The following is a 288,358-nucleotide window of genomic DNA, read 5'->3' as shown; positions in this document are numbered from 1 at the left end:
CCATATAGGTGATAATTTAAATTAAATGTCAACATATTGATAATCCCACCCTTATTAAGCCTCAGGATAGAGACTGAAGAAGGGCAGCCGATTATCTCGGAGAAACACAAGGTCACCTGCACCATTGCTCCGGGTAGCACAGGACTCAATACTGTGGAGGGCGCCCTGATACCCCACAGGCTCCGTTAGCGATTAGGTTTTATTCAGACCCCCCTAACCATTCATTCCTAGGCACGGTACGCATCACACCATAAATTAGGGGTCACCTGTGAGGTGGACTTTTACCACCGGAACAGGCAGTCCGTAGTGTTAATTCTTAGCCAGTTGAAACAACCGCTACCTACACTACGCGGCTATCTAGGCTGCTCGGGAAAAGCAGGTTAATATTGATGATTAACTCCTGACGTGCCCAAGCAGCCGCATTTACGGGGGGTCCAAGGGGGCCATGGCCCCCGTGCCCCCATATTTTAGGGGCCCCACAAATATTGACAAACATATTTGTAGTTAAACTTTTACGAATAATTAGAATCAATGCAATACATACTTGTTTGAATCGCATCATATGATTTGAAAGATTTAATTTAATTTTAAGGAATCCAGAGTAATGGGCGAAATTTATGCAAACAAAGTCAACAAGTGAAATTAATAAAACAAAATATTAGAACATTCATAATAGGATTTTGTAGACTTTATGAGAAACAAAAAGATTCAGAAAAGATTTGGATAAACAAGTATAGTGTAGTTTGTTTGAATTCCTTACGATTTTCCAACGTGACTTTTCCAACTGTTACGAAAGCTTTCTCTACGAAGTAGAAGGCTAGGTTTGAATGCAATTTATAGATCTGCATATCAAGTAATAGAACTCAATTATTTAAATATTAATTTAAAAAATGACTATCGATCACATTGCAGGGCTGGTATTGTTGAAGCGCCTTCTCTTCTCTTCATTTTTCTTTTTTGTTTGTAATTGCTCGTGACATTACGATAGTATTACTGCTCGTATTACTGTTTGTATTTTTGCATGATTTTATCTAGAAATTACGTTGGAATTTAGGTATTTTCCCAAAGATTCACAGATTATTCCGAAGCTTTCTCCAGCAGATCATTAAGTGATTATTTCCCGAGGAATTCCTCCAAGAAATTTCCTAAGGGATCCATCCAAGAATTTTGTTTCGGATATCTCAAGAATATAATCTGGGTTTTTCCAACGATAGTCAAAGAAATAACCTTAAAGATTTCATCAGAAATTTCACTAAAGATTCTCCTAGATATTTTTCAAGAAAGTCGTTGAGTAACCAAGAATTTTTCTGTGATTCTTCCATCGATTTTAGTATGTTTTCCGGGATTTACGTTCATAATATCTTTAAAAAAATCTTTTAAAAATTGGGATATCGTTGAGGAGATTACTGGAGGGAATATCGTTAGAGTGCTCAAGGATTTTCTGAAGGAATGCTGGAGAAAATTCTCTAAGTATCCTTTGAAAAAACGATGGAAGAATTTTTGGGAGAATCGGTAAAGGAATCTCTAGAAGAGGATCCTGTATGAGTTTCTCAAAGTATTCCAGATGAAAACTCTAGACAAATCAAGATTTCTTAAAGTTTCTGCTTGAGACTTGTGAGACAACATTTTTGAAGAACCTGCTTAATAGCCGAGTAAAAGTCTTTTAATTTTTCTCTGAAGCCTGTAGAATTTTGCATCAGGATTCACGGTAAACAGAATAGGTAAAAAGAGATTTTAGATATCATTTTGATTAAAGACTTTCCATAAAAAATAGAGACTTGCATTGAAACAGATACACAGTTAAAAATAATGAAGATTACACGTCATGTAAACTTCATTTATGCGATGTAAACATGACGTCATGTAAATTTCAGTATGAAATCGTGTAAAAATGTGTTATATGTCATGTAATCACTCAGGATCCTGCTAGATTACATGACATATAATTGAAGTTAACATGACATATCATGTAAATATCAATGATATTCCACGCTCCAATTATGTGCATTATATGTCTCAGAAATTTACACGTTTTGTTCGAACTGTGTATGTACCAAGTTTCTAGAAAAAGACCTGTTGCCAGCCCTACACAAATATCTTCAATTCAAAACTGTTAAATAAATCTGTATTTTCAACATCTTGAATATTAATACCGGAATAGAATAAGAATAATTTGAACAAAAGTACCAAAAAGGTAGAAATCATCAAATAAATTTTGTTGTTGACGAATAAGCCATAAAAAACATTGAATTTAACCTGTAAACATATAAACATGACTTCTGATAATGAAAACCTTTCAGCAAACATTAGTAAAATCTAATCTATTCTGAAGGAACAACAAGTTTTTCTGAGAAAGGGGCCCCCACATTTGTAAATCCGGCCCTGACCGCATAGTACGATCAAAAGATCAAAAGGCTTTTTCATTTCACTTCGCGAACAACGCGCGCCAAGTTTTATTCTGCTCCCATCGCCTGCCCCCGCAGTAGCAAGCCTCAAGATCGAAGGATCAAACACTACAAATGAAACGCGGCACTTTTTCACCAATGGAATTGATCTTTTTTACTTTAATACATTAACTAGGTTACAGTAATTACAAACAAAATAACGCTTGTGAGTGAGTGAGTTTCTAAATCCACGTTCGTGCAAAACCCACGTCCAAGTTTTCTCATGTTTTATGGGCCAAACTTTAAACGTTTAGCAGCCTTATTCTATAGCCAGCTGTCGCAAGGACGAGGCCACGATAGCTTTAACTTTCATAAAAAAAATTGAACATATACTTTTTCTAGGCCAGTCTCATAAAATGTACTCCTTTCCAAAGTTTACATCTGGTAAGCCTGAAAAGCTCACGCCTCTCACGCCGAGGACCTTGGATCGAATCCCATCCCCGAGATAGTCACTAAAAATTAAAGTGACGACTTCCTTCGGAAGGGAAGTAAAGCCATTGGTCCCGAGATGAACTAGCCCAGGGCTAAAAATCTCGTTAATAAAGATAAAACAAAAGTTTTCCTAAAGCTTGAAGATTTTTTGTAGTCGAAGATATGCACAGCCCACAAATAGGGATCAGTTTAGGTGTAAGCGCAGGATTTCTCGTCAAATAGATTAACAATTGCGTACAAATATTTTACTTACGTGAACCTAATTTATAGAGCTTTGCAATGAATGTTTGCTTTACACATTTTTTTTTCTGTCCCTGAAAAATTAAACGTGAACCATATTTCTAGAAGTGATGATTTATAACTGTGAGTCATTTAAACCCATTCCACAGTTATTCATCAAATATAAGGCAGTTGAAAAACGCAAGAAAGTATGCTCTCACTAATACAACATTCACTTAGGGGCTGTCCATTAATTATGTAAGACAATTTTGGCGGATTTCCAACCCCCCCTCCCCAAATGGTAAGATTTTTTGTATGAAAATCAAAAATAATTTGTGTGGCGCGTAAGAAATCTTGAAATCTCAGATTTTCATGGAACTTTTTCCACAGACAGGGCTCATCAATATATGAATAAAAAAATGAGAAAAATTCAGGGTCGCCTATTTTCCCAGAAAACCCAGTTGGAAATTTTTTGTTTTCCTCTGACACTACTTACTTTGAAAAATCATAACTCAAGAACGAAGCATCGTAGAAACAAAGATTTATTATGAAAATGAAAGCAAATTTTCTCAGGAATAAAAAAAATATTAACTGGAAAAAGTTTTCCACAAAATTTGCCGCCGTTGAGAAAATTCGTAAAGAAAAGCCGGAAAAACTATGCTCCAACTCGTGAAAAATTTTCAAAAAAATATTTTTGAGAAGATTATTTCATAAACTTTAATCGCTAAAATTTTTAAAATCTTTTTTTTTTTCGTTTTTGAGTTATGGCCAATTTTGTACAACATGTGCAAATGTGCCATTTTGAGCCTTTTCTTTGAAAAATCATAACTCAAGAACGAAGCATCGTAGAAACAAAGTTTTTTTTTATGAAAATGGAAGCAAATTTTCTCAGGTATAAACAAAAATGACTGGAAACAGTTTTCCACAAAATTTTCTACTGTTGAGAAAATTCGTAAAGAAAAGCCGGAAAAACTATGTTCCAATTAGTGGAAAACTTTCAAAAATATATTTTTGAGAAGGTAATTTCATAAGCTTTAATCGCTGAAATTTTTGAAATGTACTTTTTTTTCGTTTTTGGGTTATGGCCAATTTTGTGGGAAATGACCATATAAGCCTTTTCTTTGAAAACCCATATTTCAATCAAAGCATCGGAAAAACAAAGATTTTTTATCAAAGCAATTGCAAATTTTCTAAAATATCTGAAAAAAAGATATGGGATTGGTTTTAATTAAGTATAAGTCGGAATGGATGATATTTTTCATGAAAAATTACACCGCTAAGAAAAACTGAAAAAACACTGTTTCTGCCTCAATTTTTCATTACACTGAAAAGGGATTCTTTCTTTTCTATGGAACAAATAAGATTATTTTTATGGCTAGAGATGCTAGTATTAGAAAGTCAGCAGAAATTAATAACGCCAAACAATGTTTCGACTGAAAAATTTCTTCAGGAAAGATTTTCTAACCTTGTTCCAATTCCTGGAACAAAAAAAAATATCATTCATTTATTCCAAAAGACGAATGAAGCATTTTTGCTAGTGAATTCTCAGATGCACATGAAAACCAAGAAAATACAGCATGCTTTGTTCTTAATAATACAAGGAAACGAAAATCTTCTGGTGTTAGCAACCAAAGACAATCTTCCCGGTTAAAAAAATAGATAGTATTAAGATGAAAATGTAAGTTATATACTGAATAATTGAATAAATAAAATAAAAAAAAATAATAATTATATTATTTGTTCAATAGAAAAGAGAGAATCCCTTTTCAGTGTAATGAAAAATTGAGGCAGAAACAGTTTTTTTCAGTTTTTCTTAGCGGTGTTATATTTCATGAAAAATATCATCCATTCCGACTTATACTTCATTAAAACCAATCCCATATCTTTTTTTCAGATGTTTTAGAAAATTTGCAATTGCTTTGATAAAAAATCTTTGTTTTTCCGATGCTTCGATTGAAACATGGGTTTTCAAAGAAAAGGCTTATATGGTAATTTTCCACAAAATTGGCCATAACTCAAAAACGAAAAAAAGTACATCTCAAAAATTTCAGCGATTAAAGCATATGAAATTACCTTCTCAAAAATATATTTTTGAAAGTTTTCCACTAATTGTAACATAGTTTTTCCGGCTTTTCTTTGCGAATTTTCTCAACGGTGGAAAATTTTGTGGAAAACTGTTTCCAGTAATTTTTGTTTATTCCTGAGAAAATTTACCTTAATTTTCATAAAAAAAAAACTTTGTTTCTACGATGCTTCTTTCTTGAGTTATGATTTTTCAAAGAAAAGGCTCAAAATGGCACATTTGCACATTTTGTACAAAATTGGCCATAACTCAAAAACGAAAAAAAAAGTTCATTTCAAAAATTTCAGCAATCAAAGCTTATAAAATTATCTTCTCAAAAATATTTTTTTGAAAATTTTCCACGAGTTGGAGCATAGTTTTTCCGGCTTTTCTTTACGAATTTTCTCAACGGTGAAAAAATTTTGTGGAAAACTGTTTCCAGTTAATATTTTTTTATTCCTGAGAAAATTTGCTTTCATTTTATAAATAAAAACTTTGTTTCTTCGATGCTTCGTTCTTGAGTTATGATTTTTCAAAGTAAGTAGTGTCAGAGGAAAACAAAAAAAATCCACCTGAGACCCTGAAATTTTCTCAATTTTTTTTATTCATATATTGATAAGCTCTGCCTGTGGAAAAAGTTTCATGAAAATCTGAGACCCTTCGGCCCACTTTGTACGGAAATAAAAAAAATCCCCCAATGCTAAATATTTCAATTCCTGAGCAACGAAAATATTAAGGAAGCATTTTTCTACAGAGTGATGATATTTTGAAAGAATAACATTGAACAGATTTCAACGTTGAGCAGTGAACAGAGTACAATTACATATATGATAAAAAACAAAAAAAGAAGAAAAATTATACAGCATTTGACACGATTACTTTTAAAATTCCACAAAATCTGGCAAACCTGAACATCTCGTCTTTCAATCCAAAAACCGCTTAAGATTGAAAAGATTGACAAGAATAGTTCATTATACGTACAAGTGTCTATAAGGTACCGCGGGGCAAGTGGGAACGAAAAAAAACGATAGTTCAAACAAATTGTTTAATAAAATTTTCAAATGTCAATATTTTTCAAATATATATATATATATATATATATATATATATCTGTATTAACGAGATTCTTAACCCTGGGCTAGTTCATCTCGGGACCAACGGCTTTACTTCCCTTCCGAAGGAAGTCGTCACTGAAATTTTTTTAATGACTATCTCGGGGATGGGATTCGATCTCAGGTCCTCGGCGTGAGAGGCGTGTGTTCGAACCACTACACCAGGTCCGTCCCCAATATTTTTCAAATCCAACAACACAATTACATTTTGGCAACATATTTGAGTGTGAAAACCTTGGAAGAAAGTTTTAGAATGAGCCATTAGCCGCAGTTACCACGCTAAACGGGGCAAGTGGGACACATCCACGCATGAATCAATAAACATCAGCAAGTCAACCATTACAATAAAAGGATTGATATATCATAGATTTTTAATTTTAAGTACATATTTGATGTACATAAGGGATCAACCATAAAATACGTAACGCTTTAGGAAGAAAACCTTTATTTAATAGTATGTCACCTCACATTTAATATTAACTGAAAATTCCTCAATAAAAGCGTAAATAGGGATTAAACATGTTCAAAATATACCATTTATAAGTTGTTAATTATAATGTAGCACATAAATAATCAATAATTGACGAAATTATAAATATGTTTTGTTTTTATTTATATGCATGGCAGAAAACCACTTAATTGGGTGGAATTGTTTTCCATCACTACTTAATTTGGTACAAATAACAAATAAAGTTCAAATAAAATAGAAAAGTGAACGTTCTCATGATGCACTTCAAATTTCATCTTTGTGTTTGTTCAACTTTGAAGTCGTGTTTCAAAAAAAAAAAAAAAAAATTATACTTTTCCTCTCCCTCTTATGCAATTACGTAATTTGAGATTGATTTTTTTTTTGATAAAAATCATTCGTTTGAATGTTTTAGTGCTACTCTCTAGGAAAATGTATGAAACGTATACGAAAAGTTTTGATTCTGGTTTTTGTTTTGCTAGGTCCCACTTACCCCGGGTACAAAGATATTTTGGGGTAAGATAGACTATCGAAAATTTCATATGAAATGAAAATAAAATACTGGTTTATCGTTAGCAGCTTGTAATAATACTTAGAATTATAGCTTACTGAAGAAAATTCGCTTTATAATACATTTATTTTTTGAGAGTCAATGTAAGACGTGAAACGTGTCACAATTTATCATGCAAGTTGAAAATGGCGCTAAACCGACAACTGTTACATGAACCACATGGTAATATAAATAACAATATGTTTAGTACTAAATACATTCATTGTCATTGTATCTTCAATTTTCTAGAAGAATACCCTACTTTTCCTACGTGAGCTATGACGAAACGCCCCACTTACCCCGGATTCTCACTTGCCCCGTGTTACCTTATATATATTAATCTCGTTAAAAAATGCATGTAAGATGTATCATTTAGAAAGATTATCGTTATCGAATTCTGATAAAAATTTTGTCGGCCCATAATAAAGTTATGATCAAATTTTCATCCGTTGTGTAAAAACAGAAGCTTGGTTTCATATCTGCTGCATCAAAGCTAAGCTAATCAACCAAATGTCCCTTCGACCAAATATACTTTCGACCAAATGTCATTTTACCAAACGCCATTCGACCAAATGTCGTAAAGCCGGATTAAATCCACATATAATTTCTAATTTTAGACGAATTCCATGTCAAATCGATCAGTCACAGAACTCGACCATCTTCGATTTGGATTAAATTTTGCACATGTTTTTGATATGGTAGAATAAGTGTTTTCCATAAAAAAATTGATAATTTTGACTCAAGTGTAACTTTTGAAAATGGCCTATAAATTTTTGCATGCAACTTATTTGAAAAATTCTAACTCCGAAACTGTTGATTTTAGAGAAAAATGTTCTTTGAAGAAGTTGTAGTGAACCGTTTGGACTATAAGAAAAAAATATACACTGAAAAAATATTTTATTTATTTTCATAAAATAAAACTTGAATTTCAAATTACACAAGAACCTTAATTTTAATATTTCTTAAATTTTCATCGTAGAATCTCCAGATTAGTGCCTTTGAAAACGTGAGTACGGGCATAAGTTGGCCATCTTTGGATTCCGAGATGTTTCACCTGAAATCGGTCGAATCGATTCTCTTCATTCGATTTTTTGTTGAAATCGTTGAATATTTCTTAATGAGTTGGTAGAATAGAAACTAAATTTAGAACTAAACTTGAAGTAGTAAATCTGTTTGATAGATTTTCAAAACTAATTTGATTTAAATATGTTGATATCGAATATAAACGAACTTGATCTCGTTTCAAACAACATAAATTCCAACTTGCATCCGATTCGAATCGATTCGGAAACATCGATGCTAAGCATTCGATTTAATCGGTGAATCGATTCAGTAACATCGATGCTCTGGACAAATTTGCCCAACGCTAGTTATAATACGTTTTAAGAAATAACTAAATGGGTTACGTAGTCATTCATCCAGATCTCGCTGAGGGTGGCAGGTTCAAAATTCGTCCGGTCAAGAAGCCTCTTAGGTTCGAAATTTTCTCTACTCTTCAGAGTATACTGTGCACGCAATATACAGATGCGATGATAAATTAACATAGTTACGTAGTCAATTGACGAACCTCACAGCAGAAGTGCTAGTAGAAAACTGCTGAAAAGCCGTCTCTGTTCCAATTGGGACGTAACACCAGACAGAAAGAATTCCAAAAGGCTTCTGAATACCGAATGACATTCATCGTGTGTCATGCGAATAAAAAAAAACAAAATCCTTCAATGAAGCCACCTTAGGCTACGTTCTGACGCAAACTACGCGCGGAGGCCACGCGGCGGATTCCCATCATAGTACGTACTTACTTACAGAGTGATGTGTACAGTCGCCGCACGGTATCTGCATATCTATGTATTACCTGCCAGCCAAAGCAAAGCCAAGATCGCGGCGCGTTGTTTTAGTAGAGCGCGCGCCTTCGTTTTGTTTGAATTTACTTATATGAATGTTACACAGCAGTCAGTATAGCGTAGTGGTAACAGCAACAGCAACAGAGACCGATTTGAAGGCCAGCCGCATTCCAGAGCGTTGTGATGTTAAAGTTCTCCGGGTTGACTGCTGCTACGCTATTTGGGCTCTCACAGTTTAAGTCGATTCGGTTTGATTCTCTCGCGAGTCATTGGATTCTCTTTGCATTGCATGAGCTAGATCTCGCGCGAGCACTCCACGTCAACGGACTAAGCGCTTCGCTCTCCACGGTTTCGATCGTACACGCAACAGAGGCTGCTCTCACAAAGTGTTTCCACCAGAAGGTGAACGGTACGACGTCGCGCTCGGTCCCGCAAAAGTTCGAGATTTGAATTGTTGGGAACGGTTTTTTTTTCTTCATTGCCGCTGCTGTACACAGCGAGATATGTGAAGTCGTCAAGCGGTTAAGTCGGTCGATATTTGAGCCGCTTCAAGTGCAGTGATAATTTGAATTCCAGTAGAGATTTGAAACTGAAAACTTCCAAAACAGAGAGAATTACTGAAAATTAAATAGTGTGACGATTATAATCAAAGTGATGTAAGTGATATACTAGTGCTAAGTAGTATAATATGAATTGTGATTTCGAGATTGATCTGATTGGAGAAGGTTGACTGGATCTGAGCCAGCCGGTCCAGATGATGCCAACTTATTCCATTTTTGTACCTAGTTTCAACGTCGCTGCATCGCTGGAGGATATGAATTCTCCAGTTTTCTTGTGTGCTTTCGACACACGTTAGTGTGATTCTTCTTCTTCGTATACATATCGCATTTCAATCGTCTTAGAAAAGTTATTAAGCAACAACAACTAGGGGCTAAAGCGTCCAACTATAAGTGTCTCAGCAGAAGTGTGGGTAAAGTGCGCACTAAAGTGCAATGCAATTTGATGGTATCGACATATTACAGTGTAATTTAACGCGAACAATTCCACGTTCAGCACGACCAAACTAGAGGATCAGTTGGTATTTCAGGGCCTCGCTGCTGACATACAAAAGCGGACAACCGTCTGCATTATTACTCGAGGAATATTATGATTAATGAGTGTTTTGGAATGCTGCAATGTGCTTAAATTGTTCTATCAAACTACTGATCGTACGTGTCATAAGTTATAAGCTAATGTGGATGAGAAACATGGAAACTATATTGTAATGACCCAATCAAGATACTTGAAAACGCGTTTTTTTTGCCATAAGTCATTTGTCGTGATTCGATCATTGGGGCTACATTTTGTGTGTTTCAGCGAAGCAAATTTTACGACACCTTGACTTGGTATTTCAGCAGGGAGTGAAGAAACTGATGAAGAAAACGCCAGTTGTAGAGAGAGAGCACGATGATCAAACTCTCGAATAGTTTGCCGCAGAAGGCGAAGAAAATGGATTGAAGAAGAAACCCAAGAGACGCATTCCATTCCCGAACGAGAAGAAACACAGCAGAGGAAAGGTTCGATGGAAAATGTATGCTTGGGTCGGTTTTGTTGAGAAGAAGGCATTTAAACACGCAAGCCGTGCTACGAGTGTATGGATGTATGAGTGCGCACATGCCTGAGTGTGTATTAACTTGTGTCGGGTGAACGAATAGCTTCAAAAAGAAACAACATAAGATTGAACGACTGGGATCGACGACTGTGTTCAGCTTATGGTGGTGATGCTGGAAACTGGAATCTCAGACTCGAGACTTCAATTGTTGAGATTTTTTCTACATTAATGCTGCTCTCGTCAATCGAAAACTCCACTGTGTTAGCTTAAACTAATGTACAGTGAAACGATAATTTTGCGTATGTGTGTGCCCATTCTGTTTAGAACATGTACATGAAAACTCGAAGCGTAAGATGTGAAGAAGAATCCACGTGTAAAACCAGAAGCTACATCGCATGATCATAACCAGCTTTACAGAAAGAAGAAAAAACTGCAACGTTATTGCGACGACACCAAACATAATGAATGCGGCAGAAGAGGTGTCAGCACAAGGAAAGCAATGGATGTACACTTTAAACGAGGATTGAAAAAATGAAGAATAATTGCATTACGGTGGTCTTCTTGGTGCGGTAGTTGTTGTTGTTGTTGTGCTGTTGCTGATGTTGATGTCGGTGGCTAATAACAACCTGTAGCATGCTACTGTGCTACAAAGCCATTAGTTGGCGGTTTTAACATCTAGACAGATTTATGCGCATGTATGTCAGCGAGTCGATGGCTAGCTCAAATGGGATACTAGAAAACATAAACGTGCAGCAAAGCAGGCTAAGTAATATATACATACCGGTTAAATGATTGCGTTGACTCAGGGGTGCTGAGCTTATGATATAGTTCCGATCGTTCTGAAAGCAATATCACCAATGAAAACATGATTTATTTTTTTCTCCATTTAAGATAAGTACTCACATGCTCTTGAGGTTGATTTTAAGTCATTGACATAATAACAAAACTACGCTATGTAGGCTTTGAAAGCTCATGGATTTATCCCGGTTTTGAGAAAGGCCGTTCAGTTTCAATTTTCAAAAAATGACTTCATCTCACGAGCACTGAACTTTGAACAAATAACTTTTTACTTAAGTTATTACAACATGAATTTCTTTATAGGATGGGAATTTCATTTAATCCACATTAAAAAGCCAAAAAATACAGTTCTGAGATATTTTGCTCTTTTAATTTCTTTCATAATTCTTTGATGACAACGTTCTTAGAACATAATTTAAATTGTTTATTCATTAAGCATATCATCCTGATTTCAAGCTCTTGTTCGAGGTGATTGGATGTATTTAAATTCATTTCGGCGATCCTTAGGCAACCAAGTGACTCAAAAAAGTTGCACAAAAAAAGAATTACAAAGTAGTGTAACCACCTTTCTTTGAGAAGCACTGAATAAGATTTACGTACATCTATTCGTATCAATCAAAAGCTTGATATTAAGGCTATCGTATGCATAGTAAGTTACTAAAAATAGAAACTAAAGAGCAAAGCAGCACGGTTGCCCTTTAAAATTGCAAATGTCTGAACTTTAAACCATCTGCGGTATTACAGACAAATCCTAGGACAATTATCAGTTTTGTTAATGTTTCAAGTCAACTAAATCCGTTTTCGCATAATCAGGCTTATGCTGTTAAATGCTAATTAAACTCGTTCAACAATGATGTATTTCAGTATGAATTGCTGCACATTAAACTTTTCATCTTGAATTCAAACGCTTCCATAAATTTATCTCTTTTATTAGTTATTCTGTTTTACAGTTATCTCTTTTACAGGTTATTCTGTTAACAAGAGAACGGCATAATAGCATATAAGTAGAAAACAAATAAAAACTGATATCATGTCGTATTTATACATGTGAAGTTCAAATATCGTGAGATTTTTCTAGCTGAATTTTACATACTGTACTTTATGATATGGACCTTGCCTTTATCCACAATTAGCTTATGAAAGAACTATATGTTTGCCATCGACGAGTGAATGACGTCAAATGTTTGTTGTCATAATTCGATCTTTATAACTAATCAATAACATAATGAGTCATCAATGGGGGAAATTGTGAAACTAAACTTGTTAGCAATTTGTTTTAAATGATAACATAATGCGAAATTGATATGATGTCTGTAGTATACACTTTTTACATCACGTTTTTTTATGTTTCCTGCTAATTCAACCAAAATAAAACCAATCAAGTTATCAAATACTTGTTAACTTGTTATCTTTTTGTTACTCAACTTTGCTCGGGTAAGCCATTATATGGAAAAACCCAAATTTGAATAAATTCAATCAAATCAAGATACATTTGGGATTCCTGGGATTTGGTAGATTGGTAAGAATTAAGGTTAATATGAATCGAAGCCAAACCTCAAATATTCAAGAGCACAACTAAGAACTAAGCTTTAGTTTTGGTTGAAAACTTGATCGATTGGTTACTTACTGGTGGTGTTCAATCGATCAAGTTCTCTAGATTTGTGGTTTTGAAAATTTAAAGTTTGGCTTCTATTCATGCTCACCTTAATACTCAAATGGTTTAGTCTAGAGTGGGCGTCAATATCCTTCAAAGGTTTATAAAGGCGAAAGTCATAACAGTATCATTCTTCTTGATGATCATCTGCGTTAGAAATAATTTACAGTTTATAATATATTTTTTGTTTTTATTTACGAACTTTAAACTTGTAACGAGTTATAACTTTTTTCAGAGTAAATCTAGCACCTTACTTTTTTCGGCAAAGTTGTTTAGCCCATTCTACACAATTTGGTTTAGTAAAATTTGACTCCTGGATAATCAAAATCCAAAAAAGCAGATTATCTCATATAAATTCCCATAGATATTTAAAATACGATGCACACGCCAGAGATGTAAACATTCGTGCCCAAATTTTAACAAGTTATTTGGCGGCATAAATGGTGCAAAAAAACTTGATTTGAAAAAATGATCACGATTACTTACTCTAAATTATATGAACTACAAATATTTTTATGTAATTAACATATATGTATTCTCATTAGAATCGAAATTGCCCGATGTTTAGGAATTCAATATAAACGAAAATAGATACATATCAAGTTCTATAAGTAAACACATATAAGTCATGCAGAATGTCTATTGTACCGCTTAAAAGCAAATGTGTGCATCCGAATCTATGACAAAAGGTCGAAAGACAAATGGTCGAAAGGACATAAGGTCGAAAAAAAATCAAGGAAGGAAAAATTTCCCACCAAGCAAATATTTTTCGACTTTTTGTCCTTTCATTCTTTTGTCTTTCAACCTTTTCTGTTTTAGACGTTTTGTCTTTCAATCTTTTATCCATATTTTTTTTATCGATTTTGAGTTAAGTAAACTAAGAAAAAATCTATATTCATGATTTTGTAATGAGGAATAGGGACTCAAGCAATTCTAGCTTCTAATTACAATCGGACTATTCCACGAGTGCTCATCGTTATTTAATTCTATGTTTATGTGGTAACAGGTATTGAGGAACATATTTGAAATACGTTTGAATATTCGATCAACTCTTTGGATTCAATACATCCTTATAAATGCCTTAAATTGACTTTCGTTAATGTGTTATCAAGAAATTATTCACGATTTATAATATTTTTTTTTTCAAACTGCAATATTTTTACAGCCATCCATTGGTAACCAAGATGAAGAGAAAATGTAAAACAGTTTAGTAAAAAGAAACAAGCTTAGCACTTTTCTTCACACATTTCGAAGATTTTATTAAAATTTTGAGCTGATGGCAAAATCAGTTCTTCACCCATTTTTTTTTCGCTCCCATGCTAAGGTAGATTGCTAACTATTATTTGCCACGTTTTGGCAATTTTCCTTATTTATAGAGTTTCCTGAAGAGCCATTACCTTGAAAGAATGCTTTTGTAAAATAAACAGCTCTGCTCCACATCCTCCCAATTTTAACTAGAAATATAAGGTTTGTTTGGCTATTATGAAGTGTGGTGTCAAGCATTATGAGAAAGTACGTTAGGCCAAATAGGCCGTATAGGTCATTAGAATGAAAATTTCGAAACTTAACAGGAACAAGATGTTTCCTTCTTTAATTAAAAAATATTCTTTCTTTATTTGAACTCATTCGAACTAATGAACTAATGAAACTTTTGACATAATGACTAATTCGGCCTAACGAACTTCGGCCTAATGACCCAGTACCATGAAGTGTGGATAATAAACCCAAAACGGTGGTAGAATTCATAGAACTAAGGCACCGTTTTGAGGCAACCTTGACTACAAACAAAGATGACACATACCAATGACGATAGATCAGGGTTTCCCAACCGGTGAACGGAGAACCCCTCAGGGGGCGTGAAGAGTTCTCAGGCGGTCCGTGAAGCCACTGAGAGCAAGTGTCGTTTCAACTAATTGATGAATAAATGTGAGGAATCTTCAATCCATAAAGGATTGAGGAATCTTGGTTTAAAGAGAACATTATTAACGAGTTGCATAGTTTTGATACAGTTTTATTTCTTCCGACTGTGAAACTACTGGGAGATACCTGCAATTTGATCCTATCAGTTAAGGATTAAAAGTCAGCTATAATTACTCAAAGCACATCCATTCAAATTCTAATCAATGTGATCTTGAAAATTATAAACTATGATAATTTCTGGAGGTATTCATAGGAAATATCTGGAATATATGCGGCTTAATCTTTAGTAGATTTCACCAGCTTACTGACGACATCCAAGGTTCTCGGAGATTTCCTTTCGATTTTTCGATAATTCGGCAGGAACCCATTAAATCTTCAATTGAATCCTAGGAATATTTTCGGCGATTTCTTAGTGGAATTCGTTCTTTACTTTATTCTTTACCGTTTCAGACAATTGAATGGAGAAAACCCCCCTACTACTTGTCCTAGATCCTTTATAGAAGTTCCTTGTGTATTATTGGAAAAATACTAGGTATATTCTTGACTCAGTTCTTAGTGAACTCCTCCAATAGATAACAGCAGGATTCTATCATTGACGGTTTCTCCATTAAGAAGTGCCTGCTCAGTACATCAAATAACACTTCAATAGTCACATTGTGTATTTTGTACAACATAGTTGAGAAAACCTCCCTTTTTGTTCACAGCAACAGTATGGGGCTTCTGGCGATGCTTGACGACCGGAAAGGTAAATCATTTTGAGAGACTCGTTCTTTCCATAAACACTGATTTTGATCTTGCTGTGGTTTTGATCACCGTTCTCTTAATCGTTTATACTTTATTGGTATTTTTCGGTGACGGTTGACCGAAATAAAGTAGGTAGAAACGTAAAATTCCTATATCGGAAATCATTACCCGTCACCGAAAAATACCAATAAAGTGGAAACGAAACACTGATTTTGAGTAATTCCATCTTTAAGGGCCGCAAGACATTTGTAAAGCTTTCAAGCGGGTCGCGGCTTCGAAAAGGTTGAGAACCAGGCTCAAGAATCCATCATTTAAGCAATAATCAAAAATTAAAAACCAGTTTTTTCTTTAAAATTCAAAGGATTCCACATCTATCATCACATTACAGATAGTTACAATGCAATGATAGATTTACTTATACATTGCTTCAATTTTAAGTAAAAATAAAACTAATTTTGGAAACTTGTAGAACAATGATAGTTATTTTCCTCTTAACAGTTTGTCGCAATAGCTTAAATATCCACCAATAAATGCTACTGGAGCTAAATTTGCCAAATCAAATCATACGACACGATGATCAATTTCTTTTAAATTTTTAGATCACAAAGTTGAGTATAATGTCTACGAGCATTCAAGAAAAACTTGTTTTATGGCATTATGAGAACTTTTCAATTTATAGCATACGTTTTAGTGTATGCCATTAAACTTTAGTAAAATAATTCATAACCGAAATAATAAAAAAGTAGTCAGTTTTCTACAACTACAAATTGTGCGTTAGAATTTAAACTTCTTAGTTCTTAAAGAAAAAAGCCACAATCCTCGCCAAAGTCTTGCTTTACTAGCGGTTCCCTCAACAACAATGTCAAGTTTTATTACTAATCTGAATAAAACATACCGTTGTATAAAGTACCAAAACAGGGTGCCGTACCCGTATGTAGAGCAATTACTTAAAAACCCGTGGGAAAAAGAGAATCTCCTTCCAACAGTATGATCTAACAGATTATAATTGGAATTTTTCAGTACTTGTTGAGCTGGAAAGCAGTGATATGGTATCCTGCCCATAACGGCAAAACTAGCATATCGAAAAAGAAGGCAATAATCGTTATATCTCGATTTGCAAGGAAATCTGGAAAATAATTCAAAGTAGATGTTAAAATTTGACTGATTTCGACGTTTTGTCTTTTTTTTTTTTTAAATTCCACGTTTTGTCTTTCGACATATTATATTTAAACCTTCAAATTGGGTGATTGGTTAGATAAGATTTTCAGCCATTAATTTTAATGTCCAAAGCAAATATTTGTATTGTGAAAATCTTATTTATATGATAAAAATAATGGAAAATGGAAAAAATCACCAAAATTAAAAGCATACAAATAAGCCCTTGACGCGCTACTGCGTCCATCTTGATACGTCCCCCATTCTACCTCCAAACATAAAAATCCGTCGCATTCCATCTCCAAATCACCTTTCAAGATCACTAAACGCGGAAACCCGCTCGAATCCATCCTTCACCCCATTCTCGAACGACCAGCACCAGTCAACCAACGGGCTGCTTACGCTACCATAGGCCAGTGCTTTGCGTTTTCGCTCTTGAAAAACCACAACAGCTCACTCGTCAACGTGCTCGATCTTACCCGCGAACTTCAACTCTCGCAAGCCCAAAGCGCGGTTTCAGTTCAGGAATGAAGTAGATAGCTATAAGATGAAAATCAGCCAACAACAACAACAGCAACGCAGCAGCTAAGTCACAACGACCAGAAGGCGAAACGAAGAAGACAAAAAAAAAACGGATCCACATTCCTTTGGTTTATAACCCGAAGGGATGTAAAAACCTCTTTTCACAACTCACCATCTGTTCTCTCTTCTCGAGCTGTGGTTGGGTCTGGCTGTATATATAGCTCGGTTTTTTTATGTGCCTATCCTCTTGCTGGCTCAGCTTCATTGCCCGTCCGAATGCCTTCGTGCTCCTTCTTGACAAAAATGAAGACCAAGAAAACTACAACCAAAGAACTGGCATAGCAGCAGCACCAACAACAACGATCTCTGCAGGCTCCGCGTCAAGTTTGCTCTCGGCGCGGCCATTCCAGAGACCGGTGTTATTGCTGGCTTGACTGGGCTGTTTGTTACCTTCATCTGACCCAAAAGGAGCCAACAAAAAAAAAACAGCGCGCCGAAAAATTGTAATAAATGATCTGAACGTGAGCGTACGATTCCCGAATCTTCGGTGTCTGTAGGTTGGTTCAAGTCCTGAAAATGTACCAGATGAAATGAGACTCCCTGCGCTGCGCTGATATGTGAGCGGAAAACAACCGATGGCTGCCGTGATTCCGAAGTGGAGTTACAGACTTTCCTCGAATTGTGGGGAATTTTCTTTGAATACTAATATACAATTTTGATTCCTTTATTAGTATCATTTCAAATATTACATTCATAAGTAATAAGTATCTAAGTGTTCTGTGTTAGGCAACACTGGCATCGTAATATGGTAAAACTAAAATAAGCAGTTATTAACATTTTGTTAACAACATACTACATTCAATTTGCCGTAACTGATTTTTACAGGTGAGTTGATTTCACCTTTACTTAACTTCATTTGACCAATTTATTGGAACCCTTCTCATCTTTTCTAGAGCTTTTGGTTTATGTGGGAATATTGTAAATTGAGTTTAAAAAGCACTAGGAGAAAATTTAAGATTTAATCTTCCATTTTTGCAAGTATAAACAAAAAAAAAACAAACTATTTTGCAATCTATTACAGAAGACATCCACTAACAAGGATTTTAGACATCCCTGGGGTAACTCAGGTTAGTCAGATATGAAAACATTGTATAATATTGGTACCAAAATGCGGCTTTGAAGAACACCAACCCTTGCTGGAAGTCTTTTAGACTTGGAGTTCTGAAGTTTAGGTTGCGTCTCATTTGAGACAGAGCCTGCTTTTCAGCTTAATGTTCTATGAACACTTCCACAATTATTATTCAGCATTCTTTTTAAATTTTCGTTTTTTAAACAGTGGCTTTAAAATAATTTGAAAACTAATTTAGCGCTGATTTTTAGTTTCAGCCTCAAAAGAAATATATCTTCATCATTCTTAAAATAACCCATTTAATAGACGGTTTGAAAATATCTCATCAATTTATATGACATGCAGTGTAAACAGTTTAGCATTCAAGAATATTTAAAACCATTGATATCATGTAAATTTTTATGACATATTATGTGATTCAGTAGAGTGTTGTTACCAGAACTACATTTGTAGAACTACATTTTACATTAACCAGGTTAATATAGAATAAAGTTCGTATTAAGGGTTTGTACATGGCAGATCATTCATTCATGAAGCGCTTTGGAGTTTATATCTACCACTGAATCTTAATCCATCCAATCCCATTTCTAATCAACATACTTACTAAAGTTAGAAGGCAAGGGCACCTGTTTACCGACCCAATACTAGTTTTCGATCAAATTATAGCTGTTTGGACTTTACATGGAAATCCAAAAATTGACACAGGATTCTTGTAGATCAAAAATTAGCGCTTTCCTCTAATTTGGAAAGATAAGACTATTTCATAATTGCATCAACAGTTTGTTCATTGGAAATGTAATTATTTTTATTGAAATTAATTGATATCAATCTGTTTATCCATGTAAACCTTACAGAATTATACAAACAGAAATCATAAAAAATATTTGTGTCAATACAAAAAAATATTTCCGCCAGAATTTTTTTACAAATGTAAACATAAACTAATTTCTAAATGTTGACGCCAAAACGGTAAATTTAATTTTGTATTGATTTAGCATAATAAACAATCAGAAAATTAGAATTCGCCCAAAAAATTGTATGGCAGGTTTTTGAAACTAGAGATGGGCAAAACGGTTCATTTATGTGAAGGGATCTGATCCGAATCACTCATTTGAGTGAACGAGATCTTTTGAATGGTTCAGTGGTTCGCAAAGGCAGAGCACGACACATGTCGTATTTTTCGCTCTCTCATTAATCCTCAAAAACTCACGATATTTTCTCTCTATTTCTCATCTGACTGTATGCAAGTGGGCGGGTTTGGCTGTGTATGCTGAGAGTGGCCTGCTAAGCATGGCACGTATTAAGCGTTATAACGATCGAAGGATAATACGGGAGAAGAATCGGTTCTTTTTCCTGGTCACTTTTTGTCTGATCCGTGCCGATCAAATGAATCGACTCTCGCCAAAAAAGAGCCACAGATCACTCGTACTTTTGAGTGATCCGGATCTATTGAACGGCTCCGATTCTGTTTGCCCATCTTTATTCAAAACATATACAACTTTGAAGAATCTAAAATAATGAATGATACGGCTTCATGCTTTCCATCGTATTGTGGATCAGAAATGACCCACAGAGAAAGATTTTCTCTACATTTAGGCATTTGGTCATTGAATTTATATCTGCTCAACAAATATTTTTTTGGGAAAATATTCCAAGTCCTAAAAGAGTTAAAAAATATTCAGTTATTTAATGTTTCCATAACACTCCCATGTAAAATGGAAATCATTCTCGTTAAATTTTCTTGATCTTACTAAAAACTTAATGACAGTGAATGTTTACTAAATCTGGATCTGTAAGATTTCGTCAAAATTATTTGAATTTTCAACACTCCCATGAAATTAATATCGAACATCAGTGTGACAAATTACCAAAAACTCAAATGTTGAATTCTATGAGAAGAAAATCGATTGTTCAGTGTTTCTTGGATAAATTAAAGAGTTTCCTGTTGGAATGGTTGTTTTGTAGAGTTTTATGAGGTTTTCCGGGTAAGCATCCCACCATGTTTCGGTAATTGCTCGTAGAAAATTGATCCTTTGTAAGCATTTTTCTGCCAAATATTTAGTATGGAATCGCCAGGTGCATTTTCAATCAAACCAGACCCCAAGATATTTTGAAGTCGAAGACTGGTCGATGTCTGTTCCCAAAAGCTTTCAGCTTTAGTTGGGCTGGATTCCGCTTCCTAGAAAATACGACCCGTCTAGTTTTTTGGCGGTGCAAACTCGATCCCTAAGTTTCAAGTCCAAGTGGATAGATAATCAAGGAGATTTTGCAATGGTCTTTACAAGATGTCGGCTCGTGGGCCCTTAAGAGGAAAATAACCATCATCGTTGTAAAAATATTCAAAACTATATGTTTTGCTCAAAACCGAAGCAGTGTTTATGAAAATTTATCATTGAATTGCACTTGCTATCTGTAATGCAGTGATAGATTTCCATGAGGTCATCTTTAAATTTGAACGAAAAATCTGTTTCATTTTCAGTAATTTTCTAATTTTCAAGTTAGAGTGATTTGAATAAATAAATATTTACATATATTTTGACCATATTTTTCATACAAAGTTCATATAAAATATATTTAACTACTCTACATTTTGATCATACTCGGTCAAATATAAACAAAATTTGTGCTTTATGCCAAGTTTTATAACATTTTAATAATAATAATAATAATGAAAAAGTTACGTAATATGTGAATAACCCCTTCTGAAACAGTGAAAACCCCAAATCACATACAGTGAAACCTCCATGAGTCAATATTAAAGGGACCATCGACTCATGGAAATATCGGGTCATGGAACAGCAATCCTTTGGAAAGCTACTTCTAGAGACCATCATAGTAACCATGAAATTTTGTTTTTGGTATGGTTCCATGAGTCGATATCGAGTCATGGAACATCGAGTCATGGAACATCGACTCATGGAGGTATCACTATATTTAGATTACATATTTCATTGATTAAGTGATAAAACTAGTGTTGGCCAAAATTCAGTTTTTTTTTCGACCATTGTGTCAAGGCTAAAAATCTCGTTAAAAATGCTATCAAATTGGAAAATTTCTAAAATATTACTTCACACCTTCCCAAGGAATTCCGGTTTCTAGCTCTTAATCAATAACAAAATACCTATTTGTTCAAATAAAACGCTAGAGCCCTTAGCAAGGTTAACTAGAAAATTCTGCCAAAAAAATTCTATATTTTACTCAAATCTATAAAAAAAAACCTGAATATGAATATGTTTCTACATTGGAAGCTAGAATTTTGTTGATTTTTTTTCCTATAGATTTCGATTGAGTCAAATTAAGTGGGTGTCACTATGAGTTGCAGTAATTGAGTGATTGATTTACTATTTCTATTTTTTCTTATCCGGATCCTATCAGAAAACCAATATCTTTTTGTTTCAAATACCAAACATGATTCCTATTACGAAAACTTTGCTTTAATCAGTATATTTTTATAGCAAATCACTTATTTCTCTTCACAGAATGGTTATGTTTTGAAAAACAATAATTTAAAGCTTCTAAATCATCACTATTCAGGATTTGAAACTCAATTAGTTCTGGTGCTTTTAATGGAAGTGCCTAATGGCCGGTTGAATCTAAAACATATTCAACCAAAATTAAAGGATTTGAAATTTATTTGTTTGAGCAATGCCGTACTGGATTGTTTTTTGTCCTTTCTTAGATCTAAGCAAACTTCTTTAGAATTTTAGTCGTGCCTTGTTATAATGTTTCAATAAATAATTGGCATTAATACCTCGAGAGGAATTTTTGAAAAGCGTTACATAAACATCCTGCTTCTCATGAACGAATGAATGAACAAAATGAAAATCTTTTATGGGAAACCTATTTTCGTGTCAAGATCACGGGAGCCCTTTTGTTGGGGGATTCTTGTCAATTGACCTTGTTGTTGGGTCGTTTTCTATTGATAACTGTTCTTTAACATTAGCGTAAATGCCACTAGCCTATATGACACAAATGATTTAAGGGATGAACGAATTTCAGCTGATTCTTTAGTTACTCAGTCTTTTTAAGAATAGCCGACAGTAAAGTGTTAAAATTTTTCATGAAATCTAATCTTATTTTGATTTAATAACACAAAAACACCCAAAATTTGAGTAAAAACCAAGAGGTGTGACAAAATCCCAAAAATCGTAAAAAATGATTTAAAACTTGAAAAAGGTTTAAAACTTGAGTAAACATGGTTTTTGGCCTAAACTAAAAAGTTTGGTACTAAAATTGGGACATAACTTAGGACTTTATTAAAAGAAAAGAAAATCACTGATAACATTTTATATCCATTTTCTCGAAAAATAGAATGTTATGAGGAACAGGCTAATGTTACACTGACCGGGCTGCAGGCTAATGTTGTGACCGGGCTGCAGGAAAAAGCAAGTGACTTTCGGGCAGGTGACGTAGAATACTTTTCTATGTTTTGAGTAGTTGCGTTGCGATTTTGATCCCTTCTATCTGCGAGTGTTGAAAATTGTTTGTCCATATCCGAGTCCAAAGGACCGTCTCACTGGAAAAATTGCTGTACCATCAGACGAAAAAGATAAAGAAAATTGTACAAACATCAGCAACTGCAGCAACAACAACCGAGTGAAATGATAATTATACAGTCAGTGGTTTTCCAATTTCGTGCTCTCCTGAATTACGAAGCAAATCATCAGCTCCGAATTACTACCGAATTTATCGTCCTTCTCCGCGTACTTTTCTGGTGCTGGTGCGATGCCACCGCCAAAGGGTTCATAAGCAGTGCACGCCACCGGAAAATCTGCCTGTTGCTGTCCGAACAACAACGGCTCAGCTCAGCAGAATTAACAATGTTATAATTTTCGAAGGGCCAAAAATTGCCCCGAACAGCAACGGCTCCTCCAAACATCGAAACGCATTACAAAATTGATTCCGCAAACCAATTTTCCTGACGGTCTCTCTCTCTCGCTTCCTCTCTAATTGCAGGAAATCTTTCGTAAAAGTTAGTTGCAGCTGGTAACGATGCAGCATGCGAGCTTTGTGCACTGTCAGCGCGCCCCTCGAGGTTTGCGCACCACCGTCCCGCCCTCTGCCTCCGGGTACCAGATTTCTAGCTTTAAAGTAAGTATGATTGTATGTAGTTTTGTTTTCGTGTTTGTCATCACAGAAAGAAAAATCTATGTAAATTTAAGCATGAAATCATGCACATAAAGGGAATGCCAGATTTGTCGCAAATTTACATGACACATCGTGTAAAATTACATCAACATCATGTAAATTTATGCGAATTATCGTGTAAATGGTTAGATCCCATGCTTGATTACACGATGTATAGCGGAAACTTACATGATATTATTGTAATTTTACACGATTTGAGGTGTAAATTTGCGACATTTCTGGCATTCCATTTTATGTGCATGATTTTTCGTTGAAATTTACATGGATTTTTCTTTCTGTGATTACTATAGATGAGTTTGGGTTTGAATAGCTGCTTTCCAGTTAACTATAGCTATGATGAATGCTTTGGATGATTATTTCATACTGTATTAGTCTTATTATTTCCTACTATTCCAACGTTCCTTTTATAATTCTTATTTTTCTTCTTAACATATTATAGTTTAAATTCAAACTGTTATTTGGGTTTCAGCAACACGACCCATCTTTGCTTTTTTTTTAAGATTTTGGAAATTGAATCAAACATAAATTTAAAATATTAAAACCATGTGTTGAAATGTAGACCTGAATTTTTGAAATTCCATGTAGTTCAAAATCAAATAATTACCAACCATTTCTCGCCTATCATAAAACCAATCCAACCATATCAAATTCCTTCGAAATATGTTCGATTTGACAGATGGCCTCCTTCTCGCATCTCCCATCCAAAGCATTCAAAATTCGAAGAGACGAACCAGCCAAGGGCTGAAAGTCTCTCAAATAAAGAAAATTCATTCATTCAAAATTCGAGCCTTTCGTTTCAACCCACGGAAACACGTTCATCACCTCCAACAAACGCAGGGTGATGGTCGTCATGATTAATAGCTTTGACCCCGTTTTGGTCGTGCCACATTCATAAATCACAGCTCCCCGAAATCTGAACTAATTTGCTATTCTTTTCCTAACGTCTTCTTTTTCTTCCATTGCTACCCTGCTGTTGCTGTTGCCGCCACCTCCATCGTCTGCAACCCAACCCAAAACGCCTCTGGACTGCGGCTGTTCACATTCCACAGATTATTAGGAACACCACAGCCACGTACACTCTACTTCCTAGTCGAAGCAAAAAGTCGCGTCCGCGAAGTATACGCACAAACATGCCATCACTTCTCCAAACAGGGCATGCTGGACACCGAACTGTTTGGTCTAGCCGTGCTGATAGGTAAGTTTCATTTTTCTCTTTTTTCTGCTAGTTTTTTTTTTTGGTTTCTTCAAAACGGAGAAACTACGGGATGGTGCAACATCGTATCGTTTCGGAGGTTTATTGCCGTTGCCGCCAAAAATGTTGCCGTTGTCCAGCGAGATCAGCGCAGCACACAATGGTCATAAATACAATAAAGTTTGGCTAAAACTATTGTTATCGTCCCAATCGAAGAAATATGTAATCTTTAACCAGCAAATTGTATCGTTTCGCGTGAGATCTTTTTTGGATGTTCTGTAATGTGTTTTACTCAAAAAATAATAACAAAAAACTTCCAAAATTTTTGAAAATGCCACCTTTTTGCTTGGAGCCCAACCATTGTGCAACAGTTTCGACGGCGACAACTCTCCCAAATGGGCCGGGTCGGGTCAAACGGCTATAAACGAGCGGGGTTTCGATAGTTTGGAAAGTGATTTCTGCTGTTTTGGTGGCGTTCAGGCTGCGCCGGCTGTGCTGGGTTGGGTAGGTGGGTTACATAAAACGTGAACACGGACGGGGACGTGAGTTCGTTGTCTGACGCAGCGTTGAAGTCTATTGAGCAAATCGAGGTCAAACCGAGGGGTGAATCGATTTGAAATTTTTAAGGATTCATGCTGGGGACAACTATGATGGGCTTACTTTTGAGTTTGACTGGAAAATAGGAAAACTTCCAGCACGTTTCGTTAAAGAGATTGTTTGAATGGAGAACTTTATCTCTGTAACGATAAGTTGGGTATTAATACGTTTAACGTTGTCTATTTTAGATAAGCTCTAACTTTCGTGATTAGTGACCAAGAACTACGTTGGTGGTGACTAAGTTTATGTCCTGTATCAATCTAAGGTCTATCCAGGTTGGAATTTTTCCTTTTTTTTTGGGTTTGAGAATAATTATAAACAAACAAGTGCAATTGTCCAAACATCTTGGTTAAATTATTTGTGATTATTATTTGGTTTGAATTTTGAGACAATGGACTCAAAGTTGAACACTTCACAATTTTAACCTCGTGAAAATTTTAGCTCAATATTTTCACTCATTTTTTGTGTTACTTTCAAACATTGTAATGTGAGATATTAATCATGCAAAAATTCAAAGTTTTGACTTTTAAACTCAATGAGAAACACCCCAACTTTTTTACAATCTAAAGATCTCACACAGCCTTCGTCCTTCGGTAACGAGGACTATGTCATTAGCAAACAATGATATTTTTGCCATCTCAAATATAACTCAGCTAAGCCTGATGCGAAAATATTGTACACTATAATTCCTAAAATGCTGCCTCGAGGAGCATCTCCTCTTTTCTGATGTCAATAAAATTATAGGGATCTGCTAATTGACCTAAAGAACGATTTAGCAGATTACTTTGAGCTATTTTATCACTCCCGAAATGTCAGATAGGGTTGTTCCGTTAGCATTTTTTAAAGGGTAAAACCACAGACAAACGAAATTTGTCGGCATGAAATTGTCAAGGTTTAAATTCGGACCAATCTTGAAATTTAAAGTTTAAGTATGATTAAGCCGTTATTTGAGCGGGAAAATTTGACAAAGTAGTAGCAGCAGGTGTCTTTCTTAAAAAAATTGTGGGGATTTCAAGTGATGTGACGCTAAATTTTACTATATGTGTTTACTGATTTTTTGAGAAATAAATTCACGTGTTTGTTTAAAGTTTCCTTCAGTTAATAAATAATTCGAAAACGATTCCTGCACTAATTTCACAAGGAATTCGCCCCAGATTTTCGTTAGGGATTTTTTCAAAGATTAATTTCTCAAGTAAGTGAATTTTCTCGGAACACATCCATCGATTCTTCCATAGAATTCAGAAATAACTTCAGAGTTTACTCCGGGATTTTTTTTTTTATAATTTCCATATATTTTCGTTTAAAGTTTCTTGAAAATTACACCTATAAATTATATTAAAAATTCTTTGAGAAATTTTTCAAAACAATTCTATAAATAATAGAGGGGAAAAAAATACGGTGGATATTTCTGGATCAAATCCTTAAAATATCACTGATTGTGGTAAAATCTATTCAATAAAAATGGAGTGGTGTTTGTATGTCACGAAATAACATGAGAACGGATCAACGGATTGAGGTAAGTTTTTCACTGTTGTATTCGACAAGGGATGCGACGTGTTCGTGCAAGGAAAAAGTTTGGGAAAGTCTCCGGAATAATCGGGAAAACGGGAGAAGACTCAGGTGTAATTTTGTTTGGGGGATTACATGACGTTTTGCAACAGCCTACTTGATGGCAAGATGAAGTTTGCCGGGACCACTAGTAGGTGATAAATTCTTACTTGAGAGAAGCTTTTTAAAGATCTCCGGATTTCTTGAAAAAGCCCCCGGACTCTTGAAAAAGGCCTGGATAAGTATCCCAAAAAACTGACAAAGAAATTATTGGAAAATTTATCAAATGAAACCCTGCATAATTTACTGCAGGAGGAAATCCCTTTAAAAACTCGAGTGAAATTCTTGAATGAATTACAGAAATAATTGCTATAGCTTTTTGTGCTCTTAAACCCTAAATTAACCATTATATTGAAGAATCTTTAGGAAATTTACTTTAAAAATAGCTTAATACTTCTGGAGAAATGTATGAGAAATTCCCGATTAAATCTATTGTAATATTTCAGGATGAATTCCTAGTAAATTTTGTGGAACAATCTGTGGTAGAATTTATGGAACAATTCCTGTGATAATCTGCGAGGTGATTCCTTAAGAAGTGGTTCTAAAATAAAACAAAGTAATATTGAAAAAATAACATGAGAGCTTTTCTTGTTCGTTTTCTCGAAAAATGTCTACACGATTTTTTCCAACCCTAGAATGAACCAGTGAATAATTTCTCGGAAGTACTATTATAGGAGTATTTCTCTAGTTATTACTTTGAAATGGTAATTACTAAAGAAACTTTCTAGGGAACCCTGTAAGAATTTCTGGGAGAATAAGGCGATTAACCACATTGCTGGACTGGTAAACGATTTCCTGTAGCAAATTCTGAAGAAATTCCTCTCAGCATAGCTTGAGAAATCATTTAAAGATTTTCAATCCGGATTCCTGAAAAAATAGAGGAAACTTTAAAATAATTTCTGGAGGGATCTTTGGAGGAGTCTTTGTATATATTCCTGAAAAAAAAATCTCTACCCAAATCACTAGGAGAATTCCTGATGCTTTCCATGATGAATCTGTATACCTATGAAACAGTCGCTCCAAAGCTTACTGGAGTACAAACATTCATTTTGAAAGGCTTGGAGACCGGTTTAGTTTAGAAAAGGTACCGTAATTTCGGGTGAAATTGATCATTTTCCACGGTTTTTCTGGTCTGATTTCTGAAATTTTATCAATGCCATACAACTAAATGCAGGAAAATAAGTACGACGATGAACCTCATTGGCTCATGTACCGAAGTTTTCTAACAAACGTGATTTTAGTGCTTAAAATAATCACTAAAATAAAAATCGGTAGTTTCTATTTCGGGGTGAAATTGATCACTTGTCAATGTGATTATTTTTAGTTTTGAAACAAACTCTACATACTTAATTTGAGCCTCCTGAATACGAATATGCCTGCCAAATTCTTAACAAGACAATATTCATGAAAATAATCGTCAATTAAATTTCAAGAATACCACGGAAAACGCCTAAATGTAGACAATTTCCAAAGGAATTTTCTAACATGCAGCCGAAATTCAATTATTTCAACAAAATTAGCAAATTGGTACGAATTTTGATGGTAAAATTGGGTTTGGGGATATAAATTAAGCATCCTCACAAACTTTCAGGCTGACACCATGTTCAAATCCTCGTCTAGAACTAGAAGTTTATGGTTGTCTATCAATATCACATAAAACATGATTCTGGAATTTTACATTATTTTCAAAGAAATATGCATTATTTGACGCAAAACCCTTCACTACACACATTTTGACAATATCTAAGACAAACAACGTTCATTTACTGTAGATTGCATTGATTTTTGTGCACTATTAGTAAGATTTAAAATCGCATGACGCGGTGATCAATTTCACCCTACTGATCAATTTCACCCGAATTTACGGTAGTGTCCATTTATTACTTAACGCAAACATTGTAAGTTTCATTCTGCATACGATTTCTCTCTCCATATCTCGATATCCTCCGTATCTCGATATCTCCATATCTCGATGTATTCCTGTTGATTTTTGTTCCCAATTTTTATTTTATTTATTCGAAATGAAGTTTGTTTATTATTTTCCTAGGAACAGAGTGATTTTCAATCTGGTGTTCATTAAATTAATGTTCTTTGTCCCTATCTCGATGGTCCTTTGGATATCGTGACTGTATTTAAAACCCGTAATGATAAAACTGCTATCAAAAATAAAGAACTGATAGATTAGATCGAGAATAACATTTGACATATAGAAAGAAAACTTGATACAATCCACATTTGCTTCACACATAAACTCCTGTATCGGTTTCTTCTTCTGCTTCCCGTAACTAATCGACATTCCCCAAAGTCCGAAAACCTCCCGAAGGGAATCGCATCAAACATTCCTCAACAACCGTGCCGTACAATTTCCCCTTTGGTCACCTAATACCTCTCGGCGAGTGCAATTTAAAAATGCTGATCCGGTGATTTATAGTGGCACCCACAGTTTATGCGCACAATTTTTCGTCGATTCTTTTTTTTTTCTCCTTACTTTGGCCACGGCTAGGCCATTTATTTTGCCCCCTTACAACCGTTTAGCCATGCTGTTGATGGAACGCGCACGACTCAACGCTTTCGCTGTATGGCGAGCGACAAACGAGCGGCCCAAGCTACTTACCAAGGGACGACGACCACGACGAAGACGCGATGACGATTGGGCTCTCTGCTTTTCGATCGGTTTTCAGTTGGGGGCGAGATGCATAAAATCTCCATCTTGTCATAAATATGCTCATGCGGCAGATAAGCCATCGCCCGGCAACCCAACCGGAGAGCCAAATCGCTGCAGACCACTTTCCAAGCGAACTTTGAAGGGTATTGGAAACGTGTTTAAATTTGAAGAATCTTGATCTTCCGGTGATCGACCAAAACAAACAGACAAATCTTCTATAGATGAGCTTAAACCGTGCTTGTACAAAACCAGACCAAACTTAGTGAGTTAGGCCTAGACAATAAAATTCTTAGCGAAGCATCTGTCTAGGTACTACAATCGAAGAGACCTCTTCAATGATTGTTATAATCAATGCATTGCTGGAATAACTATCAAAAAAGTTAAGTCACTTGAATAATTGGCATAACTTTTTCTGACAGTTTTTTTTTAACGTTTTACGTATTTACGTTCATTTTTCCGCTGGTCAGTCGTAGTTGATCTCGTTCTGTGCTTTGTTGCATCAAACATGATTGAATTAACTCAACAACATAATCAAACTAGCAAAATGTTTAATTAAATCAACTATCATAATGATTGAGTTAATTAGAATGTATTGATATGATTGATCATGATACAAGCATGAAACCTCGAAGTACTGGTCATACAAAAGATCCGACCTCTTCAAAGGGGGATCCGTTCTGTTTTTACACTTCCCCTCTGCCTTCCCCTCAACCAACACTATCCTCAAACTGGTATGAGTGTCTTGAACTGAAGCGGACCTCTATACACGGGGAAGAAGAAATGGGCACACAAATTATAAGCGAACGAAATGACGACGTCGGCCGAAAACGACCACGACGACGGAAAAAACAACCACGAGATGAACGAAAACAACAACAGGGCCCAACAGCTACCTGAATTACTAAACACGCGTCTTATGTCTTTTCGATTGGATCCTGCGCTGCTGCTGCTGCTTGTGCTGCTCTCGTGAAATGAAATTCCTCGTTTTTATTCATGCTTCGTTTTTCTCCTTTTCTTCCTCGCTGCTCCGTGCCTGTTGCTTCCACGACGGCTGGCACATCGGGATGTTTGATATGGAAAGGTTATCAAAATATTTCCAGGATTCCTTATTTAGTCACTTTTCGATGGTTTAGATTTTAATACTTGGTGCGTTTTTTAGTTGGGCCTTCACATATTGGGCCAGATCTCAATCAAAAGGAAACTACACGTCAGTCATAACCTAACAACGATTAGGGACCCAGATATCAGTATTGGTTAACGTGCAGCTATTCAGCAAGACCAAACTGTGTGGCGTGGGTTCGAATCCCGCCGGTGGAGGATCTTTACGTAAAGGAAAGTTTCTCGACTTCCATAGGCATAGAGTATCTTCGAACCTGCCATACGATAGATACATGCAAAAATTTAGATTCGAGTTCAATCTTGAACGTGGGTTCGAAATATAAAAAAAAAACTGGGAATCCCTGAACAAGTCAATTACAAAAATTTGGATAATATAAATGCGAAACCGTCTACCACTTATTTCTAATGAATAGTATGTCCATGACAGCTATGAACATAGAACAGTGATTTCAATTTTCTTACAAGTTTTCTGGCCTTATGAGCTATTGAAAGGATTCTGAAATGACTGATCTCAGTTAGAATATATATTTGTAGTTCAGAAAAATACTCGTTTCAACAACCCCTGCAAAGATTCAGGCCTTTTGACTCAATATTTTGACCACGAACTCGATCACATTGCTCCCCCAGTGCACCCGGTTCGTGTAATCTTCTTTGACTTGATCTCGCGTCGCTCGTCTTTGGCTGGGGAAGGAGTTTTGTGGCAGCGGCTGTGGCTGTGGCATTCCGGCCTCACCATCATCGTCCACTCCTTTGCTCGTAGCAGCTACACACCAACCTGGGGTCCACCACCCCTCGCTTGCCACCGTCATCGCCCCTGTCGCGAAGCCTTAGATTCGCCTTTTCATATGTCCCGAGGCAAATTTCCTGTTGAACAGCATTCATGGGCGCGGAGTCCCATCCAGCCCCATTCCATGTCATCCTCGCGCACATCATCATCGTCATCGTCGTCATCGTCATCCTGCTCGCCGTTTGGATTCGTGATTCGAGCGATTTTGTCCTGCCGCTGTCCGGCCGGCCGTTCGTTGAAGTGATGTTTTAGCCCAGTTCATAGAAGCAGTTCAAGACTGGGTTTCGAAGTACGTGATCACGTAACTTTCGAGAAATAGACACCTTCTTCTTGGCATTACGTCCTCACTGGTACAGGGCCTGCTTCTCAGCTAAGTGTTCTTATGAGCACTTTCACAGTTATTAACTAAGAGCTTTCTTTGCAATACTTGTCATATTCGCATTCGCATATCACGTGGCAGGTACGATTATACTCTATGCCATGAGAAGTCAAGGGAATTTCCAATACGAAAAGATCCTGGACCGACTCGGAGATTCTACCCCATTACCCCGAATGCTATTTCCCCGAATCCCATCACCCCGAATTCCATTACCCCGAATGTACCATTACCCCGAATTCCATCAACCCGAATGCTATTTTCCCGAATTCACAATTATTTTGACATGATGATATTGATGACATTTCCCCATGATTTTGGAATTCGGGGTAATGTCATTCGGGGTGATGGGTCGTTCAGGGTTTTGGAATTCGGGGTAATGGCGTTCGGGTTAATGACATTCGGGGTAATGGGATTCGGGGTAATGGGGTAGAATAGTTGGTTTGATTCCCGCTGCAGCCATTGAAACTTTTCAACAAGAATGTTTCTCGGATGTATCATTGGAGCATGCTTGTCCGTTGTCTAGTGTTAAGTTACAGTCTGTGCAGTTTCATGGCTGAAGACAGTGTCTTCAAACTTTCAAGCTTTGTAGCCGCGGACTCTAACCACTCGGCTAAAGAAGCCCCCCTGAGTAATAGACATATTGGTTAGAAATGGGAGTGTTGAAGAGAAATTTGGCAGGACTCATAATTTGATTTGCTTACTTGTCTACAGAAATCAATACTTGTTAAAAAAAAATCATCGAAATGAGCTATCAGTTCCATTCCTTGGACATTTTCAGAGCAACAAAATGAAGCAACTTCTAGCCCAGCCTGTTCTGTTCGAATGAAAATTCAAAGGGTGCCGCCAATCGTGGTCAGTATTTCCGAGTTCACTGGATTCAGGCAGGAGATCTTGAACTTCATTAGGGGAATCATGTTTTCCATCCAAATCGCTAAGAAAGGAGATTACTGCGTTCTACCGAAAACTTTTTCGATCGTGAACTACTTCTTAAAACATCTTTCAGAGAAAAGGCATGATATATTAATAAGTCCAAGTGACTACAATAAAAAAATAGACCCCATATGTAGAGTCCAAATGTTAATAAATAAGCAATGATTAGTATTTTCAATACGATTGTTTGTTCTAATTTTCCCCGAGTGTCATTTTACCGAATGTCGTTTCCACAAACGCCAATCACCTGAATGCAAATCTCCAGAATATCCCTTTTAATGTAATGTTTCGTTTTGTAGCAAAATTTGAAGACATCAGAAAGCCGGCTCTACAGGCACATTCCCCACCAGTTGGGAGATTTGTGATATTCGGTCATAGTTAAGGGCCTACGTTGTGGTAAAGTGCAGCGATTCAGCAAGATCAAGCTGAGGGTGGTAGAATTCAATACCGCCGGATTAATGTTATTTATGGTTGGCAAATTTGTTGACTTTTCAGAGCTTTGAGTACTTACATACTTGTCAAACTATAAACGAATACGAAAATCTCAGGTTGTGCTACTTTTCCCAAAACGCCAGTTCTCCGAATATCCCGTTTCCCCGAAAAGTTTTTGATACTCAAAATCAACATAACTTTTTGCATTTCAAGCTGGCCAACGAACCGATCATTCTAGCCTTCTTTATTTGATTGACGGTTTCAAACTTGCGCGTTTTGTACGGAAAAAAAATAGCATTTGGTTATTATCTTTTGTCTCTGACTTCTATTTTTTTTTTACTAAATAATTTTTTTCTCATAACGGAGCTGAATTCATTCGTTTTTTTTTTACTTAAACACATTTGCGTCTATGTTAGTTTTGGGGAACCGTAAAACTTGCTGTTTGGTCGGGGTTAGGGAGTACAATAATTTTCAGGAAAGGATATGATTCAGGTGATGCTTGTTGAAGTTCAGCTGCCTAGTTTAGAGTTTTGCGTTGCTGCTGCAGGTCAATTGTGGAGTGAACATGACAACCTGCCACGGTACAAACAGACGTATTCCGCGGGAAGACAAGGTAGAATGCCGAAAACCAAAGGAAGGACAAGTTGGACAGAACCACCAAAGTAGGAACTAAATTTGCTTCAAAAATTTGTAAATTAGCGTCATGTATTCGAGTTGCAGCCTACCCAGAACATCTTCAATGTCTTCCTTATCTGGTTTCCCTTGGACCCTGAGGGTTTTACATAAATCGGATCTGGCAGTTCCATATTCGGTACAGTACCACATCACATGATTGGTGTCTCTGTATCCTGCACCACAACCGCAACGGTTACTGTCTGAGAGCCCTATTCGATAGTGGTGCGATGTCTCTGTATCCTGCACCACAACCGCAACGGTTACTGTCTGAGAGCCCTATTCGATAGTGGTGCGATCCCAAAGAGTGGTGGTTGGACATCAGCCTACACATTACCATGATAAAATCTCGACTCATGTTCAACCTTTTATACCACGGTTTCTTGGACACCTGAGGGAGAATGGAATTTACCAACCTACCCAAGTTACCATTGTCCCATTTCTGTTACAAACTGAGCAGGATTTGCTGACGAGCAATTGCGAAAAAAATGTTGAAAGCGATTTGACGATCATAAATATCACCTTCCATCGCAAGTGAGTCTGCTTCTCATTGCCCGGATTCAGGCAATATGAAAGGACCCATACGTAGGTGATGATATGTTTCAATAAATCACTCAATGAACATCGTATTTCGCGAACGAAATACGAGGAGTGCTTTATTGAACGCATGGCCTCAATGGAGCTTAGACTATCCGTAAAAATGAAATATCGATCAAAGGAAAGTGAGATTATTCGCTCTAATGCACAGTGTACTGCCGCAAATTCTGCTTCGTATACTAAGCATGGGTTTTGAAGTTTATGGGCGGTACTATGGAATTCGTTATAAACACCAAATCCAGTGGAATCATTTGTTTTTGACCCATCAGTGTTAAACGTACTGTCGCTGCTGACATGACCGAACTTGTTTGCAAAAATTAGTGGAATATACTCCGAAAGGAGCCGATCTGGAATTTAATGGATCTTGTTACTTCACGGTCAGATCAAAATTTACAGTAGAACTGGAGAAGTCTGGGAAGCTACTACAATTTAGAGCATTCAATGGAGAATTATCCTCCAGATGTACCAGTAGTGTAGCGTCATAAATTTTGTTTTAAGATTTCGTTCGATTGGCTTTTGAAAATGTCGATTCACCAATGGATTTAACACCTCACAGCGGATGAGGAAGCGTAGCGATAATTCTGCGAAACGATTCGATAACGGCAGTACTCCTCCTAAAATCTCTAAACTCATCGTATGAGTTGAGGACATGCATCCTAACGCGAACCAAAGACAGCGATACTGGATACGCTCCAGTTTCAGGATGTATTTTTTGGCGGCAGATTGAGAACGAAAGCTACCGTATTCGAGAGCAGACAGAATCGTTGTTCGATATAGCTTTATAAGATCTTCCGGGTGGGCTCTCCACCCTGTTCCAGCAAGTGAACGCATGAAGTTGATTCGTAGCTGGCATTTCTGATACAAATGTTTGATCTGCTTTCCCCAGCCAGGCCCCTAGGAACATATGCGAAATACCCTGAGCAAGTTACTTACCCATGAGTTGAAGCTCCACCTTCGCATGATCACGCTTCTTGGAAAAGTCAGCGAACTCAGTTTTCTCCGGAGAGAATTCGATATCCAGTTTCAAGGCCCAAGTAGACAAATTGTCTTGAGCATCTTGCAGTGGTCTTTGCAAATCATCCGCCCCTTCTGGTCTTGTTACAGAAATAACGGCATCATCCGCAAGCTGTCTTAGCGAGCAATTTTCCACGATACAATCATCAATGTCTCTGACAAAGATCCAGTAATGTACTGGACAGCAAGTTCATCTGCTTAAAACTGTCAATTGATTTAGTCTTAACCGACTCTAGTCTACTTTGTAGACAACTTGTTACTCACGCTGACTTTGATGCTGATCATTTTCCTGTTACATTTCAAATTTCCCGTGAAGCTATTGTGCAATCAGCTTGCTTTCCTTTATCAGAAAACTTTTAGAATAATGTTGTTTTGAACAGAATGGTTATTCACATCAACCAAAACATTAGGACACATGCATTTGACCACTCATAAACTTCTACGTATAACGAATTTGATTCATTCCAACAAATCTGAGTATTATTCAATTGGTTTTACTCTTCTAAACATAGGAAATGCGTTGGACACTGTTTGTCAAAAAGGTTTCACCCAAGTTCTTCAACATTTCAACTTTATTCTGACAGTCTACGTCTTTGAGAGGAAAACAAAATCGTTTTAAAATTTTTCTAAACCTCTTCTGAATTTTGCTCTTGAAGCAATGTTCTTAAAAATCTATCATAGTATTGCTCTTGCTATCGGTAATACGGGGATAGGTTTTCATTAGGATTTCTTTAAATTTGAACCGGTTTTTAATTTTTAAAGATTATTGATGATTGAATAATGGCTTCTTGAGCTTCAAATAGATATTGATCTGTTTTCAAAGCTACTGGGACTGAAAATTGAAAGTCATACTTTTCATCAAACGATTCGGTAGACGAGGTTCCTTGGCAGTAGCCGGAATGCAAAGGTCCGCTCTGAATCTAGTTTTGAGCCCAACGATAGGACTGACCGTCAGGGCGGGAAAGCGCAAGAAACGGAATGGAAAAATCAATGTCCAAAAGTAAAATTGATGATGACAAATACAAATCGATTATGTAAATTGAATTTGGTTTCGTTACTCTGCTGCTGTCGCCGTTGTTCGTTTACGTATAGTGTACCAAATGAAGCCAAGCCACTTTTTCCCTGTTTTATTTTTTTCATCTGTCTGGCCTGGTAGGCTCCCATTGTGACATTTTTCGATCCACTTGGAGACTTGAACGACGTCGACGTTTGGAACGTGCGACACGAGGTCGAAGCTCACCTTTCGTCGGTTGGTCCTCGCGAAAACTGGTCAAGACGGAATTGGATGATAACGATTAAAATTTTAACGAGTTTGTTTTTCTTCATTCCTCCGAAATCTTTTCGGTCGGGTAAGAGTTCAGGCTGAGGCAGGCCAGAAACATCCACGTGGAGCCCAGCCAGAAAACGAATAGTTTTAGGGCCCGGGTGGACACTGTAAAGCATTCGGTCGCGCGAGAGAAAAATGTGAAAAGCTTCTTTTGAGGTGACGAAGCAAGCGGATGGGTCATTGTATATAGATATGTGTGTAAGTCTGTGCTGTTTGCCCAAGAGACCCCGCGGGGAGGGAGAGTTCAAGGCTTATGGGCGAGTCCGGTTTTTGTATCCCCGCGGCCGTCCTCTGCGTTCGCGTTCCGATGCGTGGCCCACCGTTCGAAGCGAAAGTCAGAGCTTCAATTATATGGAGGAGAGACAACACTTGGCCAAACGCGCAGAGCATAGCTGTGTGAGTGCACAGCGACGACGATGCTGGTGGTTGTGGGACAAGAAGGTGGACACATTGAGCGACTCTCGAACGCGCGCGCGTTTATACTTATCGAATAAAACTTGTTTCTTCGGGTCTCGTTCGCTCACCGTAGTCGGTAGAAGCTGGCTGATGCAGCATTTGGTAACCTACGGTGGAGCCCGGAATGAAGATTGAGTAGATGAGAAAACGACACAAGAAAAATGTGAATATTCCAAATTTTTGTTCTCGTTTTCTTTTCTCTTCTATTCTTCTTGCGATATCCATTTTTTTATTCTAATGTTGAAGTGATTTGACCAACTGGATGGTTTGAGCAAATTTATAATAACCAATTTGTAAAACTTTCTAAGCAATGATTGAAATTGAAAGTTAAACTTTTTTTCCAAGTACATATCATGAATTGCTGTGAATTAAAAATAATGAAAATATATTTAAGACCGATACATGTTGTGCATAAAACTCAAGTAATTAAGAGAACTTAAAAGTAGTATAAAATTCTGCACAATAAAATTTTCAAGCATAGAATTTTCCTGGAGCTTATTCTATAATTTCTTGATATTCACTAATATTGACAGAAAACCCAGGAAACTAGATGAAACTGATTCAAATTATACAGAGTTTTTAGGATTTTTTTAAACAAAACATTCAATAAACTTTGAAGGAAATAATTGCACTGGCGCTAACTGTGTATAATACTAAAACCAAACAGTTCATTTGTCATTGAACATTAACCCATCTGAATAGATATCTTTTACATCCAAACGAGTAGAAATATTTTAACGACATCACGCCCTGCCAATCTGATTTGCACCGAAGTTTTACGAGAGGCAATAGCTACGAGAAAAAAAAAACCGAACACGCAATCCAGCGACATTTGATACGTACGTACGTATGAATATCGACATCTAATGGCAACCAGAACGAGTTTTACAGCCACGATACGTCCCATCACCGCCCCTTCGAATGGTCGAACGTTTAATTAATATGCATTCCGATCGGTTTTGAGTAAACGCGCTCTAGAGAGAGAGACCAACTCTCTTCACGCGAATGCTTACACAGTGGTGAAGTCACTGCGAGAATTGTGCTATTCCAGCAGCCAGCTGGAATTCACCAGAGATCCGTGAGCTATCTTGATCACACGTAGCCGATTCGTCATTGATTCGCCAGCTAAGCAATGTCTTGAGGGTGGCAACTTTGAAGCCACAAGTCTCTTATCGTCGTCAGATACTGTATTTACACACGGTGGCCAACAGTTTCACAACTGAAGGCCACCTCATGCTGAAGAGGTTTTTTCATATCACACCCCTCCTGCATTGGGTGAAAAACGGAGGTAGGGGGTCCACACACTTTGCAATGTCTCCTTAAATGATGCGAGACTGGCGCCGTTTATAAATATTTACATGTACTTACCACACCCCACAATGAGAGTGCTACGACATCATACTCTCATACAGCAAAGCGTTTTTTTTTTCGCTATCGACAACTGCAATTAAGTCGCATTCCATAGCGATTGAATATCTACATTTTCTCGGTCGTTCCGATCGATACGATCTTTTCCTCCGGTGATCATCGGACTTAAATTTATGACGCCATAAAACTTTCGTAACTGTGATGTGAAATTATTTTATACAATTAGGACCTCACCGTTCGAACGATCTCCATCCATATGGCTTCTGTATGGGGACTTTCCGTAACAATCACTGAATTGTTCAAAGGCTTCTTTGAGTGGACGAAGTAACAATTATCACTATCTTAACAACTGCAATAGCGGCAAATACTCCTCCTTATCCGGAGCCGTATTTACTTGTGGCTGGCGGATTTGGTTCAAATCAAATGCTTCTTCATACATGTTTATGCCTATCCCCACGAATGAAATCCTTCGAACATTTCAAACCAAGTGCTAATTACAAACTCATAATTTTCTGTTTTGAATCTTTACAGATGGCGAATACTTGTTTGCCGACCCCGAGAGCAAGTTGTCCAAATACGGACCAAAAAGCTGGCGTTCGTCACATACGCACGTGAGTGGCATCAAACCTCCCATTCCCTCCTGCATACCATCTAATGATTTGTCCTCTTCTCTTAACTCATTCCCAATAGGGCTTAGACGCAAACGGCAAACCTCTCCTGGAACTACACTTCCGTGTGCAGTTCTACATCGAGAGCCCACTAATGCTAAGAGATGAAGTGTCCCGACACAACTACTACCTGCAGCTCAAGTACAATGCCATCAACCGGGATCTTCCGAAAGAATATTCCGAACAATCGTTACTTCTCCTCGGCGGCCTTTCCCTTCAGGCAGATCTTGGCGATTGTCCGGAAGAGAATGGAATCGTTGTCGATGGAACCAGCAGTACAAGCGGCAGCACTAGCAACTCTAGTAGTACAAGCGGAACTACCACTAGCACAACCACTTCTGGCAATGGTTGTGGCATCAGCAACATCAACAACAGCAACAGTGGTAGTACCAATAGCAATGGTAGTACTAGTACCAGTAATAGCAACAACAATAATAACAGTATCACTAGCACTAGTAGCAGCACTAGTAACAACAACACAATCACCTGCAACGGTAGCAATGAATACTTCAGGCCGGAAGACTACATCAACCCATCGCTGCGGTCAGCATGGGGCATTTCGGCACTCAACTCTTGCCATCGGGAAAACCGCGGAATGTCTCGAGCTGATGCAGAAACCCACTACATAAGAGAGGCTTGCAACCTCAACGAAGCCATCAACGCTCATGTGTTCCGCATGAAGCAGAACAAGAACGAAACCGGCATGGGCTCAGTATCGCTAAGTATCTACGCGAAAGGAATTCGTATCGCAGCGGATAACTCCACGGCAACCACGTTCAATTGGCCCAGCATCGGCAAGCTGAGTTTTGATAGGAAAAAGTTTGAAATTCGCTCCGGCGAAACGAAAATCACACTGTACTCGGTTAACGACGACAAAAACAAAATGATATTAGCATTGTGCCGGGAGACGCATCAATTTTCCATGAAAATTGCTCCACGTCTTACAGAAGCCATGAAACGAGAAGAAGAGGAAAGTAGCTGCATTCACGGCTACCCATACCTGTACTCTCGGGCACTGAATCTACCGTACAAAAGCAAAAGTGACCAGCGAATATCGGTCATTTCCAGCACAAGCTCTAATACTACCTCCGGTATTGTAAGCGATCGAGTTCATTCCGAAGATGAATTGGAAATAATCATCAATACGCCACCTACAGCAACACTCGCAGCCCCTTCGACGGAAAGTCTAGCGCTAGCTCATCTACTCGATTGTCCTAGCGTAAGCCGGCAAACTTCTTCCGTTGGACAGGTGTCCCTCAAGGATCTAGAAGGTACACTTGCGGCTTTGTCAATGCGGTCGAGTACCACTGTTCGGTCAGTATCCAGCAATGAAGGAACTGATACGAAAGAAAGAACCGCGAAGGAATGCGAGTCTTCTCCGTCATCGCAACATAATATTGGATCACAATGTTCGTCGACATGCAGTACTGTGGTCGTTGCTACCGATTGTATAAGCTTACCTCAAAACAACACCAGGGGTTCAATCGAACGACGTCAGACATCAACGTGCAGTAGTTTAGAACTTGGTTACAGTCATACGGCCCAGAACAGTACGCTCAGCGTGGCAACTAGTACTTGTATAGATCATGACATCAACGAGGAAGAAGAGGAAACCAATTCGGGAGTCTATACACTGGCTCATGCGCCTCCCACGGAAACCAGTGGAGTGTACACAATGAACAGCAGTGAAATGACGGGTCAGTCTTCAGAGATTGCAGAATCAGAGTCACACGAAAGCTCTCACTACGGTAGCTTCCAACCATGCCAAAGTGAGCTAGCTGAACCTCTGGAGCCAGTCGACTCGGTAGACGGAGATTACAGACCACGTTTGGACAGCGATATCAACGAGTTCCGATTACGATCAGATTCTAATGTGTCTGCAGCAGGTTCATTCAGAGGCGATGGAAGTGATCCAACTGACAATAAACACACACTGTTGAGTGCGGAAGAATTGACCGATTTGATCGTAGGTCGAGGGACATATCCATCGAGAAAAACAGTGAGCCACACTCTTGATTCCGATTGTGATTACGTGACGTTGCCGTTGCCATTGGAGGGCGAAAGTTATCTTCAAGGGAGCGAAGACACTGCTCCTACGGAAGATGAATATGATGACGATATTCTACCCCCTGCTCCTCCGAAGAGAATCGACAGCAACATGCCAGCACAGCGGCAATCACTATTGAATCTAGTTAGCTCCAATGATTCACCTCCTCCACCACCTCCACCTTATAATGCGCATCACGAAACCACGGGCTTGCGTGGACCAGATATTCGTCCAGACGAAGCGCCCGTCATTCCTCTTAGGGACCCTCCTCCATATCCCCAAAAACCAACAACGATAGTAAGGGAACGATCAGTTCCGCCTCCCGTCATTCCGGTGTGTGCATCGTCTAGCATACAAGTATCTGCTATACCAGAGGAAGTCCCGGCACGTTTTATTACCACTAGGTCTCAGATCAACATTCTGAAGGCTCATACCAGTGTAGTTGGCGAAACCGCAAAGCCAAGCTATGCGGCACCAACAGTCAACAACATCAGTAATCTATCGCAGTCCCCACTTCCCACAACGGTTACGACAACGTCAACGACGCCCAGCGCACTTGGCATACCGGTCGTTCCATACCACAAAAGCATTACCTCGCCTCCACCACCATATCCAGAAATGCCGAAACCACCGCATCGAACATGCGTCTTGCTACCGGTGATCAAACCTCGACAATATCACCCACCTCCACCACCATCAATGCCACGACAACCTCCACCACCACCCCCAGCTCATTCACTAGCTACTGTGTATACCGGGCAACTTGCGCGGTCCCAGATCGAACTATATCAACAACAACTCTACAGTGACGTAGATTATGTCATCTACCCGATCCAGGATCCCTCAATTAGTCAGCAGGAGTATCTTGACGCCAAACAAGGTTCAATACTAGCAGCAATGGCCCAAAGTCCCCCTCCACCACCGTATCTTGCCTATCACACAGTTCGAGCCCATAACCGAAGCTGGGAAGCATGCAAGAACCATGCCATCTATAGAAGCACCCCATATCTCTCTATGGCATTATCATCAAACTCACGTTACGCTTCTACACAAAACCTTTCCGACACCTACGTTCAACTACCCGGAGCGTACTCTCCCTTATACAGCCCATCTGTGGCTAGCCTTTGCTCATCATATGAACCACCTCCACCACCTCCGTTACGCCCAAGACCAGTATCCAGTAGTTCGTCGTCCATGTTTGTGAGATCTCGATCCGACGACAACATTCTAAACTCCGTCGAAAGCACTCCCAAAATAAGGCGACTTCCACCTCCACCACCACCACCACCATACGAATCAAGAAAAACTACTCGAAAGCCACCGATACCTCTTCCTACTCCTGAGAAACAAACGCCACCAGCTGTGAAAGCTGTAGCTACCATATCTAAACCTCCAGAAGGTAAGGTTAGATAAGTTTTCCAACGCCCAACAAATGTCTAACATTATTTTTTTAATTAACAGTCCCAGCGAAGCCCACTCCCACGAAACCATGTGGACCGAGTGCAAAACTACAAGCTCAAATCAGGAAGCAATATCCGGATATCGATTTCAGCACATCCATCGACATTAGGACTCTGCGGGAGAAAAGCAAAAACCTTGATCTTCCCCTCATATCTGCCCTAATGCATGATCGGTCCCTTTTGAAACAGACGCGGGCCTTCGTAATGCCCAAACATCCCAAAGCTGGCCTCAACAGCTCACCCAATGGCGTCAGCAATGTCGCCAATACCAGTCCCAGCCAGCAAAATCTCCTGAACCACAAGACCAACAAATATCCGGTGTCCGGTCTGAGCACCACCCAGCTTGCCAAACCCCGCAAATCATCTATCGTGAGCCATCGGCATCCGAATGATAAGCTGCCACCGCTACCGGGTCAAACGGCAACCGAGGGTAACAACTACGTGATGGATCCATCGACTCCGGCCAAGCAAAAGAGCTACAGCTCCTCACAACCCAGTGCCTGAAATTTCAGTATCAACACAAACGCTTGGCCGTCGGTTGACTATTGCAGCCATCAACGTCGTTGTCAGATCAAATACGATAATTTTACGCTGAAAACGATAGACTTTTACATTTGGAAACCTATTGTGTCATGCTAAAGCTAAGATAGTAGATTTTTGTCATCTTAATCGGGAGAGAAAAGTTTGTGTTACTTGCATTTTTATAAAATGGACCTATAATTTGTTGTACTACTTTCTCCTTTAGGATAAAAACCAATCCATGAAAATCGAAAGGAAGTTTTGGAACGAAACTCTGTACGTACTCTGTTTCTTTCCAAAAATGAACATTATCGCTGTTAATTTTGATCAAATGTAGTAATTCTCTCTGTCAAAAGACACACCAAACACCTCCATCGTTCCATGCTTTCTTTCGGTTTTCAAATCCATAGTGCGAGCTAAAATCGGCCGAATGTCAGCTCACGAATAACAAGCATCTAAACACGGACACATATTAGATTGTTAACACAAAGTATCTTTCTTTAGTGGAATGTACTCAGGATATTTTTATAAAAACAAAACTCGTTCTCTGATTTGAGTGTAAGTGTGTAAATTGGTTTTAGCAAAAAGAGAAGTAGAAAGGCACACATAGTATCACTGTTCCGTAAACAGAAATATCTAATAGGTACAAAATTGTTTATCGATCAACTATTTGGCATTGAATTCTTTCCGAACCTTAAACCGTTTCGAAAATATTCCATTAAATTCGTGCCAAATTTACCCGCTAAGTAGAGTTCATCCTAATCGTATCGAAAATCTGTAGAATAGATAGAGTAAATTGAAAGCACATACAAGGAGGACAAGACTAATAATGACTTAGAATAAAGCAACTTTAAGAAGTGAATGCAAAGCAATAACTGAAACCCTCTGTCACCGGAATGTTGACGGACACGCTGTATAAATAGAATTGATCTACCTATCTAGAAGGAAAAGCCCTTGTAATTCTGGAAAATTGGAACAAAAATCTCGAAGAATCAATACACTCAAAGTGAGTCGCCATATTTATTTGTTACTGCAAGAGGTGAAAAAGATTTAGCCAAGAATGAGCGCGAAGTAGAAATGAATGAGTGCGCTTGTGAGGAGAACATTTTCTTTGGATAAGCAGAAACCCGGTTAATACAAAAAATATAGTGAGCTAGACAGGGGCAAGTTTATGATCATAGTACATTTTTGCTCAAAATACCTATTGTAGGCAACCTTTGGTGTAAGTGGTGCACATGTGCATTGGTTTAGGTTACGTTGAATTTTATTTAAAATATTTTATTTTAACACCGTTTCGAGCGAGAGATAATGGCGTGTATTTTTTACTAGGGAACCATTGACAAAAGAAAACGAGTACGAACTGTTTCTAGGGAGTAGTAAAGTAATCGTTATGTTTTCCTATAGATATTTTAAATAGTTTTTTATTAACATTCTCTCTACTCAACACAACACAGCTAAGGTTGACATATGTACAGAACAGGCTAGCGAGATAAGCTACTAGTAGGTTAGAAACTATTTGAATTTTCTTCTTTATAAGAAAAAATCCAGAAAATAAAATCCAAAATGAATCAAAAACAAACACTATATTGCTGTTCTGTTGTCTATTTATGTAATCTCACAACTGTCGTTTCCAAACTTTTGACGTTGAACTGTTGGAAATAAACGCGCTCCTTCATCATGGATGCACCGGCCACAACTTCTCCACTGTAGAACATCGCGGTCAAGTCCAGGGAAACATTTTTTAAGCTGAAATTTGTTATTGATGCAAAAGAATTCCTCCTCGGATACCATCGCTGAATAACCAGAATGTCATTTTTACTCGACTTGACCTCCGCATTAGGAAGGCTTTGGCCTTCTTTCATTACTGCATTAAGATAAATCGAAGGCGAGCGTTTCCTCAGCGCAATCATTTCAAGCACAATATCCAGATGATGGTAAGATGCTGAGGAACTCTTTGGCAGCCACGGTAACGTGCCTCGTCCGGTAAATTGATTTTGGTTTCCACTCCAACTCATTACGGGTAACTGATGCAAGTGTTGCGTTTCTTCATGTTCCTTATTTGGATCATGTACCTCTGCTAAAGCGATTTCATCTCCATAGAAAATGCTCGATGTTCCTGGTAGCATCAGTTGCATTAAAGTCGCTGCAAGTGTTACATTCGAATTCATTCCAGAAGATAAGCGTCTTTCATTGACTCCACCTAAACTCCAATGCACCCATGGATGATCGGCTCCCTTGAGCAATGTTCCGTCAACAGCAGCCCGAACCGTGTTAGCAATCGCCTCCGTTCCATTTGTGACATCCACGAAAACATCCACCAAATCTATTTGATTCAGTACATCTCGCACTATTGCTTCCGGAACTTTATCGATGAAACTTTTGCTGACCATCAATACTCTGTCTCCTCCCAGAGTATACTTCCACTCTTTGATATTCTCCAGTAGCAAAGGATCTTCAGAAAATTGCTCCAAACCCTTGATATAAAATCCATCCACTCCACCCTTTGCTAACCAGAACATCAAAACACTAGTGATCACATTCTCCTCTCCCGCTTTTATCGATCTGGCCAGCCGTAAAAATTCACTCGTCGGGGTGTCATCGGAAGTTCTGTTCGGCAAATGATCTATGTCCAGAGTTGGAGGATTCAAATGAGTCACGAACGGATAGATAGGCAAATCCAAGATCAGCGATATGTTCTTCTCGTGCAGGATGGCTGCCAGTTTTTGCAAGTCTTCCACCTTTCCCAGCACCTCATCGATGGCCGTCAGCGATGTCACCTCCTGGAACCGGTCCGGATAGTGCGTCGAGGGGAAAATTGAATTCAAACGGACTGCTCCGACGCCCAGACTCTCAAAGTAGTCAGCCCGGCTGATCAATCCTCGGATATCTCCCAAACCATCGTCGTTGGTGTCCTGGAAGCTGGCTGGAAAAACCTCATAGAAAACGGAGCCCTTGAACCAGGGCACTCTGAAAAATAAGGGAGATGAAAAGAAAATAAAAATTAAAAGTTGTTTGACTACTTCGTTGTGCTTAACCTTTACGTTACCGGCCTCCGACAAGGCATTTCCAAGTAGCTGCCATTTCGCCAATTTTCATTCGTTTTTTTTTTTGAAAGTACCCTCAGTTTACTTTAAAAAGGTTCCAGTTATGTGTCATAAATGGAGAATGCTGAATACGGAACCATGCCGGAGATATTCCGGATTGTACTGGGGTCACGAAGGTGCCAAATTTGGGAAATGTGATTATTTTTTTATTTATTGCAGTTACAACACTAAAGTTTTTATGTAAAACGTGAGATAATGGTCGATTGTCATCATTTCAACATAATTTGAATAAGTGGACCCTTCCGGAACATCGTAGCCGGTTCCGCCAGGGCCAGTTTGGAGACATTTCCGTTTCATGTCCAAAACATACCGTGCGACGCCTCAATCTTCATGAATTCGGGAGAACATGTCAATAAAAGAAGAAAAAACCCAGTATAAACAGATGTGGCCACTCCAGATCTCCTGGCACAGGTTCCACGAGGGCTTCTTTGGGGACATTTTTTGTTTTTGCCCAAAACATATCGTGCGACGTCTCAATCTTCTTCAATTCGGGAGAACATGTCAATAAAGGAAGAATAAACTAAATAGCTATAGATGTGGCCACTCCAGAGCACCTGATACAGGTTCTCTCAGGGCATGTTTGAGGACATTTCCATTTCTTGTCAAAAACATACCGTGCGACGTCTCAATCTTCATGAATTCAAAAGAACATGTCGATAATGGAAGAATAAACTAAATATTCATAGAATTGGCCACTTCAAAGCGCTTGACACAGGTTGCGCCAAGGCCTCTTTGAGGACATTTCTGTTTCTTGTCGGAAACATACCGTGCGACGTCTCAATCTTCATGAATTTGAGGGAACTTGTCAATAAACGAAGATTTGGCCACTCCAGAGCAATACAATTTGAATTGGGGCGAATGAACTGGCTTATTAAGTTTCAAGCTTTAAAAATAAAAAAAAAAGTAAAAATGCATGAAGGGTTTGTAAGTAAAACCCTTGCGGATAATGAGTATGAGCTCAAGCATAGATGACCGCGTCGTAGTTGCACTCCGTGATTGACCGCTTGGGCTTGGGATTAGCGAACCATTCTCAAAGAGCACGAATCGAGAGTTCAAAGACTGAATCTACCTCTGCATCTCCACAATTGTCTTGGAAAGTACATTGGGTTAGTGGGTGTTTCCGGTCCCATCGCTCGCTCCAGCTGAAGCAAGCAATACAATCGATGGACCAAACATTTATGACTGGATTACACCACTTTTTCTTCGCACTGCGCGAACCGGACAATGAGACGTGTCTGAACCGCTTCCCCCGTAGGGGCAAGTGACACAATCGATGGACCGAATACTAATGTGTAGGAAAATCCTTTGCGGGAATGAATGAAATCTCGAATGGGTCACAAATTAGATAATTACTGGCTAGATTATTGTTTAATTTCTGATGAAATCCTTAACATATTCTAAGCAAAATTTGTATTCTGTTACACGTGGAATTCCTCCAATCATGAATAAGCGGTACGATTGACGGAACCGACGATTGGTCGAATTTACTCTTCTTTAAACGAGCAATAGGTTGTTCTTTTTTATACTGTTAAAACAATTATTGGCAGTAAATATGCCAAAGGTCAGTAGGCCAAAGGGATTTCATAAATCATAAGACTGTTTTTATGGTGTATTCATGAGGAGTTCCGAAGCGAATTCCTTTTAAGTTTTTATTAACAAATTTATTGAGAACCCTGAGTAATTAATAGAAAATTTTCTTCGAAGTTTACAATAGATTCTTGGTAACAATCTAACCAAAACCTTTCTAGGATTCTTGTTGGATTTCTGATGATGTTCGAAACAAAGCTCTGGTGGATTCCTTGTTAGTTTTCTTATCAGCTTTCTGCTGAGTTTTAACTAGTTGCACAGTGCATTCCTGGCGTATTCATGAAGATCTGCATAACAGATTTTCCAAAAATCGTGGAAAACATCTGTTCAGAAAGATCCTGCCTAAGACTGCATCAGTGAAGAGATGCCACATCAGTTTTTATGTATTTTATCCTAGGTTCATTTGAATACTTTTTGTTCAAATAACGGAAAATTTTCAAAAAGGTTTTCTTCGAAAACTATTCCTTGTGCTCGAGTAGCCAGATCTGTTGGTAGCGAGGTCATTCTTCATTTATTGACATATTTTTTCCTTCAAATGTCATAAAATAAGCCTTTCTGGAACCTGTACGTGATGCTCAGGAGTCTATTCCTCATTAATTGACATGTTCTGTCGAATTCATGAAGATTGAGACATTGCTCGGTATATTTCCGACAAAAAACGGAAATGTCCTCAAAGAGGCCCTGACTGAACCTGTGTCAGGTGTTCTGAAGTGGCCAAACCTATTGAAATTTAGTTTATTCTTCCTTTATTGACATGTTCTCCCGAATTCATGAAGATTGAGTCGTCTCACGGTATGTTTTGGACATGAAACGGAAATGTCCCCAAACTGGCTTTGGCGGAACCGGCTAAGATGTACCGGAAGGGTCCATTTATTCAAATCATGTTGAAATGATGACAATCGACCATTATGTTACGTTTTACATAAAAACTTCAGTGTTGTAGCTGAAATAAATGAAAAAAATCACATTTCCCGAATTTGGCACCCTCGTGACCCCAGTACAACCCGGAATATCTCCGGCATGGTTCCGAATACAGAATTGTCCATTTATGACAAACTACTTAAACCGTTTTAAAGTAAACTGAGGGTACTTTCAAAAAAATCGAATGGAAATTGACGAAATGGCAGCTGTTTGAAAATGCCTTGTTGGAGGCCGGTAACGTAAAGGTTAAAGAAATTTTATATCTTTTCAACCAACTTAAAATCAATAATTCATATTACTACACCCAACCAGTGACTGCAAGATTTTAATACAATTATGTATGAAAACCTTACAAATATTAGGTATATAATATCGTTGTATATATAAAAAAGGCAAAGTTCTTTTACAGTATTTGTATTGATATCTTACATTTTCTGTAAGAAAATAATAGATATTCTGTACATGTAACGATATTATACAATTTTTGCATTAGGTCATATCAACTGGTAATAAAACAGGGTTAGTAGCAAGTTACTTCTTGGTCTTGGTCTTGGTCTTGGTGACTTTGTTTCGACCTGGTCATTAAAAATTCACTATTTTCAACAATAATTCACTTTTTTTAAAAAGACAAATTTAGTGTGGTTTGGAAATTAAAAGTGTCAAAAAATATTGGGTCTCCTTGCTAACTTTCTGGAAGAATTCAAGTAATCATTCCGTAAATATTTCCTATGGATAATGGTAAAAATTATGTAGGAAATGTTTTAGAGAAGATGCTGTCAAAACTGAGAAAGTGATCTTGGGATGAATTTTCTCGTCAATCTGCTCATTAATTTACTGGTGAATTTTCTTCAGTAATCTGCCGCTTTAGAAGGAATCATAAACCTGCCTTCAGAAATAACCACAACAAAACTTCTTCGGAAGACATACAAGAGACGGTTAAGAATAACAATTTAAAAAAATCAAAAATATTGTCAGTAACTCGTCCAGGCCTTCAAAAGCGAATACTAGTTTTGCTAGAAATTATTACAGAAATTCCAACAAATAAGCCATACATTTTTTTTCATTTATTAACCCTTGATATATGTGTCAATATATAACCTAATTATGTTTGTCTCAAGTTCGTCAATAATCAATTGTGTTCTGCAATTATTGTTAATTTGGGAGAAAGGGTTTAATTTTACAGAAATTTTATCACACGTTAAGCCTAAGTTGCTATATTTTGCTAGTTTTTGAATTCTGTCTGGATTTTTCTTAGAATGTTCTGAAACTCATTCACGATTTTCTCTACATTCAAAATCCTCGATTTATTCCACGGATTTTTAAGAATGCTCCAAGTAATTCATTTTGTACCTCTACTTCAAAACCTGTAATGCGTTTTTGTCAGTAAATTCTTCACGAATAGGAATTTCTTTCAAAATTCTATCACGAATTTGCTTTTGGAATTCATGTATTTGATGACCTACGAGATTATTTTAGCTGAAATCATAAATAAAAAATAGTAATCTATACCAAGCTAATATTTGTCTCGTAAGAAATGAATGGTGAGATCTCCAATTCATCATCTTTTGACCATTTATGACAATCAAGTCTTATTCAAGTTCTGTACATTCTAATCTTCTAATTTCTCCAAATATGTCGATATGTTAATATACACAAGGAACGTATTTTCATTTCTCGTCATATTTTCGACTAATATTAAATACAAATTTTGTAGTTTTGAAGTCACTTCTAGGTCACTTTTAATCACTTTTTAGTTACTATTTTGAATATTTTGATCTCAAAAGTCACTAGTCACTGGTGTCTAACATGTGGACTTCTTGCAAAAGTTACTCCAACAGCAATGCATTGCAATGGAATCTGACAAAAATGTTTCATGAAACTCAAAAGGATGCTGCAACGAGTTTGTCGCAAAACTACTAATATAGAATTTATTTTTGAACCCAGGTTGGAACTGACGAAACTGGTTATAAATTGTAGTTTTAACCCCATCCTGATTCAGGTTCGATCGAACTACAATTCGTAGGTTTATTTAAGTTTTGATCAATGACACAGGTTCTTAAACTAAAACGACATAAGATATATTTGAAATAATTGTCTTCAGGGATATCTTCACGCAGTCTAAAAGCTCATCCTGGAGATTCTTCCCGAAAACAGTTATACTTCGAATTTCTACAGTAAGTTTTCAGTTACTTTTCCAGGTTAACGCATAGTTACTTTTTCAAATCAACGCACAATTTCTACCCAAAATTTGAATGAGGGTTTTACTGAAATTTTAAAAAACATTCCACCTAAAATTTATCTGGAAAACACCGAAGATTTTTCTTTATAAAAACAAGGAATTATTTCATGAATTTCTTAAACAATTCTTGCAAAGCATTGTCCGAGCATTTGCATGAAAATCAAAGAATCGTTCCTACAGGAATTTATCAACATAATCTTCAATAATTGTTTAGTTTATTTTCTCTAGAATTTGTCCCTTAAAAAAATAAATCGCATAAGAAGCAGTACAGATCCGATAGCCATTTAGAGTTTTATTTCAACAAATACCTAATGCACCTCATGACAACTCAAATGAAAATTAACAGAGTGTGGAGTACGTAATACAGTTTTTCACAGCTCATTTGGAAGACATTTGTCGTATCAATATTGGGTATTGGGTTGAAAAAATCTACAGCTATGGCTGTAGAGAGTGATGCACTTCCACTTAATGAACGAGTTGTCTTGGCTATGGTTATGAGTCTCTGCCAGATTGAACAAAAAACAACCAGCAATAAACCAGCTCTTCGACATGCCGCTAATTCAGCTTTGATGTCTTTGGCAGAAGTAAATATTCCTCCGGTACAAAAACTTCGTCGTATCAGCCGTAGGCCATGGAATATTAAGTCACCAACGATCGAGTGGACTGTTAAAAATAGCTTCAAAGTTGATCAAGAAGCTATATCACAATACAGCATTTTTTCGGCAGAAGCTGCAGCCTTATCTACAGCTGTGAAATACGCTTCGAAGAAACCCACCGTCATCCTATCTGACTCGGCAAGCTGTTTAAAATCACTGGAAAATGGAAAAAGTCGCAACGCCTGTCTACAATCCGTCGAAGCAAACATCGGCAACAAGAACATCATATTTTGCAGGATACCGGGTCACACAGGTATTAAGGGAAACGAAGAGGCCGATCAAGCTGCTAATAGAGGGAGATCATCGAGGCTGTTAGTGCACGACGTACCAGGATCAGATATTGCTAAGTGGGTAGCAGAGCAACTCTGGAGGAAACACCAGCTAAATTGGTCAAACGAACAACATCAGCATCTAGCCTCTATCAAAACATATGTTGGAAAATGAAAGGATTGAGTTAAGCGTAAAGACCAGAAAGCTTTAACACGATGTCGCTTAGGGCACTCTAGAATTACAAAAAACCATCTGTTCAAATAAATGCGCCTGATATTTGTGAAATTTTTAATGAGGAACTTAACACAGATCACATAATAACAAGATGTGAAACATTTGATAACATCAGGCAAAAATTAGGGATCAGCTTGAATCTAAGAGAAGCATTGAGCGATAACAAAAAATCAGAAAGCAAAATGTTAAAATACTTACAATTAACTGGATTATTGCAAGAATTGTAAAATGTTTTATTGAGGCGAATTAACTGGCTAATCAAGTTAAAAGCCTCATATATAAATACAAAAAAGGGCCCAGATAGCCGTAGTGGTAAACGCGCAGCTATTCAGCATGACCATGCTGAGGGTCGTGAGTTCGAATCCCGCTGGTCAAGGATCAAATTTCAAGGAAGGAAATTTTCTTGATTCCCAGGGCATAGAGTATCTTCGTACCTGCCACACGATATACACATGCAAAAATGGTCAATCGGCAAAGAAAGCTCTCAGTTAATAACTGTGGAAGTGCTCATGAGAACACTAATCTGAGAAGCAGGCTTTGTCCCAGTTGGGACGTAACGCCAGTAAGAAGAAGATAAATACAAAAAAAAATCTTTCATACTCTTTCAGTCTTAAATGGCCCAAGTCGTCGTGGACTTCGTGGCCGGGCTATTAGTGGCTTCAGTCGTTTAGACTATTGTAATCTGTTCGTTCGATTCCATTTCTAGTCAGTGGAAACTTTTCGTCAAACAACTGGTTAGTGATCATTCAGTCTGTGCACACGGTGTACCTACAATATTTTCTTTTTTAATAATTCGATCCGTTACGCATCTGACTCTTATTCCGAGTACTTCAGGCTAACAGTGACTTCAAATGCATCTGCTCAGGCATAAATTAGCTCATATTTGTCAAAAAGAATTTTTTCGCCAACTGTTAGCGTTGGGTGTGCTGATGAAAATGTTCATTCAAACTAGTTTAATATTGTTTTTACGTGAAAGTATGTAACAACATTTTGAATCCAATGCCGACCATAGTGTTCATTCTGTCTTAAATTCCAAATACGTTGATTGAAATTCCGAACGTCACGAAAAAATCATATTCAAATGAATAATTTCGCAAATAATTTCCATCTGACCAAGGCTCAAAACTGTTCGATAGGGTGGAGTTCTGGTCTGTAGGAAATTTTGTGGTCTTTGGGTATCAAAACCACGATGTTCGCATTTTAACACTCGATTGCCTTTTCCCTAATAGTAGCATCTCGCCGAATCTAGCTAGGACAGCACATTATGTCACTTCATGAATAGTAACAGCCGTTTTTCACGGCAAAATCTGAGCTAGTTTTACTGACCCCGAACTAGAGAATTATCACTATCTCCGAAGCATAAAATAGATTGGAAGACGTTAAAATTCTATTGCAATTGGCTGCCATTGCCTGGCAATTTGATAACATATTTCAACGAAACATTTCAACCAAACCGTGATACAAAAACCGAGTGTTTGGAATTCAAAACTAAACGGTACTCAATCGATAAATTGAACGTAGTCGCATTGCACATTGTGTATGAGAGAGGAAAGCAAATGTTCTACATAATTTTACATTTCCCTCAAATGTTCAGAGTACTTAGTTCATTTTACGGCGAAATCTCTTTCGCTCGTCGAAAAAAAGTAGAAAAGCGGTGCCATTACCTATCAAATTTGGCAGATACTAGCGTACGAATTCCTTATAACGGTATCGTGCAATTGGCTACACATTTGCCTCGATATAAGATAAATCTCGATAACTATTCGATCTAAAATTTTTACTTTCATCGTGATATCCCTGTAGAGTTAAGTAAGGTTGAGTATTGAAACAGAAAAAGTAATTTGTGTATAATTCATTTGCATTAAATGCAATAACAAGCTCCTTTGTATGTTCAATGTCATTGGAATTCGTTTACACGCAATATATTCTCACGTTCAAACTGCCTAACCAGTTTTGAAAATCATCTCACATGGTCTATTATCGTAAACTCCCATATGTAGATTTTGAATGAATAAAATTGAGTGACACATTCCTTGCAATAACAGCCCCAACTTATTTTTGTAACCGTACCGTTACATGGACCATCACCTACGCATTCACTATTTACGTCAAAAATTGATGAAGGTGCGTTTGTAGTGGTATTGAATTCGGGAAACCGAAACGATTAATGGCACACTTATCTTTTATCCTTTCTACAAACAATTTCCTCGAAGACCTTTTTTTGTTTTTCTTCTTATCACGTTCATCAAATGCCCCACTTATACAGTCTTTTTTCAAGTTTTCTTAATTATACATCTCCTCCCCCGCATGAATACTTACGAAGGGTTGCAAGACTTCGGCAGCGTTGCAATCATGGTCACCACAATGGCCACCATGGCGATGATGCCGGCCAGAAACACGAAAAACGTACACTTCCGAATCAACGGCCAATCCCAGTGCACAAAACTTGGCATATCCTTGGTAAGGGCAATGTTCATCGTCCCGTTTGCCATCCCATTTTCCTGCATCTTGCCGTCGCTCTTCTTTCGTAAATGCTGATATTCGTTGTGATTGTTGAACAGATTGCCTGCACCACTGGTGCAGCCTCCCACCATGCCAATGCCCGAACTGCCAGATGAGCTAGTCTCTGCAGCTGGATCGTCTCCTGCGACATTTTCACAATTTTCCACATTACCCATGCTGGGAGTCAGCGGGTGGGTGAAATCCAAGGGAGGGCTGGGAGTTCCCGGCAGCAGCAAACATGTGGATGCGTCTTCTTCCGGCAGGAAGGTCGATACCGATGGCGACGTTGTCAAAGATTCTGGCAGATCCGCTCCCAGCAGTGTGGGATCGGTGGATATCTGAAGATGATCCATTCTGTTTCTAACTACCACATACAAATACGCTACTTTTGGAAAATGCGATCACGTGAAAATGCAAATAGACTAATTACACAACGCTTATCCACTGAGGAATTCGCGACGACACTAACTGCGCTGATGCTCGCTAGATATTCTACTGTATTCTCTTGGCAGAAAAGATTCGAAAGACCGATTTGTCACCCCAACCAACCAGCGAGAGACACCCACACCACCCCACAACACTTCGTAGAATGGATCTGCGGGATGACGACGTTATGAGAGCACAAACCACAGCACAGCACACCGAATGTGCCAATGTCGCAATTCAATTGATACAAATTAGTTTGCTGTGACGAACGACGACGATCAATTGATTGCAAATTTGCTTCGCAGACAGAAATTCACTGAACAGGAACCTGATCGTCACTATGGATGGTCGGAAGATTCGCGGTAACTCGAAAAGATATCAGATTTTTTCGGAAGCTATTCAAGGCTGGTGAATTGTTACGCAGAAGGAAAATCACTCTTTTATGGCGGCAGGGAAATGTCTTTCTTTTGCTATAATATGGGGGTTGGAAAACGCATGCGCATATTTTCCTACACCTTTGAATGTTTGGTTAAATAATATTATGTTTACAAACGGCCGAGAGCCTCGATGAATGTGAGTGCATGAGATGTTTTGAAAATAAGATGAATCCCAAGATTGAGTTTTAAATGTGATGACTTGATTGTATGTACTTATCATACGTTAAAGCATATCAATTGCAAAAGAGTAGCATATTTTTATTTGACTCTATATATTAGCGGCACAGATGATGCACTTAATTATGAATAAATCTTGGAAGAAGTCGAATTATATACAAATTTTATTTGTACACAGTTGCATTTTATAATTAGAGTAAAAGAGGGGTAAAAGTTCGAGTGGAGAAAAAGCTTGTTTTCATGATTTTTATCTCAATTCATAACAATTGTTTTATCTCAATTTAAAACAAATGTTTAAATGTTGTGGTGGTTAAAATGTTCACTCCTATTATAATAAAAATTGAATGAGATTTGGATAATTTAAAGCGATTTGTTGTTTTCTGACGCGAAAATTGTAATTTTTGATCGAACTTTTATCAAAGAATTGAATTCTTGGCACTATTCTTGGCTCTTTTGATACACTTCGGCAGTGGGGTCCAACATAGTTTTACTAAACAGTCAGGACACCTATATTCTGAATTTTTGTTTTAAAGATGACGCATAATGTGAACGTATTACTTGTCGAGTTTCTCCTGAATCGATTGGACGATAGCTGAGAAACCTGACTGTTATATATTATTTGAACTACGGACTCATGTTTTGTAACCGGTATGTGGTCTTTCAATACCTAATAAATAATACGCTCTCGCCTAGGCATTGCATAAACAGTAGAAAGCGTTGGTTAGGATGGTAATATTTTTTTTGTATCATTCCAAACATTACATTCAATTCTTATACCGTTTTGACTCATATTCCGAACACTTAAGGCCAACAGTGACTTCAAATGCATCGGATTGGCATAAATTGGCTGATATTTGTGTAAATTTTGATTTCTTCGCAAAGTCTAACTGTTAGCTGTTGGGTGTACCAATAATAATGTTGATTTAATTAGTTTTAGTATTTTACGTAAAAGTATGGAACAACATTTTGATTCAAATGCCGAACACTGTGCTTATTCTGTCTCATATTCCGAACACCTTGATTCAAATTCCGAACAGCACGAATAAATCGTATTCAAATGAATAATTTCGCAAATAAATTTATCTGAACTGGTTCAACTGGTCTCAAACTCGAGAGTCATCACTACTCCCGCGGTAAAAGTTATATTAGAAAGGTTAAAATTGAATTGCAATTGACCCTTGTTATTTGGTGACATATTTCAGCGAAACATTTCAACCAAATGGTGTTTTGTGATAGGAGACACTATCATCCTATGTTATGTTATACCAAACAAAAAGAAAGCTTATATCAACATTTTGTTCACAACGTATTACATTTCATTTACCGTAGCAGTTCAGAGCTTTTACAAGTGAGTTGATTTCACCTGCTTATAAGAGCAAAAAACAAACGCTTTCAATTTACTTAACCTAACTTAACCCACATATATAACGCATTAATCGTTGCAACACAAGATTGCAATGATTTTTGTCTGAAATTATTAGTAATTCTAATTGTGAGTTGTACCAACGCTTCAACTTTGGATATTTTATGTAACTCATTATTACTTTACCAGAGAAAGTGCTTCTGAATCATTTTCTAATTTTATCTGGAATTCTCTGAAGAGTTTTCTTCCTGGTATTACAACAGCTAGTCCAAATTGGTACAGCATACAACATGGCTGGCCTGAAAATTTGTTTGAAGATCAAAAGCTTGTTCTTAGGACAAAGTTTCGATTTTCTGTTAATTAGTGGATAAAGACATTTTACATATTTCTTACATTTTGCCAATTTATTGAAATCCCTCTTAACGTGATAAAATGTCTACTTAAAGGTATCAAATAAGGTACCGCGGGGCAAGTGGGAACGAAAAAAACGATAGTTCAAACAAATTGTTCAATAAAATTTTAAAATGTCAATATTTTTCAAATCCAACAACACAATCACGTTTTGGCAACATATTTGCTGGTGTGTGCATGAAACTAATCGAATAATTTCGAAATTGTGAAAACCTTGGAAGAAAGTTTTAGAATGAGCCAATGGATGCAGTTACCTCGCTAAGCGGGGCAAGTGGGACACATCCAGTTTCATGCGTCAATCCACATCAGTAAGTCAACCATTACAATAATAGGATTGATAAGTCATAGATTTTGAATTTTAAGTACATATTTGATGTACATAAGGGATCAAGCATAAAATACGTTACGTTTTAGGAAGAAATTCTTTATTTTATAGTATATCACCTCACATTTAATATTAACTGAAAATTCCCCTATAAAAGCATAAAGAGGAATCAAACATGTTCAAAATATATCATTTATAAGTTGTTAATTAAAATGTAGCACATAAACAATCAATAATTGACGAAATTATAAATATGTTTTGTTATTATTTATATGCATGGCAGAAAACCACCTTATGGGAAGGAATTGTTTTCCATCACTACTTAATTGGGTAGGAATAGCAAATAAAGTTCAAATAACATAGAAAAGTAATCGTTCTCATGATGTATTTCAAATTTCAGCTGTGTGTTTGTTCAATTTTGGAATCGTATTTCAAAAATAAAAAAATAATTAAAAAATAAAGAATAATAACACTTTTCTTCTCCCTCTTATGCAATTACGTAATTTGAGGTTGATCTTTTTTGATAGAAATCATTCGTTTGAATGTTTTAGTGCTACTCTCTAGCAAAATGTATGAAACGTGTACGAAAAGTTTTGATTCAAGTTTTTGTTTTGATAGGTCCCACTTACCCCAGGTACAGATATATTTTGGGGTAAGATAGACCATCGAAAATTTGATAAGAAATGAAAACAAAATACTGGTTTATCGTTAGCAGCTTATAATAATACTAAAAATTATAGCTTACTGATGGAAATTCGATTTAAAACACATTTATTTTCTGCGAGTCAATGCAAGACGTGAAACATGTCACAATTTGTCATGCAAGTTGAAAATGGCGCTGAACTGACAACTGTTACAAGAACCACATGGTAATAAAAATAACAATATGTTTAGTACTAAATACATTCCTTGTCATTGTATCTTCAACTTTCTAGAAGAATACCCCCATGAAAAACTTTTTCCAGTTGAGCTATGACGAAACGCCCCACTTACCCCGGATTCTCACTTGCCCCGGGGTACCTTAAAGAGCTTTTGGTTTATGTGGGAATATTGTTAGTTGAGTTTTGGAAGCATTGGAGAAATCTTCCATTTATGCAAGTATGAAAAAAAATCTTTTGTGCAATCTACTACAGATGACACGTAGGCTTCGTCCTTTGGTGGAGAGGGCTGTATCGTCCGCAAACAAGGAGCTAACTCAGGTAAGTCAGATGTGAAAATATTGTATAATATTGGTCCCAAATTGTTGCCTTGGAAAACACCAGCTCCTACTGGAAGTCTTTCAGACCTGGAGTTCTGATAATTAACCTGAAGTGTTTAATTTGACAGATAACTTTGAATTATTCAAACAATGGGCCGTATGAATAAAATGTAGTAAAGTTGAGTTTACTACATTCTCGGTAGTAAACGCTATATGTGGAACACGAGTGGAACATGTTTGTGTCATTTTCCTTTCTACACCTTTCGAACATACTACAAACAACGCATTGCTATGAATAAAGGTAGCATTTACTACAAAGCTACTGGTAGTTAGCTTCAGAGGTTGCTACACATGCTTTGAGATTGCGGAATTGAATGGAATAATTTACTTTTGAGTAAAAATCATGGGAAAACGATATAAGTTTTGATATTTCGGAAGGTATTTTGAGTTTTGCTTAGGAATTTTGAGGTTACGAAAACATTCGCCCCGCCAATGCTGAGATTCCGGTATGATTACCGGCAGTAGCAATTTGTAATATCCGTGTGAATTCTGGCATTACGATAATTATGTTATTTTCTAGGAATTTTAGGATGTTGGTAGGAATTCATATATTTATAATGTAATTCTGACTTTTACGTGTAAATACTGACATCTCAGATTCTCAGATTTCCTTTGGAATTCCGGAATTCCTGTAGGAACTTTGGAATTCCGATAGGGATGTCGGATTTCCAGCTCCGTTGGAATTTCAAAGCAAAGCTTTAATATAAACCTTTTGAATGTCGGTAAATATTTTAAAGATTTCAATGGGATTTTTTGTGAAATCGATAAGAATTTTAATTCCGAAATTCAACATGCTGTTAAGAACACAAACGGGGAGCATCAAAATTCTGCAGCAATCTCACCAGAATCTCAGTACTGTTGCTAGAAAATATGTGGTTCCTAGTTTGATAGCTGTAATCCCAAGATCTCCTCATAGATGTGAGGCTAATATATATCCAAAAAAAAATTAAAAATTGGCGTTGGCGAAGACTGAAAACCACCCAGAAAATTCTTTGATGTACCATCATCATAAAATCATAGACATAGAGAGAATACCAGACTAATCGCAAAATCACACTACAAATCTTGTCAAATAACAGCACCTTCATGATTTGTGCAAATTGTCGCTTAATCGATTAGATTCCATGCATTTCCTTCATATGCGTGATTGTATTAATTTTAAGCGTCACTCTGAATAGATTGTTCTTTACGTGCAGAATCACTCTGCATTCTGAATGGAAATTTCTTAACGTGCAGCTTCAGTCACCGCTCATGTTCGAAAGTAGTAAGTACTACATGTTTGAAAAGTTTTTTATTCATACCAAAAGTGTAGTAAACTTTGTGGATTTTGTTTTTGAGTAGATGCTACATGTAGTAAAGTTCAATGTTTTTTATTCATATCACCCAATGTATGTTGGAAAATTAAAGTTTTTTTAAAATTTTACGATCAAACCTTCATGCCAAACACTGTCGAATGCTTTTTCTATGTCTAGAAGAGCAAGACCAGTACAATAGCCTTCAGATTTGTTGCAACGGATCAAATTTGTCACACGTAAAAGATAATGAGTGGTTCAATATCCATGGCAGAATCCGAACTGTTCATAAGCAAAAAATATATTTTCATTGATGTGGATCATCATTCTGTTCAAAATGACCTTTTCAAAAAGTTTACTGATGGAGGAAAGCAAACTGATTGGACGATAGCTAGAAGCCTCTGCAGAATTTTTGCCTGGCTTTAAAATTGGAACAACCTTGGCATTTTTCCATTTATCAGGGAAATATGCTAATTGGAAACATTTGTTAAATATATCAACCAAGAATGATAAGCTACTCTCTGGCAATATTTTGATGAGGATATAGAAAAATTCATCATCGCCAGGAGCTTTCATATTTTCGAATTTTTTAATAATAGTTCTCATTCCTTCCAAATCAGTCTCCCAGGAATGTTCGAAAACGTTCTCTTGATTGGGAAAATTTTCGAAGTCCTGAGTAACTTGATTTTCAATTGGACTAGTAGGTCCTAAATTAAAAATGTGCGCGCTTTCAAACTGCATAGCAAGTTTTTGAGCTTTTTCGCTATTAGTTAGTAATAATTTGTTTTCCTCTTTCAATACCAATACCGTGGTGAATCAAAATCCGGACAGTACCAATATCCGGACACTTCAATAAAATCCATTATTTAAGGGTTATAATAATAGCTTTTAACTTTAGTTTTTATTCCTTAAGTTTAACTTCAACATTGCTGATCATATAAGTATCATTTGTAATCTAGTTACCATTGCCAAAAAATATTAAAAATAGAAACAATTGCGATGTTCCAATTAGATGTCACTTTTTTGTTGTGCAAGTGATTTCAGTCAAAAAGCCGACGCACACACGAACAAACTTTGATTTACGATAATGTGCTTGAAATATATATTTCATGATGTGTTTGGTGCAAAATTGTGAACGGCATAATATTTACTCAGTTTGACGATACAGTTGCAATGGAATATGCAGAGAATATATAATTAATTGTGTTTAAAGTGACTGTCCGGATTTACAGACAAGTGATTTCAAATCCGGACATAACAGAAAAGCCCTATGTTTTACGTGTTTGTGTTAATATTTGGAAAGTTAAACCTAAAAGTCGTGTAAATGTGTATATAAAGAACATTATAAGTGATCAGAATATTACTCAATGCCGGAAAACTATCTAATATGCTGTTCGAGCAAAAGGCGCTCCAGTTCAGGTAAACTAAGTGACAATTATTACGTACGCGCTACTCTTGAGAACACTGTATGGCACAAACATGTTTAAATTGATTTAAAAGTGATATAAAATTAAGTTTTAATGCAATTCGCATTCATTTTCAATACGTATTGACCAAGAAATACAGTTGTCCGGATTTTGAACCAAGAGTGTCCGGATTTGAAGACAACATCTGCTCAAGGTGTCCGGATTTAAAGACAAGATATGCTATGTTAATTTAACGAATTTCAAGTTAAAACTTTTTTCAGTAATGTTCAAGACTACAATGAAGCTATTGTATGAAATGACGTGTTGCGTGACAGAACTTTGATTAAATTTGAATGAAACATATTCAAACCAGAGTTTGATGTTTTGTATCGCCTCAAGTGTCCGGGTATTGATGCATCACGGTATTGGCTCCTGAGGTTTTTTTTTTCAAAATTTTAGATAATTTCCGAAAGGGCTTAGAGACAGGTTCCAATTCAGAAATTTTATTTTCAAAATTTTTGTTTTTCAATTGTGCAAAACGTTTCTTGAATTCTTTCTGCAAATCCTGCTATATAATTTTCATATCGGGATCGCGAGTGCGTTGAAATTCCCTTCTCCTCACGTTTTTAAGGCGGATCAAGAGTTTAAGATCATTGTCTATAATCACGGATTCAAATTTTTTTAATATCAAGTATAGTTTGTAAAAAAATATTAACATCAAGATTAGAGTCAATAAATGTTTCATATATATTCCAGTCGGCTCGAAAATAATTGAAAGTGGAGCTGATAGGATTGAGAATCGCTTCATGGGATATTTGAAATGTAACAGGGACATGATCAAAATCAAAATCAGCATGAGTAATCATTTGGCTACAAAGATGACTAGAGTCGGTTAAGACCAAATCAACGTAGATGGATTCGGAAAATTCGGAACAACTGACCACGATAGGCGGCACTCTTTGCTTCCTCACATGCATCAAAGAGCCTGAGCTAAGGACTACCGTTTTGTCTCAAATTCCGAACAGACTCATATTCCGAACACTCGGTTTTTGTATGGCGATTTGGTTGAAATGTTTCGCCGAAATATGTCACCAAATAACAAGGAAATGGCAGTCAATTGCAATTCAATTTTAACGTCTCCAATATAATTTATACCGCGGGAGTAGTGATGATTCTCTAGTTTCAGACCAGAAGAACAAGCTTAAGTAAATTTATTTGCGAAATTGTTCATTTAAATACGATTTATTCGTTTCACCCTTGGAAGAAAGTTCGCATTCCAGAGAAACGTCCTTTCTTCCATTCTTGCTCCGTTGAGTCACAGTTTTAAATCCCACTTTTTTGGAAGGAAGTTGTGAACTCAGAGATTAGCCTTTCCCTTTGTTTGAAGTTGCAAGCATATTAAGTGAATAAACGAAAGAAGACGAAACCTTCTAAGAGGTTTTTTCCCAAGACGTTGTCCAAAAAGTATTACCACCGCTAGCTTTCGCTAACGGGTCCAACGAAAAATCGAAGGCAGGGGTCCTAACAAGGCTCGTAAAGAGATCAATAGTAGAAAAAATAAAACTGAGAAGTACTGTATTTGAAGCACTGAAAAGTATTATTTTTGTACCACTGAAAAGTACAGTTTTGTTGGTTTAGGTAGTTTTGAAAACTTCGGAGAGCAGAAAAATTTGGGTACACACAGCACGAAGGTACAATGCGCACTGCATTTGAAAAAATATTTGTTCAAATCTAATTGTATCCAGAAAACTCAATGCAAGTTTTTTTTTTTTTTTTTTTTGAAATCGTTGTGTACTTTGTCATGGAGCAACTCAAATTAGCTACTTAAGGTAAAGATGATTCGAATCCAAACCTCAAATTTTCAAGAGCACGGATCTGGAGAACCTAACATTAGTTTGAGCTGAAAACTTAATCGATTGGTCACATGCTGGTGATGACCAATCGAGTAAAATTTCACCTTAAATGGATGTTCGGTTCTCCAGATTTATGCTATTGAAAATTTGAGGTTTGGCTTCGATGCATCTTCACCTTAATGAACTAGTGTTGAGTAATGGCTGTTACAACCTTGCATAAAGGAAAGTAGGGTACTCTATGGCAGATTGGCGTGATGAAAACAACCTATTATGATGTGAATTTTCCAAAAATTCCTGAACCTTCCGGGAATCAAACCAAGGCTGCTTAGAAATGGAATTATTTCAAAACTGCGGATATTACGACTGAGCAATCTAAAGAAATATCCATTACTAAACAAAAATTAAAATGGCAAAGTTGATACCTAGTTTCTTAGATCCTTAATTTAACTACATCTTTTATCAATGGTAACCAAATTAACAAATTGATAGTCTTGGTCTTGACAATTTTAATCTGTTCTGTAAATCAACAACACAACCCAAAGTCTAAAGAAGTGCAACACCCATTCTAAAGAAAAATCATGTTGATCGAAGATAGTATAGTTCAATGTGGCGAAATGCGGGACATAACTGTCTTCCATATAGTTTTAAAGCAGAACATATTGATTGCGCAACAGCATGATCAACTGAAAGTTCCTAACAGCATAGGCAGCGAAAACGAAAGCTTATCAGTCGTGTGCTGCGGAATAAATACTACAGTGTACATAAACAGCGTAATTACCAACACGCATCGATTCAATATTGATTAGAAAATATCATGAATGGAAGCTATGTGAACTCGATTTTGACGGAAAAAAGCAGTTGGCGCATAACTGAGAAGTTCAAAGTACACGTATACGCTTTTATCGAAGCTTCTTTTGCGTCATACAGACTTAATAAGCAGTACTCATTTTTCAAAGATTTAAGTGAATTCATCCAATTGTAAGTGACTTGAACTGTATCAGCTGTAAGGCCAAACAAAATTATTATAACTAAAATCAGCACTTTCAAATTTAATGGAACTTTTTGTTAGCATCCAACAGACACGTGCTGTACAAATGAAATAGCCTGTAAAACTGATGATCCCAGTGGAAATCACGTGATTTCATGAATACTTCGTAAGCTATGAAATGGTCAATTAGACTAAATAATTTGCTGTTATTGATGAAATTCTCTAAATGGGTAAATTTAAACTGTAATTTAAGCATTGATTACTAGTAAGCATTAATCTCATGAATCTATATTAGGTTTTTTGCACTTTTAGATAACATCCTGCTGACTGAGAATTGCTGTAAGCCAAAAATGGCGAACAGAATATTCCGAGTGCAGACCGCCTTCAGAAGTGTTCATTCATTGATAACCTTCCACAAGGCGGTGCGCACTGATCCACCATTGGCCTCACAAACCCAAGTCATCCCGGGCTTACGTAGATCACCGAGTTGGAAGATCGGATGCCCGTTATCAATTCAAAACTTTGTTTTTGCTCCCGGGTGTTTTCTAGAGTATGGTCTGTTTACAACGTCGATCAGCCAATCCCAGTTCGTCTTGAAATCAACGAGACTCTCCTTTCCTTCTGTTTATGGACTATTACGAGCAGGATCTGCCAAGTCGGCCACAGTCTGGAAGTTTACGTCGTGTCGCGCGGTCGATCATTTCTTTTTTGAAACGGATAGTACGCGGTATTAGTCCAAGACTCAACAGGAACTTGCAATCGAATCAAGAGTTTATCATCGTATCAAGCAGCTCATTGAAAATCGAGGCGTTCGAAAGTCAATGAGCCAAGAAGCACCAGTGCACCCGAGAATCGCTTCCCAGGAGTTCATTCTTCGGTGTGATAGTGTAGTAAGAAAGTGTGACAGCTAGAAATCTCTAGTGAAGTTTATCGAGCCTGAACATATAAAGCAAAAGCCAAGGTGAGCCCGAGGCGAACACGTAAAGCGAGGAACTTGAAAGCAACCAGAAATGATCTTATTGAGCACTAGACACAAACTCAAACCAGTAATAGACAGCTCTTGACGATTGGGCTCAAGAAAAGATCATTTCCGGAGTACGCAGCAGAAGAACCAACTTTCGGAGGTAAATCTATAATAGTGAACTGTGAGTGTTATTAAAAATGTATGATCTGTGGTTAGCACTTTTTTTTGTCATCTCGATAGTGAAGAAATGTTTTCTACAAAAAAAAAACAGAAGACTCTTCAATGTTTAAACTGTTTCTCAAAAAACTGGATGATACATTGATCACGTCCTCGTGACATCTAGATAGTGGAAAAGGAACAATAATTGACAGCTCACTCAAGAGAGCTGCAGTGACTTCTACGTCCTTTCATGAACATTACAGAATATTTGGAATTGTTAGCAGTGGATAGTTAATAACCTTATACGTCTGGATAACGCTTGTTCTGGATTCAAATTTCTTTATAAGGAACGGGCATTGGATACGTGAGTGACTTTCCGCTTAGTAAGCAACAGTGGTACGAACCATTTTCTGGCAGTATTCAGCAAAATTTGATTTGATCTAAGATTTTGAACAAATCTCATTACAAAGTTTCAGATTTTTTCAGCATTATTATACCATTAAACTGAAATAAAAAAGAAATTTCAGTTTGTCCATCAAACATAAACTAAGCGCTTTTATTTTTACAGCATGGAAAAGTGGTTCGAGAATTCGCCAAGAACAATATTTTTTACAATAAATGAAGTCACAAAAAATGATTCAATTTTCTGATTCACAAATATTTGTTTCAAAACATGACGCAACACGTCACATTGTATTTACGTCAGATCATGGTTGATAATACACAGTAAACAATAAAAATTGACGTAATTTTCAGCTATGTATGACTCATTCCACGCAATTTGTTTCAATTAAATTTTCAAAAACTAGGCAATTCACTCGAAACGTAAACGGAGTTGCATGATGAAGGTAAAATAAACTTTATTCGACCACTAGTTCGACCTGCAATCAAAACACGTGTACCAAATTAAACAACCCTTATTCAGCCTGACTTAATAACCAGGAGAGAACAATTGTGACTTTCACTCGCTACAGCGTAGGTTTAAATCTCACTTTAATTTTAATATATTTCTTTGTTGATTTTCAAACTCGATAAAACGATTTCTAAAATTTCTAAATCAATTTAGATATAAAATAGGTAACTCTCACCAAATTTACGAGAGAAGCTATATTGACGTAATTCTACAGCGTAGATTCCCGCATTGCTAGCGTATTGAACTTGATGTGATTTTCAAATGTTGACTACTATTACAGACCTGGAAAACGCTTAGTTTAGACTAAACTACGCTATTAATTCAATCATAGTCGACACGTGACATAAACGATCATTCCAGACTCGCTAATCGGTATTATATGTAGCAATCGGTGTCAACGGTCAACTAATTCGTGTGGCAAGGCTTGGCAACACTCCAAACCTCCAAAGCCGTTGAATTGTTTCCATAATAGAGTTGGAAACATTCTTACTGCGAAATATTTCTCACGCCTTATCGCGCCTACAGGTCGCACCAGTTCAATCATTGCTTGCCGCTTGTCGTCTCCTTATCAGACTGGCAAATGTTAGCAGGAATACAAGAACAGAAAAAAAAACTCTCCGTCTAGTCGAAATTAATCGCTTGGAAATAGTAGAAAAATCTACTTAGGTCTGGAAATGGCCTACGTCATTCGATGAATGTTGACTAAACGAAAATCATTTCGTATGACGTTTGTTTCCCGAAATTGTTAATGCAATAGATGATAACTTCAGAGAACAATCTTGTTTTTTCTAGTGCAACAAGTACCTATTATGCTACAAGAAAAAAAAAACTGTGCAATTTCAACGCATTCTGTCACCAATAAATGCAACCAGCATTTTTGATTAATCTAGATAGATTAGGGTAAGTGTACCAGTTATGGCCATAGTGGTTCCCTATTTCGCCATACGTAATATTTTGAATGCCTTCCCACTTTGAAAAGTTTTTTGTGTTTCAGCAGTAAAATATAGGATATATCTTGATGTTAAAGCATTCAAAAAGATTAAAAATGTAAAAGTTCTCCAAATTTTGCATATGGCCAAATAGGGAACCACTATGACCATAACTGGTACACTTTCCCTATCTTCGGTACGAAAAACAAAATATCCAAATCGTGGATGTGAAATAGCCTATAGTGTTGAAGGACTTTAATTATTTTTTAAATCGGTTTAGTCGTGTTGACTTCATTTGCTTTCAGTCGCTCTTTCAGTCTTTGACAGAGGCGACGGCCTCTCTTTAGTTCTCTACAGAATATTAGTTTAGCTCCGACAAGGTACATGTCGAGCCTTCCACAGTCTGCCGTGTTTAATACGTTTAACAATATCGATTTTTTTGAAGACTTTGGTATAATTTGTAGTTCATACCTCGCCATCAGAACCGATTTTTAAGTTCAGCTTCGATGATTGTCCACAGCACTTCTCTTTTGAAGACTCCAAAAGCTCTCCGATCGAACTTTTTCAACATCCAATATTCATGACCGTGAAGAGCAATCGAGAGAATAAGTGACTTGTTACGCGAGTTTCATCTTTGTCTGCAAACTGCAGGTTACGAAGCTCGTTACGAAGTCCGTAAAAGCCCTGTTTCCGTCTGCAAGAGGTCGCCTTATATCGCTATGTTGAATAATAAATTTGAAAATTACTTCAATCTGTCTAAGATTACGAAAAACAAATCATTACTACCAACAACTCGTTTTTTTACTGAATGAGTCGGCACCTTACCGAAATGCCGGAATTCATCATGAGGATTCATTCATGCAGGATCTGTCTCAGGATAAACACTTGGTCCGTCGGTTTCACAAAAATTAGCATTGTCGACGAAGGACTCTTTAAGCGGCCTCATCTCAGCATGGTGAACAGTATAGGGGAAGATGGCCCAATACGCACAGATGGGGTAAAATGGCCCGACTCATTGAATCATTCCTAGAACGTTTCAATATGTATAATTTGCCAAACGGCGTTCAAATACGTTTACCCAAGAAGTGCTGCTACAATCCATGGACATAAACTCATAGATTTTTACTTAATTTCCCGGTGATATTCAACACTTTTCACTTTTTTGCCTAAATATTAAGGTTTTCCGTTGACTTTATTAACCAATAAGCCACAGAGCAAACTCATGGGGAAGCATGGTTGCTAACTCTTCGAACTCCATACTAAATGGCATTTTACCCCACCCATTTGGTCATTTTGAACCGCCCCCATTTTTTAATCAACTTTTCGACACGATTTAAAACCGTAAAAAAACTCACATTTGGGAAATGTTTTCATTGTGGTAGCTAGCAAATATTGTAAAGATACTGTTAAGACTTCGAATGGCCTTCAAATGTAGATCTTATTATAAGAAAACGACACAAATCCTTAAAGTGGCATTTTCGACCATTTTGCCCTACCTGGGTTTATATTGTCCTAGCTAGCGAACAGTTCTTCTCCCTACCATATCCTCAGTAAAGTATGATGTACATGGAATAGCTACCCACTACTCTGCTTGAGTACTTCAGCAAGGAGCTCATTTTTCCCAGCAGTTTCATTGCTCTTCAGCTTCCCAATCACCTTTTTAACCTTTATGATAACACCCTAAATCATAAGTTCTTCGGCATGAGAGGTATATGTACTAACCGTTTGTGCTACTTTTCCCCGAATGCCAGCTCCTCGAATGTCGTTTCCCCCCAACGCCAGTTCTCCGAATGCCAGTTTCCTGAATGCCCCATTCCCTCGAATAGCCCAGTTCCTTGAAAAGTTTTAGTACTCATAATTGTCATAACTTTCTGCATTTCAAGGTTGTCAACGAACCTGCCATCGGATGTGCATCCTTCTTTATTTCATTGGCGGTTTCATCGTCCTCGGTATTTTTTGGCAATATGTGTTTAGTCAAGTATGATCAACTATCTCCTTCTTTGGATAGCTTATCTTTCTTTCTAGTTCAGCATCTTGTCACTAAACATTATTCATGCATCTTTTTGAACTCAATCACATTTCGTGGAAATGGGTCATTCGGGGAAATGGTTTCCGGGGGAACTGGTCATAAGGGCAACCGACATTTGGGGAAAAGTAGAACAATCGTTCTAACCACTATACCAGGGCCGTCACCTTATAATAATTTTATGTAAACTCAACCGATTCAAAATCTTCTTACATACTTATGAAGACAATTTCAAAGCTTCCAAACAGAATAAATCAATAACATTGTTAAGAAGTCGTTTTGATAAACAAACTATATATAAACAAGAACGTTCAACAAAAATTGCAAATTCTGATGGACTTTTCACGTTATTTACTATCGAATTGAAGTGTATGAAAAATCATATTGTATCTATTATTTGAATAAGGTACATATTCTTCAATCCATACTTTTGCAATTTCTTTTTGTTTATAAATTAATTCAAAGGAGATCAAGAATGAATTGAGGACCGCATGAAAATATTCTCGCAAAAATCATTTGCTAAACATCTAGAGAAAAATCGGCAATTTACGTTTGAGCGGTGCTGTGTTATTTACGTAACCATGGAAACAAGTGTATTTGGCATCACTCAAACGTCAAATTAGTGAAATCGTACATTGGTTCATAGCGGAAGTAGTGACAAAATGAACAGAGTTGGCAAATGAACACCTACATTTTAATATAGAGATAAAACAAACTTTGATGAAATATAATTACGCATGCACATTTTAAGGCATACAATATAGTGTACATGTTGAAACGGAGTTCGATTGAACTGAAAACATCAACGAGAAACGAATGTCAAATGTCTTGAAAATCTTATATAAAATACGTTTTAGGGGAAAGGTATTCAATATCGGCAGATAGAGATTTGTTTGACAGATTAAATGTAATTGTGGTAACATTGTGCTAAAAGATTATGTAGCTGGTGGGACTTAAACCCACAATTTCCATTATGTACACGGACGCCTTACCAATTATATTACAGCTACACTACGGTAAACTGAAATATTTGGCTAATGATATTTGAAGCATCCCCAAGCTTATGACATTTGTAGCATCCCACAATCCTACTTATCGCCACCATATCTCAATTGAATACAGTCGGTGTGAGAAAACGCAACACTATTGTACCTTCATCCCCATATGATCGCACGGGTTGTCGATTCGGCTGAGGAATAGGTACGTGGTTGCTGCCGTACACACTAACCAACGACGGCTGCGATTCAAGTTCCGCCGGCTACAAAATCTTTTAGCACAATGTTACCACAATTACTTTTAATTTGGCAAACATATCTCTATCTGCCGATATTAAATACCTTTCCCCTAAAAAGTAAAAATAGCTGACCGAAAAAGTCGAAAATAAAAAAGAGAAGACTTATATAAAATAATTTCACATTCTAGAGTAAACCAATTACAATGCAGTCTCCACATCTTGATATCTCTCACTATGTCAATGATTGAAATTTTCTTTGATCCCTTCATTCTGCATACAATTTTTCTCTCCATATCTCTATATCCTTCTTATCTCAATATTTCCATATCTCGATGTGATTTTCATTCCCAATTTTCTCTCCATATGTCGATATGCTCATTATCAAAGGATACTAGACTAGTGTTGATAGACTCATACTCAAATCTTAATCGATACGCTCTCCCGTGAGAACAAACTTATTAGAGATCTGTTTCACAAATCTCACGCTTGAGATTTTGATCCAAAACACTCAATCAACTTAAGCCGTAAAAAGAGATTCAGTCGCAAAACCCGTCAAAATCTCTTCAAACCCGAATATTGCTGTTTACGTTAGAAAGGATTACTATAGTTTTATCAGCCTAACAAGAAGTTATTGCCGTGTGTGAGTAAACTGTGTAAATACGAGATAATGAGTCAAACAGGTGAGCCAAGTCATCCATGATTTTTTGTCTGCTGAGAAGCGTGATCAATCGTGAGTTATGAGAAATTGAGTTTTTCACAACATTGTACTAGACCAAATTTTCGTAATTCTGAATAATGTAGGAATACTAAATTACATCTAATTGTTTATTATTTTCTCTATTTTCAACTAATTGTTTATTGTTTTCTCTATTTTTTTTCTATTTGACAACGGAACGGTTTCAAATTTAGTATTAATTAAAAGTATGTTCTTTGTCTCGATCTCCATCTATCTCGATGGTCCCTTCGATATCGAGATGTGGAGAGTCGACTGTAACTTGATTAAATGGAGCCGAAACTATTTTGAATGGCAAATTGGTGATACCGTTGAACGGAATATCTTTGAAAAAGTTGGGTAAATACAACATACTAATTAACAATGCCGGGCACACAACAAACCAAACGCAATAACTTATGTTCGAAAACTTTTTTTAAAATGCTCTCTCTTTTTTTACTGAAAATCAAAGTTATTATTTTCACTTTTTTTAACTTTCGCTATAACTTTCAAGTCATTATTCACTGTATAAAAATAATGCTAGATCTAGATAGATTATCTTCGGTACGAAAAACAAAATATCCAAATCGTGGATGTGAAATAGCCTATAGTGTTGAAGGACTTTAATTATTTTTTAAATCGGTTTAGTCGTGTTGACTTCATTTGCTTTCAGTCGCTCTTTCAGTCTTTGACAGAGGCGACGGCCTCTCTTTAGTTCTCTACAGAATATTAGTTTAGCTCCGACAAGGTACATGTCGAGCCTTCCACAGTCTGCCGTGTTTAATACGTTTAACAATATCGATTTTTTTGAAGACTTTGGTATAATTTGTAGTTCATACCTCGCCATCAGAACCGATTTTTAAGTTCAGCTTCGATGATTGTCCACAGCACTTCTCTTTTGAAGACTCCAAAAGCTCTCCGATCGAACTTTTTCAACATCCAATATTCATGACCGTGAAGAGCAATCGAGAGAATAAGTGACTTGTTACGCGAGTTTCATCTTTGTCTGCAAACTGCAGGTTACGAAGCTCGTTACGAAGTCCGTAAAAGCCCTGTTTCCGTCTGCAAGAGGTCGCCTTATATCGCTATGTTGAATAATAAATTTGAAAATTACTTCAATCTGTCTAAGATTACGAAAAACAAATCATTACTACCAACAACTCGTTTTTTTACTGAATGAGTCGGCACCTTACCGAAATGCCGGAATTCATCATGAGGATTCATTCATGCAGGATCTGTCTCAGGATAAACACTTGGTCCGTCGGTTTCACAAAAATTAGCATTGTCGACGAAGGACTCTTTAAGCGGCCTCATCTCAGCATGGTGAACAGTATAGGGGAAGATGGCCCAATACGCACAGATGGGGTAAAATGGCCCGACTCATTGAATCATTCCTAGAACGTTTCAATATGTATAATTTGCCAAACGGCGTTCAAATACGTTTACCCAAGAAGTGCTGCTACAATCCATGGACATAAACTCATAGATTTTTACTTAATTTCCCGGTGATATTCAACACTTTTCACTTTTTTGCCTAAATATTAAGGTTTTCCGTTGACTTTATTAACCAATAAGCCACAGAGCAAACTCATGGGGAAGCATGGTTGCTAACTCTTCGAACTCCATACTAAATGGCATTTTACCCCACCCATTTGGTCATTTTGAACCGCCCCCATTTTTTAATCAACTTTTCGACACGATTTAAAACCGTAAAAAAACTCACATTTGGGAAATGTTTTCATTGTGGTAGCTAGCAAATATTGTAAAGATACTGTTAAGACTTCGAATGGCCTTCAAATGTAGATCTTATTATAAGAAAACGACACAAATCCTTAAAGTGGCATTTTCGACCATTTTGCCCTACCTGGGTTTATATTGTCCTAGCTAGCGAACAGTTCTTCTCCCTACCATATCCTCAGTAAAGTATGATGTACATGGAATAGCTACCCACTACTCTGCTTGAGTACTTCAGCAAGGAGCTCATTTTTCCCAGCAGTTTCATTGCTCTTCAGCTTCCCAATCACCTTTTTAACCTTTATGATAACACCCTAAATCATAAGTTCTTCGGCATGAGAGGTATATGTACTAACCGTTTGTGCTACTTTTCCCCGAATGCCAGCTCCTCGAATGTCGTTTCCCCCCAACGCCAGTTCTCCGAATGCCAGTTTCCTGAATGCCCCATTCCCTCGAATAGCCCAGTTCCTTGAAAAGTTTTAGTACTCATAATTGTCATAACTTTCTGCATTTCAAGGTTGTCAACGAACCTGCCATCGGATGTGCATCCTTCTTTATTTCATTGGCGGTTTCATCGTCCTCGGTATTTTTTGGCAATATGTGTTTAGTCAAGTATGATCAACTATCTCCTTCTTTGGATAGCTTATCTTTCTTTCTAGTTCAGCATCTTGTCACTAAACATTATTCATGCATCTTTTTGAACTCAATCACATTTCGTGGAAATGGGTCATTCGGGGAAATGGTTTCCGGGGGAACTGGTCATAAGGGCAACCGACATTTGGGGAAAAGTAGAACAATCGTTCTAACCACTATACCAGGGCCGTCACCTTATAATAATTTTATGTAAACTCAACCGATTCAAAATCTTCTTACATACTTATGAAGACAATTTCAAAGCTTCCAAACAGAATAAATCAATAACATTGTTAAGAAGTCGTTTTGATAAACAAACTATATATAAACAAGAACGTTCAACAAAAATTGCAAATTCTGATGGACTTTTCACGTTATTTACTATCGAATTGAAGTGTATGAAAAATCATATTGTATCTATTATTTGAATAAGGTACATATTCTTCAATCCATACTTTTGCAATTTCTTTTTGTTTATAAATTAATTCAAAGGAGATCAAGAATGAATTGAGGACCGCATGAAAATATTCTCGCAAAAATCATTTGCTAAACATCTAGAGAAAAATCGGCAATTTACGTTTGAGCGGTGCTGTGTTATTTACGTAACCATGGAAACAAGTGTATTTGGCATCACTCAAACGTCAAATTAGTGAAATCGTACATTGGTTCATAGCGGAAGTAGTGACAAAATGAACAGAGTTGGCAAATGAACACCTACATTTTAATATAGAGATAAAACAAACTTTGATGAAATATAATTACGCATGCACATTTTAAGGCATACAATATAGTGTACATGTTGAAACGGAGTTCGATTGAACTGAAAACATCAACGAGAAACAAATGTCAAATGTCTTGAAAATCTTATATAAAATACGTTTTAGGGGAAAGGTATTCAATATCGGCAGATAGAGATTTGTTTGACAGATTAAATGTAATTGTGGTAACATTGTGCTAAAAGATTATGTAGCTGGTGGGACTTAAACCCACAATTTCCATTATGTACACGGACGCCTTACCAATTATATTACAGCTACACTACGGTAAACTGAAATATTTGGCTAATGATATTTGAAGCATCCCCAAGCTTATGACATTTGTAGCATCCCACAATCCTACTTATCGCCACCATATCTCAATTGAATACAGTCGGTGTGAGAAAACGCAACACTATTGTACCTTCATCCCCATATGATCGCACGGGTTGTCGATTCGGCTGAGGAATAGGTACGTGGTTGCTGCCGTACACACTAACCAACGACGGCTGCGATTCAAGTTCCGCCGGCTACAAAATCTTTTAGCACAATGTTACCACAATTACTTTTAATTTGGCAAACATATCTCTATCTGCCGATATTAAATACCTTTCCCCTAAAAAGTAAAAATAGCTGACCGAAAAAGTCGAAAATAAAAAAGAGAAGACTTATATAAAATAATTTCACATTCTAGAGTAAACCAATTACAATGCAGTCTCCACATCTTGATATCTCTCACTATGTCAATGATTGAAATTTTCTTTGATCCCTTCATTCTGCATACAATTTTTCTCTCCATATCTCTATATCCTTCTTATCTCAATATTTCCATATCTCGATGTGATTTTCATTCCCAATTTTCTCTCCATATGTCGATATGCTCATTATCAAAGGATACTAGACTAGTGTTGATAGACTCATACTCAAATCTTAATCGATACGCTCTCCCGTGAGAACAAACTTATTAGAGATCTGTTTCACAAATCTCACGCTTGAGATTTTGATCCAAAACACTCAATCAACTTAAGCCGTAAAAAGAGATTCAGTCGCAAAACCCGTCAAAATCTCTTCAAACCCGAATATTGCTGTTTACGTTAGAAAGGATTACTATAGTTTTATCAGCCTAACAAGAAGTTATTGCCGTGTGTGAGTAAACTGTGTAAATACGAGATAATGAGTCAAACAGGTGAGCCAAGTCATCCATGATTTTTTGTCTGCTGAGAAGCGTGATCAATCGTGAGTTATGAGAAATTGAGTTTTTCACAACATTGTACTAGACCAAATTTTCGTAATTCTGAATAATGTAGGAATACTAAATTACATCTAATTGTTTATTATTTTCTCTATTTTCAACTAATTGTTTATTGTTTTCTCTATTTTTTTTCTATTTGACAACGGAACGGTTTCAAATTTAGTATTAATTAAAAGTATGTTCTTTGTCTCGATCTCCATCTATCTCGATGGTCCCTTCGATATCGAGATGTGGAGAGTCGACTGTAACTTGATTAAATGGAGCCGAAACTATTTTGAATGGCAAATTGGTGATACCGTTGAACGGAATATCTTTGAAAAAGTTGGGTAAATACAACATACTAATTAACAATGCCGGGCACACAACAAACCAAACGCAATAACTTATGTTCGAAAACTTTTTTTAAAATGCTCTCTCTTTTTTTACTGAAAATCAAAGTTATTATTTTCACTTTTTTTAACTTTCGCTATAACTTTCAAGTCATTATTCACTGTATAAAAATAATGCTAAGATAGATATCGAGTTATGGAGGGAAATTTGCCTCACACGTGATATCGACTAGTGCAGATATCGAGTTATAGAAATATTGATTTATGGAGAGCATGATGTATGGGAAATTTGAAGAGATTGAAAAATCAATCGAGTTATAGAATATCGAGTTGTGGGGAGTAGACTGTAAAACCAAAGAGTACTAGTATGACATTTTATGTCAGAGCATCATTTGTTACAATCGAGAACATTTTTCGTTCCACGAAAAATCAACCGCGTTGCAAGTGGAAATCTAACCACGAAGTTAGTATTCATAATATTTGTTATGTCATAGAACATTCTATAACACCCCCCCCCCCTTTGATTGAAATAGCAGCAACGAAAAGTTGTCATAACATAACTATGGAAGTTCTTATAGAACAATACAATTGTTTAATTTCACAAGCTCCGAATTTGTGTTGTCAAAAAATTTCTTTGTTCATATATTTTTGTTCCCCATGATTACACTAGTCATTTTTAGCAAAGCCTCATTAATCAGTGAAGGGAGAAGCATAAATAATATGGTAATAGCGTCAGCCACATTTCTTTTGTTGTCTTTCCCAGAATAAACATTTTTGATTAATAAAACATAAATATTGTGCTCACTATTTTTCTAATCAATCGTTTTGGTTTATTTCTAGATCGCCAATCACCACCCTAGGCAGATCCTAAACACAACCAGGTTTGTCAAACAAACCGGAGGACAAACACTCGAAGCTTCGGGACCATCAAGCTTCGATTACCATCCAAACTTTCCTCTTCGTGATCATTTACCCCAGCAGAAACGTTCATTCTTGAACTTTTCCACTGCAAACGACGTCAACGTGCCCCCCTGTCAGAGGCTATCGGAGAACTCCGCAGTACACGCAACTTATCACGTCCTTTACCACCGAAGCAATAAATTAGTCCCACCAACTGACTAAAATGGCACTCGACTTTGCTGCGGGATGTCTTGGAGGTATGCCTTTGACTTTGCATGAATGTTTGCCTGCTTTCAGAGGACTGTTCCCAACCATCCTTGTCCTTATCAGAGTTTGTAGTCTCACGTTTCAACCATACCATTGCCATCATAAGAGCGCGCTCTCATACATATATTGTTTTGTTATTGTTGTCCACAAGGTTGATAATGCTGAGGGAATCATCTATCCCACTATAAATCAGGTTACCATTGTCAAAGGTTAACCAATGCTATCAGGCCGGGACTAACAACAGGATTGATTACGAGAAGCACAAACTGCGCAGAGCGGGACAGGACCGCACTTATTGGCACGATCAGAGGGCAAACTTGAAGCCAAGGTTTTATTTTCTTCCATCATCACTTTTTCACAGCGCAGCATATTTTACCGAGATGTTGGGGAGATTATCATTATTCGCCCGATTAGTCGTTCCAGGGTTTGCCTTCATCAGCTAACGTGTCATCGCCTTCGAATGCATGAGTATAACGTAGGGTACGTTTTTTCACTAACAAACGGGTCTATAAATGTAACATGGATGAAACCTGAATTTGCGATCAAAATATTTACCACCTTCATCCATGTCAACAAACTTACGAACACATAGTTCAAAAATAACCATATTTACTGTTAAATGTAACGTTCTCGGTTGAATAAAATATTGATAAGGCGCTATCATTATCTTTTAGGATGTGCCGGCGTCCTTGTTGGCTACCCGTTCGATACGGTCAAAGTCCACCTGCAAACTCAGGACTACCGGAACCCATTGTACAAAGGAACGCTGGACTGCTTCCGCAAAATCATTGCCAAAGAGAGTGTTCGTGGGCTCTATCGTGGAATGTCCAGCCCGATGGCTGGCGTGGCAGCAGTAAATGCTATTGTTTTTGGAGTTTACGGGAACGTACAGCGGCGAACTGCTAACCCTGATTCGCTGTATTCTCACTTTTTGGCCGGGAGTGCAGCAGGGTTGGCACAAAGCTTCATTTGCTCTCCGATGGAGTTGATCAAGACAAGACTACAGTTGCAGGAGAATCTACCGAAGGGAGCTTTCAAGTATAAAGGACCGTTGGATTGCTCGCGCCACATTTGGAGAGCCGAAGGATGTCGCGGGCTTTTCCGAGGATTGGGTATCACTGCAGCTCGCGATATGCCAGGTTTCTCAAGCTACTTTGTAGCGTATGAACTAATGGTGCGTTCGGTAGCAAATCCTTCGCCTTTTGTCATCTTGATGGCTGGTGGTCTCGCTGGAACCATATCTTGGCTGTTTACATTTCCCATAGATGTAGTAAAGTCTAGACTGCAAGCGGATGGCATGTCTGGTAAGCCAAAGTACAATGGAATTGTAGACTGCTTGCGAAAGAGTCACGCTGAAGAAGGCATCGCCTTTCTATCCCGAGGACTAGCGTCAACATTGCTACGAGCATTTCCCATGAATGCCGTTTGCTTCTTAGTTGTGTCATACGTTTTGAAAATGTTTGACGAACCCAACCTAAGCGTGGAATTGAATCCAAAAGAACCTTTACTAATGGTACAACAACCAGCTGGAGCGGTCAAAGTGACGCTGAACAAACGACATCACGAACAACACGATCACCACATTCTGAACATCAAGCAAAATACATTCCGGTTTCTGAGCTTCCTTGGAGCATTTAGTGAAGCAGTTTGCTGCGCGGAAATGGATGAGCTGGCACACGATTTACACCTTAATGAAGACGGTGGCTATTACTATGCTAAACTTAACGAATACCTGCAAAGTTCCAACCAAGAGTACTGTAAAAGATTTCCATTTTTAGACTAGTCTATGTAGTGCCTTTTTCGTTATGTATTAGAAAAAAACCTCAGTGTCTTTAATGTATTGTTGATCGAAAATAAAGTTTTAATAAATTATTTTTAAAAGACTCACACCAAACATTTTGAAATCCGAAATCCACTCACAAACTGTAAAAACACTAATTACTTCAAGGTCTGCAATATTTTAGATAGATTAAATTTTTGATTCGGAAAGTCCAGAATAAGATTTTCAACTATTCCAACGATAGTTTCGTTGATCTCTCGTTGGCGTTGCAAATCGGCTTGAATCAATATTTCGTTACGGAACTTGGGCAGATGAGTAGCGTTTGCAAAGTTTCTGTAACGTCGGGCACGATATTGATGGCGGACGATGTAGTCCAAGTTCTGTAATGATTCGAAAAGAAAACGTATTAATCAAAAACAATTGTTGATTTTTATTATTTATGTACCTCTTGCTTCAACAGCGTGGCCTGTTCTACTTCTGCTCTTATCAAGCTGGTTTGAATTCTCTCCTCTTCGATTTGGTGCTTTTTGTTTTCGATTTCCGCTTGCAGAAGTTTTTGAGCAGTATCAATTTCAATCAAATTTTTCTCGGCGTCAGATATTTCACCAAAAACAACCTTCAGCTTGTTCTTCAACTCATTGATTTTATGTTGCATGGTAGAACGAGATTTAAACTTGCTTCCATAGACCTTCTCCCTTGCGTTAACCGTGTCGTAGATGTGCTCTCTGTGGTGAACAGTGTTCTCTAAATCTGTAACCAGTTTTTCCTGCATTCGCTTGAGTTGAGCATAACGTACTTGCATCCGATGGATTTCAGCTTTCATGATGCCAATCTCACTGTTCTGAGCAGCCTCTTCTTCCTTGAACTTCTTCGCTTCGGAAGACATTTTGTACTTTGTCTCCCAAGATAACGCTTCACGATGCTTCTCCAATACCTCCTGCTTGCAATCTTCAATCTCCTTGCCCAAATCCTTGAGATCTTGCTCAAGGTTAAGAACAGACATTTCAGCTTCCTTCAAGCGTTCTGTAGTTTGCTGATGAGATATTTCACATTCCATCTCTTCTTTCTCATGAACTTTCTTAGTTTTGAATAACTCCAAACTGACAGCATCTAAGCGAGAGTTGAGCGCAGATAACGAGCGAACTATTTCACGATTTTCATTGACCACTTCCTCCAGTCGAGTTTCGATCTTGATAGCCTTCTGCTCGACCAACAGGAGTTCTGTAATAGGAAGCTTGGTAAATCTAGGGCATTATAACACATATTGACAAACTCACTTTTTCTAGAATAGTTAATTTCGTTCAACTGTTGGACACGCTTTTCCGAAAGGTTCACAACACTATTTTGCAGCTTCAACCACGTTTCCTGTGCCTCCCTAATCTTCGTATCCAACTCCAATATGTCTTGTTGTACATCGAGTAACTTCAGCTCATCCGGGTTGAGCTCTTGTCCACCGGCTTGGGTGATCAGTTGCTCCAACTGTCGATTCAGCCCATCCAACTTACGAAGCTTTGCCGAAATTATTTCCTTGATCACTTTAATTTCTTCGTCGTATTTCCGTGCCTCAGCATCCATTGAATCGTGCTCTGTCTATGGAATGCAAATTGACGATGATTTGTTAGAAATTCTTTCAAAATTGTAACGCACTCACCTTCATCTTTTGCACCTCCACTTTGGAACGCTCAACAACTCCACGCCACTTTTCAAGATCCAGCAGTACAATCGATAGTTGATTCTCCGTATCCGACATCGAGATTTCCAGCTCACGACGTTTTTCCTGTGTTTCTCTCAATGTTTTTCCTTGTGCTTCACCAGCTTTATCGGTCGTGATCTGATCTTGCAGAAGCTCCAAAATCTGCTCTTCAAGTTCAAATTTTTTGTGATTTTGCTTGTTTAAAGTTTGCCGCAACGATTTTAGATGATTCTCAATCAGCAAACCCTCCTGTTGAGCTTTAAGCATATCAGCTTCCGTTTGCTCGAGAATTAAAGCGTAATGGTCCAATTCACGTGAAAGTTTGTCCTCTTCTTCTTGTTCCTTGTTGACTGGAAATTTTAACAATAAAATTAGTAATGCACAGTACGAGTTTACACCAACTACACAGCGTAACAAAAATGACATTTTTGCGTGTCTCAAGGATCAAATTATGTGTCTCTAGTAGTTTTTGGATTGCTGAATCTGACGCCATTCTCAGAAATGTTCCAGCACGTCACCATTTTTAGCTACAGGTCGCTAAAGTTGTACAAAACACTGGTTTTCTTGATGTTTACATACAATTTAAAGTATAATTTATCAAACATTTTTGTGATCTCATCCACTAAGCATGTGAAACAGGACTTGAACTTTCATTTTGGATATAATTTGGTTGAAATTGCACGATCAAATTTAGTTTAAACCGATTTTTTCATCATGCTTGCTGTCTCCATAAAAAATTCTTCGTTTCTCTTATATGGGAAAATGCAATACTTCTTTAAATCACCAAAAAATAACTTTTCTGCATCGAAAGTATTATAAACTTTACTAAAAAGCATTTTTATACACATGAAGTTTAAGTTCTGTGGCAAATTAGGCATATAAATTGCCTTACAAGCCGGCAAACTTGCATGCAAGTTGGCTAAAATAGGCAATTTTTGCATTTTCAACAGCCAAAACCTCCAGAGCGATTTATATATCCATTCCATGAAAAACCGATCTAGTGGGTCACCGAATTCCGTTAAAATTTGCTATTTTGTTCCTTATCCAAAATAAAGATTCACGTGTTTTCAGATTTGTTGATAAGGGTGACCATTTCCGAAATAGGGTGACCAAGAAAATCGCGCTGCAAAACTTTTATTTGTTTTTTAATTATAACTTCTGAACCGATTGACCGATTTTCAATTTTCTTGGACGGAATGAAAGCTAAAGATTTTGACTTTTCAAGAAAAATATAAAATTTCACAAAAATTTTTGACATGAAAATAAATTAAAAATTTCCGTTTTTTCGTGCTTTGAAGGCCTTGGAACAGAAGGGATTATTACTGTTCTCATTTTTACTTGAAAGCTCAGAAAATTTTACGTTTACTGTCAAATTTTCAACGATGTATTCAACATCGGCACACACTGTAGGTCTCAACGCATAAGATTTTTTATTAAAAAAAAACACAACTTTTGAACAGCTCAACCGATTTTCAATATTTTTTACGGACTGATTTTTTATTTACAAAAAAATATATCTCAAAATTGAACAACATACATTGCTGAAAATTTGACAGTAAACGAAAAATTTTCTGAACTTCTTCTGAAAAAATGAGAACAGCAATAGCCCCCTTTGTCCCGAGGCCTTCAAAACAGTTATCTTGAAAAGTCAAAATCTTTAGCTTTCATTCCGTCCAAGAAAATTGAAAATCGGTCAAGCGGTTCAAAAATTGTAATTTTTTTATGAATAAAAATTTTGCAAAATCGCGATTTTCCTGGTCACTTTATTTCGGAAATGGTCATCCTAATTAAAAAAAATCCAAAATCACGGATAAGGAACAAAATAGCAAACTTACACGAAATTCGGTGCCCCACTAGATCGGTGTTTCATGAGTATATTCAACAAATATTTTCAGTTCTGAAAAATGGAAAAATACCAAAGGTAGGGTCGGTGTTCTCTTAGTGGACAGTCCCCTATAGTCGCACTAGTGGCTTTTTACGGCCGTTTTGCTATAAATCTTTTCAAAATATTTTTTGACATGAAGGTCAGGAGCTATTTATCTAAGTACCATTGATACACAGCTTGATTTCGTTCAAAAAATGATCAAAATAATTACAGTGGTATTCCGTTTTTGGCATGCTCCATTTTTGGCATTCTCCGTTTTTCGCAACAAAATGGATCCGTTTTTGGCAACATTTTTGAATACCACCAAAATATGTAATTTTTTGTAAGTATTATCGTGTCTGTTGTTTCAGTCATTTAAACAGCAGGCCAGCTACACACCGACTACGTTCCAGAGCTCCATCCTTTCCGATATTTTCAAATCCCATCAACTAGTACGGTCTCACGTACACGCTTATTTAATTCGGATTGGTCAAGCATTCATGGGATCATTATTCTCCACCAGTATCTCAACCAGAGACCAACCTCTTTTCCAGGCATTCATACTAGCCGACTTGAGTCTGCCAGTAGGTAATATACTTAATAATTACCACTTTTCTACTTATTTGGAAATCGCTCGTTTTCACAAAGCACAAGCACTGACACAAGAGCAACAAAAAGTGTATGACTCACACAGAGTTTCAATCAATCAAGTGTGTCGTTTTTTGCTCGCTCTTCTTATTTTTATAAAATTACATACATAGGGTATATGAAAACACACCGCAAAAAATAGAAACAAATAATGCAAATTGTCAAAATTGATGGCTTTTAACTTTAACTTTTAAAAAATTTAATAAAATAAATAGTAAATAAATAAACGCAATTTATTGTGATAAAGATTCTGAAGAACGTTCGTTTTTTTTAGATGATCCAACATTTTACACACAATTTGTAATCATAGATACGGGTCCCATAAAATTATCAAAATGTTCCTTACTAGCTGGGTCTATGAGTTTCCTAACTATACCCTGGAGAACCCTCAGGGGACTCTCTGAGATGCCCCTCCGAAATTTCAACGGATTCTGAAGAATGTCTGGAGATTCCTAGCGTAAACTGTATTGATTGTGTTATTGGTTATTGGGATGTGCGAAACCTGGTGATTCCTAACAAACTCTTAAAATTTCTAAGGCATGCTGTGAATTCCTAGCGTGATACTGTAGATTTCTTGGATGTTTAAAAGATTTCCAGGTAAAATTGGTGAGTTTAAGTGATAGCCTGGAAATAAAAAACTTTTGAAAATGTTCATCAGAGACTTTAAAAATGTTCAGGTAATTATTTGTTATGAGATGCTTTACTTTTTGAGAAAGATAAATTATAGGAGCCATTCTTAACTGACCGATTTTTTCAATTCCAAATTTTACATTAAGGCTTAAAACTTAAACTGATTTTTAGCGTTCGTTCAATTAAAAAACTCATACAGTTTTGTAATATCCAGGGTTTTTATCTTACAAAGACGTAAAGCGTACATTACATTTTTTGTATGAATAAAGATCATTTACGCGATAATTGATTTTACATGGTCCACAACCATAAACAGTGTACATAAAACCTAAAAAAATAATTGAAGGCATTTAAGCGATCAAAAGTATGTAGAACGAATGTCACAATTAAAATACGAGGCTATAAATGTATACCTTGGACTATCCTAAAGAATTCTGTTTGGAAGTGAACCATTCCGTACTCTGGACGTCATGTGGTTCCATAAGGATGATGTAATAACATTCTCATGATGTTTTTAAAATCAATAATTCAAAAATAAAATTTTAAAAATGGGTTCCGATTTTGTCACTGTTCCGTTTTTGGCAACCGAAAATTTCGATTTTATTGCCAAAAACGGAATCCCACTGTAGTTATGCTTAAAATTTGAGCTCCCTTGCGCCTATAGTAAACCTATTGTTCCAATAGTAGCACTACTGAGAGAAACTATTTTTATTTATATAAAATAATTGATGAATTGAGAACTTTTTTACAACAAACGAAAGTCTTCGATCCACACTTTGTAGGAAAAATATAAAAGTTTTGTATAAATACGGTTTTGATTAGTATTTTGCAACGCCGTGATGCTAGTGCTACTATAGGAACAAAAATTAGAAAAAGTGCTATTATAGGCACATGCATTCCTATAGTGGCACAAGCGATAATAACTACAAACATATGAGTTTTCGTAGTTTTCATATTTTCCCACAAAACCAAGATAAAAAGCTTTCAGATGATGTAAAAATATTGAAGCTAGCTTTATTTTTCGATTTTTCACGAATATTTGTTCTTAGCTATGCGGCTATTGGTGCATCGACCCTATACCAACTCTCAACCAGACAAAAATCTGCCGAAGCTTCTTGATATTTTATAAAAATTTTGAACAGTATTCGTATCAACAATTTTTTTGTCATTGAACAGTTCAGATTCCGGCATGGACATCCGACCCAATGTCCTATAGTACAGGTCCGGTTCTTAGTATGTGTTTGCTTATATTAGTCACGAAAAACTATCACTTGAAAACTGAAGTTATCACAAATACTAATATGATGCTTCGCCCACACCTCTAAATACCCCACATCGCATCCGACCATTCATATTTTTTTACGTGTAATGAAATTGATTCGTTCCAACCAATCTGAAGGCTATTCAACTGGTCTTGCTTTCAATATTAAAAAGAGCATTCGACAGTGTTTGTCATAAAAGTTTGATTGGAAAATTGGAAAATATATACATTTTTACCAAACTCTGTTAGAATAATTTAAAGTCTGTCCAATCGTACAATTCAGACTAATTATCAAACTCTAGGAATTCATATTAGAGCTATAGTTATTTAAATCAGTATTCTAGGACCAATACTGTACTTTATTTTTCCATCTGGCTTACCTAATTTACCTGAGGCATGTCAAAAATTTTTGTTTGTGGATCATACACTCCTCTCGGACAAAGGAATAAACCTTTGTGTAATCTGTAGCAACTAGCAAAAAAGTTTAGATATTCTGGGATTGAGCTGCTTTCCCCAGAATTGCGTTTCCGCGATAGTCATTTCCCGGAAAGCCAGTTTCCCGAATGTCATTTTCCCGGAAAGTGATATAGTTCTAAAAGGTATTACTGCACCAATCTTTGGCGACAGGGTGGTAAACTAGAAAGAACGATAAGAAGTCTAGAAAAGGAGATATTTGGTCGTTTTCGCCAAAACACGCATTGCCAAAAATGCAAAGGGCGGGCAAAAATAATTAGAACTATCCATCAAATAAAGGATAGAGCATACCAGACGACCACCCTGAAAAGTTAGAAGTTATGACAAGTATGAGAGCCAGAACTTTTCGGGAAAATGGGCTATTGGGGGAAACGGGATATTCGGGGAACTGGCATTCGGGGAAATGGCGTTCGAGGAAACGGCATTTGGGGAACCAACGTTCGGGGATAATTGACATAACGATTTTTTTCATATTTGCCAAATTGGAAAATATCTCCTAATCCTCCCAAAATTAATCTTATGAAATTTTTTCATGAACTGAAAACTCTCAATTTGAAAACTTAAAGTAAACATGTCGTTCTTATTGTGGGTTCCAGATTAAGGGGTCAAGCTAGATAAAAACCCAAGCAGAAACGAAGTACATACTACCAAAACGTGATATTGAGTTGATTGACATAAGAGATAAAATATCTAAAGATAATACAGTCGCCTCTCCACATCTCGATATCGAAGGGACCATCGAGATAGGGGAGATCGAGACAATGAACACATTTTTGATGAATACTAGATTGAAAAACACTCCGTTGCCAAGAAAGTAATACACAAACAGACGTCATTTTGCGCTCCTAATTTGTTTTGAATCCCAAAACTTTGGTCTAGTAATTTTCGATATTGGTCATATCGACATACAGAGAGAAAATTGAGAACGAAAAATCAACAGAAACACATCGAGATATGGAGATATCGAGATAAGGAGGATATCGAGATATGGAGAGTGAAAATGTATGCAGACTGGGGAGAGATATCGAGATGTAGAACATCGAGATGTGGAGAGTCGACTGTATCAAAATTCAATTTTTGGAGCTTCTGGAGTTTGGTGTTTGCAGATCTGATGAATAGTTTGCTGCCGTGATTCCCTTTTTTGGCATGCTCCAATTTTGATAAGTAACTAGATAAATGAATGACCCACCGGCTCCTTCTTCTTCTTCTTCTTGGCATTAATGCCCTCACTGGGACAGAGCCTGCTTCCCAGCTTAGTGTTCTTATGAGCACTTCCACAGCTTTCTTTGCCAAAGTTGCCATTTTCGCATTCGTATATCGTGTGGCAGGTAACTAGAAGCATTAACCTAAGAATGCTAATGTCGCTACTGTTCGTGTTACCAACATCTAGTTTGCCACGCGCTGACAAAGTGTCAAATAAATTTTATAATCATCCACTACAACATGGCATCGAACAAACAATGAAAAGATACAGTTGAAGGTGATAATAAACTAATTCAGTTTTGTGAGAACAGTGCCATTAGCGTTCTACTACTAATATTTCTATTGGCAGGTACGATTATACTCTATGCCCAGGAAAGTCAAGGAAATTTCCATTACGAAAAGATCCTGGACCGCCTCCTTCTATACACCGTTTAGTTACCTCACCAAGCCAAATACAAACTACATTTTTTCTCAATATGATAATTGAAGCGTGCGATGAGTATGATTGAGAGTGTTTTAGCTGTTTGTCTGTTGTATAAGTGTGTATGTTGATTACGATGACCCTTGTTGGACAAACTATTAAAGTTTTAAGTTACACCCCACAAATTTGTTCATTTGGATCTTCAGAAGCTACAGTGAAAATTTGAGCGTCAAATCTACTTCCAACTTTACTCCTTTGACCATATATGGCGCTGTAGTTGATGAATTTGAATTTGAACATACTACTGTAATAATCAATGCAGAAAATTCTTTCCGTGTAGAAACAAAAAAGTTACATCTTTGGAAACCATAATTCGAGTTTCCCCCTTGGAACGGTGGTTTTTTTAAGAGACGATCCAATATTCTTTACTAGCGGAACACTGTGTATTTTTTGTGGTATTTCGAGTATTTCTGGTGAAATCTGAATAGGTGAAATCTGAATTATCTGGATTATCATACTTTGGAGAATTTCCATTAAAGACTTGAGAATTTTCAGCAGTATCGCAACGGAATCTTAGAATTCCCCCAAAATTCCTACCGAGTTCTTAGGCAGATGAGATGTATATAACATATATGTTGTTAGGAACGAATGAAAAGTCTAAAATAATTGTAACAAAGGAAACAACAAAAATATAAAATATTTGTTAAAGCAACAAGCTAGTTCAACAGACCTTGCTTTTCGAGTACATGAATATCCCCTTGGATCCTGGCCTTGAACCCCGACAACTTTTCGTTTTGCTCCATTTCCTTTGCTACTGTCTTCTTAGTAATATCCGTCTTGCTCTTAATGACCTTATGTTCTTCGTAAACGCCTCTGTAACCGGATTAAATTTGATTACAAAAGCATCATTAAGCTATGATTACATGAGCTCCTTACTCCAAATCATCTTTGGTCTTCGAAAGCACCCTATCCCTTTGCTGGATTGCCACAATGACCTCTCCCCAGGACTGGAACAATCGCTTATGCTCGTGCTGCAATGCCTCCAGATCAGAATTGGCATCCGCCAAACTCCGATTGATTTGCTCGGTCGCACCTTCCTGCTCCTTGAGCTGATCTTCGATACCTTCCAACTCACGCTCCTTCCTGCGCACTTCGGCATCCAAATTGAACACCAACAAGTCCTTCTTGCGCTTCTCTTCAGCAGCCGCGATTTGGTCTTTTGCATCCTTACTGGCAACCCTCTTAGCCACCGATATTTCGTCCTTGATTTCTTTATCCCATTTGGAGAACTCCGCTTCCAATACAGTTAGGTTATCCAACTCTTGCAGATGTTCATTGTAGACTTTCTTAAACTCCTTATACTTCCGATTTTGGTCGTCATATTCTTTCCTATACTCCGATGCTGCTTGTTCGGCCGTCTGCCTTCTAGCAGATACCTCCATGATTTCCTTGTTATAGATATCCAATAACTCCTTTTGACTGTCGATCTCTTCCTGCAGATCGTACAACCGAGCCCCGACTTCCTCGGATTCCTTCTCATTTTGCTCTAGACGATGATCCAATTCAGCAATCTCCTCCTCTAGTTGGTCCTTCACCCGAAGCAAGTGTGCCTTCAAGGCCGCTTGAAATCTCTCCAACAACGGATGATCTTTCTCCAATACCCCCGATTGTTCCACAACCGAAGCATTGAATTCATCAGCCTGAACGCTGATCGAAGTTGGTTGTTCTTCGGGATTCATGATTAAGCTACAGAGCAAAACTTGTCCACTTTAGTAACAATACCGTGAAACTGGCGTCAGTGATAAACAGATATCGCGGTTGCCCAGAGTGATGACTTCCGGCACGTTTATTGATCAAACGCGCGCTCGATTCCCTTCGCTACCTTGGTTTAAAGCAGGCTTGCATGCAACATGCGGATAGATCATTGACGGCACGTGCGCTTGCTAGTAAGACAGCGTGTGAGTATGGCATGGTCACTCACGAGCTTACGCGCCTTCTACTGCTGTCAGTCTTTTAATCGATTTTTTGGGTGATAGTGAGTACCAAAACATAAACAAAGTATAATGGACCCATCAATAATTGAATTTTTTGGTCATCAAAGATAGAAAAGATTTGTTTTATCAAAATTTTAAAAGAATGGATTACAACATCAGTAGATTATGTCGCGTTTGTTTGGAGGAAGGTGTTTTTACATCGATATTCAATACGGACTTGGTAGCGATGGCTCCAGCAGATATGTTGGTGATGTGTGCTAACATCAAAGTGAGAATTTCTATGGTTTTGTCATTTATATAAATTTATCTAAACATATCGTGATTTTAGGTATCAAAAAATGATGGTCTTCCAACGACTATATGTAATAATTGTATGTACCGATTAGGGGTTGCGTTTCACTTGAAGCAGCAGTGTGAAAATTCTGATATGAGACTGAGGCAATACATTGGACTGATGACAGGAGTATACTCCAACTCAATGGATAAGGAAACGATGACGGACGATTCATGGATGGTTACTTCGAAAAAATCTGATGAAGGAGAACGTAAAGTTACCAAAAAGTATGGCAAACGGAACTACATAAGTCCGTTACAAATTAGTTCAGAAAAACCTATTTGAGCAAGGAAACTATTAATTCTGTTAGAAATAAGTTCAGATAATCCGTTTATTTGGATAGATCTTAAGTATTTTTACCCAAAAGGTTAGCCAAATTATCATTGTTTTTTTGTTTTAAATACTCGATATAAGTACATCTTGTCCCTTTAAAACATTTCAATGTTATAGTTATTCTTTATAACAATTTTTCTTTATTACGACAGTCCCTTGATAAGTCGAGTCGTGTCATGAATATTTCGCAAAATTACGTTTGAATTAGTGTAGTTTCTTTCCATATTTACATTGAAGTTATTGCATAATACTCTTTTTGGGCGACAGCTTTTATTTTATTATATTTTTTGTAATTTTGGATGAACCAACGAGTTGGAAAGAGTCATAGAACACAATATCAACGCAATACAAGGTTGCCTTAAAACCAACTTTTACTATGGTTGTCTAACTCGATATAGTGATACAAAATATCGAGTTATGGAGAGTTTACTGTAATTTGAACAATCACGTCGTTCTATACATGTTATTATAACAATATGAATTTAATTCTACGCAACATTAACGACGCGGGTGATTCCGATCAACCAGCAAGTGACTTTTGATAGCAATCGATATCGATTTGTTTTGAATCAATGGCGATTATTATCATTGGACAAAGATCTGGGAAAACATATAACTGGTTGATCGGGATGTGTATCAAAAACGACCTGATTTAATAATTTATTTTTTTCTTTGTAGGTACCGTGCTGCTTCGAAAGCTAGACACTGGCCTTTTTCACAGTGTTTTTGGCCTAAATTTCGATTTCTTCTCACACCTAGCATCCATAAGTGAATTGATGCCAGTGTCCAGGATTCGAAGCGTCTGGGCAATTCAAATCTACACTATTCTATGTATATTAAATTGCAAAATTTTAGATAAAAATTCGGATGGTTAAATTTTAACTTTTCTCAATCAAATGATTCAATTGTTTTTATACAGGAAAAGTGGACGCAGTAGATACAAGCCTAAACCTCCAGAAGATCGGAAAAAGCGGGGCCCAAAACCAGTACCAAAAATTCCTCAAACCTGCTACCAATGTCATAAAACATTCAAGTGTGCTGCACAGCTACAAATGCATTTAAGGTACATGTTAAGAATTCAACATTCCATATTGAAATACTTATTCGCATTTTTTTAATCTTTAGGACTCATAGTGGAGATAAACCTTTCGCATGCAGCTATTGTTCAAGAAGATTTGCACAAAAGCATAATTTGTCAATCCACATAAGAACACATACAGGTAGTATTTTTAAATCTCCAAAAGTATCTTCTCACAGACAATATTATTAATTTCAGGTGAACGACCATACCAATGTGAAATCTGCAGTAGGCAATTCTCCGCTTTGGGAAACTTCCAGGCTCACAAAAAAATCCATTCCAATCAGCGTGATCACATGTGCCCATCGTGCAACAAAGCTTTCATTACATCCGGTGACCTGGCCCGTCACATGGTGTCACATTCTGGAATCAAAAACTATCACTGTGACATTTGTGCCAAAAGCTTCAGTAGAAATCGGGACATGGTGGTGCACAAGAAAAAGGTTCACCTGAATGACCGTACCACAGAGAACTACAAATGCAACGAGTGCCATAAAATTTTCGCTACCTTAGACAGCTTAAATGTCCACATGCGTACTCATAACTCGATGCCATCGACATCGTTAATGCCACCACCTCCTCCACAACCACAACCGCAAATACAGCAACCTATTGCCCTTGCACCACATCACAGTTTGGGACCGGCTCCATTGGGAGTCGGCCTCGGAATGCTGCCTCACACGCATACACAAGGCTCATATCATACTCAAATGCATCCCGCGCAACGGTTACATCCTTACTAATCATCACAGTAGATAATAATATTTATTTTTCGGATACAAATAAAAGCATACGAGTGATTCATAGTTTCATAACAATTAGAACTTTTATTTCCTTCGTGAAATCCTAACATCATTTAACAGAACATTCCGAAGTTCATGCAACGTTTCGTATTCCTTACCATCATACGAGCTACCTATCAACTTGTGGAAAGAAAGTAGGAGAAAAACCTAAGAATCACTGTAATTCGTGAGTGATACTGGAATCAAAGCATTTTTGTAACTCAAGTTGCAGTTTTAATGGAAGTGTTCTATGTGCGTTCAGTAAGTGGATACCTACACGCATATGGTGTAACTTTACTGTGAATGAAAGTGCATGTGTCGATTCGGAGACCAAATAATGCTAGTAAAACTTATTCGAACTCTACAGCTAAATAAACTCTTAATCGTAAAAGATTTAAACTAAGTCATAATTTACTTACTTGTTTTCGAAACGGCTTAAATCTATTCTTTAGCTCTTTAAAGATCTGTTGTAATGGAGGCTCGTTGTTCAGAGAGAATATTCAGGATATTGAAGAACTAAATTCTTACGTATTATATGGTCTTCTTATACTTAGCGGTATCGTACGCGGTTACCATGCAAGACCTAGTTTGAATAGAATTGTTGGAATCTTTCCGAATTTGATCTCGTCTATCCCGTATTGATGATATTGGTATGGTTTTGAAGTAGTGTTAACGGGCATATTATCATTTTCCTCTTGGCTTTAGTAGTAAGGGTTGATTCACAAATGACGTCCATCGTTTTTCAAGTCACACACTTTCGTCACCAAATTTGTAGAACAAAAAGGACATCAAGCATATATCTAAATTATGTTGAGTACGGCGTTTGATTCAATGGTTTAAACCACCGCCAAGAAAATGGTCAAACGTAGTACTCATTTTCAGCACAGCCTTCTAGATCGGCACACCAGGAGATCCCCAAAAGAGACAGAATTGCAAACGAGTCGTTGCAAGGATGGAAATCTAGTGATCATGACAAAATCCACGATGTATCGCGGTTGTTCTTTATCGTGCGATCATAGTAACAACGATTAACCTTTAACCTGGCGCTTCAAGCACTTAAAGTGAGCAAAAATTCTTGGAGAATTCACGCTGATCGTGAAGCATATTTTTCTGTACAGAACAGGGACAAAGAACGTCTGCTCCATTGACGCGAGATTGACAGTTAAGGATATCTAGGGAACAGATCTGACAGGAAACAAGCTACCTTAGGCAACTCCTCGTGGCCTACTGCAATCTTGGAGGCAACTGCCAAAAGCTAAACCGAAACCGAGAAAGTTTTTATTTCTATATTTTGTTGTAAATAAAAAATCAACCTTTGATCATTGATCATTGGTTTTGTGTTCTGTAACTCGATACCTCCCTAACTCGATGGTCCCTTCAATATCGAGTAAGGGAGAGTTGAGTGTTTATCGATAATTTTTTTAACCTTCAATCTCTTGGTATTGTTTCTCTCCTCTCGAATGTTTTCAAAAATTGATAGAGCTGCATCTACCCAATGGAGTTTATTTAGCCTAATTAGCCAAATTTTGGTCAATGCATATTACACAAGCTTGAGTAGAAAGAACTAAATTGATCAACCCAAATTTAAATAAATTTTTCTCTGGGCTTCAAATCAGCCAATACTAACCTTGGAAATTTAGCCATTTCGGTTTTACGTTAAAACAACTCAGATTTGAGTATCCGTAATACTGCGAAAGCTAAGTATCTTAAAAATTCCATTTTTGACGTAAAAAATAACGAAGACGTTGACGTTAATTCAACGGAAATCGTTAACGTTAAATTGTGTTCTGTGAAATTTTCAGCTTTCTAGGTGATGGCCCAGACAACCAGAAATCGCATGAAAGTTCACGTTAAAACTCGTTTATTCATACTAATTACATCAAACTCGCTAAACACCGTGGATAAACTCGTCAGATTGATGAGTTTCCTCGCATAAAACACTTCTTTTCTGAGTTCATCTGTACATTTTGTTTCGTCCCGTACACACGTACAAAGTAAGTCGGATCAATCTGTAGCAGCTGTCAAATCATCATTTGTTATCATAAATTAAGTCACATAATATTGCAGGTTAGTTCGGTAGAATATTTATAGACTCGCATTGTATGTTATTATTCATCACATAATATATGCACGCATATCGCCTCCACATTTGTACGTAGAAGGCCGTTTCGCAACATCTTATAAGTGAAATTTTGCACATATAGAGCCTCAAGGTGATTTCGTTATACGTACATTTTGGTTGTCTGGGGGCTTGAAGGTGGCCCAAAGAAGATGTAGGTTTATATGGAAATTGCTATGGAGAAATTTCGAAAACTGATCCAAACACAATAGTACAGGAATGCAAGTACAAAGTTATCATATCGTATTAAAAACTCAATCTTCAAACTATAATAAAGAAATTCGCTGAAGAGAGCAGTTCAATCCGACGGATAGGAGAAGAGATATTCATGAGTTTGTTTGCTATTATTTAGCTACATATGCGATTATATCCCTGCAAACATCTACAAAAATTTCAAACAAAAAGCTCAAAATCGATTTGTTTCTTCAGCAACATCCTTTATTGAAACTTGCAGAATGAATTTTTACTATGGAATGAAAAGTTTGTACTTACATTACAGTACAAACGTTTTTAGAACGTTTTACAAAGTTTCCTCCTCCTTCTCCTTTCTGGCGTTACGTCCCCACTGGGACAGTGCCTGCTTCTCAGCTTAGTGTTCTTATGAGCACTTCCACATTTATTAACTGAGAGCTTACTATGCCAATGACCATTTTTGCATGTGTTTATCGTGTAGCAGGGACGAAGATACTCTATGCCCTGGGAAGTCGAGAAAATTTCCAACCCGAAAAGATCCTCGACCGGTGGGATTCAAACCCACGACCCTCAGCTTGGTCTTGCTGAATAGCTGCGCGTTTACCGCTACGGCTATCTGGCCCCCTTACAAAATTTCTCCATAGTAATTCCTATAAAAACCTACCTCTTCTTTGGGCCACTTTTAAATCACCTCCTAGAATGCTGAAAATTTCACAGGACACTATTTTTATGGTAAGGATGATAAGGAAGATACGGGAGATTGGATTTTCAAACTTTGAACCGCCCTAATATGGAATAAGAATATACAGTCGGGTCTCCTATTAAACGCATTCCTATAACGTGCACTCCTATTACGCTCACTCCTATAAGGCACACCAGAACGTTATAGGAGACCCAGGGCTTATGGGATTTCATCACTTTGGGGGTGTCGTTGAATATCTCGTATGCCAAAAGAGATAGCACAGTACTGTCTTCGGCGAAGTTTCAGTGCTAAGTACGATCTATCTTTAGGAGTTGAGGATCATCCTTTTAGTTGAGAACTTGGCCGGTAGGGGCGCTTTTTCTGATTTGCACTATATGAACCATGAGGGATAAGAATGCAAAATTTTGTAACATATGATATCTCTGAATCCTGATGTTTTGGAAGGTTGGTGTCTTCGGAAGAGTTGTTCATTAGCTCAAGGGCTGACATGTGGTGGTCATTCTGATACGGAATTACGCCACCAGGCGGCGCTAGTGGGCATGGAATTTTTGTTTTACGCATAGCTCAGTTGCCTGACCACTTAGAAAGATGGCGTCTTCGGCAAAGTTACTCAGTATCACAAGGGCTAACATTATTTGAGCCGAAAGTTTCGAAATTTTGCCACTAGGCGGCGCTAGTGAGCAAAGAATTTTTATTTTGCGCGTAGCTCAGTAGCCTGACCACTTAGAACGATGGCGTCTTCGGCAAAGTTGCTCAGTATCACAAGGGCTAACATTATTTGAGCCGAAAAATTCAAAATTTTGCCACTAGGCGGCGCTAGTTAGCCAAGAATTTTTGTTTTGCGCAAAGCTCAGTAGCCTGACCACTTAGAAAGATGTCGTCTTCGGCACAGTTGCTCAGTATCACAAGGGCTAACATTATTTGAGCCAAAAGTTTCGAAATTTTACCACTAGGCGGCGCTAGTGAGCATGGAATTATTGTTTTGCGGATAGCTCAGTAGCTTGACCACTTAGAAAGATGGCGTCTTCGGCACAGTTGCTCAGTATCACAAGGGATAACATTATTTGAGCCGAAAGTTTCGAAATTTTGCCACTAGGCGGCGCTGACGAGCAAATAATTTTTGTTTTGTTTATATCTCAGTAGCCTGACCACTTAGAACGATGGCGTCTTCGGCAAAGTTGCTCAGTATCACAAGGGCTAACATTATTTGAGCCGAAAGATTCGAAATTTTGCCACTAGGCGGCGCTTGTGAGTATGGAATTTTAGTTTTGTGGATATCTCAGTAGCCTGACCACTTAGAAAGATGGCGTCTTCGACAAAGTTGCTCAGTATCACAAGGGCTAACATTATTTGAGCCGAAAGATTCGAAATTTTGCCACTAGGCGGCGCTGGTGAGTAATGAATTTTTGGTTTTGCGCATAGCTCAGTAGCCTGACCACTAAGAAAGATGGCGTCTTCGGCAAAGTTGTTCAGTATCACAAGGGTTAACATTATTTGAGCCTAAAGTATCGAAATTGTGCCACTAGGCGGCGCTAGTGAGCAAAGAATTTTTATTTTGCGCGTAGCTCAGAAGCCTGACCACTTAGAAAGATGGCGTCTTCTGCAAAGTTGTTCGGTATCACAAGGGCTAACATTATTTGAGCCGAGAGTTTCGAGATTTTATATACACGTAGAAATCGGGAGAAAAAGTTTTTTTTATAGGATTGAATAATCGTTATGAAAATCGTTATGAAAATATCCAAACAAGAGTGTCGTGTAACTAAAAAGATAAGGTCAGTCGTAGTTATCTCATTAAGATTGTTAGCGAATGGATTTCCCAATTTATTAGTAATGACTGACATTCCAACCTAACTTCATTTCTATCCAAACCATACCTTGAAAAATGTTCAAGAAATGAAGTTCATGCAATGACGAAATAAAAATAAACATACATATTTTTTTCTTTGGTTCTTATAAAAATCTAACGATCACTTATTTGAGTAGTAAACGAATCCTCACTCATTCTCATATCAAATAATTGATCAAAAATTCTTCCAATCCGTCCAAAATACTAGGATACTAGCCACACTTTTATCCGATTGTAAAAAAAATGTATATAATTTTCTCCAGGCACTTTTACTTAAACGTGTCAATGCGAGGAAAATCGATCGCCTAGTGGCAAAATTTCGAAACTTTCAGCTCAAATAATGTTAGCCCTAGTGCTACTGAGCAACTTCACCGAAGACGCCATTTTTCTAAGTGGTCAAGCTACTGAGCTATCCGCGAAACAAAAATTCTTTGCTCACTAGCGCCGCCTAGTGGCAAAATGTCCAAACTTTCGGCTCAAATAATGTTAGCCCTTGTGATACCGAGCAACTTTGCCGAAGACGCCATCTTTCTAAGTGGTCAGGCTACTGAGCTATCCGCAAAACAAAAATTATTTGCTCACTTGCGCCGCCTAGTGGCATAATTTCGAAACTTTCGGCTCAAATAATGTTAGTCCTTGTGATACTGAGCAACTTTGCCGAAGACGACATCTTTCTAAGTGGTCAGGCTACTGAGCTATCCGCAAAACAAAAATTATATGCTCACTAGCGCCACCTAGTGGCAAAATTTCGAAACTTTTGGCTCAAATAATGTTAGCCCTTGTGCTACTAAGCAACTTTGCCGAAGACGCCATCTTTCTAAGTGGTCAGGCAACTGAGCTATGCGCAAAACAATAATTCCATGCCCACTAGCGCCGCCTGGTGGCGTAATTCCGTATCAAAATGACCACCACATGTCAGCCCTTGAGCTACTGAACAACTCTTCCGAAGACACCAACCTTCCAAAACATCAGGATTCAGAGATATCATATGTTACAAAATTTTGCATTCTTATCCCTCATGGTTCATATAGTGCAAATCAGAAAAAGCGCCCCTACCGGCCAAGTTCTCAACTAAAAGGATGATCCTCAACTCCTAAAGATAGATCGTACTTAGCACTGAAACTTCGCCGAAGACAGTACTGTGCTATCTCTTTTGGCATACGAGATATTCAACGACACCCCCAAAGTAATGAAATCGTATAAGCCCTGGGTCTCCTATAACGCAGATTCCTATTACGCCCCCCAACCATGTGTCTAATAGGAGACCTGACTGTATGGAAATGTGGTGGGGTACAAAAACCGAACTGGTTCGATGCGCAAAATTCCATAAGCTTCGTGCGCCGTTGAACTGTGTACCTAAATCAATAGAAGAAGTTAAAGAGTAGTAGTAACTCTCCTGGTCAACCAGGAAAATTTCACAGACAAAATGTGCACAATTATCAATCAATATTAGCAAATTTCACATGCCTTCTTGGACTTGGACTGTTCTTTTGAGTTTGCAGTTTAGCGAAACATAAATATAATGGCGTGCCTTTGATTCATTAGACTGAACAGTTTTTTTTTTCATAAGAGCTCAGCTGTGCAAATCTCGGCATTTCAATTGAGTTTCAGCTAATAAATTGTAAGGTTGCTTAGCATCGAAACATGATTTTAGCTTTTATTTGCAGAGATGTCACGAAACTTATTTACTAAATACCTACTCGGTTTTGAAGCTCTGCTATTAGAAATTCGGTGTCTAAATTAAGTGCAGCATTCTAAATAAAGTGTGTAAACTCATAAGAACAGCTACTCTTCCAAAGAAAGTTATATTCCTAATACAGCATTTACGGTATATCAATAGATTTTTGTGGCAGGTAAAGCAAATACCCCTCTTGAAGTTTTCCTTCTTTCGTTTCGAACTTTGACTGTTCTTCATGCTTAAGGTGAAACATCTCGGAATCCAAAGAGGGCCGGCACAATAGCCGACTTGTGCACCTACTCACGTTTTCCAAAAGCACTAAACTTGAGAAATAGTGGGCAAACGTTTCTGATCTTCTTAGTTTAAGCTTTCTGCGAGATATGTGCTTTTTAAGTTTTAGTGCAATCTTAGAAGTTGATTCAGAACTGTTTCACCTTAAGAAGCGTGGTAATTTTTTGCGTCCTCAAACGTTAGTAACACTGAATTTTGAAGCTCATATGTGCAATTTGCAAGCATGCTTCTTTAGAATGAAAAATAGCCTATGTTCGAAAGAAGGAAAATTTAAGGAAGGGGATTTTTCTTTTAGACCACAAGGATCAATTTATACACGGTAAAGAGATAAAAATAAAAACAAAAGTGTTTAAAACTGACTGTATACACCAGTAGTCACCACTCCTAGAATAACATGCATTGGTAGCCCAAAATGCTCACTATGGGCGATATCCATATAGACAGACAGCCAAAAATATTTTTACCATCACATGTCATATTTATGAGTTTTGTGATACAAATATGTTTTGTTTTTAAAAATCAAGTTTTCGAGACAAATTTTCGAAAAGGGCCTATAGCTAAATAATGAGTTTTGTTCTTAACCATTATAAATATTATAGTAAACATTGTAACAGTGATCTTCTGAATAATAGCAAACATGCCAATTTCATACCAAATGCTCAATTTTCATACCAAATGCTCAATTTGTAATCTACAGTATTCTAAGTTTTGTCCTCTTTCTAGCAATTAAGCAGAAATTTTCACAAAATATAAAAATGTCTGTACGCCTGCCGGAAAGTGAGATACTAGATAAAATTGATCAAAAAAACAGAGGTTTTAAAAATTTGAATAATTTCCACTTGATTTACAAACGTACTCCTAAACCATAAATATTAAAAATATTTGTAGAATAAAAATTTTAAAATCTAAAGCTCATCTTCTTCTTTTCTGGCATTACGTCCCAACTGGGACAAAGCTTGCTTCTCAGATCAGTGTTCTAATGAGCACTTACACAGTTATTAATCGAGAGCTTTCTTCGTCGATTGCCCATTTTTATATGTGTATATCGTGTGGCAGGTACGATTATACCCTATGCCCTGGGAATCAAACAAATTCTTTACGAAATCGAACAAATCCTTTACGAAAAGATCCTCGATCAGCGGGATTCGAACCCACGACCCTCAGCATGGTCATGCTGAATAGCTGTGGGTTTACCGCTACGGCTATCTGGGCCCCTAAAAGCTCATATTTTACTCAATGTTTTATTTACCGACAGGGGCTTAGAAAAAATGAAATTCAGTGGTTACAAAATTGAGTACATTTATAGTTCTGTAGAGGAAATTTCAGCGTGATTGCTTGAAAGGAAACAATACTAGAGTATGTCAAATTTGAGCATTTTGTATGAAAATCGACATGCGCTGCTATTATTCAGAACATAAGTGTAAGTCACTTGGCGATATTCAATTATTCACAGAAATAAACTTTAGCTGTATCAAAAGAAAATTGATAAAAATATTGAAAAAAGTCCAAAAGCCCTAAATCTAAAAAGCATAAAAATGTGTAGTTCCTTCAATTTACTTCTTAAAATTCCCTTGGAAATAAACCTTAACCTGGGACAGAAAAAGAACGAGGTGTGTGAAATTTTGTTTCAGTGTAGTCCTCAGAATTACCAGAACTTAGTTACACATTTTTATTTATTTTTTTATAACATAGCTTTTGAGTAAGCTTTCGAACAGTGTATAGAGATCTGCATAAAATATTACGATAATGCAGTATATTTCATTCACATTTTACCTTGTGTTTGCACTGAAATCTTATTTTTCTTCAAAACTCTAGCTTTGACAGACTGTAGTGTTTATTACGGAATGATGTACAAGAATAACCTATCAGAGCAAGTCATTTTCGATTGTTGGTCATCTTATCGCCCATAGTGCAGCTTTGAATCCTGTAGCCGTGATTTTGTAGCTGTTTCGTTATATGCACAATTTTATAAGTGTATGAGTAAATAACTATTGAGAGACGTTCAAAGAGCAACATAACATTGATTTAAGCATGCCACATTGCTCACTCTTTGGCTCTAAATCTTATGCTCCTCATATTACATCTCTATGAAGGGAAACGGATGAGTACACAAAGCTACAAGTGTGTGTTACGTGAAATTCACGTAGGTGCCTAGGTTAATTTTGACATCTGCATATTGTACGTACATTCGGTGTTGAGCTCAAATCCTAAGATGGCGCCCGCTTGATTTCAGAAGAACTTCAGAAGCTGCTGCTGCTTTAAACCCTGTGAAAGGTTGATTTCAAGGTAAATATGCTTTGAATACCGAAGAATCCCTGCATTACTTCATATGTACCTGATTCATAACCTCTATCATTTATAGCACGCAAAGGCTACAACAAGACAGACAAGAAACTCACACCATTGGGGAAACAGGAATCAAAATGCTCAGATTGACAATAAAAATATCACAATCTTTTAAGTTTGTTTACATTTTCCAATTGGGAATTAGTTTTCTTCCAAACCCTATTAGAAATAAGATTGATCTTTATTACAGTTAAATATAATGCAAAACCATCTAGGTCCTATTAAAACGCTTCGTAAAGGCTACCGGAAAATCCACGTAGCTCTTACGTGTAGCGCCGGTGGAGTGGACGAAGTTCAAAAGTTCATGCGTTTATAATGGGCTACCTATGATTCACGTAAGAGCTACGCGAAAAGCGCGATGGAAAAAAATCACGTATGTTTTCACGTAACAATGACGTTTAGATTATTTTGAATGTGGAAGTGCTCATAAGAACACTAAGCTGAGTAGCAGGCTCTGACCCAGTGGGTACGTTAATGCCATGAAGAAGAAGAAGAAGAAGAAATAAGATAGAAATTTTAATAGGAAACAATATTTAAATTGCGACATGACGAAGTAAGCTCATGAAATGTAGCTTCGTATAGTGATAGTTAAAAGACTTGTTTTGTCAGTATCTCAAGCCAGTCATGATAACAGCCTTAAAACCAATACACGTCGTACGTATGAGAAGAAGCTGTAGTTTACTCGAGCATTTTTTGAAACCCACGGTATTCCAACCCGTAACCTTTAACATACTTTTACAGTGCATATAATAAAGCTTTGATGAAAAACTCTCAGGTAGGTGCATTTGTTTGGATAATCAACTTTCAGTCGTTGTGTAGTATGCCACTCTTAGAATCACCACACTGCTGCTGTGTACGATAAGCGTCATTTTTTTCACCATCGTTCTAAAAAAATGCAACAGTGCAACTACTGAAGTGCTAATATCAATTTTTGTCATAGCGGAATAAACGCTCTTTTACGTTACAAAAATCGTTATTGACGAGTTTATCCATAATTTGACAATCCCCACCAAAGTAACAATTTTGATTTTATTATGGTTACAATCACAAAGTCATGAATTAAGCCTCGTTATAAAAACTTACTGGCACAGATGTTTCACAACGTTTTTTTTTTTTAGGATCCGGAAATGTTTCGTTCAAATATGGACTGAAATCTTTTTATTCACTTATCATCTGGATAAATGGTGGTTTTAACGTTCAAAAAGTGTGGTCAAACTGGTGCTTTTCCCTTATAAAATTAAAACATTCACTCAACACGAGCCTCCAAAGAGCCTAACACTCACAGATCCACCAATCTAAAAACAACGGGAAAGGTCAGTCTGTATGGGAATATCCTCTCATTTAACTCGGGTCTATGTGTTCAGTATTAACTACGACGTTGCGTCTTATTGCTAATTCTAACTAATCCTATCAATAGTCAACGTAATGCTCTATCGCATTTATAGATCCATCGTTTTGTAATTGACTAGAACACACTATTATTCGCTAAGGTGCAAAAGAACATTAAGCGCATATGGTTTTTATATCTCTTTGAAATACCTAGTACCTGCACTATGAGATCACCTATACCACGTGGCTCCTACCCACATAATCAGATATGCCATAAATTGTAATCTTTTTTGTACATTTTAATCAACAAAGGATAGTGGATATTCTCATCATAACCGTCGGTCTTGATCAGTGCCAGATGTTTATTCCAGATTAACTCGTTGTAACAGTGCAGTAGTTCGTAGTAGAACCCACGAGCGACGCATTCGTTGAGGAATTGAGACAGCGTATTTCCTCGACGTGGAGCTGTTATCAAAGCTACTCCTTCATCAGCCATGAACAACCAGATGGCATCGATTAAATGCGAACGAGATTCATCAAAAAAGAGGCAATCTGCTGAAAGAATAAATTGATACCGGCCACTGTCGGGATACTTTCCGCACTGATCAAGAGAAACTGATTCCCACTTCAAGACGGAGGTCTTAATCGTACAGTTGAACTTATTCATGTTCAGTGATTTCCTAACATTTTCCACTGATAAATCGTTTCCATCGGTAACGTGAACAAAAGACGGATTACCATATTTCGCCAATACGAGCCCCGCTAGGCATGTCATTCCGCCCCCTAATTCTAGAACGTTGGTGTTTTCGAAAATATTCAATCGAGACAAAATATAATAGGCTAAGGCCTCTTCCGAAGGCCACACACAAATGTTCCCAGTATTGTTGAATCCGATCAACTCAGACGCCGTCCAAGGTCGTTCACCGATGAGCCGAATCTTCAACCTATAGCGATCGGCCAGTCGGTAAACGAAAATGTTCTCATCCTTCTCGTCATACGCTCGATCAAACTCGATCAAGTTGAACTTTGCAAACTGATCATCCTCACTAGAGTCATGTCTCAGTGCTTTGGCCAATAGCTTCCACCGTCGTCTTGCGTTCACAGTTTTACTCTGACCATCGTTCGGAGTTCCGCCGCTAATGTGGTGACTATTTTCGTTCGTTCCTCCGTCGTTTTGCCCTTCGACGTCGCAAACGCCATGGCGTGCAGTGGCCGCAATCTTCAGCAGCTCTATCGCAGAGCTTGACGTGATAGCGTCGTACTGGGATTTAATTAAATTACTGCGCCCGCCGTCTGACGTTGACATCACCTGTTGTCAATCTTTCGCGTCCTATCTTTCACCGCTGTTGTCGACGTTGTTGTAGTGAGAGAGAGGGTTCTATACCATAGCGAACTTCAGCCTTCCGTCCCTACGAACGATATGTATGTCAGCAACCGTTCATATTAAAACGTCTAACGACCAGGATCACCGTTTGAACTTTCGCGCGTTGGCTTAAGGTCCAATTAAAAATCTGCCTTCGCTTGATCTAGCGGAAACGACTAGCTGCTCGCTTAATTTGTAACATCCAGGTACATCGATTCCTGTAACGAAAAGAGCAATTGAAATACATCACCATCCGTTTATTTATATCTGAAAACCTTTCAATGGTTCCAACGAAAGAATAAGTGCACTATAGTGATTGACTTAGTCAGAGCTCCCGGGAAACCTTCGTTGCCTCATCGCGGGAGCACTTGAGTGGAAAGAAACGAATCCAACTGAAATCGAACCTTTTCGCCCAGAATCAATAAAACCACTCAAACGCAGATCCCTGTCAGAAGTTGGATTGCATCCGACATACTGACTGTAGTGGATACATTTAATGGAAATTTCCTTCAGTCTTCTGACCGAAAACATCTGTGTGCATATCAACCTAGGAACAGTTCGTAAGCAACACCAATCAGCTGGGTCCGATAAAAAATCCAAATAGCATGACCTCGGGAATACAAACTACAACAACGTGGTGAAATTATGGCGTTTTTGCTTCTGACGCTCGTTAAAAACCAACCCGTGCGTGTATGACTGCAATAATGGTAAATGGAATTCAATTAGCTTATCTTGTCAAATCCATTTACATACGAGTGCTAAATGGACAAATCAATTGAGCGAAAATTTAGCAAAATGAATCGACGACGGACACGAATTCGTATGTTTCATAAAAACAAATAATCAGTGGGGTGAATCATTTATAATTTTCATGTGGTGCGCAACACTCACCTATGAACAATTATATCTTATTTTTTTTTTTTTTATCTAGTTCGTTTATTTGAGGCTCAAATGCGTTTAACGCTTTACGGAGCCGAAATTCATTTTTTGTATTTTTTATTACATACAATTAATTGGCTTTTTCAACATTAATATGGGATGGAGCCAGGGTACTCGTGGCAGCTCGAGGTTAGTGGTCACAATTTTTGAAGGAAGGACATGGTAGGGATTGGAATCAGGGTTCTCAGCAGCTCATCCGGGAGGTATAACGTGGCATCTTGATTCTCGTTTCATGGCGTTGGTAGCGATTTCTTGCCGGTATTCGACTGCCGGATGGCCAGGATCCTCAATCCAACACAAAGTGGACAAAACACAAAAAAAAAAACTGGGGAAGAGAACACAAGAGAATTAAACTTTTATACAAGACGAGCGAAGAAAATCGTAAATTGCGACCATATAAATAAGATCGCGGGTGCCCAACACATCTCTAACTGGAACATAGGGTTGCCTACCTCGGGCCGCAAGGGTATCCAAAAGTTGCGCTCTGGAGGCGTCCATATCCGGGCACTGCCAAACTACGTGATCGATGTCATCATAACCGGAACCACACCTATTACAAATATTGCTCAGCGCGAGGTTAATCCTGTGGAGATGTGCATCTAGCGAGTAATGGTTGGACATAAGTCTTGACATCACGCGAATGAAATCTCGACTTACGTCCAAACCTTTCCACCAGGCTCGCAAGGAAACTCTAGGAATTATGGAATGTAACCACCGTCCCAGTTGGCCATTTAGCCAATCGCTTTGCCAACCGCGAAGAGAACTTTGACGTACTAAATGAAAAAATTCATCGTGTGAAATTCGTCTATCATAAATCTCACCTTCCTCAGCGCCCACCTTTGCGAGAGAGTCCGCCTTCTCATTGCCATAAATTAGGCAATGTGAGGGGACCCATACAAAGGTAATCTTGTATGATCTTTCGACCAGTGCACACATCTGCTCTCTTATTTTTGTAAGAAAGTAAGATGCATGCTTTACGGGTTTCATCGATCGGAGTGCCTCGATTGAACTGAGACTATCCGAAAAGATGAAGAAGTGGTCTGCGGGCATGTTTGAGATCATCCCCAAAGCGAAGTTGATTGCTGCCAGCTCAGCAACATAAACCGTGCAAGGTTCCTGAAGTTTTCGGAAGGCGGAAGAATTTTCATTGAAGACACCGAAACCAGTGGATCCATTTATACGAGACCCGTCAGTGAAATATCTCCTGTAGGAATCAACATTCTGGAACTTTGCGTTGAAAATACGTGGAATAGTTATACATCGAAGTTGATCTGGAATTCCATGAATAGCTTGTTTCATGGACAGATCATATTCAACAGAAGAACTGTCATTGGTGAAGCGTACACGTGGAGGGTTATAACATGGAAGGCTAATGTCAGATGACATGTAGTAGAGATAAACTCTCATGAATTTTGACTGAGTGTTCAGTTTGAGCAATTCTTCAAAGTTTTCGATGACGAGTGTGTTGCTCACTCCACACTTAATAAGTATTCTTAGCGAGAGCTCCCAGAATCGGTTCTGTAGCGGTAAAACCCCTGCCAGAACCTCTAGGCTCGCATTATGTGTTGAGTGCATACACCCTAAGGCGATACGCAAACAACGATATTGAATTCGTTCCAATTTAATCAAGTGGCAGTTTGCTGCTGAGAGAAAACAGAAAGAGCCATACTCTAGAACAGAGAGAATGGTTGTTTTATAGAGTTTTATGAGGTCTTCCGGGTGAGCACCCCACCATGTTCCGGTAATTGTTCGTAGAAAATTGATCCTTTGTTGACATTTTTCCGTTAAATACCTAATATGAGTTCGCCAAGTGCCTTTTGAATCAAACCAGACCCCAAGGTATTTTGAAGTCAAAGACTGGTCGATGTCTGTTCCCAAAAGCTTAAGCTTTAGTTGGGCAGGGTTCCGCTTCCTTGAAAATACGACCAGTTGAGTTTTTTGCGGAGCAAACTCGATCCCTAAATTTCTAGCCCAAGTGGATAGATTATCAAGGGAATTTTGCAATGGTCTTTGCAAGATTTCCGCTCGTGGGCCCTTCATAGAAACCACAGCATCATCTGCAAGTTGTCTTAGCGTGCATGGTTCTTCCAAACAGTTGTCAATATCTTTAACATAAAAATTATAAAGCAAGGGACTCAGACATGAGCCTTGGGGAAGGCCCATATAGCTAATTCTCGAAGTTGTCAGTTGACCGAGAGTGAAGCTCATGTGTTTTTCTGACAACAGATTGTACAAGAAATTATTCAATATTCCAGGTAGTCCACTATTGTGCAAATTTTCTGACAATATTTCTATGGAAACTGAATCAAAAGCGCCCTTAATATCCAAGAAAACCGAAGCCAATTGCTCCTTGTCCGCAAAGGCTAGTTGAATATCTGATGAAAGCAACGCTAGACAATCGTTTGTTCCTTTGCCCTTGCGAAAGCCAAATTGTGTACTGGAAAGCATGTTGTTTGATTCGACCCAGTGGTCGAGTCGCGATAGGATCATTTTTTCGAACAATTTCCTTAAACATTATAACATAGCGATCGGGCGGTATGAATTATGATCAGACGCTGGTTTCCCAGGCTTTTGAATTGCTATTACTTTGACCTGTCTCCATTCAGGTGGAACAATGTTGTGCTCCATGAATGAGTTGAACAGGTCAAGTAACCGTCTTTTAGCGATATCGGGGAGATTTTTAAGAAGATTGAACTTAATCATATCGCGTCCCGGAGAGGAGTTGTTTGATGAAAGAAGAGCCATAGAAAATTCCAGCATAGTGAATGGTCTGTCCAAAGAATCGTCTCTTGGAGTTTCCCAAAAAGGCGGATGAGCTGGAACTGAGTCTGGACAGACCTTTTTTGCGAAGTTGAATATCCAACGATTGGAGTATTCGTCACTCTCATTTGAGGATGAGCGGTTTCGCATGTTGCGAGCCACTCTCCAAAGCGTCGTCATTGAAGTTTCTCGTGAGAGGCCATCGATGAAACGTCGCCAATAGCTACGCTTCTTCGCTTTAATAAGATTCTTCAGTCTTTTTTCGAGCTTCGAGTACTCTAAATAAAGTTCTGAGGTACCATATCTACGAAAAGCTTTGAAGGCATTAGATTTTTCTCGATACAACTGAGTGCATTCATCATCCCAACCAGGCGTGCCTGGTCGTCTTTTGAAGGATGCACTTGGAACTCGTTGTTTTTGGGATTCTAATGCACTTTTATAAATCAATTCTGTTAGGAATCGATACTCATCCAACGGTGGGAGAGTGTTGAATGATTCGATACCGAAAGTTACCGCTGATGCAAATTTTTGCCAATCGATATTCCTAGTGAGGTCAAAAGGAACCTGAATTGACTGTTCTGACCTTTCAAGATTATTTCTGATAGAGGTTATTATGGGCAAGTGATCACTACCATGGGGGTCATCAATCACCTTCCACATGCAATCGAATGATAGTGAACTTGAACCCAAAGATAGGTCAATGCGGCTTTCTTTGCCGTCGGATGAAATACGTGTCGCTTCACCTGTGTTCAAAATGTTCAAGTTGAAATCGTCGCATAAGTCATAGAAAATAGCCGCTCTATAATCGTCATAAGATTCGCCCCATCCAGTACCATGTGAGTTCATATCACCCAGTATTAAAACTGGAGATGAGAGCATGGAGACTGCATTCCAAAGAAGACGGCGGTTTATTGAAACTCTTGGAGGAATGTAAACAGAAGCTACGCAAAGATCTTTACCCTTTACGTTTATTTGGCAAGCAACGATTTCTATGCCTGGAAGAGTCGGGATGGGGATTCTGTAGAATGAATGGCACTTTTTGATCCCTAAAAGCACACCCCCGTAATTATCATCTCGATCCTGGCGTATAATGTTAAAATCGTAGAAGTTAAGATCATCTTCAGAAGAAAGCCATGTTTCACAGAGTGCAAATATATCACAATCGGAATTGTGAAGCAAAAACTTAAATGTGTCTAATTTAGGTTTTAGACTATGACAGTTCCACTGTAGCACAGTTATCATATCTTGTACCTCACTTGATGAATTAGCCATCGAAAGATATGATCGAAGCAAGGAGGGGCCACGAAATAGTTAATTCCCTGAGATACTCTTCTATTGCGGGGAGAAAAAGGTCGAGTATGCCTCTGAATGAGTCTGAAACTCCGAGAGCGTTACATATGCGATCCACAAGGGCCGTAAAAGTTAACAGTCCTCGCTTAGCCCGGGGGGTTTTCGAGGAAGAGCGAGGGACTTCAGTAGCTTTTTTCTTGCTATCTTGTCTAGAGCTTCTTTTCAAAGTGTATTTAGTCGGTGGAGGCGGGGGCGGCAGATCTTTGCTGCAACATGGAACGGAAGCATCAAAGACCTGTTTCTTCGGGATTTTTAAATTTGCCCCACCTCCTTTGGGATTAGGCAAACTTCTGAGGGAAGATTTCAATACCTTACGGCGCAGTCCCGGAGAAGATGGAGACTTTCTTTTACCGGGTGCGTGTACCTCCGAAGAATCTCCCCCATCGGTTTCGTCGTCGTTCGCTTCATCGGAAGACAACTCTTGAAAAGAGTTACCAACTGGGATGGCTGATGAAGACTCTTCTGCGGATTTTTTTAAAGATTTAACCATTTCCGCATATGTCTTCTTGGAGCGCTTCACAATGGAGCGACTCTCATTTCGAATGCGCCTTTTGTATGCCGGGCACTTCTGCAAGTCATGAAGATCCTCACGACAGTAGCTGCATTTTACAGCTTCCTGTGTGCAAGCATCTTCCAAGTGAGCTTGGTTGCATTTGCCACAACGGGGCTTGTTGTCGCAAAAGCTAGCACTATGACCAAGCTGTTTGCAGTTGGTACAATTAAATACCTTCGGCACGTATAGGCGCACTGGGTAAAAAACACTATCGATGCAAACAAATTTCGGGAGAACGGAACCAGGAAAAGTTACACGAAACGAGGCTGACGGCGAAAACACTTTCTTATTTCCTTCCATGGAAACTGATTGCAATTGTTTACAATCCAGTATAGCCACATCAGGAATGGACCGGTTCTCAAAAATGCCTTTGCCAGTCTTAATGTCTTCACATGTCAGACTCGCGTCGATAATTTTCCCTTCCACCTCGACCTCTCTGGCGGGTATGTAGATAAAGTACTCCACAGTAAAAGCCTCATGCTGAGCAATCTCATTCGCTGCTTTGTAACTAGGTGCAGTTACACGCAGCTTGGATTGCTTCACTTGGTGAATAACGGTCCCAGGATATTTACGCGTCAGCTCTCTAGAGATCGAGAGCACATTCAAAATCTTATTTTTGCGCCGGAAATAGACAACCCAAGGCCCAGCCGAAGACGGTTGATAAAACCGCGTTCGAGCAACGAGATCTTTAGGAGGCGTATCGCCTCCATCCGATTCGTCCATGCGGAAAAGAATTCAACCGCAACCAAATAATAAAAATAATAATAATAAAAAAAAACAAAAAAATGCAGAAAAATAAATTAACCTATCAGTGGACTATTTTGTACACACCTCCCCTAAATAGGCAAAATAAATAAACAAAAAAAAATATCGAGAAAAAAAACTTAACCAATCAGTGGGCTATTTTGTACCCAACTCCCCTATACGACCGAAATTGCACCGGGAGAGAGACAGAGGAGAAACAACAAACAACCTTGAACTCAACACTGTTTGTTCGGAGATGCGAAAGCAATTCAATAGATGTGGAGTAGGTATACAAATTGATACTTATCCGTTCCCGTTCGATGACCGCTGCTGGTCTGCTACACTGATGTATGCGGGGAACCAATCACCGGGGGATGATGGTGATAATATTAATCAAATGGTGGCACGATACCAGTTGACCTTTGCCAATCTGGTTCGCTTCCTTCACGGTGCGCGGTCTATAGCACTACAGAAGTAAACTGCACTGGTAAAAACCCACTCGGGCGGTGGGAGAAAAAACCAAAAAAAAAAAACTACCGACTGCCAAAGACTGAACTGTCTTGTTCAAGCGCACAGCAAGGAATGAATTATATCTTATTATAAATACCCTATTCATGCTGAAAATCACGAAATAAAACAGCATTTTTCTCCCAAAATTGGACTCTACTGATCAAAAACTGACTTGACGTGATTATTACAAATGACAAAAAACTGTGCTTTATAAAAATAAGCGAAATTTTAAAGTTATATCAAAACAAATAAAACTTTGGTCCCACACCATCCCATACTGAAATACCTGGCTGGATACCCGAGCAGAAGAAAATAACTACTGAATACCAAACTGAGGTATTCCATACCAGATAATTTCCATTACTTACAACCTGAATGAGGTATGAATGAGCCCTGCATAAGAGGTAAAATACCTCAAATACTTTCTACAAATGCCAAGCTGATAACAAGAGCAGGTATTGTAATACCTAAATAATACTTGGTGGATTTTCATATAAAAGTGAAATTTTTCAAAAGTAGTTCAATACCTCCAGCAGCCCTCAATAGCAATCAAATACCAAAGTGAGGTATGTTTTACATAAAACTTGAAATTGAACACTTGAAAAAATGGTTAATTTATTAATATATCGTATTTTTCTCTCCACATAAGACAACATCACGAAAATATAACTCTTCAGGTATTTGAAATAGTAATAAAAATAATATATTTCAGATTCATGAAAAGTTAATCCCTATTCTCTTGGATAGGCAACCTTAATTTTTTATTTATTCATGTTTTTACGTAATTATTCGGATTTATTTTTCGACCATTCTCAAATCGACAACGGATGGAACTGTATTTTTAATTCAAATACAAATTTTACATGCTGAAGTTTTAAATTTCAATTCGAATAAGTGATAGTCTGATCAATTATCATATCGTCGCTGATAAATATATTTTTTCAGATTTTTATTATACGCACTTTTTGACACAGAACAAATGTTGTAAAACAAAGTGGCTCAAAAATAACGCGTTTTGCGCGAGACTGATAAGAGATGCTTCAAAAAAATGTTACGTAATCAACACATTTATAATTAAATTATCCATTAAAAATTGTAATCTGTTCTTGTTGGGTACAGTAATCAAATGTGTAAAAATCAGATTTTTATCATCACTGGTCTTGAAATGGTAGTATGGTGAAGTCGTGCCCATACTTTCTGGGACACCCTATATGCCACTTTGCACATTGTCAGGTGCACTTTTACAGTACTTAGAACATATCTTTCTGCGCAACCCCATTTTTTTTTTTGAAAATCGGCTTGACAATGATGTTTAAGAGAAGAATAAAATAATCACACTGAGAATCTCAAAGTTGAGCACGTTTCTCCCAAAATTGGGCTTGTAAAAATTGAACAAATTACATTTTGGTCCCACACAATCTCATACTAGAACAGCATGCTAAATATAGTTGTTTATTCTGAAATCCTAATAGTCTAACTCATTTAATCTAACAAATGCTTATCGAACCAATACAGGAAACAAGGAAACAAATCAAACTTTTATTACATGCGATTGATTCCATTCAGAACACGTTTTCAGATTTGTTTTTGTTTAATGTATTCCTTATGGGAGAAGTAGGGTAGTTTGGCCACCTTAAAGAAAAATCAATAAAAGTGCTGAACATATTATATTACGGTTATTAAGAAAATTTTCCGGTTTGCGGTAGCCACCGAGTTCTACCGCATCTGTCAAAGTTCTACCGCAGGCTTCGAAATCATTCTATCATTGAAGCAAACAATTCAATCATAGTATGCTTGAAAGAGAAAACGGTGTTGAAAATAGCAACAAACAACAATCATCAAGACGGTATCCAAGGTATCATTGAAGCCTACTGATGATTTACCAGTACAAATCAGTGATGTGACAGCTGGGGTAGCTTTTCGTTGGACCGCAAAACGGAAAGTTTTCTTTGAAATTGCAATATAATCTTCGGATTTTTACGTGATTTCCAACAATTTTTAAATGAATATACTTGAACCGCATGATTTTCGTTGTCTTATAAAGTTCACGAATTAATGTCATTTTTCGAAACGATGTTGTACCAATGAGGTGATATTTGCATCCTATTTTTAGTTGTGAAACTATCTTATATAATCTATTTTTTTTTTCATAACACTTGTGTGTAATAAGTATTTATAAACACTCCGTGCAAAAAGATCAGAGTACATTCTAACAGTCAAACATCATTCTAAAACGATGAAATTTGAAAGAGCCATTCGGGGCATTATGAGCAGTTTTTGCTTTGAGTTTGGTACACTGCCTTATAACACGCTTATTACTTTATTTCCTTGTCAGTTTTGGGGTTGCATGTTATGTCAGATGAAATTTCAAAAATCTATGTAGTTTTCAAGGTGTGCTCATTCCACACATTAGTGAAACAACCCTGGCTACCCTGGCCTTATTCATAAATGTTCTGTGGATTTCGTTTAAGTTGGCTCTATGGCTCTAGTAAATATATAATCAAAGAACAACAGTATTCAAAAATACAGATTTCTACGTAGTACCGTAAAACGGGGTAACTTTGATAGTTTTTTCGAAGAAAACTTGAATATTTATGCATGCTGTTTCAAAGAATAATAATTTATATTGTTAAAACAAGAACTGGCATCCTAGCTATCGATTGCAGTCGATAGATTTCCAAAAGATTTATTATGAATGGATATATAATTTTTCATATAATCGAAAGTTGGTTTTCTGTTTTGGGATAACTTTGATAATGGAGTATGTATCGAACAAAATTGAATGAATAACGAACATTTGTAGGGCATTGCATACCTCTAGGCGTTTAACGTTATATGGAAATTTCTGACTTAGATTACAGAAATGGTCCCAGTATGTGAAATGCTATTCGCTAAGAGATTTGAGACCGTATTCAAGTTCTATGATAACTAGGCTGTCAAAGATAAGTGGCCAACTATTCAAAACTACATCAAATAGTGATCGTAGAACAGATTGTTTGCAAGCGTTTCGAAAATGCTAAAATTGTGTCAATTTTTAATATTCGTATAAAAAGCCTCAAATGCACTTGATTCCAATGAAAATAGCTTTGACATGAAGTGCCATACTAATACTCTTTACTTTTGCATTCGTTTTGCTTAACTGATTAACAGAAACTTCGTTATTTCGTTTAATATGTTGTGGGTCTCGCACTATCAAAGTTACCCGCATTATCAAAGTTACCCCGTTTTACGGTACCCATTTATTAGGTAAGGCTAATATTAAAAAATTTCGACCACTTCACTCCTCTTCCGTAACGCTTTTGTTTGCCTATGCCTACCCTTCTTCTTCGTGACATTACGTCCTCACTGGGACAGAGCCTGCTTCTCAGCTTAGTGTTCTTATGAGCACTTCCACAGTCATTAACTGAGAGCTTTCTTTGCCAAAGTTACCATTTTCACATTCGTATATCGTGTGGCAAGTACGATGATACTCTATGCCCAGGGAAGTCAAGGAAATTTCCATTATGAAAAGATCCTGGACCGACCGGGAATCGAACCCAGACACCTTCAGCATGGCTGTGCTTTGTAGCCGCGGACTCTAACCGCTCGGCTAAGGAAGGCCCCTACCCTTCCCCCATTCAAGCATTAAGTATTTGTAAATGTTGTCTGATAAAATTACAATAACATTCGATAGAAGTATCATAATTTTGATAAGAAAACTAATAAACTGTATGAATTCAGCAATGTCTTGAAAGTTTTGCTGTACCTTCAAGCGCATTTTTACAGAATTTTGGAAAGTTCTTTCCATTATATTTTTGGAAATCCACACGAACATAATTTTAAAGACTTCGACATATCATTCATGACTTTCTAGAACAAATTGAAGAATGTTCAGTGGCCAAATCTACACTGTGAGATTGAGGTACGGAGAATATAAAATATCTTTGCAAGTCATTTTTCTACCATTGTTGAAAGCTGCTTTCAAATATTGACAATGAAATTTGGAATAATTTGTCTAGAGAGAATTAATTGAAGAGTATTTCAAATGTATATGTATCAGATCGAGGGACTTTGTGCAATTGGTACTACTCTCGATGTATATGTCTCAATAGCATCAAACAATTCTCCAATAAGTCGAATAACCCTAGTTTCAACATAACTAGGACTCCAACTCTCTATACTTAATACTAAGTATTTCGTTTTAGAAAAACTCATCTCATCTGTTTATTGATTTTTAGGTCGCGTTCGGCTCAGTGTCGAAAATATAGCTGCGGCAGGTAAAATCTTAACATTAACTGTGAGAGTTGATTAAGCTGATAAATTCATTCATTTGTAAGAACTGCATACAAGGTGTAAGCTTTTTAAAAAACACCGACACGTTACGGTGTCGGCTAGGGTAGACACGTCACGCGACGCGAAAATCCTTTGGAGTTTGACATTTCATTATAAATTAATCACGTCTACCCTGGTCACGCCCTTATGCTTCCAGTGGACGCAGGGCCAGATTTGGGGGGTGCCAAGGGGGCAAATGCCCCGGGCCCCTCAATTAAGAACCCAAGAATCAAAATTAAGAACAAACAAATTTTAGAACATCTTCTAATATTTTCTCTTTAGACATTTGAACATATAATTCAAACGTTTAAGTCAACTTTCCAATATTTGAGTAAATTTTGTTCTTCACCTAATATCTGAATCGCACAGTATAGTTTGGTCAATGATAATCCTTCAATATATTACAAGAAAACATGAATGTTAAGCCAAAATTGTCAAAATTCTTGTCTATTAAGTTTTAAAAAAATATTGGAATTTAAATGCGCTTAACGTTTTTCAGGATCTTAAAAAATACGGCGAAACCTGTAAAACATTGCTCAACTTAAAGAGTGTATGGGGTTCCTATCAAAACTTAAACATATTTGCATTTCTATCAGAAACTTGAAGTGTAAGGGAAATTCTTACAAAAAAAGGCTGAATTTCATATAAAATGTTCAAGTTTAGGGAAATGTATGCCAGATTCTTACAAACCGATTGACCTGAAATTTGAATTGCATTTCATAAATAACTTGAAATTTGATTTAAGAGAAATAATCAAATTCCATTAAATATTTTGGAAGGTATTAAAAAAATACTATTGAAAAAAATGCCAAAAATTTTAAATTTGAGTATTTTTGAAATGTAAATATTTAGAAGCAGGCATGTTTTAGCAAATTTGTTCTCTTCGATTGAATGCAAAACTTTGTAATAGATTATACTTATCGTAAATTGTTTGTTTTCAAAATATCTTAGTATCAAAATATGAATATGTTTGTCAAAATGGGCAAATTTTAAGAACTTAGACACTTTTTCATAGAATCTGATGATCAATTCACAGATCTAATTCTGTCAATATTCTACGAATTGTAATATTTTTCCCATTGGACGGCAAAATAATCTAAAAATACAATTGAAAAGTTTGAAAACAGGTGAATCTTGCAATATATATATAGCTCACAACCGAAAATGTAAATTGCACCACTATGCATTTAGGCCTCTCATATCCTTGGAACGATCATCTCTTGCAAATTCAATACGTTGGTTTGTGGAATCCCAAAACGTGCTGAAATTTGTATAAAAGGGTCCCCTTTATTAGATCTGACCCGGGCCTCCCGAAGCCCAAATCCGGAACTTAGTGGACGATTTGCCCTTTGAAAGAAGCATCACACTTGACAATGAACCAGCATATAAAAACCAGTAGCACAAACGAAATACATTTCTGACGAAAAATTGTACGAAGTTTGTCACATTCAGAAGATCCAGACGAAACGTGGGCCGCATTTTGGCCACCACGGGGCTAAATGCGTGGTAGCAGTAACAGCACGGTTACGAAGCCCCTTAACTTATTATCGTTGCATGTAGAGGAAGAAACAGGATTCAGTTGTGTTGGTGCTGAGGCAGTACTTGATGGGGATGTAATTAAAGTTATCGAAAGCCTTGGGACATTAGTACAATGGTGTTTCCCGTGTAGTGAAAAACACGTATACTGTATGCGAATATCACCTTTTACGGATTGCGTAACCAGCTTAGGAACCCGCAACTTACCAAATGAAACGACATTTTTTACACGGATTGTTTAATAAAGGCTTAACTGACTTCATCGATCTTCTTAATCGTAAATGACTGCCAAAATAAACACATCCGCAATGCTTACGATATCGCGATCCTTCATCGTACAACACTCAAAACTGTTTGGAAAAGTAAATCAGCTTTAAATAATAATGTCAAGAGTGCACCAATGAAGAGAAAACGATGAGTGCAAGTATGCTCAAATGAAACATCTTTGTCGATTTACACTGTGTAAGATGCTGATCGTTGGATCTCTAAACACATTTATGAAAGGACAAGAGCGAAGACAATTAAGCGAATAAAATACGGCATACTTCAGTGAGCTGGTCATTTAATGCAAATGCCGGAAGAAAAATTGCACCAGTCAGGTGGATGTCTGCGGTCCCATGGTAGACATGCGCGTATGTTCTCATTCTGAAATTGTCGTGAGCGTACTAGAGCAACATCTCAAATTTGAAACAAATGGTTGATACATGCTGTATTTGAACTCTGTAATAAACATACTTAGGCAACTCTAGTAAGTAGGGTTAGTTGTAAATATTTCTAATTTAAACAACGGTTTAGTTATACATTAGTTGCGAACAGTTTGACTAACTCTTTGAGATATATTGTAGTTTTTTTCGGTGCTATTGCGTAATTTTCATATAAATTATATTGAAATTTTTAGTAAAAAACTTCATATCAAGGTTTCTTGAGATTCTTTCTAGGGATTTTTTTTTAAATTGGCCCAGAAGTGTAGAATGACCTCAGGAATCGAGCCCTGTACTCAGATTGTTGCCAATTCATCTCACGATTTAGAATCAAAGAAAATCAGTTGGTTTTGCACTGACACACCTGAAGAAGTATCAGCACACTTTATGCATGTTAGCGCGTACAGTGATACTTTTTCAAGTCAATATAAACTATCTAGGCTGAGTTTATCACTTTTGAATGCAAGCTGGAAAGTCATCATTTTTGCTAAAACGAATGACGGGCTACTTAGCCTTAACTCAAAATTGAAACATGATTCAGCAACAATCATTAACGACGTGTACAAATTTCAATGACGGCCTAGTTCGCCTTAAACTGCCCTTGAAATAGTCTACTGAGAAATAGGCTCTGGTAGGACGCAACGCCAAAAATAAGAGGAAATACATAAGATGATATCAATTCACTTTATTGTTAAAAATCATAACACTCAAACCAACATACGACAACAGTAGAAGAGATTCCAAAACCATCCATGACACGATATTAATCGCATCTGGATAGAAAATCATGTATTTCTAGCCGCCGAAAGGTATTAGTGCATGAATTCAGGAAGTAGCCTCTTAAGGTCTCTACCGGATCTGATATCCGCTGATCATGTTCCCTTAATGACCACACTAGTTTCAAAACTAAAATAGGTGATACATTGTAGCAATTTTACTCTGTTCTGTTTTGCGCTGCATCCTCCTCGCTCATTTTTCGTTGCCTCTCTGCTTAGCATTTTTTCGCTCCCTCACAAAGAGGCAAAGGCAGCACGCTGCTTTAGAGTATATCGAACTCTGATGATGTTGAGGAGTATTATCAACCCTGGTTAATGCAAAAAAAAATCCAATTTTGTATTTTATAGCTACGTTGTTGAATGCTTATTATAAACTAAACAATTCTTTTTCATTAGTTTTGCGCCAATACGTATATACATGTTTTTTTTTTATTTCTGCCACAATCTTTGATTTTCAGAAAATCACTTGAGTGAAATTCATATCGTTCCCTTTTAACAATGATGTTCCTTCTGATATCATGGAGGTCCTGTTATAACTAAGGAGCTTTGAAGATTCTATTGGTTCATGTATACGAAAGTTTTTCTAAAAACAGGACAACTATCTGTGTTTTTATAGTTTTTATCTCAGACTTTTTAAAATACGGATAGTTTTTAAATAGTTTTTGAATAGTGTTCACCCTGGATAGTTTATTTATTATATCTCTATAAATATTTCTTGAGGGACATTTTAAGATGAACATCCTGTAAAATACTCTGGTGGAATCGTTCAGAATCCTCAGGAGAAATATCTGTGAACTCATAAAGTAGAATTCCTTGAGAGTGGTGTTTTTGTGATATAGGGGGGATGGGGGCAAGAAGGACACCTTAAGATATATAGGTTCAAATCATGGTTGATTAGCACAATTTTTGATGGCAAGCTCACCTCTTGTTCTAAATGATGTTAGCAAAATGCCACAAATGTTGTATATTATTATTTCCCCGCCTAAACGCCCTAATTGTAGAGTAAGTAAAGATAAAAACTGAGGGATAAAAGTTGACTTATAGTTGAAAAGTAATTTTACGAAATTAATTTAGTTTTCATCTTATTTGACTGTAACAATAATAGTAAAAATTTTCAAAAACCAAAAGATGGTATATTTTGATTTTATTTAGTAGGAAACATTGATTTAATGCAATATTAAACAAGAAAAATAAAAGTTCATTTGATTTTATATGAGAAAATTGCGGTGTCCTTCTTGCCCCATAAGACATACTGTTATTATATATGTAAAATTTAATGTCAAAAGAACTTTTTCGAAAAAAATTCCTCACAGCTATATTAAACAACTGAAAATCATCGATACTTTGCGGAAAAATCAATATGTTTTCTATTTATTGGGAGTCAAACCTTGTTTTCCAATCTTACATTCTTATAATATTTCGCATATTTTGCGTTGGCGAGTTAAAGACATTTTTCTTATTTTTTGTACTTAACATTTTTAACTGAAATATTTACACAACCCTCAATTAGTACTCAATTTATACTTATCCTGCGTTGAACATCAAAAAATTGATTTGAACTACGTGAAATTAGAGGTGGCACTTTTGCCCCGGGTGTCCTTCTTGCCCCATGTCCCCCTAACAATGAATTTCAATTGTATTACTACAATAATTGATATAATCTCTTGCTAAATGTCAGTTGAAATTCGTTGACAAATACAAGAGGATATGTCGGGAGAAAATTTTTGAAGACGCAGGTTCCTATAGCGAAAAGCTTCAAATAGTAAATTTATTGTGTTTTCTGATAAAATTTCTGATTTGAATGTTTGCAGTAGTCTTCAAATGCATTCTTTGTGATTTTTTTTTTAATAGAAAAAAGTCAGAGGAATTCATGACAGATTTTTGGAAAAATTATTACAGGAATTCCTGAAATATATGCCAAGGATTCCATAAAAAGCTTCAGGATCAACAGTTTTGAAAAAAATACGTCGATTTGAATTGTTCAAAGTTCGTTTCCTATGAGTTGCAATGGAAGCGAGAACTTTAAATTGTATTTACTAAGTTTATATTTTTTTACATACGTTGTTTTGAAACGTTGGTGAAGAATTCCTTGCATTTACCGTTATGATCCAGCAAATGGGTTCCACTTGTAACCCATTTAAAGATTATTGCGTTTAAGTACAACGCGCTGTTACCAGCTCCCTGATTTACAGAAGCCATTGTTAAACCATTCCAAAAATGTAGTTCGTAAACCATAAACATCTCAACGAAAAGCGAATTGGCTGTCTCATACAATAAAACAAACGCCAAGTAATTTGCAAAACGCCTTTTTTATTGTTTTTATATTTCAGCAAGTCCCCCTCCCCTCCTTCGCACACCAATGTCAGCCACGTCGTACTCTGATCGAGAAAAGGATGATTAATGCACACAGCAAATCATCCAAAAAACTGAAACACATGTCTCGGTTCATTTTTCAATTTGTTTCATCCAGCCGAGCTGTTAGACGATTTACTCGCTTGATTCTTTCCCACAGCTGTTTGGATTGGACTAAGACACCAAAAGCAGGCGGTGGGTGGAAACATTTTCACCACCTTGCCACCCAAACGTACCCGGCTGTCAGCCAGTGTCGATTGGTATGGGCACTAGACTGATGCAAATGTTTAAAGTTTTTGCTATCCTATGCTAAAACGGTGTTTATTATGGTGAATATCTGGGAGGGAGACACCGATACTACACACTAAATATACAACAAACTTCAAGATAATTCTAGCTCGCGAACGATAATCAAGGCACGCTTGGTTGAAATCACCATTTTCGTTTTGATGTGTGCCTTCGGACTATCCGGACCAACATTGAAATAGGGCTACATTTCTCTATGCATTTAATTTCACTCATTATAGAAAAAGAGTAAAAATAAGCATGTTTCACTACTGTTTTTTAATTTAAATCAAAGATTCTATTGTGACATTGCTTTTGAATGTGTAGAAACTAAATCTTATCTGCTTTTTTGGTACCTTCAACAAAATGCAAAAACATGCTTTAATTAATTACGCGCTTTTATCATGTTAGTCCATTGTTTTAGTAGGCGGCTCACACTGACACTTCGTAACAGCAGAATCTCGGCTCACCTTGACGCACACAAATTTCGTATTGGTTTCTCCCTCCCAGGTGAATATCATCCTCTCAAACATACGGTATACATAAGTCAGCTGATCTTTTAGTGCGAAGGACGGAAGAAAAAGTTCAGGAAAAATCAGGAGGAGGTCGGAGGCCCCGTGAATGTTTTCCGTAGTATATTATTTAAAAGAGTTAGAGGAATGAACACAAAAGGTTGGTCTTTTCAATAGTAATATAAACTGTAAAGCCATGCTGAAGCTGTCTCGGTTGGTCTTTTCGTAATGGAAATTTCCTTGACTTTCCTGGGCATAAAGTATCATCGCTTCTGCCACAAGATATACGCATGCGAAAATGGCAACTTTGGCAAAGAAAGCTCTCAGTTAATAACTGTGGAAGTGCTTATTGAACACTAAGCTGAGAAGCAGGCTCTGTCCCAGCGAGGACGTTATGCCAAGAAGAGTAAACTGCGTGTGCACGGTCAATTATTATTATTTATTACACAGCGTAACAAAAATGACATTTTTGCGTGTCTCAAGGATCAAATTATGTGTCTGTAGTAGATTTGGAGTTGCTGAATCTGATGCCATTCTCAGAAATGCTACAGCACGTCACAATTTTTAGCTACAGGTCGCTAAAGTTGTATAAAACACTGGTTTTATTGATGTTTACATGAAATTTAAAGTACAATTTATCTAACTTTTTTGTAATCTAATACATCAAACATGCAAAATAGAACTTAATCTTTCATTTCAGATATAATATGATTGAAATTGCACGATTGAATTTCGATTAAACCGATTTTCTCAACATGCTTGCAGTCTCCATAGAAAATTCTTCTTTTCTCTTATATGGCAGAGTACAATAATATTCTAAACCATCATAAAATAACTTTTCCACATCGAGAGTATAATAAACTTTGATCAAAAGTATTGTTATACACATAAATTTTAAATTCTGTGGCAAATTAAGCAAATAAATGGTCGTACAAACTACCTAACTTGCATGCAAGTTGGCTGAAATAGTCAATGTTCGTATTTTCAACAGTTAATATCTCAAAAACTAGACGTGCTATGATATTTCTGAAAACGGCAATGGATTCAGCAAGCCTTAATTAAGTGAATAGCGGTATTTTCATGCTGGAAACAAAATCGTGTTCCGCAGTGTTATTTATCTTTATTAGGGAGATTTTCAGCCCATCACGGTCAATATCCTTCCAAATCAATTTTAAACTTTAGGAGAACGATTTCTATCATAATTGTTACCGTGTTACCGCTTGGGTGAGAATCAATTTTGGAACTTGCATCAGTCTAATAGACACACGGCAGGTCATGAACGGGAAAAATCGCGATGGAACGCACCTAAATTATATCCATATTTACTCCGTGTCCGTGGATGACGATGATGGTGATGATGCCGATCGACATCATCATTGGCATCGGGCGACAGTATAATTTGCTTTTACTTCAGCTGGTCAGCAGTAACCAGAAATTACGATTCACCTCGCTCCACTTGTTGTTCACCTACCAACCAGCCAACGCGTCGACCATGTGAGACATTTCTCTCAAGTCTACAGCCGACGATGGCGAATCCGTCGTACATGCTAGTTTTCCCAACCAGCCAACCAGGGGGAAAGGTGTGAGACAAAATTTATGAATGAATTTTATTTTCTACGCCACCCCCACAGTTCGTATCACTTCTCGCACTGTATTTACGAGGCGCAGTGGATTCCTTTGATATATGATGTTGTCTTATTTTTTATTGTGCTTTAGAATTGACCTCGTTTTTCAAAAATCACAGTTTATAATTAATCTAAGTTTTAAGAGTTGATCAATGACAACAATAATACAATGTCATATTCAGGAAGTATTTTAAGAGATTTCAATCAATTCCTCCTGGGGTTCATCCTGGTTTTAATCACATAAATTCATCCTGATATTGTTTAGCAATTAACAAAAAAAAAATCTGGGAAATCGGGGAATTACTTTTAATTTGTCCCGGAATTTATTCAGGAATTTCAAAACGAGTCTCACAGGAAAATTTCTCCTAGAATCTCTAAGATTCTGATCAGTAATTTCTTGAGACTTAAAATAAACATTTTCTAGGTGTTTTGTCAGGTTTTCACTTAGTTTTTTGTTTTTCGAGATTATTGCATTTTTACCAGAGATTCATTCAAGGAATCAAGCCAATTTTTAATTAAAAGATTTGAACTTCATAAATTCCTTCGGAGAATTTTCCTTTAAATGTTGCAGGGACTCTTCCTACAAGTAAAAAAATCCGAATTCATAAAAAAATCTTTAAGAAACTTTTGCAAAGGTCAATTTTGAACACCTAATTAGATTCATCCCAAAGAATTATGGCCTATTTCAGACAATTCTAGAGAGCAATCATAAAACTTCACGAGAACATCAGAGGGTTGTTCAAAGACAAAAGTAAGTAACCAAGAGATTTTTTTAAATAATTCAAAAACGGTATGTTGTGGGTTATTGGTGTGTTCTGAAAATTGACGTAACTTCTGAAACTGAACCATTTTGCCGAATGCACCAACCACCCACATATACCGTTTTTGAATTAATTAAAAAAGATCTCTTGATTACTTACTTTTGTCTTTGAACAAGCCTCTGAAACTCTTTGGAAAATGACTGCAATGTGATGAATTCACTACAGGCGAAAATTCAAGTAATTTGTGGTTCTGCATTCAAATTTCAGGCAATTCCAACTACTAGAAGCTGAGATACAGAGCCCCAAACTTGATCATTTTGTATGAAAAACAGCGTTTGGTTACTAACTTTTGTCACTGACTGCATGCCTTCTGGGATTCCTTCAAAACAATAATTCGGAGAACTCTCTCGTTTCTCAACATATCTAAAAATTTCTTTGAAGATTCTTTTAATAATTTACTTCAGCAATATCCCTAGAAACCGCTCCATAGATATTTCCAAGTATTAGTCTAAAGGTTCCTACATTAATTTCTCCTTCAATTTTAATAATTATTTAAATTACTGGCTCCCACAGTAGACCGTAAATACCACTGCGTCTACGCCAGATCATGCGGTAAGGGTGTAGGGGTGGTAGTTTTTATGGCAGGCTGGTGTTTGGTTAGTAGACTGCCTATGTATCAGGCGAAAAAGGATGGAAGCGTAGGGAAACGGCTTTTTCTTTTGTCCATCTCAGATTCTAGCAAATGCTATGAACTGTGATATACATATTAAGAGTGGAAGATAGTAGTAAGTGAAAGATGCAACTACAAAGTACGAGTAAAGGGACGGGCTTGGGATTGAACCCATGACCTTCTGCATATAAAGCAGAAGTGGTAGCCATTGGAACATCAACCCCGTCATGACATCTTTTTTACGCGGTTACTGAAAAACACAGCGATACTACCAAAAATATGTTACCTAGATCTCGTATAAAACTTTTTTAGTTTTTTTTAACCAAATTTAAGGTTAGGATTTTAAATTCAGCCACATTAGTTGGTACTTACTTTACTTTTGCTGGCTCTACGTCCTTCAAGACATGACCTGCGCCACAATGTTACGCCAACTAACTCGGTCCATGGCTGCTAACCTCCAATTCCTCGATCGCCCCACACTTCCTAGATCCTGCTCCACTTGGTCAAACCACCTAGCTCGTTGCGCTCCCCTTCGTCTTGTACCGGCCGGATTTGAGTTGAACACCATTTTTGCGGGATTGTTGTCCGGCATTCTCACAACGTGTCCCGCCCATCGTACCCTTCCAGCTTTGGCGACTTTCGTGATACTGGGTTCACCGTAGAGTTGCGCAAGCTCGTGGTTCATTCTTCTCCTCCATACGCCGTTCTCACATACTCCGCCGAAGATCGTCCTAAGCACACGTCGTTCAAAAACTCCTAGCGCTTGCAGGTCCTCTTCGAGCATTGTCCACGTCTCATGCCCGTAGAGGACTACCGGTCTTATTAGCGTCTTGTACATGGTACACTTAGTACGGAAGTGAAGTTTACCAGACCGCAAGGTCTTGTGGAGTCCATAGTAAGCACGACTTCCGGCGATGATACGTCTTCGAATTTCTCTGCTGCAGTTGTTATCCGACGTTATCAATGATCCGAGGTAGACGAATTCGTCCACTACCTCGAACTCATCCCCGTCGATCGTCACGCGTCTGCCTATGCGAGCTCTATCGCGCTCGGTTCCTCCAGCCAGCAGATATTTCGTCTTCGACGTATTTACCTTCAATCCAACCCGATCTGCTTCACGTTTCAGCCTGGTATACTGTTCAGCAACCACCTGGAACCTTCTTCCGACAATGTCCACGTCGTCAGCGAAACAAATGAACTGGCTGGATTTATTGAAGATCGTGCCCCGCATGTTGAAGCCCGCCCGTTTCATAACACCTTCTAGCGCAATATTGAACAGGAGGCAGGAAAGACCATCGCCTTGTCGAAGTCCTTTGCGTGTTTCAAACGGGTCCGATAAAGCACCCGATATCTTCACACAGCACTGTACACTATCCATCGTAGCTTTGATCAGTCTAGTCAGTTTCCCGGGAAAACCGTTCTCGTCCATAATCTTCCATAGCTCTTCGCGGTCGATGGTATCATAGGCCGCTTTGAAATCGATGAATAGGTGGTGCGTAGGGACTTGATATTCGCGACACTTTTGGAGGATCTGCCGCAACATAAAGATTTGGTCTGTCGTCGATCGCCCGTCCACAAATCCGGCTTGATAACTTCCAACAAATCTGCTTGCCAGTGGCGATAGACGGCGGAAGATGATCTGGGAAAGCACTTTATAGGCTGCATTAAGAATGGTGATCGCTCGATAGTTCTCACATTCTAACTTGTCACCCTTTTTGTATATTGGGTATATTATTCCCTCCTTCCACTCCTCCGGTAGCTGTTCTGTATCCCAGATCCTGGCTATCAATCGGTGCAGACAAGTGGCCAACCTGTCCGGGCCCATTTTAATAAGTTCCGCTCCAATACCATCCTTTCCAGCTGCTTTGTTGTTCTTGAGCTGTTTGATAGCATCCTTAACTTCACCTATTGTGGGAGTTGGCACGTCTCCCTCATCCGCCGTACTGATGAAGCCATTCCTCCTGCTGTCTTGATCTTCCTCCTCTGCGCCGTTTAGGTGTTCATCGTAGTGCTGCTTCCACCTTTCAATCACCTCACGTTCGTCCGTCAAGATACCTCCATCCTTATCCCGGCACATTTCGGCTCGCGGCACAAAGCCTTTGCGGGATGCATTTAGTTTCTTGTAGAACTTACGTGTTTCTTGAGAACGATACAACTGCTCCATCTCTTCGCACTCCAACTCTTCCAGGCGGCGCTTTTTATCCCGGAATAGATGGGTTTGCTGTCTTCGCTTCTGTTTGTATCGTTCCACGTTTTGACGGGTGCCTTGCTGCAGCATCATCGCCCGCGCTGCATTCTTCTCATCCAAAACCGTCTGACACTCCTCGTCGACATTAGTTGGTAATTTTGGACAAAATATTGCGTCAATATGGTTGAAGAATTTTTCAAACCGTTATTGGCAAAATTGAACAAAGATTACTTCTCTATTTTTTTATAAATTTGTTTGGCGACTTTTTTGTGTAACTTCAAAAGAATTTCAGAAATAAAGAAATCAACACCTCGACGAAGTAATGCCAGCATCTCTTCTAGTGAATTTCCAGAAAGCTAGCTGACATGAATTTGGGAGCCGTTTCTTCAAGAGTAGATTAGGAATAGTTTAAGGCAACCTCCCACACATTTATCAAACTCATTCTTCCTGTGATGAAACTAGGCAGTATTCAAAAATATCTTTAGGAAAACATACAAAAATTCATCTTAGGAATCCCAAATTTGTTTCGTATTTTTGCATTCATGGATCTTCTTATGGCGCAGCTATAATTTCGATTTTTATCTTATCGAGAAGACGTGTAACTTTTTCCCAAATTTCACTTTAACCCTCTAATACCCAACCCCGCCTTTAGACGGGGTACACTTTGGAATTTTGTGTATTTTTTCGTAGCTCGGAAATTAAAATGATTTTATTTTTGGCCTAAACTTTGACTCATAACACGCATATAAGAAAAGTTTTTTACGATTTTTGAAACTTTTTTGTATTATTAAAAATTGTTTGAAAAATTGTATTCTTATATAAGCTACAAATTCCTGGGATTAATTTGAGGTGTATTATAAAAAATCGTACCTTTTATATTTTTCTATGATCAACCTATCACAGAAGAAGAGCCTGATGGTATTGAAATGATTTCAAATCTGTTTTTCCGTTAGTTACACGGAAAATAAAAAATGTTCCAGAAAAAAAATTAAAAAATTCATATTTTCAAAAGTATAGAAAAAACTCAAATTTTTATTATTGTCAAAAATCAGTAACCAGAAGAGGCTTTAGAAAAAAATTGAAAAGGATAGGGATGTTCAAAAATAAAAATAATAAAAATCAAAAACCAAAATTCATAAATTTGCGAAGAAAAATAAATCATTGCCCAAACCGTGTTTAGAATGATTTTAGATAACGAAAAATAATATTTAGATCGAAAACAAAAATTTGGGTATTAGAGGGTTAATTTGTCCACTCCAATTGCAAAATATATGTAATTAGTAGATTTTCAAACATGAAAAATCAATAATAGTTAACGAAATCTGTTTCTTGCAAAAAACGGTGGCAACTAATGTTCGGGTTACTTGAAAGACACCCATACTCGTATCGCTGCCTAGCTAATTTCATTCACTAATAATGGTTGGCTAAAAAAAAATAAGGAATTTCACCCACTTTATTAAATTTCAGAAAAATGGAATTGTTCTCTAAACAATTCCATCCATCTTAAATACCCACAATGAATTCGTGAGTATTTATTTCTTATTGTGGTTATTTTACTGGAAAATTCTCTGAATTCCAAGAACTGCCTAATAAATTCTTTGTTTTGAAATATTTCCCGGTATTCTGTTAATTGCTACAAGAATTATTCCAGACACTGAAATTTGCATGAAATAGTTTTGAGCTGAGGTAATACCATACTGCCCATAAACGTACAGAAGTTTCTTCATGAATGCTTTTTGGTATTTTTCCAGGAAATTGAGAGTTTTTTGGAGTTTATCTATATTTGTTTATTTTTCTGAATAAGTTCTTTGGAGTGTTTCTATATTTGTATATATTTCTAAACATTATTTCTTTTTTTTAGGGAATTACTCCAAGAGCTACTATAAAATATTCCTACATTTAATTTTCACAGCGAATTTTCTACGATTCAACCTTAATGTTAATCCAAAGATTCAACGTAGGTTATAATAATTGATTTTTCTCAAGATTTCTTCAACAAGTTTCTCAAGATATTATCCTAAAGATCTGGTTCAAGTTCTTATACAAAAAATCTGCGAATTTATCCAGAAGATCTCTCCAAGTTTTTTTTTTTTTTGTTTTTACTTTTGAAGTTATTACAATGTTTGTTCATAATAACCCGCGTTTATTTTATTCGATGCCTAGGGCTGAAAATAAATATAATAGTAATAATAATATTCTATTCAGGAAATTATCCAGTGATTTCCCCATAATTATTCTAATTTTTTATTCCGGATTCTATTAAACTATTCAATAAAAATTTTCTTTAAGAATATACTAAGGATCATTTTTTAAATACCACTTTGATTCATAAATACCTATATTGATTATTAGGAGTATCCCATTACAAATCCTTAAATTATTAAATGATATAATGCTAACCTATAAAAATTTCTGAATATTTCTTGATATTTATGCAGTAATTTTTGGATGGATTATTTAATTTATGCTTGAGATAACAAGAAGAGCTTCTAAGGAAATTGATGTTAGTATTATGGAAGTGTTTCTGAGACAATTCTGGGAGAAATTTTGCGTTGTTGATTTAGTTAATTGTATTCATCCTGAAATAATTTCAGAAGTTTTTCTATATAAAACTTCCGGATGAAATTTAAAATAATTCCTGATGTGTTTTCAAAGACATCTCTGAAATAACTTGTAGATAAATCTCTTAGATGTATTTTATTTAGAACTTCCAGAGAAATTCCTCAGCATAGAGGATGAATGGATTAAGAATGATAGAATCTCAGAAGAATTATCAGGGGTAATGTCTAGAGAAATATCCTGACGATATCTCAAGAATAAAAAAACGGGTGAATAACGAAAGAATTTTAAATTGTTGATAGAAATCTTGATTGAATTCCTGATAAATTGTTATCAAAAAGCAATCCCTCAAATTTTTTTCGAAGATTTCAAATGTAATACTCCCTCAAAGACTCAAGAGGAATTTTTTGAAATTCTGTTGTGGTATACCAATTTTTTTCATTAGTCGCACTCTTAGATAAATAATATAATCAACTTTATTCTTGAGGCTATATGCCCGTGGCAGGATACTCAATAAAGTCCTGGAAAATTCATATTTTATGGATGCAACTATGCAAAAAATATTGGTCAAACTCGTAAAATAATCCAATGCTTTTAGTGGCAAACTTTTAAGGATTTTAGCAAAATTCATAGAAGAGTACACGTACGCAACACTCGAAAAAAAATCTGAAAGATTATTATTATTATAGCTTTATTAAGGAGATTTTCAGCCCTAGGCTGGTTCATCTCCGTTATCTGAAAGATATTTATAAGGATTTACTGAAACAAATGATAATTTTACCACTCTCATCAGCCTTAACAAATTCCAGATCAATAAAATTATTCTCTCAATAATTTCATCAACTTTAAAGACTCACAAAAAATTCGTGAGTATTTCTTTCTGATTTCATTTTACTAGAACATTCCGTTAAGAAAGCCAGAATTCATAAGTTACCTAAGATTGCAAAAGTATTACTTACTTCTATAAATTACACTGCCAAACATTTCAGTAAGAATTACAAGGCTTTACCATTCCAAAAACATGAATATTCAGAGGATTTTCAGCAATTTAATTAATAAATCTGTACCAATGTTGGCTAAAAGATATGCTATGGGACAAAGCTTTTGGTTTTCAAAATTTCAAACAGTTCAAACAAGTTACTGATATTTTGCGTTGTTTTTTTTCTGACTCAACGTTAAGCATTTCTGAAGGAATTTTTTAAAAAGCCAAACAAAATCCAATAAGGATTTTTTATTCCTGGTAGGATAAAACATATTTAGCACTAGGTCTGCCAGATTTTTACCACCAACAAATGATTCAAGTTACTCCTTCAGGAATTCAAATTATTTTGAAACAGTGTGTAATGTCCCATAAAAAGTAAAGGAGTTTTCAGTATATTCTGGAGAACAGCTATTTAGTATTTGCCGAGTAATCGTAAATTGTATACTGAAAGATTTCATTTTCTAGACCATTTTTAAGTAGGGAGACTTACGGCTTCGGCACCATTCGACTATTATCGGCAACCAAATTTCAAACGCCAAATACACAGTACGATATCGCCGGAGATGTCACAGTACAAACGATATCGCCGTAGATGTCATCAATTCAAATGAGCACGCCTCAAAATGCGACTGATTTGGAGATGCCGAAGAGATTCACCAGCAGTTGTTATGGGAAAGTTGCCGAAGAGAGTGAGGCTGCCGACAATAGTCACACTGACAAGGGATGTTCGCAGAGTTGTAAAAACGTTTCCAAAAGCATTTTGACAAGTCTGTCGGTGTGAATCGATAGAGTATTGAGCAACGCATAAATGTAAATAGACAAACAAGAAAATTTGTCTGCTGATGTCCGAAAAAATTCCAATAGAAGCACGGCATCGGCTTAAGCTGCCGAGAATACGTAAGTTCCCCTATAATACCAAATAAAATATATGTATGTTTTCATTAACCATGCATTTACAAATGTACCACCTTCATTGTCCTTACTTCTGAGGGCCTTAAAATCAGGTTTGTGGCGAATTGTAATTGTAATGGTAATTATGGTGCAAACACCTTAGGAACTTAATAAAATAATATCTAGTAGATTTATTAATTTTTGAAACGTGTTGGTTGAATCAAAAACGAAAATAGGATTAGTTTTGGCTTACTGGTGGAGGTCAAAAATCTAACAAAACACCTGCCAAATATTTTCGGCCAACAAACGGTTCATTAATAAATTTATTTATTTACACTATTTTCAGTTGAAGAAATAAACATGGCTTTGAAAATCATTATTACCGAGGTGATCATAAAAATCTTTTATACTGAAAGATTTAGTTTTCTGATCCTTTTTTAATAACATACCATATAAAATATATGACTTCAAAAACCATGCATCTGTACCTCAATGTTTTATTCGACCCTGCAGGGTTATAGTTGATTGAATCTGTGTGTAACAATGAGCTACCATACTTCTCCATAATTCCATAATAATTCAATAATCTAATGAAAAAAGTCGATAGTATGTCATGCCACTTTCCTACGAGTTATCTAAATTATCATCAGAGCTCCATACTTTGAGACCCTGCGATTCACTGTATTCCATTTCAAGCTTACTGACCGCACTGTTGTTTCACTTGCCAGCAGTAACGAAATTGATACAGAAAAAAAAACTATTTGAATGCTTGACAACGCGTCGTTCAGTCTCCGTCGGCTCAATTCAACCCAGAGCACAAACAAAACGTTTTTTCCGAGCTCGTCTGACCGATGTTTTTTCCTCCTTGTGGCTTCTTCCAAGAATCGTGCAGTACCTTCAACGAATGCCTGACCACACATGTTTTACGTGTGCGAATCACAGTATCACAAATTGCTCGGTTTATTATTTCTCTGCCGCTCAGAAGTCAGCCTCTGTTAACAAACATGTGATACTCGCAATGGAAAACTGGCCCTGAATAGATAGTTTGACACATATGAAAAATTCTAGGAGCATTTGTTTCGAAGCGTTCGTCTGTAGCAAAACATTTTTTTCTTTGTTTTACCCTTTCAAATGTGTTTCACATAATACCAAAATACAAGAGACATTTCAGTTATACTTTAATTCATATTTGTGGCATACGGTTGTGCGCTTCTCTATATATGAGAGAAATAATTGCTACTGTCATATCAACACATTAGCCAACCAACTGTCTGTTCTTGGCATCGTTTTTATCATCGTGTGGCTTATCCCCGCGAAGACTCTAAAATGCAGATGAAATCTTCGCCAAAAGAATATTGACGGCAGAACACATACTGGTATCCGCATATTCAACAGATTATTGGCGTAAAATGGACCGACATGCAGTTTATGTTCGTCGCACGTGAAGTAGTGATTCATCAGTAGACGTTGTCTTTCTCGCAGTTCTTACCTTGCGTTTCACAAATCTGCACAACAGATGTGTAGTGATGTAAAAAATCTGATGATCACAATTAAATAATACTTTTCGACAAATAATGGTCCGTTTCTTCGACTGCAAGACGCCTTTTCTAACATAGAACAAATTATATAATGAAATAAAAGTAGTTTCACTATAAACGATCCCGAACGTTACGGAATTTGACCGCGCGCGCGAATTTCTCGTGCAGCATCTACCGGATGAGATGCTTTCGAAATGAAACGACGGACTCAACTAAAGCGAAAACCTGACTACTGACTGAACGCTCAGCGCCACCGTTGTTGTTGCCGCTCTTGATTCGTGCTGTGCCGACCATCTGAATGGTCGAAGATCTGCTAGACTACAGCTGCCACTTCCGAGTCTCGATTTCAAATGTATCGCTTGAGAACCGTTCTGCTTGCCGCAACGAGAAAAGGAAATGTTTCTCAACTAGGGCCAGTTACCTATTATAGCGGAATAAGGATTAAATCCATATTATGTTTTGACTAGAGGTCCCAGCAAACTCTATCTTGTCATCAAGTAAGTTATTAAAATATAATTAAATCCATTTTAAGGGAACTTTTCTAAACTTTTTCCACACACAAACACGTTGGAGTACTAAACAAATGCAACAAAAAAATTAAATCCATTAATCCGTTCTCAAGCCAACTCGTGACATATGAACACAAAAATCAACAAGAAGATAGATAGGCAATACAAAACTCAATCTATAGTTATACAGGAGACAAGCGAAATTATTGAGATAGGCAAAATTTAACCTAAATTAAAAAATTCAAATGGGTATCAAAATTTAAGATGATACTTTTTTCCTAAAGGAACATATTTATTTGTACGGGTGTCAAACTTCAAGATTTTTAACCTTCAGAATGTCGCACTGTTGTACTTTGTACAACAGTTGTGGTTTATATATTTGGCTATAATTTTGCAACAGAGATATCTATCGACATCAAACCAAAAAGAGGAGTAACACGAGTCTTCTTAAGAACAACACGTGACAGTTTTGGCTCTCAGTACGGCCCCCCATAATGCGGTAAAATCTACAAATGAACATAGAACTATATACGGTCCGAGTACACTACAATTTCAATTCGGTATGAAAATCCAAACTATTTCGAAACTTGGAGTAAAGTTGTTTTGGAAATGGAGCGCTCTTTGATGGTATCTCATTTAATTCAGAATTTAGTGGGAATGAAACTCTTACTGTTATTTTACATTTTTCAAGCAACTAGATTCACCAGGTGACTCTGGTGTACAAGAAACTTTTGTATTTCAGATATGCCAGGAGCCTGAGTACTTACGAAGATGGCATCTTCGTTAATGTTATTCAGTAGTTCAAGGACTATCATTATTTAAACCAAAAAAATCGAGGTTTTTTCTACCATATGGCACTAGTGAGCAAGAAACAGACCAAAATTGTTCAGTAAATGAAGGACTATCATTATTCGGGTCAGTTGATTCAGAATTTCTGTAAGCTGGTGCTAGTGAGCATGAAACTTTTGTTTTATAATTATCTCAGGAACCTGACCACTGAGGAAGATTACTTCATTGGCATTCCCATTCCTATTCCTATTCCTATTCATATTCATATTCCTATTCCTATTCCTATTCCTATTCCTATTTCTATTCCTATTCCTATTCCTATTCCTATTCCTATTCCTATTCCTATTCCTATTACTCTTCCTATTCCTATTCCTATTCCTATTCCTATTTCTATTCCTATTCCTATTCCTATTCCTACTCCTATTCCTATTCCTACTCCTATTCCTATTCCTATTCCTATTCCTATTCCTATTCCTATTCCTATTCCTATTCCTATTCCTATTCCTATTCCTATTCCTATTCCTATTCCTATTCCTATTCCTATTCCTATTCCTATTCCTATTCCTACTCCTACTCCTACTCCTATTCCTATTCCTATTCCTATTCTATCTATGCCCAGGAAGACAAGGAAAAAGTCATTTCGGAAGGGTCCTGGACCGACCAAGAATCGCACCCAGACACCTTCAGCATGGCTTTGCTTTGTAGCAGCTGACTCTAATCACTTGGCTATGGAAGGCTCCTGGTAAGCAAAAATATATCCTCCACAATAGGGCGGATACCCTAGCTCAAACTGACTGGTTCTTTAAAAGATGCTGCTTACGGGTTGTTCTGGTTGGATTACACCGCTGGTCATACACTGCTGCGACTATAGTCAGTCAGCCGGCATCGTGACGCGGCATTGTCGTTCGTATGCACTAAAGACGAACTTGCTGCCCTTTTGCGTATTATTTCGGCTGTTTTGCCTTCATGGGCTATGTAAGCAACGACGACGGTCGGTGCTGCCAAAATAGTTGTACAATACAGCTTGTTGTACGTAAGGCATTCATGTAGACCGCTGTTTATTTTTCTATAATGGCAATGAATTCAACATGGTCCGTTTCGATTAGAAATCAAACAAACATAACCTTCAAGTTCTCAGTCAGGTAGAAATGTGTTACTACTGCATGATAAATATTTAAATTTCACTCAAAACTTACATTGACCGGCATTTTCTATCGACTGCGTTTGATTATTTTTTTACGATAGTTATTTTCGCTTTCCCGTCCGAATAAAAGTTCATCCTAATAAAACATGAATTTGAGGTTCAAATAATCGGAAAACATGTACCAATTCAGCAAGACCAAGCTAAGGCCTGAGGATAGCAAGTAAGAATCTCACTGGATACCTTTTTGAGCTGGAAATTTTCTCATGGCATAGAGTATCATCCATTGTATCGTCATTCTTGCCACACGATAAGGGTCGTCTATAAGTTACGTAAGGAGCTATGCCCACAAAAAAAATACTTACTAAAAATCACTAGTTAGGTGAGCAAATACCTTTAAGGTGAAGATAAATCGAAGCCAAACCTCAAATTTTCAAGAGCACGGATCTGGAGAACCAAACATCCGTTTAAGCTGAAAACTTAATCGATTGGTCACTCGCTGGTGGTGACCAATCGATTAAGTTTTCAGCTTAAACGGATGTTTGGTTCTCCAGATCTGTGCTCTCGAAAATTTGAGGGTTGGCTTCGATTCATCTTCACCTTAAACTCTCTAGAGAGTAGAGTTTAAAGGTATTTACACACCTTTCTAGTGATTTCTAGTATTTTATTTTTTCTTTTGTAGAAGTGAAGTAAAGTGTTAAAGTTCAATTAGTAGTTTTTTTTAAACATACTCTAATAGACCCCATCCATAAATTAAAAAAAAGTGAAGTATGAACGTATATTGCCATTCATTAAGGTGATTTACCCCGGCTACCATAAAGCGCAGTTGTATTCAAACTGATCAGAGATGTATCGCAAAATTAACAATTAAACTGCAAACCCCCAAAGGATATTTTTCCAACGAAATTTGCATAAAATCCTCAGCGTCGTATGCGGCTTATAAACCAGCAGTCCAAAGCCAATCCGGATCATATTCACTTTCCTGCTTGAGATTTAATATATTTCGACTCTTTATTTGTTTATGATACTGTCCAAAAATACTCGCAGAGCCTGCAGCGTGTCAAGAGCGGCCATCGGTGTAATAAATTATTTTCTTGGAACTAGATGATTTAAATATCTCACGGTTCATCTGCCCACATTCAACGAGATCATCTAAAATGGGACAATCTGCAACATCTACCGTATCATCGTCAGCTGTCTCAATTTATTTTTTTTGCGAAATCACAGAAACGAACGACGAAGATTGAACATAAAAATTTCAAGCCGGAAGTACCGTAAATTGGAGTGATGTTAATCAATGTTCGATTATTTTGTAGCCTGTTTAAAATAGGAACGTTCCGATATTTGATTCGATACGATTATCGAATTGAAGTATCGATACCACCGATATATTGATTCAAAATATCGATATATCAAAATATCATATGATATAGTTACATAGAGCGAAATTTAAATCTCAGTTACCTTCCGTTTCTGAGATTCGCAAACTCAAAGTTACCGGTATCTTAACTAATATGGACGTAGATTTTTTCTTTCAAAATACAAAATATTCCAACTGAAACGTGAACTGCTTTTGAATATGAAATAATAATTTATTAATGGATAAAACCCCACAATTCTCTTCCAAATATTAGTGTACGATATATCGGCAGGAAATATCGATATCAACGATATATTGAATAGAAAATATCGATACTAAAATATCGAATATCGAAAGAAAAATATCGATAATCCGATAGATCGTCCCTAGTATAAATATCTAAAACATTTCGATATTTTTGATCATAGAGTAAGCATTTGAATCTGGATTAATTTTAAATATTTTAACTATGTCGGATTACGGTACACGGTTCAATTTTTGTATATACCTATCTACGTCGGGACAAATGTAATCATATATGTATGATGTTCTAGGATTATCAAATATTTCAAGAGTTCAGGTCAGATATTCTATAAGGTTTATGAAGACTCACTGTTTTCTTTTTAACAGTACTTATCAAATCATGTTTCGTGAGCCTATGTGCAGTTCAAGTAATGTATGTTTTACATACTTGATATTCTAGATCTATAATCTCCAAATCAACTTGAAGCTCTTTTCATTTGATGAACTGAATTAACAAGGGCGTTGATGATGTCCTCGACAATGGTCATTATTGAGACAGAGTCCAGAACTATGTGTGTATCTTTTAGGATTAATTTTTATTCAATCATGATACACCGAGTCAGTAAAACCATTGAGAAGTCAGGAAAATCGATGTACTATATCAAAAAGCGCAGCCATGGTTTCATAAACAACGAGATATATCCAATAGCCTGGGACATGATTATATGAAAAATTTAGATTCTCGCTCCAGTCTACTTTTTGGATTGCATGTGGGTCCCATAAGCACTGTGCAAAATTTCAGCTCGATTGGTTAACTATATTTAAGCGCCAGCCGTTCAAGTATCGGATTCTTTCGCGGTCTTCGGCAATATTATTCATCGAGGTATGCGTTCAGTATTTATATAGAGGTCAATGGACGACCTCTGGCGATTTTTCTTTACAAAAGTAAGTTTTCCCATACTAAATCCCATACAAACTTTGAACGGCTGGCACGTTAATATAGTTTCACCTCTCGAAATTGTGCACAGTTGCTATGGGACCTAAATGCAATCCAAAAAGTTGACTGGAGCGAGAATCTTAAGTTTGTCCCACACTAATATCGAATCGTGTTCCATCAGTCTATGTGAGTCTTTATGAGTGTTATGTATAATTCAATCGCATACAAGATGTTCTAGGGATTTAGAGGGGCCTGAAGAAAAAATATATTGATTATTTGTAGAACTGAATAGAAAACCGATAGGACCACGATCCAGACTATGAAATTTCAAAAATACAAATCTGGAGAACAGAATAGCCAATCATTTTGAAAATTAGATCAAGTAATCAACACCAGAAAGTGACCAATCGATCATATTTTCAACTTAAAAAAGTGATCAGTTATTCAGATTTTTGCACGTTAAAATATGAGGTTTGGCTTCGAGTCATTTCGACCTTAATGATACAGTACACCAACAAAAGTTATCACGTTTTTCTTCATAATAAAGTGAATGGAACTACGTTTAATAGGTCTAAGCGCAACACTAGTAACTACTTTTTTTTTTCATATATAAGATGTTCTATATTTTACGGCTAATCCAGATAATCTAATTGATCAACCATGACGTTTCACATTTTTCCTAACATCAACTTATATACAGTCGGGCAAAATTGCCGACATATCTTCATCAGTTCGTCTGAGTTCCCCAAATCATCCTAGAGTGCAGACCAAATAATCTAACAAAGCAACTGGAACCATAAAATGGTATTCTAAGGAATATACAGTCGGGTCTCCTATTAAACGCATTCCTATAACGTGCACTCCTATTACGCTCACTCCTATAAGACACACCAGAACGTTAAAGGCGACCCAGAGCTTATGGGATTTCATCACTTTGGGGGTGTCGTTGAATATCTCGTATGCCAAAAGAAATAGCACAATACTGTCTTCGGCGAAGTTTTAGTGGTAAATAGTACTACCTTTATGAGTTGAGGATCATCCTATTAGTTAAGAATTTGGCCGGTAGGGGCGCTTTTTCTGATTTGCAATTACATGAATCATGAGGGATAAGACTGCAAAATTTTGTAACATATAATATCTCTAGATCCTTATGTTTTGGAAGGTTGGTGTCTTCGGTAGAGTGGAAGAGTTGTTCAGTAGCTCAAGGGCTGACATGCGGTGGTCATTCTGATACGGAATTACGCCACCAGGCGGCGCTAGTGGGCATGGAATTTTTGTTTTGCGGATAGCTCAGTAGCCTGATCACTTAGAAAGATGGCATCTTCGGCAAAGTTGCTCAGTATCACAAGAGCTAACATTATTTGAGACAAAAATTTCGAAATTTTGCCACTAGGCGGCACTAGTAAGCAAACAATTTTTGTTTTGCGGATTGCTCGGTAGCCTGACCTTGATCAACAGCGTAAAAGTTTATACTTGGCTTAAATACATTGGAATAATAGCCTTTAGCACTAATCAATCTTTTGATATTTTTTGGCATGTTTTGATTCAATGGAGTAAGTCTTGGTTGCGCTGGTACATTGAATGTTTTGAACAGTAGGATTCCTTTTTTGCCAATATAGTTGAAATTTTCAGTTGCAAAAAACCATGCCAAAATCAGAACCCATTTTTTTTAATTTCAAGAATATTATTTGGACATTGTTATTTGTGACATTCGTTTTAGAAAAAATATCTTCAATGATGCTTTAAAGGTTTTTGTATACTATTTGTAGACTTAGGCCATGTAAAAACAATAATCGCAAAAGTAATTTTTATTCAAGAACTGGACAATTACTCAATATAGTTTGCTACAATACAGAAATACAGACTTTAGGACATTTTGTCGAACGACGTTTGGTCGAATAACATTTGGTTGAAAGTACATTTGGTCGGAAGGACATTTGGTCGAATTGCTTTGGAAAATTTATTTCAGTCGAATGAGGTTTAGTTGAACAGAAATTTTGTTGAAAGCTTAAATGGTTTATTGAAAGATCATTTGGTAAAATTGATTATTGTTTTCTAAGATTTGCAAAATATAACGTATAATTTTGAATAACCTGAATTGTTACCTGTTGTTGAATAAAAAATGAAACATTTTATGGAGTGTTATTATTAAATTCCATACATCATTTTATTTGTGATTTGAAGTTATGCCAAAATCTAGGATTTCGATGGTTATTCAAATGAACTTTTTAGAATTAGTATTTCTGTACATCGACTGAAATATTTAGCTCTAGTGAATTTATTATTCTTTGAGAAAATCATCGTTCTTTAAAATATTGCCCAACAAGTTATTTTATTATTCAACGATGTGAACATAATGTTTCCATTATTTATTATTCTTCTGAAATGTCATCGTTCTTCGTGATGAACTGCTGATCTTCATCTTATTCGGGAAGCATTTGGAAAGAGTATTCGGGAACTTTTTTTGAAATCCGGGTATTGCAGCTTACAGACATAGGTAAGATATTTGAATGCGGAAATTGGAATACGAACGGCAGGAAAAATTAGCTTCAAGGAAAACCTTTATGGCGCAGTGAATGTTAGGTGTTGATAACTTAACTTATGGTCAATTGGCTTATTGTGACTTCCAGCTTAATAATATTCCTCAAACAAATATATTGCTTTGCTGACATTGTTGATTACCTCAGGTGAATAACAGAGTTTGCAGTAGAAGCTTTGAATTATTTAAATTGAAAATTGTGCTAATTCTATGTATCGGGTAAGGAAAGACGAGTTGATTGATGCGACAAAAGTTGGCTTTCTTCCATGCATTTATGATCAGATTATCTGGAATCGCAGAACATGCCTGAACGAAAAATAGCATGAAACGTCAAAGACGCAAGAGGTTGATCAATATGTTTGGAGAGCGTCAATCAAATTGAATAACAAAATCATATGCTTTCTGTTGCAACTAAACCTTTTCGACCAAATGTTCATTCGACGAAATGTCCGTTCGACCAAATGTACTTTCGACGAAACGTCATTTGACTAAATGTCATTCGACTAAATGTCTTTCGACCAAATGTCATAGATTCGAAATACAATACGATTCATTAGAAACGTATTAACAAAACCTCTAGGTGTTACAAAACTGAATGACTTTTTTTAATTCACTGAACATAACAAATCTGTTTATCTTTTGAGTTCAAGCGCCAAATTTGACAATATTCGTTAATTTGAAAATGGCTCTTCACATTTATGTTTCTTGCGTAGTAAGGTACCTTATATCAGCCTTCAGTACGATTTGATATAGAAATCTGAATGGAAAATTTCTCTAGAAAAAAAATCTAATACGGTGTAAAACAGTAGTGCTCAATGAATTCAAGAGGATCCCGTTGAGAATCCACAGAAACCCGCTAGAGCTCCAAAGTTGTTCGCTAGAATTCCACAGGATCTTTCTTAGAATTCTCAGCATCTTGCTTAGGAGTCAGATAGAAATTGACATGTACCCCAAGAACTTGCTAGGAATTTTGATATCGATATCGCTTAGAATTTTGAGAGTCTGCTGTACTATTGCTGATAATACTCAAGTATCCGACGGAAATTCTCAAAAGTTCATTAAAACTTCCCAGACTATCAATAGCAATCTCCTAATTTCGCTAGAAGCTTATTCGGAATTCTTGAAATTTTGACAGAATTATTGAAAATACAACTAGAAATCAGCAGTATTCCGCTAGAAATTCACAGGAGCCTTAAGAAATCTTAGGAGTTCACAAGGAATTTGTTTATGTTTATTTACTTATTTCGATCCTCTGAAAACTCTCAGAAGCTTACTATACAGCCATTCCATGTAAAACCGATTTAGTGAGTCACCAAATTCCGTGAAAATTTGCTAGTTTGTTCCTTATCCGAAATAAGAATACACGTGTTTTTGGATTTTTTGATAAGGGTGACCATTTCCAAAATAGGGTGACCAGAAAAATCTCGATTATGCATTTTTTTTTTAAATTATAACTTTTGAACCGCTAGACCAATTTTCAATTTGGACGATTTTGACTTTTCAAGAAAAATATTAAATATGATTCACAAAAACAATTTTTGTGAAATTTTATATTTTTCTTGTAAAGTCAAAATTTTTAGCTTTCATTTCTAAATTTTTACTTAAAGTTGTGACATTTTTCAAAAAGAACACAGACAAAACATTTGTAATTTCCTCAGCATTGGATCGTCCAAAATTTTAAAACAGGGTGTCATTAGAATCTTCATCTTATATTATTTGAAGAGCACTCACGAAATGTTTGCGACAAAATCTGAAAACTATTAAAAATCAAATAAACAGTCAGTCAAGTGATTGTGCAAAAGTTTGGGTTCACCCCTCAGTATGGTGTATCGTGCAAAAGTTTGGGTACACCTGAACTTACTCAAAACACGAAAAATCTGTGAATTATCAAACCAATCATGTACGCGTCATTAAAATTAAAATCGGTTGAAAAATGGCTGAGATATTGACAAAAATGATTTGCATGCGGTTCAGGTGAACCCAAACTTTTGCACGATTTGCATCATATTGAGGAGTGAACCCAAACTTTTGCACAATGACTTGAAGGACTGTTTCAATGATTTTGAATAGTGTTTAGATTTTTTTTGCAAAAATTTCGTGAGTGACACCTTGTTTTAAAATTTTGGTCGATCCAAGTCTGAGGAAATTGTAATATATTATGTTCTCTTTCTCGTGATTCAATGGGACTGCTTGGTATGTTATTTTTATATCTCCTAACATTGGTATTCCAGAACATTTTGGATAACCTTTTTTTCTTTATGATAAATTTGAGCAGGAAAATTAATATCCGTACATTAAATCTTGAAATCTCAAAAATAATAGGAAGAAGAAAAAGGTAGTTATATAAAGTTGGCATTCGAAGAGACATATAAAAGGATAAACAGAAAGGAGTCATACAAAAATTATGCTTGGGACGATCATAGAAAGTGTGACATTAGAGTGATGCAAATTTTTAAAATATTTAAACGATTCAAATTAAGGTAAAAAGCATCCTTCCAAAGTTTGAAATGATTCGGATGAAATTTGGCTGTGCACATGAAAAAAATTATATGGAGTTTACTGTGGAAAACGCCAAGCTTTTGTGTTTGGCCCTCTATCTCTTCGTCATAATATTCTATGGAAAAGTGAACACACTCTTCGTATGTGAAATTCTTCCAGCTACAACTTTGCCGAAGACCACATTTTGATTAGACGTCAGGATAAATTTCTATTCATTTTTATAAAATGGGTTTGCATGTAGCATAATTCACTAGCTGTTCGGCAGGCAACAGTGGTGCTCTTGGTGGGAAGAATAGATCAAAGTAATCCAGGCTACTATGTTCTACAGCAAAAAAGCAGTGTTGCTCTGGAAGTAGTTGAATGACCATCTCAGCATGATTTATCAATGATAACAAATTATCCTTACGTTTCATCAAAATGTGGTCTTTGGCAAAGTTTTAGCCGGGAAGATTTCACAGGGGTTGAGTTTGTTCACTTTTCCATAGATGATTATGGTGAGCTGTTAAACGACTGAACACAAAAGTTTTGCCTTTTCCATAGTAATTTCCATATAAACTTCAAATGGCGAGTGCACAACCAAATTTCTTCCAAATCACTTCTAATTTTGGGAGATTGATTTTCATCATAATTGACACCGTTTAAGCATAGGGGAGCAAAAACTTCAAAATTTGCATCAGTCTAGTGTGATATGCCTTACAAAATTTCGAGAGAGTTCAAACAAAAATCGTGACAAGGGGGTAGGAGGTTGTCGAGAGAGTCTAAGTTTAGTGTGACATAATTTGTGTATCAAACTAAAGACAAGATACAGCATCGAACATAAAAAAATGCATCAAACATCGCCATCGTTATTCAACCGATTCCTAAAATACTGTAGAATGCTATAGTAGAAAACATTGCTCTCAAAAATGTTTAGTTATTACCACTCTTCTGCAAAATAAATATTCACAATTATTTTTGCTAATGGTGTTGTTGCTCTGACTCCTGCATAGTTGTTAAAGTGGATTAGTACACGCCCAGTGAACTAATTGTTACAAGAAAAGGGAAAAAATGCGCTCCAGTATCGATAGTATTAGAAATTCAAACTATGTTTCACTAATTTAAATTTCTGACACTAACAAAACCGTAGCGCATTTTGCCCATTTTCCTGTATAACAATGAGTACGATTGTCGTGCACTACTCCCAGCGATCTAGGCATTACAAAAGAGGGAGTCGCGTTTTGGGACCGTTTATGATTTCAGACTCACAAGCTTCAAAATGTCTTAATCTGCGTGGCAATTAAAATAACATCGTGAAGTTAAATTTATTCGTGCAGTGAGGAAAGAGATTTCTGTGAATTATAATAAGCATTTGAGGCGCGAAACAAGACGACAGTAGAGACAGCGATGTTGATGGCGGTCAGAAAATAGACACGCAATGTGAACCGCATTTAGAATACATGCCAAGGTTGGCAAGGCCAACAGTTTCAACGCCTTTGGGATGGCGACCCTGCGAACGGACACAGCCCTTTCACTTAGAAGGAAATGCACCGGGACAATCTGCACGGCGGTGTTGAAACAAGAACGGGAAACGAGCCACTTTGAAGTAATTAGGAACGTAAACAAAACGCCACAAACGGTGTAAACATCTGTTCGCAGCGTTGATCACTTCGAGGGGGAATAATGAGTGTAAATATCGAGAAACATCAGCGCTCGAGGAATGTATCGTTTTTTATTATTCCAAAAAACATCGAACGAGCGGAATGTTTTCCAGGCAGACGGCAGCCACCAGTTGTGTGATGAATGAATGGAAAGCAAAACGTACTGCCGGGAGGATTGAGTGGGTGCTTTATCATTTCACCATCCGCTTGCGATTTGTATCCTATCCTGAAACGATCGTGGAATAGGTGTAAGAAATTTGAGATCAATGCGTGATAATCAGATAAACATTTGTCAGAATACAACCGGGAAGTTGTGGGTTTTTCTTACAGTACGCCAACTTGTATCGCATTTTTAGGCAAGAGTGTTTCATGTTTGTATTTACTGGCTACCATGCTTCTCCATTGAGTTGTGATATAGAGCAGAAGATATGCACTACCGTCCTTGTTATTGATTGTCGAAATATGATGGTTTTCAGTTTTTCTCCACATTTCTTGCAGACATCAACACTGAGTTGTGTACAGTTTTGTCCAACAGATAGATGTAAATAAATGAATAATGGTTAGAGAAAGGAGCATACTTCGAAACGAACCATAGAATTAAGAGGTCAATCATAGAAACCGACAAGCTTCCACATTTGCAGTAGCGTAGCAAAGCGGTCCGCACCGAGAGCCCCGGGTTCTTAGGGGCCCCGAAATCATTGTGAAAATTTATCATAGCATTACTGCCGTGAATCGCAAGTCAGTCCCATCTATAAAAAGTAAGCATTGAGAAAACGGGCTGTGAAGATTCCCAACTCGTTTTCCATGCGAATATTCAAAGAATTCAAGGGGATTGTAACATGTTCAAATCTTAAGGTGAAAATGAATCGAAGCCAAACTTAAACGATTGGTCACCACCAACTAGTAACCAATCAATTAGGTTTTTAGTTAAAACGGATGTTTGGTTCTGCAGATTCGTGCTTTTGAAAATTTGAGGTTTGGCTTCGATTCTAAAGTGTATTAGCATACCCTATTATGATAGAAACTATCTTGCAAGCGTTATACGTATTATAGAGTATATTAAAAAGATATCTAGATAAGAATGATGAACAGGGACATGGAGGAAGAATGAACTTCCGGTACAAGCTCAATTAAAGCGCAGGTCTCTCTTGTATAGGCCTCTTTTAAGTTCCGGACCTCTATCAATAAACACTAACACTGTTCGACAATTTTTTTTTGTATGGATCAGGGACGCGTTTATATGGGTCTTGAAGTGCAAGAAAAGTATAGAAAGAGGCCGTTTTCAAATGATTTGCAGCACCCCTGGATTATTTTTTGATAAAGCTTGAAAATTTGGCATATTTAATCACAAAAAGTGTAATAAGCAACCAGCTAGCGCATGTAAGACCACTTACATGTCAGTGTCCAAGCTATATCAATTTTGTATTTCTGCTGAAAGTTTATTGGACCAACCAGCCCATATAAATATAACAGACACATAAATTTTCTGTAGTCGTCGTATCCTTGTTGAAATCAAATGTTACTGGATTGCATTGCTCATTGCTTTATCTAATGGAGCAAAGAATAAATAATAATCAAGCTTCTTCTTGAACCTATAATAATTATTATATAATGAACCAGATGTGTGAAATAGAAAAAAAGTAGTATTTATATGGTGCACATCCTCACGTACTTGCTTGATGATCGTTAACATTCCAAATTCATATACAAAATAGATGCCAATATTCTTCTGAAATGGTGCACGTTTCCCTGAAGTCATCCATTCATTTGAAAACGGCCTCTTTCTATACTTTTCTTGCACTTCAAGACCTATATAAACGCGTCCCTGATCCATCCAAAAAAATTTTTTGTCGAACAGTGTAATTGATAGCAGCTCAAGTATAGCAGCTGTAAGTATCAATCCGAAACATATTCGATTCATCTTCACCTTAATAAAACTTTCACAATTTGCTTTTCACTACGGTATCTTTACGGGAAAAATATAGAGATGATCAAAACACGGTTCATTTTTGTGTTACACGGTGCGAAAATCTGTAGAGGGACGATTACTTTTCATTATGGGACTATTTGACTTGCTGTTTTTTCCCTAATTTATCAGAACAAATCATATGATCTTATTAGTGAGCAATTCTCGCATCGGCACGCATCGTTAGAATTCCAATTTTATGTCACTGATCGCTAGTTTTCGATAAAACTTAAGGGTGGTCCTTTCTGTTTTCTCAAATTGGTGGACCCTTCGTACGCCAGCTAGATAAACTGCCCATTTTTTTTGATAAATATAGGGTATTTCTTCACGTGATATGTCTCATATTTCGCTTGGAACACATAACAAACTTAGTGGCATCGCATATAGAAAGGATATAGCTTTCATTTAAATTTTGGCGGCCATTTTGAATTAGGCCGCCATCTTGAATTTTGTTCAAAAAATCGTTTTTTCACCATTAGCGCACCGCTCGTTTTAAATTCTGAGATCACCATCAGAAAGCTGAGGAAAATTGCGTAAGATAGGCTACAGAAACTAGGTGAGCAATGGTATTTACCCTATAAAATGAACGATTTTCTAAATCATGTTCTACGATTTTGACGTATATGGCGAGTGCAATCAATGAAAACATTATTTTTTGCAGAGGCGTCGCGTCAGCATGTGCAACATGTGCACTGCACAGGTGGCATCTCGTTCATCCTGACCACCAACAATATGTACTACTTATCAATGACAATTTAATAATTCATTCACTTAACAACCATTACAAGTATCACTGTTATCAATAGTTTGCTACGTAACTTACATTCATCAAAATAGTTGTTAAAATTTTGCTTTGCAAATGAAATGAAATAGGCGTTTTGTGGCGACGCGTGATCTGAAAACATTTTTTTCCTCGCGCATTGCTGCGTGACACTTTATCCCACGCTACACGTTGCTGGCTGTGACGATGAAACCCAACGTGTGCACTTTCATAGGGAAATGGGCTGCCCGGTATCGTACACGCAATGCTGCCAATGCGGTAGAGAGCTTTTCGAACTACAAATGCCAGTGTGTGAGTAGCCAAAGCGTCAACTCCGACCAGTGCAGTGCACATCTTGCTACAGCAACCAAACAAGTCAATCAGTGTGAGAACGCAGATGGGAATAACAAGAGAGAAGTCAATCCACGAGAGAGATTCCTTCTGCTTGCTCTCTTTTTGCCCTCGCGCCGTCAGCAATCGGCATCACCACGCGTGAAGTGCAGGTGTGTCTCAGGCACAGGGCTGCCACATGCACAGATTTATCTGTATTACACAGATTTTTTTATTCTGACACAGGTTTAATTTGTATGGAACACAGATTTTCTTTTAACAATTTTTGTATGGACACAGATTTTTTTGTATGGAACACAGATTTTCTAACCTGGTGGATACAGATTTTCTATCAAATCATCTGGCAGCTCTGCTCAGGCAGTGGAAGATAACCTAAACTAACCTCACTTTTTGCATATAGTGTGTCCCAGAAAGTATAGGCAAGACTTTACCAGACTGCCATTTCGAGACTAATGCAGATAAAAATCTGATTTTCACATATTTAATTCTCTTACTTATCATGAGTAGATGTAGAATTTAGAGAGATTTTTTTCGCTACCTGTTTGTTGTTGGGGCCCACTCACATATTTCATAACGCTGAAGGGGTGGGTGGGTATGTTCAAGTTGTTACAGGTCATAAAAATTCGGAAAATATTCTTACAAAATGCGTTATGACGGGGTGGTTGGGTGTTGAAAATGGCCATTTGTGGCGTTATGAAATTTGTGAATAAACCCTTGGTGTTACATTTCTGGGAGCTCTTCATGAGTTTTGCACAAATCGCATTATTTCTGAGCGGCTTTGTTCTACGAAATTAGTGCTGGGTCATGATAGGGACAATGGAAATTCGCGGCAAAATTTTTGAAATTTCGCGGGTGACCCAGGAGATAAAACCAAAATTTCGCGGCTTTGTCGCGGTACCATAGTTTTGACCATATTTAACATGAAAATGCAAATCTGAGAGAGAGGAGACAGCTGGCTTGGATTGCGAACTCCCAAAAGTCAACGGAACCTATCACCAACTGTCACTGGAAAACCGGCACATTCGAAGGGTAAAGCGTGTAAAACCGTCAAAATTGAAGTAAACGTAATAAAAATTTCTAGGTGATTTCGATTATTTCGCATTTCTAAAAGTTGAGTACCTAAATATAGTTATGTGTTGGCAAACTGATTTGTTTTTTTTTTTTATATTGATGTCCTTTTTCATAGTAAGCAAGAAAAAGTTAATATGATTTTGACCATAATAAGTTCATCTGACCGTTGTGCACAACTCAAGAATAAAAAAAAATCAAAGAAGGCAAGAAAACATGCCAACTGTCAGTGAACTGTCTCCTCTCTCTGAGGTGAAAATATTCTTCATATGTGTAAATTTAACGGATCTTCATTGAAAGTTTTTTTTTTTATTTTTCAAATTAAGATGATATGTTTCATATCATATTGTCAATGCAATATTTAAAACACAAGAAAACCAGAAAAGCATCAAACTTGAAACTAAACGATTATAACATTTCTGATGGAACCCATTTTCATAGGCAAACATCCTGAGTTTATTGGCATTGTCATATAAATTCTCTAAATTTAACAAATTTCGCGGCATTTCATGGGATTTTTAAAATTTCACGGCAAAGGCCAAATTTTGCGGATTTCGCGGCTTCCGCTCTTAGGTAGGTTATCTCAACACTTATATTATTTGCCGTGATAGTCTCTTACTTGAAAAACATGCTAAGAACCATTACATTTAAGACATTTGTTCTAAATTTATCAAAAAAAAAATTAAAAGAAACTTTTGCCCGCTTCAAGCTTTCTCTCTTCTACTTATCACTTGATTTCCGTCTATGTTCATAGACTGATTGAGGATTCTTAATTATTCCTAAAATCAGCAGCTTATAATTTATTGTTTCAAATCAAATTTTTGATAATAAAACTTCGGTGCCTATCCGTTGGCTAAACATTCATTCAGAAAATCTCACATGTTGCCCACCGTTTCGCTTCCTTACCCTCTCTCCCTATCCCGGGGAATAGCAATTTAGGTGAAATCACTTATTTACGGTGCACTTTTTGTTGCCTCTATCCTCCTCTAGACAGATCATTTACAGCCACTTCACTGTTGATCCTGGCTGAAACACATGTTGTTATTACGAGATCGAGAAAATAAACAGATCGCACCGTGTCTATTTTGGCATCCACATGCCACATAGGTGTAGATGTAGATACCTACAGGCACAACACATTCACTATTCACATAACCACCCTGTCTGGGGCATCCAATAGTCCAATGTCGGCCACCTTCTGGTTTTCCTCAGTCGATCTGAACCTGGCCCAACTTCAATACCACTGCGGAGCAAACGACGATTCACTCGATCATCCCCACACGGTTCCCTACCAGACCGTTATTAGAGAAAAAAAAGCCCATCAAAACTAAGTACAGGAATCAGTTCCTAAGGTCATTATGTACATCTGGACCAATTTTTGAAAAAAAATTATATGAACTTTCAGCTAAAAAATTCAAAATAATCAATATTCGGTAAAATTATTCAATAGAATGCACAGACGCGAATGCCTTACACGGGGTCGCCACCTTAATTGTTGCAACTTTTTCTTCCGACATTCACACTAAATGACCAGCCCACTGAAGTATACCGTATTTGATTTGCTTAATAAACTTCGTTCCTTTGTACACATGGCACAGCTCGTGATATATGCATCTTCACCACATTATTTTCAATTTTCCCACCGAGTATTGCCCGTAGTAAATATAGCTCAGAGCACTGAAAACTATACAGTCTTCTGCTTTCAACGTCCATGCTTAGAAAGTCAAAGAAAGGATCAGCATCAGCTCAAGTGCTGGAGGCTCTTCAACAACTTCAAATACTTTTCCATCAAGCATTGTCTAAACCCAGCTTCACTGTTTCTTTCTCAACATGCAACCATATATGGTTGGGTGGAGTAGATAGCGTTATACGTGTATTCACTTCAAAAGAACGATAGCCTGCTACAATATGTAACGATCGATTCCAATACAGTAGTCCACTGCAAAACCAAGAAGTATATGCAACAGAATGCTATGATAAATAGTAAATTCGGAAACGCATCAGTGTTTCATTCCATGTAATTTCAGCTTTCCCAATTATTGGTAAAACACTACCTGTCACAACTAGATTTTCATCACCGAGTGGAACAGAACATGTATAGAGAGTCGGAGTCGTGATGACTATGCTGAGGTAGTGCTTAATAGGAATGTGATTAAAGTTGTGGAAGACTTTGCTAATCTTGGAACACTTGTGACATGTGACGATGATGTTTCCCGTGTAGTGAAAATTGTGACTGAGAATACATAATACGATTTTTTCTACGTAAAGTGCTGAGAACAATACTTGGTGGAAAACTAGACGTATACGTCTAGAGTTGTATCAGGTGTACAAAATAGCTAAAATTATTAAGCAAAATAGATACGGCAGACTTCAGTGGGCTGGTCTTCTAAAAACTTCAAATTGAGTTTTCTCAAAATTCTTCCAAAGGTTTTTTTTTCAATTCGCCCAGAGGTTCAGAATGACTTTAGGAATCTAGCCATGTACTGAGTTTTAGTGTACATTTTTTTTTTAAATAACGATCTGTCGTGGCACCGTGCCCCACAGTAGTCCGCTCGAGCGATTACGTTCGTATGAATAATTAGTGAAATATATTCCTCTACGAAGTGGATCCGACATGAAACAGCACTCGCACATACTTCAGGAATCGCCTTTCATCTGGTTCAGAAAGAAGAGACATGTGGCTCGAAAGCATAAATAACAAACGGTATTTCGTGTACGGATCACTCCACAGTCGATTCCAACCAGCTGGTGAACGCTGTCGTAAACTATCACTGAATTGCATACACAAATCAACGCACCCGGGTTTCACATGTGGCAATCTGCAAAGTGGCCCTTGGGTCATACGCGGAAAACAGATAAATTTGCCCCGGGATTCTGTGGAGCAGGCAGCATCTACCCACACGCGCTATTCTTCCGAGCAAACGAGCGCCACCGGGAGGAAGATATTGCTGCTGCTCGCTTCTGCTGCCTTCGATAGCGACGACGATGGACCGCCAACTGACGAAATTTACTTTTAATGTGTGATTTGCCTCGAACCTAAATAAGCACTGACGGGTGTCGTGTCGTGTGAGAAGCCCCAGAACACCCAAGTGGATGGGTGCCCTGCGCATCGTGTAGGCCAAATTAAATAAATAGATTCGAATAAACGAACCGGCAGGAAAGCGATCGGGAGGTGGTAAGAAAGATCATACTGTCGGGATAAGTTTCGTATGAGTCAAGTCGTGCGGTGAATTTGTTCAATTGCTCCGGGAAATCTTGAGTAATGTCAATGTTTGAAAGTTTCTTGGATTTTCGCATAATTATTGTAATAACTGTATAAATCGTTAATCCTTGTGAAGTTGTTCACTGTTGTAAACGATACCATTTCTTACAAATGAAGCACCTATATCAAAGAAACATGGAGTACATGTATATTGTTTGTTTTTATTATTGTCATATAGTGTTAAGATTTGTTGTGCTAAAAATAATTATTTCAGTAAAAATATGAAATTCTTAAACTAATGTAATATTATTATTATTGAAATTTTCATCGATTATGTTGTATATTAAAAAAAAAACTTCTTTGCAAATTGCCTTTATTTAGTGGGCGTTTGACATGATATTCTTGAAATTCAATATTATTTCAATAAAGATTGAATAGGTAAAACTAAGCAAACCTATTCCAACTATTCTTATTTCTGGCGTTATGTCCCAACTGGGAGAGAGCCTGTTTATCAGCCTACTGTTCTTATGAGCTCTTCCACAGTAATTAATTGAGAACTTTCATTGCCAATTGGTCAATTCTGAATTTGCATATCGCGTGACAAGTACGGAAATACTATATGTCCTGGGAAGTTGGTAGATTTTCAAGCCTGAAAATATCCTATTGACAATTCCAAAAAATATTTGGATACTTTCAAACAGATTTGTAGCAAAACGTTTGAAGTAATCCTTCGAATTCCTTGAAGATATATAGAATAATTAAATTTAACAAAGAAATATTAAAAAGTGGTTTCAGTTTTTTGCTACAAATCTCTTGTAAATTATCCAAATAATATTGTAAGATTTGTTTATACTTTCAACGTGAATTCCTCCTGGCTGGAGGACAATCGTTCTTTCTATATCAGGGTGTCTACTCATTTACAGAAATGAAATTCCCTGATATTTTCAGGTTTTTCTGGATCTAAAAAATAATTCCAGGTTCAAGAAATTCTTCTTCTTCTTCTTCTTCTTCTTCTTGGCATTAACGTCCCTACTGGGACAGAGCCGGCTACTCAGCTTAGTGTTCTTATGAGCACTTCCACAGTTATTAACTGAGAGCTTTCTTTGCCAAAGTTGCCATTTTCGCATTCGTATATCGTGTGGCAGGTACGATGATACTCTATGCCCAGGGAAGTCAAGAAAATTTCCATTACGAAAAGATCCTAGACCGTCAAAACGACATTCAAAACATCAAGAGCAGATATCAGGTAATGCGAAATCACAGAAATCGTGATAATTGAAATCGGATCATAGCTCTTTCGACTGTTTACACATGTGGGTACGGGAATGATCACTTTCTCCCCACTGATCAAATACACCCTGAATTACGGTACCGTGCACCCCCGCTAATTTGAACGATACCTCATGCAAACCATCGGGGTTCATTTTTAATTTGAACATCTAGTCACCCTAGAAACGTGTTTCTGGTAACCTCTTTCACTGTTTTGTTTTGATTCTGCGTTCCGTTCCACAGCGTTCAATTTCACCTAACTCCGTTCCATGAGCGGAATGACGTTTGAACCATTTTTAATCTGAACGATGTGCAAATTAGCGGGGTACAGATTAAAAAGTGTTCAGATTAAACGTGGTTAAACCAACGGGGGTACCCGGTACCCAGAAAATTGGAGAAATCAGGGCTGAGAGGTACCGTTTTGGAAATAACAGCTTGTACGGTATCTTACCAGAAAAAAAAAAACAAAAACAAACAAACAGAAAGAAAGGAACCATGACAATCTCATTTGAACATACATTTTTTAACAATGTCCAGGCCTTTTATGGAGCTCTTTATAGCATTACGACGAGTATAACTGCTCGTTTTGCTGTAGATTTCTTCACAAATTACTCTAAAGATATCATTAGGAGTTTGATTTGTGATTCTCTTAAACTTTCTAAGTAAGTTCTAAGTAAATGCCTTCCATTCCTTGCTGTGCGCTTGAACAAGCCAGTTCAGTTTTTGGCAGTCGGTAGTGTTTTGGTTTTTTCTTCCACCGCCCGTGTGGTTTTTACCAGTGCAGTATTGTACCGTAGTGCTTTAAACCGCGCATCGTGAAGGAAGCGAACCAGATTGACAAGGGTCAACTGGTATCGTGCCACAATAAAACATTGTCACCTTCATCCCCCGGTGATTGGTTCCCCCCGTGCAAATCAACAGCGAAGACGGCGATACGATTTTTTGCCTACCTACGACGTGGAAGGCTAGCTGCTTTGCGGTCATCGAACGGGAACGGATAAGTAGCAAATTTCTATACCTATCCATACTCTATTGAACTGCTTTCGCATCTCCCAGAACAAACAGTGTTGAGTTCAAAGTTGTTTTTCGCTTCGCCTCTGTCTCTCTCCCGGAGCTATTTTGCTGGCTCTGTTAGGGGAAGTGTGTACAAAATAGTCCACTGACTGTTTTTTTTTCTCTTCGAAAGTTTTTTTTTTTTTTTTTTATTATTATTTTTTTTTTTGCCCTTATAGGGGAGGTGTGTACAAAATAGCTCACTAATTGATTAGTTTTTCTGCTCATTTTTTTTTCTCCGCATTTTTTTTTTATTTTTGTTGATTCGGTTGCGGTTGGATTTTTCCCGCATGGACGAATCGGATGGAGGCGATACGCCTCCTAAAGATCTCGTTGCTCGAACGCGGTTTTATCAACCGTCTTCGGCTGGGCCTTGGGTTGTCTATTTCCGGCGCAAAAATAAGATTTTGAATGTGCTCTCGATTTCCAGAGAGCTGACGCGTAAATATCCTGGGACCGTTATTCACCAAGTGAAGCAATCCAAGCTGCGTGTAACTGCACCTAGTTACAAAGCAGCGAACGAAATTGCTCAGCATGAGGCTTTTACTGTGGAATACTTTATCTACATTCCTGCACGAGAAGTCGAGGTGGAAGGGAAAATCATCGACGCGAGTCTGACATGTGAAGACATTAAGACTGGCAAAGGCGTTTTTGAGAACCGGTCAATTCCTGATGTGGCTATACTGGATTGCAAACAGTTGCAATCAGTTTCCATGGAAGGAAATAAGAAAATTTTTTCGCCGTCCGCCTCGTTTCGAGTGACTTTTCCTGGTTCCGTCCTCCCGAAATTTGTTTGCATTGATAGTGTTTTTTACCCAGTGCGTCTTTACGTGCCGAAGGTATTCAATTGTACCAACTGCAAGCAGCTTGGCCACAGTGCTAGCTTTTGCGACAACAAGCCCCGTTGTGGCAAATGCAACCAAGCTCATTTAGAAGATACTTGCACACAGGAAGCTGAAAAATGCAGCTACTGTAGCAAGGATCTGCATGACTTGCAGAAATGCCCGGCATACAAAAGACGCATTCGAAATGAGAGTCGCTCAATTGTGAAGCGCTCCAAGAAGACGTATGCGGAGATGGTGAAAGCTCTAAATCCGCCTGCAAAAGAGTCTTCATCAGCCATCCCAGTTGGTAACTCTTTTCAAGAGTTGTCTTCCGATGAAGCGAACGACGACGAAACCGATGGGGGAGATTCTTCGGAGGTACACGCACCCGGTAAAAGAAAGTCTCCATCTTCTCCGGGATTGCGCCGTAAGGTATTAAAATCTTCCCTCAGAAGTTTGCCTAATTCCAAAGGTGGTGGGGCAAATTTGAAAATCCCGAAGAAACAGGCCTTTGATGCTTCCGTTCCGTGTTGCAGCAAAGATCTGCCGCCCCCGCCTCCACAGATAAAATACACTTCGAAAAGAAGCTCTAGACAAGAAAGCAAAAGAAATGCTACTGAAGCTCCTCGCTCTTCATCAAAAACCCCCAGGGCCAAGCGAGGTCTGATAACTTTTACGGCTCTTGTGGATCGCATATGTAATGCTCTCGGAGTTTCAGACTCATTCAGAGGCATACTCGACCTTTTTCTCCCCGCAATAGAAGAGTATCTCAAGGAATTGACTATTTCATGGCCCCTCCTAGCTGCGATCATATCTTTCGATGGCTAATTCATCAAGTGAGGTACAAGATATGATCACTGTGCTACAGTGGAACTGTCATAGTCTAAAACCTAAATTAGACACATTTAAGTTTTTACTTCACAATTCCGATTGTGATATATTTGCACTCTGTGAAACATGGCTTTCTTCTGAAGATGATCTTAACTTCTGCGATTTTAACATTATACGCCAGGATCGAGATGATAATTACGGGGGTGTGCTTTTAGGGATCAAAAAGTGCCATTCATTCTACAGAATCCCCATCCCGACTCATCCAGGCATAGAAATCGTTGCTTGCCAAATAAACGTAAAGGGTACAGATCTTTGCGTAGCTTCTGTTTATATTCCTCCAAGAGTTTCAATAAACCGCCGTCATCTCTGGAATGCAGTCTCCATGCTCTCATCCCCAGTTCTAATACTGGGTGATATGAACTCACATGGTACTGGATGGGGCGAATCTTATGACGATTATAGAGCGGCTATTTTCTATGATTTATGCGACGATTTCAACTTGAACATTTTGAACACAGGTGAAGTGACACGTATTTCATCCGACGGCAAAGAAAGCCGTCTTGACCTGTCTTTGGGATCAAGTTCACTATCATTCGATTGCATGTGGAAGGTGATCGATGATCCCCATGGTAGTGATCACTTGCCCATAATAACCTCTATCAGAAATAATTGTGAAAGGTCAGAACAGTCAATTCAGGTTCCTTTTGACCTCACTAGGAATATCGATTGGCAAAAATTTGCATCAGCGGTAACTTTTGGTATCGAATCATTCAACACTCTCCCACCGTTGGATGAGTATCGATTCCTAACAGAATTGATTTATAAAAGTGCATTAGAATCCCAAAAGCAACGAGTTCCAAGTGCATCCTTCAAAAGACGACCAGCCACACCTGGTTGGGATGATGAATGCACTCTGTTGTATCGAGAAAAATCTAATGCCTTTAAAGCTTTTCGCAGATATGGTACCTCAGAACTTTATTTAGAGTACCGTTTTGACTCATATTCCGAACACTTAAGGCCAACAGTGACTTCAAATGCATCTGATAGGCACAAATTGGCTGATATTCATGTACATTTTTGTTTCTTCGCCAAGCCTAACTGTTAGCTGTTGGGTGTACCAATAATAATGTTGATTTAATTAGTTTTAGTATTGTTTTAACATAAAAGTATGGAACAACATTTTGATTCAAATGCCGAACACTGTGCTTATTCTGTCTCATATTCCGAACACCTTGATTCAAATTCCGAACAGCACGAATAAATCATATTCAAATGAATTATTCCGCAAATAAATTGATCTGAGCTTGTTCTACTGGCCTTAAACTAGAGAATCATCACTACCCAAACGGTATAAATTATATTGGAGACGTTAAAATTGAATTGCAATTGACTGCCATTTCCTTGCTATTTGGTGACATATTTCAGCGAAACATTTCAACCAAATCGCCATACAAAAACCGAGTGTTCGGAATATGAGTCTGTTCGGAATTTGAGACAAAACGGTACTCGAAGCTCGAAAAAAGACTGAAGAATCTTATTAAAGCGAAGAAGCGTAGCTATTGGCGACGTTTCATCGATGGTCTCTCACGAGAAACTTCAATGACGACGCTTTGGAGAGTGGCTCGCAACATGCGAAACCGCTCATCCTCAAATGAGAGTGACGAATACTCCAATCGTTGGATATTCAACTTCGCAAAAAAGGTCTGTCCAGACTCAGTTCCAGCTCAACCGCCATTCTGGGAAACCCAGAGTGACGATGCGTTGGACAGACCATTCACTATGCTGGATTTTTCTATGGCTCTTCTTTCATCAAACAATTCCTCTCCGGGACGCGATATGATTAAGTTTAATCTTCTTAAAAATCTCCCTGATATCGCTAAAAGACGGTTGCTTGACCTGTTCAACTCATTCATAGAGCATAACATTGTTCCACTTGAATGGAGACAGATCAAAGTAATAGCTATTCAAAAGCCTGGGAAACCAGCGTCCGATCACAATTCATACCGCCCGATTGCTATGTTATCATGTTTAAGGAAATTGTTAGAAAAAATGATCCTTTTGCGACTTGACCACTGGGTCGAATCAAACAATATGCTTTCCAGTACTCAATTTGGCTTTCGCAAGGGTAAAGGAACAAACGATTGTCTAGCGTTGCTTTCATCAGATATTCAACTAGCCTTTGCGGACAAGGAGCAATTGGCTTCAGTTTTCTTGGATATCAAGGGCGCTTTTGATTCAGTTTCCATAGAAATATTGTCAGAAAACTTGCACAATAGTGGACTACCTGGAATATTGAATAATTTTTTGTACAATCTGTTGTCAGAAAAACACATGAGCTTCACTCTCGGTCAACTGACAACTTCCAGAATTAGCTATATGGGTCTGCCCCAAGGCTCATGTCTAAGTCCCTTGCTTTATAATTTTTATGTTAAAGATATTGACAACTGTTTGGAAGAACCATGCACGCTTAGACAACTTGCAGATGATGCTGTGGTCTCTATGAAGGGCCCACGAGCGGAAATCTTGCAAAGACCATTGCAAAATTCCCTTGATAATCTATCCACATGGGCTAGAAATTTAGGGATCGAGTTTGCTCCGCAAAAAACTCAACTGGTCGTATTTTCAAGGAAGCGGAATCCAGCCCAACTAAAGCTTAAGCTATTGGGAACAGACATCGATCAGTCTTTGACTTCAAAATACCTTGGGGTCTGGTTTGATTCAAAAGGCACTTGGCGAACCCATATTAGATATTTAACAGAAAAATGCCAACAAAGGATCAATTTTCTACGAACAATTACCGGAACATGGTGGGGTGCTCACCCGGAAGACCTCATAAAACTCTATAAAACAACCATTCTATCTGTTCTAGAGTATGGCTCTTTCTGTTTTCTCTCAGCAGCAAACTGCCACCTGATTAAATTGGAACGAATTCAATATCGTTGTTTGCGTATCGCCTTAGGGTGTATGCACTCAACACATAATGCGAGCCTAGAGGTTCTGGCAGGGGTTTTACCGCTACAGAACCGATTCTGGGAGCTCTCGCTAAGAATACTTATTAAGTGTGGAGTGAGCAACACACTCGTTATCGAAAACTTCGAAGAAATGCTCAAACTGAATACTCAGTCGAAATTCATGAGAGTTTATCTCTACTACATGTCATCTGACATTAGCCTTCCATGTTATAACCCTCCACGTGTACGCTTCACCAATGACAGTTCCTCTGTTGAATATGATCTGTCCATGAAACAAGCTATTCTTGGAATTCCAGATCAACTTCGATGTATAACTATCCCACGTGTTTTTAACGCAAAGTACCAGAATGTCGATTCCTACAGGAGATATTTCACTGACGGGTCCCGTATAAATGGATCCACTGGCTTCGGTGTCTTCAATGAAAACTATTCCGCCTTCCGAAAACTTCAGGAACCTTGCACGGTTTATGTTGCTGAGCTGGCAGCAATCAACTTCGCTTTGGGGATGATCTCAAACATGCCCGCAGACCACTTCTTCATCTTCTCGGATAGTCTCAGTTCTATTGAGGCACTCCGATCGATGAAACCTGTTAAGCATGCATCTTACTTTCTTACAAAAATAAGAGAGCAGATGTGTGCTCTGGTCGAAAGATCATATAAGATTACCTTTGTATGGGTCCCCTCACATTGCCTAATTTATGGCAATGAGAAGGCGGACTCTCTCGCAAAGGTGGGCGCTGAGGAAGGTGAGATTTATGATAGACGAATTTCACACGATGAATTTTTTCATTTAGTACGTCAAAGTTCTCTTCGCGGTTGGCAAAGCGATTGGCTAAATGGCCAACTGGGACGGTGGTTACATTCCATAATTCCTAGAGTTTCCTTGCGAGCGTGGTGGAAAGGTTTGGAGGTAAGTCGAGATTTCATTCGCGTGATGTCAAGACTTATGTCCAACCATTACTCGCTAGATGCACATTTGCACAGGATTAACCTCGCGGTGAGCAATATTTGTAATAGGTGTGGTTCCGGTTATGATGACATCGATCACGTAGTTTGGCAGTGCCCGGATATGGACGCCTCCAGAGCGCAACTTTTGGATACCCTTGAGGCCCGAGGTAGACAACCCTATGTTTCAGTTAGAGATGTGTTGGGAACCCGTGATTACATGTATATGGTCGCAATTTACGATTTCCTTCGCTTGTGTGGTATAAAAGTTTAATTCTCTTGTGTTTTCTTCCCCAGTTTTTTTTTTTTTCTCTGTGTTGTCCCCTTTGTGTTGGATTGAGGATCCTGGCCATCCGGCAGACGCATACCGACACGAAATTGGTACCAACGCCATGAGACGAAAGCTACGATATACCTCCCGGATGAGCTGCAGAGAACCCTAAACCCGATCCTTACCATGTCCTTCCTTCAACAATTGTGACCACTAACCTCGAGTTGCCACGAGTACCCTGGCTCCATCCCGTACTAATTTTGGCACTCAAAAAGTCAATACATTGTAAATAATACAAAAGATGAATTTCGGCTCCGTAAAGCGTTAAACGCGATTGAGCCACAAATAAATGAACTAGATAAAAAAAAAAAAAAAAGTAAATGCCTTCGTCTGTTTTTTTCTAATTCGTTTCAGATCATTTCATCTGGATTTTTTTTTTCTAAGGATCAGGATATATTCATGAGTGTAATCTGGATTTTTTTCTGAAGACCAGGAATCTCTCCAATGTGTGTTTTATTCTTCAAGGAAGTTCCAAGTTCTGCAATCTATGTGTTGAGGATATTCGACTGTAAGGATTTTAACTGTGATTTTTCTTTCTTTCGCGAAAAACGCAAATTCACAGATCTGCCGAAATTTATCGATTGGTTTCCTTATGACTCTCTGTGACATTTCTGTTCAGAACATTTTCAAGAATTAAAAATCTCAAAATTCAAATAAGTCTTCAATGATTTTTTCCAATCATTTATCAAAGGATGTCTCCAGGGAAATGTTTCAGATTAATTGGAAAAAAATTGCGAAGAATTTCTAAAGAAAAAGTAAACTCTGATGAAGCTTGTGTGAGTTCTCTAAGTATGCCTTGATGAATTCTTACGATGATCTCTGAAAGAACTCCTGGATTCGTGTTTAAACTTGTTCTAGGATTTAATTAAATTGCTAAGATAACTTAAACAAAACAGAAGAATCTCTGAATAATGTCCTACAAGACTTTTTTAAGAAATTCGAACCGAATCCCTGAAGAAATTTATGTGTAAATAATCGGAGAAATAGAAATCCTATTTAGAAAATTATTCGAGAAATGTTTGAACGGCAGCAATAATATTTTGATGAAATACTATAGAAATGCCGAGACAAATTTCTGGAGAAAGCTTATAAAGGGATATCATCGAATTTATTGAGAAATTTTTGGAAAAGTATATATTCATCGAAAAATAATCGAATTTTCGACACAATTCCTGACAGAAATCGTAGATGAATTATAATAATTATCCTCATAAAAAATAATAAATTATCTTCGTAAAAAACTCGAAAACTTTTTTTTCTGAAGTACACCTTTGTAGAAGAAACCCTGTAAAATTACGGGAAGTCTCCTAGAAATTACAAGTGAAAAAAAAAACAATGAAAAAAAACATCTGAAGGAAATCTTGCTCAGCTTAAAATATGTTGTAAATTTCAGTTTATTTTCATGCACATATTTGAAGCATAAAAATAAACTGAAATTTCATCGACAAATTGCTTATTTTTCAACCAAATGCACTTTAAATTTACACGATCATGTTGCATTCAAGCATCTTTAGTTGAAAATTAAAAGAGATGTTGTAACAATAGATGAATTTGATTTACTTTTACTATACTCTTCTGTTTACGCTACATTGAAATTTAAATATTTTTATCTGTGTGGGATAATCGCCTCAAGATTTTTTCGGAACAATCTCTGTGAAAATTACTGGAGTTAATAGCGTTGGAGCGCTCTAGAATTTTCTGGGCCAAATTTTGAAGAAGTTCCTCTAAGCATCCCTTGACAAATCGTTGGTAGCATCTCTGAAGGAGTACCGTAAAACGGGATAACTTTGATAGTTTTTTCGAGGAAAACTTAAATATTTATGCATGCTGTTTCAAAGAATTACAATTTATATTTTTAAAACAAGTACTGACATCATAGCTATCGATTGCACTTGATAGTTTGCCAAAAGATTTATTCTGTATGGATATATTATTTTTCATATAATTGAAAGTCGGTTTTCTGTTTTGGGGTAACTTTGATAAGGCCGGAACAAATCTTGAAATCTTCTTTTGTCACCTTCCATCAAAATGTGTCGAGGGAGGGGACAATAAATAATAAAATTAAAATTCAGTTAAATTTATAGTTGTTTTTATACTAATATGCTGCAAAATCATGTTTATGGCATATAAAACCGTCAAATCAAAATGTTTTGAACAATAACTATGCCATTTTTTTATTTTTCATAAATCGAAATATGAAAAACGTTATAGATTAAACATTTTTCATAATTAGATTTTTCATAACAACAATCTCCATATTTTTGCCTTCCTTTCTATTGAGTTTTGATGAGAGAAAATATTAAACTTTCAAATTGTATTTTAGCTGTTTACAATTTTAGGAACACGTCATAAATGTTGCACTTGGATGCAACTTTAAAATAAATTTAGATTATTTTAATTAGATTTAACATATAGGTATGTAACATTTTGTTTTTAAAAATATTTCACTAGATTACTTTTGGTAATTTTGGACAAATTTTGCACTAAACTGAAAATACATTTCAAATGTGTAAACTCAGCGGTGTGTTAGTAATTGTAATTTGTATTTTACAAAACAAGGTAATAAGTTAATTATTAGAGCAGCAATTTGAAATTTAAAACAAAACAAGCAATCAGACGAAGTCCAATATAAACTAAATGATACAAAAATTGGTGGAGGAATCTTGACTCCAAAATAAATAAACCATTTTAATAGGAAATAAACTGAAAATGGCTGCGGTTTTTCATATGAATTAAGGGGACACGGGAGACCGTGTTATTTTCCCTATCTTTCGTCTCACTCTAACAATAATCATCAAAACTTTGTGGAAGCAAATCTCGAGTTTTAGTAAACCGATGAAGCTGAAATATTATCGGGTTGTTCACTACATATACAGAATCATAGTGATACATTTTCGCATTGATATATGGAGTGGTTCTTGGGATTTGCTTCTTGAAATGAATAGGGTGATTATGATGACCTCCCGTGCGGCCTTAAAACGATCATTTTTCTGAATTTCGTGTCGACGGCCAAATTTCACGGCTTTCGCGAAATCGTGAATTTCCATTGTCCCTAGTTGTACGTGTCCTGAAAAGCAGCTTTGATGGCACTTTTTCTATATACGGCTTTATACTTATAGAGCGATTTCCCCCATTAATATGATTATATTCATTAATGCAAATTAGAATCATGACGTTTACACGAATGCAATGAAGGCAAGGACAAGGACATTTGAAACGTAGCTTGTGGATGATGACCATGCTTTCAATATTTATACATCCAGAAGAAGGAGGATCTATTAGAAAAACATGTATTCAAATAAATTTTAAGAGCCAATTGCTGAATTGATTTGACAAATTGAATGTTCATTGAAAGTTTATATAAATAACTAGTGAGCCCGGCAAACTTCGTCTTGCCATCAAGTAGGCTGTTGAAAACCGCTATGGTTCGTCCCCTAGAAAATGACAGTTCCGTTCACTCTCGTTTTTCCGTATTTTCCCGGTTAATATCCTGGGATTTTTATACACACAAACTCGTCGGAACCCATGACAAACAAAACGGAGAAAGAATCATTCAGATCCGCTGACCCGTTCGTAAGTTATTTCGTGACATACAAACACCATTCCATTTTTATTTATATAGATAGATAATCCATCGAAATCACTAAAATATTCTTTTTCTAAAGGCTACACTGTTACAGTAAAAGCGGCGTAAACTTTATTCTAAAAGAAAAACGTTCAATAAAAAACTCACACCTATTACCATTAACGAACAGATTTAGGACTTATAATCCAATAACTCTTGTTATCTCATCTAAATCTAAAAAAAAAAACAAAAAAAAAACAATGAAAACCAACATTGATAATAAGACATTTTATTTATTTCCCCCCTCTTACTTTTTGAAAAAATTGAAGGGGGGGGGGGGGTGACAAAAATAAAATTTCAAATTTGTTCCGGCCTAATGGAGTATAAATCGAACAAACTTGAATGAATTACGGAACATTTATAGGGCGTTGAATACCTCTAAAGCCCTCAGTACACTCTTTGCCAAGTGTGCAAATTTTTCCACACGCATAAACTAACACTTCAATATCCACTTGACACTTCAGATGTTTTGTCATTGTTGAGACCGATGCTTGCATGTTGGTTTATGCGTGCGGAAAAATTTGCACACTTGACAAACAGTGTACTGACGGCTTAAGATTTTAACGCTATATGAAAATTTCTGACTTAAGTAGATTACAAAAGTGGTCCCAGTTTATAAAAATGGTTTTCGGTAAGAGATTTGAGACCGAATTTGTGTTCTACTATAACTAGGCTGTCATGGATAAGTGATGAACTCATTATGACTTTATCAAATAGTGATCGTAGAACAGATTGTTGTTGAAAAGCTAAAATCTTGTAAATTATAAATATTTGCATATAAATCCTCAAATGCACTTGATTCCAACGAAAATAGCTGTGACATGAAGTGTCATACTAAAAATCTTTACTTTTACATTCGTTTTTCTTAACTGATTGACAGAAACTTCGTTATTTCGTTTAATATGTTGTAAGTCTCGCACTATCAAAGTTACCCGCATTATGAAAGTTACCCCGTTTTAGGTACCTGAGAGTATTTCAGAAGACATCTCTAAACTTCCTGACGAATTCCTCGGGAACTAAGAAAAATATATATTAAAGAACTTGTAGAATACTCGCGTAATAATATTTGAAGACTTTAGAATATTTCGCCAGGACTCACTGCAAATAAAGGCTTTAGAGAACATGTTGATTAAAATAGAGTGTTTGGAGACCGCAGAAATAGACTTTTTGGCAATAGTGACCAAGACTCTAAAAACAGACCTGCTTACCTGAGAAATGTACTATTTATCGTACCTGTTGTAATTTTCGGAGGAATTCTACAATTCTGTGAAAAACCATGTATGGTATGGCAAAATATGCTACGAGTGGGGAGGTAGGCGCCAAAAACAGTCAAAAAATGTCCTTATTACAAATTCTTCAAGGAAAGTAATCATAAGTCCTTCAGAAATGATTCCAAAATACGTTAAAAAATTTTCTGTAGTTTTTTCTTGAAAATTCTGTTTCGAATCCCCGGATTATACAGGAGTTAGTTACAAAAATTGTTTTAAATGTATCTTTCCTTACAATCTTCAGAGGAAATTTGTTATCAAGCCCCTAGTATACTTTTGGTTCTGAAATTAGCATAGCGGTAAAGGACTCTGTGGAGAAACATTCAACAAAATAACTGGGAGTGGGGGAAGGTTATTAAGAAATTCATGAAAAATGTGGAAGAATCTTCCTTAACACATATCTTTAGAAATAATATTATCAATTATTGCCAGAATTCATATTCTGGGATTGAATTCTTGTGAAACTTCAGGGCGGAATTCATATTTCTCCAAGATTAACATTTAGTAAAATCTTTCATTACGAATTTTACAATAAGACATTTTTGGCGACGATTTAAAAAAAAAACCAATATTTTCGCAATTAATTCAGTTCTACAGTTCTACCACAATAATTAAAGAATGTACCTTCAAAAAAGTTTTTTTGAAATTTCTGCAAGTGGAAAAAATGGTTTCTACTTTAGTCTGTTAGGCACAGTATCATTGAGCCTCGAAGCTCATGCAAAACATGTTCTAAGATATTAGATACAAATCCCTTCAGTAGAAAGTCCATCCGAAAGACGAAAAGGAAAAGGAACAATTATTTTTGTAGTAATTCCTACAAAAACCACCTAAGCTTTTCTGTGAGACAAACGGTTAGGAATTTTATCAAAAAGTTTCAAAAACTCTTTGGTGAATTCTAGAACATTCCAACAAGAATTTAGCGAATTTTTCCGAATTAAATTTAAGCTGAAATTATCCAATAAATTTCTTTAAAAGTTCTTTGAAAACTTTTTTTGTATGTGTTACTCTCGAAAGCTGGATATAGAAATCCATAAAAAAAAATGATTGAGGTATTTCTGGAGTAGTTTTTGAACCAAAAATTGAGAGTGGATAGATTTCTAGATGTAATTTATTAAAGAATCACAGGATTAGAAAAAAATGTATAGAGTGATTTCTAGACCCTGAAAGAATACCTTATGGATCATCTGCAGGCATTTTTCCGAGATGCTCAAAAATGAACTGCAAAATCCTTTATTAAATCTATGGAAATTTTTATCTAAAATCCCCCAGAAGAATCGGTAGCACTGTTTGAAAAAAAAAAATATCTCTGGAAAATACTTGGATAATCTCTAATCAGATAATTTTCGGAGGAATCCTAGGACACATATTGTTCGGGAAATTTTTGAGTATTTTCGCATGAGAGTTTTTTGAAAGCACAGTTGAACGTATTCCACTAGAAACTTTATAGAAGTGTTTTTTTTTTATTTTCTTAGGTTGGCGTTTTTGAAGAAATTTCTAAATATTATTTTAGAGAGAGTTTGAAGGAATGCAGGGAACGACATCAAACTATTTTTTGGAGAAATCTAATAGAAATACTTGGAGAATTTTTTGTGAAGTCTTGTAGAATATTACAAGGAACCCTTAGAGTAACACCTGGAAGAATTATTTATTGTTTTTGTGCAGGTCCTGGGAAATTTTTCCTGCTTGAATGCCGATATATTTTCTAAAGAAATTTTGGCATTATTCAGTGCAAGAAAATGTTTTATGGCCATTCCATGAAAGATTGGACTAATAAAAAAACAAATTAGAACGATGAAGAATTACAAAAAAAAATCACAATATTGGTAGGTAGGTATAGTAAAAAAATTGCTTTACAAACATTTGATAATGGCACTTGCAACAGAAAATATGCATTGTTTGAGTTTGCAATTATTTTTGGTGGCATCGATTTAATAGGCCTAAAATGACTACCGTCAAACGGGGTGACTTGCAACACTTTTCAACTTCAATCAACCAAAACCATGATCTAAACGTCATCTAAAAATTTAAATTTCTCGTAGAACTTTGAATGGCCGGCCCGGCCCGCCCACAGAATGGAAAGACAGAAGATTGAATCGAATTATTTTGTCATATCAAATTGATGACTGGTGGAATTTTTTTAGTGTCCTTGTGCGGGGTGACTTGCAACATTCAATGCTAATTTAGTTTTTGCCAACAAAATGGTGATATTTTTTATTAGTCACACTTGTTGAGTATTGTTATTCATGTATGTAAAGCATTCGAACCAGTACAAGACCATTCTGAATACCTTTTTGTAAGAAAATAATTGAGCTTTTTTGTATGGGAAAAAGAGGCGTTAAATCATCAAGGTATTATCTTAACTGAACAATATTTTTGACGAGTATTTGTAGTTGATTGATGAATTATTACTCTTTTAATTATAAAGAAGACTTAACAAAAAGTTTTTAACATTTATAAAACTCTAAATTGCTTAGAAATCAAGAGATGCAAGTCACCCCGTATAGGTACATTTATATAAAAATGATTTTTATTGAAAAGTTACTGCTACAATTTCGTAAAATAAAATTAGTCATACTATCACTTATTAGTTATAGAAACACCATGTAGATTATTACTTTCGTAAATTAAATCTAACTCATGTTTTCAGATCACGATTTTGAACCTCCAACAAGGATCAGTTTTCAAGACATTTAAAAGAATTATGTTTAAGACGAAGTAGGCCGTCATTGAAATTTGTACGCGTCGTTGATGTTTGCTGCTAATTCATCTCACGATTTCGAATCAAATAAAATCAGTTGGGGTTGCACTGACACAGCTGAAAAGGTATCAGCATACTTTATGCATGTTAGCGCATACAGTGATACTTTTTCAACTCAATATAAACTATCAAGACTGAGTTTTATTACTTTGAAATGCAAGCTGAAAAGTCATCATTGTTGCCAAAACGAATGACGGGCTACTTTGCCTTAATGTATAAACATATTTATAATAACAGCTTTAATCGTGGCCGTTACTTGAATTGTGAGTCACACGTATTGAAGCACCGATTTAAAACATTTTTTTTTTGAAATTTGGGTTTTATAGTGAAGTTTAGTTGTACATTACAATGTGTTGCAAGTCACCCCGTTTGACGGTATATAAATGCATCGCATTATACATACATATAGATGATTTTTCATGAAGTACATATGACACAGCTTGTTGTTTCATGAAAGCCAACGGAAAACCATTATTTCCATCGTCTAAGCTATGTTTTTAGTTAGTGCATATTGCCGCCCCAAACATCACCAGTAACAGTACTCCTCTACACTAGTAAACTGACTACACGAATCACACGCTTCACAAGCTGCTTGCAAGCCGTGGCAAAAGTCTCGCCAAACTGACAATGCTTCTCCGTCGATCGTTCCGTTTGTTGTTGCACCTTTTTCATCGATCGCGTTTGCCTACCAACACCCAGCCCGTCACTCACCCACACTGTGAGCGAGCTCTTGCGCGGGCACGTGCATTCTGTGCAACCACCAACATAACAAGCATATAACATATGGGAGGTATGGGAGTATACTGCAAATACTTACAACAACATGAAAATCGTATTCGTAGCAATACAATTCATGTTGTCAAATCTAAAACGTCTATCAGAAAAACGGGGAGCTAAGAAACGGTGACCACTTCAACGCGAATACGCCTCCAAAAACGCTCCAAGTGTTAGTGGCGATTACTTATAAACACTCTGTTGCCTCACTATTTTGATGGTTTCACTGGTTGGACATTTGTCTCTTGTTTTTGAGTATAGGGTAGCGTAGTCACTGGCATACAAACTATATTTGTTGAGCAGTTTGTGTTGGCTTTCCCTTTAACCTCGTCAGTAGAATAATACAGTTGAGAAACAGGAGAAGTGACGATTGGTGGTCAACCTCCAACAAGTGTTCTTGCCATCTCAAGGAGTTGCATTCCGAAGTATTCGAATCATCATTATCTAGTCTGGTGAGTGTTATTGCCTTTCGCCTCTAAGGAAAGCTACTCAGTGATTGCACTTGTGAATTTTAATTAAGTGATGTGATGCATCACCACTCCCAAAGTGCCTTCGAAGAGCTAATTAGTTCCATTTTCGGATAAACGTGACCATTCCAACAATGAATTTTGCTCTATGGAAAGAACGACATATCAAATCAAACAACCTTGAATGGACCATGATGGAGCAGATGTGTGAAATTTAGAAGATTTTGAGTCATCTTTATTATTGCGCGCATTGATGTGTGTGGGAGATTCAGCGCACGTTGACATCGCGCTACGAAACACATCTTGGACGGCGATTTCAATGAATAAATCTATCTGGCCACAACACGGCTATATGGCTACTTTAATGTGCTTGACTGTTCATATCGATTTTCTGGTCTCGCTTACTCATAGTCCGTACTTGTAACCAGTGATAAGGTATGCAGAACGAAAATCGTTGCTTTTTTCATTCTGACTAACGCTTATCTATAGCTATAGTAAATAGTTTTCCCAATCCTCATGCCCTCGACCTTATCAAATTTCTTTCTTTCTAGTGACAACCACCTCCCTCCAAATTCGGGCACAAAATGACTGACTATTCGCAGACAGCAACCGTCACGCAAACGACCACGGTGACCCAGCCATACATCCGCTACGATCCGGAATACGTTCGATCGATTCCGGGCATTATCAAAATTGTCTGCATTGTGCTGAATCTCATCGGTTTCATATGCATCGAAGTGTCATACTTTAGTCACCTATCGCGTGGATCCTTCTTCAATACGGTGGCGATGATAGGATTCTGGTTCAGCGGTATCATGCTAGTGTTCTATCTGTTTCACGTTTGCGAAAAGTTCCACAAAATACCGTGGCTTAAAATAGAGATGTACTTCTGTGCAGCGTGGACGCTCCTCTACATGCTGGCGTCATCGTTAGCCGCAGCGGCAAACGTCGAAGCTTTCCAGGCAGCTGCAGTAAGTATTATTATTGTTGTCATAACGTATATTACTAATCTAAGTAAATAACTAACCTTTTTTGCTTGAACTACAACCGATTGGTAATCTTCAAAATGTTCTAGTCCAACAATCCAATAAGATTATATGCTAAGAATAAAAAATATATCTCACTTCAACCTCTTTTTATGACCGTTCTTTTTACGAAATTTCATTATCTTTGAACTACTATTGTTACAGATTAACGACCGTTTCAATAAATGATCAATATCTTAACAGATCATCAAATTATACGGTCATTATGTTCAGCAAAGTTGTTCAGTAGATAAAGGGCTAACATGCAATGGTCATTGAGATGCATAATTCTGCCATCAGATGATGCTAGTGAGCATCAATTTGTTGTGCAAATATCTCGGAATCCCGACAACTTAGGAAGATGTCGTCTTCGACAAAGTTGAGCAGTAGGGTAAGGTCTGTCATTATTCAAGCCAATAGTTCTGAAAACACATGCATGACAGAAGGCGAGTTTTTCAAATGTTTGAATATAAGCAGAGTTATTCCTATTTTCAAAGGTGGAGACCTTAAATTTTTGAAGTACGCAGAAACCTTTTTCTATTTATGATCAAACTTCATCATCCCACCGCAAAATCGCTAACGCTTGGAGCTGATGTTTACTTCCAAATCGCGAAATCATCACCTCCAACTTAGTTCTAATACCCTCCGTTATATGAAGCATGGTGGCGCTTCGATCGTCGCAAGTTTCTCGTTAAACAGTCAATAGGAGTACCACAGAGGAGTAGTTAAGGTCCATTATTGTTCCTATTATTTATAAATGACTTGGGAATGCTTTTCCTGAAAGGAAAATTGAGATTGTTTCCAAATGATGCAGCTAGTTTTTACGTTGGAAACAACGTAGCAAATATTCAAATCACATGCAATCGGATTTAGAGTTACTCAATGATTACTTTAATCAGAACATGTTACCTATGAACGTAGCTAAAACTGAAACGATTATTTTCAAATCCAAGAGAAACTATGAAATTATAAATCTTGAGCTCACTTTAGAGGATATTTCAATTAAGCAAGTCACAGAAATTAAGTATTTAGGATTGATTTTAGATGAGACTTCATCTTGGCGTTCTCACATTGACCATTTAGTTAGAAAACTGTTTCCATTATGCGGTTTGGTCCGCAAACTCTCATACTTTGAGCCTTCAAATGTTCTACAAAAGATTTACTTTGCATATCTGCATTCCAAGCTTCAACATTTAATAAGCATTTGGGGTGCTGCGCCAAAAATGCTCTACAAAAATTAAAATTTGTGCAAACAAATCCTTGAGAGCTACTTTCAAGTTACCTTACACTTTTCCAAAGCTACAGCTTTATAAGGAAATAGTTAAAAACGTTTTGCCAGTACAAGCTCTGCATGACTATAGGAAGTTAATTTACATATTTAAAATCACTAGGGTAACGTATATAATTTGGACATGCATATAATTTGGACAGGCTAGTCGTTCTATGCTTATTTCCAATGAGATGGTGAGGAATACATATACGGGAAATCATGTATTGCATTATTAATACACTATGCTACTTATTAATGATGACCATTTCATAACAATTACAAATTGGCTTCAAAAATATAAAAATTGTAAATTGTATCTACAGAAAATCTGGAATGTCGCATGCATGCATACTTGCAGGCGTTTTTCGCTGATCTGATGATATTTGCTTGCATTAAATGAAATTATTGATTTTCACTAATATACACATTCAATAGGCGAAAAAAATGCATAAATCACATGTAAACTCTTAAAGTATTATGATATGATCGTCTTTTCAAGAAACCATTGTATGGATATTGAGATAACGCCTCTGTCCAAAATATATTTACATGAGGGTGTCCAAAATGTATATTAGGTGTCCGAAATGTATGACAGACAGGCCGCCAAAAAACGCTATTTTGGAAGCTAATACTACAGTTTGTGAGCTTTTTCTCCCCAGAAACTCAAGGTACAATGGGACATTAGGCATATATGTAACATTACGTAATATTTTTTTTGAATTTAATGCAGTTAATCGATCACCGTTTCCAGACATATCCTTAGACTGTCCAAAATACATAATTTACCCTACGTTAGAGAATACACACACAAATCATCAAATTTCAAGACGAATGCATACTTACTACACTAGGCGATCTAATAACTTTCAGTTACACAGAATCAGGACCGAATATGGAAGAAGAAGGTTAATACACGATGGATTTATTATGTACAACAACTTTCCAATAGAAATAAAATAAAACCTAGCAATTCCTATTCAATTCATCATAGCTTCCATTCTAAAGAATGTATCATATAAAATAAAATAAGAACTTTCTGAAGTAAAGATGCCAATAAATATAAAGAACCATTAGCCAACCCTTCAAAGAACTAAGGTTTATTGGGTTAGTTTGTAGGAGTACGAATCATTGTTACAAGTTGAAAAAAGTGGGTTTTATGTTTTTTGGTGAACTTTTTTAGGATAATGACTACTTTGAAAGATAGTGGTTCTGGAAATTTGTACTATAAGTCATAGGCTGTTATCATTTTAAGCAGCAGTTTTGAAATTTTACTGTAACGTGGATTAAGTGCATATAAAACTTTTATTGCGCGGATATCTCAGGATCCTGACTGCTTCTAGTGGTCAGGATCCTGAGATACTCGCAAAAAAAATAATGCTCACTAGCAAAATTTCAAATCTATTGTCTAAAATAATGACAGACCGAAAACACTATCTTTCTGAGTGGTCAGAATCCTGAGATATCAGCAAAACTGAAATAGCATGCTTGATAGAAAATTTGGTAGACAAAAACCTCCCAAGACTAAAACAACAAAACTGTCGAAAATACGTAAATTCCCCCAATTGTTTTTAAATATAAACATTCAAAACTTACAAAAAGATCGAAATTTAAATTAATAGAAGTTCTGAAACTGTTTACATGTTATATAACCATTGGTTACATATATTCGATGCTTTCTTTCTCGTCGATTTCTTAAGGTGAAGCTCTTCGAAAACCAAAGATGGCTATAACAGTGGCCGAGTTTGGCCCCTAGTGATCGTACGAAGTCTGCTAGTATGCAAAACGAAAATAGAAATTTCACTATTGTGGGATGCCTCCTTTTCGAGATTTGTGCCTCTGAAATTTTAGTACAGTATTGAATTTGAACTCAAACCTGTTTTACCTTATTTGAAGTTATGCCATATTTCCATCATGTTTTTATATTGAGATAATTATGCATTCACATTTATTGACCTCTGTAAGAAAAACCCACGGAATGCGATTATCGGAAAATGTCAATATACTGTCGCAGTGATAATAAAAATCGACAAATGTATCAAATTTAACAAATTTTGAACATTCAAATCTTTGAAGAACGAAAAAATCAAAGCCCACTTGAATTTGAATGTTGGCCCAAATTGCGCGCATAGTATCTGCGCGTTACCGCCGCCGCTGGATGTGGATTAAAAATGAGCGCCGCAATACTATGTTGTTTTAAATTAAGGCGTTTCCAAAATACTACATGTATGGGGGAGATCCCCCAGTACCGGACACTTAAGCCACTAAATTCATAATTCGAAAAATATTGATTTTATGGGCTCGTGTTACCCATTGATGATAAATATTATCATTTTTATAGTGTACAAAAATAAATTTGAAAATATAAATATGAATTTTGATATTGCATTTTGATGATGAGTTTTAGTACCAAATTGATCGATCTCGAAAGGTGGCACTCAATACCGGACAAGATCTGGAAATGCCTCGAATTCTGTAAATTTGAACATCATCGAATGTGTACACTATAGGAATAGTTTATAATTACCAATTCAATGCATTTGCTACATTTACAAGAATAATTTGAGTTTTTCTTAGTTTGCAAGATGCCTATCAAAAACCTCTTTCATATATGATGAAAAATAGCACATTTTACGATGTTGTTCTGAATGTTCATTATTCTTAATTTTATTGCATATTTGATACCATGATCGACGGAACCCATGAAAAATGAAAGTATTCTGTGACACTGATGCAATAATTACAAATATATTATATAACAAATCAAGCTGTCCGAAACTGAGGGACAGGAGGTGCTAAACCAAAATTGTAATTTGTCCATATTTAGTTCAATTAAGGTACAAAATACATTCATACTATCAAATTCGGATTATGTTCGATCATGCTTGCGGGATCCAAAGTATTTTTTCATGTTCAAAATATTTACTAAATAGGCTCAAAATTAAGTAGATACGTCAATTTTTTAAAGATTTTCAAACTTTTCTACTTTTTTAAAAAGGCTTGCATATTTCAAGGATGTGTTATTCTACGCAATCATTGGTCTACATAATAGCTTTCTTTTCTACTAATACACCATCTTGATTGGACCATGATTTCTCAATGTTTCGGCTTTGTCCGGTATTGGGTGCTGTCCGGCACTGGGGGATCTCCCCCTACATATGAGTCGACTTTCAAATCGTTCTGCAGTTACTGAATAAAATTCTCTATAGAATACGTTTGATGGCTAAAATTTTCAAGTAAAATCATTAAAAAAATGAAAACACTCTATTTAGAATCTTCTTAAAGCTTTTAGAATTAAAGCGGCTAACCAAAAATCTAGACATTATATATACTTTGCAATTGGATTAGATGAACAAATTAATTCTATACTAAAAAGTCATATTCATAGCCATAGACATAATTGTGGTCATACTTTTCAAATATTTAAAAATTTTCCTTTATAATTTGGATTTCAAAAAATTAGTAAAAAAAATCTAAAAATAAATATAACAAAATTTTGCAAAAAACTGGAAGTTATTTTTTAAACATTTACTTCTAAGAATCTCAATAAAGCTGAAAAGTTATTTTCGATAAAAACGTGATAAGTGTGGTTTCTCAAACAAATGATTAATTCTTCTTAATAATACCCAAATGTGAACATTTTTCTCTTCAATTTGCAGTTTTTCGGTTATTGTGCCATGGTTGCGTACGGATATGATGCATTTCTGAAGTACAAAGCCGTCAGTGCCGGCGAAATCGCTCAGGGCTCCCGTACCGTCCAGCAGCAGCAGCAACAGCAGACTGTTTCCACCGTGACAACCTACTGAGCAGATGGGGTTTGGATGGTTTATTATCTCGGATATTTACGGTTTAGGTTTTTAAGAATGACTGTTATCTCGTTAGTTTCGTATAGAATCGAACTCGCTTTCCGTACTCACCGAACAAAAGTATCGCCAAATTATCGCCTGCAGTGTGCTTTCAAGTGATTGAACGTTGGGCCTCGTTTATTTTATCTCAGTGATGAATCAATTATTTTCAATAGTCCATTTCTTTGGAATATTCAAAGGAAGCAAATCTAGTTTAGTAGTTTGTAAGATTTCCGAAGTAAACCAACAATTTCGAATCAAGTTATTTCTTAATGAAGTTTTGTACAGATAATTTGTTATAATTTTCTTAGTTGTGAAACACGATAAATTTCTCTGCCTCAGTTACATGCAACAATCTAACACAAATTTTATATTATACGTCTTCACCGAGTAATGCGCCTTAACTGTGTAGATTTGAATTGTAGTTGTAAACTTAGACCAATAACTATCTGACCACCAAATAACAATCTAAGCTGTTTTACATCCATCCATAGCAACCTTAAAGTCAGCAGTAATGTCACCAATGTACTATTCCGTGTGGTATTAATATATATTTATATGTGCATTTGCATTAGTGTATAACTGTATAAAAATCGCAAATAAATTATTTATACAAAAACATGTCTGTAGATGTATCTGTCATAGCGAAATCCACATTGTTCTCAAAACAGACAAATGAACTTAACACTCAGTACAATTTCTTTCTTAATAAATCTCACACAATTATCATGTGGTTGTCATGTTGCATGAAATACATTTACAGTACCGTCGAACGGGGTTACTTCACGCAAACAAATTTTGTTGTATTATCTACCGAATCCATGGTAGAATTAAGAACTGCACCAACGATTTTCAACCGACTACAAAAATCTGTCAAGTTTACTATAATCTGGTAAAAATCACTGAGCAGTACAGTAAATGTGACTATGTCCATAGTAGAATCCACTACAAAGCATTGTATTTCAATCCGTGGCACCCACCGTACAACACAGTGTGGTCAAAAGTATAATGCCAAACTTATCAAATCTAGAATGTTGCTAGTCATAAATACTACAACTCTGGTTAAATAAACAGATTATATTTTCTTGTGTAGTGATGTTGACTATGTTTTGGTAGAGTTAACAGATTAATGTAGTTGGCTGAAAATCGTTGGTGCAAGTCTTAATTTTACCATGGATTTAGTAGTTTGTACAATAACATTCATTTCAGTGTTGTAACACTTAAAAGCTAAATGGGTGAAAAATTGAAGGGTTCAGATGAACAAAAATCAATCTGGTATCCAAATCGCTTCACAAAGAATATGTACTACGCGGTATTATTCTATCCATTTTTTTGCCTTGAGAGGGACGGCCATTATACACTTTTCATGCTACCCCTGATGTTGGGAAACATGCAATAAGGGTTCATTCTCAAATTTCATGACGCCAAATATGGCCATTTTCGACACCCACCCACCCCCTCGTATCCATTTTCGTATGAATATTCTGCCAATTTTGTATGAGTTGTAACATCACAAGGGCACCCAGCCACCCCCTTCAGCGTTATGAAGTTTGTGAGTGGGCCCTAACTCAACCAATACCGTGTTTTTTTCTGGTTTTTCAATGATTTACTACAGTTAAGTGTGTACCCAACTCTGTGACATTTATTTATTATTGATTGAAATACGAGTATTTTATTTACTTGATTAAAAAATCTTTTGGCATTTCTACATGGTGTCCATACATAAACATTCTAGCATATCATAACCAATATAACAATGTTAGACCATACGTATTGTATTTAACGGGACGGTAATGTTCTTGAAACCTTGGCATATTATCTGTTTCGAAATCGTCGCCAGCAAACGTGATATGCCGTTGCGAATGCCTGGTGAAACGTCGAATTCACAGCGGCTGTTTGGCAGGCGACGATTACTAATCGTCGCGTTCGATAAGGTGCAATATTTACAATACTGTCCCGTTTAAAAAAAATCATATTTCATACCGTATTTTCAAAAATTATGGTTATTGTATCATAGGTGTTAAAAAGACACTGAACCCGTCTTCAGCCGTTTAGCTGCACAGACTGTAACTTAACACTAGACAACGGACAACCATGCTCCAGTGGCACAGTCGTGAAACATTTCTGATGAAAAGTTTCGATGGCTGAAGTGGGAATCGAACCCACACCCCATGACACGATGCGCTCACTGCCTGACGACACACATTAAAAGGAGAAATTCTGAGGTAATCAATGGTAGAACCACGCAGAAAACCCTAATAATTATTGGAATGACACAAAGTCAATTCCAACTCCAGGATAGCTTGTTGGAAGCATAAAGAAAAACAAGCTAGTCCATTCCTGCAGACAGTTACTGACTGATGCACTCAAATAGCAACTGCTGTTCTTTTTATTACATACAGGTATCTACAATTCATTTACCACTAAGTACAACATAGCATACCTCTTAACACTACCACCGACGATACCCGTATATTCTACCCGTATCATTCTACCTGCGACACTACAATCCCAACACTCCTCCTTAGTGTCGTCATCCGGATTGCTCTTCCAGTCGTCAAACTCTTCGTCCAGGTTCACAAAGCTCTTGCAGGTTCTAACTTCTCGTCCACCACAAAGGTCGTCCTGGTTCTACCTTCCGAAGATCACGAAGCGCCTTCACTTATCCACCACGAAGTTCAGGTTATACCTCCTAACGGATCACGAAGCTCGTCGAGGATCACACAGCTCCTCCTCACCTCCGACCAGCCAGCAGCTCCTCCTATGGATTCCGTGCGGCGTTACACGGCTTATGCGGCCAATGCTCCTGTAGGGCACACTCGCAGATGAACCGTTCCTGGGCCCATAACCTATTGGAAGTACACAAAGACAATTCCAAACTCCAGGCTAGCTTATCAAGCACAAAGAGACCAAGCTAGTCCATTCTCTGCACAGCTACTGACTGATCACTCAACTAGCACCTTCTGTTCCTTTTATTACATCCAGGTATCTACAATTCTTTTACCCTAAGCACAGCATAGCATACCTCTCAACACTACCACCTATATTATACCTAGGGTTCATTCATTTATTTCATAACGCTGAAATTGGCCATTTTGGGCACCCACCCACCCCCTTGTAACGCTTTTTGTATGAATGTTATTCATTTTTTGTATGGGTCGTAACATCGCTAGGACACCCACCCACCCCCTATAACGTTATGAAATTTGTGAATGGGCCCCTACCTGTATATTATACCTACGGGTCACAATGGGGCAGATCGCTGTTTTCCACGGCCAAAACCTCTAGTTCTTTAGTTATGCACCCTAGAGGTTTGGTGTCTTCGACAAAGTGTTTTGGAATAACTTGTACTATATTTTGACACATTCAGATTTGATCTAGATAAGTGAAAACTGATCTAGATCAGTTTTATCTTTTGATAGGAGCGTCCTAGCAAAAAACTTCCTTCTGCAAAGTTGTTCATTAAGGCATTTTTGACATTTCTTCGGAAGACACTTACACTCTATCACTGACGTGGATTACGATATAAGACAATTTAGTAAAAACAGTCAAAAAAATCGATTTTGACCATTTTTTCATACAAAAAAAATGTTAAACAATATTTTGTCATCAAGTATCAGAAGCTTAACTATAACAAAGTAAATTTACATCATTCACTAGCAAAATTTTCAGATTTAATTATGTTTTTTATAAAAACAGTCTAAAAATAGTATTTTACAAAATCCAGGATAACTCATGAAGCGGCAGATGGCGGCAGCTAATTTTTTGTATACGACTAGTCAAGAACATAAGTTTCATTGTCCCTAAGAAAGAAAAGTGGGGCCACGTGGGGCTTTTTTGTTGTGGTGGTTTGAAAACTTGATGAAAATATGTTAAAAAATGCTCATATATAAGGAACTTTTCATGAATTTATATTTTTCAAATGTATTTCTGAAACATATTGCATGTTGACGAAGTGATTTGAACAAGTCATCACTGGTATCGTATAATATGGCTTTTATTCAACACAATACTTTACTCAAATAAAAATCAAAGGATAGATAGATAGGTAGGTACACATATGGGACAAATTATCTTGAATTCCGTTTAAAAGTTTATTGGAATACCAGTTTAGAGATGACTTCTTAAACACACTTCGTTAACATGCAATATGTTTCAGAAATACATTTGAATAATATAAATTCATGAAAAATTTCACAAACATGAGCATTTTTCAACATATTTTCATCAAATTTTCAAACCATAACAATAAAAAAGCCCCACGTGGCCCCACTTTTCTTTCTTCGCGACAATAAAACTTATGTTCTTGGCTAGTCGTATACAAAAAATTAGCTGCCGCCATCTGCCGCTTCATGAGTTATTCTGGATTTTGTAAAACACTATTTTTAGACTGTTTTGACCAAAAATTTAATTAAAGCTGAAAATTTTGCTAGTGAATGATGTAAATTTACTTTGTTATAGTAAATCTACTATAATACATGATGACAAAAAATGTTTTAATAATTGTTTTTATGAAAAAATGGTCAAAATCGATTTTTTGACTGTTTTTACTAAATTCTTATATATCGTAATCTACGTCAGTGATAGAGCGTAAGTGTCTTCCGAAGAAATGTCAAAAATGCCTCAATGAACAACTTTACTGAAGGAAGTTTTTTGCTAGGACGCTCCTATCAAAAAATAAAACTGATCTAGATCAGTTTTCACTTATCTAGATCAAATCTGAATGTGTCAAAATACATTACAAATTATTCCAAAACACTTTGTCGAAGACACCAAACCTCTAGGGTGCATATTTAGAGTACTAGAGGTTTTGGCCGTCGAAAACAGCGATCTGCCCCAGTGTGCGGGTGCGACACTACAATCCCAACAATAATTGCACTAATGCTAATTTTTTGACCGCGGTGAATTTTATCAGAATCTCAACCATTGAATAGTTCGGTAAACTGAAATACTGTAATATTGTAACTTTCAACAGTTTCTCTGATGTATTTATAACGTTTAGTTGTTGAATTGTTAAAATTTACTGCACTACATTATTAGATTACCAAAATGTTCAGCTGTTGAGATTCTAGAGGAATCTGTGATATAATCTCCGTGTTGAGTTTGTATATCGAAAAATAATTATTATTTCTTTTTTTTATCTAGAAATGCATAATATATTGAAGAAAAATACATAACATTGGTCCTTTACAAAATTGTCCCGTTTTTTGAACTTCATTTATTCCGTTTTTCTCCTAATAAGTTATGATCAGCTTAAACAATGTAAAACCGAATCAATCATCTCTAATGTCGAAATAAACTAAAAGCACCTCAGAATGTATTACAAGATTGAGAATTTGAAGATTCCTGTCGAAATAATAATAATAATAATAAAAATCGTTCGTATTTCCATGACTTGTAAACCAGCTAGATTTTAGCTCTTTATTGTATATTAAATATTTGCTGTAATTGCTTGACACATGAATAATAAGCTTGACAAATATATTTATAAGACAAATATATATATATTTCTGAATAAGGGGGCGGACCTGGTGTAGTGGTTAGAACACACGCCTCTCACAAATTATTAAATTTGTGAATGGGCCCATATACAGTGGCGCTTTTGTTTTGATGCGGTGAGCACTGACAAAAACTACCTTCAATGATCCATTGACTGTTCAACGATAAACTTGCGACGATCGACCCGCCACCATATTTCATATAACGGAGGGTATTAGAACTAACTTGGAGGTGATGATTTGGAGGTTATTTGGCAAGTTGGAGGTTAAAGTCACCTTCTAACACTAGCGATTTTGCGGTGGGATGTTGACGTTTGATTACGAATTGCTAAATATCTGAGACGAGACTTGCGGAGACGGTCTTCTTTTTCTGCGACTGCTGAGTTTTTTTATTATTCCACTCAGTGTGTACATCAATCTTGCGCAAGCCATTCAAACTTTCACATGACCATCTCAGCAAAAAAAAAAACTATTGTGTTTGCATCACACCGAAGTATAACGGCATTTTTAGTGAAATTTCATGCCAGCAAATGTATAATACATTATACATAACTAATCTTGTGTTTAGATTTATCAGCATCTTTGGAAAAACTGCTCCGCTGACCGAGGTTTTTAATATTTGTTTATTTTGAATACAATACTTTTCACTATTCCACCCATAGAAACGACAGGCTGCATATGACGTTTCGTGACAGCGGAATCTGTGCTGCATATTACGTTGATATTTTTCTTGTTTTCAAAAGTTGCAATATCAATTGTTATTTCCTTGACTTGAAAAATGGTATAACCGACAGGCTTACGTTAAGTTTAAATGAAATTAATACTAAATACTAAATACTTTTCGCAAGTCTCTCTCAGCTAAATATGAGCTGAACAAATTACTCTTAAGCTAAGTATGCTGTTCCGCTTAAGAAAAGTAAAAATTTCTGCGCAAGAAATGGTCAAGAAATTTTCTACAGTGAGCTCCATTTGAATTGACATTTCTTTTGAACTGCGTACTGCGATCAAAGAAAAAAAGTTTTCTTGGGCATTAGGGTTGGTACACAAATTATGTCACGCTAAATTTCAACTTTTTGAACCCCCTCCCTCCCCTTTGTCACGTTTTTTGTATGAGTCCTCCGAAATTTTTGTAAGGCTTGTCACACTTGGCTTGACCCCCTCCCCCCCCCCCCTCGGAGCGTGACGTAATTTGTGCATGACCCCTTACTTGCAAGAAATTTCCCACGCATCGAGATAGGCGATTACTTTTCTATTGAAGTGCATACTTCGCTTTAATTTTGTTTCCGTGTGATTATGTATGTACAGTTTTTGGCCGATCAGGCCAAAAACATCGAAAAGCGTGGTGATAACGGGAATGTCGACTGCCAGTAATGAAGTACTAGAATCTGTCAATCAAAGTTGCACCTCATTTTCTATCATAATAAATCGTATGAAATTTGTCTAGCTAACATTAATTTTCCAATAATGGCTTTCCTAAACAAATTAGTGCTGTTTGCCGGATTTGTGTCCCTTCTTCATGCGGCATACTCAGCTGCCCAGCGTAAGTGGTGTTCTGGATCTAGCAATTAGCTTCATCAATCGCTAATCACAATTTTCGCTCCGACATTTCAGACCGAGCTTATCTGAGAATCACGGATCAGGAGTTCACGAATCTCCCAGTGGATGTAAGAACGGACCTGATTTTAAGCATTGAGCAGAAATCTTATATTTCAATATCCTTCGCAGATTATCTTTCAAGCTATTCTCAGTCTCGTGTTGATTATCTATAACATCCTGCAAGTGGTCGGTGACTTTAAAGAAATTCGCGCAGCTGTGGATCTGCAGGCCAAATCGTGGGAAACCCTCGGAAACATTCCTTCGTTCTATACCTTCAACCACCGGGGTAAAGCACTATCCCCATTCTATGAACAGCCCAATCCGGCAGCGATGGATCGGTCCGATTTAAGCACTTTTGAGTGATTGGGTAACACATTGTTCTACGCTAGTTTGATGGAAGTATGTAAAAATTTCTACTCCTAAAATCTTAAGTACATAGGGTCAAATGTAATACTAATAGCAAAAGGGTATCTTCAGCGGCGTCACAAATTGTATGGAAAGTCACAGAAATTTTTAACGCTGCTGGCGACGATCAAATATCTGTTTGACGCTTTGTATCATCACATCCTTAGCCCTTTTTTTTCAAGGACATAATTAACCAATCGTTGCCACATAGCGTCCAACAGTTTAGATCTTACCATTCAATAGAATAATTTATTACGCCATAGTATTCCGGACTTCATATTTTGCTAACAAAGAGATTCTGCCCAATTTTAAGATGTTTGCTTGCTAGTAATATGTTTGACACTTTGTACTGATAGCATATCGTTTGAAATATGTAATTTGCATCTAAACTAAAATAAAAATATTTCTTTCGAATTTTACTCCTATTGTTGGTTTCTATGTTTGTGTTAAACTTAAAACAAATCCATGCTGTAGGTGTCTTGGTTTATTCTCTTAAGCTCATTTCTACTATGACCAACTCAGAGGTCTTGTAATGAATCTTTAACGAATAAATTCTGTTTGTGCACGGATTTTTTTTACACGGCCGTGCAAAAAAGTTTCCATACATTTTTTTCGCCAAAACCTTATTTTTGCATGAAACGTCGAGAAATGGTGTTACTTTTTTTGCACGGTACGCATCCCCCGTGCAAAAACAGAATCGGGTGTAACTCGGTATCGATATTATATAACATCAAATTCTTAAAGTCATTTATTTGCTTTGAATCCGTTCTGAGACCATTTACTTGTCCTCAGGGACTCATCAACCTACTCGGAGGTCTGATATTCAATGTTTTTAAACATTCAGTCCGTTCTGAGGCCATATAATCTTCTTGAGTTCGATTTGAGGCTGTTTATTTGAATCAAATAAGGCCCTGTTCACAAATTTCATAACGCTGAAGGGGGTGGGTGGATGTTCTCGAAATGTTAAGCACATAGAAAGTTAAAAAAATATTCATAAAAATAGTAAGAGGTTGTTTCCGAGATATAACCGCCAAGTTGACGTTGGATAACGTTAGCTTCTTTTATTTCCTGGCTTGAGACCGTCACGAACTTATGAAAAAAAAAAAAATACTGATAAAAATCAAATCAAATTTCATACTATTGGTTCGGTTAACACTTCAATACTGATAGAATCGGTCGTTGGAAGGAGAAGCATGAGCGGTAACTCTTGCTCCCAAACAAATATTCCGGTTGAACGTTAGGTCCACGCATGATCCACTAAGATTGGTTGCTTTAGTGGGTTCCGAAGCCAGTTTGAGGTTGAGGTACTTCTCCATGAAGTCCGCGAACTCCATGTACCGTAAAATGGGGTAACTTTGATAGTTTTTTCGAAGAAAACTTGAATATTTATGCATGCTGTTTCAAAGAATTATAATTTATATTTTTAAAACAAGTACTGGCATCCTAGCTATCGATTGCAGTCGATAGATTGCCAACAGATTTATTTTGAATGGATATATAATTCTTCAAATAATCGAAAGTCGGTTTTCTGTTCTGGGGTAACTTTGATAATGGAGTATGAATCGAACAAAATTGAATGAATAACGAACATTTGTAGGGTATTGCATACCTCTAGGCGTTTAACGTTATATGGAAATTTCTGACTTAGATTACAAAAATGGTCTTAGTTTTTGAAAACGCTTTTCGCTAAGAGATTCGATACCGTATTCATGTTCTATGATAACAAGGCTGTCAAAGATAAGTGGCCAACTATTCAAAAGTACATCAAATAGTGATCGTAGAACAGATTGTTTGTAAGCGTTTTGAAAATGCTAAAATTGTGTCAATTTTTGATATTCGTTTAAAAAGCCTAAAATATTCTTGATTCAAGTGAAAACCGCTCTTACATGAAGTGTCATACTAATATTCTTTAGTTTTACATTCGTTTTGCCCAACTGATTAACAGAAATTATGATATTTCGTTTAGTATGTGGTGAGTTACGCACTATCAAAGTTACCCGCATTATCAAAGATACCCCGTTTTACGGTACTCCACTTTGCTCAAATTGACGTTAAAGTTGCCAGTCACCATGATTGACATGATCTCCTTTTGATACTCGAAGAAGTTTCGCACCATCAAGAACTTCTTCTACTTCGTCGTGGTATCCGGGGAAATGTTGAGGCAAATCTGCGATTCCAGAGCTCATTGTCCTGCAGGAAGCGAGTGGCCTAACTGATTTGTTTGTTTGAGGATATCAACCTGTGCGCGATCCACGCCAAGCGTGTCAGCATCATGCCGAAGGACATCCAGCTGACTCGTCGTATCCGTAGAGAATGCGCTTACATTGAATTGCAGCGCAATTCCAAACAAAACGACCCTTTTCAGGGTCACAACAATAATGCATTCGACGTAAAAGAATTACATCCAGAGACATTTCATTTATTACTTTTAATTAATTATTTAGTTTATTCATTTATCAATTGAGTCCTAAAATGTTTAATGAATTCTTGTTTTTATTTAATAATACTGTTCGGACACAGAGTGGTTACTAATTTTTGAAGCAGCGCGTTTTAGAGAATCAGCTCAAACTAAAAAGAGATTTTATTATTATCGAACTATTGACTATTGAATACAATATGGATCATCTTACATATTTAGTTTCCAAACCCTGACTCTGAGAAAAGTGGTAGGCAACGTACGAATGAATGGTCTATACAATCTAAATAAATCGAAATTTAGCAATTAGAATCATTCAACGGCTAAATTGTGGAGGCTTACATGTGTTGTATATTGGAGTTCAACAATTCTATGGTGGTATCCGCAAGTACTTCGGGTTTAATGGCACAATTGAGGGGAGATAACCTATATTGGCAAACTACATATAAAAACAGGGCATTCTAACAACTATTTCACGAATTCAAGATTATTGAATTACCTATCGAGCTTAAAGATATTTCACTAGTTCAACGACTTATATGTACCAAATTATAATCGGGACATTCACAAAATCAATCATATTGCACATAGGATCAAGACCACGTTATACTCCACTGCACTGTGACGTCACGCATCAATTTTGACAGGTACTGGTCCTGTTGTTTACAGTTTGGACTTAGTACTTTTTTCGAATCATTCTTAATTTCGTGAAAGTTTGCTGCGAGGAGAGGTCAAATCCACTGCAGATACCCACGGCTCGTATTATTCTATCTTCCTACCGTGGAAAATCGTCACCATCAGCATACTGGTGATAGAAATGCGAAGATGAAAAAATGATGGAAAAAACGACTAAGTACGAAACGTAAACAACAGGACCAGCAGCTGTCAAATAAGTGAGGTTACACTGAACGAAATCTCCCGCCATACATTGAATGATTTTTGCCTCATCCGAGCCCCATTCCTATTTTCAGACACATTCAAGATGATTTTCATCTGCATGAAAATCATCTGTTTACAAATCACACTGAATGAAAATCATCCAATCATGGAATGAATTGTCTGTTTCCAAAAGCGATCGATAATTGAATGATCATCATACATCTAAATGTAAACATATTGAATGAAATACCAATAAGATATTTAAATAATTGCAAATCGAAGAGCAAGGCTTCTTAATTGTTCAATGCACATAATTATTTATTTCCACGAACTGTTTAGCTGCATTAAAAGTATAAAAATTATCAATCTTGAATCGACGACCATCGTGACTTGGCGTGAGGTGCCTATTTGAATAACGAGTCCTTGATCCAGCCAACAATCCTTCATCTTTAGCTACAAATGATGTTTGGTGCTCCTAAATATAATAATCAGTTGGTACAGATAACAATAAGTCCATCAAAAAGTCCAATTACCTGTTAAATCAAATCAAAAAACTCCGAACTCTGCACGCGGGAACTGTTGCAACCGCCATTTTTACTACAGTTGACAAGGATGATATTATGTCTAGCATCATTAGTCTTAAATATGACATTCAGAACATAATTGAATGATTTTTGATTTGGGACATGGTGGAAATTATTATCTTTTAAAATAAGCACATTATTCATTCATGTTGCCATAATTCAAATATCAACATATTTTCATACGGATTCATGCTGAATGCCATCACAGAATCGGATGATTTTTGTTCAACAAATAGTGGATGCATCATATTCACTTAATATCATTCAAAATAAGGAATTTTGAGATATGCAGCCTTGTGAATTACGAATCATTCAATTCAAGGCGGGAGATTTTGTTCAGTGTAGGCTCGTCATATGCAGCGCTCTATACACCATTCGATGGCTATTACGAAATCAATTGCCTTTCAATCGGACTGTCAGTCTCATCAGCGATGACAACGTATGTAGATTAGGCAGTAGGTACGCCGACCGTTGGTAGTGGTGGTAACAAATACGAAAGAGCATGTTCTTGCAACTACTTTAGCAATTTTTCTAGCTCAAATAACGGCTATAACCTTTTTAAAATTCAATTTTAAAAATAGTTCCAAATATGAACCTTGACACTTGTGATCATGTTTGACATTCACTTTTTCGACAAAATTGCCACAGGGCTTATAGTTTTAACACTGGGGTTGTTCCTATCTGACATTCCGGAAGGGACACGGAAAACAAAATATACCCAAAATTTGAGTTTAAACCAAGGGGCGTGACAAAATCTCAAAAATCATTTGAAAAATGTTTTTTGTACTTAAATCAATGAAAATCATTTAAAAATTGAGTAAACATGTGTTTCTGCCCTAAACTTAAGCGTTTGATACTAAAATTGGGACAGGGCTTTAGGACCCTATTACAAGTTGGTTGATTAGTTTTCAACGGAGATAAATGGCAAACAAAGTTTTACCTCGGTTCCCGTTGCTCGGGTCGGGAGGCGGTAGAATTTTGCAATCTTCTCTGTGTGCGTATTTCGATTCGATCGATAATTTCTTACCAAATTAAAACATCAACAAGGCTGTTGCTGATTAGTTTTAGCACTTTGTATGACAAGTGTATACTCTGATCGCTCTAGCATGCATTTACATGGGTAGCGACGACGACAACAGCATTATTCAAAGTAATTAAAGTTTGTAAGGATGCTTACAAATATATCCCCGAGCCCGATTTCATCTTCTAAACTCGTACCAATTAGCTCATACCTAAGGTTGAAATAATTAAATTTCTGTTAGATATCAGAGATTTTCTTAGAAAATTGTCTACATTTAGGCGTTTTCATTGTGATTCTTGAAATTAACTATTCATTATTTTTTTAATTATTGCATTATTCTGATTCAGGGAGCTCATGTTCATTATGTAGAGTCGTTTCAAAACATGACAATAATCGCAATGACAAGTGATCAATTGGGTCCTAAAATTTTTAATGAAATCTTGTTTTTATTTAATAACACGAAAGAGTACGTAACTCTAACTACTTCAGCAATTTTTCCCGCTCAAATAATGGCTATATCATGTTTAAACTTTAATTTAAAAATTTGGTCCATAAATGAACCTTGACACTTTTGATCATGTTTGACGTTCGCTTAGCCGACAAAAACACCACAGGGGTTTTAGTTCGACCACTGGGGTTGTTCCTATCTGACATTTCGTAAGGGACACGGAAAACAAAATACACCCAAAATTTGAGTTTAAGCCAAAGGATGTGACAAAATCTAAAAAAATGTTTTTTGGGCTTAAACCAACGGAAAACATTAGAAAATTGAGTAAACATGTGTTTTTGGCCTAAACTTAAGCGTTTGGCACTAAAATTGGGACAGGGCTTTAGGACCCTATTTCACCCCGGAATGGAGTCCCCGATTTTTTATTTATGGGATGTTTTTTAGCACTAAAAACACATTAGTTAGAAAATTTTGGCACATGAGCCAAAGAGGCTGACCGTCGTACTTGTTTTCCTGCATTCAGTTGTTTGACGTTTGGGAAGTATGCACTTCAACAGAAAAGTAATCGCCTATCTCGATGCGTGGGAAATTTATTGCAAGAAATGCTCAAGAAAGGCATTCTTCTTTGATCGCATTATGCAGTTGAAAAGAAATGTCAATTCAAATGCGGCTCACTGTAGAAAATGTCTTGACCATTTCTTTCCGCAGAAATTTTTACTTTTCTTGAGCTGAACAGCATACTTAGCTTTATTGAAAACAGACAAGAAAAAACGTGAAAAAGGATCAATTTCACCCAGGGGGTTCAAAGCTCCTGCGCCATGTCGTGACCCAAAATTACGTTTCTCACTCGGACCGTCGTAATTTAAACAATTTTCGAGTTCTTGTTCTCCAGTGTATTTCTATTCATCTTTCTCCTACAAATTTTGTCACAAAACTAACATCATTTTTTTACCTCAAAATCAATGCCAACTTGCTAAATCTTAATTCTTTCTATCAAAACATTTTTTTTTGTGTAGCAGTATCAAACTTTCTGAATATGTATCCTGATAATCCACTCATCTTATTCTCTACAGACACTAATCGGCTATTATATATTGTATTGAAAAAGGTGGACAAAGACAACATTATTTTTCTTGAACGGAATAGGGCCGCGCTTCGTTCGATAGGTTTCCAAAATCTATATTGTTTAGTTTTCAGATTATGGTTTATTATTGTATATCCACTTGAATGTTGGATTATCCCGGCTTTTTAGAAGACTACGAAACAGTCGTTGGAAATCGAGGGGAATCTCAATGTATTCCATCCAAATGAAACAATGTTGTCAATGTTGTTGAAACACATAATTAGAATAACTATACATACCTTACGCGCAATAAACTATTGCCACTTATTGAATTGTTTCATTGAACATATATTTTAAGCGTTACAAACAATTACTACAGGTTTAATTATGTTTAGTGAAACATACTTTGATAAACATTCCATCCAAGGGCTTATTCACAAATTTCATAACGCTTTAGGGGGTGGGTGGGTGTCCTCATGATGTTACGGCTCATACAAATTTGTTGGATTTTCATACAAAAAGCGTTACAAGTGGGTGGGTGGGTGTGAAAAATGGCTATTTTTGACGTTATGAAATAAATGAATGAGCCCCACCCGGATAAAAACGAACTATACGGTATATGGAATAAACCATTAGTTTCCCGTACAATATATGGGATACAATATAATGTATTGTTATTGAATGACATGTTTTTTTTTTGTTGGTTTCAGCTACCATACAAGAACAATTCAAAGTCATGTAACAATACGTTTTATTGTTTTTAAATTGTATTGAATTGTTTTTACTATTCTCGCGCTATTAAGGATAAGAAGGCCCCAAAAGTCATTGGATTATTATCGTTTTGATAAAGAAAATGCTATCCTCTAAGTCTCAATGACGTTGTTTGCCTGTATGGACAATTCACTGAGTATTCCATACAATAAAAAAAAACAATGTTTTGTTGCAGTGTGGTGTAAGGTTTTTATTATGTTACAATTTGTTAATTTATTAAAGAGCTGGGCAAAATAAAATTATGATTTATTTGCACCACAGTTTATTTTAGCAACTAATCACATCTCTACTTAGTCAACCCACGGGATATAATGAACTATTCTAATATACATTTGCTTGCAAACATAAATTCTTATGCATTTTTTCATTGAATTATTTACTTGTACCAACGTTTTATCACTCTTTTCTTCGCCAATAAGAAACTTTTGTTCATTTTTAATAAGTATGGGTTTGTAGATCAAATAGAAGTTAGAGTTAGAAAAGAGGACATGTTTAATAATTCCATAAATAATTGTCCCTTTCACATGCATGGCAAATGTTGCGTCGTCAGAAATATGTGAATTATCTGAAGCGGATACCTTTTCTGGTTTAAAAGTATATCTATTCCATATCAATATGTTTCGCTCTTCGAATGTTTGCCCTGATATTAGATTTATTAATTTGGTATTTAAATGCAAACCGAGTTTAAAATTTTTGTTTACACATTTGTACTCTCTCTGGTTAGTGAAAAGATATTTACAAAATGTTTGCACCTCATGACTTTTAATTAAATTTAGTTGGACGTTCTCTCTGCGTTGCGCTAAAATGCATCTATTTGCTATTTGAAGAACAGGTTGCTTTGGACCTTTGATATATTTTTTCAAGACTCCATTCATATCTTCAAAGCAAAAAAGTTAAAATGCCCACAACGGGCCAAAATTCTTCACGCATGCTGGAATATGTAGAAGTAAATGTACGTTATATTTCATTTCATCGATACCGTATAAACCTTCACAATTTCTAACGAAAAGTTGCAGTTGTTTTCCACTTGCTTCTATATCTTCTTCTGTGAGACGTGTGTTCAATAGTGACTGAATAGCATCAACCAACAATTGGAAATGATCGAAGTATTTTTTTGGTAACACATCTTTCAGACAAACGGAGCTATAAATCAACAACCAGTTCTGCCACTCGTTCGCCTTCCAATTCTTTCTGTCAGAAATTTTGCGAGGAGCATTCCTTGAACGAGCGTATCGATGTTATGATGTTGTCCACTTTTTCAATGTGCCGTTTAATGCAATATTCATTACTGCTGAATTCAAACCAAAGTCCACATAATTGTTTACAAACCCCAAGAAGAACGGCATGCATATAATCTACGGGACAGTTGACTATGATGTCAAAATGCGGAATTAAAAGCAATCTCGATACTCCTTTAATTCCGTTTACAGTTACGCCACGTTTTATACATAAGTCCATCGCCCTCACAGTATCTTGATGATTTCTTTCATCTGTATCTTGATATTTGTAACGTACTTGGTTATTTTCGGTTAAATAACCGGGATGCAAGCAATAGCTACAAGCCTCATATCCATTAAACTGCTTAATTTGCTGAAGCTTACATGTAAGCTGCAGCGCGCCACGCTATCTACACAACAGGCAATTGTGATAACTTTACAAGGTATGTTGTTCAACAAAGTAAAACCTTCGTTTGACAGGTTTTGCAATTGCTCCAAAAACGGTTTCATGTAAATGTCGAGATCAGGTACACCATTCGACAACCATAGGCCAGCAACAATTACGTTTTGTCGCATAAACCTCAAAGCTGGTGGTAGATTATTGATGATCAACAATATGGGCCATAAGGATTTTTTAACATTACTATTGAATACAGCAACTCCGTCCGTGTTGAAAGAAACGAAAATATTATACGAATTGGAAGCATTTTCCATCTGACAAGCGACTTTTGCTTGGAGAATATCATTAAGATTTCCATCAACCATGGATGATTTGTAACGTTGTATACACTCCCAATTTCTTGAAACGACGTTCTTAATAGTTGACGTCAGATCAAAAGAAATGAAGAAATTCTTCTCACTTCTTTTACAATTGCTGCATGCTCCATCGCTATTATTTGCCATATATAAACCGCAACCTTTGCATACGTAATGACGTGTGAACTCTTCATTGCCAAAATGTGAAGCGAACGAATAGAATGTGCTTGGAAGTGATGAGAAGCCAACTATAACATTAATCAACCGCAGCAAATCTTCAAGTGCGCCGTTAGAAAGGTTGTGTCGAATGAAAATGTGCAAAAGCATAATCATTACATCATTTTTAGTTATGCTTAGCTGAGGATGCAGAACGTCTCCTTCGTTGAAGAAATCCTATAAATAAATTAAACAATATTTAGGGAGCCGGATCCTATTCATGGAACTGTTGATTCACTTTGGCAGTGGGGTGTTTTGAAAGCTACAAAGCTCATATTTGGCCACAATATGCGTCGCTTATTATTGTAAAGTTTCAGACAATTCGACCTAGAAAAAAAAAACCCATGACAAAGTGAATCGTGGAAGTGCCCAAGTAGCTGTGCACCCTATTGGAGAGGTTCAAAAAAATCATTTTTGCTCCGCATCGCACATGCGATTTCAAATCCGCTCGGATGAACTCAAATTTTGGGAAGACACTTGGGCAATTTTGGAAGAATTTGAACTAGAATTGAATGAGTAGTGTGAATCAAAAATGATTTTTTTTAATCACTCTAATATAGACAGTGCCCGTACGATTTTGACAATAAAACCATTCGATTTTGGCATCACAGAAATGCATATACAAAAAGTGGAGCATGGGTCAGTTACGAATCATGTAAATCTCAATGTTTCTTTGCCCCTTCTGTAGGCTTACCATGTACAAAATTGGTAAATTCAATTCGTAGTCATCATTACGGTGATAAAACCAACCGTTCGATTTTGGTAACATGAAATTTTTTCCATGTTGTCAAGATCGGACGGGCACTGTAGCACAAGGAGTGATAATGCAAATAATTTTACCTGTTCTTTCGACTTAAACTCTGAAGATGTATCGCATTCTGAGTCGCTTTCCTCTTCTGAAATCGATTGATCGGAGTCGATGCAATCAGATACGTCTGTAAATGCACTCGTATCTCTGCCATCATCTGACAACCGGTGGCACCCAGAGCCGCCCACTTCGGCGTTAGCGATTGTTCCGTCGATTGTCTGCCACTTCGAAGAACATAGCGTATCGGCCTAAAATATGTTTAGGTACAGTTATGAGTTTAATAACGATAAATTGAAATTACCTGTATATCAACGTCACCGGAATCAAGAGTAGCCTGAGAAGCACTAGTACATATTATTTGAACGTTTAAATCTGTATGTCCCTCAATTGGTGTTGTATTTTCCGCGTTTTTAGGAACCGGTTCAGATTGTGTCCCTTCGTTGACTTGTGTTAGCCGTGTTAGCTGAAATTTACAATAATGATATTTTGTTTTTTATTTCACACATATTTTATACTTACCCTTCGATATCGCCGCGCATATGGAATGTTTTTATTATAACGGAATAGTGTGTCAAATCTCGATTTACGCATTCTTTTCATTTTTGAAACCCTTGATTAATAAATTAATTAATAATGATTGATGGACTGTTCGCTCCCGCTGATTATTTTGATTTGTTTTTATTTCCCCGTCGCAAACTTGTAATTGTTTTTCGATCAGGTGCTCAACAAAATGACGTCATTCATTACCTCTATTTATGATCATTAATTACGTAAAAGGATAAATCCAATTTGGTTGTTCGCACTGTGAGTTATTACTTTTCGCGTTATACATGTCTAATTCATTGAATTTCAGTGAAATAAAAACTCGCATATGACAATTGAAAGAACTAAATTTTTGAGCCCATCAAACTGTATATAATGATAAAATATAATAAATGTTTATTGAATACTTTTGGTAACTCACACAGTGTTATATTCCTTCTACACTGACCTTGACTGTCGATGTAAATAACCTTGCTAGCAAGCAAGCACTTCGATAATATTCTACTCCAATTTGACTATGGCAGAATGTTTTAAAAACTAAAATATTGAATGCTTTAAAAACTAAGTATTGCGAGATCTATGTAAAGAAAAAAGTTATAAATTGTATTGCAATGGTTCACTTTTAATAAATCATTACCTAAATCTCGATTACTTTTTCAAATCGACGTAAGTAACTTCCATACGGTTTTGAGAAAATTAATTCAGAAGATTCACAACCTGTCTTCTAAAACTGTTTTAAAATGAATCACCTTTTTAACATTTTTTCAACGTGTACATTGCTTAAATTTTGCATACAATGAGCTCGCGTTCAAAAACTATGGGGTTCCTATTATTTCACACAAAAATTTTATGACAAAATGATAAGCCGTTTCATTCAGTTACTTGCGACGTTTTTCTACCAGTGTAAAATCGGCTCAAGTAGTGTTTTGTTTTGATTCGTGGTTAAGTCACTTTGTCTCTCCATACAGCGGGGCGGCGAAAGTATTGGTTAGGTTGCGAAAGTTGAAAATCTTACTTTCGTCGTTTTGTAAATCCGAAGATTAAACGTTCTAAAAGTGAAAAATCGAGTTGGTTCAGAGCAAAACGTGTAGAATTTCGTCTGCGAAACACGTAGGATCGATAAAGTAAGTTTGTATACTATTTTGACTTGAGTCTATATGAATAAGTTTTCGAGAATGTCAATACACAGGTTTTCATTATTCACAGCCTATTCTTTATAGAAATTTCTGCATGTGCTTCTAACTTTTTTCCGCTCTAGCGTAATATTCGAAAATGGTCTATAATCAACAGTACAACCAACTCAGGTTGATATCCAAAGTTTTCAAAATGAAAAATCAATTTTTTATCCCAACCGATGACACTATTGCCACAGAGGCACAGACATAACACTCGAATTATTTTCCATTATAGCAAAATAGCGATATCTGATATTTGGCAGTTGGCTAACGGCTCACTCGTGGCGCTTGTATAAATTTTTGTTCAAATTTGATGTTGGCGCACTACCGTCATATAGTTCCCGGTACGCCAAGTACAGTATTTTTAGCATTGGGCGTAAATGCCAACAATTTGCATCTTGTTAACTTTGTTCACAGAAGAGATGATCGATGAACATTTCTTCCCTTATGAAATGTAATTTTGAATTTTCCAATCCCCCAAATAGATTTATTTATGTTTTAAGTAGACATTTCCATGTATTTTTTATTTATTTTGCTGCATAAAAAATCTGAAAAGAAAACTTTTGGTTTTAGACATTAGTATATGTTATTCTAGAACTAATCGTTTCTAGACAACTATTTGAAAACACACTGTGTAGCAAAATTCATAAACGGAGAAAATCAATTAAAATTAAAGTTCGACTTTCCATAGTAATTCATACTAAGTGAAGTGGTTAATTCATTTTTTTTTCCGCAAATTGAGCCTTAAGGCTGGTCCACAATGGTGTGAGCGGCAACGCGGCGCGGCAGGTTTTGACAGAAAATGTATGGGTTAACTGTCAAATCTTGCCGCGCCGCGTTGCCGCTCACATCATTGTAGCTCAGCCTTTACGAGTTTACCGGACAGCTTTTGACAAAATTTCTCATATTGTGAAATAATCGATTTTTGGTTACATTTTCGACATGAGGTGTTTTCAAATGTTGGTCTAGATTTCCTGCTTACTCGCCGAATGCAAACCATTCTCAGCCATTTTTGTATCACAGTTTGGACAGCAACGCGTTTTCCAGATTTCTACAACATGCCACCGAAAAGAAAAAGCTTTTCTACGAAAAAACTAAAAAACGGTGAGTAAATATTGCCTTTTTTACGATAACTTAATAATCAATGGATTAAATGAATTTCCAGCTGCACCAGAACACCCATTAACGAAGAGAGTGAAAAATTCAGCCGGCCGTGAAAAAGATGGCGCTCGCGCACGAGCTAAAATTTGCAATCAACATTTTTTGAAAGACGCTGTTAGTAAACATTTTGCCAAATAATTCAAATAAAAATTATAAACAGAAAATATTATTTACAGCTGAATGTAGCTATGACGCAAGTTCACGGTGATAGTTTTACGAGTGCGGGTCTCAATTTCGTGGCAGCGAATACCTCGCGGTGTTCGGAAGGACTTGATCGTACACTTGATGATCCTCTAAAGCTAAGCTACGAGGAAAGTCCGGCCAAGCAGCAAACCGGTTCATGCAAACGAGCAAAAGGCACACATTCCAACATAGTGCTCTATGACCACAAGGATAATCCTATTGCACAACCTCAAGAGCTAGACGACCACGATGTTATTGAGAGTAGTCAGCCGCAATCAACATTTCGTGCCACTAAGGTCGCAGCCAAAAAAGCTTCGTTTCGTCGCGAAAATCATGGTATAGAGTTGACAACCGCTGACATCTATGACGAATTGCAAGAATTATCGCAAAAACGAGCCTTTCTCGAATTCGATAATATTTCATACGATTCAGAGAACGGAAGCTTGGAGGAGTGGGAGCCATCAGGGCGAGGAATTGCTATCAAGTGCGCTATCGATGCTGATCTCAATTCATCCGCTGAAAACTGTGCATCCATCTGGAAAGCTCCTGCAGCAAGATCAGCAGTAAGTCATATTGTTACAAATTCGATCTTATCGCCCCGAAAGCTGGTAGAGACAGCAGGAAAGGGAAAACAACTTTGCTTCCTCGCCAAGGCAACGTCGATAAGCTGCCGGAAGTATTTCCAAAGGAACGAACTGTTTCAGCAATTGCAGCTACTTCACCAGATATTTCCGAGGAAGAAAGCCTTGAGGAATGGGGTCCACGACGCACAGCTCTTCGTGTCCACGTCGATTCACTCGCCAAAAATGCAGCTCATCCATCATACCGAAACGCTGCTGCATCCGGAACAATCACTGAAAGTGGTCCATCCACCCGGAAGGCTCCTCTCCGAAAGTTGGTAGAGACAAGAAGCTCGGGGAATATTACCACAGGAGTAAACTCGGGGATATTACCACCAACTCCACCGGATCCTTCCAAGGACGGAAGCTTGGAAGAATGGGGTCCACAACGCGTCAACATCGACTCAGTCGCCAGAAATGCTGCTTATCCATCCATCGCTCCTGCATCCGGAATAACGGCCGAAAATGTTCAACACGCCGTTGAAATCTTCCGGAAAAATGACACAGCGGCTCCGGAAGATGACACAACAGATGACGGATATCGCAGTAAATATTATCAGCTGTTGCACAAATTTAATGCGAAATGTAAAGCTATGAAGCAGCTGAAAGAGAAATATGAGAAGAATATCCAAAAACTTGCCGAAATGAAGGATTTGGTAGTTTATGCTAACGTGGAAGCCAAAAAGGCAAAAATGGATCCCAACGCACAATTGGTAAGTGAAATCAGGGTTGCCATTATGCCAGATTAATCTGGCACTGCAAGACTTTTGATCGAGGAAAAGACAAAAAGACAAACTACTCATTTTGCAAGACTTTTTCAAATTCAGCCAGACTTTACAGACCGACGGTTAGCCATACTTACTTTAATTACGCAGGATTTAGAATTTTTCTTATGATTGGTAAATTCGCTTTTCAAAACAATAGTTTGATGAGAGCCTGTTGTGTAGAAATGAAGTAAATTGGTGCAATCGTTTTTGAGTAATGTGTATTCATGTGTTTGGTTCCACTCTGGCCGTAAAGAGATCTTGAAAACTTCGAAAAACATCATTTTGTAATTTTTAGTTTTCTTGAAGATAACTCAACCGATCTTTTTTTTTTTGAAAGAATCGCCTTAAAACCTGACATTGTCTTGCCCATGTATTTTTTTTTTTTTTTTTATAAATTGAGTAAAAACAAAATGGTGGCCAAAGGAGTTTTATATGGGGAATGTAATTCCCCCAAAGAAATTCAGAATATTTTTAAAACCATATAACCACAGACAAACAGACGTAACACTGATGAAATTCCCATCGACCACTCATTTAACGATCATCTCAAATTCGTTATGTTACAAATCTCAGAACCAGAGGCGCGCGCATCGTTTTTCTTCGCGTTTGACGTTTCACACTACCGCAATCTGCCGGTCTTGTTGCACGAAACACCTTTTCGTGCAACATGCTCACCAGATGATGATGGTGTAAACTGGGCGATGGATTTTGAATAAATTTGTTCTAAGAGTTACGTCTGTTTGTCTGTGATATAACTAATGGTTCAAAAGCGATACAGATTTCAAAAACAAAAGAGTTTTTTAGAACTGCTAAACTATTGAAAAACAAAAAAGTCATCGTGAATAAAATATTGTTTTATGGTAGAAAAATGATGATGGCAGTAGAGGGGTTATCCTAGTGATTTTGTTTATTATGCGATGGTATTTTAGAATTTAAATCATATTTACCCTAGATTCTTCTGTTCATTGAAAAAATGACGGTAGTAGTTTAAACTGTGTCCAGCTTAACTCTCAATAATAAATTTTATATAGAGTTTTGAAAACATACATGGTGAAACTTTCTCAGGGATTCATCATTTTAACTTTGTACAATCATAACTATCTATATTCCATAATGCAAACAAACATAAAGGACTTATTTGATAAATACCATAGCTGAAATACTAAAATGTTTTCCAATACAGACTTAAGCATTTAAAAAAGGCCATGTTTTAGTGCTGATGTGAATTTTTTTTCTGTGTTGTATATTTTTTTGTTACCGTTGAAATTCGAGTCTAGTAGTATACCTGCACAATGGTGTCTGCCAGACTTTGCAAGACTTTTTATTTTGAACTCGCCAGACATTTTCAAAAATCTAGTGGCAACCCTGAGTGAAATAATCAATAACTGACCAAAGACAAACAGACGCAACACTCGTTTTTTTTTGTCCTTCAGCAAATTGGGCACGACTGTTTTAAATCGATTATTTTTCTAGTTATTTTTTTCGTTTGTCTATGAATTGCCTAAATCACAGATAAACAGACGTAACAGCTAGAACAATTATCAATTTAAAACTTAGTCGCGTGAACATTTACGCCTAATCCTAAAAATACTGTATTTGGCGAACTGCGAACCAGGTGGCGCTAGTGCGCAAACGTCAAACTCAAGTAAAAGCGATCCAAGCGCCACAAGTTAGTCGTAAGTCAACCACCATATATTAAAATTAAGCATTATTTCACTGCACGATGAAGGTAACTCAAGTGTTACATCTGCTTGCCTCTGCTAAAATGTTTTTAATATCTTTCAACGCTTTTTCTCTACTGTGTTTTCATTTTTTTATCAGTTTACATTTTGTTTGTTTTACAGACCTTCACAACAGTTGCAACCACCCCTCATTTTCCGAGCCGTGCAGCCGGCAGCCGAACGTCACCAACAGCTGTTTTGGAAAACTGATTCGACGCCCACTCTGCTGTCCTTGTTGCTCTACTTGAAACAGTAGGGGTGCTCGTTTACGCGCGAAAATCTTCTCGCTCGTTGATGCTGCCAAATCTGACAGCGACTGTTTCACCGACTGTTTCAAACGGTCGCGAACAGTTAGGAACTGAACGGTCAATAACAAATGCAAAAGAAAATATATTTATCTGCGTTTCCGTGTATAAATTTGGTAGACGCGCCTATGTCGACTTTGTCGACTATGACTTCTTCGCTCTTTTTTCTTTTTATTTGCAAAATGTCAAACGATTGTTTTTGTTGACTTTAGTGATAAGAGAGGAAATCAAAAAATCCGTACTGACTGCTTTAAAAATATAGCGCAATAAATTGAAATATGAATATTTATCTCAAAACATGGTACAAAACGTTAGTATAAAGTGAATTGTAAGCTTCGTTTCATACTCCAACTCATTTTAGTATGCCTCGAAATCTGTACGGCACGGTGATCTATCGTATGATCGGTTCTTCTGAAGTTGCAACTGCCCTGAGGCCTTTCTACTTTGCCGTTCATCCAGATCTATTCGGACGCTATCCACAGGAACGACAAGTCAATGAAGACTCACTCAAACTACTCAGCGCACATCTAGAATCACTGCTAAACCAGCGACGGATTCTTCACTCGACGCCAAAAATACTCCCCTTTTACGTAAGGGCTTCCAACCTGCCGGAACAGCGTGGGACATTCAATTTGATCAAGGTGCCTCTAGAACACACCACCGATACGAAGCTGGTGCTCAAGAGGATTCTTGAGGCCTGTAACCTTCCGACAGAGTTTGTAGACAAAATGCCATCTAATTCTGCTGGTGCTAATTCGAATGGAAACGCTAGATCTACGATGGCGGATTATTTCTACCGCAAAAGAGCGGGGAATGGTGCTGATAAGGAAGAATCACCCTTTGAAAGTGAATTTGATATCTTCCAATTCCGAGTTAAGAAAGCCAAAGAAAATGAGTCACTAGGGCATTGGCTCCACAAGCAGATCATCACGGCAAATGTTCGAACAAAAGCTTTACAGGAAACGAAAGACGAAGTGGCCAAGTTGAGAGAATCAATGACCAAATCGTTGGGCGTCAAGCATATTGAGTATGACTGTGGATGGAACGTGGAGCATTTTCGTGGTTGCTTGAAAAGCTTAGAAAGACTGGTAGCATTGCATCCGCAAGCGGTAGAAGGTCTCAAAGACAGAGTGGTTGTTTTCGCTTCATTCACTGGAGTGAGTCTGGATGGACATGTGATGTTGTATACTGGCGACGTTCAACGGAATTGGTTAGATGTGAGTATAATGTCCTCTCTTTTGGGATTGATTGATGATCCAGGGCTGGTTGCAAGTCTATTTTAAGAAACTTGGCCTGTATTTGAATGCTTCTAAAATCTCTATTTTCAATGAAAGGTCTCTAGAGTCTCTTTTTTAACCAAAATTGTCTCAAAAGTTACTATTTTCCTCTTAAGCCTTTAAGTAAATTCTGGTGCACAGGTTCCACAAAAACCTTCAGAGACTCTTACGCGATTATTCTCCAGGAATTTCTCCAAAACATCCATCCTCCTTCAAACATGTTTTGAGCAATAATTAAATGACTTTGTCCAGAATTTACTCTTAAGAAATCCAACGCAATTACATTGAATAATTTTCACAGAAATTAAACTAGAAATTTTCTCAAATACTATTCCAGTATTCTCTCCAGAGAGGTTTCCAGCGATCTCTCTGATAGACTAACAGCAGATCTTCCAAAGGATTTCAACAGTTCTTCCCTAGAAGTTCATTGTAGAGTTTTTTTTAATTCTTTAGGATATTTTTCCAGCAAAATCCAACAAGAATTCCCCAGGAAGTTGATATAAAAGAAAATTATCTAGCAAATCCATCATGACGTTCTCACGAATTAGAAAGTTTTTAGAGAGCCTTAGTTAGAGTTCATCAGGATTTTTTACTCATCAGATATTATTATTAGCATGCTTCCCGGATTTTTTAGGAAATCATCTGGAAACAATCCTTGACAATACCCGGGACACAATTGCTGTGTCCTTCCCTGTGGAATCTTAAGAAAAGTCTCTAGAGTAATTTCTGGTTGAAATTTTAAAAAAACGTAGGAAATCTTAAGAACTCAGTGCATTCATCACTGGAGAAATTACTAGTTGAATTCATGAAGATGTCCTAAACTGGAATTCTTGGATAAAATACATACGAAATAGTTAGACAAAACACTTTTAGAAATCCTTCAAGACTTAGACGCTTCTTCACAAATTTGTGAAAGAACCTTTGGAAGAATTCCTAAAAAAATGAATGGTGGAATCTCTTAAGTAATTTATGGACGCAAACATAACAAAAACCAAGTTGAATTCTTAAAATTGCCTTGAACGAAATTCATGAAGGCTGTTAAACAACCAATAAATTAATTACTGAAGAAATTGTTGAAGTAATACCTGAAGTAAACCTTAATTAGATATAAACTACAGATTTTCTGAAAATCTAGTAAAATTTCATTTTCTGGTTCCGTATGTTCTTTATTTGGTTCCTATTTGGGCTCGTTTTGGTTCCAGATCTGTTCCTTTTTCAAGCTAGAGGATCCTATTTTTGAGTCACTCAAGTCCTGTGATCTGTACTGGAGAATTAGATTCTGGAATTCTGGGGAACGGTTTTCGGGGGAAAAGTTTTCTGAGGAATGTTATAGAATCATATGTACTAATTGCAACATCTTTTGTTTCAGCTTCTGCTCAACATAGACAAACACGATGCATATCTACGGAAGCTTCCAGCATATGAGTATGCGCTATCCCAGGTGCTGCGAAATATTCGTATAGGCCGTCGTAAATTCATGCCAAAAGCTCAAGCAATGGCATACGCCTCACACCTGCGCAAAATTACGACCAGTTTGTTGGATTATCTTGGCAAAGCAAAGTATCCGAAAAGTTGGCCATCCGATTTGTCGAAATATGAAATTGTTGTGGAATCGGAAGCTGGTCCTTTGATGGTTAGTCCCACTGGACAATTGATTGTACCAGCTACTTGCCCTGGAACGATTTTAATTGATTTTCTTACCAACCACATGGACGAAGCGTACGAAAAACAACAATCTTACAATCGCCAAAAACACGTGGAGCGGGATCTCCACTCTCAATGTATCAAGCAATTTAGTCTACTTTCACTAAGTAAAGACGATTCCGTGACTCCCGATCGGATGATTGAGTGCCTGCAAAAGTTAATCGCTACCCGTGGCCTAGAATTGAACGACATTCATCTCAACATTACGACGTACTATTCGGTACTAAATGATGGAACCGTTTGTATACCATGGGATTGGAAGTAGAAGCGATTAGCAATCACATTTCACTGAAAATAACGACTTCGGTAATATTTTGACGAAATTATTAAACCCGTAACTCGTAAAACCTGGTTACCGACAACAAATTTATTCTGCCTGCTGTTATAATCTCGTTAAAAAATAAACAGGAGTATCGAAATGAATGTGATCTCGGACGCAGTCCGGTTAATACTTTATGTGTTACCTTTTTCAAAGAGATTTTTCATTTATTTGTTTGTGACGCAGTCAGTAGCAGCTGTACTTTAAATAGTATGTACTCATACGTAGATATAGACTATTTTAAATTAAAGACAATAAAATTGCGAATAAAAAAATCATGGCAAATATAACAATACGTTGTTTGTATATTTGATTTATCGCTGTGAAAGCCTGTTTTTTAATCATCAGTTGTGAAAAGCATCATGTCATTTACGCAAAATGAACCAAAGTTAAGCAGAAGCCACGCTCACACGCTCATGAACCTACAGCGATCGATTTGCTCACAGATTCTTGCATCGAACAACCAGAACAAAACAAAATGTTACTTTTAGGGCGAGATCAGAAGTTATGCGAGATTTTTGGCATTATGAAATTTGTGAATAAACCCTAAATCTCGCATAACTTCTGATCTCGCCCTAAAAGCCATTGGTAACCATGTGTGTAGCTCGTTGTTTCTGAGCATATGAATGGATTTTCATGTTATTTAACAACGCTATGGGGAAGAAAGGGTCATTATCTACCTGCCCGTGATGTTGGTTTGGATGCTTATTCTTTAATTTGTTCAGAAACAACGAGCTACACACGTGGTTACCAATGGCTTTTAGGGCGTTATCTCAGAGTATGCGAGAAATGTAGTATTTACAAGATTTCAACTGCGCGATTCTTCGTATTCAACAAAAAAATCAAATGTTTGTCTATAATATTTTAAGAGTGCATATTTGGCCGGTGAGGCCAATGATCATCTGATGTTCGACCGTTTTGACATGCGAGACAACAAAACATCGCAAAACGGCCGCGGGCCGTTAGTCATCGACTGCTGTCTGAAAGCCGGACGGCCGCCATCACAAACGGCGGCAGCTCCCAACCCAACCGATTCATCGTCCAGCCAGCCGTTCATTATACGATTGTTGGCATCGAGTAAAGAAGTAAAAGTGCAAGAGAGAAGACGTGAAAAAGTTTTTGCTAGTGAAAAATAAAAAATCCTACAAATTGAACGGCACAGCAGATTAGCAGTGGAAAAATCGCAAAATTCAAGGTAAACTTACTGGTGATGAGAATTTTAGTATCAAGTGGTGGATTAGGATCGTATTTATGGGACTAATTCGATGTTGAAAAACGATTACGAAAAATGGAACACGTTTCGCTGATGGGTCTATACATGGCAGCCGAAAAAAAAAATGAGTGCCGCTACGACTGCGGAAGGCCATATTTAATTTTTGTGGACTGTCATTTTCGTTCGAAATATGCCTCGATTTAAGAAATTTTGCTCAAATTCGTGATTATCAGTCGATCTACTTTTCAGTTTTTCGAATATAGTATTCGTTTTCTTCGTAAATATGAGTTTTATTGCTGCGAAACCATTTTTGTGACGTCAGGATTTACAATTTTCTTTTGTCTCGCATAACTACCATCAGTAAGACAAGTAAGAAAACGAAGCTCCTTTGGTTGGCTCAAAGAAAGTTCGACACGAAAGAAGTGGCGAAAAGTTTAGAAATTTTTATTTTTTGCCACTACCCTATTGTGGCTTTTGCAAGTGTTCGACGTGGTATAAATCAAAGCGTGGGGTCATCATTTTACTACGCTTCGACTGGGTGTTATTTTTTCTACTCGGTTCTTCCACTTTGACCCCCCACTGGGCCTCTGAACTTTTGTATGTCGATGGTTTTCGTGTTCACGAAATCAAAATCACAGTTTTGAAGTTCCTTCGATTGTTGCTGGTAATGCACGGAGCGAAGGACACAGATGGAATTTCTTCTTTTTAGCATTCCGACTGTTATCTTGGCAGTGTATGCGTTATTTGTGCTGTACCCCTAGTCTGCTTTTATATACATTTTACGTGTAATCGTACTCCATTTTCGACGCTGTGGCACACATAACCTCAACTCAACCGATGGGAATATTCGATTTGTATGTCTTCTTGTTGAGTAATGGCGTTTTTTGTTATCGTTTACATTCATTACAGATAATGAAAATCCTAGGTGTTATAATATATTAAGTTATCATTACAAAATAATCCAAAACATTCAGCTTGAGGCTGTCTTGAAGTGAGCAGGTAAACTTAGCTCCTTTGTCATATTATAGACTACAGCTGCAAATAGGGGTAGACGAGGCATACAGAGCACCCAGGTATTATTATCACTGGTATGATATACAGCAGGCCTTCCCAACCGTTTCGAACCGCGGGCCAAACCGCAGAAACAATTTTGTGTATGCAATGATCTATTCAAGAATGTTTTGAAGAATCTATCTCATAATTTGTGGACCCACGATTTTATTAGAGAATATACTTATACAAAATCCCACTTACTATGATTCAAAATTATGTATAGGATTTTATGAGAATTAAGTTGATTGTAAAACGAAGCCAAACTTTGAATTTTCAAGTGCACAAGACTGGAGAATCTAACAGTTCGCGTAGAAAACCAAGCTTGCTTGCTGGTGGTGACCAATGGGATAAATTTTCAACGCGGAGCGCTGTTTGTTTCTCAAGTCTTGTGCTCTTGAATATTTGAGGTGTGGCTTCGTTCTATAAGCACCTTAAGGCCCAGAATATGTTGAAACTCTAATCCAGCTTTTGCGAAAATATTGTTCAGAATTAAGTGAAAATTAATTTCTAAATTCTACCTTAAAATCTATAGGAATACTGTCCGGTTTTCAAAAAACAATTATAAATTCACTTAGGGGCGGTCCATTTATTACGTAAGGCAATTTTCGGGATTTTTCATTCCCCCTCCACCTATGATAAGATTTTTTGATTGGCAATAACAAATAATTTGTAAGGCGCGTAAGAAATTTCAGAACCCCCCTCACCCACGAAACCCTTACGTAATTAATGGACGGCCCCTTAATTGTAATTTTGCACTGTATTTCAAAAAATTACGCATTAAATCCTCGATAAAAGTCTATGCAATCCTGTTAGATTCTGTAAGAATCCTGTCCAAATCCGGGAAAGTCATGTCTAGAATTAGTCGATAATTCTGTTCCAGATTTTGTGAAAGGCCTGTGTTTTATTATCCTGCCAAGGATTCTGCGTAAATCACTTCCAGGTGTAGGTAAAATATATTTTCAGTATGCTGTAAGAATATTAGCTTATGATTCACTGAACTTTTGTTTTCAAATTTATTCTTCTAGCTTCATTTATTGAATGTAGAACAAAGTCATGGTAGAAAAATTGTTTTTTTTTGTAATTCTAACCAGAATAATCGTCTAAACTTGTTATTTATTGTTTCTTGATCAACCTCGAATCAATCTTATAAGTCAGAACAATTTTAAATGCTACTAAAACTTCAATCGACAGTGACTAAAATCTAACTGCAAAACATTTAGAAACTATTGGCAGCTCTGATATACAGGGTAGTAGCACAAACAAACAGACATGAGACAGGCAAAAATATAGACTCGCGTAGGTTTTCAAAAAGACCTGTCTAACATTGAGCGGCTCTCTACTTTATTTACTTTCTCTTTAATCAATAACTGAGCTCCATTAACTGCTTCTTCTGAGTGCATATTTTGGATGAAACGCAAGCTAAGGACATTGTCATTTGATAGGGATTCGGATACTCTTCTTGGCACTTCGGCAGTGGGTTTTTTTGAAAACTACTGAGACTCATATGGCCACAATATGCGTCGTATTAGAGTGCCTTTTATCGCAAAATTTAAGACAGTCCAAACAAACCCCCAATGTCAAAGTGAATCATGGAAATGCCCAAGTAGCTCTGCATCCTACATAGTGCAAAATTTCCCAAAAGCTTTAGTATTGCGCTGTTATGATCGATAGCGAGCGGGAGAATAGAGAATCTCTCATTGTTACATAGGTTCTTTTGAAAAGTTGCGCGAGACATCCGAATCAACCGGTAAAAATGTGGTCGATGGACATTTATGCTAGTTAAGTGTCTGATTAAGTTCTTCTACAAATTTATCTAGTAATTCCTTCTCCTGCAGTTCTTCCGATTCGCGAAGACTTTTTTTAAGTTTTCGCGCGTTTTGCTGGGCAGAGTGTTCTGCGAGAGCAATGTAATTAAAACACACATTGTAATTTACAACTAAATTTTACTATAAAACACAAATTGCAAAAGATTTTTTTTTTAAATCGGTGCTTCAATACGTGTGACTCACAATTCAAGCAGGGGCCACGATTAAAGATGTTATTATAAATATGTTTATACAATAAACATAATTATTTTAAATGTCTTGAAAACTGATACTTGATGGAGGTTCAAAATCGTGACCTGAAAACATGAGATAGATTTAATTTACAAAAGTAATACTCTACATGTTGTTTCTATAACTAATAACTAATAACTTTTTAATATAAATCATTTTTATATAAATGTATTTATGAGGGGTGACTTGCAACACTTTATGCCTAAGCAATTTAGAGTTTTATAAAGGTTATACACTTTTGTGTTAGGTCTACTTTATAATCAAAAGAGTAATAATTCATCAATCAACTACAAACACTCGTTAAAAATATTGTTCAGATTAAATATTGGTCCTTGATGATTTAACGCCTCTTTTGAATGCTTTAAATACATGAATAACAATACTTAACAAGTGTGACTAATAAAAAATATCAACATTTTGTTGGAAAAAACTAAATTAGCATTGAGTGTTGCAAGTCACCCCGCACAAGGACATTTAAAAAATTTCACCTTTTTGATGACTTTTGATATGACAAAATAATTCGATTCAATCTTCTATAATCCCATTCTGTAGGCCCGGCCATTCAAAGTTCTACAAGGAATTTAGATTTTTAGATGACGTTTAAATCATGGTTTTGGTTGATTGAAGTTAAAAAGTGTTGCAAGTCACCCCGTTTGACGGTACATAAGCTTGTGCGCGTTTTGTGTTGACAAAGTTGAAATAGATTTGTGGCTATTAAGTCAAGGATGGACTAGAAATTGGTGAGCTCGTTTCATGCTTTCTTTTCTTTCAAATGATTCAATTTATAATAACACATGTTTTCGTTCGGATAACGCTAAGAATGTTGCGTTTATACCTATAAGAAGATGAAAAATCGATTTTAGTACTATACCATTTAATTTCACTAGAATTTGTATCCTTTGACAGATACGCGTATTTAGACCTCAACTGTAAGGCCTAGTAATCCTGTATAAGAGAGATTCGCGGAAGCTGACATTTCTATCAAAGTGTGAGCCAATCGAGCAGCAAGAACTGTTAAAGCGTGAGCCAAACGAACACGCGTTATGTTTGTTTTGAACTTTTCTTGAAGAGTAATGTCATCCACTTGAAATTATTTCGGTAAAAATTGTTTTGCATAAAGCAAAAATTTGAAATATTTTCCTTTTTTGATTTGCATCAATGAGATTTTTAATTGTTGATTTTTTTTACTGTTTATTAGTTTAGAATTGTAGCTCAAAGATCTATAACGAAACAAAATACACTTTTTAGCAATGAGGAAGTCATGTCCGTGTTACAATATTATTCTCGACGCCGAGCAAAATCAGCACTGCTGGTCTGCTGCCAAATCATTCCATTTTACTTCCGCTTATCTCTCTATAAAGGATCACTAGTAAGGCCGTCTGCAGTGTCGTGTACTAGATTTGACTCGACTCTACCCTAAGCGCCTTCCCTACATTTGCCTTTATGAGCCTCTATTACGTTCATCACACAGACGTTCCTAAGCAATGTTGCTCAAATGGTCACTGTGTACCCTAGCAGCAATCAGCCCTTGCCGTAGTTTTGAAGTCTAGTATTCCAGACTACTATAAAACTATGATAAGACTTGAAATGCTACTAAAGTGGTTGAAGTGAAGAACGAAATAGTTTTATTAAAAGCTCCTTATTCCCCATTTCATTTCATCAGTCACTGTCACATAATTACCACACTTTTGTTTTTGACACTATCACTTATACCACCGATTATCACTCATTAACTTCCTAAAACACATCATATATCTACGTCCAAAGCTTCCTTCAGGATAGGAGATTTAGGGTCATCTTAGGCAACAACCGATCTGAGTTGAGATGTCAAGAAAATGGTATTCCTCAAGGTTCGGTAATTGCCCCAACACTCTTCCTCATCTGCATACAATCCAATATCTTCATACTAGTCTATGCTGACGACATCACCATACTCACCTTCCACAGCATAAAATCTCTGTCCAGAAAACGAATTCAATCAGCAGTTCTGAGTGTTTCAAAATGGGCTGACGAACACGGTTTCACTATATCCCCTGAAAAATCCCAACTTCTACACATCAGTCGCAATAGAAAAAAGATGTCAAAACTCCCCGACATCACTTTAAATAATACAATTATAAAATCCCAAATATCCCTCAAAATCCTTGGTATTCATCTCGACCGAACCCTCAGCTTCAGGCATCACCTTAATAGCGTCCGCAAATCCATCAACCAAAGACTTAATCTCATAAAAGTAATCGGCTCCCGTATACCTTGCGCCCACCGAACATCTATCCTACAAATCGTCAACAGTTGGATTCTACCTAAGATGTTCTATGGTGTTGGCCTCTTCAGCAAAGGTGGTGATTTGGTAAGCAACAAATTAAGCCCACTGTATAATAAAGCTGTCCGTCTAGCTTCAGGAGCTTTTGCTACCAGTCCCATCTTATCCATTATGGCTGAATGTGGACAACTCCCTTTTGACTATTCCTTAACAACTAACGTTGTTTCCAAAGCTATCAGATGGCTGAGTCTGGGGGGTCGAAATGACGTCCCCCTGGTCACACGAGCCTCTGACTTATTCCAATCCCTCACAAACCAATTGCTTCCAGAAATAGCCGTATTACCTAGATCCAAAACCAAATCATGGAATCAGACCACCCCCAAAATAGATCTCTCTCTTCTAGATCAGGTCAAAGCTGGTGATCCACCTTCTATAATTCAAACACACTTCTACAAACTCCGCACTGAAAAATACCCCAACCACTTAACAATGTATACAGATGGTTCTGTATATAATGGTTATGTTGGTTATGGTATTGCTAGCTTCTCTACACTCCCAAACACCAGTTCTGCCCTCCCCCCATCTTGTTCCATATTTAGTGCCGAAGCATACGCCCTTCTAAAAGCCACTCACTTATGTTCCACCCTATCGGATCGTCCCATAGTAATCTTCAGCGATTCTGCTAGCTAGTTGTCTTCGAGAAATGAATTCTTACTCCTTGAAACATCCCTGGCTTCAGGAGGCCGAAAGGTCAACAGAGCCACCTTCTGTTGGGTGCCAGGTCACTCTGGCATCCACGGTAATGAGGAGGCTGACCGGTTAGCAGGTGTAGGTCGCAGCATGAACCCAGAGGATGTTTCCATTCCATCCATCGACGCTCAGAGATGGACAAAGGAGAAGATCCATGACTCCTGGAGCACTAAATGGTATAACAGCAGGAATATCGCACTCAGAAGATTAAAATCATCCACTTTCCCCTGGCCCGATAACATCAACCCCAAACATCGTCGCATTTAAATCCATTTACGAATTGGTCACACCCGTTTAACTCATAGTTACCGTATTGACAAAATAGATCCCCCTACTTGCACATCTTGCGGTACCCCTTTATCTGTCCCCCATATTTTGATTGACTGTCAAAGTTACAACACTGCCCAGACAACCAAAATGTACGTATAACGAAATCACCTGGAGGCTTTATATGTGCAACATTTCACTTATAAGATGTCGCGAAAAGGCCTTCTACGTACAAAAGTGGAGGCGATATGCGTGCATACATTATGTGATGAATAATAATATACAATGCGAGTGTGTAAATTTTCTACCGAACTAACCTGTGATCTTATCCGACTTAATTTATGATAACAAATGTTGATTTGACAGCTGCTACGGAGTGATCCGATTTTGTTTGTACGAGTGTACGAGATGAAACAAAATGTACAAGTGAACTCAGAAAAGAAGTGTTTTATGCGAGAAAGGTCATCAATCTGACGAGTTTATCCACGGTGTTTTGCGGGTTTAATGTAATTAGTATGAATAAACGAGTTGTAACGTGAACGCGATTTCTGGTTGTCTGGGTGAACGCTTGGCTTGTAATTTGGACGGCACCCTGGAAGAGACGTTATCGCCACCAAACGAGGAAGCTTTAATTGCATTTTTAACCACCACCGGATTACTGGACCACCTTTAAAAACCTGCGATAAGGGACGAATGGCCTTCGGGTTAAAGTCCCTCTCAAACAACAACAACAACAACAACAACTTCACTATCACAACTACAATTTTTATTACAATAACGACACAATACTTTCATGATTCATTTTTATTACCATTTCTCATCTGTTATCATTAATAAATTATTGAAAGATAATCGAACTACGATTAAGAAAGTTACAGCAAAAATAAAATCACTTCGATCAATTCAACTGCACTTGCTGTCACTTTTATCACGAATTCAGAGAAATGATTGCAGAATGTATTATAACCATCAATAAACTAGTAGGGTTCATATTATCATTATTATGTACGGGTTTTAAACAAAACTGTCACAATCACTTCTAATGCCATTTTCATCTCCATACATTTCTTCAAATATCGTTATTAGCACATACACAATCACTTATTTTATAACGACGAGTGTAACTCACAGTTTCACCAAACACCCATTCTTATGTTGCATTATAAAACGATCGATCACACGTTAGCTTTGAAACTTAACCACCATTACTGATTAGTACAAAGGATGCTACAGCTCGTGTAAACGGACTGAAACATCAACAACCAGCACTAGTTTATAAGTAACTACTGAGTCTCTCCGTTCGAAGAGGACTTGATAATATGCCGAATGCAGCCGTTTCATGATAAATCATGAACCGTTAGAGGTGTGCGGATATTATTATGGTGCACCTTCTACTTTGGCACCGTCAACCCCTGTGATCATGGCCAGGGAATAATACCACGATACTTAATTATATGAAAAAAATGCGCCCTATGGCGAAGAGGATAAGGTCGTCAAAAATAAAACATGGCTTCTATTTTGGCTTTACTGTTAACTCTTTACATCTCGATATTTTAAGGGAGCTATCGTGATAGCTTCGGACAATGATCACCATTACCTAACATAAATTATTTTTTTTTCTTTTCCTCAACAGCTACTCCTGTGTCTGAGCAAAATCGGAACGACGCATACGACTGCATCAAACCTGCAGGAACATTTCGGTGTTCGAACCATCCTTTGCGGGACACTGTCCTCCGATAGTGCTAATCTGCAACCGCCCAGACGCGTTGTCGGCAAAACTGTGATCCTCTAATAACGAAAAGTTCTCTGTCGAATCGAAATCGTTGACATACAAATACTACAGACATTCAGAGCACAACCGGACCCAGCCGACGTTTTGTGTCGAGTTTGAGGTAGCTCATCAACCAATTTATTGAAGAAAAAATAGCACATTCAATTGTACAGATAAACAAAGACTTATCAATCGTAAATTCATACAAAGTGCATGGTGTTAAAATTTTTTTTAAGTGATAAGAAGAGACGAAACCGATTGAAGCAAAAAAGAAGAAAGAAGTGAAAAGAAGAGAGCAAGACTTTTTAATTTATTATTTATATATTAGCTGTAAAAAAGGTAAAACACGAAACAAAATCAAGTAAAAAGCGGTATAACAAAGAGCGGATCCAACGAAACGTTAGAAAGCGAATGATAACAAGATAACAGAAGTCACAAAAACATAAAATAGTGTGAGTAAATCTGTGCTTTAAGCATAACACATAAAAAATAACACAGTTTTAAACCATAAACAAACAGGAGTTGGATATCGTTGTTTCCTCAAAGAAGCAACCGAAAACGGTCATCATCCCCGTGAGTCATTTTAGACTGCTGGAAAAGCGACGCAGTGACGTTTGTAGCATAAGTGTAAAAAGAATCAATTTGTAAGCGCAGAATACCGGTAGAGTAATAAGCCAAGCTAGACGTACTCTACTTCAATCATCATGATGACTGAAACGCTGAATTCTAATAATCATCTCAGCCAAAAGGGGTAAGTAGTCGATAGGTGTTTGCTAATGTACACGATTTCGTCAATTCCTCATACGGAAGTTTTATGTTGCTCGAAATTGACCATTGCATATTTTTTTTCCTTTCTTGCAGCGAGAACAAAATGGATGACATGGGATGGAAAGCCAAACTCAAATTACCGCCCAAAGATAATAGAATTAAGACAAGTGTAAGTGTAATTGCTCAAAATTTCTTAAAACGTTTCTCTAATGATACATTTGCATCCTGCAGGATGTAACGGATACTCGTGGTAACGAGTTTGAAGAGTTTTGCCTGAAGCGAGAGCTGCTGATGGGTATCTTCGAGAAAGGTTGGGAAAAACCGTCGCCAATTCAGGAAGCAGCCATCCCGATCGCACTAGTGGGTAAGGACATCTTGGCGAGGGCTAAAAATGGTACCGGAAAAACGGGCGCGTACAGCATTCCTGTACTAGAGCAAATCGATCCCACCAAGGATTATATCCAGGCATTGATCATCGTGCCCACTCGTGAGCTGGCACTGCAAACATCACAGATTTGCATTGAACTCGCGAAGCACATGCATATCCGGGTAATGGTGACTACTGGTGGAACCAATCTCAAGGATGATATTATGAGAATATATCAGAAAGGTGAGTTTTTGATGGTTTTTAAACATTTATATTAATTTTCATGATGAATAATCTCTCAGCCATTGAGGTATTCTACACGAATACTCGTTGATGCAAAAACCTTTGCCAAAAAGTTCTGATTTGGAGTGCTATTTTAAAAAAGATTACTTTTTTGCAAACAGAAGCAATACATTGCTTTCTATTCTATCTCTTTTTATACAGTTCAAGTGATTATTGCTACGCCCGGTCGTATTCTGGATCTAATGGACAAGGAGGTGGCAAATATGGCCAACTGCCGTATGTTAGTATTAGACGAAGCGGACAAACTGCTGTCGCAAGACTTCAAGGGCATGCTGGATCATGTCATAATGAAATTGCCAAAAGAGCGCCAGATTTTGCTGTTCTCGGCGACATTCCCACTGAGCGTGAAGAACTTCATGGAAAAGCATCTGCGCGAGCCATACGAGATCAACCTGATGGAGGAGCTCACCCTGAAGGGTGTCACACAGTACTACGCGTTCGTCCAGGAGAGGCAGAAGGTGCACTGCCTTAACACCCTGTTTTCCAAGCTCCAAATCAACCAGTCGATCATCTTCTGCAATTCGACACAACGTGTCGAACTGCTGGCGAAAAAGATTACCGAGCTTGGCTACTGCTGTTACTACATCCATGCCAAGATGCAGCAGGCGCATAGAAATCGCGTTTTCCATGACTTCCGATCCGGACTGTGCCGGAACCTGGTCTGCTCTGATCTCTTCACGCGAGGTATCGATGTACAGGCTGTGAATGTTGTTATTAATTTCGATTTCCCGAAAATGGCAGAGACCTACCTGCACAGAATTGGCCGATCCGGACGTTTCGGACATCTCGGTACGTATTTTTCTAGAGATTATCAGTGTATTTTTATGTCAACTCATTTATAGCATTTCATCAAGAGATTACATCTGCTGTGCTTCTGTTTCTATAAACATTCCTGTAAACAGTTAATAACTTCAATGATACCTACAAGACATGCACAGGGTTTTGACGATATTCATTAAGGGAATTCTCTAGGAAAAACTACACTGCTACTCTAATTATTCTGGTTATTTAATCACGATTTCTCTCAGGAATTCCTCCAGGGACTATTCAAGAGAATATATTATGAACTCTGCCATAAAGTTTTCAATCAATCCGGCTATCATTGCTCATGAAGCTTCTTCAAAAATTTCTCCTGGATTTCATACAGAGATTACTTCTTCAGTGCTTCCATATCTGCAATCATTTCTCGAAAATTTCCCTCACGAATTCTTCAAAAGTTAATTTAACGTTTCACATCACCAAATCTACATTATATTAAGACTGTCATTCTACCGACCATTCCTTAACAAAGTATTTTCAAGGAATCCCTTAAAAAAATCAATACCAGTCACGTCCCTTGAATAAATCCACTCTTTCCCACGACAGATCGATAATTTCTTTAGGAAAAAAGCGATAATTTCTTTAGGAAACAAACAAAATTGCAAATGGGCTAATTGTTTCGAAATCATTAGTTTTTTTATTGTTTTTCTATAATAAATTCATTTTCTATCAATAGTTTTACTGTTGAAACAGTTAGTTGACTATCGAATTAATCTGATGAGTATGGAATCATATTATTGAACTATTTAGCATTCATCTGATTTGGTTTATCTTAAGTTTGTCGAAAATCAATAGAGCTCTGGAGCTACCATGGGAAAGAAGGAGAGTTAACGTTGACCAAATTTGTCCACTAACAGCATTCAACTTCTCGTGAAGTCTATGGGAGGACGTAGAGTTCTCTGTAAGTACGTATCCAAACAGTCATCCCTTCCCATTACCCAGCATTCATAAATACGTAGTCAGGACTAGAGATATGTACTGAATAGCACAGTGAGGGACGAATGACCTTCGGGTTAAAGTCCCTCACAAACAACAACAACAACTGAATAGCACTATTCGGCTTCCGGTCGAATACCGAATAGTTTAAATATTATTATTCGGACAAACAAATATTCGGCCGAATAATGACTCAATGTTCGGCCAAATAAAATCTTAAAATTCCACCGAATAACACCCATATCTCGCATAACCTGTGATCTCGCCCAAAAAGCCATTGGTAACCGAGTGTGTAGCTCTTTGTTTCAAAGCAAATAAATGGTCCAGAATGAAAACGATCACCATTGAGAGATAGAGGAGTATCTTCTTTTTATCGTAGCAGTGTTGAATAACGTGTATATCCATTCGTTTACTCGGTAAGCTACACACTTGGATACCAATGGATTTTAGGTTGAGATCACAAATTATGCGAGATATATTCGTTCAATTGTGTTTCTTTCACCAATGGACTGAGAAGTGCGTCCTTATAAGTGCGAAATCGTGAATAAAAGTGCGGGATTACATCGAATCATGTTGGTGTGTCCAGAGCAATTATCCTCGGATTTACGAAGAATAAGTCCCCCGAAGACACCTATCCGATGTGATGCCATCGCGCACTTTTATTAATGTATCCGCACTTGTAAAAATTTCTTCCATAGACTAGTGGGGAAAGAAATGCTGTGAAAGAAAGTTCTGAGGATTTTTCTCTGAAGTCAGAGAGTTGTATCTTATTGATGGTATTTTTGATCCATTTCATTTTTTTAAGAAACACGATTAATGCTTTGCTTGATTCCTCATCCGCCTTCTGGAAGTGCTTCATAGAAATAGCAGCAAATATACCGCAGACCGCGTAAATGTCACAAAAAGTATGGAAAGCCCTCACGTATAATTTTCCAAGCCCATGCAAGTTGAGTGAAAGATTGATTTGATGGCTTGTGTATTGAGCAGAACCGTAGTCGCTTAAAGGTGAATTATGCATCGAAGTCAAACCTCAAATTTTCAAGAGCACAGACAACGGTTCAAGCTGGCCTGGCCGGCCGAATAATCGGTACATCTCTAGTCAGGACTGCTCTCGGCTTTTGAATGATGCGTAAATGTTATTCATGAATCGGAATAAACCCCAAATCTCGGGCTTTGGTATTGGACAAGAAGAAAGACACCCCGCATACAACACGGTCTAAAATTGCATCACACACGAATTGTGCGAATTGCAGAATGCTGGTAGCGAGTCACTTTTTAGTGACTTGGCCACTTTTTACGACCTGGTCACTAAAAAGTCACTATTTGCACCAAAAAGTCACTAAAGTCACTTTTTTCAGAAAAATGGTCACTACAGTCACTATTTTTGTGATCTGATGATAAATCAACAACAATCTGGATCAGCTTCTCATACTTAAATAGCAGTACAGTAATGTTTTACTATTTTTTGTTATTTTAATGCAAATTTTTTGATCAGAGAGGTAACGATTCTGAAATCCCTTTCTAGAAGAATTCAGATGAATATTGCACAGAAAATTTGGAATTTATTTGTTGGGTTTTGTGATAATAGTTCTGATGAAGTTTTGAAACTCTTTAACCCTTTTTTTTATTCGAACCATCTGCGGAAAATTTCAATAAAGAAAAACAAAAAACTCGATTTGAATATAATACCTTTTAATTCCGTCCTAATTAATGTCAACTTAATCCTGACAGACCTGCTAAATTTATTTAGAAGAATTTCTAGACAAATCAACTAAGAATAGCCTGAAGGGGGACCTTTAAAAGCTCAACAAAAGCCTTTCAAGAAAGAAAACTGACATTTCGAAATTTCGACCAAACATTAGTTATTAAATTTGTTATAAATTTGTTTGATAATTTACAAACAAATTAGTTTGAGTAAAAAATGGATTTCAAAATTTTACAAGAAATTCGACAAAGTCGCGTATCAAGCCTACCCTTTTATCTCTACGATTCCGAACGACTATTTCTATTCCAAATACGCGCTTTGGAACACTCGCTTCTGGTGGAAATCCTAAGAAATCAGTGGCGACATCTTCGAAGAAATTGTTCAGCGAAATCGATTAGAGAATCACTTCCATCCCGGATTTTCTTGAAAAATATATGAAAGAATCTTTGGAGCAATTCCTGAAGAAATTCATGGTAGAGTCTCTATGTAGTAATTTATGGAGTTGTCCTTGACAGAATCCAAATTAAATTCTTGAAAATATCTCGAAGACTTATTCAAACAGACTGAAGTCAGAAAAGTTAACAAACTTACTTTATCAATCCTACGTGTTTCGCAGACGAAATTCTACACGTTCCGCTCTAAACCAACTCGATTTTTCACTTTTAGAACGTTTAATTTCCGGATTTAGAAAACGACGAAAGTAAGATTCTCCACTTTCGCAACCTAACCGCTACTTTCGCCGCTCTGTTGTATGGGAGACAAAGTGACTTAACCACGAATCAAAACAAAACACTACTTGAGTCGATTTTACACTGGTACAAATACGTCGTAAGTAACTGATTGAAACGGCTTATCATTTTGTCATACAATTTTTGTGGGAAATCATAAGAACTACCTAGTGTTTTAACGCGAGCTGATTGCATGCAAAATTTAAGCGATGTACACGGTAAAAAGGTTAAAAAAGGGATTTATTTTAGAACAGTTCTAGAAGAAAGGTTGTGATTCTTCTTAATTAACTTTCTCAAACCCGTATGATAGTTACTTACGTCGATTTGAAAAAGTAATCGAGATATCTTGAACAAATTAAGAAGGCCGTTGAAGATTGTCTGCCTGCATATCAGAGCACGACGATTTTCATACAAAACGGTACGAAAATCAACGTGCTATTATTTAGAACGGTGTCCGGCCAGAACAGCGCTGTAACTTACAAAGCAAACATTCTCTGTGACTTGTTGCGTTCATTCAATATTTCATACGTGGTTGGTCATAAAACACGTTCTCGATTACTTTTTCAAATCGGCGTAAGTAACTTTTATACGGTTTTGAGAAAATTAATTACGAAAAATCACAATCTATCTTCTAAAACTGTTTTAAAATTAATCATTTTTTTAACATTTTTTTGCCGTGTACTTCGCTCAAATTTTGCATACACTCAGCTCACGTTCAAAAACTAGGTAATTTCTATTATTTCCCACAAAAATAATTATCAGAAAATGATAAGCCGTTTCATTCAGTTACTTTCGACGTTTTTCTACCAGTGTAAAATCGGCTCAAGTAGTGTTTTGTTTTGATTCGTGGTTAAGTCACTTTGTCTCTCCATACAGCGGGGCGGCGAAAGTAGTGGTTAGGTTGCGAAAGTTGAAAATGTTACTTTCGTCGTTTTGTAAATCTGGAAATTAAATGTTCTAAAAGTGAAAAGTTGAGTTGGTACAGAGCGGTACGTGTAGAATTCCGCCTGCTTAACACGTAGGATCGATAAAGTAAGTTTGTATACTTTTTTGACTTGAGTCTGTATGAATAAGTTTTCGAGCGTTGTTTGAATTTTGAACATTTCAGTACCCTCTCCCCTATCTCATTTTTGCTTTTACAACTTCCGCTCTCTTCAAGTCCCAAATACATTTTGCAGGATTCATTAGTTGTTTCTTTCTTTCGCAGGTATCGCCATCAATCTGATCACCTACGAAGATCGATTTGATCTTCACCGTATCGAAAAAGAGTTGGGCACCGAAATCAAGCCCATTCCGAAGGTGATTGATCCTGCCCTTTATGTGCCTCGACCAGAGGATCAAAATAGCACACAGGAAGAACAGAACATTAGCAAATAAGCCATCAATAGTTCCACTAGGCAGTCATGTAGTACATCGCTCGACTCCGCCGGTGATTGCTTTAGGCACTGTCCCTATGAATCTGCCCGACCGAAATTTTATCAGCCATAGGTTGATCTAGCAGTTAATCCGTATAAACCCACAAAAAAAATGAGCCAAGAAGAATAGGATCCGGGACAGCAAACAATATCCACCGGGCAGTCGGGGATGTACTTCGTAGCTACAGACACAACTACAACAGAGAAATGGAGTCTTCAAATTATTACAATTTTTGTTCAACGGAAGGAAAACTTTTTTTAAGAATCGTTCTTTTGGGAGAAGGAAGATGCTGATGAATTCAAACAAAATATCCACAAACTTAAACTACTATACTATCGTGCGAAAGAGGCGTATTGGAATGGGAGTGTCCGTCGAGAGGATTAGGAGTGATCGAGGCCATCGTGTGAATGGATGTGTGCTAGAGCAAAAACGCGTGGAATCAACCATCATCGCTGTGTACATTTGAAAAAGAGAAACAAGGAGTAGAATAACCTTCAGCACTTTTGTATCTCGACTATTGGTAGACGAAACTAATAATAGAAAGCAGGACATACTGTAAGCGAATGTATCTCGGCACTGTCCTAACCATTCAGTGTACGAGCTTAGCGCTCTTGTAAATAGAAGAACAGGAACAGCAAATTCGACGCGAAACCAAGAATTCATACCGCCGTCGACGATTCGGTTGGAAGCATCGTCATAAGTGTCGAGATATATTACGCTTTCCATCACAGTGAGCACTTTCTGCAACAATTTGAACAACAACGGCACTCAACTACAGTAAAACCGAGCGAGGAAACAGGAGCTGCTTTACAAAAATTCGGAACAGCGAACTTTGAACGGTAAAAGGCAAGTTTTTTAAACAGTGAAGAATTGAAAAAGGAAAATACACAAACAACATAGAATGGCAGATCAATGTGGAATCGTTCATTGTATACAGCTACTGTTAACGACCTTAATTCCCTTATCTTAAATGAATTAACATGTCGTTGCGGTTTGTAAAGGAAGCGCTTCATACTCGCAGTCCAAAAAGGCAGAACACGGGCTAAATCTACTGTCTTCGTCCTCATAAAGTGCAGCGTAAAAAGTCATTCTGAACACATTTATTTTGTTGGCTTTTTGTTTCGTTTACTATTTTTGCCGGAAAATGAATTCGAGTTCAACTTTCATATACTCCCAATATTTTTTGCGAAACGTATAATGCGTTTCTTTGTTCACGATGGAAGGTCGCAGGTTGGCATTATTTGAATAGATGAAAGACGATAAACATTTCTTAAATAGTAGGTAAATTCAACTGATCCTAATGTTCAAGTACGTAAATGCGCGACCTTCCACCGGGTTCTTATACATCTTATTAAAACAATGTAAACATTTTGAACCAGTTACAGATTCTATCATTGTTTCTAAATTTGCATCCACCAAACTTACTGAGTGGTTTTTACTGTTACAAAGGGATAAATTTATTTTACCAATCGTTCTGCTCTTCCAAGCAAGACTGGTTTGATGAAATTTTAATGTAGACATCCAAAATAATCTACTGGAGCAGTTCGTTTGAAATTTTGCAGATTCTAAAGCTGAAAAGACCATTTTTCTTGGAGAAGTTTGAAAAGCTCTTTCCGACTTTAGGAACTGATTATTAGAAAGAAAATTATCGCTTTTGTACGGATGGTTTCCGGATTCATTTCATTATTCTGATAAACTAAAAAGCATGTTTGCTGCGGAAATAGCCAACGATATCAACTGAGCTGGACATCAACGTATGGTTAGCGTATTTTTGATTGATGTCTAGATCAGTTATCGCGCTGTTTCGATGATCAATTTATAGGTTAAGAATAGAGAAACCGATCCTTCGTTTAAGAAGAATTGGTTCCTCGGTGAGAAGTACGCAGGATTACAATAACATTCGAACAGCGGATGTGCTCATGCCGTTTCACATTCGAACTCAATTAGCTTTCTCAAGTAGCATAATTTTCGCTGTTCTGCGTACGACCAAAACGAAATCAACCAGCAGGTGTTGACCGTTCTATCTAAACCCTTGCAGCGGCAGCACTCAAAAAATAATAGGTGTATTCAAAACGAAATTATTTGATTTTTTCAATCTTGATGGGAATCTTTCAAAACATTTTCCCATTCAAGCGATACTCAATGGATGGCATTTTAAAATTACATTTGAAAAAAAATGGGGAATACTCCCACAGATGTGATAAATCGTTTTCAGAATTATTCCTAGTAGAATTAGTACATCAATTGGCGGAATAAGTTAAAAGAATGCATGCGATTGTCGAATGTGGATCGTATAATTCGAATTTACGTATAAACTGTGAAAGCGTCATAACACCATCGACGTCCTAGAATCTCCGGTACGTAAATTTGAGTTACAGTTATTGAAATTGTCATTCTCGACTTTTTGAAAATAGGAAAGCAACATTAACAGGGTGTCCCCCTTGATTGTTCAGCAAGGGAATAACGAAGCAATCGAATATTTAATATCTGAGACAATGGTAAATCCAGGCAAATCAATTGTGATCTCTATGAATAAAACAAATTATAGGAAAATACAAGTCACTCCCTCTTTTGTACTTTTTGCCTTAAAAGTTTTATGATTTTTTCTTTCCATTATGTGCAATCTACATTTTTATTTTCAGTATTTAAAAGCATTGACTGCCACTGTTTCGTACTAGAAGTTTTTACAAACGGTAGTTTCTTTAAACAACAACAGATAACTGAAAATTCAAAATAAAAATCCTTGTGTTAAGATACATTATAATAGCATTTGTCTTGTTTTGAGTTAAAAATCTATTTTCACCTTTAAAGTGGATGTGCAAATAAGAGAGTTAGACCGGTGAAGAGAAAACAATTACTTCATATAGTACCTGTTATTTACACGAACTAAGAAGATAAATGCCAGAATAGAAGATATTCCTAGTGGGTACCGTACAAGTCCGACGAACAGACTACATCGTTGCCTCATCCAGGAAAAAAAGACGGAGATTCGCCACAAATCAAAGCCAAGTTTTTACCCCCCTTCAATTGATCTTTTCTCACCGTTTGCCTTACGTACGGTTTTCTAGTATCAAAATTCCTGCATAGCGACGAGGGTCGCTTTCAATTTCAGGTATGCGCCAAATTTGCTCAAAGAACAGTTAACAGTTATTACTATAGGTGAGAAACCTCTACATGAACCAATCCATCTTCGATCAGATTACTTCTTGTGTCCGGGATAGCAGTTTTGATTGGCTTTGATTTGTGAGATGAAAATTTACAAAAAAAAAAAAACAGAAACATTGTGAATTGATAAAATTAGTTCTAAATCTATTTCCTATAATTTCAAATAGAAGTCTAAGGAACAAAATCAAACAAGGAAAGCGACCGAAGCGATGTGTGAAAACAGATGAAATCACTGTACCTGATATTTGTTATTGTGAGAAATATGTTTAGAAAAGATTTTAGATCAAAGCATGTGAAAAAAGAACAAAAAAAATTATAAAACTGCTATCAACAAACAAATTTTGGTAAAATAGTTTTCCAAGGTAGAATGAAAGAAAATCCACAAATTAATCCACCAAGTTTTGATAGGAAGCGTATCGAATGTGTGGTCTCTCGATTCCGTTGCATGCTTTTGTAGGGCGAGCGATGGAATCAAGACCAATTCAAGCGTGTGCTGGAATAAGGGCGCAAGTCGCATGATCGATTTCTCTTAATCCATCCTCTCTTCTGTGAATAAAGGTGACAAGATACGAGTTTGTCAGCATTTTTTCCCCTCAAGACGCCAGAATACATCGCTGCCAAGCGATTTTAAGTGTAAAAATGCTGAGAAACTTGCGTATTGTCCCTGGGCTTGAGATTATATTTTCCAGGGAGCGATGAATTTTGATAGTTGATCGCTGTTGTTAGTAGTTCTGATTAGATGTTGGGTGAATTTCAAAGCAATGGCAATTTAGATTTTATCTTCTGACCTAAAGATTCTGGTTAAACTACTGTACTATATAGTTGGACTGGGCTAGGCTATCACTCATCAAAATTACTTTTACTTCGGGAAAATATAATTTCAAGCTGGCGAGAAGATTACAAACTGAGGGTGGGTTAGGAGCACAATCAGATCCTTGAATGTGCAATGTGGGGTAGTAATTGGGAATGCCATTGACGGTTTTTAATCTTCTACGAGGTTTTCGAAACCCAACAGGACGCGTGCACCGGGTTGCGGATAGGAGCAAAGGGAGATCAATAGCACCTACTTAAAACAATAGAGCAAAAAGCCGTTCCATGATTAGGTAATGTTTAGTGATCTTCTATGGTGTTCTAGTACTATAAAAAGCGGGAAAAAGACGAGAATTTGAATCCACCAGGAAAAACCGGGAATTTGAGAAGATCACCGGGAAAATCATTTCGAATGAACATCTTCAAGCTGTAATCAACAAACCAACCTCAAAAATAAGTTATAGAAAGTAGTTATGTTTAATGATATTGCCATGAGGCATCCTCCGTAATTTTGAACAAAATCTTTCAAAAATTAATGATTCAATTTTTACATATTTCTTAAAAAATGTTTTACACTTTTGCTAGCAATGTTTCATTTATTTTTTTGAATTTTTGATCTCGTACTGTCAAGGCTAATGTCTTTTTAACTTTTCTCTAACTTTTTGTACTCGACTTTAAACTCAATAATTTTGGAAATATTTGATAAGATTTCATGAAAGCACCATGAAATATATCTGTAGCAAGTAGTTCCATGGAATATTGCATAAAAAATAAAACATTTTTAATAAAGAAGTCGCGTTTGTTGTTGTCCTACAGTCTTAGCGCGGACGCTAAGAAAATTAGAAAAATAACGTCTACTCCGACGGGCCTTCGCTGATTATATTTTTATGCCGCGAAAAAATGCCTTATTTGCTTTAATTTGTGATTCAAACTTATTCTAAATCAAAGTAGCCTCGAATAGCATTAAAAGTTGTTGAAATATTAATGTGTATTTCCATATATAAATAATTTTGTATGAAATGCGCGGAATTAGGCACTGCGCTGAATTAGGGCACTTTACGGTACTACCCACAAGTGGGGCAAGTGAAAAATTCATCGTTTTGAACAATAAATTGAAAAACTAACAGTTACATTAACGCTTTTTATTACCTTTAACATTTGTTAAGGCGTCCTAATGAACAATAACATAAGTAACATGTAAACAAAGAAAATTTTATTCTTGTTACTTGAATTTTCTTCTGTTCAGTTAAGTTTGTAGAAATGATTCGACAACATTATAACTGCAACATTTCCAATGTTAGCTCTTACATTATGGGACAGCAATTGCATTTCTGCTCTGTAGAATTTTCACCGCTCGTTATTTGTTTTTAAGAAAATATGATATGACGTCGGATAACTTTTCAAGAGAAATCAAACGGAATCCTTCAATAAAGTATTTAGAAACTTTTTTATGTGGAAATACCTATACCCCATTTTTTATATTTTGAACTAGCTTTACATAGACATTCCACCAGATTTCCGTGTGTTCTCTTATATTGGAACTTTTCAATCAACGTCTTCCTTTAAATCGGCTGTCCGAAGTAAACATATTAATATCGTAATATTTGGTAACCTTATTTTTTAGAGAAGTTCCATGATTTGGCCATGATAATAGCATTTAACGCTTTGAGTATAGTGTTTCTTGAATTATCAGCACGTTCTGTTGTTCTATGATAATTGCGAACCTTGTATACTTATAGCTACCTAATGATGCATGCAAGTTTGTCAGCATGTAAGGCAATATATTCGCTTAATTTGCCATAGAATTCAAACTTTATGAGTATAACAATTATTATCAACAATGTTAATAATACCATCGATGCTCAAAAGTTGTTTTTTGGCAGTCTTCCCACGAACCGTACCGATGTGCAACTTTGGTTTGAACCTTGCAACTTATGCTGAACCGCAAACGCGCTTCGTCTCTGTACCAGTGTATCAAACCGAACCCGGTCCATGTGTACTTCGGTTCAAACTTTGGTTCATACTTGGGTTCAAATAATGGCACAAAGCAGGCAGACAGAGAACAGTTGAAATCCACGCGGATAAATTTCTACGATCATATATGGAACTTCTTAGGTGAAATCGCAAGACCCTTGAGGCACAGACAAACAGACGTAACACTTAGGACAAATCTCGATCAAAATCATAGTCATGAGGACATGTACGCCCAATGCTAAAATCGGTGTGTTTGGCCAACAGATGGTGGTAGCGTGTAAACGTCAAACATGAACAAAAACGATGCCAGTGCTGCGGGTGGTGGATTGACCACCTACCATATTTTTGAATCGACAGTTCAAAAGGTGGTCGATGGACAATGATGAGAGTGTGACGTCTGTTTGTCTGTGCTTGAGGCTTGAATAAATGTTTCATTTAAGCAGATCAATTGAGATCAATACTTTGAATAACATTTAGCGGTAATTTTATGAAGAAACCAAGGATTTTTCTATATCAAACAACAAGAGATAAGTAGAAATTGATAAGCGTGGATATCAACAATTTTCTGTCTGTCCATTTGTGCCATCGTTCTGAACCTCGAATGCAACCGAAGATTTGCACCAACATTTGAACCGCGGTTGCAATCGAGGTACAAATGGACCGGTTTTCGAACCTGCGTTTGCACCGATGTTCACTTTACACATGTTTGGGCTTAGGTTCAGTTTCGAGCGTTTCGGTTTGCACACGAAAACAGAGGTGTCGGCACCATATTCTGAACGCTCAAGAAAATCTGAAGATAATAGCTTAATTAAAAGGAGAGGCTTTCTTTTTAATCGTCGGTATTTACTACCTTCGCATGTGCTAAATATATATATTAACTTATGGCTCAATATTGGTTGTATAGTCATAAGGGATCAGTCAGACGACTTATTTTTGAAAACCGTGTCCATGTTCCTTATTCTGAACAGTCAACAAGGAAGTGTTCCTAATAATAGACAAAAGTGTTCCTAATTATAGACAGCAATAAATCCATATGTAACAAACAAAAGCAATGATATTAATTAATGGTTTATAACAGCAGTTCAAAGAGGCAATCTATTACCAAATCTCCAGGGCTTTTAGTGGACCTGATCGCTTTTTTTTACTGTTTAGATTGGGATACGTCTCGTAATCCGGATGTCGGTGCAAAAACAACTGAATTTATTTTTTTACGGAATGTTATTTCGAAAGTCAACTGATTTTCCGGAAAGAACTGACCTACCGATATTCTTAAGCGGTTTATGTCGATATAGAAGCCAGATTTAGCTGACCGGACTATATAATCCGATATGCGATCCACATCTTCTTCCGACAATATGGTTGGTTTTCCTGGGAGGTTATGTATAGTAGATTTTTCACCTAGGAGTATAGAATACTAACAGCAATTCCATATATAGCTGCCCTACTTCTAGTCGAAAAAAACTTCCCGACAATAGTAATAGTCCTCTCCAGCTCCCAAGGGTCGTGTACGGCGATTATTTTTTGCAGCGGCATATCTGTTCATAATAAGGATCAATCAACAACAATTGGTGCCGATCTTTGAACACTTGATTAATTAGAGATTGAACGCAGTAGCTCCAAATATTTGTAAATAATATAAATATATATTCTCACCGATCAGTTTCCTGCAGCTACGATTGGAATTTGATTATATTGTCAACCCAAAATGAATCAAATGTTTTGAACGGCGTCTTGGTGCACAGGCTTAGCGGCCATGTTTTTTCCACGTTTGGCAAAGTGGGAACTTTATTTTTCGTAAATTTGCGTGAAATATTGCCAAAATAAATCTGTGTCTCGGATATATGATAAGAAAATATGTAGCTGATGTAAGTTATTAAAGTTTTTGTGCAAAAATTTGGATTAGAAGATTGAAATCATTAATTTTATCGTAAACTGTTCAGAATATGGAACTGTCTATAATATGGAGCTCGCACGGTACAAGGAGAGTACCGAAACTGCCTGAACCAACGTGTTCGGTGTTCGTTTGGGAAGATTGTTTTTTGGTGTTTTAGAAAAGTATTGTATTTTGCCATATACGAGAAACAAAGAGTTTTGTATGGAGACTGCGATCATGTTGAAAAAATCGATCTAATCTAAATTTCATTGTTTAATTTCAACCTAATTTTATCTGAAGTAAAAGTTGAAGTTATATTTTGCATGCTTGGTCGATAAGATAACAAAAAAATTTAATAAGTCAAACTTTAAATTTCATGTAAACATTAATTAAACCAGTGTTTAATACAACTTTGGCGACCTGTAGCTAAAAAATGTGACGTGCAGGGGCGTTTCTGAGAGCGGCATCACATTCAGCAACCCCAAGTCTACTAGAGACACATAATTTAATCCTTGAGACACGCAAAAATGACATTTTTGTTACGCTGTGTAATTGTTTTTCATGGTCTAATCGCTTATCAAAAATAGTCTTGTGATTCAACAATTCTCCCTATTAACAGACATTCCCCCAGAAACCATTGTGGAGATGCAGAGGTAATCACGGTCTCCAAATAGCAAAGGTTACACACTAACATTCCTTCCTCCAATCCCACCTGGCTGCAAGGATATAGTCGGCGCCGTTATTGACCCCGTATAAATAGAGGCACTGAATCATGCACATAGGAGAAGTTTATGGCCACTCCCAGATTAGTTGATTCTTTGTTCATCTTGATTGACTTCGGTCTTAGACTTACACTCTAACATTCCTTCCCAATCCCAACTGTCTGTAGGGCTGGCGCCGTTATTCATCAATAATATGTCAGCTACCTCGTACCTCGTGAGTAGGGTTTCGTTCTACTTCGTCGTAAGCGCTATTATTCGTCGTATCAAACTTAAACTGTTCCAATACGGCGAATATTCCAACTTACCTGCAACATAGATTCATTTTCCAAGAGTACTTTTGTGAAAGCTGTTATGGTTCGTACACTTGTACACCAAAAATGCAATAAAACAACTGTATTCCTATAAATTACTTCAGTTCAATTATCCACTTTGCACTTTTTCACCGTAATCGCATGGACGAACACGATTTCAAAGAAATGCTTAGCGATCGACACCAGTCACACCACTTTATGATACAAGTTTCTTCCCGCCCCCCTGTGTGACTTACTTCGCCGGACACTTATTTTCACTATGGAAAACCTTCGTACCTACTTCTTCACTGAAGAATTCCATTCCAATCAAACGCCGGGGATTGTTTATCATGCCAGCAAAATTAAACACCAACCTAATAGTAAATATGAGGAAAAAGTGGGATGCATCATCGCTCTCTCTTTAGGGCTCTCGCTTGCTGCTGTTCTTTATCAAGCTTGTAACAACTTGCGAAACATTGCCGATCATGGATCGATTCAGGTTTTTTTCTTCGCTCGGTTCGCCACGATCAAGGTCCGAAATCAAATGAGAGCGAATTATGTAATGTCTGACAATGACAATGATCCGTTTCAACATTGCTCTCTATTCCTTTATTTTATTTATTTATTTTTTTCACGTTATATGAGTTTGTTTTGTCATTTTCTAACAATAATCATCTGTTCAAACAGCATCACCTTTTGAAACTTTTCCAATTTACTTTGTAACATCATTTTTCCAAACAGTCTCTTCAATCCAGTCAAGATAGCTGACGGCATTCAATGCTGTTTTTGGGCTGCAATCTTCGACTTGCTCGGTTATCAATCCAACGATTCTACTCACCTTTTCATTGTCTTTTTTGATAGTTAACGAGTCGCCGGGTTTGCAAATTAAAAACGCTGTAAAAGGAGAACAATCTTCCATCCGATAGATGACAGCTTCTTCTGGTCGATATTGAACATTAGCCTCAAATTTCAAAAATAATGCTCCATGTTTAGATTGTGTACGAAACGTCAAAGGATCCTCGTCGTTTGTCCATAGGCAGTGAATAAAATACTCCATGTACCTACAATAATACAATACATTAATGCTTAAGGAGGTGACTGAAATTCGTAAAATTTCCTACGTAGCAGTTCTATCCAACTCTACCAGCGCAACGCCTTGTCGATAGACATCATTGGGGTGGAAATATACATGAAATTCATTGTAATGCGTAGTATTTAGGATATCTTTCCAAAGAATAACCCTTTCTGTAAAAAAGTATTGATATCACTGTTGATGATATTTTGGAATCGTTTAGGTAGATAGATATTGCAATCATACCAAGGCTTTGTGTGCATATAGCAGCAGTCAGCACGAAAGTTTCACTGATAAGAGTCCCTACACATCCAGGCATGACAAACTCATCACTTTTCCGTTTCATTGATATGTATGGAGAAAAATAGCCCTTGGCGTTTTCTTTAGCTATTCTGTTGTAATATTCACATTCTAAAAGTTTTATTAAGCATTAGTATTAGACACCAAACAAAAACCCTGTAGCAAAGTATACATACAATACATACTTTTATTACTTATTCTGGGAGTCAAATGCTTATTTACTATTTTGGTAATAGCTTTGGCGTACGGGGCTAAAACAAGTCCACCACCATAAGTAGCAGTATTTTCGTTTGGTCCAATAGTGTACAACAAAACTCCAACCAAATGCCAAGTATGGTTTTGCTGAACCATTAGTGCACTTCCCCGATGCAACTGAAACTTGTCCGTGGCTGTTTACGACGAATTATTTAAATAGTTATAAATCCAATAGATTAAAGAAACTAATTGAACATACCTCGAACGTGTCCCATGCAAACAGAATGATTATAACTTTTGTTGAATATATAATGATTAGTCCCGTGACATAGTGAGTAATTCGTGATTCTCCATTTAACGGTATTATCAACTATACTTTGCTTTGTGATGATTGCAATGGTTACCGAATTCGCATCGACAATATCAATTTCTTCTGTAAAGCATATTGGTTTCACTTCATCTGAGAATTTGATAGGCTGTTTCAGCTTTATGAGTACTACGTCATTTTCAAATGTATTCACATCGAAGGCGTATGGGAAAACTATTGTTTTTACATGGATCGTGCTTTTGTCACTCGGTCGATCAATCGTCACAATCAGTTCCGACGGTGCAAATTCATTACCACTTAAATCATACACACAGTGACCGGCGGTGATAATGAATAAATCATTCAGAATCGTTCCTCCACAGGCTGGAACATCGGGGTCCTGATTGAAATGCCGAATGGCTACGTGCCAGGGCCAAAACGGAGTATTGCGTTGTCCACAAGCTGCTTGAGAACTGACCTTCGTAGCACTGCTGAGAAAAATCAAGGCCACAATCGAAATTATTCGCACCATTTTGAGGTGTACACTGCATCAATCGGATCAACTTAATAGCTGGCTTATTACTGATAACGAGATTCTTTCCTCTCGGAACGAGAAGGGAGCATACAGTAATCTCTCCATTCAGTCGGTACCGCATTATTTCGCTGCTTTATGAGTCTTGGGATCTTCTTCTTCCTAACGTTACGACGCAACTGAACAGAGCCCGCGTCTCAGCTACAGTTCTTATGAGCACTTCCACTGATTGCTTTCTTTGCCAATTAACCATTTTTTTTGCATTCGCATATTGTATGGCAAGCACAAACGGCTCTATGCTCAGGGAAGGCGCTCTGGCTATGTGGCCCCCTTCTCTATAGATAGCTTTGTTTAATAAGTTGGCTTCATTAACAAATTTCAACACGCCAAAAGTTGCTATTTTCAATACCCACTTACCTCCGGTAACGAATTTTCACCCCCTTGATAACGTTCGAATGATCTTTCGATCGAATACAGCTTTACATTCCCAGGAGTTTGTATGCATATTTTCAACATTTTGTACGAGCTGTACTTTTTTTTCGCAACATCATTGGGGCTACAATTTGCCTGTTGATGTGTTTCAAATAAATAAAACAAGTATGGAAAGTATGGGACCTACATAGCCGTAGCGGTAAACGTGCAGCCATTCAGCAAGACCAATCATAATTCGATGATCTTTTCGTTAACGGAAATTTTCTCTGATTTGCTACTGAAAAGGAATCGCTAAAGAAATTTCTTGCTGATTCCTTGCAGAAATTTTCTACAGGGACTCCCATTTGAACTGACATTTCTTTTCAACTGCGTACTGCGTTCAGAAAAAAGCGCATTCTTGATCGATTCCTTGCAGAAATTTCACATGCATCAAGATAGGCAGCGAATCAGGCTTTACAGAGCATTGAATATACTGCTTCGCGACTGAAAATGGGTGAACCAACGTGCGAAGTTCGATTTTTAAACAACTTCGCCGCGTCGCAACTCGATTCTCAATAGTGCGCATAATGCACACAGCGGAGGGCATAGATGCGCACTATAGCGAAGTGATTCGCGACGCGGCGAAGTTGGTCAAAAATCGAACTTCGCACGTTGGTTCATCCATTTTTAGTCGCGAAGCAGTATATCTTCGTACCTGCTACACGTTTCTTCTTCTTCTTGGCATTACGTCCTTGTGGGACACACGGTAAAAAGAAGCAAGGTATTATACTCCGAAAAATGACATTTGGCAGTTACGTCATTCCTATCGCAAACTCGAACGAGTGCGAAAGAATAAAGCAAGGCCTGATCTCCTTTACTATCCTCAAGGCCTCGTGCTTGACGATAGGAATGACGACACATGTTTTGATGGAATCGTTGTTTACACGTGGGAATAGCCTACCTTGTTGTGTATACCGTGCTGGGACAGAGCCTACTACTCAGCTTACTGTTTAAGGAGAACTTCCACAGTTATAGGCCTATTCACATGACGTCTCAAATCAGCTGATCGGGAAGCACTTTGACAGTTCTTCTATGAAAATGACAGGCCCGTGTTAGCACCGGTCCACCACCGATGTAAACAAATGCATAGACGGATCTGTCACATGAAAAGGCCTATTAACTGAGAGCTTTCTTTGCCTAAGTTGCCATTTTCGCATTCATATGACAGGTGTGACAGGTACGATGATACTGTATGCCCAGGGATATCAAGGAAATTTCTATTACGAAAAGATCCTGGACCGATCGGGAATCGAACCCAGATACCTTCAGCATGGCTTTGCTTTGTAGCCGCGGACTCTAACCACTCGGCTAAGGAAGGCCCTTGCTACACGATAATACACATGTAAAATGATCAATTGGCAAAGACAGCTCTCAGTTAATAACTGTGGAAGTGCTCATAAGTAGAGGGTCTTGTTTCTCGGACTTGAAAAAAAAAACGGGATTAGGGATTCTTATTTTCAAAATCCTGAGTTGAAACCAAATTGTGCTAAACCTAGTATAAAACGGTTGAAACTTATCTGAAGTGCAAAATTTCGATGTTGTAAAGAACAGATAGGAACAAAACTATGTTAAAGCTATGGAAAATATGCTAAATTTTGTCCATTTTTATGTTGAATTTCGATCTGTATTTCTACATGTTTCGAAAGAGATTTTTGTTTCCAAATACTGGAGTCAGAGATATACTTGGTACTTTTGTCTAACTTCGGCAAATCGCATTTTGAACAGAGTTGCTTAATATCAATCATATCAGCTGATGGTTGATGGTCTAAAACTATCACTATCACTTGCGAGCTATCAATATCACTTTGATTTGACAACCAACAGTAGTGATGCGATATCGCACTCTAGATCATAATCACTGCGCAATGAGTGATCACGTGGTAATTATCCATGCTATTACTGTTTTTCAGTGACCAACAAATAGTTTCATTCTTTCTGCAACACAGTCAAAAATATCGTACTGATAAATTGCCATTTTAACTGCTTAATTCAAGGCTAAACTTAACCCATCAGTGATATCCATAGTCTATCGCCATCAATGCACTTGTGATGGAGTAGACAGCATGATGTTGATGTGATATAGATTGATCCGAAATGTATCGTAGTCGGCCTGTACAAATCAGCAAATTTGAAGCGTTGATAGTGACAGCGAGCAACTCTGATTTTGAAAGCTTTTGAGCTGCTACGATATGCGTCGTATTGAAGTTCTGAATACCTACTGCAAACCTTCCTTCCTTAGCCGAGTGGTTAGAATCGGCGGCTACAAAACAAAGCCATGTTGAAGCCATGGGTTCGATTCCCGGTCGGTCCAGGATCTTTTCGTAATGGAAATTTCCTTGACTTCATAGAGTATCATTGTACCTGCCACACGATATACGAATGCGAAAATGGCAATTTTGGCAAAGAAAACTCTCAGTTAATAACTGTGGAAGTGCTCATAAGAACACTAAGCTGAGTAGCCAGCTCTGTCCTAGTGAGGACGTTAAGGCTCAAGAATCCATCATGCAATCATCAGCAATCTTCAAAAATGAAAACAGTTTTTTGTTCAAATTCAAAAAAATCCTCATGAAAATTTATCATTGCATTACAGATAGGAAGTGCAATGCAATGATAGATTTTCATGAACATTGCTACGACTTTGAGCGAAAAAAACTGGTTTTGAAAATTTGTAAAACGATGATGGTTATTTTCCTCTTAATGCCAAGAAGAAGAAGAACCTACTGCAAAGTTTCGTCCAAGAAAAAACCCTTGACAAAGTGAACCATTGAAGTGCCCAGGTAGTTGTTTGTCCTAAAGTGGATAGATATACTTGATGGTATATTGATTTTGATTTCAGATTATCAACAGTATGGTGCACTTGTATACGGAGCAATATATGGGCCCAACGACGTAAAAAAAACGCTACGACGCGTAGTTTTTCTGCTACATCACTTTGTGTCTTTTTATGTCAAAATTCAACCTATCTGTAACTTTCAAACCAATAGTTTTCACACCATTTTTACAATAGTTTTCAAAAATGACGGAAATTTGTAGTTCAACACAAAAAAAATGAAAAGAATCGGCGGAGATACAGCTCTCTGAAGTTGACCATTTTGTATGGGAAAACGGCTTTGGTGCATTTTATATATCCGATACTGTACAATGCTAGAGTATCGATTTTACTGCGAAGTAATCTGTACCCTTTGGCTACTTAATTTTGTGATAACAAGGAAGATTTGGCAGCTGCTATGGATTGATCCGACTTATGTAAATAACATTGTGGAATACGTTTTTGCCTCAAGCATTAAAATACCACTATTCACTAAATTAAGGGTTGCTGAATCCGTTCCCTTTTTTAATATCATAGCACGTCTAGTGTTTAAGATATTTACTATTGATATTTCATAATTTAACTGCAAGTTTGCCAACTTGTGTGGCAATTTATTCGCTTAATTTGTCACAGACTTCAAACTTCATGTGTATAACAATAGTTATCAACAAACTTCATAATAATTCCGTTGCTCAGAAGTTATTTTTGATGGTTTCGAAAAGTATTGTATTTTGCCATATAAGAGAAACGAAGAGTTTTGTATGGAGACTGCAAGCATGTTAGAAAAATCGATTTAATCTAAATTTAATCGAGCAATTTCACCTAAATTATATCTCAAATGAAAGTTAATGTCATATATTGCATGCTTGGTGGATTAGATCACAAAAAAGTTTGATAAATCATACTATAAATTTTATGTAAATATCAATGAAAACAGTGTTTTATACAACTTTGGCGACCTGTAGCAAAAAATTGTGACGTGATGTAACATTTCTCAAAACGGCATCAGATACAGCAACTCCAAATCTATGAGAGACACATAATTTGATTCTTGAGACACGCAAAAATGTCATTTATGTTACGCTGTGTAATAAAACAAAATGCCGTCCTGTTGCTAGGTGATGTTGACGGATTTCACGCCAACTCGACAAAAGGATTGGCAGCACCCCTTCAGAATTCAATGAAACTTTCTGGGTGTGAAGACTATGTGAAACTAAGATACTTTACATACTTTGTTTTTTCAAAATCGATCTAGACTAACATTTGGAAAGGGCCAAAGTTTTTTTTTACTTTTTTTATAAACCCGTATAACTTGAAAACGGTAAGACCTACAAAAAAGTGTTGTATGGAGTACTGTCGTGAAATTTCCTGACGTTTTAGAAAAAAATATTAAAAAAATAAAAACACATTTTCTACACTGAAAAAAAAAATATTCAAAACTTTAAAGTCGATTTAAAAAAAAACGGCCATTTCAGATTTTGATCATCCTTAAGCAAAAAATTTCGTAATTAAATTTACTAAAAGTCGTCCATACATTGCAAATTGGGCATATTTTAGAGAAAAAAGTTTTTCTAACATCGAATTTTTTAAGTCCTAAATTAATTTTTTATTTAGTTTTCATTTCGCTTCAAATAGTCTAGTCTGATCATATTTTCAAGTGATAAATGAGTTTTAATCACAAAATAGATTTATTTTTTTTCAATATTTTTATCTCCAACTTCAGGAAATTTCACGACATTCCCCCATACAACACTTTTTTGTAGGTCTTGCCGTTTTCGAGTTATACGTGTTTATAAAAAAAAGTGAAAAAGAAACCTTGGGACTTAAAAAATTCGATGTTAGAAAAACTTTTTTCTTTAAAATATGCCCAATTTGCAACGTATGGACGACTTTTAGTAAATTTAATTGCGTTTTTTTAAATCGACTTTAAAGTTTTGAATATTTTTTTTTTCAGTGTAGAAAATGTGTTTTTATTTTTTCAATATTTTTTTCTAAAACGTCAGGAAATTTCACGACAGTCCCCCATACAACACTTTTTTGTAGGTCTTACCGTTTTTGAGTTATACGGGTTTATAAAAAAAGTAAAAAAAAACTTTGACCCTTTCCAAATGTTAGTCTAGATCGATTTTGAAAAAAAAACAAAGTACGCAAAGTATCTTAGTTTCACATACTTTTGACATCCAGAAAGTTTCATTGAATTCTGAAGGGGTGCTGCCAATCGCGTGTCGAGTTGGCGTGAAATCCGTCTGTTATGTGATCTCCTATGATGTTGTAGTATATAAAGTATCTCATTCTCTTTGAATTCAAGCCTTGATTTTAATTTTTCACCTAATGATGCTTGATAAACACAAAGCAGCTTCACGGCATGCCGCGGCAGTAGTAAATGAATATCATCAATTTAAAAAAAAAACAAGGTTTCGAAGGAAATCGATGAGTGGAAGAACTTATTATTAAATAAGTCCATACATATACAAATGTGAGGCATAGAGTCATGGCGAGCGTTTGGTATGTATGGTAAAAGTTGATTCTTATCTAATGGGGGTATTACTAGAGCCCGCGGATAATTTCGAAACAAATTATTCCTATACTTCGGTCTTTGAACTGAAAGGAACAGCTATGCTGTAAAACTAATCCTTATGGCTGGTACGCTGATCATACAGGGGATAGGCAAAATGATTGAGATAGGCAAAATTTTGCCCAAATTCAAATGCTTATAACTTTATGAACGACTTTAAAGTTTTGAATATTTTTTTTTTCAGTGTAGAAAATGTGTTTTTATTTTTTCAATATTTTTTTCTAAAACGTCAGGAAATTTCCCGACAGTCCCCCATACAACACTTTTTTGTAGGTCTTACCGTTTTTGAGTTATACGGGTTTATAAAAAAAGTAAAAAAAAACTTTGACCCTTTCCAAATGTTAGTCTAGATCGATTTTGAAAAAAAAACAAAGTACGCAAAGTATCTTAGTTTCACATACTTTTGACATCCAGAAAGTTTCATTGAATTCTGAAGGGGTGCTGCCAATCGCGTGTCGAGTTGGCGTGAAATCCGTCTGTTATGTGATCTCCTATGATGTTGTAGTATATAAAGTATCTCATTCTCTTTGAATTCAAGCCTTGATTTTAATTTTTCACCTAATGATGCTTGATAAACACAAAGCAGCTTCACGGCATGCCGCGGCAGTAGTAAATGAATATCATCAATTTAAAAAAAAAAACAAGGTTTCGAAGGAAATCGATGAGTGGAAGAACTTATTATTAAATAAGTCCATACATATACAAATGTGAGGCATAGAGTCATGGCGAGCGTTTGGTATGTATGGTAAAAGTTGATTCTTATCTAATGGGGGTACTACTAGAGCCCGCGGATAATTTCGAAACAAATTATTCCTATACTTCGGTCTTTGAACTGAAAGGAACAGCTATGCTGTAAAACTAATCCTTATGGCTGGTACGCTGATCATACAGGGGATAGGCAAAATGATTGAGATAGGCAAAATTTTGCCCAAATTCAAATGCTTATAACTTTATGAAAAATGGATTAAATTGGATGCATCTGGAAGCAGTCGACGGCAAATTTGATCCAGTTATAGGAACTTCCTTGGCCATGCATATTGGCCACTGGACACCGGAGATGTTCCGGATTTTCTGAGGTCATGTCCAAATGTCATTTTTTCTGTCGCTTGTATTTTTGTACGGTGTAAAGTTAGATAGATGTTTGCAATTTTCCTAGAAACTAGAACTAATAGGAAGTTGAATGCCACCGGACGCATTAAGATTGGTTGGAAATCTTCAGAAATATGACCATTTCCGTAAAACTGGTTCCGGAAAGCATGGTCAGTCATGTTTGTATTTCCAATCATGTAAATATTATCCGGAGCTATATCCAAGCGGACACCAACCTTAAAAATGAGGTTTCCTGCAGCGTATTCAGAACCATTAGATGCACAGACCACTCTATAGAAGGTTCCAGGTACCCTGGGGGTAGTGGTCAATTAGGAACATATCCGGAACCATATCAATATGGGCATCAAACTTCATGATTTTCAAAGGTTATGCTTTCCGAAGCATTTCCAGCACCACCGGCTGCCATGACCACTTTATAGTAGATTCCAGGTGCCCCGGTGGATGTGGCCAATTCAAAACATTTCCAGATGCATCCAATATAATCCATTTTTCATAAAGTTATAAGCATTTGAATTTGGGCAATATTTTGCCTATTTCAATCATTTTGCCTATCCCCTGTAAGTACTTGAGCTGTACGCTGCTGAGAAGTAGAGCTGGTTTCATATCGTCGGTAACGCCTGCCATGCAAATCAAAAAGAACTGTCACTTTTCCGTAAGGAAAAATGTGCCGCTCAATTATTCCGCAAGTAAAAAGTTTGAATTCAGAATTTCCTTAAGGTGAAACAGCTTGGAATCATAATTCAATAATGTAGCAAAACTTTGAAAGGACAAATCTCGCGAAAGAAGCATCAAACTACAGTGAAATTTCTATTTTAGCTTTGTGCACTAGCAGAATGCTTAAAATAAGAAGATTGACTTTGTACGTTTATTATTTCAGCAGATTAGTGCCTTTGAAATCGTGAGTAGGGGCACAAGCCGGCCATTGGTCTGCCATGTTTGGATTCCGAGATGTGTCACCTTAACCGTGTCAAATATAGTACATCCACGGTAGTTTACTTGACATTGTAGGCACGACATTTGGCGGCATCCACAAATTACGTATCGCTCTAGGGGGGTGAGTAGGCTCATGCGTTACGGCTCATACAAAAATTTTAAATTTTCCATACAAAACGCTTACGGAGGGGGTCAAAATTTTACAATTTTAGCGTTACGTAATAAATGCACGCTGCCTTTGGTGGGTTCTGATTTCTGTAACGACAAATCACAATGAAGACTTAAGGCTCTATTAAGAATGAAGCTTATGTCGAAATTTCAAAAGTAGTTTCTTTCGATTCCTAATTGCCAAAACGAAGGAACTGACTTTTTTTTTGTTGTGCATTCGGAAGAAAACTATCCTTTTCGTTTTTGCAAATGCCCTATTCTAAATATGACAGACAAATATTCAATTTAAAACAACAACGACGTTCAACATAATTTACTCAGTTTTAATCAATAGTTGCGAAATGACAGATTATTTGCTTTACTACTTGTTTCGTTATATTAGTAAATGTTTTTCATTTAACATTTTTCATACTGCTATTTAAAGTTCATTTTTCAAATTTATTCGATGCGATCAGTTGTTTTATTTTTTTTAAATAGTGGTGTTCCCTTATATATTTATTTTTATGTTTTCAAAATACTTTTTCAACATAAGTTGTAGCACAATGCTGCTCCTTCTTTCAAATTTATGATTTATAAATAAGCCACTGACATTTCCCCCCTATTTCAAATAAAACGTGTAATGATAAAAATTTTCCATTCTCCAAATTTTATATAAATTGAAGTCAATTCATTGAAGCATGCGAACCATTGCTCCATGCTTCTCTACAATCGAAAGCTTGTTGATAACGGATAAAAGCTCCCACATTTTTCATTACAGCGGCGCATGTGCTTCTCTCAGGAAAAGCTTTTAGTTCGGTTATTTGCCACACTTCGCATGCTCGTCAACCGTTTTACGTCGCCATCGTCATATGTCCGTCGATGTTAGCGAAACTGACCTCTTTTGTCCCGCCATGCACCTTGCTACAAACGTACAAGAGTGAAGCTCATGCAAAATCTAATTCCTTGACTGCCAAATCCAATTTCTACTTCCCAGTTTAGTCCACTAAACTTTGGTAATTTGATCATGGTTCCAATTTTCATCCATCGTTTCTAGCTTTTCCGCTCCAATTGGGCACCGTTTATTGTGGTTCGTTTTGTTCATTAATTTTTCGTCGGTCGCCCGATTCCGGTCGCCGAGGACAGGACTAGCTGCGTACTCAATCCCACTTTTTTATAAACTAGCAATTTTCTCATCGGCAATTACGATGTGGACGTTTCAGAAAAAAAAGGCACGGGCAATTGATGATTCCAAAGCATCAGCTGAGTTCGCTTTGCATCTGGAATGACGGCAGCAAAAAAGAAGCAAACCATCCCTTCGGTTTTTCGTTCTTTTTTCAATTTCAGTAAATTGGAACGAAGTTGAGTTGATTCCTGAAAACCAACAACGACGTCAGTCGTGAGTCCTTGGTGGATTAGCTAAAATCCACATTTTTTATGGTTTTTGTTGAGTGAGAAGTATGGTGACCAGTGGTGGAGACAAAAAATGTTGAAATTTTAATAACGGTTGTTTCTAAATAATGGTAGAGAGTATGTTGCAGTGTTATAAAATTTGTCTCCTGATAAATGGATGGTGTTGAAACAGTATTTTTGACCATTTTATCATTATATTTTAATGATCCCTCTTTTGACGAAACTCATTCTACTACTTAAAATCAAGATGGCTTCAAAATCGTAGAACATGATTTATAAAATCGTTCATTTCATGCGATTGCTCACCTAGTTTTTGTTGCCCATCTTATTCAGTTTTTCTAGGCTTTCTGATGGTGATCTAAGAATAACGAGCGGTGCGCTTATGGTGAAAAAACGGTTATTCTGACAGAATTCAGGATGGTGGCCAAATTTCAAGTGGCCGCCAAAATATTTTTAGCTTCAAATGAAAGCTATAATCTTCCTCTAGACGATGCCACTAAGTTTGCTATATGTTCCAAGGGGAATATGAGATATATCACGCGAAGAAATACCTTTGATTTATCAAAAAATGGGCGTTTTTGCAAACTGTTAAGCTAGCGAGAATTTCTCAAAATAAAAATCTTTAAAATTGAATGCAAAAATAATCAGATTTTGTTCCTAAAAATCATTAAATTTACCCTGTTTTATGGTACCGTAAAACGGGATATCTTTGAGAATGCGGATAGCTTTGATAGTGCGCAACCAACAACATACTAAACGAAATAACATAATTTGTATTAATCACTTAATCAAAACGAACGCAAAAATATAGAGTATTAGTATGACACGTGTCATTGTAGAGCTATTTTCGTTTAATCGAGAACATTTGAGGCTTTATACCATGAAGGTTCCCATTCCTGTCGCAAAACCCAAAGTTGATATTTGAAAAGTAAAGTTGAGGAGGGAGTACAAACAAAGAGTTGTGTGAGGAAGAAGTGAGTGGAAAGTGGACACCAGGACCCCGCCGTTTTTAGTATAGAAACCACAAGATTTCTATTACTGCCCTACGCCGCCCTAGACCCCCATTCCGAGTATACTCCAGCACCGTCGTTGGCCGAAGACCGATCCGTCAACATATCGGTAGTCTAGGACGGTTAGAAGGGTCCCAGCAGTCTGCAGCCGAAGTTCCCGAAGCCTACCCGAGAAGAGCGTGGCCAGACGTGGCCGAAGCAAGAGAGCGCCGAAGGCCGATACCTGGTCGAGAGGAAGGAGTTTGGTGGTAGCTGCGAGAAGAAGGGTCCCCTAACAGGAAGACAAAGGTCAGATTAGTCAGTAAGAAAGTGGGAGGAAAGTGTAGAAAAGAAGTGGATAGAGAGGAGAAGGTTTATGCCCAAATAAATCTGTGAAACTGGAGTGTAGGAAAAAAAAAGTGAGAGTTTTAACTAGTGAAGTGCTGTGGGTTTTCCTGAACTTCTAGTGTGAAGATTACTTGTCCGCGGTAAATTTAAAGTGATTTTTTCTTTTAATTCCATACTTTCATCAATACAATCTACTCAACATTTTCATTTATCGACTTTCGGTTAAATGAAAAATTATCGGTCCATTCAAAATTGATCGTTTTGTTATATTTCAACTACAACCGATAACTAAGATGCCAGCACTTGTTTCAAAATTATATAATAAAAATCTGTTAAACAGAATGCAGAAATACTGATATTTTCTTCCTCAAACAATCAAAGTTACCCCGTTTTACGATACTCATTTATGTAGAAGTTAATACACCTCGAAGTATCCTTTTTATAGGCCTAGAAAAGCCCTTACATATGAATCGAATGAGATTTTGTTTTCATTTTATTCCAAGCAAAGAAAGTTCGACCGAAAATTACAATTTTGACGTCTATTTGTTGTTTTTGGACGTTTTTTTGGCCATAACTTATCCAAATTTCAATAGATTTCTATTATATTTGAAGTGAGACTCTTACTTGAATAGCCTTCGAACCATCATGGCATTTGGAATATTTTTTTTTTTAAATGAGATAGAAATCTTTTTTTAAATGAGCTAGAAACTTTTTACCTACTCGAGTTTTTGCCCTACTTTACTCTAAAGATTTGTTTGCTATCATTTAGAGGTTCGATCTCCCAATTTTAAGGACTAGGTGATATTTTTGGATACTTTTCAAATCATCCAAAACACTTATCGTGACAAAACAGTGGTTGGTGCCACATGATCACCACACATGTTGGTGTGAATGGGTTATGGATTTTGAACAAATTTGTTGTAAGTATTACGTCTGTTTGGCTATGCCAAAATATTGATAATTTTATCCGGATTCTGGTGAACGAAAGAATTGATTCGAATTATTCGATTGTACAAGGCTAAAATATTAAGTGAGTTGTTTTATAAACTCCATGCACATTTCCCGCGAAATGATATCGAGAAGGAACTTTGTGTGTACGGATTAGATAGCGGTAATTGGATATCACATCGCTGCTACGAATAACACTCTTCCAACAGTGGGACGGTATCCTTTTCTGTCACCGGATTAGTATTCAATTTTCAATTTAATTACATCGGAATTTAAATTCATTCCAGTCAGATATAAGATTTATTGTATATTTCACGCTTCCTTTCGTTTTCACCGCCGTCGTCGACACCGACATCGTACTACGGGTATCCCAATACGGTTTATATTAGCGTGGGACGGGAAAAGATCTTCGAAAGTAGATTTTGGTTTGTCACTTTTTCCCAACCGTGCCTTACCCACCCGCATTTCACCGTGTATATGTACATACATTCGGGCGCTGTGCGAAGTGAGAAATCTTCATCACACTATCTGGGATTTGAAGCTGTTTAGGGGATTTGTGAACAGTGTAAAATCTTATTACAGGACTTTTATAAATTTAAGTTAGTGCAACCGACATAAGCACGCGTATTGAAGAATGTATTTAGATAAGGGTATCGTCAGTATGAACAATAGCACAACTAGTTAATCATATTTTTTATAAATCTTCGAGCTGTTTAGTGGAATACCTGTAAGTAAATAAAAACCGAATTTCGTACTACAGCATTTAATTCCACTAGGGCAGTGATTTTGCACCTCTATTAACCCGTATAGGCCTGAGTGAAAGCAAAAATACTAAGACCCTCACCGCTCAGCGAATACTAAACGAATTCAAATAATATTTTGTCAGTATACTGGCTCACATATCTAGTTTCTAAAAGTGGCCATAGGAGCTCGGGAATATTTCTGTGGCCGAAGTTATTCTACTGGGTCACTGGGTCAAGTCGGGTAAAAAAGAGCGATTTTTTGAGACATGCCAAATTAGCTTTACTTATTCGCAATGGTAATTATTTTAATTTGCATAAATCATTAAGATCTGATAATCAACAACTCAACTGAAGAGTTTTTCACCGTTTGGATGGTAATAGATGTGGCTACTCGAACTCAATGCCCGGAAGAACCGGCTATAGATTTGTTGGATATTAAACCGTTTCAATTCTCTTGATGTAGAGATCAAACATAGTAGTTCACTGAAATGCGTTCCCATAATCTTGGAACAGATGATTAGATATAAAATGGCCACTTTATCGTAAATTTGAAGCGCCCGGGAACCTGAAAATGATTACTTGAAGAATTAAATAAACGCAGGGCATATGGTTATCCAATTCAATTGTTTCTCAAAAATTTTACGCTGATGCGTTCTACTTAAAACTGCTCGATGTAGTGGCCACTTCATAGACGATACCGGAAATTATCTGTGGCTTGAAGTTTGCCTACCTACAGGGGCACAAAACCACGGCACCCTTTTCACCAGACCTGACCCAGTGACCCACCGGAATAACTCCGGCCACAGGAACATTTCCGAAATCCTCTGGCCACTTTTAGAAACTAAATATGTGAGCCAGCATACTGACAAAATATTATTTGAATCCGTTTAGTATTCGCTGAGCGGTGAAGATTTTAGTATCTTTTCTTTCACTCAGGCCTATACGGGTTAAATGTTTTACAAACCTCTTTCGTATTTTTATATATTTTTTTTGTGAAATTTTAGATTTTTGGCTGGGTTTAAACTCATAATTTAAAGGTTTTCTGTTTATTATGTACCAAATTTATGTTTTCAAGTCATATCACTACATATCACCTTGTCGAAGAAACAAAAAAATAATGAGGACATAGATTCAGCGATGATATATTTGAGTATAATTCACGTAAATTTCTTGGACGGGCAATTCCTTCCAAGGAACATCAAATTCCATAGGAGTTGAAAACCACTGAACTAGAGTTTGTATCCTTTGTCGTGTACGAGTCTGGGTATTGTTGAAAGACACTTGAAATAATCATGAACATTACTTTTGAATTATTACACTGCGGAACACGTTTTTGTCTCCAGCACCAAAATACCGCTATTCACTTAAATAAGGGTTGCTAAACCTATTGCCGTTTTCAGAAATATCATAGCACGTCTAGTTTTTGAGATATCGACTGTTGAAAATGCAAAAAATGACTATTTCAGCCAACTTGCATGCAAGTTTGCCAGCTTGTATGGCAATTTATTTGCTTAATTTGCCACAGAATTCAAACTTTATGTGTATAACAATACATATCATTAAAGTTTGTAATACTTTCGATACGGAAAAGTTATTTTTTGATGGTTTAGAGAATTGTTGTATTTTGCCATATAGAAGAAACGAAGAATTTTGTATGGAGACTGCAAGCATGTTGAAAAAATCGATTTAATCGAAATTTAATCGCGCAATTTCAAACAAATTATGTCTGAAATGAAAGTTCAAGTTCTATTTTGCATGTTTGGTGGATTAGATTACAAAAAAGTTTGATAAATTGTACTTTAAATTTCATGTAAACATTAATAAAACCAGTGTTTTATACAACTTTGGCGACCTGTAAAAATTGCTAAAAATTGTGACGTGCTGGAACATTTCTGAGAATGGCACCAGATTCAGCAACCCCAAATCTACTAGAGACACATAATTTGATCCTTGAGACACGCAAAAATGTCATTTTTGTTACGCTGTGTTATTTGTCAAATTTCACTACGTGGAAAATATCATTGAGCCTATATATTGAAATCTTTTTTAATTATTTATATTACCAAATTTAAAATATTGAAGCGTAGTTAAATGGGGTTATACTTAGAAAATGTGCTCTTGTTCATCAAACTACAAAAAATAAACGGTAATTGTTTCATCAATCAACCACCCATTTGACAGTCAATTACTTTTTAACTGCAAAATTTGTAACAAGCGGACTCATGATTAAAAATAGATTATTATGAACGAATGGTTGCTGTATTACCAAAACTTGTCTAGATGTTTGTTTCCTGCAGAGTGTAGAAAACTAAATCCTTTGATTCGTAGTTTCATTGTACTGTTCAACAGATTGAAAAATTACTACAGGTTTTCTGAGAGTACACTAGAAGTTTTATCCAAATGAAAACAATTTCCACCCGGTTAAGCTTCACATTCCCACTCGGTGTTGAACTCAGCTGGATGGAACCCACCATTGACGCTTTACCAATCCCCGCGCAGTACCTGTATCTCGAACGGTGGATGTCTGCTCCCAAAATGTGAATATCTGTATGAATTTCTTTTAATATTTTACATCCGAGGAATTATTTATGATTTTCTTCTTCTGTTGACGTAGCAATTTTTCAGTGGCATGTGGCTGAATGTGCCGGATTCTCGGGCCGCCATTGCTGGATGCGTTGGTGGTTCCGCTTCGCACAGGGAAAACCGAGGAAAAAGTTATCCAGAAAGGCGAGCAAAAAGAAAAAAAAAATGTTTCAAAAGTGCACCGGCAAAGTCGGAAACACGCTAAAGCGCCGGATTTAGAAAGAAAGATTACTCAGCATGGTGTCGGGGCGCGTTTCCTCGAGGATGTAAATGAAGCGGGTGCATTTCTCTGTGGCAACAGTCGAGAGAGAAAAAGCTGGCGGGTAGTTGCAGAGGGATAGGTTTAAATCTTGTACGGAAAAGGAAACAGTTATGAAATACCGCACACCGGTTGGAGGTCGCAAAAGCTGCAGCACAAAGCAAAAGATATTCTGGCGTGACACGACGGACGATTTTTTTTTTTAAATCCGATATGAGATGAATTTTTGCAGACTACTTTTTCGGATGATTCCTTACACGTGATTGCGGACAAAGTTTATTGTACCTTAATTCGCGACTCTTTCTCTTATGAAATTTCAACTGTTCGTGTTATGAGTATTATTTCAAAAGTCTGTTGTGGAATTTCATAAGATTCTTGAATTGAAAACAAAATACTTCTTATGTCGTTATTCCATAGGAAAATCTTATGTATCTCATACGTTCCGTTTCCTCAGTGAATTGGAAATTATCCGATATATGATTATTTCCATAAAATTGGTTCCAAAAGTATAATCAGCTATGTTTGTATTTCCAATCATGAATATATTAACCGTACCGTCGTTGGGAGTGACAATGGGTCAAAAAGGGATATGTGCGATTTATTTTTTGAATAACTATCGCAATTTTACTCCAATAAACTTCAAATCTGGTGTGTATGTACTTTGATGGTACATTAACAACTGTTCCAAATATTAAAGACAAATATTTATTCACAGTGGCACCACAAGTGAATGAAAAATGACCCAATCTCACCCCATAGAGGGGGTGACATTGGGTCACTGTAATTGAAATAACTTGTTTTTTGAGAATATGACTTCAAAACCATTTACAACTGAAAAATATTGACAAAAAACGATGCAAACAAGACAAAAAGATATCTAAGATGTTTCATAAGTATGATAAACCCAATTAAAAGAAAGATTATACTGAAAATTGAAGAGCTATGAGAAAAAAAATGTAAACCCAGCATTTATCGTCAAGTTTACATAAATTTTCTTGGTTTTTCCCTCAAATTGTCTTCAAAGTCTCATCCCCATTGCTATAAAGCCCATTCAGTTTCCCCAAAGGTGTACTGAAACAGTGATTATTTTAAACCTTCGCAAATAGTTAAATTTCGATGCGACATTCTACGATCAATAAATTTCAGGCAGAAGTTGACGTCATAAACCTAGTATTTCAGCGATCCAACTCATTTGTACTTCCGTGAGATATTTCTATAATATGAAAACAATGATAAATAATCAAATTTAGAAAAAACGCCCTTTTGATAAAAAAAAATTACGATGTTTCCGGGCACGAAACACAGTTGCTGGTTCGAGAAGTTGTCAAATTCCGTTGTATTGTTATTCAATGCACGGAATACTGAAGTAGACTTGTTTGATGTTTCAGAGATGCTGTATTTAGAAAGAATAAACACATCTTAATGAAAAAAGAGAACACCCGGCACCGTAAAATGTCAAAAAAGTGGACTTGGAATTTCATTTAATATCGTTCTTACTTGACCCAATCTTCTTATTTCTGGCATTACGTCCCTACTGGGACAGAGCCTGCTTCTCAGCTTAGTGTTCTTATGAGCACTTCCACAGTTATTAACTGAGAGCTTACTGTGCCAATGACCATTTTTGCATGCGTATATCGTGTGGCAGGTACGAAGATACTCTATGCCCTGGGAAGTCGAGAAAATTTCCAACCCGAAAAGATCCTCGAACGGTGGGATTCGAACCCACGACCCTCAGCTTGGTCTTGCTGAATAGCTGCGCGTTTACCGCTACGGCTATCTGAACTTGACCCAATCTCACCCCCATTTTCAATGTTTTAGACATCGTACCGAAAAAAATGTTTTTTTTCTGTGGGAAAATCAAACAGATTCCAGAAAATACCTGTGATGTGTAATGAAAAGACTTTCAACATTCTACTAATACAACGATAGAGGCTAGAGTACATGCGTGATACTTTGTACAGGAGAAATTTAATGTTGTAAATTTTATCTAGTTTCAACATGCAAGTTTATTGATGTAGTAAACAAAAACTACTATTTCTAAAAATGTATATTGTTATGAATTATGTGTAATAATATGTTCCCTAACATATGAATTATTAATTTTAGTAATATCAGCGTTATTAGCTGAAATATTTTACAAAACATATTTTTCCGTTTTGACCCAATCTCACCCCCTAGACCCATTGTCACCCCCATCGACGGTAACTAAATCTAAGTAGGCATCAAACTGCAAGATAATGAAATATATTTAGAACCATCAGGTACACTGACCACTTATAGTAGGATACAGGTGCCCTGAGGGAACTGGACTATTAGGAACATGTCCGAAGCCATATCAATATTGGTGTCCAAGTTCAAGGTTTTTAACCTACGAGCTGTCGCGCTGTTGTAATTTATGCAACAGTTGTGGTTATATACTATAATTTTGCAGCAAACATATCTATTGCCATGAATATCATCGACAACAATTTATTCCTCATGAAAATTTTCAAGAACAACACGCGACAGTTTTTGTTTACAGTATGGCCCAATAAAATGCGGTTAAATCGACAAACGAACATAGAAGTCGAATAATAATAAACGCACTATATACGGTTCGAGTAAACTACAATTTGAAATCGGTACATCTCAAAATCTAAATAATTTTGAAGCATGGGGTCTACAGTAAAGTTGTTTTAGAAGCGGAGTGTTACCATCAGAAACCTACTTCAATTCGAAATTTTACCGTTAGGTGGCTTCAGAGGGTATGAAACTTTTACTGTTATTTGGCAGATATCTCAGGAAACTGTCCACTTAAAAACATCTTCGTCAGCGTCTTCGGCAAAGTCGTTCAGTAGCTCAAGGACTTTCATTATCTTAGCAAATAAATACGAGATTTTGCCACCATGCCGCGCTAGTGAGCATGAAACTTTAGAATTTTTTAGGTTTTCTCAGTTATTAACTGAGAGCTTTATTTGCCAAAATTGACATTGACAAATTGACAGAAACCTTCAGCATGGCTTTGCCTTGGAGTCCGCGGCCTCTAACCACTTGACTAAGTAAGGCCCCGGCAAGCGCCACCAGCAAACCCTTAATTTACCAGAACGACAACCCAAGAATTGAAAAGTATTGGTGGATCTCACTTCGTAAAGCGTCACTTAGGGTAACCCGGTATATTAAGGGAAAAGGGAAAAAATGGAAAAATCTTTGTTAAAAGCACTATATCTAATGGAAACACTACATCAATAGGACCATTATCTTACTAGTTATTTAAAAAATGCAAGCTTCTCCGAAAAATCTTTTTAATTAACTGAAAATAACATCTATGGTTGTTTTTGAGTTAGGTATAGAAAGAACTACTTTCTTTAGATTTTCCATTGTTTATTTTTGTGAATTTTCCGTAAAACAGAAAAATGCCTTAATTCGTAGAAGATAATCCCCTCAATTATGAAATGCGTCTCCTTGCTTCAATTGATCTAACGTCCTATTTTGACCTGCAATCCGAACAACTGATTTCGAACCATCCAGCGTTGCACGTCTCAGCCTAATTAGTTTCACCGGAAAACCATGTTCAGACATAATCTGCAACAGCTTATTGTAAATGTTACACCTAATCGAACGCGACGATTTGTAGTCTTCGCCGGTGAAACCGTCGCCAGCCAACCAGCCGCTGCGAATTAGACGTTTCACCAGTCTTACTAACACAACGGCATATCACCATCCACGGCATCCGTTGATTCGTTTGCTGGCAACGATTTTGTCGGTCAGTTTGAAAGTTGTCGGCGCGTTTTGTTGTCCATGAAACAGACAATATCTTCGTAAAAAAAAGTACATATATTGTAGAAGTTGCAAGCATTTCGTCATTTATGACGATAATGTTGTAATATTCTTCTTCTTGGCATTACCTCTTTACTGGGACAGAGCCTGCTTCTCAGCTTTTCTCATGGGCACTTGGTTCAAAAGCATCTCTGGTAGTAGCAAATTTTGTCAGTTCGGTTTTTAAGCTTTCATTTCTAAATAGATTTTAAGTATGAGAAAGACCGTGTACCGTGATTTTAACTATGAGAAAGACCGTGTACTGATAACATTATCGTTTGGCCAGGAAAATGATGCCATCTTGATTTGAGCAAGTAAAGTTTGAAACAGAGAGGAAAAAATGGTATCGCATCAGGAAGAAATGGAATGACGAATATACATGGCAACTTACCGGCATGGAAAAGTAGTCAAACATAAAAACCACCCTTTTGGCGTAGTCTACCTCCAAGATTATTCTGAAAAAGACGAAAAATCACATGGCAGATACAACGAAAGGTGAAAGTTCCTAGACGGGTGAGAAAAGGCGTTAACTCCTTTTTCTTGAACGTGACTGTATGTATTCATGTCCAGATAAAGGATGGGTTGAAGAAATCTAGTTCTTGCCGTGACATGTTCACATGTCTGGGAGAGCTAACAGGACAGACACATTTTGCCAGACTTTCGCGAATGGCACGAAGGAAGGACTCCGTGTCTTATTCGGAAAAGTAATGTTCTCCTTTCGGGTCAGTTGATACCATCAACTTTTCTTCGTTCGTTGGTTCATTCATGTAGCTCGGTTGCGATAACTAGAACACAATCAGGGGAGTTAAAAAATGCCATCCTTCAGCCTCAGTAATAGTGATGCTGTCAACATAGAAATTCAATTTTACCAAACATCGTTTGCTCCAGGAGTGACCGTACTCCTTAGCCATCCGCCCCAGTTTGTTATCCCTCGATTGGCAGTGGGTGGGAAGTTCGGTTACGATGTTGTAATATAGGATATACGGTGTGGGAGAATGTGTTCATACATTGTAACCTTTTTTTTATATGGACACTTTCGTGGAGGTATGGCATGCGAAGGTGTAAAATATTGCCTGTGTGTGTTTAGCAGGAAGCGTAACATAAATTGGATCTCAGCCGGAGGGTCTGACCACCCACAAGGGTATTTGCAACACGGAAACGCTCGGTGATTCATGGGATTGAACTTTGAGGTGAATTGAGCACTTGATGGAGATTAATACATTAATACATCGTGCGAAAGTTCTATGAGTGACTTTCGAATCCGCCCACTCGAGTGCAGAAAATGCCTATATGCAGTACCATCGTTGGGAAAATATATAATTTTAATGGATAATGGGTATTGTAATGTCAAAGGCTACCAAATATATGATCTCTGGAGGAAGTAGTTTATTTTAAACAAATCGGTGAAAAATCCTTGAAAAAAATGACTTCCTAAATTGCTTAGGATATGAAAGAACCTCACACTAAGAAAGTATTTTATAGTTTAAAAAGTTCTTATTTATGTCCATCATATAAATTGTAACGTGTAAGTACAGCGGACTCTCAACATTTCGATATTAAAGGAACCATCGAGATAAAAAGAGATCAAAAAACAAAGTTTTAATAATTGGCCTAATTCGGCTCCGTTGTGCTGTTTTTATGGCGTAAATGTATTTCAACCGGTAAAACTGGGGAAATCAGTGAATAAAACTGATCAAATCAGTCTTGTTATATAGAATAATCTAAACACGACTAAAGTACCCCGGGGCAAGGGAGAATCCGGGGTAAGTAGGACTTTCCACAAAAGCTCTTTCAAGGAGGTATTTTTCTAGAAAGTTGAAGATAAAATGAAAAGGAATGTATTCAGTACACACATATTGTTATCTTTATTACCATATGCTCCATGTAACAGTTGTCAATTCAGCACCATTTTTCAATTTGCATGAAAAATTTGGACCTGTTTCACGTTCTGCATTGGCTCGCAAAAAATAATGGTGTTTAAATCGAATTACCATCAGTAAGTAACAATTTTAAGTATTATTACAAGCTGCTTAGGATGAACGGGTTTTTGTTTTTATTACATATGAAAATTTCTATGGTCTAACTTACCCCGAATTTCTTTATATCTGGGGTAAAGGGGATCTATAAAAAACACATCAGAATCAAAACTTTTCCTACACGTTTCGAACATTTTCCTAGAGAGTAGCACTAAAACATTCGAACAAATGATTTTTATCGAAAAAGATCAACCTCAAATTAAGTAATTGTTAAAGAGGGAGAAAAAATGTCTAATTTCTCTGTATATTTTTTTTAAATGTTCGAAATACGAAATAAAAATTGAACAAAGACAGAGATAAAATTTGAAATGCATCATGAGGACGATTACTTTTCTGTTTTTTTTTTAAACTTTATTTGTTATTTCTACCAAATTTAGTGGTTGAGGAAAACAATTTCATGTATGTACATCAAATTTGTACACAAAAATAAAAAAAAAAATGATTTATCAATCCTATTATTGCAATGGTTGACATATTGCCTCGTTTAGCAAATTTCTTCTAAGGTTTTCAAAATTTCGCAATAGTTCGATCAAATTCATGCACACACCAGTAAATATGATGTCAAAATATAATCGTGTTTTTGAATTTTCAAAATATTGACATTCGAAAATTATATTGAACATTATTTTTGAACTATCGTTTTTTTAGGTCCCACTTATCCCGGGGTACCTTATTATAAGTGCTTTTTCTAGAAAGTTTACCATTGAATGACATAGGCCAGAGGTTCCCAAACTTTTTGCAAAATTACTCAATCAACTCAAACCGTAAAAAATGATTCAGTCGCAAAACCCGTCAAAAACTTGTGAAACCCGAATGTTGTTGTTAACGTTAGAAAGTATTACTATAATCTTATCAAACTAACAAGAAATTATTGCCGTGTGTGAGTAAACGGTAGAAAGTATTACTATAATCTTACCAAACTAACAAGAAATTATTGCCGTGTGTGAGTAAACGGTAGAAATACGAGACAATGAGTCAAAAAGGTGAGCCAATTCACCCATGATTTTTTGACTGCTGAGTTGCGTGATTGACAACTCAAGCATGAAAAATCTCAAGCGAGAGTTATGAGAAATTGAGGTTTTCACAACACTGAATAGGGTATGTGATCCATTAGTTGTGGGTGCTCCTATAGTTGCGGTAGTGACATTTTCACTGATTTTATAACATTAGCCACAGAACCGACTCTGCCAATCGACGTATTGGCTTCTTGATACACGAAATAGTTGAAAAGAGCGTTCAAATTGCTTTAAAACTGATGAAATGTCACTAAAATTGCTAAAACTTCTTACTTGTACCAATAGTTGCGGTATAGTATTCCTATAGTGGAGGATCCCATAAGAAAACCACGATACCGCAACTATAGGAACACAAATTAAAAATATACTCATCTAAAGGAACAACGTACCAATAGTGGAGGTATTACTTTTCACTGACATACTTTACTTTACTTTTGCTGGCTCTACGTCCTTCAAGACATGACCAGCGCCACAATGTTACGCCAACTAACTCGGTCCATGGCTGCTAACCTCCAATTCCTCGATCGCCCCACACTTCCAAGATCCTGCTCCACTTGGTCAAACCACCTAGCTCGTTGCGCTCCCCTTTGTCTTGTACCGGCCGGATTTGCGTTGAACACCATTTTTGCGGGATTGTTGTCCGGCATTCTCACAACATGTCCCGCCCATCGAACCCTTCCAGCTTTAGCGACTTTCGTGATACTGGGTTCACCGTAGAGTTGTGCAAGCTCGTGGTTCATTCTTCTCCTCCATACGCTGTTCTCACATACTCCGCCGAAGATCGTCCTAAGCACACGTCGTTCAAAAACTCCTAGCGCTTGCAGGTCCTCTTCGAGCATTGTCCACGTCTTATGCCCGTAGAGGACTACCGTTTACCAGACCGCAAGGTATTGTGGAGTCCATAGTAAGCACGACTTCCGGCAATGATACGTCTTAGAATTTCTCTGCTGCAGTTGTTATCCGACGTTATCAATGATCCGAGGTAGACAAATTCGTCCACCTGCCTATGCGAGCTCTATCGCGCTCGGTTCCTCCAGCCAGCAGATATTTCGTCTTCGACGTATTTACGACGTAATCCAACCCGATCTGCTTCACGTTTCAGCTTGGTATACTGTTCAGCAACCACCTGGAACGTTCTTCCGACAATGTCCACGTCGTCAGCGAAACAAATGAACTGGCTGGATTTATTGAAGATCGTGCCCCGCATGTTGAAGCCCGCCCGTTTCATAACACCTTCTAGCGCAATATTGAACAGGAGGCAGGAAAGACCATCGCCTTGTCGAAGTCCTTTGCGTTTTTCAAACGGATCCGATAATGCACCCGATATCTTCACCCAGCACTGTACACTACCCATCGTTTCTTTGATCAGTCTAGTCAGTTTCCCGGGAAAACCATTCTCGTCCATAATCTTGCATAGCTCTTTGCGGTCGATGGTATCATAGGCCGCTTTGAAATCGATGAATAGGTTTTCACTGACATGCCATGGGTTAATGCGATGAAATCATTTTTCTCATTAAGTCAATGGTCATTACTTCCCGTTACCACATTAAAATGTACATTAATTTCGCTTCTTAAATTTAGGCGGTTAAACGAAGTTCAATCGTGCTTAGTACCTCCACTATTGGTACATCAACCCTAACCAATCATTTCAAATCGATCCGACTGGCGATCTTTCCGTGCCCGCTCGCTTTCTGCAGAGCTGTCAAAACAGACTTTTGTGCCTTCCTTTTTTCGCTCTCCTTCAACTCAACAAGCACGATTCACCTCGGGATGGATTGGTGAGCTGTCTGGTTGTTGCAGATGAACACTCATTGTGTAGCGCGACATCATCATTACAACCAAGATTGCAACTCACCAGAAAACGATAGGTAGGATTAACAACAGCCCTCATATATTAGAATTGACCGTTAAAAAGGAGATCGATGAACAATTATGAGAATTTGACGTTGTTTGTCTGTGATGTTTTCCTTCAAAAACACACCGAGAATTAATAATTTTTATCATATTGCCAAAGGAAAACATGACGCAAAACACATATCAAGACAATACTGTAGGAGTAATAATAATAAGTGCGAATATAATACAAACACATAATGAGTGAAGCTTAAAGTTAGTTGATAAACCTTAAATAACGTGGTCCATGTGGAAAAACCTATATTGATGGTTTTCTTCCGTTTTTGAATGTTTGAAGGCATAATCAGCAAAATATTTAATAAATTAAAAAAAAATGCTATATATTCACATAAGTCATCCAAAACCAATGAAAAACTCTATAGGATCATACATGAAACATCATATCATAAATGATAAACGAATGGAGTACTATACCAAGTAAAACGGGAAATGCGTACTTCATTCTGTTCAGCACTGTATGTATGGTAAACAACCTCACAAATTAGTACTCACCAACGCATATTTCGTATTTAGAAATTAAGACAATGAACTTTGTTCTGAACCGAGAATAACAGTCGAAAACAATATCTTGCCGAAGTTATCAGCGAAAGAGAAAATCGTTGAAGAGAAATGGATCATTCCAAATAAATCGTTACGATATTTAACGCGAGTTATGAATCATGTTATCCACTAAACATTTCACAGTGCTCATAGGTTCTGGTTTAATGTAAATTTCCAACGTTTCCAGTCTTTTGAGTCAAACGAGTATTCGGAGCAGATTAGATGAACTAAGGCTCGTGCGAAATATGAAACAGATTTCATTCTGATGATTTTCGTGTAAACTCAAGTAAAATCGAGGGAAAATGGTAGAGGTACGGTAACTACCACCTAAAGAGCTAATCGCTAAAAAGCAATCGAATTCACACTAGTTTAAAAGCAATAATCCAGAGCTTATCAAATCGTCCATTCAGCTACCCTCGCTGACTGGCTCACAGCTATGAATATTTGTGCAATTGGTTCATACTTGTATGGTGGTCTGGCGGCTCGAAATAAGCCAAATCCAATCAAATTATACCTAATGAATTGACGACAGCGAAACATTTGTTATTGGATTAGGATCGAGAAAGAAAATTGCTTTGATTAATGGTTCGCACTGTGCGATGTGGCTTCGGTTTCGTCTGGCTTCAGCAGCAGAAAACACCCGGCACCAAAATCGGGTAGCCAAGCCATGTAGGGTTTGGGAGAAAAATAGCGCAATACATTCTGCAATCGCGAAGCTCACCAACAAATTCACACAAATGCTACCCTGACTGCGCCTCTACGATTTTCTACTGCGGATGCCCTCCAACAATTTGTTATTGTTGTGTGGTTCCCGGCTGGTTCTATCTGCACCCGGGCGGTGTGTCGGCATTTGTCTCTATACCTACCATTTTATTGTGCTGAACAACCACGAAAATAAAGAGGATTTGAAAGGCGAAGCCGATTTATTTAACCTGACCTGACTCGCTTTGCTTTGGTTTGTGGCGCTTGGGAAAATTCTTCGGAAAAATCACACATGCGTTATATCGAATACATATTTAGCTGATATTATCTACATACAATATTTTCTAATTCTAATGCATTCAAAATAGAACAACCAGGTTGGAAATTGTATTATAAACCTTCACAACAAGAAACATACATATTACAGTCGACTCTCCACATCTCGATGATCTACATCGCGATATCTCTCCCTATGTCGATGATTTGTTCGGTCCCTTCGTTCTGCATACGATTTCTCTCTCCATATCTCGGTCCTCCTTATCTCGATATCTCCATATCTCGATGTTATTTTAAGGCTAAGTAGCCCGTTATTTGTTTTGGCAACAATGATAACTTTTCAGCTTGCAGTGATAAAATTCAATCTTGATAGTTTATATTGACTTGAAAATATACCACTGTACGCGCTAACATGCATAGAGTATGCAGATACTCTTTCAGATGTGTCAGTGCAAAACCAACTGATTTTTTTTTATTCAAAATCGTGAGATGAATTAGCAACAATCATCAACGACGCGTACAAATTTCACTGACGGCCTACTTCGCCTTAATTCCCGATTTTATTTTAGCAGTTCAAAACAATCTGTGAAGATGAAATGACGTCTGTTTGTTTTCAACTTTCCTGGGAAAGGATCTAGTATTCATTAAAAAATAATGTTCTATGTCTCGAACTCTCTCCTTATCTCGATGGTCCTTTCAATATCGAGATGTGGACAGTCAACTGTAGTAGTAACAGCTATCTGCATACAAAAACTGGAACGAACGCGGCTTTAAAACGATTTTTACAGAAGTTGAGTGAAAATACTTCGGTTACCAAGTTGTAATTTATCGATTTCTCGTGAACTTATAAATTTTTGCAATGTTTCCGGTTCAGAAAATCACAATCATCGTTCACAATGTATTGACCATCTTATCTTTTTGTAGATAGAAGACCGAATGACAAAGGTTTTTCTATCTATTAGTAATAGACATCAGGAGCAAGTTAGCACAATGGATGTGCCTACTGTCTAGTTTATATGCTGTGTTGAGCAATTGAAGGCTATATCCTAGTTGGGATTATTGAAGTGAAATGAAAGTTTTGAGCTCGAATTTCCATCTCTAGCTATCCAGAGCACAAATTCTTTGCGATCATAGCAGGTACCCTTGCTAAAAGTAGTTCTGACAAGCTTTGTGTGCGATAAGGGAACATGATTTGTTTAAAATTATCAAACGAACATCGGAAGCATTTGTTGGATCTGGTAGAGCAAATACATTTTCAAAAAGTTGCAAACAAAGGATTCGATTTGGTCCTGCCAAGTGCCATCACAGGCAGTACGATAGTCGGTGTCACTGTTATAGTTAAAACAAAACTTTCTTTTGGTAGGAATCTATGTATTTCGATTACATCGGTGTCAGTTGTCCTTAGCAAAAGATATAACACCAGTAGGAGGCAGAGGCAATCTGTTATTGTCATCGATGTCACAAACCGGTTCTATTTCATCGTTCTGCTTTGCTATTGAATTCGGTATCGGAAAACATATTTTAAAATGAAAAACTTTGATTCTTGCGTTTTATCGGGTTTAGACGTTGATGTGCAAAATATGTGGGTTGCCAAAAAAGGTGAATGAATGTGAAGTTTACCCTTTTTTATCATGCTTTTGATAAAAACTTGTTCCGTCCCATTCAGAGAAAGGTTAAATTAGAGCATCACTTCAAATTTCCAGCACTTGTTTCGTAGAATGATTGGCAATTTGTTGGCTGAGTAGCATTTGTTCAGATATGGCTACGGTGTGACAAGCCACTGGAAATGACAGGCTCAATCTGTAAAGAAGACCGAATCCTTCGTTTAAAGTTATCTTAATCTCATCAATCATAGCTCGAAAGAAGTCGTTAATTCAACTATGTTGCCCGTCGGCGGCCATAGAAAAGGGACACATTTACTCGACAAAAACGTGCCCCAATAAATCCTTTCATTATTTGTCATAATCAGGCGCCAATCTTTTCCAACGACTGAATGAGATGGGACGATAAGCATTATCGAAGTGTGTTTCTTTCACAGGGCATTTAACAGATGACCGTAACACTTGAATGGGAATTTCCCATAAATTATACGTCTACACAAATACGGATTTATCACACCATCTGCTTCTTGGGTAATCAGCTTCCACCGGTCCCGAAAATAGATCGTTTAGTTTGTTAAATATTGCGGCCACTAAAATATGTTGGTGGAATTAGGGTTCTGTATCTTAACTTATAGTAGTTCGCTTTAGCTTAACCTTAAACGACTATCTGAATGGTGTGAAGATTTTCAATATGTAACTCGAATTTAAGAGACGACGAGATGAGATCGTTTAGTTTTTTTTTCATAATTTCACTCATTATTTTGTCAATTTATACACATCACACAAACTTTCCTAGGAAAGAAGTTAAATGATGTTATATTTCAAATGAAAATACTACACTGGAATAAACTGATTTGAAAAATTAAAAGTCGATTCAATAAATATTGCCATTACTTTCCATGAAATTTTGTCTCGAGTTAGCTATTTTTTTAAATTCCTTCATTAGTGTCATTCCAACCATTACATTCATGTCTTATATCTAGGTGTTCTGTGTTAGACAACACCATCATCCTTATTTGGTGAAACTAAATTAAGTTTTTATCAACTTTTTGTTAACAACATATTACGGCAAATAACGTAGCAGTTCAAAATTTTTACAGGTGAGTTGATTTCCCCTGCTTATGAGATAAACAACGGTTTTAATTAACTTAACCTGACTTAACCTAAATACAAATCGTGGGAATAGAAGATTGCAATGAATTTTGTCTAGAACTATTTATAATTAATCTATATAAATAAAAATGGAGTGGTGTTCGTATGTCACGAAATGGCTTGAGAACGGGTCAACGGATTGACGCAAGTTTTTCACTGTTGCCCTCCACAAGGGATGCGACGTGTTCGTACGAGGAATAAGTTCGGGAAAGCCTCCGGAATAATCGGGAAAACGGGAGAAGACTAAGGTGTCATTTTGTATGGGGGATTTTTTGACGTTTTTCAACCGCCTACTTGATGGCAATACGAAGTTTGCCGGGACCACTAGTTTATTATAATTATTCGATATTTGTACCAATGCTTAAACATTCGATACTTTATGTAACTTATTAATACTATACTAGGGAGGGAGCTTCAGAATCGTTATCAAATTTTTTTTTATGATTCCTTTGAAGAGCTTCCTGCCTGGTATTACAACAGCTAGTTCATATTGGTACAGCATGCAACATGGCTGGTCTGAAAATTTTTTGAAGATCAAAAGCTTGTCCTCAAGACACAGTTTCGATTTTTTGTTAATGAGTGAATAAAGATATTTCATATATTTGTTATATTTGGCATGAACGCCCTCAATGTGGTTTTTGAAATTTAACTTTTTATCTAGCATGAGCCCTAGATACTTAACTTCATCTGACCAATTTATTGGAACCCCTCTTATCGTGACAACAAGTCTACTTAAAGGCTTCAATGAAAAAGCGTCTTGTTTATGTGGGAATATTATTAGTTGAGTTTTGGAAGCATTAGGAGAAGAGTTTTGGAAGCACTATGAAGAAAACATATCCAAACATTTTTGCAATCGACTACATATGACACGCAGACTTCGTCCTCTGGCGGAGAGGCCTGCGTCATCCACAAACAAGGATTTTTGACATCCCTGAGGTAACTGAGGTAAGTCAGAAGTGAAAATATGGTATAATATTGGTCCCAAAATGCTGCCTTGAGGAACACCAGCTCTTACAGGAAGTCTTTCAGACCTGGAGTTCTGATAATTAACCTGAAGTGTACGATTTGACAGATAAGTTTGGATTATTCCAACAATGTATGTTGGAAATTTAAAGTTTTTTAACTTTCCAATCAAGTTTTCATGCCAAACACTGTCGAATGCTTTTTCTTGACTGGATAAGTAAGACCAGTAGAATAGCCTTTAGATTTGATGGAACGGATCAAATTTGACACACATTGAAGTTGATAAGTTGTCGAATGTACATGTCGGAATCCGAACAGTCCATTGGCAAAAAATGAATTTTCGTTGATGTGGACCATCATTCTGTTCAAAATGACCTTTTCAAAAAGTTTACTGATGCAGGAAAGCAAACTGTTTGGACGATAACTAGAAGCTTCTGCAGGATTTTTGTCTGGTTTTAAAATTGGTACTGCCTTGCATTTTTCCATTTGTCAGGAAAATATGCTAGTTGAAAACATTTGCTAAATATATCAACTAAGAATGATAAGCTACTTTCTGGAAGTTTCTTGATGAGGATGTAGAAAATTCCATCATCGCCAGGAGCCTTCATATTTTTGAATTTTTTAATAATAGTTCTCATTTCTTCCAAATCAGTCTCCCAGAAATTTTCGAAAATGTTCTCTTGATTGAGAATATTTTCGAAGTCCTGAGTAACTTGATTTTCAATTGGACTAGTAAGTCCTAAATAAAATTGTGCACGCTTTCAAACAGCATAGCAATTTTTTGAGCTTTTTCGCAATGCAGCTGCATTATATATGCAATGATATAATGCTCCATGGTTACTTGGGTAATTGGCTACAAAGATGACTAGAGTCGGTTAAGTCCAAATCAATCGTAGATGGATTACTAGAAGAGGAAACACATGTAGGACTATCAGGGTATTGAATTGAGAAATATCCTGAAGAGCACTCATCAAATAAATTCTGCCGTTGGAATTGCTTTGAGAATTATTCCATGACCGATGTTTGGCATTAAAGTCATCAATGACAAAAATTGTAACTTATTGCTAGTCAATTTTCGCAAGTCAGTTTGGAGCAAATTAAATTGCTATCCAGATCATTGAAAAGGCAAATAGGCAGCTATGAAAGTATATTTACCAAGCTGTGTTTCAACTGAAACACCTAAAGTTTCAATTACTTTAGTTTCAAATGACGAAAACAGTTCATGTTTTATACGTCTATGAATGATGATTGCAACTCCCCCACATGCCCCATCGAGTTGATCATTACGATAAACAAAAAAGTTATGTTTTTTTTAAATTTGGATCCAGGTTTGAAATATGTTTCAGTAATAACTGCTATATGCACGTTATTAGCTGTAAGAAAATTAAACAGGTCGCGCTCTTTACTATTCAAAGAACGAGCATTCCAATTTAAATTATTTAAATTATTATTTATTGGATCCATTAGAAAAACGTAATCCAATAACAATTTGATTAGTATATTTTACACCAACTTGGACTTCTTCAGTCATAGTGGTGGCTTTGCACATTGCATCAACTATTAGATTCAATTGTTCAGTTAGAAAATTAAAATCAGAGGCAGACATATCACTTGAAGTGGGTACATTATCTGATGATTTTTCGTTAGAATTTTCAGTAGACGAAAATACGGAGTAGAAGTTTCCTGTGGCGGCAGGGTTTTTTTTCCATTTGATTTGAAACAAGTGGAATGGGTACTCATAGTATGAAAAGGGGTGGAGTTAAAATTACCTGCTAGGATTTTCATTGGGTAGATCCATTCGAAATTAAAACTTCGAACGGCTACCCGACGGATTAAAATTAGCTTGTGAATGAGCATGATTATGGTCTTCCTGATGGGTATGATTCTTAATCAAGCGATCGTTAACTGAAAAATGAGCATTGTTTGATACTCTACCAGGGAAATTCCGGAAACTACCGTTATCGTAACGGATATTACCATTCATCTACCTGGCACGAGTCTTGGCGACTTGGCTACGCGAAGGGCAAGCCCAAAAATTAGACTTATGATTGCCCCCGCAATTTGCTCATATGAATATATCGGTATCTTCCTTCACTGAACAGACGTCCTTTGCGTGAGAAGAACCTCCGCAAATCATGCATTTAGCATCCATGCGGCAATGTTTTGTATCCCACTTTTGGCACCGACGGCATTGAGTGGGCTTCTGGAAATTTCCTCCAGGTTTCTGGAAATGTTCCCATGTCACACGGACATCGAACATTAGTCTAGCTTTTTCTGAGGCTTCAATACTATTTAGATCTTTTTTTTTGTTAAAGTGAACTAAATAATATTCTTGAGAAAACCCTTTCCGACTGGGAAAAATCCAAGTAAATCATTTATTCCATTTTTGATCTCTTCACGTCACTTATAGTCACTCGAGAGACCTTGCTAGACGACTTTGAACAAACGTTTAGTTTTGTCTTAATGAGTAGAAAATTTGTGCTTCTTCCCTTCAAGATGTTTGAGGAGAAGTTCGCGATCTTTAAGAGTTTCCGGCAAAACGCGACAGCCTTCTTTCTTTGCGTTATGGAAGGAAACCTTGATTCCCTTAATGGAGTTCAAGATCTCTTGCATAAATCCTCCGAATTCGGAACAAATGACCACGATAGGCAGCACTCTTTGTTTCCTCATTTGGATGGAAAAGTCTTGGCTGGAGGTTGCTTCGATTTGGTGTTCGGAAAATTTATCAAAAGTATCGAACTGATTGCTCATGTCGATGCAATTATCAACATTTACCATTTTACTCTCGGAAAAAAGCGCGCATTACTGAAAAACGTCCTTTCTTCCATTTTTACTATGACATTTTTAAATCTCGCTTTTTTTAGAGGAAGTTGTGAATTCAGAGATTCACTCTTCCATTTGTACGTGGTTGCAACCAACATAGTGAATAAACGAATGGAGAAGACACCTTCTAAGAGTTTTTTTTTTCCAAAACGGTGTACAAGAAGGATTACCACCGCTAGTTATCACTAACGGGTCCGACGAAAAATCGAAGGCACGGGTCCTAACAACAATCAATAGCAGAGAAATAATACTACTAAACACTGTTTTTGTAGCATTGAAAAGTACTTGGCTGTTCGCGATAAACAAGTGATGCTGACGTTTGAGAGGAGATTCTTACATGTCTTGATATTACAGTTAATACAGCTGCACTTTGGCGAATTTGTATGAACTGCTTGCGGCATTATGAATTGCAAGTAATGTAACGTAAACCATCTTGGATGCAGGCACTTACATTCTACGAACATATATATATATATATATATCTGCCGTCCTGTGCATCACAGTGAGCTCCGAACACAGGCGAAAAGGTTCTTAACAACTGCGGCAAGCTGCGAAAAACTAGCGGAATTAAATTTTAACTTGGCTCATACAAGTTTTTATTACTTCCTTTCTGCTTATTTTGCAATGCTCCACCACGTCGTACGAAGTTTTGCGTTACGGTGTGAGCCAAAGATTCCAATCATTGAGAAAGAACGACACGAAGTGTAGCCCAAACTAGCGAACGAAAACGCCATAGGTGTCAAGGAAAAGCTATGTCATATTTGTTCAAAGATAAGAGTTATTTTTTAATTGTTACAATCCGTACAATATGTTCAGACAAATGTGATTATGAGAAGAAGGGACTAACAGTTTCCACTTTTCGTGTGACATAATTTGTGCATAACCTCCTTACCAACATACAATGTTCCCACTACCAACCGCGGAAAAGGAGTTTCCCACGTTTTCGTCTTTGCCGTAAAAGTCAAAGTTTCTCCCGCAAGCTACTCGGTGCAACATATCCTACCTGATTCTAGTTTTTTTTTTGTTTGAGTGAACACCAATAGAGCTAACTCTTTTCCAATGATGGTTGGGAACGTTCTTTGGTGCTACAATGATATCTTGACATAAGATGTTTTTGGTATAGGATAGAATTCTTACATGCAGTTTCGGTTTCTTCCAACAACCATGAACTCCCTTATGATAGAGCTAAAATATTATGTATTAGCTAATTCAATTTTGCATACTGTATGCTGTTTCGAATCACTAGCAAATGGTAAAATATAATATTCGTTCATAAAGAAAAAATCATTTCGAAACCATTCAATCAAAATACAAAATCCACTGTTACTGAATGTCTGAATTTTTTTTTTATAAACTTTGCTATACTTCCGTATGCCTACCATGTTTATGCCTTCAGGGATAAACACCTACAGAAAATGTGCTGAGAGCACCGCTAGCAAAATAGTGTTCCTGTATTCGTTTCACCTGGGGTGTACGGCTGCAATGACTTCAACACGGTTGACTAGCTGCCGAAGTTGCGACTCTTCCGAGTGGAAATTAACTTACGCTGTTTGCTCTTTTCACACTATTGCAAGCAAAATTTAATGTTGATTTTATTTTCTGTGAAATTTAACGTGGCCATTTAGAGCCAACTGGGCTGAAGCTGCAATCGGAAATAAAGGAGGCAGGAATTACGGTCCGAAAACAGAATGCTTGCCTTGAGAACAATCACACGTTCGTGGGAAAAATGTATGCACAGAAGGTTATGGTGGAAAATTTCAAACAGGTTAAAGATAGATAAAACTGAGTATCATTGGCTTAAGAGCAACGACAATGGAAAGTTGTGTTAAATTGAATGGTGAAAGTTTTAGTCAGATAAAGAGACATTCGTTTTTGAAATTGCTGATAAGGGCTTTCCTCTTATATCCCTGAGAATGTGTATGTGAGATGTTCAAAGTTTTAATATAAGTTATTTGTACCGACTTTGAATACTGTAATACGGGGCAACATTGATCAGTTTTTTTCAATATTTTTGAAAAATTTGTCGTCATAACGAGCTTTAACTGTACGCATGAACAACCCCTTTTTTTTTTTGAAAAGATTAATTTTTGTTAGCGCAGAATATAAAAAAAGAAGAGGATCATTGAAAATATTCCATCGATAATTGTTGATTTGAACCTCTTACTAGGACGGGCATTCCAATAATTGTTACTCCACTGATCCCGTTTTATGGTAGGTAAATCTTTATTGTGAATTCTGTTTTGAACTACTGAATCGTTTTTTTTTCCAGGAATTCTTCTACGGAATATTGCAGGATTTATTTCAGACATTCCTCCAGGTTTTTTAAAACTTGAAATACCTTTTAGAGTTTGTTCAGGGATTTCATGACTTTTAGTCTGGAATTCTACAATAATTCTGAAGTTTTCCAGAGATTACATCTGCGAGTTACTCCAAAAACTACTGAAGGGCCTTTTACAATCCTCAAAGTTTCTCTAAAAATTTATCCATCCATTTTTGCAAAGTATGCCCCATAGATTAGGTTGGGGCTTATTTCTTAAAATATGTTGTAGTCAAAATTTACAAAGTGGAAAATGATCAATGGTCTTAAAAAAAAACACACCGTGAATTTTTTTTGTGAAAGTTTGGAGTTGGAGAATTGCGTTAGGAATTTTCGCAACCAAAATCTTTGTTTGCGAATGACATAGGCCTTTCCACCAAAGAATGAAGTTTGCGTGTCATCTGCAGTCGATTGCAAACAAGTTTGGGTATTTTTTCTTCCTACTTTCTAAAATGCAAGATTACTCCTAGTACTTCCAAAACTCAACTAATAATATTCCCACATAAACCAAAAGCTCTTTATTTGAAACCTTCAAGTAGACATGTTGTCACGATGAGAGGGGTTCCAATAAATTGTTCAGATGAAGTTAAGTATCTGGGGCTCATGCTAGATAAAAATTCAACTTTCAAAAATCACATTGAATGCATTTAAGCCAAATGTAACAGATATTTAAAATATCTGTATCCACTTATTAACAGAAAATCGAAACTTTGTCTTAAGATCAATCTTTTGATCTTTAAACAAATTTCCATGCCAGCCATGTTGCATGCTGTACCACCACCAGCTGGGGACCAATCGATTAAGTTTTCAGCTTGAACGGATGTTCGGTTCTCCAGATCCGTGCTCTTGAAAATTTGAACATTGGCTTCGATCCATCTTCACCTTAAATATAAAATTCATTATTGAATAAAATGATCGATAATTTTAAACATAAATCGTTGCAATCTTCTATTGCTACGATTGATGCGTTATATATTTAAGTTAAGTTAATTGAAAGCGTTTTTTATCTTATAAGCGAGTGATATAAACTCACCTGTAAACATTCTGAATTACTACGACGAAGAACCAGACAACCGTTCGAGCTGAAAAATTTTGCTGAAAACTAGATTGATTGGTTATAAGCAGCTCAAGTATCAATTAATAAAATTTCCAGCTAAAACTATTGTCTGGTTTTCTAGACATGTGAAATTTTCTAGACATCTTGAACAATCTAGGTTTGCTTTCAATACATCTTCACCCTAATGAATGTTCAAGCCTGGGACACGGTTATATGAAAAATTTAGATTCTCGCTCCAGTCCACTTTTTGGATTGCATTTAGGTCCCATAACAACTGTGCAAAATTTCAGCTTGATCGGTGAAACTATAATTTAGCACCAGCTGTTTAAAGTTTGTATGAGATTTACTATGGGAAAATTTACTTTTGCAAAGAAAAATCGCCAGAGGTCACCCATTGTCCTTTATTGAAATTCTGTGCACAGATGTCGATAGGTATTTCTACGATGAACAACATTGTTGAAGACCGCAAAGCAATCCTATGCTTGTGACAAAAGTTATTAAGCATAGACAATTCGTTAATTTTGCTTGATTTTGTTATTATTGTTATTCCTTTACGTGTTAATCAACGTCGCCTTGCCAATAAGTTTTCATTGAATAACTTTTTTCACATGTGTCGAATTGTTTCGCGGTCTTCGGCAATATTATAATATTATTAAGTCAAAACAAGGTTTCAGTCAAACTTAAATTTCATTTTTTAAGAGTGTATGCATCGTAAAAATACCCATCGAGGTATGGGTTCAGAATTTTTATAGAGTTCAATGGGCGACCTCTGGCGATTTTTCTTTACAAAAGTAAGTTTTCCCATGGTAAATCCTATACAAACTTTGAACGGCTTAAATATAGTTCCTCCGATCAAACTGCAATTTTGCACAGTTGTAATGAGACCTGAATGCAATCCAAAAAGTGGACTGGAGCGAGAATCTAAATATTGTCCCACACTAATGTACATGTTTTTAAATCCCACTACATACATATTGCATCTAAGAGAATTTGTTTTCAAGTAGCGACAAACGTTACATTCGTTAATCGTTTCCCATCAAGTACACATTGTAGTACCAGTCAAAAGAATCTTCTGCAGAGCTTCTCAACATGCAACACATTCGTGTTCGCTCGAGCAACCTGTTACCGCACGCAGAGGGAGAGTCATTCAGAGGAAACCCTGCGAGATTCACCGTCATTACAACCCTTTGTGCTAAACTTTTTGCGTTGACTCCCACACACAGACATCATATGGTTTTGGTTTTGTCCATTATATTGCTTCCTACGCGTGAGATGGTGTTCAAGATAAGGATGATGGCACGAGCGAGCAGTAGTAACCGATGCCATTCGTGTGCCTTAATGATTATTAGGCACTATCACTTACAACAGGTGGTAACGGTGACCCACTAAAAGCATTATTTAATTAAAAGCTATTAGCGCACGCTATCAGCGAGCAAAGCGCCATTCTGCCATGCTGCTCTCCTCGAGCATTGAGAACAACGACGCTCGGAAGACAAGTTCTGTATCCTTACAGCTAGCGTACAGCATCCAGAGAGATACAGCGAGAATCCAGGTGTGGCACACACTACTTCGGAAAAGCTATGTAGGCGAAATACGCATATTAAGATAATTGGAATTCTATCGAGTCAGACATCGAAAGCGCCGTTCTTCACTAATTACGAAACGCGAGCTCTCCCAATTGAATTTAGCGGGGAATCACGTATAATGACGTCTTTTGAACTTTTGGCGTGGAGGTAACGAAATTATCTTTCGATCCAAGGTTATGATCGTAATATGGTAGGGTATTGTATGGGGATTTTTTCTTGTTTAACCCATATCCATCCAGCGTCTTTCAAATAGGACAGAAGCCTCGAACTCTCAGCGTCCTATAAATAGTACTTGTAGTGCAAATATCATGAAAATAATGAGGTTTAGGAGAACGTTGTCTTCTGCAAAGTTGATCACAAGACTGCGGATTTCCATTTGTTAACCCTTAAAAGCCCGAGACGAACTATGAATTTTTGTATGGTCACAATTCGAAGACTTTCGAATTTGAAATGAATTTTGAAGTAAATACGGTTAGTTGGTCTTAGTTGAATCCTTGGGTGGGACATCTCCCCTTACTTCTCCATATTTTCAAGTAACGGAAAAAGCGTGGACACAAGGGGTCCAAAATTGGCCTCAATCGTATATCTTAACATCCAAATGAGCTAGAAGGTTGATGTCTTCGACAAAGTTGTTAGACAGATCAAGGACTATCTGGTGATTAAAAATCTGATTGATAACTAAACCGCTAGGCGGTGCTAGTGATTTATTTTATTCAATCATCTGAATCATAAGATCCTTATCAGCTGAAAGATTGATGTCTTCGGCAAAGCTGTTCAGCAGATCAACGGATATCTGGCGGTAAAGAGTCTGGTTGGAAATTTTTCCACTAGGTGGCCGTAATAAAAATAATCTACAATTATCTCTACATCAAGATTCTTATCAGCTAGAAGGTTGGTGTCTTCGGCAAAGATATTCAGCAAATTGAGGGCATTTTGGCGGTGATAAATTTAATTGATACTTTATCCGCTAGATGACGGTAGACAAACTCACTGGGCATTCATCCGATTGGTTATCCTGATAACGTTTTTCCAATATTCTCTATCCCGAGATATTGATAAGCTAGAAGATTGGTGCTGTCGGCAAAGTTATTCAACGCAAATCAAAAGTTTTCTAACAGTTAGTTTCTAAGCAGCTTTTATAACAATTTCATTCGCAATTCTAAAAAAAATCCTGTAAGTTAGGTTGATGTCTTAATTTAAAACGTACAAAAGTAGTTTGACAACTCATTTTAAAGTGAAAAATATGTGTTTTGTGTTATCCTTATTTTTACGTCAAAACCATTGTTTTGAATGTATTAATGGTAAATTAATCAAAAATCAAATATTGAAAAACACCTTTCTGACTCGATGGTGTTTTAGCAAATCAGGTGATGAATATCCCCAATTGCATTTTGATAATTTTAAAAACGTAGAATGTATATACACAATTTCAGTGAATAAATTTTGTTATCAAGTAAAAGTGCATCATTCAAGCAGGTTTTATAACTCCAAATTAAAAATATATCTACAAGTGGTGTGTTGCTAAAACCACGCTGATCGCAGCGAGAATAGCTCGTTATTGTAATCCAATCCACCAAACAATACAATCATTATACAAAATCTACAAGGGTATCGTCTTTTGAAATGAAGCTGCACATACTGCAAGGTGCTATCCACAAATAACGTAACTCTCTAGGGGAAGGGTAGAGTAGGCTCAAACGTTACGGTCCATACAAAATTGTAAATTTTTCATGCAAAAAGCGTTACTTAGGTAAGGGGGAGGGGGTCGAAAATAGCATTACGTAATTAATTGAATGGACGCTGCCTAACTTAACATTAGACAACAGACAAGCTCGCTGCTCTAATGGCACTGCCTAGAAACATTTCTCACGAATCATTTCAAAGGCTGAAATGGAAGTTGAACCTTGCACGTTTAACCTTGTTAGAGTCTTACGACACTGACCGCACGGCCATGAAGTTCATAAATCGTACAACCATGATCTTGAAATACATTAGTTCTATCAAAATGTCAGTAGCTATATCCAGAAAAAGATACAATTCATTCATAAATTTGTTACCAGCATCACCAAGTGGATGTGATTCTTATCTAATTTTCCTCTACTAAATAGCCCTTCTGTTGAATGGCTTGGCTATAAACACTAACCTTCTAGTTTATAAGGATCTTGAGATACAAACAATTGAAAAAAAAAATGTTACTAGCGCCGCCTACAATTTTCACTTTCATATAGACCACGAACTGAATATTTTTGCCGAAGACAACTACTTTCTACCTAATAAAGACATGATCAACAATATTGCTGCTGATTTGCTACGGTCATGAGTCCAATCAGGCTTTGATTAGTTATTCCAAATCTGATCAGCGTTTTTATGCAGATAATTTTAGGCATACTTCATAACTGTTTGAGAAATGCATTGGTAATAATATCTGGTCGGATATACATTGGCGCCAAAATTTCCACCTCCAGATAGCCCTCAAACTGCTAAACATCTTTGCCGAAAACACGAACATTCTAGCTGTTGAGGATCTTGAGGTAGAAAAGATTGAAGATCTGTGTTTACTAGCGCCGCCTATCGGATAAATTACCAATTAGACTCTTCACCGCCAAATAGCCCTTGACATGCTAAATATCTTTGCCGAAGATACCAATCTTCTTGCTGATAAGGATCATGAGATATAGACAATTTAAACAAAAAAAAAAAACACTAGCACCATTTAGCGGAAATTTTTCAATCAGACTCTTCACCGCTAGATAGCTCTTGATCAGCTGAACTGCTTTGCCTAAGACACTAGTTGATTCGGATCTTGAGATACAGACAATTTCCAATCAGATTTTTCACCACTAGATAGTCGATCTGCTGAAGAGCTGAAGACACCTACCTTTTAGCTGATAAAGATCGTGAGATATAGACAATAGAAAAAAAATCCCCCTAGCGCCACCTACCGGAAATTCCTTATCAGACTCTCCAACGCCAGACAGTTCTTGATCTGCTGTACAGCTTTGCCGAAGACGCCAACCTTCTTGCTGATACTGATCTTGAGATACAAACAATTGAATGAAATTTGTCGCCAATTTTGAGATACAGATGATTAGCGGATGGATTCTCAATCAGATTTTGTATCGTCAGATAGACTTTGATCTCCTGAACAAGTTTGCCCTAAAACACCAAACTTTTAGCTAATTTGGATGTTGAGATACACGTTTGGAAATTTTTGAACCTCTCGCCGCCCCTTGGGGTGGGGTCAGGGGGCTGTTTCACCCAAGGATTATAAGACCATCGAACCGCATTTACTTCAAAATTTATTTCAAATTAATTGGTGTACTAGTCTTTCAATTATGGCTATTTAAAAAATCAAGATTCGTCCTGGGCTTTCAAGGGTTAAATGTTTCAATTCAGAATTCACTCACCAGGTGGTGCACAGACTCCAGCAATATATTACATGACCTTTCGATGTACAAATATTTATTTCACTTAGATATAAGTATGTCAGTCCATCGATGAGGCACAAATTTTGTATTTCGACAAATTTAATCAACTAAATGAGACCTATTTGCCTGCAATTTTACTGGTTCGGAAAACGCTCCTAGATGGCCCTAGTTGACGGATATTTTATTCGTTTATATCTCAGTTCAGTGAATAGATATAAAGTTGGTTTCTTCGACAAAGTTGATCAACTAAATGAAATATTTTCGCCTTAAAATATGCCAGTTCGGGATTCATTCCTAAAATGACACTATTCGGTAAATATTTTGTTTGCCTATGTTGATGCCCAGTGATAAAACAATAAATAAGGGCCTTTCTTAGCCAAGTGGTTAGAGTCCGCGGCTACAAAGCAAATCCATGCTTAAGGTGACTGGGTTCGAATCTCGGTCGGTCCAGGATCTTTTCGTAATGGAAATTTCTTTGACTTCCCTGAGTATAGAGTATTATCGTACTTGCCACACGATATACGAATGCAAAACTGACAAGTCGGCAAAGAAAGACTGAGAGCTAACTATGGAAGTGCTCATAATAAAAACAGTAAGCTCCTGGCGATGATGGAATTTTCTACATCCTCATCAAGAAACTTCCAGAAAGTAGCTTATCATTTTTAGTTGATATATTCAACAAATGTTTTCAATTAGCATATTTTCGTGACAAATGGAAAAATGCTAAGGTTGTTCCAATTTTAAAACCAGACAAAAATCCTGCAGAAGCTTCTAGCTATCGTCCAATCAGTTTGCTTTCCTCCATCAGTAAACTTTTTGAAAAAACGTTTACTGATAATAACAAACAGAATGATGGCCCACATCAACGAAAATTCAATTTTTGCCAATGAACAGTTCGGATTCCGCCATGTACATTCGACCACTCATCAACTTTTACGAGTAACAAATTTGATCCGTTCCAACAAATCTAAAGGCTACTCTACTGGTCTTGCTTTTCTAGACATAGAAAAAGCAATCGACAGTGTTTGGTATGAAAGTTTGATCGTAAAATAAAAAAAACTTTAATTTTCCAACAGACATTGTTAGAATAATTCAAAGTTATCTGTCAAATCGTACACTTCAGGTTAATTATCAGAACTCCAGATCTGGAAGACTTCCTGTAAGAGCTGGTGTTCCCCAAGGCAGCATTTTGGGACCAATATTATACAATATTTTCACATCTGACTTACCTGAGTTACCTCAGGGATGTCAAAAATCCTTGTTTGCGGATGACACAGGCCTCTCCGACAAAGGACGAAGCTTGCGTGTCATCTGTAGTCGATTGAAAAAAAGTTTGGATATTTTTTCTTCATACTTGCAAAAATTGAAGATTTCTCCTAATGCTTCCAAAACTCAACTAATAATATTCCCACATAAACCAAAAGCTCTTTATTTGAAATCTTCAAGTAGACATGTTGTCACGATGAGAGTTAAGTATCTAGGGCTCATGCTAGATAAGAATTTAACTTTCATAAATCATATTGAGGGCATTCAAGCCAAATGTAATAAATATGTAAAATATCTCTATCCACTTATCAATAGAAAATCAAAACTTTGTCTTAAGAACAAGCTTTTGATATTCAAACAAATTTTCAGGCCAGCCATGTTGCATACTGTACCAATATGGACTAGCTGTTGTAATACCAGGAAGAAAGCTCTGCAGAGGTTTCAAAATAAAATTTTGAAAATGATTCTGAAGCTTCCTCCCTGGTATAGTACCAACGAGTTACATAGAATATCCAATGTTGAAACATTGGAACAAATGTCAAATAAAATAATCAATAATTTCAGGCAAAAATCGTTACAATCTTCGTCATTCAAAAATGACGTCCATCATTAGGGGGAGGGGGGGTCTACAAAAGTGTGACAGTACGTCTAGAAGGTATTGGAGAAAGCGTGACAGAGGGGGGAGGGGGGTCTAGAAATCCCGAAAAACGATGGACGTCATATTTGAATCGTCCCTTTTCTAGACAGATAGGCCTGTTTCGTCTGTGACTTACAAACTTCTTCAGTGTCGAGTGCTCAACTCCATAAAATTTAAAAAAGTGTAGCAATGAAAACATCCTATCGAGTCGAGGAACAATAGGCTTTTTTGAGTGCTAATAACTATGTAACATTTTTTTTTCATGAACCATGACATTATTTAAGAAATATTTTTAAACCTAACAGACATCCAAAAACACCCAGGAGCAGCTGGTAGTAACATTAAATCTCCATGAATATTACTAAAGCACATATGTGTAATGGAGAGATTCTCTCCTTTCTCTTTCTTTTACGATTATAACAGTGGAATACTAAAGCTTTTGGGAAGTTTTTCACTATAGATCGAAAGGCAATTTCCTTGACTAGCGTTGCATTAAAAAAAAAAAACGCAACAGAAGAGGTTAATGTGACTCAGTTATTGATTAAGGAGAAAGTAAACATAGAGAGCCTTTCAATGTTGGATTGGTCCTTTCGAAAAGTTGCGCGAGATTTTTAAAGGTTGTAATAGCCGAAGTCCAATATTCGACTGTCATTGAACTGAATGACGAATTTGTGTTTGTCGCTAACGAAAATCTGATTCAAATATATAGATGTACTTGGATCGCTGTTAAATCTCAGTCACACCATGTACTAAGAGGTTGATCACAGACAAGCAGACGTAACATTTAGAACAAAAAATTGTGGTCACGAGAACATGTACGTCCGATGCAAATATAACTGGTGCTTATTTTGCGCGGCGTGTATGTCGAGGCGAGTAATTCTCATCTCGGGTGACGTGAGAAGACTAAGAGATGTTCATCCTCTCCTCTTAGCCTTTTATCACACTTTTTCTCTAGGTTTAAATTTTCCATATGGGTTGTCACGTTTTCCTGACACCCCCTCTCTTCATCTGGGCGCGTGACGTAATTTTTGGACAACCGACAGTTTTTAACTTCTTCACATTGAGTTCGGTCGACTTATATTAAAATATATTTGATAAATCTTGAGAATAATCTTATTAAACAACCAGATATACCTATATGACACACCTTAAAGATATGTATTGGATCCCCACCATAGACATTATTTATTCTGTGAAATAAGGTTGAATTTATGTGAATACAACTATAAATAGCAAATAAGAAGCTGAGTTCCTATTGTGAGATACCTTGGGTGTTAATGGGTTAAACAAATATTGACTTGCGTGATGATAATGGTTTAACCAAGTCAAGCAAACTCCCATCTCATGTTGGGGTTGACGGTGCTCTGGGCACCGCTACTAGGACTAATGCTCCCGTGCTCCTAGAATGGAAACCAGCGTGCTAATGTTACTTTTTACGATTGCCTACTAGAACGATAAATTTCACCTGTTCATTACTTTCGCCTCCGCGCAGCACGGTCTGCGAATGGTCAATAAAATTGTACACGTTGCGAGCCACCGGAAGTATCGTGTCTTTGTATCATTTAGATTCGGGTCGAATGGGAACGAGACTGAAACTTTGGTAGAGCTGCTCTCTGCAGATATCAATATAATGATAGATAGATGAACCGAGAAGGTACGATGTTTCACAGATAATAAATCTTGCTATCGATTAGGTTATAAATATGGTGGGTAGGAAAGATGTGCGTGACCTGTGCAAGTAAAGAAGTTTTGGGGAATATATCAAACTGTTTTTCGCAGTCTGTTGGGTTCATTGGCGTTAATTACATATAATTCAATGTTGCTGTATAAACATAACAAAACGCTACGCTAAAACGGAGACGGAGTCTACTTTTCAACTTTAATGGACAATATCATTGTTATTAACGGAGAGCCATTTCTGTTGAGGTTACTATTTTTGCATTCACATATCGAAGAGTTCTCACTTAACTTATGATCTCGCCCTTAAAGCCATTGGTAACCGAGTGTGTATCGCGATGTTTTTGCGAAAAAAAACGAACTTAGTTAAAAACTACCACCACTTCTCTTGTCGAAGCCTTGTTAAATATCGTGTAAATCCATTCGTTTCCTCAACAACAATTTGATTTTACCAATGGCTTTCAGGGCGAGTTCAGAAGTTATGCAAGATTTGATCAGTACCTCAATTTTGGTTCAGTTAGTGAGCAAAATGAATTTACAGCTGGGTTCATAAAATCAACATTTATTCTTGAGATTCAATGAACGGTAGAAAGGGGTTGTATTATGCTAATGCGGGTACATCTAAAAGATGATAGTCCACGTTAATAAGAAGCTTATTCTAAATACTTCATTACAGCGAAGAGTTGTAGCTTCGGATAAAAAAAAATAGATTGGGTAAATCGTTCGGCATCATTTTTCCAAGCATTTTTCGTCCTCTAGCAATTGAAGCTCACCTGACAATTTCTCATAAATTTGTGTTTGACTATGTCAGCTTAGAGCCCTTTCTAGTTCAGAAAAGAGCATAGAATGCCCGTTTCTGCATTTCGTTCAAACCTCTTCGAAGTCATCCTTAACCCATAATATCAAAGTGGAAAGCGTAATTGATTCGGATTACGGAAAATACTTGCGGATATTTTTTTTACTCTAGGATGTCGGCTTGATAGCGCCTACCTTTTCACACCGTTCTTCTTGGATTGCGTTCCCGGAAGTTTCTTTACTGTTGGCTGAAATGGCTCAGAAATTTCCCTTGTTTGCTGTCACCGAGCCGAGAAAGAAAGGGACCCGTCGTCGTTGGTCCTTTCGTTTCTTAAGGGATGAAAATCATCTTTCTATTCGTTTCGTTCCTTCTCAACGGGATGCCCGTCTTCCAGTTAGTGGTCGTCAAGGGGTGTTTACCGGGTATTAGCATGTATTTTATTGGAAATAAATTTACCCATTTTAATCTCCATGGCATGGGATGAACGATCTTTCCTCAGCCGGGAAAAGGCAGCTCTAAGTTGCAAAACTGCGTGAAAATCGTTGGTGTGACGTACAGGACGGTTTTCCCAACGTAAGCCTCAGTGTTCGGTCGAAAAGCTACCTGGGATCTTCATATCGTCACCAAGGATAACGGTCAACGGCAAATTGCTCGCCAAATTGGCATCTTGGGGGGCATTGTCAATCATAAATGTCAGCTTTTCTTCACGGTGTGGTCGTTCAGGATAAGCACGAAAAAAAAAACAGTGCATTTGAATGATAGGTCAGCAGCATTCATCCTTTGAAACCTTTATTTAATCTTTAGTGAAATTTCATCGGAATTTGTCGATAATAAGCATACATATAAGTCTTTTTAATATGTTTGAATCCTCTGAGTAGAATCTCTTTAGAGAAACAAAAAAGTAGAATGGAGTACTTTTTATCTTTTAATTCCACCCTAATTACCTATCTTTGACAGATACGCGTATTTCGACTACCACATGTAGCCTTCTTTAGTGCCACTTACTCCTATCCAGCGGACAATGGCGAAGATGGAAGTCATAGAATCAATGTTGTCGATGATATAAAACGCTTAAAACACTAATTTAACGCTCAAAACATATATAATCTTGAAATGAAAAACAAACCAGCAAAACATTCTTTCCGAAAATACAAATAATGGATAGTAACTAAATTTTTAACTTGTTTTATTCAATAGTAATTCATATCTAAAGCACAGATAAGGGGCCGTCCATAAATGACGTAGCATTTTTCACTGATTTTTTACACCCCCCCTCCCCCCTCGTAGCATTTCGTCACAAATGCTGGTACTCCCCCCTGGAAAATACGTAGCATATCGAGTACCCCCCCCCCCTACATTTTTTTTATTTTTTTTCCTTAGTGACTGGGTTGAAACAAAATATTGGAATTCAGAAGTTCAATACAAAGTTTGACATTAATTACTAACTGAAATGAAAGGATAATCTATTCTAACAGTTTGATATACAGTAGCGCTGAAAAGTTATTTGGAAAAGTTTTAAATAAACATTTTCCTTGGTTTTCGTTTCCAGTTTCTTATAGACTAAATTATATTACTATTGCTGTTCTTACCATAAAAAAACAAGTTTACTATAAAAAATGTGAAAAAAAAATGATTGGATTGATGATGCTCGTTACTGTCGAGTTAGGGTCCAATATATTTTATAATATATTGAACAAAAAATTCGTTTTATTAGAGGATTGTTTTTTTTAAATTATTCGTTGTTAGGAAATAGATTTCAATGAAGATGATCAAGAAAATATATTAATTTGAAATGAATCATCGTTAATATTATTCAATTTCCAATCATTTTAGCAAACAGTGGCCAGATAAATAAAAGATTACACTTGAAATGTTTGGAATGTTTAGAAAATTTTAGCGATTATTATACAAATGCAATAATCTCTATTAATATTTCAGTTGATTTTTATTATTGTTTCCATACTGAAATAATCTTACACAACCTATAATAAAACCGTTGAATAATAAAAATTCTTCAAATCACCGAGTTATTAACAAAATTTAATGATAGGGCAATTTTGTTAACACTCGAATCTATTATCCTCATTAATATTCAGGCTATTCCATCAAGAGCATTGATATATCAAAACAAATGATGAGTTGATTGGGTGGAGATCTCCTGCAACATTGAAGGCATAATTCACGGAATAAATATCTTGCTTTAAATGTTATATTTGCCAAGAAGAGCATATTTTATTTTCTTGAAGAAATAAAGTCCCAACAGAAAATATGGATAAAACTAAAACGGCTGACTTTATGTCATGTTAACAAATGGCAAAAAATATGCTCTAGCATTGATTTTTATTCAATTCATTAAACTTATTTTGTTTATTTATCATTTTATTAATTTAGACGCGAATATGATATAATATTCACATTATTATTTAAAGCTTCAAAACATCTGTTTGATTGCATTTATGAAGAAAATCTAAAGTTTCATAGATATTTTTTCAATCTTGTCATATGAATGTTTTGAAGCCTAATCAAATTTCATAACCCAAGTTTATAAGCAAATAAAAAGAAGTTTCATAAAAAATAATTGTATGCAATTTTCTTCAGCGCCTTTCTTTTTACGGACTTGATTCAAAATGCTACGTACAGTAGCTAGAACCCCTCCCTCCCCCTCGTCACACTTCGTCACAAATTCGTGAAGACCCCCCTCCCCCCTAAAGAGCTACGTCATTTATGGACGACCCCTAACATATGTTTATGCTAGAACAAAAATCTTCTGAAAATCTGAGTAAATATTCAAACTGAAAAACTTTGAACTCACAAGCGCCGCCGCGTATTGCGTCAAACAGTGGGGAACATTATTGATTAGAAATTATTGTTTAGTTCATTATACAGTACCTATCAAACACATTTTCTACGGAAAGTATCCCACAGGACTATGGCCCCGCATTTGTAACTCTGGAGCTGCACTATTACTATGCAATGTTAAGAATGATAGTTAATGATAGGGAATGTAAATCAGTATTAAGGAAAGCTTGCAGAATCAAATCACTTCTTATTATGCAACAAACAGATAACTTCAGTAATCCACTTGTAGTAGATCTTCAAAGTCAGCAATGCACCTTTCTCAGGGTCAAACCAACGGTATGTACGTACATTCAACCACCATCTATCTACTGATTTACTTACTCTGACCCATACAGTAAGAAAATGTGTTATCTGACGTACAGTGATCCCACAATTTATGAGTCAGAAAAAATGTTCAATGTTCATGGATCTTAGCACTTGATTCACATAACACGCACCCGATTCTGGTGGATCATACCTGTGGGATCATTGTACATCGGCAACCTCTTCTCGATAGGAATGGGGATAGCAGTCGGTGTGCTCTTTTCTGCTCCGAGCTTCAAAGCATCATTGTTGAAGAGCGATTTCCAAATACCTTTTCGCCCATTCAGAGACTACCCCCAGAAGTGGACACTTCACTTCGAAATTAGAAGGAAACAAGTAAGGAAACTGCTCGGCATTCCCATTTTCGAGCGCTCGATGCTGGCTGTGCCGATAAGAATAAAGAAATCTTCCAACCCAGTCAAGTTTTAAATAAGGGTGCACGGACAGGGAACGAACAGGGATAGTGAAGTTTTTCCGAAGAGATGGTAAAGAATTTTAAAATAAAAGCTCCTCAATCTTACACTTGAGCTGATCTCGTTCGACGCTCGAGTGGAGCAGATGAGCTCTTTTCTATAGGGATTTGCCCATTGTTCATTAAGCGATGCCGAACATACTTTCTGCAGGAGGATTACGAGGAAAATCTGTAATGTAGTGAAGTTTAGCAGAATGCTGCAGGACAAAGTTGTTGTGTAATGAATTTTAGTACCTATGGGCCATTGTGAACTGCCATGGTTCTGGAAGCTAAGGGATGTGTGTCAAGATGCTCGTTAATAAATCGATTACTGGATCTACGGTTGTTTAGTTAGTAGTTATGCAAAAGAAATTACGCAAGCTATCACATTTTTTTAGTTCGGAATCAAAAGTGCCATGTCTATGTTGGCATTCAATCTGTTGATTGACCGAAAAATGAATTTCATTGATGTGAACCACTATTCTTTTAAGATTAACTTTTTCAAAAAGTTTAGTGTTTTAGTGCAGCTAGTTGCTTTTGCCGGTTTTAAATTGGTACAGTCCAAGCATTTTTCCATTTTTCAGGAAAATATGCCACATGGAAATATTTGTTAAATATATCAACCAACAATGAGGAGCCACCTACATGAATTTTCTTGATGAGGATGCAGTAATGATTTTATTACAACCAAGGAATTTCATGTTTTTGAAAGTTAAACAATAGTTCTCACTTCTTCCAAATTCCGGGTTTTTTTTAAACTTCTCTTAGATGAAATCAGGCATGCACGATTTTAAAAATGCATAGCAAGTTTTTAAGCTGTTTTACTGTTACCCAAGTTTTTATTTTTGATCCAAATATCATTTTTCACTATCTAAAATCGATCTCAACACGTTTTGAAAAAGATATACTTTTATTCGCGAACATAAAAATTTTGGTTTTTGATTTTTCTTATTTTTATTTTTGCTTTATACCTATGCTTTCCATTTTTTCTTGTAGTCTCTATAGGATACCTTATGAAATCTTTTTCGGAATCGTATTTTATTTTCCATGTCACTAATATAAGAAAAGAGTCAATTTAATACCACCAAGCTCTGTAATGTGATAGGTTGGTTGTGGGAAAATATCAAATGTGCGAATTTATAGGTAACACAATATATGAGAATCATAAAAACATTTGTCTAAAACACAAAAATGCTTCAAATGTCACAAAAAATTTTCCTCATATGTGTAGACTTAAGTCAAAAATAAAATCATGATTTTCGAGTTACGAAAAAATACACAAAATTCCGAGGGGTAACCTGTCTAAACGCGGGGCTGGGTATTGAAGGTTTAAAAAGATTTGGTTTCCTATTTTTAATGGCTTTGAGGTTTCAAAATGGAAATTTGCATAAAGAATCCCATTTATATGAATTTCTGAAAAATTCTTTCAAAAGTCCTTGAAAAATTTCTATAAGAATTTCTGAAGGCTAAACGAAATTACTTACCTAGTTCTCAAGGGAGAAACTTATGTTCCAGGAAAATCATTGGGGAAAGTTCCAGTGGGAATCCTTGAAGCATTTTCAAAATTTATTTTGTTAATTTATGCAGATATCCTGAAAGAAATCAATTTAGTAATTCCTTGAGACATTTTTCGGGGTTATGTTTGACGATTCTTTCAATAAAACTCTATGGAAAAATCTGCAGAAATCCTCGCTGAAATATTTATGGGAAGTTTTTCCAAAAATTTGTAGAGAATTGACTGAAAAAAGTTCTTTAAGGAATTGCTGGAGGAATCATCTGAAGTTTGTGTTGAACTTTCTGAAGAAATTCTTGGAAGAAAGTTTTCAACAGTATTTGAAGAATTTCTGATGGAACACTTTAAGAAATTTAGACTGGAACAAAATCTTGGCAAAATGAATGAAGAAATCTTTAAGAACTCCGTGGAAATGTCTTAGGAGAATTATTGAAATTAATACTGAACAAGTTCTGGGGAAAATCCTTAGATCTTAGCCTAAGAGTCACATTCATGTCCTTAAATATGGAGCAATCTCTGGAAGAAGTAATCTCAAAGTTTATTGTCTTATCCCTGGAATATCCTTGAAGGAATTACTCTGGTAATCCTTCTAGTTAATTTTGAACGAGTCTTTGGAGAAATTCCATAGAGAATTACTGACTGGTTTCTTATGAAATATTTAAAGAATATAAGGAGAAGAATAACTACTGAACCTTTCTGCTGGATCGTTGCCATTTTTTGTCATTTTTTTATCTATACCACACGATACTTGACTAATGCATTTGAAGAGTGAAAGAATCTCGGAAGAAACTACTACAGGAATCCTGGACATAGCTTTTGAAACATCCTCGAACGCTTTTTGAAAGGATTCATGAACTAATTCCCGGAATTAATGAGAAATAAATTGAAGGATACGATTCGAAATTCGCCATATGGGGGAACTTACGCTTTCTCGGCAGTCTACACGGTCGTTTGAGAATACCCTTTAATGGGTAAAAATTTACCCATTTCCGCTAGAAGTGCCTCTCCACATTTAAAGAGTAAACACGGTTTACTCTTTAACGGGTAAAAGCGGTTTCTGTCACATGATGGGTAAATTTTTACCCTTTTTGTAAATCTCGCTTGCGGCATAAAAAGGGTAAAAATTTACCCATTTTTAGAAGGGGAATGCAAATTATCATAACCTCAACTTAAATAATGTGTTTCGAAATAAAATTACAATACAAATACTTTTTTATTACGAACAATAAGAATTATTTTACAAATATAGTTTAAATTAACTTACTTTTATATTATTCACACATAAGTTCCTCTAATCTGTCAATTGTTGGTATTTTGCTGCAGCCGGCTGGAACCGAGGCAGGAATAACAGGGAAATCTGAAATGTCTGTGTAATTTGAGATCAACATAAATTTAACAATACTATATAAGCCTTACCTCTTCTTTGAACGCTGTTTTTGCAAAGAAAGAAAAGATGAACTTTTATTTATTATTATACTTAATCTTCGGAACTGAGCACAACACAGTTGCATGGAATGTTTGCTTAACTATTTTTTCACCCATAAATGAGTTTTTGAATACCCATTTGTAATCAGCAATGGCCAAAACATAATGGGTGTTTATTTACCCTTTTCATGATTTCAAAATTCCCCCATTTTATGACAGAAATGATTGCTATTCGATAATGGGTATTTTTTTTACCCATTAAAGGGTATTCGCAAACCACCGTGTAAGCACCTGACCTTTTAAGAAGGCAATTATTCACAACAATAAAGCACAACAATCAGCAGGAGACACCTGAAATATATTTGGGCACTCTTCATTTATAGGTTATTATACACAAAACACTTTTTTGTTCTCTAAATCATCTATTTTTGCTCACCAAAGTCACGAGGCAATGCAATTACTATTATCAGCAACTCAAATGTTCTCTTCGGTAACCCAAAACTGTGCAAAAACTAGTTTATGTATAGCTAACTTTTCGTATTTGTAGATAATCCCTGAAATTAAACGTCACTCATTAATAATAATGAGTCATTATGCAGAAAAATTCAGATTACACTGAACGAAAGCTCCTACCTCAAATTAAATGATTTGCAATTCACACGGCTGCATACCTGCATATTCCCTATTTTGAATGAAAATAGAAGAATATGATGCATCTACTACCTATTGAGCAAAAAACATCCAATTGTTGAAAATGCTTAATTTGAACATTTCAGCCAACTTGCATGCAAGTTTACCAGCTTGTATGGCAAATTATTTGCTTAATTTGCCTCAGAACTAAAACTTCATGTGTATAACAATATTTATAGACAAAGTTCATAATGCTTCCGATGCTCAAAGGTTAGTTTTTGTTAGTTTAGAAAAGTATTGTATTTTGCCATATAAGAGAAACGAAAAATTTTGTATGGAGACTGTAAGCAAGTTGAAAAAAATCGATCTTAAATCTAAATTTAACCGTGTAATTTTATTCAAATTATATCTGAAATGCAAGTTTAAGTCCTATTTTGTATGCTTGGTGGATTAGGTTCCAAAATTTTTGGATAAATCATTGTTTAATTTTTATGTAAAAATTAATAAAACTAGTGTTTTATGCAACTTTGGCGACCTGTAGCTAAAAATTGTGACGTGCTGGAACATTTCTGAGAACGGCATCAGATTCAGCAGCCCCAAATCTACTAGAGACACATAATTTGATCCTTGAGACACGCAAAAATGTAATTTTTGTTACGCTGTGTTACCCGACTAAGGGTACATAACAAAATTATATCAGCATATGTTATTATGTTATTAGTTTTTTTTCGAACATAGGTTGTTACAAACTTGATACAGTTTGTTGTTAAAATAACTAAAATTATAACAACAAGTGTATGTTAAGTAACATAAACATAACAAAATGTGTTTTAATTCTATCAAAAACATACCAAACCAAGTTATAATGTTTGATACAAAGTATCAAAATTATAATACTGTTCGATATACGTTAATATTGTATATTATTGAAATGCATAACTATCTGTTTATTTTGTTATAAAGTTGTTAAAAATGAAACGAAAAAAATTTATTTCTGTTTTATTATGTTCTATGGATAACGGAGCCTAACAAAATTACAGTGATACCTCCATGAATCGATGTTCCATGACTCGATATCGACTCATGGAACCATACTAAAAACAGAATTTCATGGTTACTATGATGGTCCCTAGAAGCCACTTTCCAAAGGATTGCTGTTCCATGACTCGATATTTCCATGAGTCGATGGTCCCTTCAATATCGACTCATGGAGGTTTCACTGTATATCATAATATGATATGCATATCATATTCTGATAAAATTTTATTATATTTTTGTTACAAGCCTCTAGTCAGTACCGATTGCTTTGTGTGAATAAAAAACTATATAACCACGATGCTTGTGATTGTGTACGAAAACCCATAATTGTTTAGTCATAATTTGTTTTCAAGTTGAATTGCTTTAATATATGAAAAAATAAATAACGGATTGTTTACTTCTATGTATGACAATCATTTAATATTAAACATCTTTTGCAACGATGAAAACCATTCCAAGACTGGATGATTTTCATCCAGTGTGATTTGTAAACAGATGATTTTGACAGGGATGAAAATCATCTTGAATGTGTCTGAAAATAGGTATGGGGCTAGGATGAGGCAAAAATCATTCATTTGAAGGCGGAAGATTCTGTTAACTGAGAACAGCGTTGCAGTTATAAATACAATTGTGCAGACTAAGGCGCCGTCCACAAATTACGTAACGCTTTAGAAGGAGGCTGGAGTAGGCTCAAACGTTGCGGCTCATACGCAAAATTTATTTTTTTCATACAAAGACCGTTGCGGAGGGGGGAGGCGGTCGAAAATTGTACATTTTAGCGTTACGTCATAAATGGACGCTACCCAACTTCGTTTTCATTTATTTCATCGAGTATTTTTTTTATAAATCTTACTATGGCAGCATCTCGACTGTAAAAATTGCCATGACATGGTTGTAAACTTGCAGCAGATGCGAATCCAACCAAGAAATCGCAGCGTGACGTCATTGTAAATTGGTTCATAATATTGTGTTCTGCAAGAAACATACATGGAACGCGATTATCGGATTACATGAACTTCAAAGTTGCATTGAATTGCGCTTAATATTGTCTGTGCGTTTCTGCCACCGCTTGATGTGGATTTAAAATGAGCCCCGCAATATTATCCCTTTTATTCGCTCCTGATTTACACCATAAACTTGACTTGACGCATGATTTTTGTCGTTAGCGGAAGAAATCACGAAAGAGAAAAAGAAAGACACACCGTTTTCTGGTTGGTGCCGACTGCAAGTCACCACTTGCTACACACTGTTTTCCTCATCTTTGAAAGAACTGAAAACAACGGTATTAGTGGCTGTCAAAGTTTACAGGTACTGTCGTCAGGGGTGACATAGGCCAAATTATAATCTGAAATATCTCAACAAGCATTGGGAATACTATTATAAAACTTCAATGTAGTATTGTGTGAAGTTATATCCAATTATGTACCATCAACATATTAGATTCATGGAACTAGTAGTTTATTTTTAATAATTCATCAAAAAGAACTTGAAAATAACATTTTGAATTGTCACTTTTGAGGTTTCATAGATAATTTCGCTTTTAGGTGGACGAGTTCTATTTTGCAATCTCATATTCATGTCCATCATATCAATTGTTATTGGAATGCTCTAGAAAACTTGATATTCTCTTGATTTGTTCTTATTGTGTATCAATTCTACACGCAGCGTACTGGACTATATAAATTCATACTTTTTGTTTTAAGAAAGATGGAACGATTACACAGCGTAACAACATTAACCTTTTTGCGTGTCTCAAGAATCAAATTATGTGTCTCTAGTAGATTTGGGGTTGCTGAATCTTATGTCATTTTCAGAAATGTTCTAGCAGTCACAATTTTATGCTACAGGTCGCCAAAGTTCCATGAAAGACTGGTTGTATTGATGTTTAGATGAAATTTAAACTACGATTCACCAATCTTTTTAGCGATTTAATCCACCAAACGTGCAAATTAGGACTTCAACTTTCATCCAAGTTGTTGTTTGGTTTAAATTGCACGATTAAATTCAGTTTGAATCGGCTATTTCAACATGCTTGCTGTCTCCTTACAAAATTCTCCGATTCTCTTATATGGAAAAATACAATACTTTTCTAAATCATCACAAAATTACTTCTGAGCATCGATAGTTTTGTGACAATTGTTGATAAGTATTGTTTAATACATTAAGTTTGATTTATGCGGCAAATTAAGCAAATAAATTACCATACGGTGAACTTGCATGCAAGTTGGCTGAAATCGTCAAATTCTGCATTTTCAACTGGCAATATCTTAAAACCTAGACGTGCTATGATATTTTTGAAAACGACAATGGATTCAGCAATCCTTAATTAAGTAAATAGCGGTAATTCGGTGCTTGAGAAAAAAATGTGTTGTGGAATGGGGAATGTACTGTAGCAAACATTTACCACCTCGACATTCACATTTTTCTACACGACCATCAAAATCCAAAGCAAACCATGGCCGTTCAAAACAAAAAAATAGTCACGGCTCTTCAAAACTGTAATCTTCTTCCTCCCTACGTTTTTTCAAACCCGAATGCGAAATGATTCGAGCAGAGTGGTGACAGTAGAAGCATTAGCCTTAGAATGCTAATGTCGCGTCTGTTCGTGTGACCAACATCTAGTTTGCCATGCTCTGACAGCTTGAGTACCGGGTCTATAAGTGTCAAATTATTTTTTTAACCACAATAAAACATTCTCTACACTCTACAAGGCACCGAATAAACAATCAAAAACAATAATTTAAAGTACTAATAAGATAATTCATTTTTGCGACAACAGCGCCACTAGCGTTCTACTACCGTAAAACGGGGTAACTTTGATAGTTTTTTTTTCGAAGAAAACTTGAATATTTATGCATGCTGTTTCAAAGAATTATAATTTATATTTTTAAAACAAGTACTGGCATCCTAGCTATCGATTGCAGTCGATAGATTGCCAAAAGATTTATTCTGAATGGATATATAATTTTTAATATGATCGAAAGTAGGTTTTCTGTTCTGGGGTAACTTTGATAATGGAGTTTGAATCGAACAAAATTGAATGAATAATAGGCATTGCATACCTCTAGGCGTTTAACGTTATATGGAAATTTCTGACTTACAGTGCTGTTCTGAATAATAGCAGCGCATGTCGATTTTCATACAAAATGCTCAACTTTGACATGCTGTAGTTTTGTTCCCTTTCAAGCAATCGAGTTGAAATTTTCTCCACAGAACTACAAATATGCCCAATTTTGTAAACACAAAATTTCAAAATTTTCTAAGCCCCTGCCGGAAAGTGAGATACTAGGTGAAATTGTTCGAAAAAATAACAGTTTTAAAAATTTGAATTTCGGCTTAACATTATAGTATTAAATTGTATATCACTTACCATTCGAACAATCTCCTCCTACTTATCAAACCTACACCTGAACCGAAAATGTTTAAAATATTTGTAGAAGAAAAAATTTAAAATAAAAAAAACTGCTATTTTTTCGAAAAATTCCACCTAGTGTCTCACTTTTCGGCAGGGACTCAGAAAAAACTGAAATTTTGTAGTTACAAAATTGATCACATTTGTAGTTCTGTAGAGAAAATTTCAGCTCGATTGCTTGAAAGGGAACAAAACTACAGCATGTCAAAGTTGAGCATTTTGTATGAAAATCGACATGCGCTGCTATTATTCAGAACAGCACTGTAGATTACAAAAATGGTCCCAGTTTGTGAAAATGCTTTTCGCTAAAAGATTTGAGGTCGTATTAAAGCTCTATGATAACTAGGCTATCAAAAATAAATGGCCAACTATTCAAAACTACATCAAATAGTGATTGTAGAACAGATTGTTTGTAAGCGTTTCGAAAATGCAAAAATTGTGTCAATTTTTAATATTCGTATAAAAAGCTTCAAATGTTCTTGATTCAAATGAAAACCGCTCGTACATGAAGTGTCATACCAATATCCTTTAGTTTTGCATTCGTTTTGCTTAACTGATTAACAGAAATTATGATTTATCGTTTAGTATGTGGTGGGTTACGCTCTATCAAAGTTACCCGCATTATCAAAGATACCGTTTACCGTTTTACGGTACTTATATTTCTATTGTGGTTTTCAGGGTTTTGAATTTTTGCTCGATAAAGGCAGCATGAAATTGAACTTTTTTATATGTATTGCAACGGAATGATTGTGATCTTGCTATTAGCGCTAATAGATTTCAATTAGTTAAAAATACAAGCGAAATATTAGCGATTGAATTATTTGAAATTTTTTTTTCAATCATTCACCTCGAGATGGTTGCCCGAAAACGACTATGATCGTGAGAGACAAAAACATTAAAGCAGTGTGTGAACCGTTGGCAGCGCAACGCCTGATGGTATGGACCGATGCACGAGTTCACTATTTGACGTTTGAGCGGTGCCGTGTTATTTACATGACCATGGCAACGAGTGAATTCGGCACCGCTCAAACGTCAAATTAGTGAACTCGTGCATTGGTCCATAGGCCGATTCAAATGACATCTCAAATCAGCTGATCGGGAAGCAATTTCAGGGTGTCTACTCATTTACAGAAATGAAATCCCCTGATATTTCCAGGTTCTTAAAAATAATTCTAGGTTCAAGAAATTCTCAAATATACATGAATGATTGATGAACACTTGATTTTAGTCAATTTGAACTTAAGAAAAAAGTTTCCTCTCCCTTTAAATTGAATTTATATTTATGGACATCACCGACGTACCCAGAGTGTTTCTTTGGAGGACGTTCTGTATATTTCCTAGATTATGTCTTGAGAAATTGGAACTTAAGATACCACTTGCCTGAAAAAAAAAACAAAAAACCAATATGAATCTAAAAGACACCATACATGAATTATGAATACAAAAATAAAACTAACAGGAACCACAACATGAGAGTTTGGTACCTTATTTGAACAGACATTTCTCTGAAAATATCTAAAACTTTTTTGCTTGTTATTCCTTATAACATTACGACAAGTATTACTGCTCGTTTTACTTTGAATTTGCTTCACATATCACTCCAAAGATCTCTTCAGGACTTTGTTTTGTGATTTTTCACGAACTTTCTAAGAAATTCTTCAAATATATCTG

At 36.9% G+C, this 288,358-nt stretch overlaps 11 protein-coding genes across 18 annotated transcripts; 7 read left to right on the top strand and 4 right to left on the bottom strand.

The window, feature by feature from the left end:
* Positions 1-9,497: 9,497 nt before the first annotated feature.
* On the top strand, positions 9,498-45,176 carry LOC5570696 (protein expanded). Its single transcript, XM_021847029.1, has 6 exons — positions 9,498-9,782; positions 23,596-23,730; positions 24,837-24,982; positions 39,462-39,541; positions 39,621-43,044; positions 43,107-45,176. The coding sequence occupies exons 2-6, from the start codon at positions 23,639-23,641 to the stop codon at positions 43,607-43,609; spliced, it is 4,245 nt and encodes a 1,414-aa protein (XP_021702721.1). The 5' UTR covers positions 9,498-9,782; positions 23,596-23,638; the 3' UTR covers positions 43,610-45,176.
* Positions 45,018-56,017, bottom strand: LOC5570689 (alpha-amylase 3). The gene is made up of 2 exons (XM_001659228.2): positions 54,955-56,017; positions 45,018-46,591 (listed from the first exon to the last, which is right to left on the bottom strand). Exons 1-2 carry the CDS (start codon positions 55,488-55,490, stop codon positions 45,226-45,228), a joined length of 1,902 nt encoding a protein of 633 aa, XP_001659278.2. The 5' UTR covers positions 55,491-56,017; the 3' UTR covers positions 45,018-45,225.
* A 9,698-nt stretch (positions 56,018-65,715) lies between these two features.
* LOC110673989 (mitochondrial basic amino acids transporter-like) lies at positions 65,716-79,761 on the top strand. Of its 2 annotated transcripts, none has more exons than XM_021847026.1 (3): positions 65,716-66,197; positions 77,554-77,870; positions 78,555-79,761. In XM_021847026.1, exons 2-3 carry the CDS (start codon positions 77,837-77,839, stop codon positions 79,661-79,663), a joined length of 1,143 nt encoding a protein of 380 aa, XP_021702718.1. In that variant the 5' UTR covers positions 65,716-66,197; positions 77,554-77,836; the 3' UTR covers positions 79,664-79,761. The 2 variants fall into 2 exon arrangements, with proteins under 2 accessions (XP_021702718.1, XP_021702719.1); XM_021847027.1 differs by having other exon boundaries at positions 65,716-66,218.
* On the bottom strand, positions 79,719-89,685 carry LOC5570690 (coiled-coil domain-containing protein 40). Its single transcript, XM_001659230.2, has 6 exons — positions 88,791-89,685; positions 88,585-88,727; positions 81,312-81,703; positions 80,938-81,250; positions 80,106-80,881; positions 79,719-80,040 (listed from the first exon to the last, which is right to left on the bottom strand). Exons 1-6 carry the CDS (start codon positions 89,591-89,593, stop codon positions 79,819-79,821), a joined length of 2,649 nt encoding a protein of 882 aa, XP_001659280.2. The 5' UTR covers positions 89,594-89,685; the 3' UTR covers positions 79,719-79,818.
* Positions 89,686-89,867: 182 nt separating this feature from the next.
* Positions 89,868-92,871, top strand: LOC5570684 (zinc finger protein 624). The gene is made up of 5 exons (XM_001659231.2): positions 89,868-90,116; positions 90,177-90,409; positions 91,435-91,578; positions 91,641-91,735; positions 91,792-92,871. The coding sequence occupies exons 1-5, from the start codon at positions 89,991-89,993 to the stop codon at positions 92,334-92,336; spliced, it is 1,143 nt and encodes a 380-aa protein (XP_001659281.2). The 5' UTR covers positions 89,868-89,990; the 3' UTR covers positions 92,337-92,871.
* Positions 92,872-102,168: 9,297 nt separating this feature from the next.
* On the bottom strand, positions 102,169-168,294 carry LOC5570685 (calmodulin-lysine N-methyltransferase). Of its 5 annotated transcripts, XM_001659232.2 has the most exons (3): positions 132,737-133,102; positions 104,349-104,460; positions 102,169-104,288 (listed from the first exon to the last, which is right to left on the bottom strand). In XM_001659232.2, exon 3 carries the CDS (start codon positions 104,183-104,185, stop codon positions 103,142-103,144), a length of 1,044 nt encoding a protein of 347 aa, XP_001659282.2. In that variant the 5' UTR covers positions 104,186-104,288; positions 104,349-104,460; positions 132,737-133,102; the 3' UTR covers positions 102,169-103,141. The 5 variants fall into 5 exon arrangements, with proteins under 5 accessions (XP_001659282.2, XP_021702713.1, XP_021702714.1 ...); XM_021847021.1 differs by lacking the exon at positions 132,737-133,102 and adding an exon at positions 168,066-168,294 and having other exon boundaries at positions 102,169-104,460; XM_021847022.1 differs by lacking the exon at positions 132,737-133,102 and adding an exon at positions 151,383-151,792 and having other exon boundaries at positions 102,169-104,460.
* Positions 168,295-168,537: 243 nt separating this feature from the next.
* Positions 168,538-175,659, top strand: LOC5570694 (CKLF-like MARVEL transmembrane domain-containing protein 4). 2 transcript variants are annotated; one of them, XM_001659233.2, is made up of 3 exons: positions 168,538-168,888; positions 169,455-169,874; positions 174,855-175,659. In XM_001659233.2, the coding sequence occupies exons 2-3, from the start codon at positions 169,488-169,490 to the stop codon at positions 174,999-175,001; spliced, it is 534 nt and encodes a 177-aa protein (XP_001659283.1). In that variant the 5' UTR covers positions 168,538-168,888; positions 169,455-169,487; the 3' UTR covers positions 175,002-175,659. The 2 variants fall into 2 exon arrangements, with proteins under 2 accessions (XP_001659283.1, XP_021702717.1); XM_021847025.1 differs by lacking the exon at positions 168,538-168,888 and adding an exon at positions 168,902-169,338.
* A 6,257-nt stretch (positions 175,660-181,916) lies between these two features.
* On the top strand, positions 181,917-182,822 carry LOC5570695 (membrane magnesium transporter 1). The gene is made up of 3 exons (XM_001659234.2): positions 181,917-182,078; positions 182,150-182,202; positions 182,264-182,822. Exons 1-3 carry the CDS (start codon positions 182,003-182,005, stop codon positions 182,495-182,497), a joined length of 363 nt encoding a protein of 120 aa, XP_001659284.1. The 5' UTR covers positions 181,917-182,002; the 3' UTR covers positions 182,498-182,822.
* A 16,475-nt stretch (positions 182,823-199,297) lies between these two features.
* On the top strand, positions 199,298-202,786 carry LOC5570688 (T-cell activation inhibitor, mitochondrial). The gene is made up of 3 exons (XM_001659235.2): positions 199,298-199,494; positions 199,555-200,410; positions 201,840-202,786. Exons 1-3 carry the CDS (start codon positions 199,472-199,474, stop codon positions 202,437-202,439), a joined length of 1,479 nt encoding a protein of 492 aa, XP_001659285.2. The 5' UTR covers positions 199,298-199,471; the 3' UTR covers positions 202,440-202,786.
* Positions 202,787-203,531: 745 nt separating this feature from the next.
* On the top strand, positions 203,532-222,387 carry LOC5570686 (putative ATP-dependent RNA helicase me31b). Of its 2 annotated transcripts, XM_021847019.1 has the most exons (8): positions 203,532-203,688; positions 211,730-211,988; positions 212,196-212,319; positions 212,387-212,618; positions 212,729-212,804; positions 212,867-213,245; positions 213,447-214,094; positions 218,701-219,673. In XM_021847019.1, exons 4-8 carry the CDS (start codon positions 212,572-212,574, stop codon positions 218,868-218,870), a joined length of 1,320 nt encoding a protein of 439 aa, XP_021702711.1. In that variant the 5' UTR covers positions 203,532-203,688; positions 211,730-211,988; positions 212,196-212,319; positions 212,387-212,571; the 3' UTR covers positions 218,871-219,673. The 2 variants fall into 2 exon arrangements, with proteins under 2 accessions (XP_021702711.1, XP_001659287.1); XM_001659237.2 differs by having other exon boundaries at positions 211,730-212,319; positions 218,701-222,387.
* Positions 222,388-228,325: 5,938 nt separating this feature from the next.
* On the bottom strand, positions 228,326-230,291 carry LOC5570687. The gene is made up of 5 exons (XM_021847018.1): positions 229,570-230,291; positions 229,301-229,504; positions 229,062-229,226; positions 228,865-228,988; positions 228,326-228,804 (listed from the first exon to the last, which is right to left on the bottom strand). Exons 1-5 carry the CDS (start codon positions 230,147-230,149, stop codon positions 228,456-228,458), a joined length of 1,422 nt encoding a protein of 473 aa, XP_021702710.1. The 5' UTR covers positions 230,150-230,291; the 3' UTR covers positions 228,326-228,455.
* Between the last annotated feature and the right edge of the window lie 58,067 nt (positions 230,292-288,358).

The sequence above is a fragment of the Aedes aegypti genome, chromosome 2, assembly GCF_002204515.2.
Source record: "Aedes aegypti strain LVP_AGWG chromosome 2, AaegL5.0 Primary Assembly, whole genome shotgun sequence".
In the NCBI taxonomy this organism is placed as follows: Eukaryota; Metazoa; Arthropoda; class Insecta; order Diptera; family Culicidae; genus Aedes; species Aedes aegypti.
This window is presented reverse-complemented; position numbering and strand designations above follow the sequence as displayed.

Bases quoted from the DNA above. Each gene is read 5' to 3' on its own strand.
- LOC5570689 (XM_001659228.2), bottom strand. From the start codon at position 55,490: ATGGATCATCTTCAGATATCCACCGATCCCACACTGCTGGGAGCGGAT. The intron at 46,592-54,954 runs GTAAGTATTCAT...CTTATTTTTCAG, and splicing joins CCGAAGTCTTGCAACCCTTC to AGTGCCCTGGTTCAAGGGCT.
- LOC5570696 (XM_021847029.1), top strand. From the start codon at position 23,639: ATGCGAGCTTTGTGCACTGTCAGCGCGCCCCTCGAGGTTTGCGCACCA. The intron at 23,731-24,836 runs GTAAGTATGATT...CACATTCCACAG, and splicing joins ACCAGATTTCTAGCTTTAAA to ATTATTAGGAACACCACAGC. The intron at 43,045-43,106 runs GTAAGGTTAGAT...TTTAATTAACAG, and splicing joins CATATCTAAACCTCCAGAAG to TCCCAGCGAAGCCCACTCCC.
- LOC5570684 (XM_001659231.2), top strand. From the start codon at position 89,991: ATGGATTACAACATCAGTAGATTATGTCGCGTTTGTTTGGAGGAAGGT. The intron at 90,410-91,434 runs GTATGGCAAACG...GTTTTTATACAG, and splicing joins GAACGTAAAGTTACCAAAAA to GAAAAGTGGACGCAGTAGAT. The intron at 91,736-91,791 runs GTAGTATTTTTA...TATTAATTTCAG, and splicing joins CCACATAAGAACACATACAG to GTGAACGACCATACCAATGT.
- LOC5570690 (XM_001659230.2), bottom strand. From the start codon at position 89,593: ATGAATCCCGAAGAACAACCAACTTCGATCAGCGTTCAGGCTGATGAA. The intron at 81,704-88,584 runs GTCTGTTGAACT...TAAAATTTCCAG, and splicing joins TCATGTACTCGAAAAGCAAG to TCAACAAGGAACAAGAAGAA. The intron at 80,041-80,105 runs GTACATAAATAA...GAATCATTACAG, and splicing joins CCACGCTGTTGAAGCAAGAG to AACTTGGACTACATCGTCCG.
- LOC5570688 (XM_001659235.2), top strand. From the start codon at position 199,472: ATGAATATTTATCTCAAAACATG. The intron at 199,495-199,554 runs GTACAAAACGTT...AACTCATTTTAG, and splicing joins AATATTTATCTCAAAACATG to TATGCCTCGAAATCTGTACG. The intron at 200,411-201,839 runs GTGAGTATAATG...CTTTTGTTTCAG, and splicing joins TTCAACGGAATTGGTTAGAT to CTTCTGCTCAACATAGACAA.
- LOC5570687 (XM_021847018.1), bottom strand. From the start codon at position 230,149: ATGGTGCGAATAATTTCGATTGTGGCCTTGATTTTTCTCAGCAGTGCT. The intron at 229,505-229,569 runs GTATGTTCAATT...CGTCGTAAACAG, and splicing joins TTGCATGGGACACGTTCGAG to CCACGGACAAGTTTCAGTTG. The intron at 229,227-229,300 runs GTATGTATTGTA...TAAAACTTTTAG, and splicing joins TCCCAGAATAAGTAATAAAA to AATGTGAATATTACAACAGA.
- LOC5570686 (XM_001659237.2), top strand. From the start codon at position 212,572: ATGATGACTGAAACGCTGAATTCTAATAATCATCTCAGCCAAAAGGG. The intron at 212,805-212,866 runs GTAAGTGTAATT...TGCATCCTGCAG, and splicing joins ATAATAGAATTAAGACAAGT to GATGTAACGGATACTCGTGG. The intron at 213,246-213,446 runs GTGAGTTTTTGA...CTTTTTATACAG, and splicing joins TATGAGAATATATCAGAAAG to TTCAAGTGATTATTGCTACG.
- LOC5570695 (XM_001659234.2), top strand. From the start codon at position 182,003: ATGGCTTTCCTAAACAAATTAGTGCTGTTTGCCGGATTTGTGTCCCTT. The intron at 182,079-182,149 runs GTAAGTGGTGTT...CCGACATTTCAG, and splicing joins GGCATACTCAGCTGCCCAGC to ACCGAGCTTATCTGAGAATC. The intron at 182,203-182,263 runs GTAAGAACGGAC...TATCCTTCGCAG, and splicing joins TCACGAATCTCCCAGTGGAT to ATTATCTTTCAAGCTATTCT.
- LOC5570694 (XM_001659233.2), top strand. From the start codon at position 169,488: ATGACTGACTATTCGCAGACAGCAACCGTCACGCAAACGACCACGGTG. The intron at 169,875-174,854 runs GTAAGTATTATT...TTCAATTTGCAG, and splicing joins AAGCTTTCCAGGCAGCTGCA to TTTTTCGGTTATTGTGCCAT.
- LOC5570685 (XM_021847021.1), bottom strand. From the start codon at position 104,185: ATGTCAACGTCAGACGGCGGGCGCAGTAATTTAATTAAATCCCAGTAC.
- LOC110673989 (XM_021847026.1), top strand. From the start codon at position 77,837: ATGGCACTCGACTTTGCTGCGGGATGTCTTGGAG. The intron at 77,871-78,554 runs GTATGCCTTTGA...ATTATCTTTTAG, and splicing joins TGCTGCGGGATGTCTTGGAG to GATGTGCCGGCGTCCTTGTT.